Source organism: Chiloscyllium plagiosum, unplaced genomic scaffold (genome assembly GCF_037043375.1).
Source record: "Chiloscyllium plagiosum isolate Xiang-an unplaced genomic scaffold, Cpla_swu_hap1 HiC_scaffold_8, whole genome shotgun sequence".
Lineage (NCBI taxonomy): Eukaryota > Metazoa > Chordata > Chondrichthyes > Orectolobiformes > Hemiscylliidae > Chiloscyllium > Chiloscyllium plagiosum.
Window position 1 is genome coordinate 48,477,867 of NW_028270146.1, and position 236,459 is coordinate 48,714,325.

The 236,459-nt window shown below is 40.5% G+C and overlaps 1 protein-coding gene across 18 annotated transcripts; it reads left to right on the plus strand.

The window, feature by feature from the left end:
* Positions 1–6,208: 6,208 nt before the first annotated feature.
* mark3a (MAP/microtubule affinity-regulating kinase 3a) lies at positions 6,209–181,245 on the plus strand. 18 transcript variants are annotated; one of them, XM_043697492.2, is made up of 20 exons: positions 6,209–6,770; positions 13,041–13,235; positions 20,016–20,069; positions 86,235–86,283; positions 99,304–99,369; positions 106,023–106,093; positions 115,261–115,317; positions 118,028–118,264; positions 120,278–120,397; positions 132,753–132,852; positions 136,219–136,331; positions 142,753–142,909; positions 143,226–143,440; positions 144,175–144,278; positions 144,694–144,888; positions 148,904–149,164; positions 159,183–159,209; positions 171,730–171,812; positions 176,385–176,429; positions 179,717–179,941. In XM_043697492.2, the coding sequence occupies exons 1-20, from the start codon at positions 6,720–6,722 to the stop codon at positions 179,791–179,793; spliced, it is 2,277 nt and encodes a 758-aa protein (XP_043553427.2). In that variant the 5' UTR covers positions 6,209–6,719; the 3' UTR covers positions 179,794–179,941. The 18 variants fall into 18 exon arrangements, with proteins under 18 accessions (XP_043553427.2, XP_043553433.2, XP_043553422.2 ...); XM_043697498.2 differs by lacking the exon at positions 179,717–179,941 and adding an exon at positions 171,921–171,969; XM_043697487.2 differs by lacking the exon at positions 171,730–171,812 and having other exon boundaries at positions 179,717–181,245.
* The last annotated feature ends 55,214 nt before the right edge of the window (positions 181,246–236,459 follow it).

The following is a 236,459-nucleotide window of genomic DNA, read 5'->3' on the forward strand; positions in this document are numbered from 1 at the left end:
CCCACCCCCACCCCCAACCCCCCACCCCTCCACCCACCCCCACCCCTCCACCCACCCCCACCCCCAACCCCCCACCCCTCCACCCACCCATCCACCCACCCCCACCCCCAACCCCCCACCCCTCCACCCACCCCCACCCCCTCCAACCACCCCCCACACCCCCACCAGCCATCCCCTCCACCCACCCCCACCCCCAACCCCCCACCCACCCCCACCCCCAACCCCCCTCCACCCACCCCCACCCTCAACCCCCCTCCACCCACCCCCACCCTCAACCCCCCTCCACCCCCAACCCCCCTCCACCCCCCCCACCCCTCCACCCCTCCACCCACTCCCAACCCCCCACCCCTCCACCCACCCCCACACCCAAACCCCCACCCCTCCACCCAAACCCCCACCCCTCCACCCACCCCCAACCCCCCACCCCTCCACCCACCCCCAACCCCCCACCCACCCCCCCACCCCTCCACCCACCCCAACCCACCACCCCTCCACCCACCCCCACCCCTCCACCCACCCCTACCCCAACCCCTCCACCACCCCACCCCTCCACCCACCCCTACCCCCAACCCCTCCACCCACCCCCACCCCTCCACCCACCCCCAACCCTCCACCCCTCCACCCACCCCCACCCCTCCACCCACCCCCACCCCAACCCCCCACCCCTCCACCCACCCCCACCCCCAACCCCCCACCCCTCCACCCACCCCCAACCCCCCACCCCTCCACCCACCCCAACCCCCCCCCCTCCACCACCCCCCACCCCCAACCCCCCACCCCTCCACCCACCCCCACCCCCCACCCCTCCACCCACCCCCAACCCCCCACCCCTCCACCCACCCCAACCCCCACCCCACCACCCACCCCCAACCCCCCACCCCTCCACCCACCCCCAACCCCCCACCCCTCCACCCACCCCCAACCCCCACCCCACCACCCACCCCCAACCCCCCACCCCTCCACCCACCCCCAACCCCCACCCCTCCACCCACCCCCAACCCCCCACCCCACCACCCACCCCCAACCCCCCACCCCTCCACCCACCCCCAACCCCCCACCCCTCCACCCACCCCCAACCCCCCACCCCTCCACCCACCCCCAACCCCCCACCCCTCCACCCACCCCAACCCCCCACCCCTCCACCCTCCCCAACCCCCCACCCCTCCACCCTCCCCCAACCCCCCACCCCTCCACCCTCCCCCAACCCTCCACCCCACCACCCACCCCCAACCCCCCACCCCTCCACCCACCCCCAACCCCCCACCCCTCCACCCTCCCCCAACCCCCCACCCCACCCACCCCCAACCCCCCACCCCTCCACCCACCCCCCACCCCCAACCCCCCACCCCTCCACCCACCCCCACCCCCAACCCCCCACCCCTCCACCCACCCCCACCCCCAACCCCCCACCCCTCCACCCACCCCCACCCCCAACCCCCCACCCCTCCACCCACCCCCACCCCCAACCCCCCACCCCTCCACCCACCCCCACCCCCAACCCCCCACCCCTCCACCCACCCCCACCCCCAACCCCCCACCCCTCCACCCACCCCCACCCCCAACCCCCCACCCCTCCACCCACCCCCACCCCCAACCCCCACCCCTCCACCCACCCCCACCCCCACCCCCCACCCCTCCACCCACCCCCACCCCTCCACCCACCCCCACCCCCAACCCCCCCACCCCTCCACCCACCCCCACCCCTCCACCACCCCCACCCCCACCCCTCCACCCACACCCACCCCCAACCCCCCACCCCTCCACCCACCCCCACCCCCAACCCCCCACCCCTCCACCCACCCCCACCCCCAACCCCCCACCCCTCCACCCACCCCCACCCCCAACCCCCCACCCCTCCACCCACCCCCACCCCCAACCCCCCACCCCTCCACCCACCCCCACCCCTCCACCCACCCCCACCCCCAACCCCCCACCCCTCCACCCACCCCCACCCCTCCACCCACCCCCACCCCCAACCCCCCACCCCTCCACCCACCCATCCACCCACCCCCACCCCCAACCCCCCACCCCTCCACCCACCCCCACCCCCAACCCCCCACCCCTCCACCCACCCCCACCCCCTCCAACCACCCCCACACCCCCACCAGCCATCCCCTCCACCCACCCCCACCCCCAACCCCCCCCCACCCCCAACCCCCTCCACCCCTCCACCCACCCCCACCCCCAACCCCCCTCCACCCCCAACCCCCCTCCACCCCTCCACCCACCCCCACCCCCAACCCCCTCCACCCCTCCACCCCCTCCACCCCCCAACCCCCCTCCACCCCTCCACCCCCTCCACCCCCAACCCCCCTCCACCCCCCGCACCCCTCCACCCACTCCCCCAACCCCCCCACCCCTCCACCCCCCCCACCCCTCCACCCACTCCCAACCCCCCCACCCCACCCCTCCACCCACCCCCACCCCTCCACCCCCTCCACCCACTCCCAACCCCCCACCCCTCCACCCACCCCCACCCCTCCACCCACCCCCACACCCAAACCCCCACCCCTCCACCCACCCCCACCCCCAACCCCCCACCCCTCCACCCACCCCCACCCCTCCACCCACCCCCACCCCCAACCCCCCACCCCTCCACCCACCCCCACCCCTCCACCCACCCCCCCACCCCCAACCCCCCACCCCTCCACCCACCCCCACCCCTCACCCACCCCCAACCCCAACCCCCCACCCCTCCACCCACCCCCCACCCCCAACCCCCACCCCTCCACCCACCCCCACCCCCAACCCCCCACCCCTCCACCCACCCCCACCCCTCCACCCACCCCCACCCCCAACCCCCCACCCCTCAACCCACCCCCACCCCCAACCCCCCACCCCTCCACCCACCCCCACCCCTCCACCCACCCCCACCCCCAACCCTCCACCCCTCCACCCACCCCCACCCCTCCACCACCACCAACCCCCCACCCACCCCCACCCCCAACCCCCCACCCCTCCACCCACCCCCACCCCCAACCCCTCCACCCACCCCCACCCCCAACCCCCCTCCTCCACCCCCAACCCCCCTCCACCACCACCAACCCCCCACCCACCCCCACCCCCAACCCCCACTCCTCCACCCACCCCCACCCCCCCCACCCCTCCACCCACCCCCACCCCAACCCCTCCACCCACCCCCACCCCAACCCCTCCACCCACCCCCACCCCCAACCCCCCTCCACCCCCTCCACCCCCAACCCCCCTCCACCCCCCCCACCCCTCCACCCCTCTACCCACTCCCAACCCCCCACCCCTCCACCCCCCTCACCCCTCCACCCACTCCCAACCCCCCACCCCTCCACCCACCCCCCACCCCTCCACCCCTCCACCCCACTCCCAACCCCCCACCCCTCCACCCACCCCCACACCCAAACCCCCACCCCTCCACCCACCCCCACCCCTCCACCCACCCCCACCCCCAACCCCCCACCCCTCCACCCACCCCCACCCCACCCACCCCCACCCCACCCACCCCCACCCCCAAACCCCCACCCCTCCACCCACCCCCACCCCCAACCCTCCACCCACCCCTCCACCCACCCCCACCCCCAACCCCCCACCCCTCCACCCACCCCCACCCCCAACCCCCCACCCTCCACCCCACCCCCACCCCCAACCCCCCACCCCTCCACCCACCCCCACCCCCAACCCCCCACCCCTCCACCCACCCCCACCCCCAACCCCCCCACCCCTCCACCCACCCCCACCCCCAACCCCCCACCCCTCCACCCACCCCCACCCCCAACCCCCCACCCCTCCACCCACCCCCAACCCCCCACCCCTCCACCCACCCCCACCCCCAACCCCCCACCCCTCCACCCACCCCCACCCCCAACCCCCCACCCCTCCACCCACCCCCAGCCCCAACCCCCCACCCCTCCACCCACCCCCACCCCCAACCCTCCACCCCTCCACCCACCCCCACCCCTCCACCCACCCCCACCCCCAACCCTCCACCCCTCCACCCACCCCCACCCCTCCACCCCTCACCCACCCCCACCCCTCCACCCACCCCCACCCCCAACCCTCCACCCACCCCCACCCCCAACCCTCCACCCCTCCACCCACCCCCACCCCTCCACCCACCCCCAACCCCCCACCCCTCCACCCACCCCCAACCCTCCACCCACCCCCACCCCCAACCCTCCACCCACCCCCACCCCAACCCTCCACCCACCCCCACCCCTCCACCCCTCCACCCACCCCCACCCCCCACCCTCCACCCCCCCCACCCCCAACCCTCCACCCACCCCCACCCCTCCACCCCTCCACCCACCCCCACCCCCCCCACCCACCCCCACCCCCCACCCCCCCACCCACTCCCACCCCCCACCCCTCCACCCACTCCCAACCCCCCACCCCTCCACCCACCCCCACCCCTCCACCCACCCCCACAACCAAACCCCCACCCCTCCACCCACCCCCACCCCTCCACCCACCCCCACCCCCAACCCCCCACCCCTCCACCCACCCCCACCCCCAACCCCCCACCCCTCCACCCACCCCCACCCCCAACCCCCCACCCCTCCACCCACCCCCACCCCAACCCCCCACCCCTCCACCCACCCCCACCCCTCCACCCACCCCCACCCCCAACCCCCCACCCCTCCACCCACCCCCACCCCCAACCCCCCACCCCTCCACCCACCCCCACCCCCAACCCCCCACCCCTCCACCCACCCCCACCCCCAACCCCCCACCCCTCCACCCACCCCACCCCCAACCCCCCACCCCTCCACCCACCCCCAACCCCCCACCCCTCCACCCACCCCCACCCCCAACCCCCCACCCCTCCACCCACCCCCACCCCCACCCCCAACCCCCCACCCCTCCACCCACCCCCAACCCCCCACCCCTCCACCCACCCCCAACCCCCCACCCCTCCACCCACCCCCACCCCCAACCCCCCACCCCTCCACCCACCCCCACCCCTCCACCCCTCCACCCACCCCCACCCCTCCACCCACCCCCACCCCCACCCCCAACCCCCCACCCCTCCACCCACCCCCAACCCCCCACCCCTCCACCCACCCCCACCCCCACCCCTCCACCCACCCCCACCCCCAACCCCCCACCCCTCCACCCACCCCCACCCCCAACCCCCCCACCCCTCCACCCACCCCCACCCCTCCACCCACCCCCACCCCCAACCCTCCACCCCTCCACCCACCCACCCCTCCACCCACCCCCACCCCCAACCCTCCACCCACCCCCACCCCCAACCTCCACCCACCCCCACCCCCAACCCTCCACCCCTCCACCCACCCACCCCTCCACCCCTCCACCCACCCACCCCTCCACCCACCCCCTCCCCCAACCCTCCACCCACCCCCAACCCCCCACCCCTCACCCACCCCCACCCCCAACCCTCCACCCACCCCCACCCCTCCACCCACCCCCACCCCTCCACCCACCCCCACCCCTCCACCCTCCACCCACCCCCACCCCCACCCTCCACCTCCACCCACCCCCACCCCTCCACCCCTCCACCCACCCCCACCCCTCCACCCCTCCACCCACCACCCCTCCACCCACCCCCACCCCCCTCCCCTCCACCCACCCCCAACCCCCCACCCCTCCACCCACCCCCACTCTCCCCCGCCCCCGCCCCCACTCTCCCCCGCCCCCCGCCCCAATCTCCTCCACCCCCGCCCCCGCCCCCCTCCGCCTCCGCCCTCACCCGCACCCTCACCCCCACCCTCCTCCACCTCCACCCTCCTCCCTCACCCCCAACCTCCTCCACCCTCACCCTCCTCCTCCTCCTCCTCCTCCACCCTCCTCCTCCTCCACCCTCCTCCATCCTCCTCCTCCACCCTCCTCCATCCTCATCCTCATCCTCCTCCACCGAGGCCCAGCCTCCTCTCCTCTCCTCTCCTCCCCCTTCCCTCTTCCTACCCACCCGTGAGAGCCAGCCCCCTCCGTACCCTCACCTGTCCGTCCTCCCTCCCTCGCTGCCTGCAGTCCGCCTCCCGCCGCCCCTTTCCGCTCCCGGCAGCCGGTGGCTGACGCGTTTCCTGCCGCAGCTCTGGGCTTGGCGAGTAGTCGGAGCCGGGGCGGCCATTTTCACCCGGTCCTTCCCCCCCGCCCGGCACCTCCCTCTCCGTCTCCCTCCTCGTCCTGTCCACCCACTCCTCCCCCCACACCATCTGTCTGCACCCAGCCAGCCAGCCACCTACCTACCTGCCTCCCTCCGGCCTCTGACCTCCCTCCTCCGCTGCGATCTCCATGTTAGAGGGTGAGGAGTGGCGTCCGAAAGGTCCTGTCTCTCACGTCTGGAGCCGGGAAGCGGTGCAGCGGCGGCCGGTGAGCGCTGTCTCCTCTGGCCGCTGAAGCCGGGGCCTTGTAACCGAGGCTGAGGGCAGTGAGTGGTGGGACTGCAGCTGCCGCTGTTTCTCAGGGGGAAAGGTCCGCAACCGACAGCGCCTGGAAACGGCCCCGCTTCAATATCTCTTTGCACATCATCGAGATTGTTGTTTCTTTTTTTTTGTGTGTGGGGAAAATGTGGACGCACCGAAAGGATACTCGGCTTCATTAGGCGGTGTGTTTGGTGGACGGCTGCTGGATGTCTCCGGCTGCAACCCGCCGGGCCGACTTCAGTTGAAGCCCACCGCTTCTCAACATTTCGCCACTCATGTCCTGTTGAGTCGAGTCTTCTGCAATTATTTGGGCAACGGTGCTAAGTTGAAACCAGGAGGGGGCAAAAAAAAAGAAACAAAATGTCTACTCGAACGCCATTACCTACAGTGAATGAACGTGAAACAGAGCATGTAAGTAATCTTTATTGGGGGTTCAAGAGACCCCTGGAAGGGGAGCGCAGATAATCGGACACTTTGTTTGAGCGACTAAATTACCAACTTGGCCTTGGTCAACGTGTGAACCTGCCATGGTTTGGAAATGAATTGCCGGTGAACTTCAATAAATGCTTTGTGTTGGTTTCGTTTGTAAAGCTTTTCTGGAAGTTTTGGGTGTTCACTTTTAAGTCGTTCGCATGTTCCTGATGCTTGGAATTTTTTTTTAAGTCTTGCTGTGCGCCTTTGCTTCTTCCCTTCACATCTCGGCCCATGTCAACACGGCACAAGGAAGCCGACAGGTGTCAGGACACATCACTGAGGTGTTAGATTTGACCGAGTTAGTTTTCATGTGAGCCGCTATGTCATGTTTATGGAATTGATGTTCAAAAAAAGGGAATGAGTATATTTAATAACAGGTCTCGTTGTGATGGTTTTAGAATACATATTTTTGAGGGAAGGACAAAAGTTGACCTAAGCATTTAAAGCCCAACAGTTGTTACTAGCCTTAATCTTTTAAGATGGGTTAGCATGCCTTTTGCAAGATCAGAAGGTATCATGAATTATACACTTTGTGTATCGCCTTATAGGATTGAAAATGATCACATCATTATACAGAAAGTAGTTTTTTTCTCAACAACTATCGGAAAGATGTTGTGAAACTTGAAATGGTTCAGAAAAGATTTACAAGGATGTTGCCAGGGTTGGAGGATTTGAGCTATGGGAAGAGGCTGAATAGGCTGGGGCTGTTTTTCCTGAAACATTGGAGGCTGAGGGGCATGGATAGGAGTCCAGAACTAGAGGGCATAGGTTTAGGATGAGAGGGGAAAGATATAAAAGAGACCTAAGAGGCAACTTTTTCATGCAGAGGGTGGAGCGTGTATGGAATGAGTTGTCAGAGGAAGTGGTGGAGGCTAGCACAATTGCAACATTTAAAAGGCACCTGGATGGGTACGTGAATAGGAAGGGTTTGGAGGGATATGGGCCAGATTCTTGAAGGTGGGACTAGATTGGGTTGGGATATCTAGTTGGCATGGACAAGTTGGACCGAAGGGTCTGTTTCCGTGCTGTACATCTGTATGATTCTATGAACTTCTACGACTAATTGAAAAGATGGTTTTTATACTCAGGATCGTGGGGGACACTAAATGTTGTTGGTTCCAATGCTCACATAAAACCTGTATAATATGTATTAAAATCTTGTACTATCACCAGGAACTGAACATACTATAATGTGTTTGTAACTCACTTCAACTGTCAATACTGATATAGGTATTGTCCCTTTAAACTGAACTCGTCTGAAGGCAATGAGAAATGATAGAGTTGAGCAATTTCTGATGTCTGTAATCTCATTCCAAAAACCCAATGAATTACTTTTGAAGTGTACCCACTAGTTTTGTGACACATTTGTCGTCTTGCTGTGTGCAAACTATGTTCGCAGGTAAAAGGGACGGCTGGAAAATGGGAAGCCTTCAGGAATGAGATAACGAGAATCCACAGAAAATATATTCCTGTTAGGGTGAAAGGAAAGGTTGGTAGGTATAAGGAATGCTGGATGACTAAAGAAATTGAGGGTTTGGTTAAGAAAAAGAAGGAAGCATATGTAAGGTATAGACAGGATAGATCGAGTGAATCCTTAGAAGAGTATAAAGAAAGTAGGAGTATACTTAAAGAAATCAGGAGGGCAAAAAGGGGACGGGAGATAGCTTTGGCAAATAGAATTAAGGAGAATCCAAAGGGTTTTTACAAATACCTTAAGAAAAAAGGGTAACTAGGGAGAGAATATGGCCCCTCAAAGATAAGCAAGGCGCCCTTTGTGTGGGGAGCCGCAGAAAATGGGTGAGATACTAAACAAGTATTTTGCATCAGTATTTACTGTGGAAAAGGATGTGGAAGGTATAGAATGTAGGAAAACAGATGGTGACACCTTATAAAATGTCCATATTACAAGGAGGAAGTGCTGGATGTTTTGAAACTGGTAAAGGTGGATAAATCCCCAGGACCTGATCAGGTGTGCCCTAACTCTGTGGGAAGCTATAGAAGTGATTGCTGGGCCTCTTGCTGAGCTATTTGTATCATCGATAGTCACGGGTGAGGTGCCGGAAGACTGGAGGTTGGCAAACGTGGTGCCACTGTTTAAGAAAGGTGGTAAGGACAAGCCAGAGAACTACAGACCAGTGAGCTTGACATTGGTGGTGGGCAAATTGTGGGAGGGAATCCTGAGGAACAGGATATACATGTATTTGGAAAGGCAAGGACTGATTAGGGATAGTCCACATGGCTTTGTACGTGGGAAATCGTGTCTCAAACTTGATTGAGCTTTTTGAAAAAGTAACAAAGAGGATTGATGAGGGCAGAGCGGTAGATGTGATCTGTATGGACTTCAGTAAGGCGCTCGACAAGATTCCCCTTGGGAGACTGATTTGGTTAGATCTCATGGAATACAGGGAGAACTCACCATTTGGATACAGAATTGGCTCAAAAGTAGAAGACAGAGGGTGGTGGTGGAGGATTGTTTTTCAGACTGGAGGCCTGTGACCAGTGGAATGCCACAAGGATCGGTGCTGGGTCCACTACTCTTTGTCATTTACATAAATGATTTGGATGCAAGCATAAGAGGTACAGTTAGTAAGTTTACAGATGATACCAAAACTAGAAGTGTAGTGGACAGCGAAGAAGGTTACCTCAGATTACAATAGGATCTGGACCAGATGGGCCAATGGGCTCAGAATTGGCAGATGGAGTTTAATTCAGATAACTGCAAGGTGCTACATTTTGGGAAAGCAAATCTTAGCAGGACTTATACACTTAATGGTAAGGTCGTAGGGAGTGTTGCTGAACAAAGAGACCTTGGAGTGCAGGTTCACAGCTCCTTGAAAGTGGAGTCGCAGGTAGATAGGATAGTGAAGAAGGCGTTTGGTATGCTTTCCTTTATTGGTCAGAGTATTGAGTACAGGAGTTGGGAGGTCATGTTGCAGCTGTACAGGACATTGGTTAGGCCACTGTTGGAATATTGTGTGCAATTCTGGTCTCCTTCCTATAAGAAACTTGAAAGGGTTCAGAAAAGATTTACAAGGTTGTTGCCAGGGTTGGAGGATTTGAGCTATAGGGAGAGGCTGAACAGGCTGGGGCAGTTTTCCCTGGAGCGTTGGGGGTTGAGAGGTGACCATATGGAGGTTTACAAAATCATGAGGGGTATGGATCGGATAAATAGACAAAGTCTTTTCCCTGGGGTCGGGGAGTCCAGAACTCGAGGGCATAGGTTTCGGGTGAGAGGGGAAAGAAATAAAAGAGACCTAAGGGGAAACTTTTTCACACAGAGGGTGGTACATGTATGGAATGACTGCCAGAGGAAGTGGTGGAAGAAGATACAATTGCAACATTTAAGAGGCATTTGGATGGGTATGTGAATAGGAAGGGTTTGGAGGGATATGGGCCGGGTGCTGGCAGGTGGGACTGGACTGGGTTGGGATATCTGGTCGGCATGGATGGGTTGAACCGAGGGGTCTGTTTCCTTGCTGTACATCTCTATGTCTATGTCTATGACTATGACTATATCTAAGACCTAATGGGTTGTTGAATTTCATGTTGTCCAGGACATTGGAGGCTCTCTGTGGAAAAAGTGAGGTCAATCCCTCAACACCTGAATGAGAAGTAAGGTGCATTGTTAAGTTAGGTTATATTCCATCGCTGGTAGTGGCAGCAGTAATTTGAGTTGACACATTTACTGATGATGTTAGTTCTTTTGTTTGGTTTTTTTTAAAGGTAATGGCTTAACATTAGCTTCACCTGTGGAAGGGGAGAGCAATTAGGATTTTGCAAGAAATTAGTCTTGTGTAGCATTGGAGTCTGTTCTGAACATATGCTAATATGAGATGCCTTCTAGATTTTCCAAAGTGCTTCACTTTTTAAAATATAGCCACTTGGAATATGCTTGTTATTTGTCACAAGATCCCAACAGCAACAAAGGTAAAATATATTGAGCTGTTTTAGTAGTGATGGTTGAATTGCAAAGTTTAGCCAGGAGGTGGTAAGACCTCCCCTTCAAGTTGCTGTAGATTTTCACAGTCGCATCCAAAATCTCTTGTCAGTTTTTTTTATTTTAATAAACTGAATTATAGTTTTCAGCAGTAATGTGACATTTTTCTGTCGCCTGAGACAATAGAAGAATGCTTGGGTTATCCAGAAACTACGTGGTGATTTTTGAGTTACTGTAGGGAGTGTGGCTGTGCTGTCCATCACTTGGCAAATATAAACATGCAAATTTTGGTTTGTAGATTTGACCAGTTTATGCAAGGAATGGGGACATAATGGTAATGTCGATAGACTAATAATCCAGAGGCCTAGGCTAATAATTTGAGAAGGTAAAAACAAAAGCCCTTTGCCCGAAACGTCGATTTTGCTGAAGCTCCTCGGATGCTGCCTGAACTGCTGTGCTCTTCCAGCACCATTGATCCAGATAATAATTTGAGATACTATTGGAATTCAAAATTTACCAGCGTTTATGAAATTGAAAGCTAGTTTGTTTCATAATCATTTTTACTGTCACTGTACAAATCCCTCTAGTTCACTAATGTTCCTTTTTAGGGAAGAAAATCTGTATCCTTACCTGATCTGGTCTACCTGTGGTTCCAGACCTACAGCAATATGATGGATTCTTGACTGGCCTCAGAGATAGTCCAGCAAGCCACTGGTTCAAGGGTACTTAAAGGGTAGGCAACAAGTGCAGGCATTTCCAATGCACTCACATACCATGGAAGAATAAAAACTGTATATAGCCGTGAGCATGGAAAAATGTTGTACGTTTGGGAGAAATGCCTTATTGGCAATTTCTTTACTGCCAAATTATCACCTGTATCGATGCTATCTTTTGCTGTTTGATATTTTCATCTAGACACTTATCATTCTTTGTCATTTCCATTTTGAGCAATGTTATACTTGCCACATCTCTTATGTCAAGCAAGTTGTTAAAAGATTCTCATTATATTCCTTTTAAAATCCTCCATTGCTTTGACCCAGATTACTTTTTCCAGTGAACTAATCCAGCATCAGCTTACTCCACATTCCACATTGACAGCTGCTTCTTGAGCCACAGGAATGTAGGAGCTGTTTCTCCCAGCCTCTCTGTCCTACCACATCCCTTAATACCACTAAGACTGTTCTCAGTACTTGCTCCTTCAGTCTTTACTTGTTATCTGCCATACTAGACAATGTTTTGAAGATATCTCTCTTCATACTGGGATTCCTATAAAATGAAAATTCTAATGCTATCAGCCCTGCAACCAGTTATCTTTACTGCCTTTTCGTACTTGCGCATTAAACTTAGTAATAGAACATGGACATAAATTTCAGAGTTAAGCTTCAAAAAAGTCTCTAATTTCTAGCGAAGATCACAAAATCACTGAATTATGCAGTGCAGAAGGAGGCTGTGTTCATCCCATCACATCTCCAGTAGTTCTCAAAACATTTTTACTTGGTGTCAAATTCCTGTTTATTCCCTGTAACCATGCACATTGATTATTTAAATAGAAACAATGCCACTTCCTGGCAGCCCATTCCAAACATGGGCCACTTTGCTGTGTGATACTTTTCTCACCTTTTTTTCTGATTTTTGTGAAACATTTTAAAACTGAACCATGGTTCTCGATCCTTTTGAGAAAGATTGTTTCTTCCTATCTACTATTAGCTCCTCATGAATTTGTAAAATTTTATCCAATTTCCTTCCACCTTCTGTCAAAGAGAAACAGTTCTAACTTCTCCAATCTGTCCCATTAACTGAAGTATGTCATCCCTGGAACCATTCTTGTAAATATCTTTTGCACTCTCTACAATACATTCACCACCTTTCTAAAGAGTGGTGCCCAGAACTGTGCACAAATTCCAGCTGTGGTCTAACATGCCCTGTATTGTTCAACAGAGTCCCTATTCTTAGATTTGTGTTCCTATTAATGAAGCCTAGAATATTATTTGCTTTCCATTTTTAATTTAAATCTGAGAATCCTATAAGTTTTCAATGGAACTTTCAAATGTTGCTTGAAGAGGAGGACATATCTTGACTGGAGGGCGATTTCATTTTGGCCTTAGTTTGAACTGAAAGGTATTGCTTTCCAAGTACACGTCGATACAATAAATACTTGCATTTTTCATTCCTTTATTTTAAACCTAGATTTCTGACTTCGTTTACTTTAACCTTTTTGTCTAAAACTTCTAAAGCTTTTCAACTAATATCCTTGTTTTCCTCCACATCAGCACACTTCGCATGTGGATGGCCGTTCAGAGGTTTCTTCGCGGTCAACCCGTTCTGGAGGCGCCCGATGCCGGAATTCAATTACATCTTGCGTCGATGAGCAGCCACATATAGGAAACTATAGACTTCTGAAAACTATTGGCAAAGGAAACTTTGCCAAGGTGAAGCTGGCTAGACATATCCTTACTGGAAGAGAAGTAAGTTGGTCTGTAATTGTTTTATGACTTATTCAGTTCGTGGAGATCAGCATACCAAATTTTCTTTATCACAATTTATAATTTCTTTTCATTCTTAAGTTGACACATTGTTTTTTCTCTGGCTCCATGACACACATTTCTGAACTTTTAGGAAATCTGTCTGAGCTCTCTCATATGCCTTTTTATAATTCCTCTTGCTTTTGAGCAAATGTGTACCTTTTCACTTGGAACCTTCCATTATGATTCGCTTAGGAAGCTCACCACGTGATATTGTATATGAACCAGCTGAAATATTTTCCTGTTTACTTTTTAAGTAAACTCACTCAATTATGTTTTTATCTTCATGGGTTGTAGGTAGAGTATCCCTGGGTCATTTGATAAACCAGTTTAATTAAAGAAAAATCTAAATTGATCCTTTCTAGACTCTCACCTGATGTACAGGTCACCTATTCTAGATATTAGCAAGAATGCATATTTTCACAGCACTAACATCATTTGCTATCATTTCCAACTCTCCTTTGTCTCAACAAAACCCTTGTCAGGGTTGTTATAACCTTCAAGTTCAACTTCTCCAAAATGTTCTTTGTTAACTTCAATGCCATAAGCTCAAATTTAACCTAAACTGCACTACCTGTATCCTATCCTACATTAAGCACTTAATGTCCTCATCTTTGTTTACCTTCACTGTCCCTACCATGTCCCCACACATTATCTTGAAAATCATGTTTAGAGTTCAGTGTACAATAACATAATGGTGATTGGACAATTGATCCTGAGGTATGAAATTCAATCCTACATTGACAGGTGGGCTATTTAATTCTGTTATATTAAATAACTGAGATAACAAGCTAACATCCATAATTGTAAAATGGAACTTCTGAATTGTTATCAAAATCCACCTGGTTCATTTGATATTCTTTAGAAAAATAAATCTGCCATCCTTTACTAGTTTGGCCAGTCGATAGTCTTATCATTCCTAATATCTGCAAGTTCTTTCAATCTTGCATCCCACTTAATGAGCTTCACTTTTCTACTCCTGACTTAATTTTTCTGCCCATTCCTGATCACTACCATTTGTAGATCCTTCAGCTATCATGGCCTACAATCCAGAAATGCTGCGTATAAACCTCTAACCTTGTTTCCATTTTTCTCTAACAAAAGCAACTTCTCCAATGTCTACCCTCCTTTCCTAGTTATATCTATTGCTTAAAGTTTGCTTGTATTCTTAATTATACGCGGTCTGCCATCTTTTTAGTATTTAGTGGCACAGTGAAAATGTCACTGAGCTAAAACTCCAGGTTCATGTTCTGGGAACATATGACCATAAGAAATAGGAATGAGAGCAGGGCATTTGGCCCCTTGAGGCCTACTCTGTCAATCAGTAGGATTGTGGCTGATCCAGCATTCCTCATATCCACTTTCCTGCTTTTTGCCTGGAATCCTTGATTTCCCGATTGAATAAGAATCTATCCATCTTAGTCTTTAAATATACGCAAGGATTCTGCCTCCACAGCTGTCTATGGCCAGGACTTCCGAAGATACTCAACACCCCCCATGAGAAGAAATTCTTCCTCTTCTCAATCTTTATTCTGAGATTATACCCTCTGGTCCTGGAATCTCCCATTAGCCGGGTGGGGAGGTGGGGGGGGTGTTTGGGATGTAACCTTAGCATTTATCCTTTCAAGTCTGTTCGGAACCTAATATGTTTCAATGAGATCACCTCTCATTCTTCTAAATGGGTAGAGTTCTGATCTGTTCAACGTTCGCTCAATGGCAATCTCTCCATGCTGGGGATCATCCTAGTCAACCTTCTCCCATCTGCCTCCAGTGAAACAATATCTTAGATGAGGGGAGTATATGAGGCCCCACCGGTACCTTGTACAGTCCAGTAAGACTTCCCTGCTGTTGTATTACAAACCCCTTGAAATAAGGACCAACATTCCATTAAGTCTCCTGATTACCCGATGCACCTGTATGCTAGCTTTGTGTTTTGCATATCAATTTGACACATCACCTCTGAAGTGATAATAATTAATTCTTCCCTGTATTCTTTAGTATTAATTTGATGCTAAAAGAATCTTCCACCATAAAGTTTGATGTGCAATATCTGCCAATTCCACTACCATTCCCTTGTTCCCCATAACTGTCTCCCTAGATTCATTTTCTAAAGGGCTTTATCTAGTTAGTGTTTTAATAAAGTTTTATTTAAACTCTATAGTCCAGAAACAGATTCTTAGTCCAACTGCTCTATAGTAATAATAAGAAAAGCATATTATTTTGAATAGTCCATATTGTTTAACCACTGGTTTGATTTTTCAAAATTTAGTTGACTCCACTATCTGTGCTATTTCTTTCTGGTATAATAGTATTTTACAGCACATAAGGAAGCTCTTGAATGGTCCTGGCTGTCTGTACAAATACATTTACAGGCTGTATACAAGCTACATTCACCTGTCTTTTTGCATACTTTTGCATACTTCTGCTTCCCTGTTTAGAAAGTATAATTCTGTTTCAATCACAGTTTGGCAGAATGTACCATTTCTTAACATAATATGATGCAATACCAGTTGTTACACTGTAAATGTATTTCATTAGCTGTAAAGTGCTTTGGGGTAACCTGAGATCTTTGAAAGGTGTTGTATAATTGCTAGTCTGTCTTTGTGATTGATGCTTATTTTTAGTCTGTTACTTGATGCACATTACTGTTAAATATTTCCAGTGTGAAAAATATTTCTCATTGATTTACTCCAGCTATTTATCAATCTTTCAGCAATAAATCCCACTTTTAGATTAGATTAGATTAGATTACTTACAGTGTGGAAACAGGCCCTTCGGCCCAACAAGTCCACACCGACCCGCCGAAGCGCAACCCACCCATTCCCCTACATTTACCCCTTTACCTAACACTACGGGCAATTTAGCATGACCAATTCACCTGACCTGCACATCTTTGGACTGTGGGAGGAAACCGGAGCACCCGGAGGAAACCCACGCAGACACTGGGAGAACGTGCAAACTCCACACAGACAGTCGCCTGAGTCGGGAATTGAACCCAGGTCTCTGGCGCTGTGAGGCAGCAGTGCTAACCACTGTGCCACCGTGCCGTCCATAAATTTATGCACATTGAATTGATTATTTAAAATCAGGGTCCCTTTTTTGTTCTTGGATGGCTCTGAATTAATCTAATGAACAATTGACCTACACTGATAAGGAAGGTCTCCAGCTCTGGCTCTGTGTTGGTTAATTTCTTTTCATTTGGGTTGTATGATTATTGGACTTGGAAAGGAAGGATAGGCCAGAGTTTGAACTTGCAGCATGGGTTGGTACTTGGGATTTCAATGTTGTGACCATTTTAGAGACATGGGTAGAGCAGGGACAGGAATGGTTATTGCAGGTTCCGGGATTTAGATGTTTCTGTAAGAACAAAGAAAACAGTAAAAGACGGGGTGGTGTGGCACTGTTAGTCAAGGACAGTATTACAGTTGCAGAAAGGACTTTGAGGACTCATCTACTGAAGTAGTATGGGCTGAGATTAGAAACAAGAAAGGAGAGGTTACCGTGTTGGGAGTTTTCTGTAGGCCTCCAAATAGTTCCAGAGATGTAGAGGATAGGATAGCAAAGATAATCCTCAATAGGAACGAGTGTGATAGGGTAGTTGTTATGGGGAACTTTAACGTTCCAGATATTGACTGAGAATACTATAGTTCAAACACATTGGGCAAAGACTGGCCCACCTAATGTGTGCAGGAGGGTTTCCTGACATAGAATGTCGACAGACCAACAGGGACAAGACCACATTAGGTTTGATACTGAGTAATGAACCATCCAGGTGTTAGATTTGAAGGTAGGTGAGCACTTTGGTGATAGTGACCATAATTAAGTTATGTTTACTTTCGTGATGGAAGGGATAGGTATATACCACAGGGCAAGAGCTATTGCTGGGCAAAAGGCAATCATGATGCGACTAGGCAAGATTTAGGATGCAAAGGATGGGGAAGGAAACTGCAGGCGATGGGCACAATTGAAATGTGGAGCTTTTTCAAAGACCAGCTATTGCGGGTCCTTGATAAGTATGTACCGGTAAGGCAGAGAGGAAGATGTCAAGCGCGGGAGCTGTGGTTTACTAACTAAGTTAAGTCTGTTGTCAGGCGGAAGAAGAATGCTTATGTTAGGACGAGATGTGATGGCTCAGTTAGGGTGCTTGAGAGTTACAAGTTAGCCAGGAAAGACCTAAAGCGAAAACTAAAAAGAGCCAGGAGGGGACATGAGATGTCATTGGTGGCTAGGATCAAGGAAAGCCCTAGGGCTTTTTATAGCTTTATCAGGAATCGAAGAATGACTAGAGTAAGATTAGGGTCAATCAGGCATAGTAGTGGGAAGTAGTGCATGGAGTCAGAGGAGATAGGGGAAGCGCTAAATGAATACTTTTTGTCAGTATTCACACTAGAAAAAGACAATGTGGTAGAGGAGAATACTGAGAAACAGGCTACTAGACTAGATGGGATTGGCGTGCATAAGGAGAAGGTGTTAGCAATTCTGGAAAGTGTAAAAAAAAGATAGTCTCCTGGGCCTGATAGGATTTATCCAAGGATTCTCTGGGAAGTCAGGGAGGAGATTGCAGAGCCTTTGGCTTTGAACTTTGTCATCATTGTCTACAGGAATAGTGTCAGAGACTGGAGCATAGCAAATGTTGTTCCCTTGTTCAAGAAGGGAAGTAGAGACAACTCTGGAAATTATAGATCTGTGAGCCTTACTTCAGTTGTGGGTGAAATGTTGGAAAGGGTTATAAGAGAGAGGTTTTATAAACATCTAGAGAGGAATAAGTTCATTAGGATAATCAACACGGTTTTGTGAAAGGTAGGTTGTGCCTCAGAAACCTTATTGAGTTCTTTGAGAAGGTGACAAAATAGGTGGATAAGGGTAAAGCAGTTGATGTGATGTATATGGATTTCAGTAAGGCATTTGATAAGGATCCCCACGGTAGGCTATTGCAGAAAATACGGAGGAATGGGATTGAGGGTGATTTCGCCATCTGGATCAGAGATTGGCTAGCTGAAAGAAGACGTTGGTTGATGGGAAATATTTATCCTGGAGTTCAGTTACTAGTGGGGTACCACAAGGATCTGTTTTGGATCCACTGTTTGTCATTTATATAAATTACCTTGATGAGGTCACGGAAGGATGATGAGGTCACGGAAGGATATTTGCGGATGACCCTAAAATAGGCAGAGTTGTAGATAGCGACAAAGAATGTTGTAGGTTACAGAGAGACATAGATAAGCTGTAGAGCTGGGCTGAGAGGTGGCAAATGGACTTTAATGCGGAAAAGTGTGAGGTGATTCACATTGGAAGGAGTAACAGTTATGCAGAGTACTGGGCTAATGGTAGGATTCTTGGCAGTGTAGATGAGCAGAACGATCTCAGTGTCCAGATAAGTAGATTCTTGAAAGTTGCCAGCCAAGTGGTAAGGTTGTTAAGAAGGCATACAGTGTGTTATCTTTTATTGGTAGAGGGATTGAGTTTCGGAACCATGAGGTCATATTGCAGCTGTACAAATCTCTGGTGCGGCCACATTGGGAGTATTTCATACAGTTCTGGTCACCGCATTATAGGAAGGATGTGGAAGCTTTGGAGAGGGTTCAGAGGAGATTTACTAGAATGTTGCCTGTCATGGAGGGAAGGTCTTATGAGGAAAGGCTGAGTGACTTGAGGCTGTTTTCGTTAGAAGGCGGTTGAGAGACGACTTAATTGAGACATATAATCAGAAGGTTAGATAGGTTGGACAGTGAGTGTCTTGGATGAGTATTGGACTGCATGATTAATGATATATATTTAACACTTCTGAAGACTACACCAGATTCCATAAGAGAGAGGCAAAATACTCAGTTTCTCTTTGCACAGATTTTGCGAGCCCTGTTGAGTTCTCCAGCATTCTCTGTTTGTTGCAAATTCAGTACTCTGCCAGTGTAAAGAAGGCTTCTGTTTCTCTCATGAGAAAAGCCTGATATAAAGCCTGCGATTATAGGATGAAGTAATGTTTGAAAATCTAATAGGATAGAAAGTAGTAGACTTATTTTTGTAGTTAATGGGTTCAGAGGCATAGATTTTGATTTAGAAAAGCAGACTGGAGAGCTCCTCAATTGTGAGACTTTATTTTGATGATTACTACTTTGTTCTGCATTGTGGTAACCAAAACTGTGTCATATTAGAGAGTTTAACCAGCATATTGTAAAAACTTTGAAATGACTTCAATAAAAATTTCTTTCATTTTTGGTATTTAGTTCCCACCAGCTTTTCTGGTTATTTGTCACTGATTATTTGATCCATATTCAATGCTTTAAATGTAACTGTTCACTTTACTGGTTTTATTATTTTGTCCAAGTATATAAGTGATTGCATTCCTTTTCAAATTTTTAACTGCAAAGTTGTTTTTTCTGATGCTTAACACAATTTTTTCCAGTCTCAAAATATGCTGTTCGTACAGTTTTTTTTAAAATTGATCACCTCATCACTGTGACCATTCAGACATACCTGTGCATCATGAAACAATGAATCAAACTATCTTGGAACTTATGTTCAAGTTTTATCTTGGTTAAAATTTGTTTATTAAGAACCTGATTATTACCAAAATCTGTCATGTATTTGCAATCAATTTCAAAACCGAAATTGAGACAAGTTATTAATAACTTATTATCATATTCTTTGGTTCTTGTTACGTAATTCAAAAATGTTTTGATTTTAAAAATCAAATTTTTAATTCATTATCATTTTTATTACTAGGTTGCAATAAAAATTATAGACAAAACACAGCTGAATCCCACCAGTCTGCAAAAGGTAAAGACTTTGTGTATTATTTTTGGATATGCATATTTTCTTTGAATTACTTTTTTTTAAGCTGTATTTGTAATTCATTAATTTAATGTGACTTCAGGAATCTGTGAATGTAGCTGAAGCTGTGAACACAAGCCTTCTTTAATATTGGTAGGCCAGTTTGCATTGTTGTTTAAAAAAAGGCCGAATACATCAGAGACAGCCATCTAATTATATCATACAAGGTTTAAAAGCAGGTGTGTTTTGCAGGAAAGGAAGATATTTGAAAGGTGTAATGTGTGAAGTATTTGTGGTTGGTTATTTTGTCTATGACAGGTAATGAGGTGTTAGTTTTTTTATGTTCAAATGGCATGTAAGTATTGCCAGCAACACAAGTTATTGTTGCCAGCATGTAATTGCCCTTTTAAGATGTTGGTGACTCCTCATCTTGAATCAGTGCAACTCAATTGATGGAAGTATGCTTGGTGCTGTTAGGAAGGTAGTTTCAGAATTTTTAACCAGTAACCGTCATGAAGTGGCAATGTAGTTCCAAGTCAGGGTATTGTGTGTGTGTGTCTTTAAGCAACATATGGATTAGCAGATCAAATTAGGAAAGGTAGCCTGGAAAATCAGATCAGTATATGTTTGTGCTCAAATCACTTATTTTAGAGTTTGGATTTTGAACTAGTGGCATGTGGATTTTTCTCTGTCAGAGTGTTTAATGATTAACTTGCCTATATTTTTGGAGCCTTTTTTTACATCCATATAGAGTATTCCTGGGGTTGATCATGTGTATTTTTTGCATTGAGTTTTATGATTGGATAGAGTAAACATTTCAGTTAGAATTGTTTTATTTATTGGGAGGTTAGGGTGGAGCATAGCTTTGAAATCTTTGGTTTCACTTTGCAGAAGTCCTGGTTGGATTTAGATGTAAAGACAGTCTCCTCCTGTAGAAAGCAGATAATTCGGAACAAGTCAGGAAATGGGTTACCTCAATGCAAGGATTTTAGTTTGAAAACTCCAGACGAGAAGTGTTTGGTTCAAACTCTGAAGGGGTTACTAAAAGCTGGGAAAGCCTAACTTATGTGTGAATAATCAAGGAAAAGGCTATCTAACTCTCAAGATTGGAAATTTGAAGTGAGTAGTAAGCCAAGCCTATAGGTGTGATTGAGAAGAAAATTCTTTCTGGCGTTTTGAGGTAACGGTGTTGGCGTAGATGGGATTGTATTTTGCCTTGTCTGAATCTTTCAAACTGAGTAGTGTAAATAACTTGCTTTATTTTAGGTTACTTGAATTTTTTTATGTAATGAACTTCTGTTGTTAAAACTCAGATCTGCAACATTGCATGCTTGTATTTCTGTGAAAGGCTGTTTGGTTACGTTTTTTAAAGTGATGTATCAAGCCAGATTTCAGTCTAGGATCTGACTTGTTCAATATAATATCCAGTTGGGATCATAACAAAAGCAAAATGGATAGAGGAAAACCTGTATGATGAGGTCTACTTGGGTTTTCAAAATTTATTTGCTGAGTACCAGATCAAAAATTTCTATTACCAGAAAAGAGGACAGTGGTAAAAGCAATAGCATATTAGCGTGGATGAAAGATTGGTTAATTAACAGTATGGAATAAATTGGCCTTTTTCAGAGAGCCGGGTTGTATCTGTTGGAATGCTGCAGGGATCTTTGTTAGGTCCTCATCTATTTAGAACCTGTATCAATGACTTGGATGAAGTGACTGAGTATATGAGAGTAAATTTGCTGATGATACCGCGATAGGTGGGAAAGTAAGTTGTCTAGATCAAGTAGAAATTCCAAAAGGGACATGTATAAGCTAAGTGAGTCGGCAAAAATTTGGCCAACACACAAAAGCAAGATAAAGATGCAATAGTCCTACTGGACCACACTGCTGTGCTATTCGAGAGAGGACTAGTGATGGTTTAACCGGAAGGTCACCATACCTCGGAAGAGGTTGAGAAGGAGCATCCCTTGCGGTAACTTCAGCTGGTATGGGAATTGATCATACACTGTCTGTCTTACTCTGTATCTCAAACCAGCCATCCAGCCTACTGAACAAAGCATGGCCCATATGCTGCAATTTTGGAATTTGTGAACATGTCAACTTTGACAGGAAAAATTAGAAAAACAGTATGCCATCTAAATGGAGAGGGACTAAAGCTCTGCAGACTCTGGGAGTGATGTTACATGAATCACAAACATTGTAGTTCCAGATAGTGATTAGGAAAGTAAGTGGAATGTTGATATCTTTTGCAAGAGAAATGAAATCTAAAAATAGAAATGTTTCACTATTACTATGCAGGGCCTTAGGGAGTCCACATCTTTGTAGTTTTGGCCTATTTATTGGAAGAAGATATAATTGCATTGAAGGGCAGGGCTTGTGAAGGAAGGTGGGGTTGTTGGGTCTACACCAGCTGGAATCTAGAAGAATAAAAAGTGATTTTACTGAAATAACATCTTAAGTGGGTATCAGGAGGATGTTTCCTCCTTGTGGGTAGGGTGGAGAGACTAGAACTGGAGGGGGAAACATTTGAGAATTAACAAAAAAACCTCTTTATTAAGAATAATATGGAGTTTTATTCTGAGGGTCATTTATTTGTGGAGCTCTCTTCCCCAGAAAGCATTGGATGCTGCATGAGTGAATTATTCAAGATTGAGTTAATTTTTATATAGGAGAAATTGGGGTTTATGGGGTGCAGTCAGCAAATTTTGGGTTGCGTCCACAGATCACATTGAGCTTGCTCTACCATTCAGAGAGCCAGACGATCTGTTCCTGCTGCAAAAAAAACAAATTTCTGGAAAAGCTCAGCAGGTCTGGCAATACCTGTGGAGAGAAGTCAGAGTTACTGTTTCGGATTGAGTGACCCTTTCCTGAGAATGGGTGCTGACATGTATGTTCCAATGATTGGAAAGCCACTTGCAGACGGTAGGTATTCTTGTGTATCTACTGTCCTTGCCTTTCTGTATAGTAGAGATTAGTTTGTAAGGTGCTGTTAGAGGGGAATTAGTTAATGCAATACATTTTGTGGATGCTACACACTGCAACTGCCATATATCGGCATTGGAGGGAGCAAATGTTTGAATTGAAGGGTGCAGTACTGATGAAGTGGACTGCTTTGTCCTGAATGGTGTCAAGCTTCAAATTATTTCAAAGTTGCAATCACCTAGTGAAGTGGAGAGTATTCAGTCACACCTTTCGTGCCTTGTAGTTGATGGATAGGATTTGTGGAGTGAGGTAGTGAGTTACTACTGTAGATTTCAGTCTCTGACTTGCTTTTGTAGTCACTTTTTATTTGAAAAGCTTGTCCAGTCCAGCTAAGTTTGTTGTCAGTCTATGCCTCTGCCACCACCACCACCAGAAAGAAATGTTGATTGTTGGAACTTTAGATTCTTTTGTTGGAAATAGTTGCTGCCCAGTACTTGTGGCATTAATATTTTTCTTTTGCTTAAGCCATAACAGTGCCCCAATTTTGCTGCACACTGTCACAAATGGTTTCGGTATTTAAGGAGTTGTGATTGGCATAAAATAGTGCAATTATCAGCTACTGTTCCACACACTTTATGATAGAGGAAGGTTATTGAAGGATCTAAAACTGGTTGGGCCTTAGATGTTACTCTAAGGACCTAGGACACTTGTGACATAATAGCATTGTTCCTGCCTGTGACTTGGGAGATCTGAGTCCCAGTTCCCCGTTCCAAAACTATCATTACTTATTTGAAGTATTTGATTGGAAAAGGTAGGATTGAGCCCTTTCTAGTGAAGCGGTAGAGGCCTGGATTTATTTCTGATCCAGAGGCATGTAATTACATTTATGAACAGATTGACTTAGAAAATATCTGAAGATCTAGAGCCCAGGTGGTATGGTGGTAGCTGAGACGATTGGTCTTTCAACAACCATAAACATTTTCGGTTGCACTGCATAATACTCTGGTATCTGAAAATCAAGAGGAAATCTGACCATTGACCAATTTTTGTTAAGATGCTTTAAAGGTACTCTCACTTTCACCTTTCTTGAAATCAGCTGTATAATCCAGATTTGGATGAAGGCTATAATGAAATTGGTTCAGAGTGAACCTTAGTGAAACTCAAACTGAACGTTGGTGAGCAGGTTTTGCTGAGTGAGTGCTGCTTGATAGTACTGTCCTTTCATGGGTTTCCTGATGAATTGTCATGATATTGGCTGATTGTCCTGCCGAAAAAGCAGACAACTCAATACCTGAGAAATATTTCACATTGCTGGATAGCAGTGTTGTAGCTACAGTAGAACAATCTAGCTTTTAGTACTGCAACTGAGACACTGTCATGGTCCATTGCTGTATCTATTGCGCTAACCATTTCTGGATGTCCCAGAGAAAATTGGGTTGGCTTAAGAGTGACATTTGTGATGCTTGGGATCTAAAAAGGAGGCCAAGATGCATCATCGAGTCAGTAGTTCTGGCTGAAGATGGACGTGGATGCTTCAGCCTTGACTCTTTTTATGTTGACATGCTGGGCTTCCCTACCAATGTGCAGCTTTCTCCAATTAGTTGTTTTAGTTGTTCAATGCCATTCGTGACTGGATACAACAGCCTTGTTGAGCTTCAATCTGACCTGTTGACTGAGGGATTGTTTGACTTTGTTGCATACTGCTGTCCATTTTTGGCATGTGTGTAGTCATGTCTTATTGCAGTACCTAATTGGAAGGTCATATGCAACTCTTGAACTAGGTTACTGTGCACAGTATTGATTACCTTATTGAAGAAAGGATGTAAATTCTGCAGAAGCACCTCAGAGAAAGATTGCCAAACTAATAGCTGGAATATGTGGATTGCCATCTGAGGAAAAGTTGGGCAAGCTAAGTTTATATCTGGTGACTTGATTGAAACATATAACATCCCGAGGGAGATTCACAGATGTGATAACGATACTTGTTCTTCTGGGTGGATTGAGAGCTGGGATTTGCTGTTTTAAGAATGCGAGCTCTGCTCTTAAATTAGAGATGAGGCATTTTTATTCTGACTGCAAGTCTTTGGAGCTCCTTCCTGAAAAATTGGTTGCAGCAGAGCCTTGACTGTTAAGGTAGAGGTGAATCTGTTCTTAAGTGAGGGAATGCAAGGTTTCTGGGGTAGGTTATCATATCAAATCATGTTCCATCAGGTCAGCTATGACATTATTCAATGATACAGCAGGAACAGGAAGTGCTTGACCTCTTCCTTGTTGGTATGTTCTTGCTGTGGCTAAGAATTTGTGAACTCAGCAATAATTATTGTGTGATTATTAAGCACATTAAGTTAGAACTTTTAGGCTTGCACAAAGAATTGCAAGGACTTGAAAACAATACTAGCTTAACTTATTGTATTTTGATCTAGTACAGAAGGAGACATTCTGCTTTTTGAGAGAACTGTATAATTCCACATGTGTTTTGTTCTGTCACCGTATACTATTTACCCCTTTTTTCCTTTTCAAAGTTGCACTTGAATATCAATGTAGCACCCTTTTTGGTCATTGTTTTTCAGATAACCATTTTTTTGCATAAAAAGTTCAATTTCCTCTGGTTCCTTTGTAAGTTATCTAAAATTGTTGTATCTTGATTATTGACATGTGACGTAGTAAAGTGATGATTCTATCAAAACTCTTCATGAATTTGGATCCATCAAATTATTCTCAATGTCTGTGTCTGAAATCTTCATCCATGGTATCATTACAGTCACTACTTTTCCCCCCTGTACTTCCTAATATCTTGAAATGTTAATGGAGTGCTCAGAAATAAGCATTATATCAGCTGAGGTCTAACCAGTTTTTTTAAGTAAGTTTTTGCAAAACTACTTTGCCTTGGCATTCTCTTATTTCTATTAATAAAGTCATCATGTGTGCATTTTTTCAACAGCTGTCTTAATTGGCCTGTCAGGTCTCTGTCCTGCATATCCTCGAAAATTGTAGCTATTAATTTATATTTAATTCTGTCATTCTTCCGACCAAAATATATCTCTTCACATTTGTGACTAACGAAATTTAACACATCTGCCTGAAATCCTCAAAGTCTGCAACGTTGTTTAATACATTTTAAAATGTTGTCATCTCCACACTTTGAAATTATATCCTGTACACACATCCATGTTATCAAAATATATTGAAAAGAGTAACATGACACTCGCATGCTGAGTTTCTGACAGGAAGAATTGATCCTTTCCATTTTCAAGCTTTAAATAACACTCCTGTTTTTAAAAATAAATGTTATCTACGCATATTGACTGTTTATTGAACCTGTGTTAGTTCAATAAAGGGTCAATAAAGCCATAATTGGGAAGATTACATATGACTGTAAATTGCTGTGTATTGTTTCTAATTTCTTTGGTTAAACATAAATTTCATTGAAAACCTTGCACTGATAGGTGAAATGGCACAATGGAGATGAATGAGGTGATTAAGTGTGGCAAAGTGCTGAGGGCAATTATTTGTAATTTTAAAGCTGAAGTGAATTAAAAATAAATTGATATTGATTCTAGAGATGAAGCTAATGACTTGTATATACCATTTTCAGAGTTTTTTTAACATAATCTAACTGCAGTAGGCATGCCATCACACAGACTGAGACTGAAAGAAGGACAATTATAATGTTGATAAGAAATTTTGATCTGAAGCAAAGATTTTGTCAGAGAACAAGTTTGTTTGTTAGGAAGCTGTTGTCTTTGAATACTGAAACTATAGCTGGCAGATTTCAAGGAATCTCAATTCTCAAATAATATTGAGCTCATTGAGCAGAAACCTGCATTTTTACCTTGGAAGCTCAAAAGTAGATCTTCAGTGAGTATACAGAAGTGGTAAGGAATTTCTATAATTTAAGTATTTGTATTCTTAGGAGAAAGTAAGGACTGCAGATGCTGGAGATCAGAGTTGAAAGTGTGGTGCTGGAAAAGCACAGCCGGTCAGGCAGCATCTGAGAAACAGGAGAATGGATGTTTCAGGTCCTGATGAAGGGCTTATGCCCGAAACGTCAATTCCCCTGCTCCTCGGATGCTGCCTGACCTGCTGTGCTTTTCCAGCACCACAATGTCAATGAACTATATTCCTAAACCTGTTTATAATTAGACAGCATTCTGTATGTATTTTTCTTGAATACATTTCATTCTATTGACATCGTTGGTTGAAAAAAATCTTTAAATCCTGTATTTAACATAGTACTGTTTGACTGCAATTATTTTGCATGTCGCTGCCAATAAGTACAGAAATACAAAGATGGTCATTACGAATAGAATATAGAATATCCTTTTATTGTCACATTTTATCCATTGTAGATATACAGTGAAAAGCTTTTACAATATCTGCTTCTTATGATGCCATGTTAGGTACAAGTACCTAGGTACAAATTTTAAATGGATTTAACTGTGTGGGGGTATCAGCAGTTGCTATGTGCTTTTTTTATTCCATACCACGAATGCTGACAATTATGACAACAAACCTTTGGTTCCTGTGGTCAGTGTTCTGAACAATCAAATTGCTCATATTTGTTTTCAAAAAAATCTTCATCTGATTGAAAGGTTTGAGTAAGGATTCTAACTCCCACATTAAACCTACCTATAACTTGGTCATTTATGCCTTGTAGTTTTGTTTACACTTTTGCTTGTGCATATAAGCCCAAGCCCATCATAAACCTGTCAATGCTATTTATACCTTTCCTAGAGTTGTCACTCAGCACAAAACCTGTACCAACTACACTTGGTGCCTCTAGTTCTCTTAATGCCAAAGTGAGAATTAATCCTGGTTTCTAAGCACAATCTAGTTAAACTTGGAAACTTATGTTTCTCCATGTGTAGTAGAATTTGAGCTTTTTAATCCAGTGATTCAAAACAGCTCGAAAATTAATTTATTTGAAATATTTTCAAAGTAGTATTTTCAAGTGGGTGGGGTAGAGAGAAGGAGGGAGAGAGAGAGGAAAGAAGAGGATTGAACAATAGGTGGAGATGAAACCAGAGGAAGGGAGAAACAATTGGACAGACAAAGCAATAGGTAAAGATCAGATTGGGAGAATCATTAGCTGCAAATGGGGATCATTTGTAGCTGACAATGAGTTGGTTGTGGTAGCAGCCCTTGTGGTGATAAGATCTGGTGTGTGGGGTTTGAAGTAAGGGCATGGGAGAAGATGCTCAGGCCCTAAAATTATTGAACTGAATACTTTGAGACAACCTTTTAAACAGGCTAAGTAGAGGAACATTGGTACCGCTGCTGGATTTAGGTAAATGCATTTAATTAAGTGTTGTCCCTTTTGAGATTATTTCATTGACAAGACAATGCAAAAGTTCTGAAGTTAAATTGCAGTCTCTAGTTACATGGCTTAATCTTTATTTATGATTCAGCTTTTGAGACAACTACATAGGTTTGAGAAATAGGCTCTGAATTAGGCTTTCAATGGATCAAAATACATTTTGACCTTAGCTTTCTCAACATCTAACCCATGCCCTCATATCATGCAATTAATTTTTGAGAATATTATTCTAAATTTAATTATTCAAGCACTTTTGCATATTTCTTTGCATCCGCCAGGATCACGTTTCTTCTTGCAAGGTGAAACCACAGGTTTAATCCTCAGGCACTGGGTCAACCTAGTCAGTGTTTTTGCAGCATTGTGATTGTAGGTTTGCTCACTGAGCTGGAAGGATCGTTTCCAGATTTTCTTTACCCTACCTAGGTAACATCTTCAGTGGGCTTCAGGCGATGCAATGCTGAAAATTCCTGCATTCTATTTATATGTTTGGGTTGATGATGTCATTTCCAGTGGTGATGTTATTTCCTGTGGTGAAGTCACTTTCTGTTCCTTTTTTCAGGGGGTGGTAGATGGGGTCTACCTCGATGTATTTGTTGATAGAGTTCCGGTTGGAGTGCCATGCTTCTAGGAATTCTCGTGCGTGTCTTTGTTTGGCTTGTCCTAGGATGGAAGTGTTGTCCCAGTCAAAGTGGTGTCCTTCCTTATCTGTATGTAAGAATACTAGTGAGAGACGGTCATGTCTTTTTGTGGCGAGTTGGTGTTCATGTATACTGGTGGTTAGTTTTCTGCCTGTTTGTCCAGTGTAGTATTTGTTACAGTCCTTGCACGGTATATTGTAAATGATGCTGCCTGACCGGCTATACTTTTCCAGCACCACATTTTTCGACTCTCCTCGCCAGCATCTGCAGTCCTCAATTTCTCCTCAACCACTAGAAAGGAAAGGTTCAACGCTTGAGGCTGCATTTGAATTACAGTGTCAAAGATTGGTGTACCAACCAAATTCAGCAACCTTTCCTGCAAATTAAGTTAAATATTTTTGATTTGTTTCTCATCTCTTGGAGAGTTATGAAATTTTTCAGCATAGTTCATTTTGCCACTGACAGGGACTAACCCACAGCCACGTGCTGCCGGGCTCTGTTGATACACACGCCCTTGTTCATAAACAGCTCATTTCCTCATTTGATGCTGAAAAATCATCTTTTAAGAGTAGGCTCATCAGCCATGCAGCTTTTAAGGTATTTTCATGTTCCCATTGGCCTGCTTTTTTTAGATTGCATAAGGAGGATAAATCTCCGCAATGTATGTCATGAAATAAATAGAGTCATCGAGATGTACAGCATGGAAACAGACCCTTCGGTCCAACCTGTAACGAAAGCTAACAGATCTTTAAGATGTATGCAAGTTGTCTTACAAAATGACTCCCAGAAGCCACATGACTACCCATGTGCATTCAACTAGTATTAGAACCGTAGTCTGTTTTGCAAAAAGAAATGCAAAGGTGTATTTTAAATTCATTAGATATTTTCCAGGGTAAACAATTTGGTGGCTTCTCTATTTGAATTCAAATTTCGTCCCTCTGCTGTGTTCCACCCAGAATGTTACTCAGGTTTCTGGGTTAACAGTGACAATGGTTTCCCTTCCTGCTCCCTTGCTCTTTCCCCAAATATGCCACTGGATCTATCCTCGTCCCCTCCAATTTTTCATTGCCTTGCTGTCCTCTGTGACCTCATCGGAAAGAGCAACATCAGTTTTCAGTGTACGTTGCTGACACCTGTTTTAGACATTGCAACTCACTCCACTGTATAAGTTGCTGCTACCATTCTTTATAAAGTGTAGAAAATTGCAGGATCTGTATGGTCCAACACGGCAGAAGCAAGCCACTTCTGGTTTAACTGGAAATGTCTCTTGCAGTTAACATAATATAATTTATTGCAACAATTTCCAGTTTACGTCATTATGAGGATCTTCCCTTTTACTCGTCATGGAAAGTGGGCATTGCTGGCTGGGCCTGTATTTATTACCTATACCTAGTTGTTCTTGAGAAGGTGGTGGTGGGCTGCCTTCTTGAATCACTGCAGTCCAGCTGCTGTAGATTGACCCTTGGGGAGCAAATTCCAGTATTTTGACCTAGCAACACTGAAGGATCAATGATATATATTTCCAAGTATGGATGGTAAGGGACTTGGAGCTGGTGATGTATGTGCTGCCCTTGTCCTTCTAGATGGATGTGGTCATGGGTTTGGAAGACTTGATTTGTGGCAATGCATCGTGTAGACGATACACACTGCTGCTACTCAGCCTCAATAAATCAGAGAATTAATTACAATTTCAACATTTAAAAGGCATCCAGATGGGTACTTGAGTAGGCAGGCTTGAGAGGATTAGGGGGCAATTGCTGGCAAATGGGATGAGGTTAATTTAGGATATCTGGTTTGCATGGATGAGTTGGGCTGAAGGGTCTGTTTCTGCGTTGTACAACTCTGACTGTGGAGGTGTTACCGACTCTTCCAATTTCACTTTTTAAAATAAAGTTATAATAAGCCATCGAGGCTAATAGTTGACCATTTAAAAAGTTAATTGCCTCCATGAAAAGACAGTGGATGGGTCTGTGTTCTAAACCTAAATTAACTGAATACATATGATAGACACAAACACAATGCTGTAGAAATAAACACAATGCTGTAAAAACTCTGGTCTGACAGCATCTGTGGAGAGGAAAAAACAGTTACCATTTCAAGTCCAGTACGAATCTTCAAAATTTGTTCTGAAATAATTATCGTTCTGTTCTGAAGAGGTGTTGTACTGGACTGGAAACATTTAACTCTTGTTTCTCCTTCCACAGTTGCTGCCAGAATGCTGAATTTCTCCAGCATTCATATTTATTTCAGATTTTCAGCATCAGTATTTTGTTTTCACCTACGATGGAAACTTGATTTGATAGTTTGGGACACAGCCATTTTTATACATTGAAGTCTATGAAAGTTTAGTTGTGAACAACCATTGTGTGCAGGTATCTCTGGTGAATTATTTGAACACCAACAATAGGAAAACTGAGCAGTAACCAGACTACCAACAGCCACACCTATAAGTGAGGGAAGATTTTGTTCACTGCCAAAAGTTGTTCAGCTCAGTCCACCTGTGGGACCCACCTTTATTTATTCAGTTGCAGAAGTCATCACAGTTGCTGATTCTGACTTAAGTTTTTGATCCCTTCACTTTGGAGGCCTGGTCAACATAAAGATTCTTTTACTAATGATGGGAGAATCTGGTCTTGATTTCATCATCATGCACAACACTTATACTTCCTCCTCGTAGTTATTACATTTCTATACTCCTATCACTACTTTCAACCATAGTTCCGTAATAAACTGATCTTTTTATCCTGTTTGAAGAATAAAAATGTGCTCCTGTTTTTTTTTGAAAAATAGAAATATTCTAGCCCCTTTTAGTCTATGTATGACCTCATCAAAATTCTGGGGACATCAGTCTGTTAAAATCTATCTTGTACCAAATAAAGTTGGAACAAAATGATTTGCCCAGTATGGAGATTAGTAAACATTTCTTACGGTTTTTTAATGATAATATTTGGTGTTACAGATAATGGGAAAGCACTTTTCCTTCAGTAAGTTTTCTCCTTGTTGATTAAACACTTGAATAATCATAGCGATGTACAGCACGGAAACAGACCCTTCAGTCCAACTTGTCCGTGCCAACCAGATATCCTAAATTAATTTAGTCCGAGAAGCCAGTGCTTGGCCCATATCCCTCTAAACCCTTCCTATTCATATACCCAGCTCTTCCACTTCTTTTGGCAGGTCATTCCATACACATACCACCCTCTGCATGAAAATGATGCCCCTTGCGTCCCTTTTAAATTTTCCCCCTCTCCTCCTAAACCTATGCCCTCGAGTTCAGAACTCCCCAACACCAGGAAAAATACCTTGTCTATTTACCCTATCCATAAACCTCACAATCAAGTTAAACTTGTGCAATTAGTGAAGCTTGTGATATTTGTCACAACTTCACATATTATGGCATCTTCAGAGCCCTCCCTTCCAATGACGATTACCGCCATTTCACTGCCTGTTAGCCTATCTGTTCTAAATTTTTATTCCAATTTTCTTGAATGATATGGAAATGCTAAATCAAAAGCCAAAGGTTAGGCTTTAGCTACCTTGTGTTTATGCCAACCCAACACTGAAGACCCCCAAAAAATTAATGTAAGCAAGCATACAATGAACTGATTAGATGTCAGTTGCATCTCTTGGTAGTTTTGACTTGGGACCCACAAATTTCAGAATGTGTTGAGCTGAGTTGTGTATGTAGATTGCATCCTAACAAATTTTTTTTTGCAAACAAACTTACTATCTTGTTATTTATTGTAGTTTGGATTTGTCAGCAATTAAAATTTGCTAATATTTTAATTAGTCATACCTGACTTATGACTTGGCATCATCTCCTGCAAAGCAGCCTGCTTGATCAACACCTCATTCACAACCTTAAATATTTACTCTGTCCACCACTGACACACTGGCATCACTGTACACTATGTAGAGAATGTAGTGCAGTAGCTCCAACACTACTTAAATCTGCAGTCTCTTCCCCTACCCCCAAAACAGGGGCAAGGAGAGGCAGACATGTAGGAACAACATTATGTGCAAGAGAATTGTTTAAAAACCTGTGCAGTATCAAAATAGTGAAAGTTGCAATAGTAACATTAATAGCAGTAGGTGTCTTTCATTTGAACCTGACTGCTAGTCAGTAAATTGTGGTTCATATGCTCATTCAATTCCATTCCAGTTACTGCCCTGATCCTGCCTGAACAAGGAACAGAGGTAGACCACTTGACCCTTCAAACCTCCTCCGTCATTCATGGCTGATCTTTGTTTCAAACTCCACATTTCCATCCATCTCCAATAACTTTATTCCCTTGCCTCACAAGAAACTTGATCTACCTTTACCTTTGTGATATTCAGTGATCCTACCACCTCCACCTTCTGAGGCAGAGTATCTGGCTATATATGGTAATCTGCACAATTCTTGGAAGAAAATAAACTTTGCAACTCTGAACCGAAAGGCTGAGCCTTGATTTTTTTTTCCCCCTTTTTAAAATTTGTCTCCTAGTCTGGATTCACCTACATCTTTCCACATCCACTTTCACAAGGCCATTCATGATCTTTATACTTCAGTCATGACATCCCTTTAAGCTAAACTCCAGTGGGAATGAGTCCAAACTGTCCAATCTTATCTCATGAGACAACCAATCATTCCAAGTATCAACTTAGTAAACCTGTTCGGGGCTGCCTTCAATATAATTACATGCTTCCTTGGATAAGAAACTCAAAACTGCACACAGTATTCAAGATATGGCCTCACCCTGTATAATTGAAGCATATCATCCTCAAATTTATGTTCAATTCCTATTTTAATAATGATTTGGAGATGATTTGGCTATTTTAATAATGGATAGCATTCCATTAGCCTTAATTACTTTTCGTACCTGCATGCCAAAATTTTGTGGCTCAAGCAGTAGAAAACTTGGATCGTTCTACAACTCTGAATTCTCCAGTCCTTCTCCATTTAAGTAATACATTTTTTTGTCCTTGCTGCCAAAGTGAACAATTTCATTTTTCTACTTATTTCCCACTTCATCTGCAAGTTGTTTGCCTGCTCACTCAACTTGTCTATATCTGCTTGCAACCTCAACTCCTCTTCATTGCGCACTTTCCTTCCTATCATTGTCACCTTCCAATTTAGCTACTGTGCCTTCTGTCATCTATGAAATGAATATAAATTGTAAAAAGTTAAATCCCTAAAGCAAACCCCTGCGGAACTCTGTTCAGTCCATATTGTTAATCAAAGACCCATTTTTGCTTACTGTTTTCTGCCAGCCAGCTAATCTTCTATTGGTGCTCATATGTTACCCCTACATCATGAGCTTCTACTTTGCACACTAATCTTTTGTGTGGCACCTTGTCTCATGCTTTCTGGAGATAGAAGCACAATTCCCCTTTATCCACAGCACATGTTAATCCTTCAAAGAACTCTAATACATTGCTAGTACGTAATTTCCCTTAAAACTGTTCTGACTATTTCTGCTAGCCTTCATTTTGTGATAAGTGCCCATCTATAACCACCTCAATGATTAATTCCTACCTTTTACCCACAACAGATGTGAAGCCAACTGACCGAGAGTTTCCTATTTTCTGCTTCGCTCCTATTTTGAATAGAGTAATTACATTGCTGTTTTCCAGTCTGATAGAAACTTTCCAGAATCTAGAAATTTTTGGGAAATTACCACTAATGTATGTCTTTTCTATTTAGGGTACTGTTTGTTTTCAGGATGTTGGTGTGGCTCTTGCCAGCCCACCTTGGTAGGCAGCAATTCCCTTGTAATAGTAACTTACATGTCGTTTCTCCATTAACTGCTGATTGTATACTTGTTACTGGATGTTTTTTGTATCACTGTAGTGAAGTCAGGCAAAATATTTGTTAATTTTATCTGCTATTTCCTTATTTTCTGTTAACTTCCTATTCTCTCACTCTCAAGAGGACCAACACCCAATTTGCTTTTATGTTAAATATCCTGTACCTTTCCTTTTTAAATTTCTATCTAGTTTCCTCTGTACACTGATTTCTCTCTCCTGATTAATCTTTTAGTCATTCTCTGCCAGTAACCTGATCTGCCAGTCATCTTTGCACAATTATGTGCTTTTCTTTAACTTATTCAACCGCAGATAGCGGTTACTCCCATTAGAACTTTAAGTAATTTCAATTATCTGTTTCTGTCTGCTACTGTTTCTCTGATCCCCTAACGCATTATCTCAGTTCACTTCAGCTGGCTTAGTTTTCATACCCACACAGCTGCCCTTATTTAAGTTTAAACTTAACTCCTCTCTTTCATGTTGGATGTAAAATTCAATCTTTGTGGGGTGTAGGTTTGCTCGCTGAGCTTTAGGCTTGATATCCAGACGTTTCATTACCTGGCTAGGTAACATCATCAGTGGCGACCTCCAAGTGAAGTGAAGCTGTTGTCTCCTGCTTTCTATTTATATGTTTGTCCTGGATGGGGTTCCTGAGGTTTGTGGTGATGTCATTTCCTGTTCGTTTTCTGAGGGTTGATAGATGGTATCTAGATCTATGTGTTTGTTTATGGCATTGTGGTTGGAGTGCCAGGCCTCTAGGAATTCTCTGGCATGTCTTTGCTTAGTCTGTACCAGGATAGATGTGTTGTCCCAGTCGAATGGTGGTTTTTTTCATCCGTGTGTAGGGCTATGAGGGAGAGAGGGTCGTGTCTTTTTGTGGCTAGCTGGTGTTCGTGTATCCTGGTGGCTAACTTTCTTCCTTTTGTCCTACGTAGTGTTTGTGGCAGTCCTTGCATGGAATTTTGTAGATGACATTGGTTTTGTCCATGGGTTGTACTGGGTCTTTTAAGTTTGTTAGTTTTTGTTTGAGAGTGTTGGTGGGTTTGTGTACTATTGGCATTCCGAGGGGTCTTAGTAGTCTGGCTGTCATTTCTGAGACTTCTTTGATGTATGGTAAGGTGGTTAGCATTTCTGGCTGTGTTTGGTCTGCTTGTCGTGGTTTGTTTTTGAGGAATTTGCAGACTGTATTTTTTGAGTATCCGTTCTTCTTGAATATGTTGTATAGGTGGTTCTCCTCTGTTTTCCGAAGTTCGTCTGTGCTGCAGTGTGTGGTGGCTTGTTGGAATAGTGTTCTAATACAGCTTTGTGTGTGTTGGGATGGTTGCTGGTGTAGTTAAATATTTGGTCATTGTTTGTCGGTTTTCTGTATACGCAGGTTTGTAGTTCTCCATTGTCCTTTCTTTCGACTGTGATGTCCAGGAATGTGAGGTTGTTGTCCGTTTCTTCCTCCTTGGTGAACTTTATGCCTGTGAGGGTGTTGTTGATGATGTTAAATGTCTCTTCTATCTTGTTTTGTTTTGTGATGACAAAGGTGTCATCTACGTAGCGGATCCAGATTTTTGGTTTGATGGTTGATAGGGCTGTTTGTTCTAGTCTTTGCATTACCGCTTCTGCTATGAATCCTGATAGCGGAGATCCCATGGGTGTGCCGTTGGTTTGTTTGTAGATTGTTGTTGAAGGTGAAGTGGGTGGTGAGGCACAGGTCCACTAGCTTCATGATGTTCTCATTGGTAGTGTGTGTGATGGTCTCTTCGAAAAGTGTGGTAAGTGTTTCCTTTGCCAGGTTGATGTTGATGGAGTGAACAGTGCTGTTAAGTTGAATGAGATCATTGTTTCGTTTTCCTCTATTTTTGTGTTTTTGATGATTTTTAGGAATTCGTGGGTGGAGTGGATGGAGCGCTGTGACTCTTCTACTAGGTATTTCAGTCTTGCGTGTAGTTCTTTGGCCAGTCTATAAGTTTGTGTTCCGGGTGGTGAGACTATGGGTCTGAGGGGGGGCTCCTGGTTTATGGATTTTTGGTAGTCCGTAGAATCGTGGGGTATTGGACCCGTCTGGTTGCATTTTCTGGAATTCCGTCTTGTTTAATTGTCCGGAATTGTGTAATTTTCTTAGGAGATATGTAATTTTGTAAATATGTAACCTCCATCAACATCGACCTGGCAAAGGAAGCACTTACCACACTTTTAGAAGAGCTATTCATTTGTTTATTTTGTTGCTAATATTTTACGCATTCAGCTATAAAGCCTTTTAGTTTAGTCTTTTTATTTTCTTTATAGCATTTAGATTTAACTGTTAGGCTTTAGATTTTAGATTAGATTAGATTAGATTAGATTAGATTAGATTACTTTCAGTGTGGAAACAGGCCCTTCGGCCCAACAAGTCCACACCGCCCCGCCGAAGCGCAACCCACCCATTCCCCTACATTTACCCCTTTACCTAACACTACGGGCAATTTAGCATGGCCAATTCACCTGACCTGCACATCTTTGGTTAATCACAAAGAAAGCACCATGCCCTGACCTGCCATCCTGTGACCTTCATTTCCAGTAGGGTTTTGCTATCCTGCTTTGACTTTGCCCCTCAATTATTCTTCGAACTGCTAGCACTGTATTCCAAATTACATTCAAGTACTAAAAATGTCTGTATTTGTGTGCTACAGAAAGACAAGTTTTGGCTGATTTTCTTAATAGCATTTGAAGTTACTCAAGTAGTGAGCGTCCCTATCTCTGCTTCAACTATGAAATTTAGAATTTAAGCTGTAAATTGCAGTTAAAATATAAATGTAAACTACAAATAGAAATTGAATTGCTTAGAAAGAGATTACTCACCAAAATGCTAGCACCATGTTTCAAGTCACACTCATTAACCTTGATCACCTTGTAGATCAAAAATCTAACCATATTCAATTAGTCCACCTCCACATTTGTCTGGGGAAGAAAATGCTCAAAATTAACAATGCATCTAAGAGAGTTTTTTTAATATTCCTTTTAATCTCTTTCTTCAAGGGAAGCCACTTTATTCTGGCCTTGTGCCCTTTGCTTCTAGATTTTCCCCCATAAGGAAAAACATCCACTGAGCATCTGCCTTGTCAAGTTCCTTCAGGATCTCGTTTATTTCAGGAAGATCACCTCAATCCTGTAAACTGCAATAAGTATAGGCCCAAATTGCTCAAACATTCCTCAAAGACAACTTCTTTATCCCAGGATTCAATCTAGTGAACCCAGTCTAACTACCTATGAAACAAATATGTTTTCTTTTTAAGGAGACCAGTATTGTATGTAGAACTGTAGGTGTGGTCTCACCAATACCCTCTACAGTTGTAGCATGAGCTCCCTGCTTTTATGCACGCTTCCTTGTTGCAATAGAGGCCAGCACACCATTTGGTTTCACATGATATGTTGTAGTTATGTGCTAATCTTCTGTGATTCCCATGGAAGAGCACCTGGATCTCGGTGCCCCCTTCTGTCCCTAGTCTGTCTCCACTTAAAAAATATTTTGCTTTACTATTCACTTACCAAAAAGGATAACCTCTATCTAAGTCGCCTTAAAGTTTTTTTGTACTCTTGTAACTTATAATTCCACCTGCTGCCATCAAGTGTGGAAATATTATATAGTTCCTCATAATCAAATCGTGAACAGTTGTGAACCTAGCATTGACCTTTGGCATACCCAAAAGACAACATCCTGCCAATTTGAGAATGTTCAATCCAATCTTACTCTCTGCTTTCTGGTTATTGACCAACTTTCAATCCATTAGAGTAGATTTCCTCCCAGTGCTGTGCACTTTTATTTTATTTGGTAATTTCCCATGTGGGACTTTATCGAGAACTGGATGAAATAAAACTGAAGCTTGGCAATTAACTGTTACCTGGTATGTTTTCTATGGCAGTCTCTGTACCAATGTCACTCCACTCACGAATCATTCAGCAATTATTTCACATGCGGTATAAATTATCGTTGCTTTGAGATTTGGTATCCTTGCAGTGTTGTCCTGATGAATGCAAGATGAAACACTTCAGCAGCATGTCTCTTTCTTTACATCGATACTCAAGTTCTATATTACTGATTTGATGATATGAAAGTTATTTCTGTACTACCAATTGATTATATGAAGCAGTTAACCTAGTTTGAGTTTAAATAAAACTCATTATTCACCAATCTTCTGATTCATCTACTATAATGCTTTTAGAGTCAATGGAATCATACAGCACGGAAACAGACCCTTTGGTCTAACTTGTCCAGATGTCCTGAATTAATCTAGTCCCATTTGTCAGCATTTGCTCTATTTTGCTATAAATCCTTCCTATTCAGAAACCTATCCCTAGCTGCCTTTTAAATGTTGTAATTGTACCTGCCTCCACCAATTCCTCGGGCAGCTCATTCCGTACACACATCACTTTGTGTGAAAGAGTTGCCCTACCAATCCCTTTTACATCTTTCTACTCTCACCTTAAACCTATGTCATCTAGTTTTGGACTGCGCCCACCCTGGGGGAAAATACCTTGTCTATTCACCTTATCTGTACCCCTCATGATTTAAAAACTCTCTGTAAGGTCACCCCTCAGCCTCCTAAAATCCAGCAGAAAAAAATATCTCAGTCTCTCGTTATAATTCAAATCCTCCAGTTGGGGTAATATCTTTTAGGTGTAGGTTTGCTCGCTGAGCTGTAGGTTTGATATCCAGACGTTTCATTACCTGGCTAGGTAACATCATCAGTGGTGACCTCTAAGTGAAGCGAAGCTGTTGTCTCCTGCTTTTTATTTATATCTTTCTCCTGGATGGGGTTCCTGGAGTTTGTGGTGATGTCATTTCCTGTTCATTTTCTGAGGCGTTGATAGATGGCATCTAGATCCATGTGTTTGTTTACGGCGTTGTGGTTGGAGTGCCAGACCTCTAGGAATTCTCTGGCATGTCTTTGGATAGATGTCCCAGGATAGATGTGTTATCCCAGTCGAAATGGTGGGTTTTTTTCATCCATGTGTAGGGCTACAAGGGAGAGTGGGTCGTGTCTTTTTGTGGCTAGCTGGTGTTCCTGTATCCTGGTGGCTAACTTTCTTCCTGTTTGTCCTACATAGTGTTTGTGGCAGTCCTTGCATGGAATTTTGTAGATGACATTGGTTTTGTCCATGGGTTGTACTGGGTCTTTTAAGTTTTAGATTAGATTAGATTATATTACATTACAGTGTGGAAACAGGCCCTTCAGCCCAACAAGTCCACACCGACCCGCTGAAGCGTGACCCACCCATACCCCTACATTTACCCCTTACCTAACACTACGGGCAATTTAGCATGGCCAATTCACCTGACCAGCACATCTTTGGACTGTGGGAGGAAACCGGAGCACCCGGAGGAAACCCACGCAGACACGGGGAGAACGTGCAAACTCCACACAGTCAGTCGCCTGAGGCGGGAATTTAACCCGGGTCTCTGGCGCTGTGAGGCAGCAGTGCTAACCAATGTGCCACCGTGCCGCCCATTTTTGTTTTTTTTTGTTTGTTAGTTTGTTAGTTTTTGTTTGAGAGTGTTGGTGGGTTTGTGTACTACCAGGATTCCGAAGGGTCTTAGTCTGGCTTTCATTTCTGAAACTTCTTTGATGTATGGTAAGGTGGTTAGGGTTTCTGGCTGTGTTTGGTCTGCTTGTCGTGGTTTGTTCTTGAGGAATCTGCGGACTGTATTTTTTGAGTATCCGTTCTTCTTGAATACGTTGTATAGATGGTTCTCCTCTGTTTTCCGAAGTTCGTCTGTGCTGCAGTGTGTGGTGGCTTGTTGGAATAGTGTTCTGATACAGCTTTGTTTGTGTGTGTTGGGATGGTTGCTGGTGTAGTTAAGTATTTGGTCATTGTTTGTCGGTTTTCTGTATACGCAGGTTTGTAGTTCTCCGTTGTCCTTTCTTTCGTTTCTTTGTAATATCTTTGTAAATCTTCTCCAATTTAATAATACACTTACTTTTGCAGGATGACCAGAACTGTACCCAGTATGCCAAATTGGCCTCTCCAGTGTCCAATTCAACCTCAACATGATGTTCAATTTTCTATACTCAGTGGTCTGAGCAATGCTAAATGCCTCCTTAAACGCTCTGTACACCTGTGACACAAATTTCAAAGAACTATGTACCTGAACCCCTAGGTTTCTTTATTTGATAACACTACGCAGGGCCCTACCATTAACTGTAGAAGTTCTGTCTTTGTTCTACCAAAATGCAATACCTTGCATTTATACAAATTAAACTCCATCTGCCACTCCTCAGTCTATTGGCCCAATTGATCAAGATCTCTTTGTAATCTTAGATAACCTTCTTCACTGTTGACTATACCACCAGTTTTGGTATCATCCACAAACTTACCAAGCCTCTTACGTTCTCATTCAAATCATTTATATAAATAAAAGTGGACCCAACACCAATCCCAGCAAAACCCTGCTGGTCACAGGCCTCTACTCTGAAGAAAGACTCTCCACCACCATCAACACACTCTCTCCTACTGTCGAGCTAATTTTATGTCCAATTGGCAAGCTTTCCCTGAATCCCATGCAACCTGACTTTAGTAATTCCAGGTTTCATGCTGAACCTTGTCAAAAGAATTTACTGAAATCCACGTAGGCAATGTCTGCCTCTATACCCTTATCAATCTTTTTGGTTATGTCTTCAAAAAACTTAATCAGGTTTGTGAGACATGACTTCCCATGCACAAAGCCATACTGACCATCCCTAATCAGATCCCCTCTCAACCAAAACTGCAGTGAAAACACTATAAGAAGTTTGCTATCCATTTAATTGGCAACTTGCAAATAATTGTGTTCCTCTCTTGTTCTTCTGGGCTGTAGAAATCACAAGGATGGAAGGTGATAACGATGGAGCGTTGATGAGTTATTGTGCTGCATAGTGTAGATGGTACACACTATTGCCAGTATGCATCTGTGGCAAAGAGCATAAATATTGAAGGTGATTGATAGGGTGACAGCTACAAGGGCTGCTTTGTCTTGGATGGTGTCAAGCTTCTTGAGTGTTGTTGAAACTTCACTCATCCAGGCAAGTGAGAATATTCCATGACGATCTTGATTTGTGCCTAGTCCATGATGGACAGGTTCTGGAGAGGCAGGAGGCAAGTTACTCACAATGGAATTCCTAAATTCTGACCTTCTCTGGGAGTCACAGTATTTACAGTACAACCTCGATTATCCAAACATCAATTATCCGAATTTTGGATTATCTGAACAAGATCTCAAGGTCCAGTAAAAACGGCACCAGGCAACTCAGCATTCAGTTATCAGTTAAACAACATTACGATGTGTGTTGCCGGATAACCGACACTCATATAAATTACAGCTTATTTATGATCCCCAGGACGGAGGACAGGAAAAATTTCTGGCTGTAACAGACTGCTCCTTTTTTGAGATATTTTAGATGATTTCCTTGAGTTCCAGGAGCAGCAATTACTTTTTTATATGCTGTTGCATTGTTTTGGAACTTCGGAGGAAAACAAAAGTCAAAACAACAGCACTTTTAAAAGGGAAAGGAACAGACAAAGGAAGCACATGGTGAGGTCAGTGCAAGAGAGAGACACGGAGATAGAAACCCACACTGCTAACTGACACAGCAGCGAACCTGCATAGTTACTGTCTTTGCTGTTTGAATTCATGTATCACTGGACATCAGAGTGCGTCTGAGAAAATTAACAAACAGTGAAATTCACAACTAATCTTGGAGGAACCTGTTTGGGAGAGGTCACAGCACAGAAACAGATAAGTGAACATTTTAAGCGTGGCCTTACAATAAGATTGCAGTAGTGAGTGGAGTGGGTTCTTTCTTGATTATGTTTTATTGAGATATGTCTCTTGATTAAACTTAAAAATATAAGCCATAAATATTACTTTAACCTGGAGCAGTGTTTTGTAGAGGAATAAATCAATGCCATTTTCTGGGTCTGTAGATTGAAAGAAGCAAAAATGGCCTTTAGTAGAGTGATATGCTCTTCTTGTCGGATCTGGGAGTTTAGGGAGAGTTTACGGGTTACTGAGGATTATAACTGCAATAAATGCCGTTGGTTGCAAATCCTATCAGTTCGACTTGATCGGTTGGAGAGACGATTAGAGGCGATAAGGAATTTACAAGAGCAAGGAGATGTGATGGATGGCAGTTATAGGAAGGAGGAAAAGACTGAGATATAGTCACATAAATGGGTTACCTCCAGGAAAGATAAGAGGTAAGCAGATAGTGCAGAAGTCTTCTGTGGCTATCCCCATTTCAAACAAGTATGCTGTTTTGGAAAATGTGGAGGGTGATGGGTTCTCAGGGGAACATAGCACAAACAGCCAAGTTTCTGCTATTGAGAGTGGCCCAAATGCAATGAAGGGTACTTTGGGTTCCAAGAGATCGATTGTGTTAGGGCATTCTCTAGTCCAAGGTGCAGACAGACTTTTCTGTGGCCAGCAGTGAGAAATCAGAATGGTATGTTGCTTCCCTGGTGCCAGGATCAAGGATGTCTCAGAGTGGGTGCAGAATGTTCTCAATTGGCCAGCAGGAGGTCATTGTCCACATTGGAACCAACAACATAGGAAGGGGAAAAGGTTGAGACTCTGAGGAGAGATTACAAAGAGTTAGGCAGTAATTTAAAAGGAGGTCCTCGAGGATAGTAATATCTGGATTACTCCCGGTGCTACGAACTAGTGAGGGTAGGAATGGGACCATAGAACAGATGAGTGCATGGCTGAGGAGCTGATGTATGGGGGAAGGATTCACATTTTTGGATCGTTGGGATCTCTTTTGGGGTAGAATTGACCTGAACAAGAATGACGGATTGCACCTAAATTGGAAAGGGAATAATGTCCTGGCAGGGAGATTTGCTAGAGCTGCTCGGGAGGATTTAAACTGGTAAGGTGGTTGTGGGGCATGGTGAACCTAGGGAGATAGTGAAGAAAGAGATCAATCTGAGACTGGTACAGTTGAGAACAGAAGCGGGTCAAACAGTCAGAGCAGGCAGGGACAAAGCAGAGAACAAGGTAGGACTGATACATTAAACGGCATATATTTCAATTCAAGAGACCTAACAGGGAAGGCAGATGAACTTAGGGCATGGTTCGGAACATGTGACTGGGGCATCACAGTAATTACAGAAACATGGCTCAGGGATGTTCCAGGATACAAATGCTACAGGAAGGGCAGAAAGGGAGGCAAGAGAGGAGGGGGGGTGGTGTTTTTGACAAAGAATAGAATTATAGCTGTACTGAGGGAGGATATTCCTGGGAATACATCCAAGGAAGTTATTTGGGTGGAAGTGAGCAATAAGAAAGGGATGATCACCTTACTGGAATTGTACTATAGACCTCTTAATAGTCAGAGGGAAATTGAGAAACAAATCTGTAAGGAGATCTCAGTTATCTATCAGAATAATAGGGTGGTTATTGTAGAGGATTTTAACTTTCCAAACATAGACTGGGACTGCCATAGTGTTAAGTGTATACAAGAAAATTTTCTGATTCAGATAGTGATGTACCTGCTAGAGAAGGTGCAAACCTTGACCTACTCCTGAGAAATAAGGCAGGGCAGGTGACTGAGGTGTCATTGGGGGAACACTTTGGGGCCAGCGACCATAATTCTATTAGTTTTAAAATAGTGATGGAAAAGGATAGACTCGATGTAAAAGTTGAAGTTCTAAATTGGAAGAAGGCCAATTTTGACAGTATTAGGCAAGAACTTTCAAAAGCTGATGGGGGGCAGATGTTTGCAGGTAAAGGGATGGCTGGAAAATGGGAAGCCTTCAGAAATGAGATAGCGAGAGTCCAGAGACCATATATTCCTGTTAGGGTAACAGGAAAGGCTGGTAGTTGTAGAGAATGCTGGATAACGAGAGAAATTGAGGTTTTAGTTACGAAAAAGAAGGAAGTATATATCAGGTATAGACAGCAGAGATCAAGTGAATCTTTAGAAGAGTATAAAGGCAATATGAGCATACTTAAGAGGGAAATCAGGAGGGCAAAAAGTGGACATGAGATAGCTTTGGCAAATAGAATTAAGGAGAATCCAAAGGGTTTTTACAAATACATTAAGGACAAAAGGGTAACTAGGGAGAGAATAGGGCCCCTCAAAAATCAGCAAGGTGGCCTTTGTGTGGAGCCGCAGAAAATGGGGAAAATACTAAACACGTATTTTATATCAGTATTTACTGTGGAAAAGGACATGGAAGATACAGAATGTAGGGAAGTAGATGGTGACATCTTGAAAAATGTCCATATTACAGAGGAAATGCTGGATGTCTTGAAACACATAAAGGTGGATAAATTCCCAGGACCTGATCAGGTGTACCCTAGAACTCTGTGGGAAGCTAGGGAAGTGATTGCTGTGCCTCTTGCTGAGATAGTTGTATCATCGATAGTCATAGGTGCGGTGCTGGAAGACTGGAGGTTTGGTAATGTGGTGCCACTGCTTAAAAAAGATGGTAAGGACAAGCCAGGGAACCGAAGTCAGTGGTGGGCAAGGTGTTGGAGGAAATCCTGAGGGACAGGATGTACATGCATTTGCAAAGACAAGGAATGATTAGGGAGAGTTAACATGACTTTGTGCATGGGAAATCATGTCTTACAAACTTGATTTTGCTTTTTTGAAGAATTAACAAAGAGGAATGATGAGGGCAGAGCAGTGGAACTTGGTAAGACGTTCGAGAAGTTGGGTAGGCTAGGGCTGTTTTCCCTGGAGCATTGGAGGCTGAGGGGTGACCTTATAGAGGTTTATAAAATCATGAGGGGCATGGATAGGATAAATGGACAAAGTCTTTTCCCTGGGGTGGGGGAGTCCAGAACTAGAAGGCATAGATTTAGGATGAGAGAAGAAAGATATAAAAGAGACCTAAGGGGCAACATTTTCATGCAGAGGGTGGCACATGAATGAAATGAGCTATCAGAGGAAATGGTGGAGGCTAGTACAATTGCAATATTTAAAAGGCATCTGGATAGGTATATGAATAGGAAGGGTTTGGAGAGATATGGGCTGGGTATTGGCAGGTGGGACTAGATTGCGTTGGGATTTCTGGTCAGCATGGACAAGTTGGACCGAAAGGTCTGTTTCCGTGCTGTACGTTTCCATGATTCTACGATTATCTGAACGATCAATTTTTCGAACAAAATGCTCCCCACCTTGCTTGGATAATCAAGGTTCTACTGTATATGACTGGTCCAGCTCAGTTTCTAGTGAATGATAACTCCTAGGATGTTGGTAGTGGAGGAATTCAGCAATAAGAATGGTGATATTTAGATTTTGTCTTTTATTGGAGATTGCATTGCCTGGAGTTTACTATTTAATAAAATAGAACCATAGAACATTCAGCCCCTTGAGACGATTCTGCTATTCAGTGAGATCATGGCCAGTCTGTGGCCTAACTCCACATACAGGGCAACTGCTGTATCTGCGGAATCGTTTTCCACGGTTTCAGTTACCCGTGGTTTACCGCGGCTGGAACATATTATAGGGAACATTCCAGAACCTGGGACTGGAAGCTACAGGGAAGATAAATTTCCCATTTAAATTAATGGGTTCGCTTCTATCTGTGGTTTTGGGCTTCCACGGTAGGTCTTGGAATATATCCCCCACAGGTATGGGGGGACTACTGTACCTGCATTTGGCCCATATCTCCTTAATACCTTTGCTTAACAAAATCTGTCCATTTAAAATTAACATGCTGTTTTAGTTACAAAAATCTATCACCCTTTGTATGTGTAATTGCTTCCTAACGTTTCTCCTGAATGTTCTGGCCCTAATTCTCAGACTATGCCCCTAGCTCTAGAATCCTCAGCCAGTGAAATTGCTTATCTTTATCTGCCCTGTCTTTTCCTGTTAGTATCTTGAAGACTTTGATATGATCCTCCCTTGGCTGTCTAATTTGGAAAGGAAACAGGCCTAATGTGGGTAACCTCTCTTCAAACCTAACCCCTGAAGTCCAGATATCATTCTTATAAACCTATGTGGTACTCCCTCCAAGTCTAATATTCTCCTTCCTGACATGTGGTGCCCAGATTTGTGCTCAGTGCTCAAAGTGAAGTTGACCCAGGGTTTTGTATAACTGCAGCATAATGTCTCATCCTTGTATTCTAGTCATCTAGATATAAAAGTATTCCGTTAGCTTTCTTGTTTATCTTATTAATGACAATTTAATGATGTATACATCTGATTATTTTATGCCATTATCCAAGTCATTAATAAATAATGTGAATAATTGAGACCCGTACACAGATCCGTGTGGAACACTATTGGTCACATCCTGCCAATTCGGGTACCTATCCATTATCTCTACTTTCTATCACCCGCCACTGTACCAGTTTCCCCAACCATGTTAGAAATTTGTCCTCAATTCCATGGGGGTTTACCTTAGTTAAGTCTCTTCTGTGGGACTTTATCAAATGCCTTTTGGAAGTCGATATAAACAACATCTGTAAACATTCCCGTGTCCACTACCTTAGTCAACTCTTCAAAAAAAATTGAGGTTTGTCAGGCATAACCTACTTGTCATTAATCTGTGATGGCTCTCCCTAATTAACTGAGAATTTTCAAGGTTTGCAGTTACTCCATCCTTGATTACAGACATCAACAAGTTCCCCACCACAGATGTTAGGCTAACTGGTCCGTAATTCCCTGGTTTTTCTCTTGTGGCCTTAGAAAGCAAAGTGACGCGTACAGTTTTCCAAACCGGAGGATGACTCCTATGTCTCCAGATCACACTATTTCATTTAAATACCCTTGGATGCAAACCCTCAAGTGTCAGGGACTTGTCACTCTTTAATTCCATTAATTTCTTCTTTACCAATGTTTTACTTACGTTAACTTTATTCTGTCCAAGTTACAATCTACTATTATCCACTCCTGCCAGTAAGAGGTGAAGCTCAGTGTGGATTCATCTGTTCCGTCGGCTTTTCATTTTTTTTCCTTTCTTTCTCGACTTTAGAAGGACTGTAATGCTGAATTTTTAAACTTTTATTTTGTAATTTATACCTAAGATTTTGTACCTAGGTACCTTTATACTTAAGATGGTGTTGGAAATGGTGACTTTGTACATTTTTCACCGGACTCATACATTCTATACTTGAGTACATGTGACAGGAAAACTTAATTCTAATTGAAAGGTGGCGGTGGAGTAGGGCTTCTGAGCTCGGGGCTCGTCCGCTCCATCTGCCATTTTTTTTTGTTTCTGTTTCTTTTTCTTTCCTTTTTTTTTAAATTCCCCCCCCCCCCCCCCTTATTTTACTTACCACTTGTTGAAGAGCTTGGTTGCGGCTACTGCTTTGGTGACCAGTGAGCCCAGCATGGACTCAGCATTGGAGGTGTGTTTGGGTTTCTGGCAGCTTCTGCTTTGATAAGACAGCCCTAACACCGATTCTGGCTCCTGCAGCAGTGGCAACTTTCCCAGTAGCGTCTGTATCCTGTGCAGATTGGTAGAGACAAAAATGTGTTTCAGCCCTGGTGGCATCAGCATTGGTTGCATCAGTGGAGGAGGGCCTGAAGCAGACTCTAGTTTGGGTTGGTGCTTTGGCAAGGTCCAGCAAGGATTCATAGTAGCAAGGCCATTGTTGGAGGCAAGTTGGTGTCAAAATGTGGTGACTTTCATTCCAGTGGTAGAGGCATGTTGAAGGGGATTCATGCCTGGCCACCAGACCCATGGCTCATATAGAGCATTTAACAAGAAGCACTGTAAAGGGGAACACATTTTATTTATTTCTTTATTTTATTAATCTTTATATTTCATGTTTTGATTTATTTTTCTGTATTTTAAGATGGTGCTGGAGTGGTGACACCATGCAACACTTCTCACTATATGTTGTAACAAAATACACATGACAACAAATAAATAAAATCAAAATATTAATTTTTCAGGATTTCCAGCAAAATATACTCCTTTCTACTGTTAAATATGGAGGCCAAGTTATTCAACTGACCTTATTGAAGTTTATAAAATAATGAGGGGTAAAAATGAGAGTTATCCTTTTCATAGGTTGGGGTATTTCAAGACTAGGGGGCACATTTTTTAAGGTGAGAGGAGAGAGATTTTGAAAAGACACAAGGGGCAATTTTTTCACACACACGTTGGTTTGCATGTGGAATGAAGTTCCAGAGGAAGTGGTCGACGTGGTACAATTTCAACAATTAAAAAACATTTGGATAAGTACATGAATAGGAAAGGTTTGGAGGGATGTGGGCCAGGAGCAGGCAGCTGGGACTAGTTTAGTTTGGGATTATGTTCGACATAGACTGGTTGCACGACTCTGTCTGCCATTTCCTCATAGTCATTGACATTGTCTTCACATTAGGTCTTTTGTGGACCAGCATTGCTCCTGACCATTCGCTTTCCCTTTATGTAACTATAACATTTGTTCATATTGATTTTGATGTCCCTGGCAAGTTTTCTTTGAAAATCCGATTAAAGCTCTATTTGGCTGCTTTGTGTCTCTTTGCTGGTCTTTGTATCTCTCCCATTCATTAGGATCTGTATGCTGCTGTTTTGCATTTTTGTGAGCCTTTTCCTTTAGTTATATGCTGTCCCTTATCTCTTTAGATGTCCATGGCTTTTTTTCTTCTGTGAACTGGGCCATTTTCCTCTTGAGGCTATAAACTGGTTTCATACTTTGTGTCTTTTTAAAAATTCTCCATTCTTCTTTAATTCCTCAAGATGAAAATCAGGAAGGCAAAAAGGGGACATGAGGTACATGGGATAGCTTTAGCAAATCAGGTTAAATCTGAAGAGATTTTACAAATAGATCAAGGGGAAAAGAGTAACTAGGGAGAGAATAGTGCCCCTTAACGATCAACAAGGCAGTCTATATGTGGAACTGCAGGAGATGGTTGAGATACTAAGCAAGTATTTTGTGTCAGTATATACTGTGGAGAAAGATATGGAAGCTAGAGAACTTGGAGAAATAAGTGATAGCGTGAAAAATGGCCATATTGCAGAGGAGGTGGTGCTGGATGTCTTAAAATGCATAAAGGTGCTTAAGTCCCTGGGACCTGATCAGGTGTATCCCAAAGCTTTGTGGGAGGCTAGCGAAGTGATTGCTGGGCTTCTTGCTGAGATGTTTATACTATCGATAGCCATAGGTGAGGTGCAGGAAACAGAGGGTGTTACATATGACACTATTTAAGAAAGATGGTAAGGAAAAGCCAGGGAACTATGGACTGGTGAGCCTGAGATCAGTGGTGGGTAAGTTGTTGGAGGGACAGAATTTACATGTATTTGGAAAGGCAAGGACTGATTAGTGATAGTCAACATGACTGTGTGCATAGGAAATTGTCTCACTAACATTGAACTTTTTGAAGAAGTGACAAAGAAGATTGATGAAGGTAGAGCAGTGGATGTTGTCTATGTATGGGCTTCAGGAGTTCAACAAGGTTCCACATGGTAGGCTGGTTAGCCAGGTTAGATCACATGGAATCCAGGGAGAGTTAGCCATTTGGATACAAAATTGGCTTGAAGGCAGGAGAAGGAGGGTGGTGGTGGAAGGTTGTTTTCTTTGACTGGAGGCCTGTAAACAGCACTGTTATTTCAAAATTAAACTCCATCATATTCTCCTTGGCCCAATTGGTCACAGGCCTCCAGTCTGAAAAGCAACCCTCAACCAATTGAGTTGTTGGAATGTTGTTGCAACTTTGGGTTCTTCTGTCATCTCTGAGCCCTATATGTTTTTGTTCTTGGAAGAGATATACTTCTACATTTAGGGTGTAGGTTTGCTCGCTGAGCTGTAGGTTTGATATCCAGACGTTTCATTACCTGGCTAGGTAACATCATCAATGGCGACCTCCAAGTGAAGCGAAGCTGTTTTCTCCTGCTTTCTATTTATATCTTTCTCAGTTCAGGAGAAAGATATAAATAGAAAGCAGGAGACAACAGCTTCGCTTCACTTGGAAGTCGCCACTGATGATACCTAGCCAGGTAATGAAACGTCTGGATATCAAACTTACAGCTCAGCTAGCAAACCTACACCCTAAACCTCAACCTGAGCTACAAACATTGCAAAAAATACTTCTACATCATTTTTGTTGAACTAACCCTTGTGACAACAGTGCTCAAACCTAGAGGTCTGAGCACAGTGTCTAGTAGAAATCACTTTATTTGCTCCCAGTGCTGTGAAATTGAGAAGGATGTATGAAGATTTTCCAGATTGGTTGTTAACTGTATTTGTAATTCTTCTCTTAGAAACTGATCATCTTCCTTAAGGTCTTTTGATTCTTATGATATCTTTGTTTCCATAGACATTTATTTCCAATTAAACTAGTTGACTATCTGACTGTGACATAGCTGCTGCTTGAACCAGGTTATGCAATCCTTGGCTTTTTCTTTGAGAGGTCTTAAACACACAAACTCAAAAAGTCTGGAGGTGAAGAGTTTTAGGGCCAATTTGTTTATATCTAAAAGGTAAGCCTCAGGCAGAAGGCTTTCAAGTTTTAAAATAAAACACTTGTACAATGAAAAGGGTGTGGCCATTTCTCCCAGCTCAGCTTTTCCTCTGCTTTAGTTTTTATTTTAAGCAGGAATGGTAAAGCTTCTGGAGCCAGATGCAGGTCCAGGCTGGTACTCTCTCTTTCTGACTTCTTTCCTGTAAGAACTTGTGTTTGATTTTACCTTTTGTACCAAAGGGTGTCGCAAGTATTTGGAACAGCATCTTTATGTTTTCAGATAGGATAAGTTATTCGTTACCCTGTTTTTTGTTGTTTGTGTTTAATTCAGTAATCTTGTAATTGAATTCTGTTTTGTTTAAAACTTAAGTGGTTTGTTCAGTTGATTTTCTTGTGGAATATCCACTTTACACTTGCTCAAAAAAACTAACCAAGTTAGGGTCTGAGCTATCTCCTTGCAATGTTTTGAGGGGTCTGGTCTGGTCTATAACACTGACCATGACATGAATGCTGATAGTTGTAGATATTTTCTAATTAGCCTGCTCAGATATATAATGGCACATGTCTGAGGCAGGTGGAACTTGAGCCTAGACTTTCTGACTCAGCTATAGGGACACTATCAGTGTGCCGTAAGAGTCTTTTGCCGATAATTGTAAGCACGTTTACGGAAGTATCAATGCATTGTAAATAACTGAACGTGATGATCTACAAATGTTCACCAATCCTTCAAGCTTGTTCTTTCATTTGGTTAGATTGTAGTTGCTTCGTACCTTACCTCAATCTGCACATGTTTTAATATCCTTGATAACAAAAATCACTTAACTTCAATTCTGACAATTTTAGTTCACTTAACTGCAATGATTTTGGTGAGGTGAGTTCTAGGTTTTCATCACCTGTTATGTGAAGACGTGCTTTCTGACATCACCTGTGAACAGCCTAGCTCCAATTTTAAGGTTACACATGTTCATTTGGGACCAGACAAAGTGATCCTCTCTCCTTTCCTTATTCAGTAATTCAGTTTTCTTAAACATCTCAATTAAGATCACATTCCACTCTTCAATATTCAAGGGGCAACATGCTCTTGTAACCAGTCCTCAGAACATAACCCTTTCAACTCTGCCATTATTCTGGTGAATCTACATTGCAAGCCCTCCAGTAACAATACATTTTCCCTGAATCGGGGTACTAAAGGAAGTTAAGTTTGTCAGAAATTGAGAAAGTTGAGTCAGAGTTGAAAAGTATGGCACATCCAAGGAGCAGGAGAGTTGATGTTTCAGGCCCTTTATCAGCAATGTGGAGGGGGAAAGGAGGCTGAGAGATAAATGGGGTGGGGGTGGAATAGGGTTAGGGATAGTAGATTCCTGATTCCTGAAGAAGGGCCTGTGCCCGAAACGTCGAATCTCCTGTTCCCTGGATGCTGCCTGACCTGCTGTGCTGTTCCAGCAATAAAGTTTCAACTTAGGGATAGTAGAAAGCTCTACCCTCCTAACTCACCTTATCACTATTTATCTCCTCCACACCCGCATCAACTAATTATTTAAAAGGCCAACTTTACCATGCACTTGTTTTATTTCCAAGTGTTGTATTGTGAATACCAGTGACTGAAGTTAGCTATGCATGTAATCTCCACTTCATAAGAAGGCTGATTTAAATGGAAGAATGATGCATTTAGGTCACTCTCTCAAACTTTAAGCTGCTGTTTAAAAATAGCTATAGTCGCTTCGAACACGGCAGTATGATGGATCCATGTAGAGAGAATTATTGCATTAATCTTTGTATTTAAAGTTCATTCAAGTAAAACTTGATGGGTAGGTTAGTCCATAGTATTATCCCAATATTTTAGTTATTGGCTTCAAACCAATTGGTAGTGATCTAGAGACATACCATTTCACTACTTAGCTTGAACGTTGAATTACTAGATGATGAAATAAAAACATTAGAATCTTCTATAATTTCTATAAAGGAAATGGTAGTGCAGAATGCCAGATTTATGACTACTTGTAAGAAGCTAGTTGTGTAGAATATTGAAGAAACATAAGGTTTTTGAGCAGGTGCGTGGTATTGCATTTTAAGTTTAAATATAATTCAATAAAAGCAAAGTTAATTGAAATTGAGAAAGTTGCACAGTTCGCTTGTGTGCCCTGGATGTCCCAAAGTCTTTCAATGTAAAGTTTTGAAGTATAGACAGAAATCTAGAGAATGCAGCAAACCATTTGCATATGACAAGGTATCACAAATTGTATTGAGACAAGATTGCTTGGAAAGGTTCTGAATCTTTGAAGTAATAGTTTGATTTGAGAAAAGATATGAATTTGGAATTCTAGAAGTTCAGCACAGAAAATGTTTTGATTCAGTTACATATTATTTTTATAATCCTGACTCTTTCTGTATTGTACTTGGTTGAATTTATTATTGGATGGCATGGTAGCTCAGTGGTTAGCACTGCTGCCTCATGGAAGCAGGAACCAGGGTTCAGTTTTATCCTCAGGTGCCTGCATGGGTTTCCACCGGGTATTCTGTTTTCCTCCCGCAGTTCAAAGATGTGCAAGTTAGGTGGATTGGCCATGTTAAATTACCCATAGTGTTCAGGGACATGTAGTTTAGGTGCATTCGCCATGGGAACTGCAGGGTTACAGGGATTGGGTAGGGGGCTGGATCTGAATGGGATGCTTTTTGAAGGGTTGGTGTGGACTCTTTGGGATGAATGACCTGTTTCCATACTGTAGGGATTCTTTAAAAAAATAGTAGTTGCAGTTACTACGTACAAAAGTATTTCCTAGTTTTCTAGTTGATATAATCTTGACTTGATATCTATTCAGATGAAACAGCTGTTGTCCCTTCTCTAATGGTTGTAAGTATATACGCACAGATTGAACTTAGTAGTTTGAAAACAAATGTGCAGCTGTAGTGACAAAGTGTATCCATCATTGTCCATTACTTGGTAGAGGTGGCAACATAATTTTAGAGAGGAAACTTTTTAGTGTTGGGTTCTGTTAGAGATCTTTGATAATTTATACAAGCAATAATAGTAACAATAATAGTAGCAGTAACTGTGGAAGGACAAAAATAAAACAAGTATTCAATAGTGAGCTATTTGTCTCACTAAGTATAATGGCATCATCTTTAATTTGTCTGTATAAACTCCTCATTAATGTTTACAACCTCAGTATTATTCAGATATTGTAACGTTTATTGTGGATTGGCAAGAAATGTCTGTGGGTTAATTTATTAAGGCCAGTCTTTTACTATGGCTATAAATCAAAATGATTCCTATTTCAAATTTTAGCCTTTGCTGGGTTAGTTGACTTTGAAAGTAGGCATGCTGTGTTTGGCATTCTGGGGCAAAAAGCTGTGTCCCTCCCATTGTCAACCATTAATCACAGGTGAAGTTTGGGCATGAAGTGAGCAAAGTTGCTTCCTATTGGATACTATGTCAGTACTGTGCCTAGGTATTCGCACAAAGGCTGACTTGGAAAACATCTCTGAGAAGTCAATGTTTCAGGATGTGTTGGGGAAGATAAATTACTAAAGAATAATTATAAGGCTATTAAGTCATCATATACAACAGCAACTTGCAACTGATATAGTAACTTAAATGTAGAAAAAAAACATCCAAGTTGTAATCCAAGTACAGTACCTTCTTCAACCTTAACTACTTAAATAAAACTGTCAGGCTTAGAGAATTAATGGCAGGGTTGTCTCATGCAGAGAAACAGTGTATCTCTAAACAAACTTTCTTTCTCATAGCTGGCTCAATACAGAGACGGCTAACTAGTATCTGCGCACTAGCTACATTTTAATCTTTGGAGGTAACCAATAGTCTATGTAGCAATAGTACCACGTTTTTCATCCTCAAAACAAGTGGATTGTTTTTGCTGTGCCACCTGAGTAGGCAATTGCAATGGCCAATTTATTGGTGACACAGTCTCACAAGCTGCAAATAAATTTATGACTAAATAAACTTGCTAATAGCATTCGGTCGATTGAAGAATATTATCCTAAATATTATCCAGGAAGACTTCATACTCTTGGAATACCAATAGTTAGTTTTACAGCCAAGTAAGAGTGTGCTTAATTCAGTATTTTTAATATATTCATTCAAAAGACTACATTTTCAACAATAAATTACTCTTCGATGCTGCATTGAATTGCCAGTTTAAATTGCGAGGCTCAAACCCACAATTTACTGGCTGTTGGAGGAGAGAGTTCTTGCAAATGAGCCAAGCCAAAACAAGGAGTCACATGTTTTGTAACTTTCTCAATTGAGAATTACAGTGGAACAAATAAGCATTCTCTGCATTTGTCAAGGAGTTTTCTCCCTTTTCATGTAACTTTGTCAATTTGGCACTGAGTGTTTGAATTGAGAATGCTTCATCACTGAATTACATTTCCTTTGTGCAGGATTTTACCTTACCATTGTGCATTTGTCTGTTAATTAGAACTGAAGGTATTCCATGACCACCACTTTTACGCACATCCTCCAATTATAACTATTCATAAGATCCTACACTAAAAACATAAATAGCTCAAAACAGAAGCCAATTAGATGCAGAATTAAACTTGAAACAGAATTGCTCTTAAAAAGATAATGGCCTACAATTTCATGGCAATTATTATTATTCTTCCCTGCTGAAATGATGCTGTATGTTGCATGTATTTGTATGTCGGTTAAAACCACCATGGTAATTGCAAGGAATGCCAATGTGTGGTTATGATCCTAATGAAAGAACTATAAATCAAAATAATCACATTTATGGAGTTTACAAATATCTGTAATACAGAGGAGGAAGTGCCGGATATCTTGAAACACACAAAAGTGAATAAATCCCCAGGACCTGCTCAGGTGTACCCTAGAACTCTGTGGGAAGCTAGGGAAGTGATTGCTGGGCCTTGCAGAGATATTTGTATCATCAATAGTCACAGGTGAGGTGCTGGAAGACTGGAGATTGGCTAACGTGGTGCCACTGTTTAAGAAAGGTGGTAAGGATAAGCCAGGGAACTATAGACCAGTGAGCCTGACATCAGTGGTGGGCAAGTTGTTGGAGGGAATCCTGAAGGACACGATGTATATTTATTTGGCATGGCAAGGACTGATTAGGGATAGAGAACATGGCTTTGTGCATGGGAAATCATGTCTCACAAACTTGATTGAGCTTTTTGAAGAAGAAACGAAGAGGATTGATAAGGGCAGAGTGGCAGACATGATCTATATGCACTTCAGTAAGGCATTTGACAATGTTGCCCATGGGAGACTGGTAAGCGAGGTTAAATCTCATGGAATACAGGGAGGACTAGTCATTTGGATACAGAACTGGCTCAAAGGTAGAAGACAGAGGGTGGTGGTGGGGGGTTGCTTTTCAGACTGGAGGCCTGTGACCAATGGGGTGCCACAAGGATCGGTGCTGGGTCCACTACTTTTCATCATTTATATAAATGATTTGGAGAAAGTGAGGACTGCAGATGCTGGAGATCAGAGCTTAAAAATGCATTGCTGGAAAAGCGCAACAGGTCAGGCAGCATCAAAGGAACAGGAGAATTGACGTCAGGGAGAGGTTGAGTAGACTAGGGCTGTTTTCCCTGGAGCATTGGAGGCTGAGGGTGACCATATAGAGGTTTACAAAATTATGAGGGGCATGGATAGGATAAATAGACAAAGTCTTTTCCCTGGGGTGGGGGAGTCCAGAACTAGAGGGCATAGGTTTAGGGTGAGAGGGGAAAGATATAAAAGAGACCTAAGGGGCAACTTTTTCACACATATGGTGGTATGTGTATGGGATGAGCTGCCAGAGGAAGTGGTGGAGGCTAGTACAATTGCAATATTTTAAAGGCATTTGGTGGGTATATGAATAGGAAGGGTTTGGAGGGATATGGGCTGGGTGCTGGCAGGTGGGGCTAGATTGGGTTGAGATATCTGGTCGACATGGATGGGTTGGACTGAAGGGTCTGTGTCCGTGCTGTACTCTCCAGGGAAAACAGCCTGTGATGCTCCAGGGAAAACAGCCCCAGCCCATTCAGCCTCTCCCTATGGCTCAAATCCTCCAACTCTGGCAACACCCTTGTGAATTTTTTCTGAACCCTTTCAAGTTTCACAACATCTTTCCGATAGGTAGGAGACTAGAATTGCACGCAATATTCCAACAGTGGACTAACCAATGTCCTGTACAGCCGCAACATGACCTCCCAACTCCTGTACTCAGTACTCTGACCAATAAAGGAAAGCATACCAAACGCCTTTTTCACTATCCTATCTACCTGTGACTCCACTTTCAAGGAGCTATGAACCTGCACTCCAAGGTCTCTTTGTATAGGAACACTCCCTCGGACCTTACCTTAAGTGTATAAGTCCTGTTAAGATTTGCTTTCCCAAAATGCAGCACCTCGCATTTATCTGAATTAAACTCCATCTGCCACTTCTCAGCCCATTGGCCCATCTGGTCCAGATCCTGTTGTAATCTGAGGTAACCCTCTTCGCTGTCCACTCTCTTACTTAGAAAATATTGCTGACTATTTTTAATTAATTCTTGCCTCTTCAGAATTTTTTTCAACCGTTTCCTACCACAGTCATTAGACCCACTGACCTGTAGTTTCCTGGTTTATCCCTACTTCACTTCTTGAATAATGGTTACACAGTAGCTGTCTTCTAGTTCTCTGGCACTCTTCTTGTAGCCAGAGGATTTGAAAATTAATATCTTTGCACCTGACAGCAGCCTTAGTTACATCTCATTTGGGCTTGGGGGTTTATCCACTTTCAAGCCTGCTGAAACCACTAATATCTCCTTTCTCCCAAAGCTAATTTGTTTAAATATATCATAGACCCTCTCTGATTTGTATTTTTACATTTTACTTCTCTACAGTGAAAACAGATGCAGAGTACAAATTGGAAGCTTCAGCTATATCTTCTGACTCCAGATATGGATTGACATTTTGGGCCCTTATGGGCTCTGCTCTTTCCTCGCTATTCTTTTGCCCTGGCGTAAAATATCATTAAATTTTCCTTAATGTTATCTGCCATTGTTTTTTTCATGTTCCCACTTTCCTAATTTCTTTTTTAAGCAAATCCCTGTACTTTTTGTACTCCTCCTCTATAGCATCCAATGTTTTGAACCTTTGGTATTTATCATAAGCTTCCTTTTTATCCCCCTTAATCACATACACCCCTTGACATTCAGGGTTCTCTTCACACCCCTTCAACTTCACAGAAACATATTGGCTCTGCACTCTCCACTGCCCTTTTGAATGTCCCCTACTACTCTGCTGTGGTTTTTCTGCAAAGAGCTGCTTCAGCGCCTTTATTTCCAGTTCATCTTTGCCCTTATGTATAAGTACCAATCTTGCAGAACTATAGTCACTAATGGAAAAATGCTTCCTCACTGACACATCTAACACTTGTCTGTCTTCTGCACCTAAAGTTAAGCAGCACACCTTTTGTAATATGATGTTCTGCATGCTGGCTTAAAAATTTGTCCTTGACATACTTGAAGAATTTTGGCCCCCTAAGTCTTTCACATTTTGTCTATTCCAGTTAATATTGAAAGTTGAAATCCCCTACTATTACTACCCAATCATTTTTATACACTTCTGTAATTTGCTGTCTCCTTAAGCCTTCCTGCCTGTTGGGAGTCCACAGTAGAATGGTTTTTGAATGCAACTGCTTACCCCATCCTTTTTGGTCATGGGGGTCATGAATTTTTCGCAATGGTGAAAAAATTTGTTATTCTCTGCATTGACTAGTGCCATGGTGGAAGGCGTAGGTTCACCCATTCAGAAAAATTGAGCTTTCCTTCGCACTTCTGACTTGTGACAAAATATTTTGTAAACTTGTAAACTGTTAAATTTGCTATTACGTTTCTCGATCTGTTCCAAAGGCAGTACTGCCAGTAATATTTTAGGGAATTACTTTGGGTTCAGATGTATCTGGATTTGAACCTTTGGTGACAAAAAGTCGTCTTTCTTTTCTCTGCTTTGACAAGATATTTCAATAATCTTTTGCTACTTATTTTTAATAATACCATTTTGCTTAAAATACTTCTACTAAATTCCATTAGTGCATTTAAGTGATCTGAAATTATAATTTTCAAAGGGTACTTTTCTCACTCCTATTTTACTAAAATGCAAAAGCTACATTCCTGTAAAACATACTGGATTAACAAGATGTAAAATAAGTTCTTTTTCAAAAAAAATTTATCAAATTAGAGAAGTGATCTTAATATTAGCTGTGTTTTGGCACTAGTCACCAGATGATGTGCAGAACTGATGTGACAGCACCATGCAGCTGTTTTCTTGAAATATTTGAAGTAATACTCTGAAGTACTTAATAACATCTAGGTCCCATTTAATGATTTAGGCAGGTGTCAGAGGCTAGCACAGTCCTTTGAACTAGTATTTATATTCTAAGTGGTATTTATATTCTACCGTTAACTGTGTGATTAAAGGTTGGAATGAGATGACCTTTCAGTGTAACTGAGAGTGCACTCAATGCTATTGTAATTATAAAAAGATTGAATCTTTTGGTTTTCAATATGTATTGAACTATTTATTTATAGTATACTGTGTTGACCCATGAGCATACTGTATAGGAAAAAAAGCTTACATTTTATGTTGGATTGTGGTCCTATTCAGAAGATTGTTTCCCTTGATTTTTTTTTGGTATCATAAAGTAAGTGACCAAGTTGCCTGACCAGTAAACAAGACGTTAATTAGAGGAGAAATTTTGGGTACTGGTGAAAGTGTTGTTGAAGATATTGCAAGCCCTTTAAGAGCAGAAGGACTGTATTAATAGTGAGGTGAACTCCAGGGTAGCCAAGCCAAGGAGAGTCCAATTTCTTCGATGAAAAGTCACTTTGAAGCCATCATGCCCATTACAAGGCTGCCATGTGCAGCAATAATGCACCACAGGAGGACTAAATTCTAAATTAGCGAATAGTCAGTTTTGACCAGCAGTGCCAGAACTCTGTAACAGACACTGCCAGTACTGCCAGATGGAGTCTCAGGAAGATCAAGGATGTTAAAGTCCAGGGCTTTAGTACGGGGTTGGACTCTCGAACGTAGGGAAAGGGAGTTGAGGGAGGTGAAATTCCATCAGTAAGGCAGTGCAGAAGGAGGCGGGGAAAGGGGTGGAATCTTGCGGACTCAGGTTTTCATGATGCCCCTCATTGTATACAGGACATTCCCTCCTTGAATGAGGTAACCCCTGCACATTTTACCTTAATTCATTTAGATCTGTAAGACAGTGGATCCAGTCCTGGTCAACTGTCCACACCAGCCATATGGTGTAGGCAGCATATTCAGGCCAAGAGGCATGTTAACAAGGCAAATTGGCCTTCTAATTATTTATTTAAATATGGGTGGGAACCAAAATTGGCTGCCTACCTACCACCTTATATAAAAGAGAGTGGGTTTGGGTTGGTTAGTTAGTTGTCTTCCAACTTATTTTATCTGCTTCCTAACAACACGCCTGGCAAGGTGCGACATGTAAAATCCAGCCCACACCTGAGGTACTAACAGCATCTATTTTGAACTGAGTGTCTACACACAATGGAAGAAGTTTGAAGGGGCAGCCTGACAATGTAAACAGATGACACAATAAATTTAGATTTTTAAATAAAGCTTTGTAAATGCGTTGATCAAGTGGTCAAATTGCAAATCTTTGAATATTTGATTTATTTTGCTACAAAAGTCAAATCCATATAGAAGGAAATTTGAATGAAATAGTTTTGTTTAGTTATGAATAACTGCATGTCGAGCAGCATCCAAGGAACAGGAGAATCGACGTTTCGGGCAAAAGCCCTTCTTCAGGAATGATTCTCCTCTGCCTTGAATGCTGCCTGACCTGCTGAGCTTTTCCAGCAACACATTTTCAGCTCTGATCTCCAGCATCTGCAGTCCTTACTTTCTCCTTATGAATAACTGCAGTCATTATAGTTTTAATATTCTTAGCATAGCCAGCTCTCAGTGTGTGGTGACTGGTATTCACATTCTTTGATATTTGTATATTCATATTGCAGTTAGTGGATGTAGATTCTGAAATGGAAAATATTCTTTTGATGCCCAGATTAATTTTAAACCTGTTTAGTGCAGGCGGGGGTAGTTACTGCGGAAGTCTAGCTTAACCACGTGGAGGCATTTACAGCCACAAAGGCCTTTTCATTTGTCTCAAGATGCACTTTTCCTATTTGTCTGGCTGAATTTATGTTTAACTTCTCAATATTTAGAACTTATTTATAGACCAATATACTCCTAATTCTGAATATTTGAAGGTTACTTGAATGTCTTATAGTATAGGTTTTAACACTTAATAACAATTGACAGATATTGATGTAAAATAGTGCATTTACATAATGTGCAATAATGTCTAAAATATAAGTTTAGGCTTTAATACATAATTTACATTTTCTACCTCAGTAGATTTATACAAAGTATGTACTTTATTTTGCCTCTGAAAGTATTTTTCCTTTATATTCTTCACTCATTAGTTATAGCCTTCTAAAACGTGTTTAAAATGTTCAGAAATTTTGTGTGTCAGTGAGGCAACAAATTGGTAATGCAAGTCACAGAACAAAGCTGTGGTAACAGCAGTATTCATAAACCACAGCCTCCACCCTTTCTGTTAATGTTGATATTTCCTCTACATTTGCAGTTGCAATTTTTTTTTTCAAATTCTGAAGAGCTTGGATACTGTTAGCTAATTTTTAAATCAATTTCATTTGTGGAAGAATACCATTTTTAAAGCGTGTTGAACATTCAAATTTACTATTGTAAAATTTAGAAGTTGAAATTAACCATTGCATGCAAAATTTGTTGCGAACTGCATGAGCCCAAAATTGTTTTAAGTGATTGAGCGCTTTGAGTTCCAACCAGAAAGTTGTGAATTTTCAGTTAAGCTGTAGATCTTTTCAGTTTGATTAATTTTCAGTGAGTTTATATATCAGCATTATTATATTGGCTTTGTTATGGTTTTGGTTTCATATCAGTGCTTGTTACATTTACTTTGAAGAAACTAGACCCCTTAAACCACAAGCAGAATTGTAGACCATTGAAAACACTGCAGCAGGAGGCAAAAGGCACCGATTGTTTTTCATCTTCTGTTAATCAGATCCAAATTTCACCACTCTTAGCTGATCATTAAATTGTATTATGAAAACAAACCATTACATGTTGAAAATATGAAATAAGAACAAAAATGGCTCGAAGAACTCAGAAGTCAGGCAGCATCTGTGGAGAGAAAGAGTTAACATTTTAAATTTTTTTTTATATATCAGAACTGAAGAAAGGTAGAAGTGCACAAGATTTGAAGCAGATATATTTGGTGGTGGGGACAGGAAGAACAAAGGAGAAGGTCTGTGAAAGGGTGGAGGCCTGGCGAGATTAAATAACAAAAGATTTCATGATGCACCAGCCAAAGAGCATGGTAATGGATATAGTAAGGGAACAAAGATTGTGTCTGAATGCAAAATGAAGGGATAAAGAAAGAAATGAGACAAAGACCAATCCAGCAAGACAAAAAAACACACTGTAGAGGCAGAGGTTTGATCTGAATTTGTTGAACTTAGTGTTGAGTACAGAAAGCAAGTTGAAAAATAAATTGCTGTTCCTTGAGCTTGTGTTAGACAATAGACAATAGGTGCAGGAGTAGGCCATTCTGCCCTTCGAACCTGCACCACCATTCAATATGATCATGGCTGATCATCCATAATCAGTATCCTGTTCCTGCCTTATCTCCATAACCCTTGATTCCACTATCCTTGAGAGCTCTATCCAACTCTTTCTTAAACGAATCCAGAGACTGGGCCTCCACTGCCCTCTGGGGCAGAGCATTCTACACAGCCACTACTCTCTGGGTGAAGAAGTTTCTCCTCATCTCTGTCCTACATGGTCTACCCCGTATTTTTAAGCTGTGTCCTCTGGTTCGGCACTCACACATCAGCGGGAACATGTTTCCTGCCTCCATCAGACCCCCATCTTATGTCTCAACCAGACCCCCTCTCAGTCTTCTAAACTCAAGGGTATACAAGCCTAGTTGCTCCAGTCTTTCAGGGTAAGGTAGTCCCGCCATTCCAGGAATTGACCTCATGAACCTTCGATAGCCAGAATGTCTTTCCTCAAATTTGGAGACCAGAACTGCACACAATACTCCAGGTGTGGTCTCACCAGGGCCCTGTACAGCTGCAGAAGAACCTCTTTGTTTCTATACTCAATCCCTCTTGTTATGAAGGCCAGCGTGCTATTAGCCGCCTTCACTACTTGCTGTACCTGCATGCTTGCCTTCATTGACTGGTGTACAAGAACACCCAGATCTCTCTGTACTGCCCCTTTACCTAACTTGATTCCATTTAGGTAGTAATCTGCCTTCCTGTTCTTACCACCAAAGTAGATAACCATACATTTATCCACATTAAACTGCATCTGCCATGCATCTGCCCACTCACCTAACCTATCCAGGTCACCCTGTAATCTCCTAACATCCTCCTCACATTTCACCCTGTCACCCAGCTTAGTATCATCAGCAAATTTGCTAATGTTATTACTAATACCATCTTCTATATCATTAATATATATTGTTAAAAAGCTGCGGTCCCAGCACTGATCCCTGCAGTACCCCACTGGTCACTGCCTGCCATTCCGAAATGGAGCTGTTTATCACTACTCTTTGTTTCAATCCAAGTTAGTAATTTGCCCGCAATACCATGCGCCATAATTTTGCCCACTAACCTCCTATGTGGGACTTTATCAAAAGCTTTCTGAAAGTCCAGGTACACTACATCTATTGGATCCCCCTTGTCCATCTTCAGAGTTACATCCTCAAAACATTCCAGAAGATTAGTCAAGCATGATTTCCCCTTCATAAATCCATGCTGACTCTGACCTATCCTGTTAATACTATCCAGGTGTGTCGTAATTTCATCCTTTATAATAGACTCCAGCATCTTTCCCACCACTGAGGTCAGACTAACTGGTCTATAATTTCCTGCTTTCTCTCTCCCACCTTTCTTAAAAAGTGGTACAACATTAGCCACCCTCCAATCTGCAGGAACTGATCCCGAATCTATCGAACTCTGGAAAATAATCACCAACACATCCACGATTTCTCGAGCTACCTCCTTCAGCACCCTGGGATGTAGACCATCAGGCCCTGGAGACTTATCAACCTTCAGACCTAACAGTTTCTCCAACACCAATTCCTGGCAAATATAAATTCCCTTCAGTTCAGGTCCTTCAGCCACTGTTACCTCAGGGAGATTGCTTGTGTCTTCCCCAGTGAACACAGATCTGAAGTACCAATTCAATTCTTCTGCCATTTCTTTGTTCCCCGTAATATATTCCCCTGTTTCTGTCTTCAAGGGCCCAATTTTAGTCTTAACCATTTTTTTGCCTTTCACGTACCTAAAAAAGCTTTTACTATCCTCCTTTATATTTTTGGCCAGTTTACCTTCGTACCTCATTTTTTTCTCTGCGTATTTCCTTCTTAGTAATCCTCTGTTGTTATTTAAAAGCTTCCCAGTCCTCCGTTTTCCCACTTATCTTTGCTATGTTATACTTTTTCTCTTTTAACTTTATATGTTTCTTAACTTCCCTTGTCAGCCACGGCCGCCCATGCCTCCTCCTAGGATCTTTCTTCCTTTTTGGAATGAAATGATCCTGCATCTTCTGCATTATACACAGAAATATCCACCATTGTTCCTCCACTGTCATCCCTGCTAAGGTATTGTACCATTGAACTTTGGTCAGCTCCTCCCTCATAGCTCCATAGTTCCCTTTATTCAACTGAAATATTGTCACTTCCAATTGTACCCTCTCCCTCTCAAATTGCAGATTGAAGCTTATTGTATTATGGTCACTACTTCCCAATGGCTTCTTCACTTCGAGGTCCCTAATCAATTCTGGTTCGTTGCACAATACCAGATCCAGAATTGCCTTCTCTTTGGTAGGCTCCAGCACCAGCTGTTCTAAGAATCCATCTCTGAAGCACTCCACAAAGTCTCTTTCTTGAGGTCCAATACCATCCTGATTCTCCCAGTCTACCTGCATGTTGAAATCCCCCATGAACCTCACTGGAACTTACTTAGCCCATGATAGGTCAGCACGAGAGCAAGGTGGAAACTTTAAAGTGAAAAGCAACCGTGTTTATATTTGCAGACTGGACAGATAGCTATGTTCCAAGATGTGACCTCCCTGTGCAGAGAATGTCATGAGCAGTGAATGTAGCACACTAAAATGAAAGAAATTGCAGCAAATTATTTTTTCACTTGGAAGAATTGGTTTGGACAGTGAGAAAGGTGTCTTACGTTGCAGTATCTAGTTAGAGATGGTTGAGGATAAAATGTGACGTGTCTTAGTGAGAAGAGCACTTGTCTTACACAATAAGATGTAATTTTATTATTTATGATAGGTACATGAACTCTGTAGTTGTGCTCCTCAGCTATCTTCCCAGGTATTACCCTTTATAAGCCTTGCAATATATTGGATATAGTCCACTGGAAAATCTCTGGTGCTGAAGTGATCCTGAGTAGAGGAAAAAAATCAGAAGTTGGAATCCAAGGTATTCAGGCAGAAGGCTGGAAGAATGCAGCAAGCCAGGCAGCATCAGGAGGTGGCAAAGTCCACGTTTCGGGTGTGACCAGTCCTGAAGAAAGGTTATATCTGAGACATTTTCTTCTCCACCTCCTGATGCTGCCTGGCCTGTGGTGATCCTGAATTGCAGTCTATTGAAGCAAAATCTCCCAAATAGAATTATAAATGCAGTAAGCAGTCTTGTTAGTTCATCTAATGGTAATTGTCGAAAACCGCTGTTTGCCTAATGTTTGGTAAGATCTCAACTTTTGGACAACTTGGCTAAACTTTCACTGTACACATAGGATGGATTCCCCTCATTCCTGTCTTGCTGAGTTATTAGATTAACTATCCTGATTAATCCCTTTGGTTTGGGAACAGCAAGCGTACCCGAATGCCACCTCATTAGTTTGGTTACTAGGCAATAGCATCCATTTTGGTCATTTCCTCGAGTCTTTCTGAACTTGATTTTTTTTAAGTTAGGGAATCTTCCTGGGGTATGGTGACATACTAGCACAGCATCCTTTTTATCAAATGCTGTATTCAGTACTGAATTTGTTTAATCCAGTGAATAATTTAGTGGAATCCTTTTTAAAGGAAAATTTACTTGTATTCCAATTCTTCACCCTTTTGAATTCAGGTTAAGGGAAAAGCATGTCTTTGTCAAGTGATGTTTCCTGTGTATGAATTATGGATATGTTTTCTACTATCTGATTTTTTTGTAATTTTACTTACAGCGTACCTATTAATGTAGAAAGTTATGCATCCTACACACACAGTTTCATGCTTGCAGCCTATAACTGCTGTTTCTTCAGCCATGGTATTTGAAGTGATAAGATAATGACACTTGCCCTGTATCAAGCTTAAAATTAATGAAATGTCCATTGACATAAATAAGTTCAGAAAAATACTCAGTTGAATCACAAACTTCCCCTAGGACTGCTTTGGATATCTTTTTGGTGGTAGTTCTATCGCATTAATGTTTGCGTAAGTAACTATTTGGCTTCATTTTGCTCTGAAACTGTGTTTCACTTCTGCACATCTTCTGGAAAAAACCTTTTAGTTTGCATTTTTTTCATACCTGGAGCCGGAGAGACTTTTTTTTTGTTCCACAGGACTGACACTGACTCGTGGCTTCTGTTGAATGGCTTACTCTGTGTTGATGTCTTGTGTACCTGTGGAGTGTTGAGACCTTATAAAGTGGATAAGGTCTGTTGTTCGGCGGATCCAAGATGGCGACAGTCTGAGTGGTCTGCAGTGCTGGGCTCTGTGCCATACCCCCCCCCGGGCAAGGTGGAGAGTTACCCCCCTCCCCCCATCAACCAACCCTCGGGAGAAAAAGTATTAATTTAAACTTACTGACTATTTGGAGCTGCTGAATCATCTTGGACAGCTTTAAGGCCAGGATGAAGTCTGGTAAAAGAAAGGGGCCTAAAGGAAGACAGCAGACAGGGCACTTTCCTACTGCATTGGGGGTGGGCGGAAGGGTGGGGGGGGAGGGGGTAGAGGGTTGCTGCAGCCAGTGCTCAGTCTCCTGGGATATCCCCTTTGGATCCAGCAGGACAGCAGCATTTATTCTCAGAGTTTGCCTCAGAGAGTGGATCCAAGCAGCAGTTGAGCCATTAGCTGCCATGCTAAAAAGGCATGAGCAGGAATTCCAGCTGCTGGAATGAAGACGTGAGGCAGTGGAGGAGAGGACCGAGGCATCTGAGACCGTAGCGGAGGTCCCGGGAGGATGAATCCGAACGCTGGATGACCAGGTTTGGATCCTTCAAGATCGAGTCAATGACCTGGAAAACAAAACTAAAAGGAAAAACTTAGATTGCGGGTCTTCCGGAATGGGTATCCATTGTTAACTTTCAGAATGTAAATAACAGGTTTTCCTCATTTGTGAATTGGATAGGGCATGGCCTCAGCTAGAGGGAGTTAAGATGTTAGTAAGGATTGGGAGGGGTGCCCACTATGGGCAAGAGAGAAGATCTCGAGTGAATTGGTGGTTATTTGGGTGTCTGTTTCAGTTAAATGTAGTGTGTTTTTTAAGTTGTAGTTGTTTTCATAGGAACGGTTCTTAGATCTCATAGAGTTAATATTTTTGGAACGTGTCGCACCTCAGATAAACTCCCTCCTCCTGGGAAGCCATGGGCTGTCCGACATGACCCCCGCTAGTGATTTGTTCAGGTGATGCATCTGGAATATAAAAGGGAGCCATTCTCCTATTAAAAGAAAGAAGGTCTTATCAAGCCTCAGGAAAGAAAGGGTAGACATTGCCCTGTTGCAGGAGATGCATCTAACTGATAAGGAGCATCTGAAACTGCAGCAGGGGGGGCTTATGACAGGATATTTTTCTCATTCTTCAGCTCTAAGAGTAGAGGAGTGACTATACTGATAAGAAGGAACCTCCCTTTCCAGGTAACGGAGCAGATCAAGGATGAACATGGACGGTTTATCATTGCTCATACATGGAGAAGATTAACCTCTTAAATTTCTAATTGATGCAATGGCTAAAATAATGAACTGTGGGGTTTGCCGTATGATTATAGGAGGGGATTTTAATTGCCCAATAGATCCAAGAGATTGACAGGGTGCCAAAAGGCCTGACAGGTATGCCCGCGCAGTCTAAACAGTTGGTGGACATGTGCGATGAGTTGGGACTAGTGGATGTGTGGAGGCACCTCCTCCCTAATGGAAGAGACTTCGCATTCTATTCCAACCCCCACAAGTGCCATATGCAAGTTGACATGTTTCTTATGCCAACTGATGGTTTGGACAGAACATTGGTGTGCAAAATTGGGAATATAGCTGTTTCAGATCATGCACCAGTGTATTTAGATGTTAAAATCAAGGCTCGTGGAATGGATGCACATCATTGGCGCATGGATCCATTTTGTTAGGGGGTGGCAAGTTTATTGAATATATTACAAGAGAGTTCAGGGCCTTTTGGGGATATTAATTCAGGTACAGCTCGTAATCTGGCAATGCTTTGGGAGGCCACTAAGGCATATTTACGAGGTCTGATCATTTCACATTCAACGACTAGAAAGAGGCAGAGGGAGAAGCAGCAACAGATGCTGGAGGCCCGGCTGAAGGTAGCTGAGAAAACATTATAATAGGCCGTCATTGGTCAAGCTTCAGCGGGTCACAGCTCTTTGAGTTGTTTTCGACTCAATGCACACACAAGTGGCTAAAAAAGAGGTCTCCTTTGCCAAACAAAGACTGTTTGGATTCTGAGATAAGCCTGGTAGATATCTGGCTTATTTGACTAGGAGGAAAGAAGCTTCCCAATCTATTACCTCTGTTAGGGAGAAGGCTGGTATGATTATCCGCGAATTGAAAAAGATCAGTGTTAGGTTTAGGAAATACTTTGAAGAGCTATTTCGGTCGCAGGGGTACGAACACAGTACAATGGGAATGCAGCCCTTTTCTGAAAGTCTGAACCTCCCCAACATAAGTACGGAGGAGGCTTTCCTTTTGAATGCACCTTTAATGGTACAGGAAGTGCAGGAAGCAATAAGGCATCTCCAGGGAGGCAAAACACCAGGACCAGATGGATTCCCAACTGAATTCTATAAGGATTTCATAAGCATGTTAGTGGAGCGACTTCTGGGGATGTACGAATATTCTTATGCACAAGATTGTCTGCCACCTGCTCTTAGGGAGGCTGAGGAGAGTATTGAACACAGTACAGGTATACTAGCAAAGATTGATTCCAGGTTTGGCGGTCGCCCTGGATGCAGAAAAGGCGTTTTGATCGGATAGAATGGCCGTATCTATTTGAGCGCTTTGGTTTGGGGGGATCCTTTGCCAGATGGGTAGCAGTACTGTATAATGATCCTAAGGCGGCAGTCATTACAAACTGTATTAAGTCAAATAACTTTAATATTGGAAGAGGTAGTTGATAGGGGTGTCCTTTATCACCGCTGTTTTTTACCTTGGCGATTGAATTGTTAGATGAAACTATCAGGAGGGATCCTGAAATAGTAGCGCCAAAGGTGGGAATGGGGGAAGCATAAGATCACCCTATATGCTGACGACGTCTTTTTATTCTTGGCCCATCCTGTTCCTCGATTGATCCAAACATTTAATTCATATGGTGGTTTCTCGGGTTACAGGATCAATTTTACAAAATCGGAAGCCATGTCGGCAGGGGGAATAGTGGAGGTGCCTGACGAAGGATGGAATGCAATTCCCAATTCCCGTTTAGATGGTCGCCAAAAAGTCTTTTGTATTTGGGAATTTTTATTACCCCTTGCTTCCATCATCTGTATAAAGCTAACTATGTACAACTGAGAGAGGATAAAACAGGATTTGCAGCGGTGGGAGGGATTACCGTTATCCTGATTGGGCCGGATAGCCCTGATTAAGATGAATGTTCTTCCTCACCTGCTGTACCCCATGAGAATGCTCCCGTTGTTGTTACCCAGATAAGTGTTATGGAGGCTCAATGGTCGGCTAGTGTCCTTTATTTCGTGCCACAGGCCTTCTCTAATTAAATTCACTAAATTGCAACTTTTGCAGGGTGAGAGAGTGGTGGATCTTAAGGATTTGAAGAAATACTAAATAAGTGTTCTGTTAACATATGTTGGTGACGGGAGACGGGGGATTTCGGAGTCGATTTGGCTTGATATTGAAGCCTCGCAGTCGAGATGTCCTTTAATTAATTTATTATTCGTGGACAAGATGAAATCCGTGACCCAGCCGTGCACAAGTCCAATTATTTTAAATACAGTAAAAACCTGGAGAATAATGAGGCAAGACGAGGGCAATTGTTCTAAGACTTTGCCATTTACCTCAGTGGTGGGAGCCAATGATTTAAACTTTAAACCTGGGACAATGGACTCCAGCTTTAAGGCATGGGAGAATAAGGGAAGCTTCTGTCTGGGAGACTTATTTGAGGGGGAGATCCTGATGTCATATAGTCAGTTAAGTCAGAAATATGGATTGTCTAATAGGGAACTTTTCCGATATTTCCAGATAAGGGACTATATACAGAGGAAGACCACGCTTCTGGTTCTGTGTTACAAATCAGACGTGGAGAAAAGAGTACTCCGGTGTGTGGGTGCTCTTTGACTTAGTACTTAATATCATTTACAGAAAGGTCACAGGAGACGTGGAAGGACTCTGTAGGACATGGAATTGAGAGGAGAGGATATTTCATCGGGGATATGGGAAGACATCTGGGGGAATGTAAGGAAAATCTCAGTATGTAACAGAGTGCAGGCGATGCAATTGAAGATCTTACACAGGGCTCATATGGCGCCAGAGAGGCTAGCTAAGTTCGAGAGGAGTATCATCAGGATGTCCGAAATGTAACATTAGTAAAGGCACTCTTACACACTGTTACTGGTCCTGTTGTAGGATCCAGAGATACCGGAATGCTACCGGTAACGGAGCTAAAGGTTTTCCTGAGGATTGGAATTAATGTGGATCTGGTATTTCTTCTTTTGGAGTTGCCAAATTTGCCCCCTTTGGGGGAACAGGGAAAGAGATTGTGTAATATTCTTACCCACTGTGCGAGGAAGAACATTCTAGTGAACTGGACGTCAGAAAAACCACCAGGTGTTATGTGGTGGCGTAGCTTGGTGATGGAGCATCTCCCCCAAGACTACCTCACAAATATGGTGCACCACAAAACAGAACAGTTCTACAAAATGTGGCGACCCTTTTAAAATTATATTGATGCTGACTTATCTGCAATATTAATCAGGGCTGTGGTATAACCATGGGAATTCAGTATGGGTGCCTGTGGGGCCGTGGGAGGAGGAGACGGGGTGGGGAAGGGAATATATGGGTACTGTAGATAGTGTTCCCAGGGATGGGAGCCTCAGTGGAGGTGTGATCAATGAGTTAGAATAAAGTAGTGAAATATTATTTAAGTTATTTGAATTTAGTTTGAGTTAGTATTTATTTAATGTGTTTGTAGTTTAAGTTAAGTCGATGTGTTTGTTTTAGTAGAATAGTAAGTTGTTTATTAACAATGGTACTGTGTTATGGCCTTTTTTGTACTTTTTTTTTCTGTTTTGATGGTGTTATTGTTTTTCTTTGTGTGTGTGTGTATATATATTATGTATATATGTTTTGTAAAAGATTTAAAAAGGTTTTCAATAAAAATATTTATTTAAAAAGAAGTGCTGCTGTTCTACTGTGGTAAGATTGTTTCTTTCAGGATGGCTCAGTGGTTATCACTACTGCCTTACTGCACCAGAGACCTGCGTTTTGCACGTTCTTCCTATGCATGCATGGGTTTCCTCTGGCAGCTCTAGTGTTCTCCCACAGTCCAATGATGTGCAGGTTAGCTGGGTTGGCCAAGCCAAATTGCCCTTTGTGTCCAGGAATGGGTAGGTGGGTTAGCCATGGGAAATGCATGCGTGGTTATAGGGTTAGGTTTGGAGTGGATTTGGATGGGGTGCTCCGTGCATGGTTAGTGTGGGCTTAAGGGGCCAAATGGCCTCTTTCCATAATGTAAATTCTATCATTCTATATATGTGTTTCTCACTGGCTAGACCAGCATTTATTGCCCATCCCTGGTTGCCGTTGAGAAGATTGTGTGAACTGCAGTCTTGAACTGCTGCAGTTTATTTGGTGTAGATATACCCACAATGCTATAAGGAGGAAGCTCCCAGACTTGGCCCCAGCAACACCGAAGGACTGGTGATATATTTCTGATTGGTAAGTAGCTTGAAGGAGAGCTTTAGGTGGTGGTGTTCCTATGAATCTGCGGCCCTTGTCCAGCTGGATGATGGTAGGAGGTATTCCTTTTCACTATCCAGCCTGGTCTTTTCCACTATTATTTCAAAGCTTTCCCCCCTTGAAATTTCTGACTTTACACACAACACTGAATTGTTCTCAGATCCTTCTTTTCTAAGGATTCTTTCACCTCCGAATGTGACTACATCATGTTTGCTTCCTAGAATCTGACTGATTTTTCTGTTTCTTTCACCAGCTCAGATGTGAATGTTTTCTTTTTGGAGTGCTGCTTTTGCATTAGGGGTTGAAGATAAATCACGTTTTGAGTTTTAATTAGAAGAACATTTGTCTTATACAACAGGATATAACACATTACAAGATAGGAACAGGTACACATTACATCAGCTAGTTAGCCATGATTATAAAGATTATCATGACTCAGATGATATGTCTATCTCCATCAGTGCCTCATGCTGTCATAATAAATTGCTTCATCTCCACCCAAGTCTATGTGACGCTATCAGATTGGGTGAAGCTTAATGCAGCCTCAACATTAGCCCTTGTTCTATACCACAAAGGAGCAAAACACCTGATGTTGCCACATCATGTTTGTACAGAAAGGTATTGCAGGGAAGGGAGTGGGTGTTAGCCTTCACTGAACAATGGACTAAGGCATTTATTTTTACATTCATTTGTTCATAGGATGTGGGTGTTGCTGGCCAGGCCAGCATTTATTGTCCATCTTTAATATCCTTGATAAGGCAGTAGAATGTAGTAGAATTGACACTTCATTCAGGCTAGGTGCACCCACACACTGTTAGGAAGGAGTACCAGGATTTGACCCAGAGACTCTGAACAAATGACAATATATTTAGAATGGTGTATGGCTATAGCATTCAAGTTATTTTGTATTGTAGTCTCATGAAAAGAGTTGAGACAAATTGGCCTAAATTTGATATAATCACTAACGGATCAAGAAAATAATTTGAGTTATATCAATAATATTGAGAATAATATTGTGCTACTCACTATTGCATTGAGTGATTAAAGCAAATAGTATTTACATAGAGATATTTCATCCATAAGGAAGAAGGAAATAGGGCAGGGTTCAGAGAGGCAATTTGAATAAAACTAATTTAATACCGGTATTGTGTTTAACACCCGTATCAACTAATTGGTTGAATTTGCCAGATTCTTTGTGTAATTTTATTTAAATATTTAATTCTTTAAGACCATAAGAGACAGGACATGTCTTTCAGCACATCGGGTCTATTTGCCATTTTTTAAGAGCAGCATAACTGAGCTGATAATCCTCAACTCCACTTTCCTGTCTTTTCTCTAGTTTAGAGGGTAATATAAATTTGTTTCCCTGACCATTATGATTTTATTTTTTAAAGAAAGCAGTATTTTAGTTGTGCTTTGAGAACTCAAACTTTCTCCGTCCCATATATCATCACTAATCCAATGCACTTCACTGACCTCACATAGTGATTGCCGCAAAGTATTGTTGCTGAATGCAGAAGCTAATAGGTAGAGATTTGTTGATTTCCTACTATAGAGGGTCAAGTAAGTAGCATTCTCACTTCTGAGTAACAAGGTTTTAGTTTCTAGTCCTACTCCAGGGCTTGAGTACAAAAATGAAGGTTGACTCTTGAATGAGGACAAGTAGTCCTGTCAGAGATACTGTTTTTTGAATGACACATTAAACCAAAGCTCCATTTGCTGGATACGTGGAATGTAAATGATACCATGACACTATTTACAGAAGTGCAGGAAAGATCTCCTCAGTCCTGGACATTATTTACCCCTCCACCAAAATTGCTAAAATAGATTGTAAATCACCCCTCTGGGTTATTACCACACTGCTGTTGGTAGGAACTTGTTCTCTGCATTTAATTGCCACATTTCCTTATTATGACAGCAGCTACATTTAAAATTAACTCCATTCTCTTTGAAGAACTTTGAAATACCCAGTGGTTGTGAGAGTGCAATATAAATTCTTCTTTTCCATCAAGTCTGATAAAATAGCCAGATTGGTAGTGAAGTAATGGCGTTGAAATATATTTTTATAAATGACCTGAAGCACACAACCAGAAATACAATCTTTCAATTAAGGAGTTGTCATCATCCTTTGTGTGAGCATGCAGCAGGCTTGTTTCGAGGGATGATTTGGAGGTGCTAGTGTTGGACTGGGGTATGCAAAGTTTAAAAATCACTCAATACCAGGTTAAAGTCCAACAGGTTTATTTGGAAGCACTAGCTTTTGGAGAGCTGCTCCTTCAGGTGGTTGTGAAGTATAAGATCGTGGGACACAGAATTTAAAGCAAAGGTTTACAGTGTGCTGTAACTGAAATTATATATTGAAAAGACCTGGATTGTTTGTTAAATCTCTTGTCTTTTAGAATGGGCATATTGGTTCAGTTCTTTATGTAAATCCCAGAACTTAAAGTTACATTCTCAAGTAAACTTTAACAATAGGTGCCATGTTGGCCCACATACTGTACTGCATTGAAGGTGTGAGGTGCCCTGTGTGAGGCTGTCAGTGCCCCAATGTTCAGACTGATTCTAATCTAAAAAAGGCATTTACGCAATCTTACATAGATTCATGGAGTTTTTGAGCAAAATGAAATGTAATTCTGCAAGTATAAATTCGTCCCACAAACTTTTGTGTGTTTGTGTGTGTGTTTGTGTGTGTGTTTGTGTGTGTGTTTGTGTGTGTGTTTGTGTGTGTGTTTGTGTGTGTGTTTGTGTGTGTGTGTGTGTGTGTGTGTGCGCGCGCGCACACGCGCGCAGTGACTGTCTGTGAGAGAGTAAGTGTATGTGTGTGTGTTAGTGTGAAGGGGTATAAGTCTGTGAGAGGGTGCGTGTATGCATGCGAGTGTGAAAGTTAAATCATTAAAAATAATTAAAAGTGATGAGAAATGACAATAAGATGCAACAAAGAAGTAAGGGATCTTAAAACAGAGAGTGGCACTTTAAAATGCCCTCTCTCCTAACTAAATAAAAACAACTTTAAAGTGAAAAGTATTTCAAAAGGGAAGAGGATTCTATGTAATGAGAATGCTAGTCAACTTGTTGCAAGTATGAAATTCAATACTGTAATTGCATCACATAGCAATAGTACAACGCAATTCCTGTTTCATGCTGTCAAAGTTTTGAAAACTGTGGTTGTATTTAGGGAATAAAAGGATTATAGAGGCAGCTCCTGAAGATATGTAGTAGCTTCAATGAAAAAGTAATTAGCAGTTTCTCTAAAGAGTTTTATTGTTGATGAAATTCTGGAGTTTCTGCTGAAAACTGTCAATTGTGTTACATTCCGTCCACCACATTATAGTCATGACTGAGTCACATCTATTACGGACTGCGTGAACTTTTATACACTAACCATACTGACTGGAACTTAAAGTGAAAGTTAGAATTTCAGACTAAGCAAGGTTTTGCTTTAGATTTTATGAAATGCCTGTAGTCTTAGTCTGAAGTTTGTTGTTACGCCTCAGGCTAGACATTTCTGACGAAGGGCTTTTGCCAGAAGCATCAGTTCTCCTGCTCCTCAGATGCTGCTTAACCTGCAGTGCTTTTCCAGTACCACACTCTTGACTCTCGAATTGGGAATCAACTTATCCTAGTTTTATATACAGTGGCTCCATTCTTGGTTGCTGCAGTGATTTGGCTGCTGCATGTTCACTGTGTCGCATAAATTGGTACAGGTGTTCCTGTAATGAAGTGTTAGCAGGTTTTTCTTAAACACATGTTCAACAGGTATTTTAATTAAGTTAGCCTTTTAGTATTTATAATGCTTCTTGTGGGGCTTAAAATAACAAATTGTTGTTACTGAAAATCAAAAGAATGGATGTGCTAGGATATATAATGCAACAGTAATTTATTTTGAGAAGAAGAGTTTACCAGCTGGAATGAACATAGAACATTACAGCGTAACACAGACCCTTTGGCCCTCTATGTTGTGCTGACCTGTGGAACCAATCTGAAGCCCATCTAACCTACACTATTCCATTCTCATCCTTATGCCTATCCAGTGACCATTTAAAAGTCTTTGAAGTTGGCGAGTCTACCACTGTTACAGACAATGCATTCCACGCCTCTACTACTCTGAGTAAAGAAACTACCTCTGATGTCTGACCTGTATCCATCACCCCTGAATTTAAAGCTATGTCCCTTTGTGCTAGCCATAGCCATCCGAGGAAAAAGGCTCTGATTATCTTATATGTCTCAATTAAGTCACCTCTCAACCTTCTTCTCTCTAATGAAAACAGCCTCAAGTCCCTCAGCCTTTCCTCATAAGACCTTCCCTCCATACTAGGCAATATCCTAATAAATCTCCTCTGAACCGTTTCTGAAACTTCCACATCCTTCCTATGATGCGGTGACCAGAACTGTACGCAAGGCTTTTACAATGTTGCAGATCAGAGAAACTAACTCTTCACTGATTTACCTTCATACTGATCATGAGTTCAAATTGTGTAATTTGATGCGGCATATTCATATTAAAATCAAAATGTAATCTGTGTTGGAAATAAATCTGGTATTGGCTTGATGGTAAAAGTAGGGGATAACAGATGGTTGTGTGAGCTTTGAAGTGTCAAAAGGAGAATCGAGACAAGTGATTCAAATATGTGGTGTAGCTTGCACGGACTCTGCTAATTTGATAAACATAAACAAGTTTAGAGCCTCAAAATAAGACTTTGTAAGAACTACGTGTGCGGCCCCAAAATACTGAAGGAACTTCATATCATTCGAGACAAAGCAGACTGCTTGATTTGTCGTGTTTAAAGTTCTGTCTCTCCACCCTGGCCAGTTAGTTGCATCAATATGTGTTATCTACAAGATGCACTGCAACAATTCTCAGCACTTGCCCAATCCAAAACCTCCATCACTTAGAATGACAAAGGCAGCAGATCCATGGAATCATCACCACCTGCAAGTTCCCATCCAATCTGCACACTACAGTAACATCACCATTAGTTCACTCGCTGGGACAAAATCCTGGAACTCGCTGCCTAACAGCATTGTGGGTACATCAATATCACAACTCCAGCATTCAAGGCAGCTAATCACCATGTTCTCAAATACAATTAGAGATGGGCAATACAGCCACACTTGCTGCTGATCCTCACAAATAATCATATTTACACCAAATATTATCATTGAAACATTTATGAAGGTGTTTTTAGAGTGAGCGTGAGGAATTGAGTGTGGGCATGTAGGTTTGTTAAATGTACACATAGACCAATGTCTTGAAGATATTTATTCCTGAGGATGATATTTGTAAGCTGGTGATTCTGAGGTTCAAAGAACCAATATAGTTTAGCAGCAACAGGATTAGAAGTGAACGTAGCCTGGTGCTGGATAGTACATGATCAGTAGAGTTTTGGATGAGCTGTAGTTTAGAGGATGGGAGGCTAGCCAGGAAAGCATTTGAATTGTAAAGTCTGTAGCTAATTTAATCGGTAGATGGGTGGTGTAGAGGTATATGATATTGCAGAGGTGGACATTTGTATGATGAAGCAGGAGGACGAGACTCCTTGAACAAGGAAAGCATAAGTGAAAAAGTCATAAGAGTCTTAGAATTTTACAGCATGGAAAGTGGCCCTTTGGCCCATTGTGGCCAAGTTAGTTATCAAGTGCCTGTGTACTCTAATCCTATTTTCAAACGCTGTGCCTGTAGTCTTGTATGCTATGGTGTTTCAAGTGTTGAAATAATGCTTAATTGTTATGAGGGTTCTTCAAATCCCTACTAAATATCCTGCCCCTGACCATAAATCTATGTCTCTTGAATCCCTCTACTATCCCTCTACTAAAAGTTTGTTGTTGTCCTATCTCTGTCTCTCATTCTTCTGTAAACTTTAATCAGGTTTCCTCTCAGCCTTCTCTGCTCTAAGGAAAACAAGCCCAGCTGAAATGGTGCAGCAAAGGCAACAGCCTGGTGAATTTTCCACGTACCCTCTCTTGTGCCATCACATCCTTCCTACATTGTGGCAACCGGAACTGCACATAGTACTCCATCTGTGGCATAACTATTGCTTTATATTTGTGCAGTTCCATCCACACCTCCCTGCTCTTGTATTTCAACCCTCAACTGATAAAGGTAGTTACCCCATGTGCCTCCTGCTCCTTTCAAGGAATTGTGGGCACGTACATAAAGGTCCTACTGATCCTCTGCGCTGTCTAATATCTTACCATTCATTGTGTATTTCCCTTGTCTTTTTAGTCTTCCCAAAATACATCGCCTCACACTTGGCTTGCAACTTTCTTCAGCTAGAATTCCCATCTGAACAATTTCTTGCATCTTCCTGAGGTCCCCAAGGTTCAGCCACTTTAATTCACTCCATGTGATATCAGAAAACTGTCAAGTGTAATAAATACAGCAACAGCAATGGTTCCTAAAAGCATCCCAACAATACTGCTGAAGACTGATGGTTGATGTCCCCCCGACAAATACCTGTTCAAGTATCTCTTGTTTGAAACAAGCAGGATGAACCTAATCAATTCACAGTATAACCATATGTCAGAGAAACTAGAAGCAAAGCAAAAAGACAAAGATCACAGTTCCTCTCCAAAGGCTGTGTGCAGCAGACCAACTCAGGGAGCCTGCACATGGTCTGACCACTGGCTGCCACCTCGCTCCATCCCCGCCTCGGGTTACTGGCAAACCTGTTGCAGCCACTGGCATCCTTGCTCCTTTCACTGCCGTCACTGCATCACTGCCTTGCTAGTTTTGGGGGCCTGGTGTCCAAGGCTGAGAGGAGAGAGGGAGAAAAAGAACGGGCGAAACAGAGGAGCTCCAACTGGAACCACCTCCTCTGCCACCATCTTACTGGATGAGCATGGCATCAAGGACCCTGAGTAAAATTAAAAGTCAGAATCAGAAGGGAGGAGCACATGGATAGAAATGGATAGCTGAAGTCAAAAAAGACATCTGTTGGATATGATTATTGAAAGTAGCAGGTCAAAGGGTAAAGACATTTACGGTGTTTTTATTTGTTTAAAAACCCATTATTATACATATTCCATTTTAAAAACTTATGATATAGTTGTATCTCCTCTTTCTTGTACTTTTCAAAATCAGCCCTGAAGAAGGGTTACATCCGAAACGTTGGCTTCGCCACCACCTGTCACTGCCTGGCTTGCTGTGTTCTTCCAGCCTCCTCCTTGTCTACTTTGGATTCCAGCATCTGCTGGTTTTTTTTGTCTCTAACCTTTCAGCATCTTGATCAACAGGTGGTAGAACTAAACTGTTTAATACATTTCAAGAAAGGACTACACCAATTCTGACTGACAAATGTTTTATTATTAATATTCCTAGGGAGACTTTGATAGGTAGGCTAGATGGACCAAAAATCATTTGTTTGATAGTTTACATGTTATCAATACAGCTCCAGTTGCAAGTCAGCAACAGAAGATGGAATTTACCTGGCAATATAATTTATAGAGATAATTGGCCTACAATTCTACCTACTATTGTATCAAGCTTAAGTTAGCTTCTGAGCACCATAAAACATTGATTTGTCAGTGCTCCATTCTATGAACAAAGTTTTTTGTCATTCTGAAAAGCATCAAAATGAAAATATAAATGTTGTTTAAATTATACTTTCAATTCTCCTCTGTTAATGTTTCTAATAATAGTATTTCTATCACTAGTCTTAGATATTGAAACTAATCTTAAACAGAATAGCATTAAAAGTACAGTTGCAAATATTTTATGGGATATTTAATATTTTCTAATTGGTTTGACAGCAAAAATCACAAAGTGTTAGAATAATAGTCAGTTCTTCTGCAACTCTATGTTAGAAAAATTTCATGCTTTAGAAACCGCGCTTAAAGTGTTGGCCATGTTTCTAAAGTGTGATTTTTCTATAACATGGAGTTGCAGAAGAGCTGACTATTATTCTGGCACATTGTGATTTTCACTATTACAGTCAACACTTTTTAAAAGTCCCCAATTTGTCAATTGCATTGCAGTGAATTTGCATTGGTAAAACATACATTATAACAGAAAGACTGTAATAGGAAATGAAGGGGAACAAGAGGCACAAACTTTTTTGTCAACAATAAATACTAATTTAAAAAGTTTCTAAATAAACAAATAGGACTTAACAGTGACACGGCAACTGACCTAAGCAGGCTGCATCAAGGGTCTTAAAAGATGTAACTACAGAGATAGTGGATGCATTGGTTTCAGTCTTCTAAAATTCCCTAGATTCTGTAAACATCATAGTGAATTGGAAAGCTGTACTTGAATGACATTATTCAAGAAAGGATGGAGTCAGAAACTTCGGCCAATAAGCCTAGTATTTGATGCTGGGAAAACAGTGGAATCTCTTATTAAAGAAGCCGTAACAAAACCTTTTCAAAATAAAACTCATTATTCAGCCAGGCAGAAAGGGCAATTGGGTTTGACGAATTAATTAAAGCTCCTTTAATAAACAGGGTGAATAGAAAGGAATTAGTAGATGTGGCATGTTTGGATTTCCAAAAGGTGTTGATAAGGTGCCACATAAAAGCTTACTACACAAGTTAGTGGTGGGCATGATAGAATGAAAGGAATAGGGGACTGAAGAAATAGAGAGCCTGAATAAATGGGTTATTTTCAAGTAGGTGAGTGTCATAGTGTTGAGGTCTCAAAGCTATTTACAGTCTCTAAAGACTTGGGTGAAGAGACTGAGTGTACCGCAAGGAGGTTTGCTGACGCTGTCTCAAAGTTATGCTATAAAGTGCATTCTGAAGAGGATGTTATTTAAGTGAAGAGTGATTACAGAATGCTTCAGTACAGAGAGATCTCTAAGCATCCTCAGGAAAGTAATGTTGACATTCAGGAATAGTAAGTGATTGGGAAGACAAGTGAAATATTAGCTTTTATTGAAAGGAGAATAGATTATAAAAGTCAGGAAGTCATGCTACAACTGTACAGGATATTGATGAGATCATGCCTGTAGAATTAGATGTATTTTTGATCTCTATGTAAGAAGGAATGTACTTGCATTAGAGACAATTGCGTGAAAGTTCACTCAAGTTGATTTATGTAATGAGGGGGCTCATTACATAATATTACATGTGCCTCACTGTACTTTAAACAATGAGAGAGATTCTTCCTGAAACAGAAGATCCAGAGAGGCTTGAAAAGGCTAAGAAGGTATTTCTCCTTATGGGAGTTTCTAGAGCAAGGGAACATAGTTGCTGAATAAGGAATCAAGTATTTAAACAGAGATGAAAAGGAATTTCTCCTTCAAGCTGACTATTAATCTATTGAATTTTCTGTCTGAGGGAGTTGTGGCAACTGAATTATTGAATATATTCAAAGTTGTGTTGCACATATATTTGACGATAAGATAAAGGTTATACGGCCAGACAGGAAAGTGAAGTTTGAATCCAAGATCACATCAGACATGAACACATTGAATGATGGAGCAGGCTAGAAGGATTGTATAGACAACTCCTGCCCTTTTTATTATATTACTAGGTAAATATTTAATGCATGCCATTAAATAGATCCCTTTGATGTGTTTGTGGTAATATATAAGAAACTACTTGAGTTCACTGAACAATAATAGACCCAGTGTTCAAATGTTTTAGTTTCTTGACACCGTTAGAAACCAATTCTTATCAAATCAGAATATCATGACCTGATTACCCAGTTTCAAAATATGAACTTTCAGAAAGGGATTTCATTATAAATTTAAGAATTGCAGAAACTTACAAACATTATAAAACCAATATATGCCCAAAAACTTAAAACCGTTTACTAAACTTCTTCCTCCTTGACCCTGTTTGGTAGATTTAAGATTGTTGGGACCTCCCAAAGCACAGCTATCTGGCAAAATGCAGAGTATGGGGATAACAAGGTCCTTCTCAGGATGGCAGTCGGTGTGACAAGTGGTGTTGAGCAAGGTGCAGTATTGGGACCACAACTTTTTACTTTATACATTAACGATCCAGATGAAGGAACTGAGGACTTTCTGGCTAAGTTTGCAGATGATACAAAGATAGGTAGAGGGACAGGTAGCTTGAGCAGGTGGGTAGGCTGCAGAAGGATTTGGACAGGTTAGGAAAGTGGACAAAGAAGTGGCAGATGGAGTACAATGTGGGAAAATGTGAGGTCATGCACTTTGATAGAAAGAATAGAGGCATGGACTATTTTCTAAATGGGGAGAAAATTCAGAAGTCTGAAGTGCAGAAAGACTTGGGAGTTCTAGTCCAGGATTGTCTCAAGGTAAACTTGCAGGTTGAGTTAGTAGTTAGGAAGGCAAATGCAATGATGGTAATTATTTTGAGAGGACTTGAATACAAAAGTAGGGATATACTTCTGAGGCTCTGTAATGCTCTGCTCAGACCACATTTGCAGTATTGTGTGCAATTTTGGGCCTCATATCTCAGGAAGGATACTGGACTTGGAGCGTGTTCAAAGGAGGTTTACGAAAATGGTCCCAGGAATGAAAAGCTTAACATGAGGAATGTTTGAGGACTCTGGCTCTATACCCAGTGGCGTTTAGAAGGATGAGGGAAGATCTAATTGAAGCATATAGAATACTGAATAGCCTGGACAGAGTGGGTGTTGGGAGGTGTTTTCATTGGTAGGAGAGACTAGGATGTGAGGGCACAGCCTTAGAATAAAGGCAAGACCTTTTAGAACAGAAAAGGAGAAACTTCTTCAGCCAGAGAGTGGTGAATCCATGGGAATTCATTTCTACAGATGGCTGTGGAGGCCGGGTCATTGAGTATATTTAAGACTGAGATAGATTCTTGAGTATCAAGGTGATGAAGACTTACGGGGAGAAAGGAGAATGGGGTTGAGAAACTTATCAGCAAACTCAATGGGCTGAATGGCCTAATTTCTGCTCCTGTGACTTATGGTCTTATGTCTTTTGATCTATGAGAATAGGGTAGTTCAGTCAACAGTTTTTAAGCTGGTGATGACATTATATAAGATTTATTCACACTGTAATTCTTTCCCAGTCACTAATTCGCAATGACTAATGCACTATCACACTCAATCACTCAATTACTCACTTATTTACTCACATCCTGTATCTCTTTCTCACACCACAGGGGAAGGGAACCGCTTGTAGCCAGGCTGCTCTGTGGAGTGAATCTCAGGGACTGAGGGCAGGGAAAGGAGCCATGTGCAGTCAGATCGCATTGGGGACTAGGTGGACAGAGCCATTTCCTGCCAGAGAGAAGGCAGTCTCAGCGGAAGGATGATTAGGGATCATCTTCAGCTACTTTAAACTGACCAGGTGGAGTTGGCTGCAGCAATCTCTGATGGAACTGTTCCCGGCACAAGACAGAAAGGAATTGATTCCAGTTTATGCTAATGGGTCAATAATTCTTGTTGTTCAGACTAACAGCAATCCTTGATATTAATCTATTATTGGAGTAGTTTGCACCAGATTAGTTGCTTTGGTTACTTACCATTTTGATTGATATTCAACCATTGAACCTGACCTGAACAATGAACATTTCAGTAAATGCTGTCCTGGGGTCTGCTGCACTTTAATGCTGCCATTAAAGATTTTGGACTCAAAATCCCCAAATTTAGTCAGCCGTTCCTATTGAGGGTCATGACATGTGTTTTGGGAAGCCATTCCTTAAAGATTGAAATGTTGGAGGCTGTGATCTAACATTTCAATGCTTACACTTTTGGCACTCATTATATCATTAAAAATTGGAAGTGAATCGCTCAAATATTACCAATTTAGTTTTATTCTACTTGATTCACTTCATTGCCTATTGAGATTCACTGATTCAGTATAGTTTGTTTAACTACATTGACCAGCCTCATCAATATTTTGGAGTGGAACTCCCATTTCCCATCTTCAGTTAAAATCAGCAATCTGAGTAAGTGTCCATTGTGGTTCAAATTTGAGGGTTTGAAAAATCTGGTTGAGGATCATAGTTTCCATTTCCTCCCTCTCAGCTGGAATGTTACAAATGAAACCTGTCATTTCAGCTAGGGCAATTAGCTATACTTTTAAAGTATATTGTATGATACATCCAACAATTAAGTATCAAAATCACCTTATCATGCTTATTTTCCATCTAACATTTTAGAAACATTACAAAATGTAATTGAGAGTACACCGGTACAAGAATTAGCGACACTATCATTTTTTTAAAATTAAGATGTGTTTGAATATACTCTGTGCTCCAAACGTTCTTTGACATAAGATGCATGTTAAAAGAAAGATCAACTAAGTTGGACAGCAAGGTGGTAGAGGGCTTGGAGATATTGCAAACTCAAATTATATTTTAAAAATCTGTAGAAGAGTGCTAAACTGGAAGGTTACTTTTGAGAATTGTGGAAGCAGTATCGTTATACCTGGTTCTAAAACCTAGATCTCTGATTTGGCTTTACTTCTCTGTAGGGAGACAGCAAGTGTTAAGTTAAAGCTCAGTAATTCCTGTGACACCTCAAAATTGGAAACGCACAAAAGTTCAGCAACATCTGAAAAACAATCATGCGGTTTTAGGTGTCGATTTGACCTGCTATTCTAATTATGAATTGTGTAAAGTGACATCGGTTGTCCAATTTCCCTTGATTTTCACCATTCATTTCATACTTCTCATACTTTTCACTTACCAGCTGACCTGGGTCTGCAATCTTCTGTAAAGGCACTTGAACAAAGAGTTGACTCGGGGGAATCTGTAATCTCTAGAATTGGTCATTAAGTATATTCATGATATAGAGACAAGAATAAATTCAAAGAACTACAGATGCTAGAAATCAGACACAAAACAGAAACAGCTGGAAAAATTCAACAAATCTGGCTGCTTCTATGGAGAGAAAGAAGAGTTAACACTTCGGGTCCAGTGACCCTTCTTTAGAACTTTCTTCAGAAAGAAGAAATTCTTTCTTTCGGCAAGTTAATCAGTAATTAAAAGTCATACATGACAATAATTGGCACAAAAACTTCCTAAAAACTTAAAAATTTTCTTTCCCCACACAGTTTTCTGATCTACACTACTTGAAAGGGTAGTAGAAGCAGATTCCATTCAGAAATTTGTAAAGGTATTTGGGCATGTACCTGATGATAAATTTGCAGGGTTATTGTGGGAAAAACCTGCAATGTGGGACAAAATCAGACAGCTGTTTCCATGAGCTGGCACAGCATTACTTACTAAATGTGCTCCTATGCTTTAAGATGTCAGTGTATGGAATAAGCTGCCAAGGAAGTGGTGGAGGCTGGTACAATTACAACATTTAAAAGCCATCTGGATGGATTCATGAATAGGAAGGGTTAGATGAATATGGGCCAAGTGCTGGAAAATAGGACTAGATTAATTTTGGATATCTGGATGGCATGAACGAGTTGGACTGAAAGGTCTGTTTCTGTGCTGTAAATCTCTATGACTCTGTTATAATTACAGAACTAGAGTCCCTGATTATACATATGGTCTTGGATTTCTTCCTGCTTCCTAAATTCTAGAGCTCCATCCAGTGGCTGAGTATGCTTACAACAGTAGCTATACTTTTACTTAGATACACTGTATAAGTGATGTACATGTACAGACTTCAAAGCTTTCTAGACCTATGGCATTTTCCATCTGAATTTCTGCTGCTCCACTGTGCTAGTGATAATGTGCTATTATTTTGATTTCTTACCTGTTATCCAACTTATTTTATAGCTTCTAATCTACTTCCATGAAATCACTGGCTTTCCTTGAGCAGCTACGTGAGCTTGGAGAAGAGATATTGGGAGAAGGGAGGGAGATTTTATAGTGATTAAGCTGGGTGAATAATACTATGGAGCTGATTCCACTGTAACATTAAAAAAGACAACCTTGCATCTTTCTTGAATTGTGTTACACATTATAAAATCAAATGGTCAAAGGAGAATACAAATGATTGCATTAACAATATAAGCTTCTAATCGCATTTTCTTTTTTCTTGCAGCTTTTCAGGGAAGTAAGAATAATGAAATGTTTGAACCATCCAAATATAGGTGAGTAAATTTTCCATATCTTTGAGGACTAAATTAGGCACTGAAAAAGTTTCTCCTGTTGAAACATGCTCACATAAAGTAATGAGAAAACCTGCTTTGCTTTAACTCTGGACTGATAAACTCTACACTAAGTCTAATGATACGCTTCCATGATAGACTTGGACAAATATCTTCTGGCCTAAGATAGAATTGTTGATTAGGCATCCAACCGCTCAATAAGAACTTATGATTTCACCAATGACTCCCCTGTTCAATTGTAGTAAGAGGTTTGTTCATTAAACACAGAAAAACACTGAAGAGCATTCTTCATGCATATATGTTCCAATAATGCTGTAGTCAATGGAAACTCTTCCTTCTTTGAGGTATTCTTAGACTGTAAGTTGATGCAGTAGGCCTTCCTGTGTCCATCAACATCAATATGCACTTGAGCCCCATATCCTATTTTGCATTCTGTGTTGTTTTCCTGAGCTAAAAACATTGAATGAAAAGTCCTTGTCACCTTAAACCCCTTCCGTAGCATCACAGCTTGATGTTCTGGAAAAAAAGCATTAGTCACTTGTAACTTACAAATAAGTGGGCAAATTCATGGAATTAAGAGATATGTTATGAGTTAGAAGATCTAGAATTTATTGGTTGACAAACCTTGCTCCACTGTTTGTTTTGCACACCTGGAACCTTGCTCTTAGCCTCCTTGTTATTTTACAACTTTGCTGCATTTGAACGATTATTGCCTAATCAAATTGCCACAGAAAGTTAGCTCTGGCAGTACTACCTTTTAAACAGCATGATGGTAATATAGTGCCGATTAATTTACCTGACCTAGAAATTGAACAATTTAAGCTGCTGAACCTCCTTTCTTATGATAAGTTGTCCTTAGAAATTTTCAAAAGGCAAATCTTAAATTTTATTTTGTTTCTTTTATTCCTTTGTGTGTCTTCCTTTCATCTTAGTCCAAACTTTCTTTGCCTCATTACTTCTCTTTCTGTACTTGATTAGACTGACTAATTGTCCCCAGCTATCCTGTCTTTTTCTCAATTCTCAAATCTCATTGAGTAAATAAGTATACTGCTCATCTTATAATTGGCTTCAACCCCTTCTGTCTTGTTGTCCTCGTTGAACCACTACCAGCGTGCAATTCCAGCAAATTACAGTGCAAACATTTCTATGAACTGAAAAATGCAAAAAAAAAGTATGGCTAACAGACCATGCCACAAGATGACTGGCTGCAGTAAAGCCCTTTTCTGTAATCTACACCAACATTCTATCTCTTCCCACACCCTTAAGTCCACTCACTTTGTCCTTCTGTCCATTGATCCACCATTAGACTTTAGTAATCTTGACCTAAATTTTTAGAGTCACTTCCTTAAGACCCTCTGCTTTTCTTCTTCCCTTCAGCTTTAAAGCATTTTTTAAAACCTACTTTCCAATATACATAAAGCATTTGATAGTGTGTCACATGGCAGGTTGGTTTGCAAATTAGAAATGTTTCAGATTGATGGGTACTTGGCAGCATGGATTAGGAATTGGCTAAAAGATAAGAAACAGAGGGTAGGTGTAGATGGGTAATGGCTTAGTTTGGAGGCAAGTTGAAAGTGGTGTTCCCCAGGGAGTGGTGTTGGGACTCTCGCTTTTCCTGATATAATAAACGATTTGGAAATGGGTGTTGAAAACAAAATTTCTAAATTTTCAGATGACATTGAGGGAGAATAGTGAATTGTGAGGATGTTGCTGAGTGACTTCAGAGACATATTGACAAGTTGTCAAATGGACAGACATGTGGCAAATGAACTTCAACACAGAGAATTGAGAGGTAATGTATTTTGGAGAAGAAAACTGAGGTACAGTACAGGCTCAGTGGTACAATTTTGAGAGGAATACAGAAGCAGAAGGACCTCTGGGTTCATGAACATGGTTCCCTGAAGATGGCAGGCAAGTTGAAACTGTTGTTAAAAAGGCTTATAGGACCATTGGGGTTATAATTAGAAGCATAAGAATATAAAGGTAAGTGAGTGATGTTGCACTTCTACAAATCATTGATCAGACCATACTTGGAGTGTTTTGTTCAGTTCTGGTCACCTTATTTAAGAAAAATGTTAAAACACTGGAGAAGGTGCGAGCCAGATTTACTGGAATGACACCAGGAATTAAGGACTTTAGATACGAGGAAGAATTAGAGAGATTGAGCTTATGCTCCTTAGAGCAGAGGAGATTAAGGGGTGACTATACTGAAATGTTCAAAATTACGAACAATTTTGACAGGACAAAGAAGGATATTCTGTTTCAACAGGTTGGTATGTCAGTAACTGGAAGTCACAATTTCAGGATTGTCAGCAAGAGACCTGAGACAGAGATGAGAAGAAACGTCTTCATTCAGAGAAACTTCTTTATTCAGAGTTGTTGAAGATGATGAATGGGATTCTTATCAAGTAGGCTGCTTTGTCTTGAATGAGGTCAAACTTCTTCAATTTAAGCGGTGCTCATCCAGGCAAATGGGGAGTATTCCATCACACTTCTAACTTTTAGATGGTAAACAAGATTTATGGAATCAGAAAGTTGATTGTCTACCACAGAATTCTCAGCCTCTTTTCTGCTTAGCATCTAAGTGGTTGGTCCAGTTTGAAATCTGGCCAGTGATAATACAGGATGTTGATAGCGGGAGATTCAGCAATGCCAATGCCATTGAATGGCAAGGTCAGCTGGTTAAATTCTCTCTTGTTGGAGATGGTAATTGCCTGGCACTTGTATGTACTCAATCTTACTTACCATTTATCAGCACAAACCTGAATGTTGTCCAAGGCTTGCTTCATATGGACACCAACTGTTTCATTATCTGAGGAGTTGCAGATGGTGCTTAACATTATGCAATCATCAATGAGCATTCTTACTTCTGTATTAGATCACAGAAGCTTAGGTCATAAGTATTGTAACTGAAAATGATTGGGCCAAGGACACCACCTTAAGGAACTCCTGCAGAATTCCCCCGAAATGAAATGATTATCCTCCATCCAACTGCTTCCATCTTTCTTTGTGCTAGGTATGACTCCAGCCAGTAGAGACTTTCCCCAATTTTTAATGACTTTGATTTTTCTAGGGCTTCATAATGGTTTTTCTATTTAGTGTTGCCTTTATGGTAAAGGACAATCACTTTCATCGCAACCGTTAGGTCATTTATTTTGACCATATTTGGAAAAAGGCTATAAAAAAGTGAGGAGCTGAGTGGTCCTGGCAGAATCCAAACTGACTGCAATGAGCAGCATATTGCTGAGTAAGTGCTATGCAATGGCTCTGTTGATCACTTTGCTCACGATGGAGAGTACATTCGCAGCCACAATTGTCTGAGTTGAAATTCTCCTGCTTTTTGTGGACAGGGCATACCTGGACAATTTCCCAGTTCCTGGGTAGGTGCTAATGATGTAGCTGGACTGGGAAATTGTACTACATTGGAGTGGATAGTGGGGAACCAATAGATGCATATTTGGACTCCCAGAGGATATTCGACAAGATACCTCATACAAATTTAAGTCAAAAGATCAGTGCTAATGGTGTTGGATGAAGTATATTTGCATAAATGGAGAATTGGCTGAAGGGCAAGAAACAATGAATGGGGATAGGAGTTCTTTTTCAGGTTGGTGACCTTTGACCAGTTGGGTTCTACAGGGAACAATGCTGTGACTGCAGTGGTTTATAATGTACTTGAATAATGTGGAGGAAGAAAATGAATGTATGGAGAGGTAGGTTGCGAAACGGATAAAGACAGTTTGTTGAGAGACATTGAAAGTTTAAATAAGTGGGCAAGCACTTGGCAAATGGAGTATAATGTGGGAAAATGTGAAGTTGATTTTGAATGGGAGGACAAAAAAATTAAGTGGAGAAAAACTACAGAAGCAGTGACACAAAGGGACGTCAGAGTACTTGCATACGAAACACGAAAAGTTAGTGCATAAGATTCCGTGATTTCCTGCTGCACTTGATAAAATCAGGAAAGCTAATGTGGAATGTTGGTGCTTATTCAAGGGAGTTGGAGTATGAGTAGGGAAGTCTTATTGTAGCTGTATAATGTGTTGATGAGACCACAACCGGAGTACTTTGTGCAGTTTTTGTCCCCTTATTTAAGGAAATATATAATTTAATTGAAGGCAGTTCAGAGAAGGTTCACTAGGATAACCCCAGGTATGAGAGGATTGTCTTATTAACAAAGGCTAAACAGTTTGGGACTCTACTCACTGGAATTCAGAAGAGCGAGAAGTGAGCTCATTATAACATAGAGGATTATTAAGGAGCTTGATAAGGTAAATGCTGAGATGATGTTTCCCTTCATGGGAGAATCGAGGACCAGAGGGCATAGTCTCAGAATAAAGAAGCGCAAATTTAAGACTGTGTCAAGAAGGAATTTATTCTCTGACGGTTGAGAGTTTTTGGAGCTCCTTCCTGCAGATATATGTTGGGGGTCTAGTTCTTGTGTATATTTAAGGCTGAGATAGATTAGTCCTTAATAAAAATGGAAAGAACTGCTATCCCGAATATTCATAATGGGATTTTCTAATGTGAAACTTGAATCCACAACAATGCAATCCACTGAGTGAGGGACCTGTCCATCACCAAGTGTGGTTCCTAAATGAATTAGCTGAGTCCTTTGCTGCTAGACTGGGTTTGCGACACCTGTGGAAATAACCAGCAGAGGGAAAAACATACTTGATCTTACCCTCACCAGTCTAACTGATGTAGAAAGATTTATCTGTGACAGTACTGTGATAGGAGATACCCTTGTGGAAACAAACTCCCATCATCACACTGATCCTTGTGCATGGTACTAGTTACAGATTGCCATCCTGAAAATTCCCCCCTTAAACCAGCTTTCCCTATCTTCTATTAGTTATTTAATCCTCTATCCATGCCAATATACTCCCTCTATTACATGGCTGGTCATAGGAGCTTGCAATGTCAAAGTTGGCTGCCACAATCTACTCTACAACAGTGCAATAACAATAAAACATTTTAGGGGCATTCTGAGGTTTTGAAGTATGGAGATCAATCTTTGTTTGCCCACTCTGGCTGAAGCAAAACAAACAATACTGTTTGCCTAATCCTCTCACACCCAGTTAGTGAAAATAAATAACTTGAATTGAGAGTAGTATAATGGTTGATGTAGTAGCAATCTCCTGATAGCAAGACACTTGCCTTTTGAGTTTTTTAAAAAAATCTTGTATTTGTGAGTAGCTGCTTGAGAGGCACTTCATATCTATGTTTGAGACCAGTTCACTCAATTTAACCATTTGTGCAGGTCAGTAGTGAGAACAATGTAAACATAAAATATTCCCTTTGTCATTGTTCTTCAAAAGATTTCCAACTCAAAAATATCATTTAGAGGTGAAGGGAACAGTTACAGACTTGTAGTTTCCATACTGATTAAACTTGCTTGGGAGCAGAAGTAGGCCATTCCATCATTGAAGCTGGCTCACCATTCAGTAGACAATAGGTGCAGGGGTAGGCCATTCTGCCCTTGGATCCTGCACCACCATTCATTATGATCATGGCTGATCATTCTTAATCAGTATCCTGTTTCTGCCTTATCTCCATAACCCTTGATTCCACTATCCTTGAGAGCTCTATCCAACTCTTTCTTAAATGAATCCAGAGACTGGACCTCCACTGCTCTCTGGGGCAGAGCATTCCACACAGCCACCACTCTCTGGGTGAAGAAGTTTCTCCTCATCTCTGTCCTAAATGGTCTACCCCGTATTTTTAAGCTGTGTCCTCTGGTTCGGCACTCACCCATCAGCAAAAACATGTTTCCTGCCGCCAGAGTGTCCAAACCTTTAATAATCTTATATGTCTCAATCAGATCCCCTCTCAGTCTTCTAAACTCAAGGGTATACAAGCCCAGTCGTTCCAGTCTTTCAGTGTAAGATAATCCCGCCATTCCAGGAATTGACCTCATGATGTCAATATGATCAAAGCTAACCTTGTATCTTGAATCCAATTTCCTCCATGCTCCCCTATCCCTCGATTTCCTGAGAGATCAAGAATGTTTTATCTCCATATTGAATCAATGTGACAGAACATGCACAGTCCTTTGGATTAACATAAGAATATACAAAATAGGAACGGGGAAACCAGAAGTCTATTGAACAGGCTCTACCTTTCACTATTATCATGGTTGATTTTGAGCTTAAACTTCACTTTCTCACCTGCTCTGCTTTACTCTTCATTCTATGACATATCTGCTTATTCCAACATTAAATACATTGGAATATCTACAACCCACTGGAGCAGACAGCTCTGAAGATTTACAACATCTGAATGGAGAAATTTCTCCTCCACTTAATCCTAAATGATTAACCCCTTATCCTGAGATTTATGCTCCCATATTCTAGTTACCCTAGATAAAGGAAATTATATCTGTGAGATGTTGTCTGGCAAACTAACCTTTATATTAAATAGGCTCAACACCAGTTCTCAAACACCTCCTCTTATCTTCCTGGACCATGACCCCATGTGGAACATTAGGCCATTGCATCAACTACGGTCACCAACCTCATTTCATCTGGTGCCTCCTCTGCCTAGCTGAGCTCATCTTCACTCTGAACAACTTCTCTTTTAACTCGCCTCACTTTCTTCAGGACAGAGAGGTGGCAATGGGTACCTGAATGGGCCACAGTTGAGCCCGTGTCTTTGTAGGGTATGTGGAGCATCCCTTATTCCATTCCTATTCTGGCCCCTACCCACAACTCTTTCCCCGGTACATCGATGATATTGGTGCTGCTTTCCCCTCTTGTTCAGATTTGGAAAAGCTTATCAGTTTCGCTTCCAATTTCCACATGCTCTCATCTTCACTTGGTCCATCTCTAACTCCTGTTTTCCCTTCCTCGACATCTCTGTTTCTATTTTTGGGGGTAGGCTGGCCACCAATATGCACTGAAAATGTGTTGCTGGAAAAGCGCAGCAGGTCAGGCAGCATCCAGGGAACAGGAGAATCGACGTTTCAGGCATAAGCCCTTCTTCAGGAATGCCCGAAACGTCGATTCTCCTGTTCCCTGGATGCTGCCTGACCTGCTGCGCTTTTCCAGCAACACATTTTCAGCTCTGATCTCCAGCATCTGCAGACCTCACTTTCTCTACCAATATGCACTACAAACCCACCAACTCCCACAGATACCTTGACTATACATGCTCACACCCTGCATCATGTAAAGACTCTATTCCGTTCTCCCAGTTCCTGCATCTCCATCGCAATTGCGTCTGGTGATACCAACTTTGAAAGGGGGGGGCCTCCAAAATGTCCACTTTCTTCCTCAACTAAGGATCCCCAACATCATAGTTGATGGGAGTCTCAGCTGGGTCCAACCCATCTCCTGCACTTCAGCCCTCACCCCTGTCTTTCCATCCACAACAGTGATAGGGTCCCCCTTTTTCCTTACCTACCATTCTACCACCTTCCATATTCAGAAAATCATTAGCTGGCATTTCTGCCACCCCCAGCAGGATGCCCCCACCAGACACACATTCCCCTCCCCTGCTTTGTCAGCCTTACGCAGGGACTGTTCCCTCCAGAACACCCTGGTCCACTCCTCCTTCACTCCCAAAGCCCCACCACCACACGGAAGAACAGCACCTTGTTTTCCACTTGGAAATTCTACAACTTTCTGAGCTCAATATCAAGTTCAACAACTTTAGGGCCTGAGCTGTCCCATGACCATATCCCTATCCCCACACCTCAGTTCTTGTTATTACATTATCTGCTATTACACCCAACCCATTGCTGACCACTAACAGTGTCGATAAAGTGTGACACTGGAAAAAGCACAGCAGATCAGACAGCATCTGAGGAGCAAGAGAATCATGTTTCGGGCTTAACTCTGTCCTGATGCAAGGTTAAGCCCGAAATGATGACACTCGTGTTCCTCAGATGCTGCCTGACTTGCTGTGCTTTTTCCGGCGCCACACTTTATCAAAACTGACTTCTCCAGCATCTGCAGTCCTCACTACCTTCTAGCCACTAACAGTGCCCGTTCATAGCTATTCATCCAGCCTGATTGTTATCCACTCCTTTGTCCAACTGTTCTTCTCTCTCTTTGGGCTCTATCCCCACCTATCATTTACTCTTTACCCCCCCCCACCCTATTTTCTGCATTAGAAGGCAACATTTTCTTACTACCATCAGTTCTGAGGAAGGATCATTTGACCCAGAACATTAACTCTGATTTATCTCCACAGATGCTGCCCGACAACCTGAGCTTTTCCAACAATTTGTTTTTGTTTCTGATATCCAGCATCCACAGTTCTTTCATTTTTAATATTGTTGTCTGTCTTGTCATATTCCTTCAGAATCTTATGTTTCGATTAGATCACTTATTTCTATGAACTTCAATTATGGACCTGTTCACTCAACTCCTCATCATTGTGCAACCTTTTGTAACACGAGCCAATCTGGTGATCTTGCTGTTGCCGTAACCTATTCTGGAATTTTTCATCTATTTGAGAAGTCTGTTTGAAGAGTGGACAATCTATTCCCTTTCCAGCACCTACCCAGTGATCTCGGGATTTATCATGTGTCAGTGTTGCATATTCTTCACATGTCTGGGAACTAACTTTCACAGTGACATAAAGGATATTTTGGAAATAACATCATTTGTGATATTTTCTAAAGTAAATGCATCAAATTTCCAATGATCAAGAATATTTTTCAAATTATGAAAGCAGATTCTCATTTTGCTTTTAAAATCTACCTAATCCCACTGGCAATCTCACTGCTTGCAGAATATTGTTTAAAAAAAACTTTCAAGGTTAGATCAATTGGAATTGCAACATAGATACAGATGATACTGAATCTTGGGAAATGTGCCATTAGCCAAGCTGTAAATTGGTTATTAACACTATAATAAATCCCAGTCTAAACTAACTGTAAAACAAAAGTATAATAATGTAAAAGTCAGAAAATTCGTTTAATCATTTTTACACTCTACGTTAAGCAGACATTACTTGAATTATACCTTGCACATTTAGTATCCATTTGTGAATCTACTATATATCTCTGGAATAATGCCATTGACCCAAGTAGGGATTGATATCCAGTTTGAAGTGCAGTCAGTACTTAATTGAGCACAAACTGACTCCAGGAGTCATGCTCTACACTAAGCGCCACTTTTTAAAATAAGTCGTCACTTACTCCAAATTGAAGTATTACCATACACACAATATATAACTGACACTCCTTCAGCCTACTCTCGATCATCGGTAAATTGATAAACGTTGTCATCAAAGGTGCTATTAACCAGCACTTGCTCAGGAATACGCAGCTCATAGATGCCCATTTTGGGTTCTACCACAGTCACTCAACTTCTGACCTCATTACAATCTTAATTTAAATGTGAACAAAAGAGCTGAATTTCAGAGGTGAAGTAAGAGTGACATCATAACCGCATTTGACCAGGAGTGACATCATGCTTTGTGTCAGTTGGAGCTATACCTGGCGCATACGATGGTTGGGATTATTGAAAGTCAATCATCTCAGCTTGAGGACATCTCTGCAGAAATTCCTTGCAGTGATGCCCTAGGCCCTACCACCTTCAGTTGCTTCATCGATGACCTTCCCTTCATTCTAAGGTTTGCCAATGATTGCATAATGTTCAGCACCATTCACAACTCTTCATAAATGAAAGCAGTCCATGTCCAAATGAAGCTTGACCTGAACATTATTTAGGCTTGGACTAAGAAGTGGCAAGTAACATTCATGCCACAAAAATGATAGGCATTGCCCATCACATGTCCATTGGCATTTGGTGGCATTACCATTAGTAGATGACACACTGCCAATACTCTGTTTTGGGGGGGTGGTAGTGGTGGGGGTGAGAGTGCAGAGAGTGACAGTTTCTGAAGCCTGGCTGTGTTTTAAAATTACATTGAAAAATTATTTTAATTCACTAATGCTAGAATAAAGCAAGCAAGTAAGGAAATTTGTAATTAAGATATTAAGAATGCTTTGTTTAATGACAACATCTGTAAGCCATTTGGATAACTATACAAGCGTAATTAAATGCAGAGTTGCTTCAATAAAACAGAGAATCCATTTTCACACTGGAACTATTCCAAACAAAAAAAAACCACGGACCAATGTTCCACTTTTTTGTGACTGTCTTCTCGTTAAAAAAAATATTTTTAAGAAGTGGGCATTTTAAAAATAAATTCACTCCCATTGTATGCCCTATCACCCTGACAATTTAAATCTTATAGAGCTTTTGAGAACTCAGCAGGTGTGCCACTTATCAGAGTGTCCAGCTTACCTCACCCAATGATAATGTCATTGCATGTCAAGGTACATATAAAGGACAATGGGAAGATTCTTTTGTTGGTGGGCATTGACTGACACTTCTGTGATGCAAATGTTGCCACTTGCTGACCCAAGCCTGGATATTGTTCAGGCCTTGCTACATTTGGACACTGACATCTTTGGTATTTGAGGAGTCATGAATGGTATGAGTGAATATCCTAACATCACACTTATCTCCCCTCCGGTATTAGATTTTTTTGTCCATGTTTGAGTTAAGGCTGTAATAAGGTCAAGACTGTGTGGCCCTGGTAGAATCCAAACTGTGTGTCAGAAAGCAAATTATTGTTACGCTAGATAGCATTGATGATCCCTTCCATTACTTTGCTGATGATCAAGAATACACCAATGGGGCAGTAATTGGCTGGGTTGAATTTGTCCTACTTACTGTGTATGGGACATAACTGGGTAATTTTTCACACTATTGGGTAGATGTCAGTGTTGTGGCTGGACATGAACAGCGTGGCGAGGGACTCAAGTTCCTGAATACTATTGCTAGAATGCTGTCAGCTCTTGTAATATCCTGTGCTTTCAGCTACTTATTTATATCACTCAAAGTGAATTGAGGTGACTGAAGCGTGTAATATTTTATGTGATCAAGTTTGGAAATAGCATTCCCTATACTGGTTAGAAGATCTGGGCTAATGCTTTCTGTCCCATGATGGTTGAATTTCCTGGACATTTATTTTGATCATTAAAATTGATTTTAAAGCTAACCTGGAGGGGTGGTTAATTCACTACAATCATTTAATCACCTTGTTTTACCACTCATTTGTAAAAGTTTATTCCTTCTTTAGTCTACCTTCCCTTATGCCTGTACCCACTTCACCTTTCTACCTCATCCTGTTTCTTTTTCTCTCTCTCTCCAGATGGTTTACATTTTTGCTTCATTATTAATTGTCAGGACAGACTGTTGTGCAGTCTGAATTAATTTTGAATGTACAGAGATATAATAGAATTTTGCAGCCTGGAGTTAGGCTTTGTTTGCTGTGTCCGTGCCTGTTCTTGAAACTGCATTCCACATAGTTTCTTGAACTGTAAGCTTTTAAGTATTTTTGTTTTGTTTTAGCTGTTTAACCACTTAGCTTTTAAAAGCAATTATGGATTTTGCTTCCAGTGATTTCTCTGCTAGAACATTCCAGGCCACAGTAGCCCTTTGTGAAAGAAAGCAAACGTTAACACTTTCTTTTTATTAAGGTGATGATTTTAAATCTATACTGACTTGTTATTGATTCATAGACCAAAGGAAATATAATCCATTACTTAACATTGTAAAATATTTTGACTGACATCTTTCTTAATATGTGCTGTCCACAATCAGCCAAATTACAAGTTAATTTTAGAAGACTATGGAGTTGAGTTTTATGTTTGAGTATATTCAGGAGCTAAAAGCTATACAGTATGTTTATCATCTTTATGCGAGTACACAAAAGAGCATTGACATTGCTGTTTATTCAAGCATTTGGGAATTTTGCCACTGCAAAGTTAGAGTAGCTAGATTTCTATTTAGAGCACATTATTTTCTACTTACTGAATTCGAGGAGGAGACAGTGGTAATTTTACCAGACTAATAACTCATTCCTGACAAGGGCTTTTGTCCAAAATGTTTATTTTCAGATGCTGCCTGACCTGCTGTGCTTTTCCAGCACCACTCTAATCTAGACTCTGATTTCCAGCACCTGCAGTACCCACTTCTGCCTAATAATGCAGTATCCCATTTTGGAGCCATGTGTTTAAACCATGACAGCTGCTGATAGAATTCGATTTAATTTAAAATTTTAGAATTTAAATCTAGTCTTAATGGGGACCATGAAGCTACCAGGGTATTCTCTCTTGTCATAAAAACATGTCTGGTTCACTAATGCCATAAAAGGAGGGAAATCCTTACCTGGTCTGGCCTTGATGTGACTTCAGGCCCACAGTAATGTGATTGACTCTTAACTGCCTCTGAATTGCTCTCACTGATTCTAGGTGCATTCAGGAATAGGTAACAATGCCTATTCACTTCCCTGTGATGCCCTTATCCATGAAAGAATTAAATTCAAATAAATTTAATCTTTAAAAAAATGAAGCAGGCTTTCCCAGTACTTGAACTAGCGCATACACAGTGAGCAAGACCAAGTGCTAGGTTTAAATCATAGCATATGCAGATTTAGCAGTTCTTACCTGGACACTGGTATTTAACTACAGTTATCCTCTTGGTCCTTAAGTAAAGTTTGAGTTTGTTTTATTTATTATTGTCACATGTACCGAGATACAGTGAAAAATGTTGTTTTTGCGTGCTATATAAGGTGAAAGTCAACTGTTGTTGCTACTTTTTATTGTAATGCAGGGCTTCTATTGAGTATTATCTTGGGTTTGCCTGTGATGATTCCTACAATCGTAACAAAATTTGCTGTCTACACCCACAAATGAGAAATACCCATTTAGGTGAGGTACTAAAAGGCAATCACTCTAGCAAGGAGCCAATTCTTTCAGAAGATAGAGACAGTAAAAATGCAGGAAAAGGGAAGTTACATTATTTTTAATATACAAAATGTACTGTATTGCATTTTTTAAAACATACATAGCTCAATCATACATTAGCTGGAATTGAGCTCTCTGTTAACATAATTGAACTATCTTTCATATATGTGTTGAATTAGATATTTATCTGTCCTCATCAATATGTCAAATCTTTCATTTTTGTTTTCCAGTGAAATTATTTGAAGTTATTGAAGCAGAGAAGACTCTCTATTTAGTGATGGAATATGCAAGTGGAGGTAAGTGGAATTCATCTGAAAGTAATATTGATAATTTTTTTGGTTTAATGAGGATCTGATATTTTTCTGGATCTCATAAGGAAGAATATTTGGTTTTGTACAGTATTTTATTATGCCACACCTTTTCAGTGGATACTGTACTGAATTGGAATGTATTACTTATTTTGTCAGCAACCTGGCACAACATCCTAAACTGTGATGGGATGAATAAGTTTTCTGTTTTCTGTTGATCTGTTTTCGGATGGTGAATGTTGGAAACGTTCAGCAGGTGACATCATCTATAGAGAGCGAAGCAGTTAATAGTTTAGGTCTGAGGCCTTTCATATGAACTGAGAAAAGATAAAAATGATTGGTCAAGTGTAAGTTAGACTGGAAAGAAGAACCAAGAGTAATGGTCCCAGCAGATGCTATTCCTGGACAAGTCAGATCTCTGGACTGAAATCTGGCTTGATGGATCGTGTTATGTTATTTTTTGGTTTTAACGAGTCTTTGACTGAAGCATAACATGCAATGCCACAGATTTAGTGTATTACACAAAAGAAATGAAGAATAACATAGAAGAAGCAAACTATTTACATGTAACACAAGTTTAAAAATTTCAAAATGAATAGTAAAGTACACTCTCAATGATCTGAACAGTACTGCTTCCCAGTACTATATCCTTTCTCTGTCATATCTAAAGGGTTTAATTTAACAGAACAGATGCTTCAAATCTTGGTCCTGAGAATCTGAGTCTCTTCCTTAAGTCTTTATGCAACAGATCTCAGACTTTCTCCATTTCAAATAACCTTTCAAGATTTTAATGGAACACTTTTGGTCTGGAACTTTCAAACTTAACTACTTACCTTAAGAAAAACAATTTTTTAAATAGTTTCAAGCCATCTCTTTTTATTAGACACAACTGTTTTACACATTCCCCTCAGACAAGACCTTTGCAAATCTGCAACAAAAGGGTAGACTGGATGTTCCTCCAGAACCAAAAGAAATTCTATTGCACAACTGTTTGTGATTTCTGCTAATAAAATTCACCCAATGCTAACAAAACCTCATTATTTTCCAGAATTCTGTCTGTTGTACTGTGTTTTGAAAGAAATCACATTGGCCATTGCCATAGCTGCAAGTTAGCCATTCAAGACCAAACCTACATACCATTTGTGAAAAGACACTAAATAAAATGGGGGCAGAGGTTTTGATCTAAAGTTGTTGAACTCCAGAAGGTTGTGAAATGCCCAATCAAACATCAAGTGGTTCCAAGAGGATGCATTGAGCCTCATTGAAACATGATAACAGTCCAAAGGTAGACAGGTCAGATTAGTTATGCGGCAAGGAATTAAAACAGCAGGCAACAAGGTTTGGGGACAGGATCGAGGTGGTCTACAAAATGGTCAACAGTCACCATTTAGTCTCACCAGTGTAGGGCAGATCACTTCATGACTAGTGAACAGGCTATATGAAATTGTAAGAAGTGAAAGTAATCAACGGTTGAAGCAAATTGTTTTCTTCATAAAATAACTCCACAAGCTGATATCCTGTCACTGAGTAACCTTTTGTAATTGATACTTGGAGCGTCCTGGACACTGATCTGACTCACTCAGAGCCAACTCTCCGAATGAACAGGATGTCTGACACTCCTGTTCTTTTTTTTTTACCCCCACACTACCACCTAACTGCGGTAGTGCTTATTTTTTTTCCCCAGCACCCATGGTGTGTGTGTGCAGGTGTAAGACACAAAGTGCACGAATCTTTATTCAAATTCCACCACCAAGAAGATAGGAAAACACCCAGGTGGCCAGTGACAAACACTGCCCTCGACACTCCGGTCCTTTTTTTTTCTCTTTTTTTTTCTTTTTTTTTCTTTTTTTTTTCTTTTTTTTTTTCTTTTTTTTATATAATTTAACCCCCACACTACCACCTAAGTGCAGTAGTGCTTATTTTTTCCCCAGCACCCATGGTGTGTGTGTGCAGGTGTGAGACACAGTGAAAGACACAAAATGCACCAATCTTTATTCAAATTCCACCACCAGGAAGATAGGAAAACACCCGGGTGGCCAGTGACAAACACTGCCCTCGACACTCCTGTTCTTATCTGTCAGCCAGGACTCCCTGATTGGACCATATTAACAGCCCAATCAGGGAACTCATTCTATGAGGTCCACCTGGCTGACCTTGTTACAATCACTTCAACCCTCCACCTCTGGGTCCGATGACCTTGACTGGTTTTATTTAGCTCCTCCTGGGTATTTTAGCATCAGGTCAGGTTCCTCCAACTCTGCCTCTGATACAGGCAGTGTGTAATGCACAGTACCTTGCCTCTTGCACCCAGAGTGTCTCAGAGGAAATTCATTCTCTTCTTCAGGCTGTAAAAGCATTGAGGTGATGACATCCACCCTGTCCATCTCAGTTTCTGAGGTATCTTCAACACTTGACGGAGAGGGAGAGCCCTTTGGTTGTGGAACAGTCAGAAAGACAGTCAAGGAGTTAGCAATGTTTTGTATCTGTACTGTTCATTAATTTGCAACTTTTATATGGTTCATGTGCTTGTTGAGGACCATCGCACCTCACAGAATTATGTACGTCACTGGACCTGACTTCACATTGACCATTCCTCTTATCCATGCTGGGCCATTACCATGGTTCATACACCAAACATCATCCTCTGAAATAAACTATCTCTCTCGCTTAGTGGAGTGTTGTGTCAGGCTTTGGCGGTCTTAATGCCACCACAAAGTCACCCTTTATTTACATGTGGAGAGTGCTTGATACTGATCCAGCTCCCTCAGAGCTAGCTCTGAGTGAACAGGATTTCAGACACTCCTGTTCTTATCTGTCATCCAGGGCTCCCTGATTGGTGCTGTTAATCTGGTCTAATTAGGGGACTCTTACTCTACACAGCTCACCTGGCTGACCTCTGTTACAGTCACTACACTTATTACTACAATTTTTATTTTTTATTTTATGTTTAATGTTATGCCAAACTTTTTTTTAATGAAATTTGCCTATTGGCCTTGTGAGAAAAAAAAAATTGAAATATGGCTCCTCGTGAAAAGTTTGGACAACTCTAAATTATATACTCCGGCTCTGGTATATGCTTGGATCGACAACCTTCTGTTCAAATGTGTAATAAATTAAGTCAAAAAGGCAACTGAGCCAACGAGGTAGTGAAAATGCTGTTATCTTAATATCACGCTACAGGTGACCCCATTGCACTATACACACACAGGGACAGACGGACATGCACACTCTCTACAGAGAGAGACACTCATGCAGACTCTCTCTCATACACTCTCTCAAACACTCCCGCACACACCCTCTCATAGACTTATACCCCTTTACGCTCACACTCATACACACATGCATACACTCTCTCAGACACTCATACCCCCCCCACACACACACACATGCACACGGTGAATTCGTACTTGCAGAATTACATTTCACTTTGCTCAAAAACTACACAAATCCATGTGAGATTCTGTAAATCCATTTTTTAGATTAGAATCAGTCTAACCATTGTGGCACAGACAGCCTCACACAGGGAGCTAACACCTTCAATACATTATCTGGGCCGACATGACACCAATTGTTAATGTTCACTTGAGAATGTAAGTTTTTTTTTAAAACAAAAGTTATGTTATTTACATATGAAAGAGCAGAAACCAACACAGTCATTCTAAAAGACGAGAGACTTAACAAACAATCCAGGTCTTTTTCAATATATAATTTCAGTTACATCACACTGAAAACTTTTGCTATAAATTCTGTCTTACAATCCTATTCTCCACAACCACCTGATGAAGGAGCAGCACTCCGAAAGCTAGTGCTTCCAAACAAACCTGTTGGACTATAACCTGGTGTTGAGTGGTTTTTTAACTTTATACACCCTGGTCCAACAGCGGTGTCTCCAAATCATAGCTTGTATTAAATTAGTGACTAATCTGGGAGTGAATGAATTTTGCTCGGTCTCTTTCAAGATTGCTAAAGGAAAATCTTTACCCGGAATTTGCTGGTTGTTATATTCTAATCCATTATAAATGTTTGACTATTCAAGGACTATAGATTTGTTGGTTTTCATGGATTAAACAGGTGACCAGCATTCATTAGCTATTAAAGAACATTTGGACAAGAAATTGGAAAAGGTACAGGTATCTTAGCAACTGTAACTGCCTTCAAAACACCATATTAATGAAAGAACTAATGTCCCCTCCCCTTTCGAGAAGAACATCTAGATTCCTGTTGAAACCATTTTTAGTATTTGTTTCAGGGGCTTTACCTGATAATTTATTTGAAAAATCTGTACTTTTTTTGCCTCCAGAGTTGACACACTTTCCTTTCCTCTTGCTGCCCCAGCCTTTGATTTTGCATCTTCCTGGTATTTGCCACATCAGTCTTCAATTTAATTACTCCAAAATTTATTTTGCTAGAGAACTCATGGCAAATTTTCTCAATCTTTTCTTAGAACTTGTTGGTTATTATGTTGGTTAGTCATATGAATATACTGTCAAGGCTATCAATACTTTAATGCTTAGGTGAAAAAAATTGTTCACTAGTTTTGGAAACATGCTGATCTAGGCTTTCTAAAGCCTTTTCTGATGTCAGAATCATACCTGTTTTGATATAGCCAAGTGCTGAGTTGATGGTTTCATAGATTGCTGTAGTGACCTGAAAGTTTTTTTTATTGTCTTTGCTTGTTGAGGTCATTGTATGATTGTTCCAACAAACATCCAATAATGGCATTAGGAGTCCTTCAAGATTTTATATATTTGTTATAATTGGCAGTTTTGGTTTCCCACTAAAGCTTTTATCCACACAACTAGTTACATATTGCCAACCAAGAAAAGACCCATTTATCCTGACTTTCTACTTTGTTGGTTTAGCCAATTCTCCATCCAAGCTGATAAATTACCCCTAACCCCATGAAATCTTACATTGTGCATTAACCTTTTGTACAACTCCTTTATCAAATACCTTCTGGAAGTCTCCATGTACTACATTTACAGAATTCTCGTTATCCACCTTGCTTGTTAAATCTTTGAAGAACTCTAGCAACTTAGTCAAACATAAGACCCTTCATAAAGCCATGCTGACTCTGGTGGATTATGGTTTGACTTTGCAAATTTCCTGTTATTTCCCTAATAATGCATTCTAACAATTTCCCGATGACAAATTATACTTTATTTATAACCACCTGTCTAGTCTATAGTTTCCTACTTTCTGCTTCCTTCCCTCTTTGAATAAGTGTGTTATATTAGCATTTTGCTAATCCACTGGAACCATTCCCACATCCAGGGAATTTTTGAATATTATAGCCAATGAATACGCTATCTCTGCTCCCCCTTCCTTTTAAGATCCTAGGATGTAGGCCATCAGGCCCAGGGGACCTGTCTACCTTCAATCCCAATAATTGGTTCAGTACTTTTCCCTTACTGGTGATAGTTGTTCTAAGTTCCTCTCTTTTTATAATCTCTTCATTACCTGTCACTATTGGGATGGTGTTAGTATTCTTCACTGTGGAAACTGAAACAAATACCTCTCCCTATTTTCCTTTTGAAACTGATGGTAGTGCAATGTTGGCTTGAGCCACTTTAGTCCATGTGATGACAAACAGTAAATTGAACCCAATCAGGATGGTATTTCTCGAAGTGGAACTTTGAAGATAGTGTTCCCATGCACCTGCTGCCCTTGACCTTCCAGTTGTTAAATTATGAATATGCAGCTCAGTAAATAATCTGTTCCTGACATTTGAGTAACAGTATTTTACCAGTAACAAGTGATTTCAATCAAATGGTGCTGAGCTTAAATTTAACAAATACAGCTCAATCTGCACACAATTCTCCTGTTATGTATTAAATATACACAATGGACTGAATTTTATGCCCTCCCCTATCATGGGTTTGGTGCAGGGCATTTAATCAGACAAGAATGTTGCTAGTAGGCAGCTGTACACTTTCCTGCTTCCACCTAATGGTGGAAGCCTGCCTGTCCTGCTGCCAACTGAGGCTCTTCAGTGACAGTTGGAGAGTCCAATCTAGCCACTACTGTTGTTAATCTAGCAAATAATTCACTGAACTGAATAAGCAAACCCTGCTGGAGTTTGTGAGAGCTCCAAAGCAAGTTGTCCTCCTTTGCAGAGATGCTCATTGTCAAGGTATCCTGCACTGGAGGAGGAGCTATGGACTCATCTTTGCGCTTACCACTGATCCATGTTTCTGTAAGTCCCCTGCCATCACTTGATCTTTAACCAGGAATCCAAGGCTTCAGGAAGGTGCTATGACAGCAACAATCATCACCACCTCCGTCATGCTGCCATTCAACAATCCTACAATAAGGCTGATTGGCTGGCATTTCTTAGTAAGTCAGTAAGTGAGGCTTGGATCACGGGGCGAGGCTGGCTGTCAAGTGCCTGAATGGAGCAAGATTCCACAGGCTTTACCTAAAAGGGATGATGCGGAGCTCCAATCACCTCCCCAGCAGGCAGCTGAGAACCCTTGTACCACTGCAAGATTATGGCCACTTCATCAGAGTTGTCAGACCAATTTTTAAAAACCATGCTGCAATATCTATCACTGTGCAACACTCTAATTTTATTCTCAAAATAACTAATCACTAAATTTATCAATTACAGCTTCAATTGTTGAACTTTGTTTTGTTTATAGGAGAGGTGTTTGATTACTTAGTTGCTCATGGAAGAATGAAAGAAAAGGAGGCTAGAGCGAAATTCAGGCAGGTATGTACTCCTACTTTTTGCTGGTGACATAGAAAATTGAGGACTAGACCAAATATTAGAAGGTATTTAAATAAATTCTTCACAATATATAATCATGTACAAAGAAACAGTAAATATGATATTTATGTTTAACTTCGATGTAAATTTCAGTATCTAGGTCATTGACTTAGATTTGATTATACCCAAAAGATGAATGGGGTCACATTTTGAAAATTGTAGTGTTTGATCTAAAATTAGAACTGCAAATTACAGGCAATTTTTAAGTCCAGGCAAGAAATTATTAGTGCATACGCTTTACTACTGTTTAATTTTAGCATGTTGTCAGCAAATAAATTTTGAAATTGATCCTATTCTGTTTTTTACTTAATTTATTCATGAGCATCACTGGCTCGACCAACATTTATTGCCCACCCTAATTACCCTTGAAAAGGTGACGATTAGCTGCCTTCTGGTGTAAACCTTGGAGAAGGGAATTCTGGATTTTGTAGAACCATAAAATTTTGCATTAGAGAAGGAGGCCACACGGCCTATCATGCTGGTTCCATTTTGACCCAGCAACAGTGAAGGAACACTGTTCCACGACCAGGTGGTATGTGGCTTGCTGGGGAACTTACAGGCGATGCTGTTCCTTTGTGTTTGCTGCCGTTGTCCTTCTAGGTGTTAGCTGTGTGAGTATAAAAGGTGCTTTTGGAAGAGCCTTGATGATTTACTACAGTGCACCTTGTAGATAGTACACTCTGCCACTGTATGTCAGTGATGAAGGGAGTGAAATTTGAAGGTAGTGGATAAGGTGCTGATCAAGCAGGCTAACTTATGCTGGATGGAGTCAAGATACTGTTATTTGTTTGGAACTATACTCTTTGGCAAGTGGAGAGTATTCCATCACGTTCTGACTTGTTCCTTGTAGATTGTGAACAGACATTGGGAAGAAAGGAAGCAGGTTATTCACTACAGAACTCCTAACCTCTAACCTGCTGTTCTATCCACATATTTGTATAGCTGTTTCAGTTCAGTTTCTGGACAATAATAAGCCTCAAGATGTTGATTGTGGGGATTCACTGATGGTAATGCCATTGAACATCAAAGGCTAATGGTTAGATTCTCTCTTGTTGCAAGTGTTATTGCCTGGCATTTAAGTGGCACAAATGTTACTTGCCACTTTCCTGCCCAAACTTGGATACTGTCCAGGCCTTGCTGAGTTTGAATGGACTGCTTCAGTACCTGAGATTATACAAATGGTTCTGAACATTGTGCAATCATTAGAAAGCATCCTCACTTCTGACTTTAAGATGGAGGGGAGGTCATTGTTGAAGTAGCTGAAGATGGTTGGGCATAGGACATTATCCTGAGGGTAAGTGCTATCCTAGGGCTGAAACAATTAACTTCTAATAATCATAACCATCTTCTTAGTGCCATGTATGTCTCCAGCCAGCAGAAAGATTTCCCCCGACTTCTTTTGACTTCAATTTTCCTCAAATTCTTTGATTCAGTACTTGGTTAAATACTTCCTTGGTGTCAAAAGCAGTAACTCTCACCTCTTCACTGAAATTCAGCTCTTTTGTTCATGTTTGGATTAGGGCTGTAACACACTCAAGACCCAAGTGATCCTGGGAGAATCCAAATGGACTGTCAATGAGCAAGTGCTGGAAAGCACTGTCAAAATCTCTTTATAGATAGATGTTTGGCTAGGTTGGATTTGTCCTGCATTTTGTATTTGGGATGTATCTGGGTAGTTTTCTACATGGCGTATTGTAGCTGTACTTGAGCTGCATAGTCAGTTCTAGAGTCTTGAGTACAATTGCTGGAATGTTGTCAGGACCTGGTAGTCTTTGCAGTATCCAATACCTCCAGCTGGTTTTTTTTATATCATGTGGGATAAATTGAATTATTTGTTGAAAACTAGCATCTGTGATGCTAGGAGTCCAGCAACCACCCATTGCTGATGATGTGGATTTTTTTTTAGATTAGATTACATTACAGTGTAGAAACAGGCCCTTTGGCCCAACAAGTCCACACCGACCCGCCGAAGCGAAACCCACCCATACCCCTACATTTACCCCTTACCTAACTCTACGGGCAATTTAGCATGGCCAATTCACCTGACCCTGCACATCTTTTGGACTGTGGGAGGAAACCGGAGCACCCGGAGGAAACCCACGCAGACACGGGGAGAACGTGCAAACTCCACACAGTCAGTCGCCTGAGGCGGGAATTGAACCGGGGTCTCAGGCGCTGTGAGGCAGCAGTGCTAACCACTGTGCCACCGTGCCGCCCATTTGTGGAGCTCCACCTTGTGCTTTTATTTTATTCATTCAGGAAAAGAGGATGTTGCTGGCTAGGCCATTTATTGCTGATCCCTAATTGCCCAGACGGCATTTAAGAGTCAACCACATTACTGTGTGTCTGGAGTCACATACAGGCCAGACCTGGTAAGGATGGTAGTTTCCTTCTCTAAAGGACATGAGTGAACCAGATGGGTTTTTCTGACAATCAACAATGGTTCCATGGTCATTAGACTCTTAGTTCCAGGTATTTATTGAATTCAAATTCCACCATCTGCCATGGCAGGATTTGAACACAGAACCCTAGAACATTACCTGGGTCTCTGGTTTAACAGTCTAGTGATAACAGCACTAGGCCATTGCTTCCCCCAAGAATTCCAGAACTTAGATTTGATCGTGTTGATTGTGGAACTGTTTATCTATTGCATTCTATTTTCACTGTTTGGCAAGTAAGTAGTTCTCTATTGTAGCTTCAGCAAGTTAACACTTTTAGTTATGTCTAGTGCTGATCCTAGCGTGTTCTCCTGCCTCCTTCAACAAGAGTTGTTCTTCTGACTTAGTAGTAACCATAGAGTGGGGATATTCTGGGCCATGAGTTTATAGATTCTGGTTGAATATAATTCTCCTGCTGATGGCCCACAATGCCTCATGGATGCCAATTTTGAGTTGCTAGATATATTGGGCGATGTACAAGATAGTAACATTTACCCATTTAAAAGGTAGCAACATTTCCACTGCACTCCTGAATGCTCTAGGACCTCTGAGATCTGTGCAGCCTTGGAAAATTTAGAGGAAATATTATGCAGCGATAATGTAACACAGCATTTTGCAGTGAATCCTCTATTGGAAGTTGTGTTTCCAGAGGACTGTATGGTGGTCACTGCTACCAACACTTGTGAATGGTAGCATCTGCAAAGGGTAGATTGGCGTATACAAGGTTAAGATGATTTTTTGTTTTGTTGGTTCCCAATTTTTACAGACCCAGTATAGCAACTACGTCATGGTGACTGAGCCTTAAAAACTGTTGGATAAATAGAAATTTGCTACCTTACAGAAATGAACACAATTTTTGATAATTCAATATAACCAGATGAAGGAATAAAATATTAATTATAGATCATAACTTCTAACAGTTATTATTTGAGTTGGATAGCATGTCACCTTTTAATTATATTGTCATATTAATTATGAACACAATGTGGAAAATTTCATAATTTTGAACTAATGGTAGAAATAAAGTGAGGATATCTAATGCATTATTCTTGACATGCTTATATGCAAATCCAGCCACTTTGATCCAAAAGCTGATAAAATCTAGCTACTTTGAGGCAAAAGCCATTGAAAGCAAGAGGAAATCTTAAAATCAATTCTCAGGTGAGGCAACATTTGCGACGAGAAGAGACGGTTCAACATTTCAGGTGCAGGCCCTTAATGAGAACATGCTCCTGAATGGTTCAGATCGGAAATATCAATTTGCCTGTGCCCTATAAAGAAAGTACCAAACCTGATTGTTCTTTCCCATTTTTTCTTCAGATTTTCACCATTTATTGTTGTTTAGTTTACAGTTCATTTACATGCACCCAAAAATTTCTTTTCATTTTTTTTTAAAACAGATGTGTAAATTTCTTTTGTCACCTGCCTGCCTTGTGACTTTACAGATATACCTGACAAAAAAATGACAGCTCTGTTCTATCCTTCACTTTGACATAAGTAAATCCTTGAAAAGAGCACCGAAGTGGGAACATAAGGTACAAAGTAGATCCGACCATCTGATTCAGCAGCCAGAATAGGCTATTTGGCCTCTTTTGCTCACTCCGCAATTCAATAAGGTCATGGTTTGATCTGTTGGAGCCTCCTCTCCATTTTTTACCATTCCATCCAAAGCCTTTGAAAAATTGTCGTGCAATTGTCAATTTGGCTTAGGTAGTGCAAAGCCATGGGTATGTTGAAAATTAATGATTATATACTGAACATTTTCGAACATTTAGGTTCTTAGAAAAAGAGTGGGTCTTCAAAATTGGCATTGAAAAAAATGACTGCAATTTTCTAAAATGTTGCACTATGAAGGTCTAACCCAAATATACAACAAAAATAATATAAAATTACTCTATGATGTCAATGTGGTATAGATTACCTTTCATTTAGTTTTATTGCCAAAATATGATTTTACTGTTACAGTTAGGACAGATTAAATTTAATGGAATCTCCTTGGAATTGCATTTGAAGCTGTCCTCATAACCTACATCTTTGACTGTTGATAGCATTTTTTCCAAATTGTTTGTCTGGTTTTATGTGTTATCATATTTGTTCTGTGTGGTTAGCACTATAAAATTATAAAATATTTGTGATATTGCCAATATCAAATGCAGCAGAGAGGATAAGGATGAAACAACAATTGCTTTACACGGAATGCTGTTTTTAACTAAACAATATAATCTGTGCTGAAATGACAGTATGCAGAATGGAAGAGTTTGAATTAGAAAAGAGGGAGACAACTTGTGGTAGTAATGGCACTGCAGTTATCCAGAGACCCAAGCTACCAAGTGATATAAGTTTGAATCCCACAATAGCAGATGGTGGAATTGGAGTTCAGCTAATAAATCTTTATAAGCTGGTATATTGGTGACCAAATATTATTGTTGATTTTCAAATCTGCTCTCTGACATATATATGATTCCTAAAACTGGGAGAGTTGTTCTTCAGCTAGATCAAGTAAAAGTCTGGCATACTTACGCTGAGAGAATTATACCTTATAGGCAATGTCCCATGTACCACCACCACCACTATCGGAACAACAGAAGAGCTAAGAGGGAGTTACCAAGTACTTTATTTCAACTCCAATCCCCTGATATCTCATGGTATCAGGTCATTTATGGGCAAGGGAACCTCCTTGATTACTATTTAACATCTCACTTCAGCTGAAGATGTATTCCTCATGTTGAATACCAATTGGAAGAAACACTGAAGGTGGCAAGAGCACAGAATTGATTTTGGGTGGAGGACATCAATGCACCACTGCTGAATAAGCTGGCCGAATCCTAAGGGAGACTGTTGCCAGACTGGAGACAGATAGTAAGACAGCAAATGAAAGGGAAAAACTACTTGACCCCATCTTCAACTATCTATGACAGAAGCTTCTGTCCATGGCAGTATTGTTGGGAGTGACCACTGCACAGTTCTTGTGAATTCCCATCTTCACATTAAGGATATTCTCCATTGTGTTGCATGGCACTGCCAAAGTATTAAATGGGATAGATTTAAGACAGATCTAATAACTCAACACTGAGCATCCTTGGGCCATGACAGCAGCAGAATTCTATTCAACCATAATCTGTAACTTAGTGGCCTGGCATATCCTTTGCTCTAACATTACCATCAAGCCAGCGGATCAACCCAGGTTCAAAGACATTTGCAGGAAGGATCACCTAAAAATGAGGTGTCAACTAGATAAAGTTACAACATGCTAAACAATGGAAGCAGCATGTGATAGAGCCAAATTATTCCCCCACCAACAGATCAGATCTAAGCTTTGCAATACTGTCGAATCCAGTTATGAAAATATTGAAGAATAAAACAACTAACTGGATGTAAAATGCAGAGAACCCAGCACATCTATGCAAGAGACAAAACTGAAGAATTATGACTATCTTCAGCCAAAAGTATATGATGAATGATACATCTCAGCCTCTACTTGAGGCCCCTAGCATCACAGATGCCAGTCTTCAACCATTTTATTTCATTCCAAATGATATCAGGAAACAGCTGAAAGCACCAGATACTGCAAATGAGCAGTATGGGCCCTGATAACATTCCAGCTGTAGAACTCAAGACTTATGTTGGAGAACTAGCTACACCTGTAGTCAACCTGACAATGTAGAAAATTCCCCAGTTGTGTCCTGTCTACTAAAAAGCAGGGCAAACCAATCTGGCAAATTACCACACTGTCAATCTATTCTTGACCACCAGCAAGGTGATTAAAGGAGTCTACAATAGTGATAAGCAATGGTATATAGAAAGCAATAAGCTGCTCACTAACACTCAGTTTGTGTTCAGCCAAAGCCATTCAGTTCCTGACCTTATTACAGCCTTGGACAAATGAGCTGAACACCAGCTGTTGACATTAAGGCAGATTTGATTTAGTATGGCATCAAAGAGCCCTACAAATATTTTTCAAAACTAGCTAGCCCTAGAGTCAACAGGAATTGGCTGCTGTGGTGGTGTGGGGGTTGGGGTAGGTTTCAGCTGGTTGGAGTCGTACCTAGCACAAAGTAAGATGGTTGTTTTTCTTGTACGTTAATTACCTCAGCACCAGGAGTTTGTTGGAAGAATTCCTTGGTGGTGTCCATGCTCAACATCTTCAGCTGCTTAATCAATGACCTTTCCTCCTTCATAAGGTCAGAAGTGGGATATTTGCACAATGTGCGCACCATTCATGACTCATACTGAAACAGCCTGTGTGCAAATGCAGAGGACCTGGATAATATTCAAGCTTGACTGATGAGTATCATGCAACAATCATAACACAAGTGCCAAGGATTGGCCATCTCCAACAATGGAGAATCTAGCCATCATCCCTTGCCATTCATTAGCATTACCATCACTGTTGACTTCTCCCACTGTCAAGATCCTGGTGAATACCAGTGACCAGAAACTGAACTTGAACTGGCATATACATATTGTGACTACAAGAGCAGGTCACAGGCTAAGAATTCTGTGATGTGTAGCTCACCTCATGTCTCTCCATCTCCTGTCCACAACCTACAAGGCATAAGTCAGGAGTGTGAAGGAATACTCTGAACCTGTCTGGATGTAGACAACTCCAACTCAAGAAACAGAATCCAGAAGAAAGCAGCCAACTTGGTTGGTATGCCAACCACCAGCATCTTCATTCACTCACTTCATCAGGGATTCACCGTGGTAGCAGTGTGTATCATCTGCAAATTGCATTTCAGCATCTCATTAAAGCTCCTTCAAAAGCACCTTCCAAACAGTGAACTCCTCCGCCAAGAAGTAGTTCCCCTCCAAGCTACACACCATCCTGACTTGGAAGTATATTGTTGTTTCTTAACTGTCACTGTGTCAGAGTGCTGGAACTCCTTTCTTAATAGTACTTTGGTATACCTACATCCAAAGGCAGTTCAAGACAATGGTTCAACATCACCTTCTCCAGGCCAGTTAGGAATGGGCAATAAATGTGACACCTGCATCCTAGAAACAGTGCAACAGTGTTGTAGCTCAAACATTGAGCATCAGTTGGAGAAATTAGTGAAATCTTAAGATGAGTTGTTCTGATGTGAAGGTGATGTATGATTGGCTGAAAGGAGGAACAGTACTGGAGAACAAAGACAAGTCAAAATCAACCAGCAGCGGACTGAGTCATTTGGGTTGAGAATGGTCTTAAATGGAGGAAAAGAATTGGGGTTATTTCTCAGATGAAGTGTCAGTATTTAAAATCTGTTAAAATAATTCAATTTCCTTGGTTTTGAATGTAGTAACATAGTTCATGTGAGTCTGCTTTTCCACACTATCTCTATTCTATTATTTTGTTGGTACGCCAATATGTTACAATACTTTGTAAAATTGCATAGTTCTGTGTATAACACAATTTTGTGGTAACACCCAGATTATCCTGTTGTACTTGATTTTATTTATCTACACAATTACTTGATTTTTTATTTCTGCCACATTCAGTGTATAAGATTGGTGCACTTAGATTATCCTTTGCATAATATTTTCCTCTGTGGCTTTATTGTGACCTGTTACTAACCATGCTGAGAATATGAAAATGCATTTCAACATTTTATACATTCCTGTTCAGCTGTAAAGGTGACAAAATAGTCTGTTGTATGGTTAAATTGTGTGATTGATGCAATTTGCTACTGGATAAGATTTGTCTTTCTTAGCTTTTACCTTCTTTATCTGTAACAGTTTGTTTCTTGTCTTGGATATTCTGTTTACTTTTGGTTGTTTTTATGGTTCTTTTCCATTTCTGATCCCTAAGACTTTCATCCATCGCAGTTCCTTATCTCAAGAACCTAATTCAAAATTTATAGAAATGGGAATATCCACTACTCAGCAGGTGTTCCTTGCATGGCTTGCCAAAAGTAAGTCAACTATGGTAGATGTGAAGGCAGTGATAGACATCCAGCAAAAGTGACTGACTTTTCAATTTCTTGATCAGAAAAAAATTGGGCTAAACAATACATAGGGCTAAATTCAGAACATGGGTTCTGAGCCTGCACTTACTGAGAGCAGGACTGGGTTAGTGATTTTACTATGGGTGGACCTCTAATTTGTATACAATCAAAAATTCAGGGCAGCACAAGTTGCCTAGTGCTGCTGTCCCATTCAGAATACTGCAAAGAGAGATAAGTGCTGCTGGGGTATGGACGTCATCCTGGAGATATGTCAAAATGGAGATTCTGTCCAACAGGTATGTAAAAATTAAAATTTAAGGTCAAGAGCAATAGACCACACTGAATGGTGGTAAAATCTCTCCTGTTAGCTAGCTGGTGCAACAGTGATGTCCTCCCTTGCTCATGGCCTTCTCATTTTAACTATGAAGTCTCAATGGTATTAGGAAACTGCCAGTCACCACATGAAATGACCTTTAACATGGACTAGAACTATACAAATCAGCTGCCTATTTCCTTGGAGTCCAACAAGCCACCTCTCAGTATGCTGAGATAGTTCTCTCCTGAGATAATTCCATTTTACTGGTTTTCCTGTCATCTGGGAGCTAGTAGTATTCTGAGCATTGTTTGAAGTAAAAAGAATTATATGCATGTATAGGGTGTGAAATTTTCTGTTAAATAAATTGGTGAAAGGATCTTACAGGGTTATCACACTTGACATCACTAACTTTTGGTGTTTTGATTTTAATAGATAGTATCTGCAGTGCAGTACTGTCATCAAAAGCAAATTGTACACAGAGATCTGAAGGTAAGTCCTCCCAATGTTTAGTTCGTATGCAAAGTTATAACAGGACAGAGGAACCTCGATTATCTGAACGACATGGGTGGACACCATTTCGGTTTGGATAATTGATTATTCGATTAATTTCCTGTGGGGCTCAGAGTTTCCTGTGAAGTCTGCCCTGCCCACTCCCCAACCCTGTCCAACAATGCCCCAAACCCTGGCCCACCCCTTCTGCCCGAAACCCACCTGCCCCCCACACCACCTCCCCTGCCCCGCCATCCCTGCCCCGCCCCAATCCCGCCCACTCCCCTGTCAACCCCACCCACCATCCAACCCCCGTCCACACTCCTGCACCCTGGCCGACCCCCCCACCTCCAGAGCAGCCGGACTGAACACCAATACACCACACCTTTGTGTGGCAAATCTCCAAACAGCACACATACATATGCATATAATCTTTTACTGTAACTTTTTGACGAGTTCAACCTTTGCTCAACCAATGTTGGAGAGATTATCTGGGGAAGGGGGCTTCAGGGTACACCCCTGTGTAGAACTTCAGGGCAAGTGTGGGGGGGGAGTGCAGTGCAGAGAGAGGGCAGGAGGTCATTCATTTGGAAACTGTGCCTGGACTGCCCAGGACTGTTCTTGGCAGCATTTCAGTGAGCTCAGTTCGTTTTTAATCATTGTACCTGTAAACAAAAGACACGATCAGGGTTGAAACAGCTCTTTCACGTAATGTTTCTATCGGGACCTCAAGATCTCCTTCAGATAATCCGATATTTGGATAATTGAGGTTCCTCTGTATTAGCTGGCAATCTATTCATTTTCTGTATTTTAATATGTTAACCTTCCAGTAATTTCGTTAATTCGTATTTGAGGGTGTTATTAATTTTGTTTTATATGCATAATAATTCTGGGAAAAGTATCAGTTTTACTCGGCATTTATGTCCTGTTATAAAGACAGAAGTAGTCTTTGATTTCTGAATGAAGATAGTGAGAAATTTGTACCCATCTGCAGAATTTCTACCCAGTACGTTCTTTCTCCCCAGAGAGATGCACAGGTCCAGAAATAATGAGTGCAAGATAGCAGAATCATGTCTTAAGGATTATAAAGTATGCTACTGACATCTAACCAGTCCTACTTATCAGAGCTACTTTTCTCTGCTTGTCAGCTAAAACTGTAAGCCCAGTTTGGCTTGCAAACTTTTCTGTAATTTAGTGGGAATACTCAGCCCTATGTGACAGTTCTACATCTTTAATTTCCATTAGTTGTCCACAATAGCTGATCGATCATTAGCAGTGTTCTTGAGTAGTGCAGAGCTGCCTATTTTGAGTTTCAAATGACTAATTCTGCCACAAAGAGTTGGCCCGTTTTTGAGCTTCTTTGCCAGGTGTAAATATTGGATGACCTTGAACTCTCAATGATCCTCCTTGACTCACACAATAGATTCTACCCAGAAACCAAACATTCTGTCGCCATACCTTATTTTCATGAATTCCACTGTACTTCCTCTGTCCAGAAGATACACATTCAGCTAACTCATTTAGCTGTTACATCTCAAACTAGTTGACCTTCAATTCAAAAGCAATTTGATTTTGTCTGCATTTGTCTTTTGAATTTTGTCCTGCCATAAGTAATGTTGAAGATTAAAAGGGATGCAATATTAATTTAGGTTAATAGTATACAGAAACAACTTGGGTAGTTAAATGTTATCCATTCATGTTTGACCAAAAGATTTGACAGTGGGTTCTCTGAAGGTGCTTAATAGTCACAGAAGGGTAAACTTTGTCTCAAGATGCAGACATTCTGGCTTTTTTCATTTTCTTCGATTTTTATACCTGTGAAATTATTTTTAACTAAAATTACTCTTTCCCTCTCTGCTAAATGCTGCTCTCTGTAAGTACACGGGGGGAATACATTATTTGCATGCCATTTCCTTTGATTTGCAGAACTTCGGTTGAGGTCAAAATGTGACATTAAAGTATAGGAGTTGGGAATTCACTTTGAGGTTGTACAGGACATTGGTGAGGCCTCTTCTGAAATACTGTGTCCAGTTCTGGTCACCCACTTATAGGGAGGATATTATTAAACTGGAGAGGACTCCGAAGAGATTTACCGCCATGTTGCTGGGTATGGAAAGTGTGAATTATAAAGAAAGGCTGGGACTTTTTTCATTGGAACGTAGGAGCTTGAGAGTTTATCTTATCGAAGTTTATAAAATCATGAGGGGTATATACTGAGTTAATGGTACTTGCCTTTACCCTACGATGGGGAATTTCATGACTAGGTGGTGTACTTTTTAAGGTGAGAGGAGAGAGATTTTGAAAAAGACATAGGAGCAAAATGTTTTTACACACAGGAGAGTTCGCACATGGAATGAACTTCCTGAGAAAGTGGTGGATGTGAGCACAATTACAACATTTAAAAGACATTCAGATAAGTATAGGAACAGGAAAGGTTTGGAGGGATATGGGTCAGGACTGGGCAGGTGGGAATAGTTTAGTTTGCGATTATGGTCAGCGTGGACTGGTTGGACTGAAGGGTCTGTTTCTCTGCTATATGACTCTTGTTTTCATTTAACTTCGAGAAAGTAAGAAATAAGTCTTTTCCTTGTTGAGCTTTTGTTAAAGTAGTTTAATTTATTAGATATAATGGGAGAATTTGCAAATTGAATGTTTCTATCCATGTTTTTAATTTATAGTTTGATCATTTACTTTATGTTTTTAAACCTAGGCTGAAAATCTGCTGCTAGATGCAGATATGAATATTAAAATCGCAGATTTTGGCTTCAGCAATGAGTTTACAGTTGGTAATAAACTGGACACGTTCTGTGGAAGTCCACCATATGCTGCTCCAGAACTCTTCCAAGGGAAGAAATATGATGGGCCTGAAGTTGATGTTTGGAGTTTAGGTGTTATACTTTACACATTAGTCAGCGGTTCATTACCATTTGATGGACAGAACTTGAAGGTAACTCTCATGTTTCCTTTGATCAAAACCTCTCATTTTATTAAATAAATGACCACATGATGGTTTTCTTTTTCCTTATTCTTCAACCAACATCATGGAAATAGATTTCTGGTTTGAAATCTTGCTGTCAAGTTTCCTGTGTTACAATACTAACTACACTTTAAAAAGTACTCCGTTGGCTTATTAGCTTTACTAAAGTTGTGGAAGTTGCGATGTAGTTGTAGGTCAATTCATTCAACAAGCAAAGGATAATTGTCTTGTGCAAAACTGGACCACAAAGTTACATGGGAGAGACATGTATATGGTAGACAAATGGAGCATCTTGGAATAGCCCTTGATCATTTAATAGTAAATGATACTATAAATGTGATTAATTACTATAGATTGTGATTAATATGCCTTTATTTAGTGCATTCTTCTTTAACATCTTGTATATAGACAGGGATTTTTCTTTTGGGTCTAAGCAATATATAAGTAAATGACTGATGCAGAAATGCAGTCAATTAACTAACTTTGCCATTTTGTGGGTCAGATTTTGCCTGTAGTATGATAGAAAGACTATAGCATTCACTACCATTATTCCTGAGACTAACTGAAATGTCAAAATTTGCTTTTATAGTAAAATTTCCACAGCGTTACAGCATATTTTCTAAACCTTTATTTTTGATTTTGAGATTTCATCGTAATCCCATGTGCATGTCATTTATTTCATATTATGTAAAGTTTAATTTAAGGTGAAAAATTATCAATGTGTTGTTATGTAAAAATAAAGTATACATATATATTTAACAGGCATGGCGGCATCTGTGGAGAAAGAGAAAATTTCAGAGTGGTAACACTAGAAAAAGATAAAAATATCATAGATTTCAAGTATATAGGTAGGCAAAGGAGAATGGGAGCAAAGAATGAAAGACAAGGTTGAGATAGGATGGAAGACAAGTAAGATCAAATAACAAAAAAGATAATGGTCAAAAGAAAAGAGAAAAGATATGTCTGCGTATGAGAGAAGTTTTGGAGACCGATCTGGAAATCAGTTGATTTCATAAAGCTATAAAGTGTCTAATGCAGAAATGAGTTGCTGTTCATCAAGCTTCAGTTGAGCTGTTTCGTAACAGTGTTGGAAAATGATAAACCTATGTAGTGAATTTAGTAAGTTAGCTTATCAAGCACAGGAAGGCCCAACCATTTTCAGTTGCTTTTTCAATGGCCTTCCCTCCGTTGTGAGATCAGAATTGGTCAGCATCTTACATGACATCCCAGATACCAAAGCAATCCATATCCATTTGCAATAAGATTTGGACAATATTCACATTTGGGGTGATAAGTGAGAAGTAACATTTGCACCAGACTAGTCCCAAGCAAGGTCCATCTACAACAAGAGTACCTAACCATCTCCCTTGACATTCAAAAGTATCACTATCATCCTGGAGATCCCCATTGGCCAGATGCTGAACTGGGCCAACCTGTTAAAAAATATGGCTAGAAAAGGGAAATCCTGTCACAGAGATTGCTAGGTCTTTTTGGGAAGCTTTCTTGGAGGTCATCAATGAGCATAGTCATCACCACTGAAAGAAAAAAATCGTCCTGTTGGATTTACTGGAGTATTTAATAATTTGAACATAGAAAATTGTGTAGTTTCTGTGAGTTGTGCTTCATTCTCTTTTAAATGTCTTAGCAGGTTTGGATGTTGCTGCAGCTTTTTTATACAGTGGATTAGTAATATATATGCTTAATTCAGTTTGAATTCTTTGAATATTGTTGGAGATCCCTGATGATGTATTGGGTAAATATGCAACTTGGTATTTTACTGAACACACAAACTAGAAAATGCAACATTTGATCCCTAGTCAGTAAAAGAACCTTGATGCCTTTATAGTGAGAATTGAAAAAATGACAACACCAAGCAATAAATTAGCAGAAATATAATTCAGAAGCATTGTGAGATTTTTCTAAATTCAGGAAGTGCCTACAATGTCTAGGAAAGCATTAATTATATTGAACTTTGTGTTAAAGGAACTAAGGGAAAGAGTGCTCAGAGGGAAATACCGGATTCCCTTTTACATGTCTACAGACTGTGAAAACCTCCTCAAACGCTTTCTGGTACTTAATCCTTCTAAAAGAGGTACACTGGAGGTAAGAAACTCAGATTATTTTACTGTTGTTCCACAGAATAGTGAAATTTTGTCATTATTTTTTTCATGTATTTATGAAAATTAATATCATCATTATAAGATGAAATATTGGTAGAATTTTTAAAGGTTTGTGAACTGGGCAGCCTTTTCTCAAATGGTTGTGATCGACATTTGTCATTGAACTGTCTACAAAAAGGTAATTACTAAAAATAATTAATTTCACTCCCTCTTGTGGCGTTCTACCCATAACTGTTTCAAAAGCATTTAAACTGAGTTTTGCCACAGGCATCATTGCAAAGACTGTGCGGTCTTAAAGGGGCCTTGTAGCTTTTAACACTCAGTCAGACCTCTGTAGCAACCAATACTGGCTCAAAGTTCACAACACTAGAATCTCATCTGCACTGTCATTGGTGGTCATGTCTTCACTTAGGGCTTGGTTATAAGGTAGACACACTTTTATTTTAAAGGAAATACATCTTCACTGTTTTTCTGCTGGCATACTTAAAATTAGCCAAGGTACATAAGCAAAAGTGTAAAATTAGAATGCAAGATGGATGCATTCCTATAGATAGAAGAGCTTAGTGAGGGTGAGCAGCAGAAAAGGAAGAAAATATGTATTTAATGCATCTGGTCAACAGGACTGCAGCACTGCAGAATTAATCCAAAGACTGAACATCCCTATAAATGTCCAAATAAATAAACAAAATTCAGTACTTAACATAAAAAAAAAAACCCATACCTTGAACATTCACTCCCTTCACCACTGATGCACAATTCTTAGCAGTGTTTACCTACAATGTGCACGGAATTCTCCAAGTCTCCTGAGACAGCATCTTCCAAACTCACAACCTCTACCACCTGGAATGACAAAGGCAACAGATGTGTGGGAATACTACAGTCTGTAGGTTCTCCAAGTCTCTCAACAATTTGAATTGAAACTGTATTGCCATTGCATCTCTATCATTGGGACATTATCATGGAATTCCCTCCCCAGCAGCATTGTGGGGTATGCCAACACACCAAGGACTGCTGTAGTTCAAGATGGCAGTTCAGTGCCAAGAACACTTATATAGGGGCATTAAATGCTGGCAAAGCCAGTTTCATCCAAGGCAAATGAATGAATGAAAAGATTTGCTTAAATTCATACTGACTTTTTACAGAGGGACATTCACAATGCTAAGAATACTAGATTTTTGTGGGCAGTTTGTTTTGAAGTTACAGGTGACAGCTGTGTTTCGCCAGGACTGTAAAATCCAGACCTTTACTTTCATTCAAATCCATAACAATTTAGAAGGTTTATCAAGTGAGCAACTGAGTCAAATGGATTAAGGGAGCCTGACCTTTGAATCTTTTTGTGGTGCCTTAAATGATCTGCACTTAAACAATGGTGTAGAGTCACTAGAGGCTTCAGTTTTAGGACTGAGACATGCTAATTATCACTATCTCGGCTCAAGTACAATGAATAACCCTTTTGACCTTGAGATATAAGAGCTGAAGTAGGCCATTCACCCTGTTATGTCTGCTCCGCCATTCAATGAGATTATGGCTGATCCTCAAATCTACTTTCCTGCCTTTTCATCATAATCCCTGATACCCTTACTGATTAAACATAGGTCCATCTCAGCTTGAATGTACTTAATGACCCAGCCTCAACAGCCCTCTATGATAAAGAATCCCACAGATTTGCTACCCTCTGAGAGAAGAAATTTTTCTTTTCTATGTTCAATGTGCAACCTCTTGTTCTAAGATTTTGCTGTCCAGTCCTTGACTCTTCCACAAGGTGAACAACATTTTGTGTTTACCCTGTCAAGTATTCTAAGAATCTTATATGTTTCAATAAGATCATCTTTCATTCTTCTCGATTCCAATTAATCCAGGCCCACAGTACTCAAATAGTCCTCATAAGTCCCTCCATACCTGGGATCAGCCTAATGAACCTTCTTTGAATTGCCTCCAGTGCCAGTATATCTTTCCTTCAACAAGGGATCCAAAACTGTTCACACTGTTCAAGATAGGATCTGACTAGTCCCTTGCACAGTTTGTGCAAAAACTACCTACTTTTACAGAATCAGAGATGTACAGCACAGAAACTGACCCTTCAGTCCAACTCGTCCATGCGGAACAGATATCCTAAATAAATCTAGTCCCATTTGCCAGCATTTGGCCATATTCTTCTAAACCCTTCCTATTCATATACCCACCCAGATGCCTTTTAAATGTTGTAATTGTACCAGCCTCCACCACTCCTTCTGGCAGCTCATTCCATACACGTACCACCTCTGGTGAAAATGTTGCCCCTTAGGTCCCTTTTAAATCTTTCCTCTCTCACCTTAAACCTATTCCCTCTAGTTTTGGACTCCCACACCTTGGGGAAAAGACCTTTGCCCCTCTACAAGGTCACCCCTCAGCCTCCAAAACTCCAAGAAAAATAGCTCCTGCCTATACAACCTCACCCTATAGCTCAAACCTTACAACCCTGGCAACATCCTTGTAAACTTTTTCAGAACCCTTTCAAGTTTCACAACATCCTTCCTGTAGCAGGGAGACTAGAATTGGATGCAGTTTTCCAAAAGTGGCTTAACCAATGTCCTGTACAGTCACAATATGACCTCCCGAATCTTATACTCAATACTCTGACCAATAAAGGAAAGCATACCAAATGACTTCTTCACTGTCCTATCTATCTGCAACTCTACTTTCAAAGAACTATGAACCTGCACTCCAAGGTCTCTTTGTTCAGCAACACTCCCCAGGACCTTATCATCAAGTGTACAAGTCCTGCCTTGATTTGCCTTTCCAAAACGCAGCACCTCACGTTCATTTAAATTAAACTCCATCTGCCAATCCTTGGCTCATTGGCCCATCTTATGAAGATCCCATTGTACTTTGAGATAACTTTGCTGTCCACTACACCTCCAATTTTGGTGTCATCTACAAACTTACTTACTATTCTTCTTATGTTCACATCTAAATCATTTATTTTAATGATGAAAAGCCATAGACCCAGCGCCAATCCTTGTGGCGCACTGTTGTATTCCACTCCCTTTGAAATAAAGGCCATTCTTCCCTATGCCTTTGTTTTTACACAATCAAATTGGTTGCTAGTATTTTGTGATTCCCAAGAACATTTTCAAATCCCTCTGTTCAGCAGCCTAGTATGGTATTTTCCCATTTAAATAATGCGTAGCTCTTTTATTCTTCCTGCCAAAATGCATAACTTCACATTTTCCATGTTATATTCCATCGGCGAACTGACTTAACCTGTCCAGATCCTTGAACATACTCTGTAACCTCCTCACTACTTCTCACTTATTTTTGTGTCATGCGCAAACTTAGCTATAGTATATTCATTTTACTCATCCAAATAAACTAAATTAAGTTTGATTAAATTAAGTTCAATTCAAATCACTAATGGTATTGTCTATTATTGCTGCCCAGCATTGATCCCTGTGGTACACCATAAGTTACAGATTGCCAGCTTTAAAATGCTTCGTTTACCCCAACTCTGTCTTCTATTAGGTAGCCAGTCCTCTATCCATGCTAATATGCTACACCAACACCAGGGGCTCTTGCCTTATTAACGAGTCTAATGTGTGGTACCTTATAAAATGCTTTCTGAAAATCCAAATATATTGCTTCCACTCTTTCCCCTTTATCTATCCTGCTTGTTACCTCAAAGAATTATAGTAAATCTGTCAGATATGATTTCTGCTTCATGAAGATATGCTGACTCTACTTCATTATTTTTAAATACTCTGCAGTTACGTCCTTTATAATAGACTCTTAACATTTTCCTAACAACAAACATTACGCTAACTGGCCTATGTTTCCCATTTTCTTTGTCTCCTTCCCTTTTTAAATAAATGTGTTACATTGGTGGTTTTCCATTCCTCTGCATCTTTTTCAGATCTAAGGACTCCGAGAAGATTATTACCAGTGCATTCATTCTCTGTAGTTGTTTCCTTTAACATCCTATGATGAGAAGCTAGTATTTCTGTTCAGAATCATTGGGCGCAACTCCCTCAAAGTGATACTGCAAGAATATATATGTGCTCGATAAGACTGATTCGGGGTTGGCAGTAATGCATTTCTAGTCAAGTAGCCTCCCAACCGATTGTGATGATAATTATTTGGATCTTGTACTGGTGATAATTAATACTTACTGAGTATTACCCAAATGAGGAGTCAGCACTTGAAATTTTTCAGCAATACTTCTATGTCTAACACATTGAGCTACTTTATCTTAAGTTTGAAAGCTGAGGGGATTAATAATGGATTTCATAACCTAGTGGGTGGGAATTTGTTGACATAGCGCAAAGACTTAAAAATACATCACTGACGTTCTATTTATAAAAGATGAAAACTATAATCCTGCCAAATGTGCAATCTGACAGGCTTAATGATTAATTGCTTTTGCTTCATGAAGCAAAATTCTTCAATCTTACAGTATCTCTGATTAGTACTTTACACTGAAGACTAAAGTTTGCTTTCTATTTAAAAAAGACTGTTAGCTGGCCTTGTCAAACAAGGTGGCTAATTATAGTACTGCCTCAGAACACCATATGCTATGAAATTTTACATTTAATTTTAGATCCTTGTATTTTGGAAGGACAAAAACTTTATGTATTAATCTCTTTATCATCTTTTGCAGTTTGATAACTTTGGAATTACTCTTTTTTTCCTTACCCATTTTTCTGTGATCCTCTCTACTTTTAACTATAAAGTGCAGAATTGACATTAAATAACGTCCATATTTTTCTTTTGTGTAAGAAGTATCTAAATACCTAAAATACACCTTGTGCCTTCGCAGCATCCAATATAGCTGCTTAAGAAATTCTTGAGGCAAACTCTGCAACACTAAAGCAATTATGTGTAAATATTGGCTGATTATATTGCTACTTTTTCAAAATACTTATAAAGTTCATGTTAAAAAATTATGTAGTCATCAAGTTTTATCATGCCTTGGCTCAAAGGTGTCTTAAATCTATCCTGTGCCATTCTATTCATTTATTAATAACCACCTTCAATTCTCAAAGCAACCAACATTGATATTTTTTTCATTCCTCTTCTTTTTCCTTAATATTCTTTACATAACAAATCTTAGGAATCCATTTCCTCTTTTATGTGCCCTACCCAGACTCCCTGAGCTGAATCTTTTTTTGTTTTGCTAAGCACCAATTGTGTTGAGAGTTTGGGAGGGTTTTCTGCTGCCAGACCTAATGTATTTCTGTCCTAACCATGTACTCTGTCCATATCGTATTCCTCTTATTATTAGATTAGATTACTTACAGTGTGGAAACAGGCCTTTCGGCCCAACAAGTCCACACTGGCCTGCCGAAGCGCGACCCACCCAGACCCATTCCCCTACATTTTATCCCTTCACCTAACACTATGGGCAATTTAGCATGGCCGATTCACCTCACCTGCACATTTTTGGACTGTGGGAGGAAACCGGAGCACCCCGAGGAAAAACACACACACACACACACACACACACACACACACACACTGGGAGAATGTGCAAACTCCACACAGTCAGTCGCCTGAAGCGGGAATTGAACCCGGGTCTCTGGCGCTGAGAGGCAACAGTGCTAACCACTGTGCCACCATGCCGCCTGTATCTGATTCTATCTATCTTACCACAAGCCACTTCAGAATGATTTGTCATTGCAGCGATGTGCCAGTGTTGACTAGCTTCCCTGGTACCTGTTACATTATTAAAAGGCTGTTGTGCATTCTGACAAGCACAATCAGTCGAGAGCTGTCCTCCAGGTTCCTAACAATTGCCCTGGACATGGTAGACAAGAGACCCAACTTTTCAGCCAGGATCCTGTGTGGGAGGGAATAGTGGAGGGCCACTTCATTCCCCCAGAACTAGAAGAGGAGGACATCAGCTCCTGCTAGACTATGCTGAGGTTGTCACCTGGTGCAGATCAGTCTCAACTGTTTGGGAGGATGCAAAGTGATGTAGAAAGTAGATCAATAACCTTCTTCGCTCTGCCAGCATATGTGCCACATCTTCAATTCAATGCCTCACACTCGCTATGGCTGTACCTATCTCCTAGGGGGGGGCATATGCTCTAGCCCTCTTGCTGTTTCCTGCAACATTCCCCCACTTGCTATCAGCTACCCCAACCCCAACACCAATAACCCTGCAACCCTTCCACACTGCCTTCTCACTTACTCAGAACACCCCCACTTGCAACAACGTAACAGTTGTATCACACACTTTCATCTCCCTTAATATCTGATCTTTCTCGTTGCAGGACCCGGGTTTTAAAAAAAGGCAGAAGAGGTGATGGGCAATGTTTCCTTTGAATTATGCTGCTGTACGCGTGCGGCTGTTCCAAAGTTTTGCACGCAGCAATTGGTTTGTGCCAGCACAGATTGCAGCATTGGCTTCTGATTATGGAAATTGCTACTGCGCATAGACTTCACAAGTCCACGCAGAAAAAAAATATTTAGGGAGAATTCTGGTGGTACATTCACCATGTACAGGGCATTGCTGAGGCCTCTTCTGGAGTAATGTGTGCAGTTCTGGTTGCCCTGTTATAGGAAGGATACAATTAAACTGGAGAGGGTTCAGAAAAGATATTCCAGGGCGTGGCCAGGAATAGAGAATTTGAGATATAAAAATCGACTGAAAAGACTGGGACTTTTTTCACTGGAGCATGGAAGGTTGAAGGGTGACCTTATTGAGATTTATAAAATCATGAGGATAATTTTCTCTAGGGGAGTTCAAAACTAGGGGGCATATTTTTAAGGTGAAAGACAGGGCTTTGTTTAACAGGGCTTCGTATGTGGAATGAACAGAGGGAAGTGCTGGATACAGTTTTAGTTACATGTTTAAGAGACATTTGGGTAAGTTCATGAATAGAAAAGGTTTGGAGGGATATAGGCCAAGTGCAGGTAGGTGGGACTAGTTTAATTTGGGAACATGGTTGGTTGGACTGAAAGGTCTGTTTCCATATTGTATGATCCTATGGCTCTATAACTGCTCAACATTTGTCATGACAAGCCTTAAATGGAGTGCATCCTGACTCTTGACCAGACCAAGCAGCCGGTTCTGTCCAAAACCCTAGACCATTGTCAGAGGCTGCCCTTGACTAACTGTGCTGGAAGGCCCTGACTAAAGGCTATCTCTGATGACTCCTGACAACCATGTCAAGCTCCCTGGCTTTGTGTCTGTTCTAAATGGGAAGGCGATACAGCAGTGCTGATTGGGAAGGCAAGATAATGGTAGACAAGAAAGGGACACTGAGCATCAATATAGGCTCAGAGTAAGTGTGCAGTACGACAGCAGGTAAACAGTCTAGTCCAGTCTGCGAGCTGGGTTCATGTCCCTAAACTGTGTTCTGACAGCAGCATTGCAATGGTAGTTGGTCAAGCTTTGAAGTTCAGAAGTGGATCAGAGATGATACGCAGTGACGGTTCTCAGGAGCTTACAAATCAGATACCAATGCACATGGACATGGCATGTGCATGTTGGTGTCTATGGAGCATGCTGAGAGACTTGATGCCTGACGTCCAACTTGGAGAACTTTTGGACCAAGTGGTAGGCTGAAGTTGCTAGGTCCCTGCTTAACTTCCATGTCAGGAATTTTCGATATCTAGCTTTCAGTTTGTTCATTGGATTTGGTATGATAGACAGCTGAATATCATTGAGGTGAGTTGTGGCTATCCCTCTTAATTGTAACTCACTGCTGTCAAGAAAGAAGCTGCAAGTCAAGGCAAGAAAGTAAGTGAAAAGTGTTCAATAAAAGACAGGACAAAAATATAACTCTAATATTGGAAACATGGTTACAAGTGGGGGAGAAGCAGGCCAGCAACCACTCCCCTTCACTGTCCAAAAAGAAATCTAGCAGACAAGTCTTTTCATTTTACCAATTGACCAATTCGCAGCATTACAATTGTTCTTGGTGATGAAGTGAAGAGGCTTTTAAGGTCTATATTGGCCATTGGCCAGGAAGGTGAAGGTTAGGTTTTTTTTCCCAGTATTTAGTTCCAGTGGTGTTGGGAAGGTGCTGGATATCTCCTTGGAGCTCATCTGCCCAATTATCTTCTCTTTCCACCACCTTCCCTGCCACTTCTCTCGAGGAGAAAATTCCACCCTTATTTTCAAGAACTGAATAGAGAGGAAGTAACATTTGATTTGCAAAAGTCTTCCAAAGCAACATAACCACTGTTAAACTAGGCAGAAATGTCATAGTAGATAAACTAGCCAAATGTAAGGAAGACAGACAAAAATGGAAGTTATTGGTGAAACTTCGCAGATCTGGCAACATGTGTAGGAAGAAAGCAGAATTAACATTTCAAGTCCAATGACTCTTCCTCAAAACTGATGCTTCAGATACTGCCTGACCTAGTTTCACCAGCTGTTTCTGTTTTTGTTTCAGATCTTCAGCATCTGCAGTTCTTTGTTTTATTTTAGTAAGGAAGGAAGGCAAATCTAGATGGATTTATCATGGATATTCAAAAAAAAAATTCGCAAGGAAATATCAGAAGCCCTGGGATCAAATCTTTTAAAAAATCATTAAAGGCAGGAATTGTGCCAGCGCAGAGGAACAGCAAATGTAATTTCTATCTTCAGAAAGGGAATACGAACTGATCCAGCAAGCTGTAGAATAGTCACTTAAATGCATTGGTAGAAAGATCATCTAACTTTTGCTAAAAGCTTCTATATTTTAAACAAAAGTTATAACAGGAAATATTGTTAGTAACTTTGTTGGCTTTGCAATGTAGTAACGGACTAGACAAATGTGCTACACTTATTTTAAAGGCTTTCAGTAAGGTTAAATAATTTCCGAGGAATGTGGAGTCAGGGGAGAAGCAATCAGGGCATGTGGAGCCAAGGTTGCACAATGAACTTAAAGATGGCTGCAACACAGAAAATAGTAAAGGTCAAGAGTTTTGAATAGTAGGAACTGGGTAGCTGTGTCCGCAGAAATCCATATGTGACTACTGTTGTTTACAGACCATTGGTCCAATTATCTGTTCATACTTCACATGAGTTTTAAAACATAGAACATAGATCAGTACAGCACAGTACAGGCCCTTTGGCCCTCGATGTTGTTCTGACCTTTTATCCGACTCTAAGATCAAACTAATCTACATACCCTTCACTTTACTATCATCTATATGCCTAGCCAAGAGTTGTTTAAATATCCTTAATGTATCTGACTCTACTACCACTGCTGGGAGTGCATTCCACTCACCCAACGCTGTGTAAAGTACCTACCTCTGACATCTCCCCTAAACCTTTCTTGAATCACCTTAAAATTATGCCCCCTCATGATAGCCATTTCTGCCCTGGCTATTCACACTATCTATGCCTCTGATCATCTTATACACCCCTATCGTCACTTCTCATCTTCCTTCACTCCAATGAGAAAAGCAATAACTCCCTCAACCTTTCGTCATCAGACAAGCCCTCTAGCCCAGGCAGCCTCCTGGTAAATCTCCTCTGCACCCTCTCGAAAGCTTCCACATCCTTATAATGAGTTGACCAGAACTGAACACAGTATTCCACATGTAGTCTAATCGGGGCTTTATACAATTGTAGCATAACCTCGTGGCTCTTAAATTCAATCCCCCTGCTAATGAAAACCAACACACCATACGCTGCCTTAACAGCCCTATCAAGTTGGGTGGCAACTTTGAGGGATCTATGGCCATGGACCTCAAGATCCCTGTGTTTCTCCACATGCCAAGAATCCTGCCTTTAACCCTGTAATCGGCATTCGAATTCGACCTTCCAAAATGAATTACTTCACACTTTTCCAGGTTGAACTCCAATAGCCACTTCTCAGCCCCGCTCTGTATCCTGTCAATGTCCTGTTGCAATCTACCACAGCCCTCCACACTATTCACAACTCCATCAATCTTGGTGTCATTGGCAAACTGACTAACTCACCCTTACACTTTTCTCATCCAAGTCATTTATAAAAATCATAAAGAGCAGAGGTCCCAGAACAGAACCCTGTGAAACACCGAACTCCGGGCTGAATACTTTCCATCTACTATCACCATCTGTCTTCTATGTGCCAGTCAATTCTGTATCCAGACAGCCAAACATCCTTGTATCCCATGGCTCCTTACCTTCTGAATGAGCCTACCATGGGGACCCTTATCAAATGCCTTGCTAAAATCCATGTGCACCACATCCACTATTCTACCTTCAATGTGTCTTGTCACATCCTCAAATAATTCAATAAGGCTTGTGAGACATGATCTGCCCCTCACAAAGCCATGCTGACTATCTCTAATTAAACTATGCTTTTCTGAATAATCATAAATCCTGTCTCTCAGAATCCTTTCCAATAATTTGCCCATCACCACCATAAGACTGACTGTGTAATTCCCCAGGTTATCCTTATTTCCCTTTCTTAACGTTTGCCACCCTCCAATCAACTGGTACTGTTCCAGTGGACAGTATCATCACCAAAGATGCAACAATATAACCTTGGGTACATCCTTTCTAGCCTAGGGAACTTATCTATCCTCATGTTTTTCAAAATTTCCAGCACATCTTCCTCCTTAGCATCAATCTGTTCGAACATATCAGCCTGTTTCACTGTGTCCTCACAAACAACAAGATCCCTCTCACTAGTGAATACTAAAGCAAAATATTCATTAAGGGATTTCCCTTACCTCCTCTGACTCCAGGCACAACTTCCCTTTACTATCCCTGGTCATCCTAACGTCATGCTGGCCATTCTCTTGTTCCTCACATAAGTGTAACACGTCTTGGGGTTTTCCTTAATCCTACCCGCCAAGGCTTTTTCATGCCCTATTCCACTTCTCCTAAGTCCTTTCTGTAATGATTTTTTTGTCACCCTGTTCCCATTTCCCAGTAATCTTGGATGCCTCATGTATGCACCAAGTCTCCTCCTAAATAAGCCAATGCTATCTCCTTGAACACTCATTTTTGCAGCGGGTTCCAAATTCTCAAGCTCTGTGTAATTTTTCTATTATATCTATTTTGTCTCTTGTTCTGAAAAAATGTTAAAGACCTCTATCAGGTTTTCTCTTAGTCTTCTGCCTTTCAAGGAAATGAGTCTCGGTTGCTCAAAGTTTCCTTAAATCACAATTCTGCTTGCTTCACTGGATTATTTCTTCAATTTCTCCAGTATTTCAATTTCCTTTATGTATTGTTTAGCAAATTATTGACAAATATCTTTGTTTCTCTCTGCATTTAATTTTATAATTTCAAATGGAGTAACCATACTCCTCCAAACCAAATGCAACAACTCATACTTGGCTTTATTAAATTTATGTTGAAATATATCCATTCATGTTGCAATCCTCAATATGCATTACGATAACAAACACAGAGAATGCTAGAGAAACTCACCAGGTCGGGCAGCATCTGTGGAGAAAGTGGGACTCCTCTTCATTGCTGAAGATATTACCTGACTTGAAGCCTTAACTCTGTTTCTCTCTCTACAGATGTTGCTAGACCTGCTGAGTTTCTTCAGCACTCTGTTTTTTCAGGTTTCCAGCAGATGCAATATTTTGCCCTTATGCAATACTAGATTTTGATGCAGTTTTCCATATTATTAGCTACATCCCCCAAATTAGTATCATTGCAAATGTTGGCACCATATCTACAAGGTCATGCTGCCTATGTTTGGGATACAGGATTAAAGGGATACATGGATAGAATGAGAAGAAATAATTAAAGAACTCTCATGTGAACTATAGGCAGAGATTTAGATCAGATAGTTTAATGAAATAGCGATCTGATTCTGTGCAACAATTTTAGATAAATATGCTGGTGTTTTCTTAGGGAACAGCTAAGATCAGCAAGCTGAAAAAATATAGCAGGCTGAACTATTATATCAAGAGCTGTTAGCACAAGCCTTTTTTATTGAGAACCTGTGTGGTGTTTATGCAGATAATGAGCAATTTGACTGAGATTTTGGCCAGGAGACAGTAAAAGTTTCAGGGGCCAGCAGCATGGAGAAAAGATTGGCATCCATAACCTTGATGTTCGTTCTTCAGAGAGTCCTTTAGAAATTATACTCAGCATGAATTTTAGAAAACAAATCTCACTGGCGTGATTAAGCAGCCAGTTGAAACTCACTATTTATGCTCACAGATGCAGAGCCAACTTCTGTTCCAATATATTATTAATGTACAGCTAATGCATATGAAAGCACAATGTAACATGAATCTTTGCCTTTATACACAATGAGGAGAAATGATTGAAAGGCAACTGTCGGTTGCACATATATTAAGATGAGCCGCAGCAACAATGGGTCACCTTTAGTTCTACATTTCTTCACACAGATGATTAAGTGAGATTGTTTTCAATGTCATTAAATTGAATTTATTCTGTAATCTTTTGTTGCCAGCAAATCATGAAGGATCGGTGGATTAACGCGGGTCATGATGATGATGAGCTTAGACCTTTTGTAGAGCCAGATCTGGATATCTCAGATTCTAAAAGAATAGGTAAGTGTGAAACAACCAATCTGTTGAGTTTGTTATTTATCTTATTTTGGCACTGAAGAAATATTCAAAGTTCAGATTTCATTAAACTTAATTGTCTGTTATTAAATACAGTTAAATGATTTCAGGATGATCTACAGTTAAATCAGAGGTGTTGAGGATAGTGATCATGCAAATTTTGCCTGATATTGCTGTTTATCTTGGCCTTGCATACTCCTCATTTAAATTTGCAAGCACAACACTGAGTTTCTGGGGCTTGCAATCTTAATTCACTTCCACATTCCTATTCTGACTATTCTGTCCTCAGTTCTTCTGCACTGTTCATATGATAATCAGCAAAGTTTAAGAATGAGCACTTTATCTTTTAGTTAGACAGTTTACAACATGATGGACACAGTTTAATTTTAATAACTTAAAACTTATCCATTGATCCCAATTCCTTGGACTGGTTGTCCAGTTGCTACTTCCTTTTGCCTTGCTTCATAATCTCTTTTGTCATTGAAGTCAAACCTGTATTCCAATTTACTACACCTTTTTCCCCTTTGTTCTTGCCTCTACCCTTCCTCATTCATTTCCCTGGCACTGCACAGGGTAATAATTTTTTAAATCTGTGACTTCTCCCAGTACTGATAAAAAGGTCATTCACTGGAAAAGCCTGTTTCTGTTTCCACAGATGCTCTGTGATAGTGAGTATTTCCATCATTTTCTGTTTTTATTTCAGATTGCCAGCACTCGTGATGTTTGTTTTTTATTTAAGTGGATACTGCAGTTTGTTCTTGTCGCAACCTTTGCATAATCTGATAAGAAATTACTTAAGCAAATTCTTTCTCACCAGATAATTATCTAGTTTTCCTTTGAAGGCTTGAATTGAATCTGCCACCACATAGTGCATTCCAGATTCTAGTTACTTGTTAAGTAAGAAGTGTCATGTGCCACATGTGTTTCTTTTGCCATATGCCAGTCATCTTAAATCTGTGTCTTCTGGTTCTCAAACCTCCCACTAATGGGAAATAATTACTTCCTGTCCACATCCCTCATAATTTTGAACACCTCTATCAAACCTCTTAATCTTCTCTCAGGAAAACAACCCAGCTTCTCCAGTCTATCCATATGACCGAATTTTTTAATTTCTAGGACCATTCTCGTAAATATTTTCTGCACCTTTTCCTTCATGTCCTTTGTAAAGTGTAGTGTCCAGAAGTGGGCACAGTACACTAAAGCAAAATCTCAAGCAAAGCAACTGTTTAATGCCAAGTTTAGCATTTTTTTAAAGTTAAATACTCTTATCTTCTTATGCAATTCTATATCCTTCAGAATTGCAGATTAATTTTATGTTGCCTTTTCTCCGACTTCCTACAGAAATTAATCATTTAGTTTTTCTCTTCTTTAGATTTTTTAATCTACCACTTGTCCACCTATCCAGCAACCTATCTATGGCCTCTCAATCCTCCTCACAGCATGAGGTTTTATCATCGACAAATTTTGAAATTGTGCCTTGTATTCTGTGTATGTTATTAATGTGTTATCCAGAAAAGCTGTATCTTCTTCCAATCTAAAAAAAATTGTTTACCACCATTGTTTCCTGTTGCACAGCCAAATTTGTATTCATGTTGCTTTCAGACTGTTTTATTCCATGTACTCTAACTTTTCTGACTTGATATGTGGCACTTTATCAAATGCCTTTAGAAAGTCCGTATACAAATTAACGGCATTAGTTTCATCATCCTTTATTACCTCATCAAAAGTCTCAAGTAAATTAGTTAAGCACAATTTGCTGTTAATAAACACAAACAAAAACAAATTGCTGGACAAGCTCAGCAGGTCTGGCAGCATTAATGAAGAGAAATTAGAGCTAACACTTCGATCCGGTGAGACTTCCTCAGAACTGAGGAAAGGTTTTAAGGAAGGGATCACCAGACGCGAAGCATTAATTTCTCTTCACAGATGCTGCCAGACCTGCTGAGCTTTTCCAGCAATTTCTGTTTTTGTTACTGATTTACAGCATCTGAAGTTCTTTCGGTTTTTGTTTGTCTTTAGAAATCTAGGCTGGCTTTTCATAATCAACCTCATTTGTCCAAATGTCTGTTAATTTTGTCCCAGACTTATATTTCCCACCAAGATATTAAATTAACTAATCTGTCGTTGTTAACCTTAGCCTTTGCACCTTTTTTTGATCAATGGTATAACGTTTGGAATTCGTCAATACTCTAGCACCACACATATTTCTAAGATGAATTGCAGAATTACCGTATATACTCTAGTAATAGTCGATCTCATGTAAATGTCGACCCCCTATTTTTGGCCAAATAACCTGGAATTTTCCATATATCTTGTGTAAAGGTTGCCCCTAGTTCTTCACAGATAACAGATCAATATATATGAATTAGTGTGCTGGCTGTCATGTCCCATTCCAGCTTTCCAGTCTGCCAGTCTTCCAGTCCACTGGCTGTTGTGTTCTGCTTCGGGATTTCAGAATTACCATAATTCTTTTTTTTCTTTTATTCGTTTAGAGATCGTTTGGGCTTCTGCTAATGATACAGTATGAATTTTGACAGGCATGAATTTCAGCCCTTCAAAAGTAGTATCCATCTAATAGTCAACCCCATAAATTTAACCTTAAAAAGTAGTCAAGGAAATGCGGCTATCACTCGAGTATACACGCTGTCATCAGAGCTTTCACAATGGTCATTATTGTTTCCCTCAGTTTCCTTGGAGCCAATAACTCTTCCAATAGCTTGTTTGTATTAATTTTTATTCCATGCAGTGTCTCAAATGCTTTTAGTAAAATTTGGGGAGCACCTTTTTCTCTACCTGACCCATCTTGTCCAATGTTACCATTAAGCACTTCCTAAGTGAGGTGTAGCATTGTTTAGATACAAAGTAAGACTTCTGCTTTTCTCCCTCACAAAACATACCTTCAACTCAACTTCAGAGATACTTTTACTTATACAGGTCTGAATTTTGTGTTTTTACTAACAGTTAATTTTGATCACAGTTGTTGAAGTGCGCCATATTGAGCAACAATGTGAATACCCTTAACGTGCTGTTACATTTTTAGGCTTACATGCTTATCTAGTTTCAGACATCTATCTTCATGATAGATGGGTGCTGTACTAAAGCATAATAGCACATACTTGCATTGAAGAAATGTTTTGGTCTTGCATAGAAACTAAAACAGGTTTAGTAAGAGAAGGAAAGTGCAAACATTTTAAGATTTGTCAGTTGAGAGGAATGCAAGCAAACTTACAAAGGGAACATGTAGTTTGAGGATAAGATTAAATTTGAAAGAATGGAATGGAAATACCATTCTTTATCAGAAGGTATTTGGCACTAATGGTATTTGAAAACTATCTGATCTCAACTTTACAGATCTAATGGTTGGAATGGGTTATAGCCGTGAGGAAATTCAGGAATCTCTTGCCAAAATGAAATATGATGAAATAACTGCAACGTATTTGCTGTTGGGTCGAAAGTCCAATGAGGTAAGGATAAAGAAGAAGAACAAGGTTTCATTTATATAGGCTCTTTGCCTCAAATGCCTCTCAAACAACAATAAGTTTCCAGATAAAATCTATTTTACTAGCATTTGTCAGTGAGGGATAAATATTGTTTAGAATGCCAGCATGTTGATATCTGCTACTCTGGAATAATAGATGGAACTTTGAACTCCCAGATGAGAGACCTAACCTGTTCTAATTTTTCATCTGAAAGGTAGTAAATGCATGTCTTCCTCAATACTGCATTGAATTATTGGCCTGATCTATTTATTCGAATCTCTGGAATGGGGCTTGAACCCCAACCTTCTGACTCGAACGCAAGAATGCTAACACTTTTACCAACCCAACACCTTTACAATCAATCGTGGCCAAATAATATTGATTTTCCTCCTTTTTCTATTTACTTTGCCCTGTAAATTTCTCCCATATTTCATGCTATTCAGAGTCACAACTGCACTGCATAGAAAGCAGACAGGTGAGCTAACAACGATGGTGTGGTATACAGGATAGACCCACTTGCCCAAACTAATTTCCATTTTACGTTGAGAATGCAACAGTTTTAAGTAACTGTTGGTTTAGCAAAACTGAAATCAGAAACTAAGAAGAGTGAACGATTTGAATTCAGCACCTTTTTTTTTATATTTGTGGCTCATTGTCTCCCTGCCACATTTGCTATAGTGGTTCAAGAAGGTGACTCAAGAGACAATTAAAAATAGAGAATAAATGCTGGCCTTGTCAGGATCAATTAGATTAGATTAGATCCTCTACAGTGTGAAAACAGGCCCTTCAGCCCAACAAGTCCACACCAACCCTCCGAAGAGTAAGCCAGCCAGACCCATTTCCCTCTGACTGATGCACCTAACACTATGGACAATTTAGCATAGTCAATTCACCTGACCAGCACATCTTTGGACTGTGGGAGGAAACCGGAGCGCACGGAGGAAACCCACGCAGACACAGGGAGAATGTGCAAACTCCACACAGACAGTCGCCCAACGTTGGAATCAAACCTGGGACTCTGGTTCTGTGAGACAACAGTGCTAACCACTGAGCCACCGTGCCGCCCTGAAACATCTCCGAAGCAAAAACTAGCAATCTTGTTGAGAAAGATATGACCTGTCCGGTTTAGAATTTAAATAAAGCCTGATGGTAACTGTTAATCAACATTAATGGGTACGTTATAGGAATGCCCAACCATCAGCAGTCTGCTCTCATGCAGTCTAAATACTCATTTTCCCCTTGAATTGGCATTCTTGTGAAATGTCCTGATGAGTGCAAGACAAAACAGCTTCAACAAATTGACTGTTTTAAAGCAATTCTCAAGTTCTATACTTCCAAAGGGCATAATTATTAAATCAACTTTCTAAAAATGAAGTTGCAATAATTCAATTGAGACTATGGTATAAAATGCTAGTGTTGTTATGGTTGTATATTTTAAATTGGGTCTCCTTTTCCTACTAATAATGTGGTTTTACCTATTCTATTTCCATAGCTATATTAACATGCTAAGACCTCATCTCAGGTGCTTCCATTCCAGGCTGAAATACCCAAGCCTCTCCTCATAATTTCAACCCTTTGATGGTAACCACATGGCTCTTCTTTGAGTAAATTTGGAAATGACCCTGTGTCATTAAGTTGCTGAAGATGTACTCAGTTTAATCTTGACTATATTTGTCTTGTATCCTCCTGTCCATCTAAATATTATTGATGGCTGCTCTGATTCAGTGCACACATTCATGAAGTAAACAGGCAGTTTATTTTTCCTAAAATGTTCAATAGTCTTTACATGTCTATTTTCAATTTGATCTGCCAGTTTTTGTGCTAATTCTACAACATAGTTCATAAGTTACACAATAAGTTATCTCATGAATTCACTCCTCATGCTAACTTGATATCATCAGTAAATTTGACCTCTTTACGTTAAATTCTTGAATTCAAGGCATTCATGTAAATTACAATATTAGTGAAAGCATCAAGTCCTAAGCCACCTTGCCAATTCTGACATGACCTGTCTAACAAGCACCAGTTACTTCCTACTTGTCAGCCAACGATTAAACTTGTAAACAGTATACATTTGGTGTTTACCCTGATTCTCTACAACTTTAATTGTCTTTTGTATGGAACTTTTTAAAAATTCATTCATGGGATTTGGACATCGCTATCTGGTCCAACATTTATTCTCCTTAATTGCCCAAGGGCATGTGGTGAACTGCTGCGGTTTATGTGATGTAGGTACATCATAGTGCTGTTAATGCCAGATGATCCAACTGATTTAATTCTTTTTATGAGGCTTTAACACCGCTAGATACAGTGGCTTCCTAGGCCATTTCAGAGATATTTAAAATTGCTGTGGATCTCGAGTTATAGGTAGGCCATACCAGGCGAGAATGGCAAATTCCACCCCCTACCCACCCCAAAAGGACATTAGTAAACCTGATGCATTTTTATGATGATCAAGTATGATTTCATGGTCACAGTTAGACTAGCTTTTCATTATAATTTTTATCAATTGAATTCAAATTGAACCAAAGGGCAGCACAGCGGCTCAGTAATTATCACTGCTGCCTCACAGTGCCAGGGACCCTGTTTTGATTCCAGCCTTGGAAGACCGTGCAAACTCTACAGAGGTATTCTCCCTGCTTGGGTTTCCCCCGGGGGCTCTGGTTTTCTCGCACAAGATATGTAGCTTTGGTGGATTGGCCGTGAGAAATGCAGGATCAAAGGGATAGGTAGAGGGCTGGGTCTGGGTGGGATGCTCTTCAGAGGTTGGTATCAACCTGTTGGACCGAATAACCTGCTTTCACACTGTAGGGATTCTATGATCATCTGTAGTGGAATTTGAACCCATCTCCATACAACATTAGCCTGAGTTATTGGATTACTGGTCCATTACAATACCACCATGTCACCACCTCTCTTGTCAGATGCCTTTAAGTTATTAACCAAGGTTTCCTGCAGTCCAAACTTGTTCAAAGTATTGTCTCTAATCAAAGTTAGCTCAAAGTAATTTGAATAGAATGGCTAAAATTAAAATATTCCATTTTCTACTGCTAGTTCAAAATAAATTCTGAAATAAACACTTAATGTAAGTACTTAATTTTCATGTTAGTGCCTATCTCTTGTACTGCTTTCGTGCTTCAGCTTTTATAACAACTCTAACCAGAAGCTATTTATAATACATTCTGGCTTAGACACGGGTATGTGCATGTATTGTAGAGATTGAATTCAGTTTCTTTGCCATATTTGAATTGCTAGTGTAATAGGCATTTTTGAAAATCGTGTGTGATCTTAACGTGAGAATGAATTGAAAGATCTCAATTTGTCCAGTGGAATTACTGTTGTGAACATTATTGCAGTTACTTTTTCTTCTTTTTAAAGTAAAGGGAGATTTGGAGATCTGCTATGAGGATGAGATTTGATTTTTCAGCCCTCATTAAAGAAGTAGAGGTGCCAGTGTTGGACTGGGGTGGACAAAGTTAGACATTGCACCACACTAGGTTATAGTCCAACAGGTTTATTTGAAAGTACAAGCTTTTGGACCACTGCAACTTTTTCAGGTAGGTAGTGGAGCAGGATCAAACGACACAGAATTTATCATAAAAGATCAAAATGTCATACAACTGATGTGATGTATTGAACAAACCTAGACTGCTGTTAAGTCTTTAATCACCTAGAATGGGAATGCGGGTTTCGAATGATTAGTATGTAAATCCCAGAATTTCTTTCAAGTCTCAGCCTCTGATAATTTAAGGTTTTATTAGTAAATAAAAGAAACAGCTCAGACAATGATTAAAGGTATGAGGGTTAGAGTCTACCTGTATCCCAACCTTGAGTCAGACTGGTTCTACTTCCAAAGTAGGAATTTATAAAATGTCACATGGCCTACAGATTGTGTGCTTTTTGAACAAAAAAACAAAGAAAATTTACAGTCCAGGAACAGGCCATTCGGCCCTCCAAGCCTGAGTTGATCCAAATCTACTGTCTAAAACTGTCGCCCAATTCCTCAGCATCTGTATTCCTCTGCTCCCCACCTACTCGTGCATCTGTCCAGATGCATCTTAAATGAATCTACCGTGCCTGCCTCTACCATCTCTGCTGGCAATGCGTTCCAGACACCCACCACCCTCTGTGTAAAGTACTTGCTGCGTGTATCTCCCTTAAACGTTTCACCTTTCACCTTGAAAGTGTGACCTTTTGTTACTGAATCCTTCACCCTGGGAAAAAGCTTATCTCTATCTACCCTGTCTATACCCTTCGTTTTGTAAATCTCAATCAAGTCCCCGTCAATCTCCTTTTTTCTAATGAAAACAAACCTAACCTACTCAACCTCTCTTCATAACTAGCGCCTTCCATACCAGGCAACATCCTTGTAAACCTCCTCTGCACCTTCTCCAAGGCATCCACATCCTTTTGGTAATGTGGCAACCAGAACTGTACACAGTATTCCGAGTGCGGCCAAACCAATGTCCTGTACAATTTTAACATGACCTGCCAGCTCTTATATTCAATACCCCATCCAATGAAGGCAAGCATATCATATGCCTTCTTGACCACTCCACCTGTGCAGCAACCTTCAGGGTACAATGGAGCTGCACTCCCAGATCCCTCTGCTCATCAACCTTTCCCAAGGCTCTTCCGTTCATTGTATAATTCACTCTAGAATTAGACTTGCCTAAATGCATCACCTCACATTTGCCTGGATTGAACGCCATCTGCCATATTTCCACCCAGCTCTCCAGTTTATCTATATTCTCCTGTATTCTTTGACAGTCCCTTATGCTTTCTGCTACTCCACCAATCTTCGTGTCATCTGCGAACTTGCTGATCATACCAACAGTACCCTCTTCCAGATCATTTATGTATATCACAAACAACACCGATCCCTGTGGAACACCACTGGTCACCTTCCTCCATTTTGAGAAACAAAATAGAATGTATCTGCAAATGCACATTCACCGTGTGTGTGTAAGAGACTGTGCATGCTTGATTGAATATGTGCACAAGTGTGACAGAGTATATGCCTCTGAGCGTGAGAGAGAACGTGTGTATGAGACAGGGTGTGTGAGAGTGTATAGTGTGATGGGGTCACCTATAGTGTGACATGAACCCGAGATTCCGGTTGAAGCCGTCCTCATGGGTACCAAACTTGGCTATCAATCTCTGCTCGGCAACTTTGCATTGTTGCGCATCTGGAAATCCATCTTGGAGGAGAGTCACCCAAAGATCCTTGATCGGTCAAGGAGAACTTTGGGATACACAAAAATGCAGAGGCTGATAACCAAGTTCAATACCCATGAGAATGGCCTGAACCAGAATCTTGGGTACATGTCACACGACAGGTGATCCCACCACGCCATACAGTCTCAAAGACAAGCACACTCATACACTATCCTCTCTCATAATCTCTCTCTCACACTCTCTAACAATCACTCTTTCTCTCTCTGTCACACTCACGTACGCACCCTCTCATAGGCATATACTCTGTCACACTCGTTCAAACACTATCAAGTGTGTACATGCACACTCACACACTTTCTCTCTCTCCCATGCACGCACATACGTGCACAATGCACACGCTTTCCCTCTTCTCCCCCCCCCTCACTCTCACATGCATGTGTACACACCTATAAGTCTGTGGGGTGAATTTGCACTTGCAGATACATTCTATTTTGTTCAAAAAGCACACTATCTCTAGGCAGTCAGTCCATGTGACATTTTATAAATTCCTACTTTGGAAATAGAACCAGTTTGACTCAAGGTTGGGATACAGATAGACTCTGATCTCACACCTTTTAATGTATTGTCTGAGCTGAGATGTCATCTTTATTTAAATACTGATAAAACCTTAAGTTGTCTTGGGGCTGTGACTTGAAAGAAATTCTGGGATTTACATATTAATCAATTGAAACTTGTATCTCCATTCTAAGTGATTAAAGACTTAACAGCAATCTAGGTTTGTTCAATACATCGCGTCAGTTGTATGACACTTTGATCTTTTATTATAAATTCTGTGTTCTGTGTCCTATGATCCTGCCCCACTAGCAACATGACGGAGCAGTGCTCTAAAAGCTTGTACTTTGAAATAAACCTATTGGACTATAATCTGGTGTGGTGCGATGTTTAAATTTTAACCTCATTATTGAAGTTTCATGTTGAAATGATATTCCTCAGACCATGATTGTAATCTTGGTTTCATGTTAAAATAGGCATGCAGATTTTTTTTAACTTAGTACGTAGGCCTCAATATCCACATCTTAAATATCCCATTAGTACATTTGTAGTCGCTGTAGATTGTGGATGGGAATATGGTTGAAATACACCAAACCGGAACTTAGTTTTGTCATAGTAATACTTTTAGGGCACTTTTGCTTGCTTCTGAACTAAATTTGCTTCATTACCCTCTCAGTTGGAAGTCAGTGATTCAAGCTCCAGCAGTAACCTTTCCTTAGCTAAGATCAGGCCAAGCAGTGACCTCAATAATAGTACCGGACAATCTCCTTCCCACCACAAGGTCCAAAGAAGTATATCAGCCAATCAAAAGCAACGACGGTACAGTGATCATGGTAAGTGTGCAGAATCATCTTTGTATGGGTGCTTGATTGTTCTATATATTAAACTAAATATTGTATTTTATTCTTACCTTACTGTATTAGCAGAAAATGTATAGCACCTATGAAAACTAGTGTATTTTAAAAATTATCATAAGAGCTAATGGTGAAGGTGCTCATTTCATTGCCAAAAATCCACAACAGTATATTACCAAACCTGATAAATAGTATGTATCTGACATTGCATATCCAAATAAATTATTTTAATAAATATCTGAGCAAGACTAATTACAGATTGTGAAAGACTTAATCAGAATTATTGTTTTTGAAGCTGGACCTTCTATTCCACCTGTGGTATCCTATCCAAAGAGAAGTCAAACTAGCACTGCAGATAGTGACTTAAAGGAGGAAGTTCAGTCAAGGAAGTCCAGCACCACTGCTGTAGGAGGAAGAGGAATTACTCCTTCTAGCCCGAAGTTGGGAAGTGCTAACAACCCAAACAAAGCAGAGATTCCTGATCGCAAAAAGAGTTCTGTTGTAACTAGTGTAAGTATATTGATACCAATTATACTGTAAAATTATATTTATCACTAGTTCTGATGTAATGTGCAAAGAAGGGAGAATTAAAGACCTCCTCAGGATGTCTTGAACTTTCCACAACCAATTATAGATATCTGTGGAATACAGTTACTGGGACAATGAAATATCTAACCATATACAGTAATCTATTTGGAGATATTATTTGAGAAATAAACTTTGACTAGAGCAAAAGGAACAATCCTATTCTGTTTCAAATTGTGCTATAGCATATTTATATTCAATAAGATGGAAAAATGGGTGACAATGTACTCAAGTCTTTATACTTTTTGAATCCACAGTCTTCTGACTCTCAGGCTACGGTACTAGAACTGAATCTAAGCTGAAAACAGTATTGCAAATTATATGATTACAAACATTTTTAATGAAACACCCTGTGGCAATAGAGCATTGAGCAGTGAATGCAAGGGGTCACAGATCAGAATTCCAAATAATACCCAATACTTTTAAGTAAGCTTTGCCAGTTTATAGGCCAGATTGCTAGATCAAGTGGAATGCATCAGAATCTGCTGGGAGAAGTCCACCTCATTCTTGCTCATTATTGAATGTATCTGGTTGCTACCTTAGAGGTCAGCACTTCAGAGCGCACATAATCATAGCAGAAGCATAAAAGGAAAGAATTGATTATTAAATCAGCAGAGAAGCATTTTGAAAAAAATCAATGCTTATTTGTCTGTTATCAGAATAACATGGTGTCTGGAGGAATGACCCGACGAAATACATACGTCTGCAGTGAAAGAACAAACGTAGATAGGCATTCAGTATTACAAAATGGAAAGGAAAACAGGTAATTAGATAGTCAACAATGTTTGATAATCGTTCAGAATTGATTTTATTTTAGAAGAATTTATCTGTACCAATAATATCCGTATTGTAATGATGGAAGGTTTTTTAAAAAAAACTTTCTGATATGTCTTTAAAAACCTCTTCAAATAGATTTTTAAATGTGCTGGAATAGCGTTGTTGCCTAAAAATTACAATGGACATAGTAGTGAAATAACAGTAAAGTACTTTACTGCTTTGCAGTTTTCAAGCTGCTGTTTTTCTGCCTTTTCTGTTGTTTTAATTTAAAAAGTAAAAACACAGCTAGCTTCTTTAACAGCATGGTGTTTGCTTTCTTTTAATTTGCACTTGTTCAACATTGTGCTCCATATTGTACTTCTGTCTGCTTCTGCCTCTATCTCAACCACACTTCATCACAGCCTGACAGAAATGTCTGCTTGTGCGACTAGTTCTGCGTCTGCATATGTATCTCCTCCTGCATCTACATCCGCTTCTACTACATCTTCCACTTCTGCCCGATTGCGACATCAGAAGTCAATGTCCATGTCAGGCTCAGGGTATGCTACCAAGATGATGCCTACAATAGACAATGAAGCAGATTACTTCCGGCCTAAGTAAGCAAAGGAGGATAATTCTCTAAATCAATGTGCTGATATTTTCTTTCTTGTTCTATTTTTATTTAACTTCTCTATGTATGTTCTGAAATCTGTAAACAATTGCACAGATTTAGTTGCAACCTGGTTTAGTGCCTATATTTACTCAATCTTGAAATATCTACTTAACATTGGTTTGCACTTAAGTTGCAAATTGTTTCAAGCTTCACTGAATAATTTGAACTAATTCATCAGCTTCAGAAGCAAATAAGAAATCTGAATTAACTTTGTTATTAAGGTTGCAAAGCAGAAATTATATTTTTTAATCCATTTACTCGATGTGGGCTTTGCAGGCTAGACCAGCATTTATTGCCCATTATTAATTATCTTTAAGAAGGTGATTACTATTCATTAGGACCACAGTTTTTAAATATCATAGGATAATGCTTAAGATGGTGATAGTTAAAATGGGGATTGAGGCCAAACAGCCTCTTTCTGCATCATAAAAATTCTGAGTGACTGGTTCTCTCTTAGCTCTTAATCTGAGGGAGCTATCCCAGTGTTTTCAGTTATGAGCAGTTCACAAAAGTTATAATGTTATGTTGTCTTTTTCTAGATTTATTTAATTTCATATACCATTCTGGCCATCTGAAGTGAATTTGGGTGATTGTGAAATAGGTTTCCAATCTAATACGTTTCACACATCTGTTATTCTAGTCAAATTCAGTAAATAGAAACGCATTCAGTAATTTATATTGTTCGTGCATACTTTCCAGGGATACATATCTTTATGCAATTGTGAATTTGATTTTGCAGTTTGATATTTACACAAAATAATTTGGTCAATACATTTCGGCTTGCACTCATCAGGATGGTTCGCAAGAAGTACCAAAGGGGAAACAGTGTTTATGCTGTGGGAGTGGAGAGTGCTGATTGGTTAGTAAGTGGACGCTGATTAGTAGACGTATTACCATCGAGAAGGCACCAGTGGATGACTCCGTGTTAACTGTCAAACCTTAAGTTTTCAAACAGGCTAGTTTACTCTGACTGGCCAAATCATTACACTAATAAACAAACCAGAGAATGATTGTCACTTCTTTTCTTGAGTTGAAACAGATGCGGTGTGTGTGCAAGTTCTTTCTGTCAAAGTCACAGACTTAGTCATAGAGTCATACCGCATAGAAACAGACCCTTCGGTCCAACCAGTCCATGCCGACCATAATCCCAAACTAAACTAGTCCCGCCTACCTGTGCTTGGTCCAGATCCCTCCAAACATTTCTTATTCATATACTTATCTAAATGTCTTTTAAACATTTTATCTGTACCTTCATAGTCCACTTCCTCTGGAAGTTCATTCCACACACAAACCACACAGTTTTAAAAAAAAAAGCTTGTGACTTTTCCAAATCTTTCTCCTCTCATCTTAAAAATTTGTTCCCAGTCTTGAAACGCTCCCACCCTAGGGAAAAGACACCTGTCATTCACCTTATTTATGCCCTCATTATTTTATAAATCTCTATAAGCTCACCTCTCAACCTCCTATGTTCCAGTCAAAAAGGTCTGAGCCTATCCAGCTTTTCTTTATAACTCAAACCTTCCATCCCCAGCAACATCGTGGTAAATCTCTTTTCAATCCTCTGCAGTTTAAATAATATCCTTCCTATAATAGGGAGACCAGAACTGGACACACTCTACAAAGAGTTATCTGTCATCATACATATTTTCCAGTACACACTCTGTGAACCTGAGTGACAATCAAGAATTTGTTGTCAGCATAGTCCCTTTCCCACACAATAATTTTTAGTTTGCTTTCAAGTAAGGCTGTCTGGTCAGGTTGAGCGACAGGACCAGTGGGTATAAATTTGGACCCATCATTGCTGGACTTCCGTAAGAGCAATGAGCTGCAGGATGATACGTTAGATGCAATAGGGTTCACCCTCATGGCTCAATGCAACCGTATGAGTATGGGCTGCCCAAGATTATTAAGGTAATGTACCTTTATACCCTATATTATTTATGACTGGTTCTGCACAGCATGAACTGGCCCAATGGTTAGGTTATTTGCTACAACCAGATTTGATCAAGTTTTCCACATGCCTGGTTAAGAATTCTTTCACATTTTCAAAGATCATGCTGGACTTGCATTCTGATAGCAAAGCAAGAGGGTCTGTGGGTATTCGATATGGTTAGCCTTGTCACCAACATATTCAAGGATGCCATATGTATTTGCATTGCAGAAACATATAGATCCGTCACCATTGTGTGAATCAGTAAACATTGAATTTATGAATTCAACCTGCCTTGTTGGGTTCCGTTTTAGCAACGCTACATGTGCCTAAATAGATAATTTTCCATGAGATGCCTGGTAGGCCCAGATCTCATAAGTGTTTTTATTGGATTCCGTGAGAAATATATCTTTGATGGAATGATAGCTAACCCACGACCACTTTCGTATTTCCAATTTGTAGGTGTTATGTTTGCTATGTTTGAAACTGTAGCTGCAAGTAAGAACTTCCTTACGTGTCTTAATGGTTCCATCTTGCATTCCAACTTACATTTGAAATGGAGCAGACACATTTGCTCCCTTTTCTTGATGCTCTAGTTGAGAAATCAGCCATGGGGTTCTCTACTACTGTTTCCTGCAAACCTATCTTCACTGGTCAGTATATGCATTTGGCTTCCTACAATTCCAGGGCAACCTCATAACTAGGGCCCAAGCCATTTATTCAATTATGCAAGTTTGATGCTGAAATAGTGCATCAAAGTCATCCTGTGCAGATCATTCTCACTAAATAACACAAATTCCTGAGGACAATTAATTTGGTTCCTGAAAAGTGTCCTGTCTATCTCAGAAGTTTGAGCAGTCGATGGAGCTAGCTTTTCATGATGCGACTATGAGTAGCAACACAAGTGGTATTCACCCCCAACAGGATGCTGCCATAAAGACATTCTGCCTTCTACAAAGGAATAGTATGGTATATGAATTTTGATGCTATTGTGGTGCAGGGTAGTTAGGTCATATGTCCCAAAAATTGGTGGTTGGTCATATCAAACACTATCCCTTCAGCTATTTGCAAGAAATAAAGTACCCAACCAGCCTGAGCTTATAAAACTCATAATGCAGTGTCCAACATTAGATGTAATTCTGCGATTCAACAACATTTGCTAAATAAGCCTCAGTGTGAGAAGAATTAGATGGACAACTGATTTAGGGTTGTTAGTCAGGCATACAGTATTGCACACTTGTGTGCTCAGGAAACAACATTTGCAGGGCCCTGTTCTTTTCAGGCAGAAAGAAAATGTTCTTATCTTGCACTTGTTTCAATTCAATAAAGTAGATCCCAACCAATCTCTGGTTGATTTCTCATGTATGTCAATTGAAAGCTTTATTTCATTAGAAAGAACTTATGAGACCAGGTGGTCTTTTGAGACTATTTTTAATGCCCAATATGTATGCAATAATATTAGAGCTTCAGTATTTATAAAAGATACTTTATTACTTTTCCAGTAATTGTTATATTCTTCTAATGCCTTGACCAATTAGCGTCAATCTTTCTGATTTAAAAATAAAACAAGGTTTGGCTGTTAAATGTCAGTGGTCACTAACTAGTGCATTCTCCATGGCAACACCTCTACCAATTGGAGTCTACTTACCAGCCAAACAGTGCTACTTTATTCTATTCTATCAGTGTTGCTTTCCCTTTACTTTGGTGTTTCTTGTACCTTTTCCTGATGAGTGCAAGACAAAATGCTTTTTTTTTTAAACACTAAAGTCCTGTTCTACTGAACAACTATTATTGTTACTTGGTATTTTTCTCACCCAAGTCAAATTTTCAACAATAGACAGTTTTCTTTATTAAGTTGTTTCGGTGAGTAGTTTTTCTGATGTTAGTTGATAATATTTTATTTCTCTAGAAAGAAATTTTGAGAACTGGTAGTCTACTCAGGAATATTTTTAATGTCCAATATGTTTTGCTACTACTTAATTACATACAAGTAACAGGTTTTTTTTAAAAACTGTATGCATTCTTGTAGCACTGCTCCAGGTCAGAGGACACCTGTGACCTCCACCCATAGTATCAGCAGCACAACCACTCCTGACCGCCTGCGTTTCCCCAGAGGAACTGCCAGTCGCAGCACTTTCCATGGTGGCCAGCTTAGAGAACGACGAAATGCAACGTATAATGGACCACCTGCATCTCCAACACTGTCTCACGATGCCACTCCCCTATCCCAAGCACGAAGCCGAGGTTCTACAAACCTCTTTAGTAAACTAACCTCAAAGCTCACAAGAAGGTGAGTGTAATTGTAGGCTTTTGAATAAAGTTGCAAGGTGGTAACTTACATAAAACATATAGAGGTATATTTGACAATGATAGAGCTTGTAAAAATATTTAACAGGCATCCATTCCAGTGATTGTATACTTGACAAATTTAGGTTGACGTTTTAATCATAACTTGAGCCTGAGCATACTACTGAATAGTAGTGAAAAATAATTATTACTGGTGTCACTCAAATATTGTCCAGAGATGTTAGGTTTATATTCTGGTTGGTTGAATTTGCTCATTTTCCAGAATTACCTATTGCACAATATTGTTAGCATTAAACCTAAAACTTGCGATTTAATTTTTTTTAATGTCCTCAGTATTTCACACATTATCAGTGAATTGTGTTTCAAGTGTGGTCACCACTCTCATGTAGTTAATAGTGCAATCAGTTTGTGCAAAGAAATATTCTACATGCAACAATGAAAAAAAACATAGGAAGTAAGGCAGGAGTAAGATATTTAGTCCCTTGAACCTGGTCCATTAACATGATAGTTGATCTGATGTGACCTTAATTACTTTCCTCCCTGTCCCAATGTGACTGCAGATTCTGAGCAATCCTGTCTATCCATATGATCCAGGTCAGCCATATCAGCAGTAAGTTTTTGCAAATTAAATAGCTTTGGCTCAGTTATGAGCTAGACGCTGAGTTGCAGACACTGCTGCGTCAGAGACAAAGAAAGTTACATAGATACTTTGTTCCGGACTCCAACCACAAACCTTAAGATAGCATTTTCTTATTGGTCAAGAACAGGTGGGTGGACAATTGTGAGTGAGGCAAGTATGAGGGTCGATAGGCAGCAGTGGATGAGCTTCAGCCTTTGCAATCTTTTTTGGTTGTAAGGACTTCAAGCCTAATATGTGGATGAAAGCAAGCTCTGCAACACAGATGATCAGACTGACTAAGACACCACAGTGCAGTATGCCATTCAAACAGGGCAAATTAATAGGGATGAAATGCTAGGAGGGAGCAGTGTAGTCAAGGGGATGAAACATTTCTGGAGTCATAAAGATTGAGGCTTCCTGCCTGAACTGCCCTCTCAGGCATAAGGACATATGCATCTATGAACAAGAGTCCAAATGTCTGTGTTGCCAGCCTGATGCCAGGGCTTGGCACGTCTGCTGGCAGCTGAAGGGGCAGGATCCAGTTAGATACAAAAGACATAGACCTAGGAGGAAGGTGTGCTGAATGAATATTAACAGCTAGTTGCTAAATTAAAAAACATTGTCTCAATGGTAATATCTCAGGATTACTACCACAGCCACTAACAAATTGGTATAGGATAAATAACGTTAGAGGGTGAAATGGATGGCTGCAAGGTTGGTATGGGAGAAATTAGAGAATGAGGGCAAGCTAGTTAAAAAAATATAAAAATAGACATTAAGAGTTTCTGCAAGTACTTAAAAGGGAAATATTAAATAAAGTGAACATAAAAAAAGTGGTTGCTGAGATTGTAGATACATTGGTTTTATTTTCCAGAATGCCTGGATTCTGGAAAGATCCCATTAAATTAGGAAGTAGTGAATGTGATTCAAGAAAGGAGGGGTATAGAAAGCTGGAAATTACAAGCTGGTTAGCTTCACATTTGACATAAGGATATCCATTGTTAAAGAGGCTAGAGCATGGCACTTAAATCTGAATGCAATCTAGCAGGATTGCAATCTATCATCATGTGAAAGATCAATCATGTTTAATTTACTAGAGCTGTGAGTAACTTGGATAAAATATTGGTTAGCTAACAGGAAATGAGAAGTAGGAAAAAATGGGTCATTTTCAGGTGTGATGAGTAGACTGCCACAGGGATCTGTGCTAGTGCCTCAACTAACTATAATTCATTTCAGTAGTGAAAGGATCCAATGTACAATTGCTAAATTCGTGATGATTCAAAAGTGGATACTAAAGTATGTTGTGAAAAGGACATAGAAGGACTTTGTGATACAGTATATTTAAATTAAGTGGGCAAAAAATTGGCAGATGTAATAAAATGTCTACTTTCACAAGAATAATTAAAATATATTATTTCAGTAACACTATATTGCAGAACTAGGGCATTTGGGTTGAACTGGGTGTCTGGTGCATGAATCACAGAAATTTTAGAATGCAGGTATAGCAAGTGATAAAGGCAAATGACAAGTTGTTATTTAATGTGAAGGGGTGAAGTATAAAAATAGAGTTTTGGTTATGGTCAGAAAGGCTAGAGTCCCCCTCCCCACCCCTCTCTGCCTTCCACAAGGACTGTTCCCTTCAACAGTCCTAGGTTTGTGCCACTCTTCCCATCAACCTCCAAATCCCTAGGTACCTTCCTCTACAACTGGAAAAAATGCAAAACCTGCCAACACACCATCCCCGTCGCCTCCATCCAGGGCCCCAAACAGTCTTTACAGGTGAGACAGAGATTCACCTGCCTCTCCTCCAACCTAGTTTACTGTATCAGGTGCTCCCGATGTAGTCTGCTCCACATCGGGGAGACCGACCATAAACTTAGTTAGTGCTTCACCGAGCATCGCAGCCAGGTCCACAGGGGCAGACTAGACCTCCCAGTCACCACCCATTTCAATTCCCCTTCCCACTCCCTTTCCGACATGACCATCCTTGGCCTCCTCCATTGCAAACTGCAGATTGGAGGAACAAGACCTCATCTTCCGTCTGGGCAGCCTACAGCCCAGAGGACTCAACATTGAGTTCTCCAATTTCAAATAACCTCCTGTCCGGATGTAGGTTTGCTCGCTGAGCTGGAAGGTTCGTTTTCAAAACTCGCTAACCTCCCTTCTCTCCCCCCAACTCCCTTCCCTGCCCCTCCCTCTCCCTTCCACTCCTCCCAGCCACCCTACTGGATTCATTCCTCCCATTGACCAACCAGATCGTACCTTCACCTATCCCCACTCACCACCCTGTCCTGCCACCCCTTTTATCTGCACCTCCCCTTACACCCACCCCCGAGTCCTGAAGAAGGGTTACACCCGAAACGTTGACTTCACCTCCTGATACTGTCTGACTTGCTGTGTTCTTGATGGACCGAATGGCCTACTCCTGCTCTGATATATTATGATCCCAGAAAAGTTACTAAGTTGATTTCAGGTATGGAAGAATTTTTACTGGAGGCAAGGTTGAGTAGGCTGGTCTTGTGCCCATTGCAGTTTAGAAGAATGAGAGGAGATCTTATTGAAATATATACCGCTATGAGGGGACTTGACAGGATCACTGCAGAGATGTTGTTTCCCCTTATGGATCATATAGCAAAATTCGGATTAGTCATTATCTCATTGAATTGCAAGGCAGTATTGATGGGTAGAATGGCCTACTTCTGCTCCGACATTGTATGGTTTTATACATCCTTTTTTTAAATACTGGAACAAACTGGTGGGTGGCATCATGACTCAGTGTTTAGCACAGTTGCTTCACAGTGCCGGGGCCCAGGTTCGATTCCACCCTTGGGCGACTGTCTGTGTTGAGTTTGCATGTTCACCTCTAGTCTGATGGGTTTCCGCTGAGTGCTCTGGTTTTTTCCCACAGTCCAAAGATGTGCAAGTTAGGTGAATTGGCCAGGCTAAATTACCCATAGTGCTCAGAGATGTGCAGGTTAGGTGTGTTAGTCATGGAATAGGGTATGGGCAATGGGTCTGGGTGGGATGCTCTTTGGAGAGTCAAAGAACACAGAAAATTTGCAGCCCAGGAACAGGTAATTCGGCCTTCCAAGCCTGAGCCGATCCAAATCTACTGTCTAAACCTGTCGCCCAACTCCTAAGCGTCTGTATCCCTCTGCTTCCCACCTACCCATGTATCGGTCCAGATGCATCTTAACTGAATCTACCGTGCCCATCTCTACCACCTCTGCTGGAAATTCATTCCAGACACCCATCACTCTCTGTGTAAAGTACTTGTCATGTGTATTCCCCCTTAAACTTTTCACCTTTCACCTGAAAGCGTGACCTCGCGTGTCCTTAAGTCGGTGTGGACTCATTGGGCTGAATGGCCTGTTTCCACACTGTAGGGATTCTATATTTTAAAAAAAGTACATAATATTTCAGATGTTGCCTCAACAACACTTATCTAACTATAAACTCCAATCCATTTTCAATAAAGATCGAAATTCCATTTGCCGCCTTAATTAGCTGCTGGACCTATGTGCGAGCATTTTGTGTTTCATGCACAGAAATACCCAGATGTCTCTGAACTGCACATTTTGAGTCTCCATTTAAATAATAATCTGCTTTTCTTTCTCTCTCTCTCTCTCTCTCTCTCTCTCTCTCTCTCTCTCTCGCTCCACTAAAGTAACAGTTTGCCATCAAAACGTGTAACCTCACTTTCCTACACTAAACTCCATCTGCCAGGTTTTTGCCCGCTCACTGAACCAATCTCTGCATTGTTGCAGATTCCTTAAGACCACCTCATAACATGTCTCCCACATACTTTTGTATTCTTAGCAAATTTGGATACATTATGCTCTAACCATTCCTCCAAGTCATTAATATAGATAGTAAATAGTTGAGGCCCTAGGACATCATCCTGTGGTACTTGTTACTTCTTTCCAATCTGAAAAACACCCATTAATCCCAACTCTGTCTTCTGCATGTTAAGCAGTCCTCAATCCATGCTAACACATTACCCCTAATATCATGGGCAATAGCCTTCCATGGGTGTCTTATTGAATGCTTACGAAAAATCCAAATAAACCAAATCTGATTCATCTTTATGAACTCTGCTTTTATATCCTCAAAGAACTCTAACAAATTTGTCAAACATGTTTTCCCTTTCACAAAACCACATTGACTGTGTTTAGCTTTTCTAAATGTCCTACTATTTCTTCTTTAACAATAGACTCCAGTATTTCCAAAGCACAGATGTAGACCCTTGACTGTCTTGAAATCAAAATTCTGCTTAACTCACCTTGATTCAATAACCCTGTTTCCACTACTGGAGGACTGAATTCCAAACACTAGCTGTATCCACCAATGCATTCAGACCTAACCTGCTCAACCTTGTCTCTTAAAACAATCTTTTCATCTCCAGAATTAGCAACATACATTAGCTGTCAGTGATCTTACCAGTGCCTTCTACACTTATAGCAAGACTCGCCAAGACTTTCCAATACTTCATCCCCTTTTACAATAAATACCAACAATCTATTTGATTTCTTAAATGCTTAGGGTCATACAGTACGGAAACAGACCCTTCGGTCTAACCGTGCTTGCCGACCATAATCCCAACTAAACTAAAACTACCTGCTTGGGCAAGGGTCCATTTCCCTCCAAACATTTCTTATTCGTATACTTATCCAAACATCCTTTAAACATTGTGACTGTATCTGCATCCACCACTTCTTTGGAAGTTAATTCCACTGACTGTGTAAAGAAAAATCAGCTCTCGTCTTTTTAACATCTTTCTCCTCTCACATTAAAAAATGACCCCTGGTCTTGAACTCCCACACCCTAGGGAAAAGAGACCGCCATTCACCTTATCTATATCCTTCGTTATTTTATAAACGTCTATAAGGTCATCCCTCAACCTCCTACGTTCCAATGGAAAAGGCCCCAGCTTATCCTACTTGCTGCATCCGTATTCTGACCTTTGTAATTCTGACCGCACCATCTGCAGTCTCCCCCCATTTAAGTAATATTCTACTCTTCTACGCTTCCTGCTAACATGGGAAACATCACACTTTCCCCATTATCTGCTAAATGTTTGCCTGCCTACTTAACTATTGTATCCTCTTGCAGACTGTTTGTGTACTTCTCATAATTTGCTTTCTGCCCTGTCTTCATATCATCAGGAAATTTATGGAGACGATGCCATGGTGGTAATTTCACTGGATTAGTAATTCAGAGGCACAGGCTAATGCTATGACTAAGTCTGGAATATAAAGCTAGACTCTGAAATGATGACCATATCATAAAAACTCATCTGGTTCACTCTTATCCTTTCCGGAAAGAAATTGATTGTCCTTACCTAATCTGGCCTAATGTGACTTCAGATACTTCAATTTGGTTGATTTTTGCATGTCTTTCAAATGCCTATAGCAAGTTACTCATCCCATGAGCGAATAAAGAAATGGCTACAATAGTCAGTTTCATAATCGTCATTGTAAATAATTGAAAGCCCAGCGCAGGTTTGTTTAGCGCAGTTGGCTGGACAGCTAGTTTGCGGTAGAGAGTTATGCCAATAGCATGGGTTCAATTCCCAGTATGGCTGACATTGTCATGAAGGACTGTCCTCCTCAACCTCTCTCCTCACCTGAGGCACAGTTACTCTGAGGTTAAACCACCACCCAGTTGTCTCTGTCTCTAATAAGAGAGCAGCTGTATGATCTGATAAGTCAATGGCAATTTTACCTTTTATCCTTCCACTAGTTACAGATGGCTCATTTATCCCCACTCTCTGTTCCTGTTCATTAGCCAGTCATTTATCCATGCTATATATCACCCTCAACACCATTAGCTTCTCAAATACCTTTTTGAAATGTGAATGCACTAAATTTGCTGGGTCTCCTTTATTCGCCCTGTTTGTTACACTCAAAGTACTCTAATAAACCTTTCACAAAATCATGTTGATTCTGCCTAACTATATTTTGATTTTCTATATATCCTATGCTACCTCTTTAATAATGGATTCTATCATTGTCGCGACAGATGATGAACCAACTAGTTTCTTGCTTTCTATTTTACTCTTTTCAGAAATAGAATAGTTTCCTTTTGTGATTTCCAACGTGCTGGGACCTTTGAAGAATGTAGGGAATTTTGGAAGGTTACAACTAATACTTCCGTTATCTATTTAACCAATTACTTTAATATTCTAGGATAAAGGCTCCCAGCTCCAAAGGACTTGTTAGCCATAAGTCCCATTATTATTAGTATTACTTTATCTCTAGTATATCGTTAGTTCCAAGTTCCTCCCTCAATTTTGCTTCTTGATTTAATCAATTCTTTGACCATTTTATGACTCTCACTGTAAAGATACATATAAACTACTTGTTCAAGATGTATGCTATTTCCTTTGTTTCCCATTATTAATTCTCCAGCCTTTCCCCATGGAACAAATGCTCTTGTTTGCTAATAGTTGTTATTTTCCTTTTTGAATGGTTGTATAAGTTTACTGACCATGGTTTTTATTTATTGCTAGTTTTCTCTTATACTCCAACTTCTTCCTCTATTAATTTTTGATCATCTTTTGATGTTTATAAAATATTTACAAATCATCTGCCCCACCACTAATCATTGCAGAACTGTACACCACTTTCAATTTTATATCTCCCATAACTTCCTTAGTTAGCCATAGATTTTGAAGCCTTCCAGTATGCTTTTCTTCCTCAATAGCATATATCTTTACTGAGATTTCAATGTCTGCCACTGTCTTGGATTTTTTTTAACCTACTTACCCATTCTGCTTCAGACCTTGTAATTGCCTTTATTTACGTTTAATTATGAACAAACATTTCTCTCACACAAACAATGTAAAATTCTATCATGTTATATTTACTCCAGCCTAAACGATACTTTGCTTTAAGGTCCTTCATTCACGTTGATTCTTTATACATCATTAGATCCAAAATAGTCTGGTACTGGTCGGTTCCAGACCATATTGTAGGAAAAAACGGTCCTGAAGACACACTATGAGCCTATCCTCTAGTCCAAACAATGTGAAGGCTTAAAGTCACCCACTTTAGGGCACTTTTCATCCAAGCCCCAGTTGTTTCTTGATGTTAATCTTGTCCTATTGTGTTGCTAATACTAGTGGGCATAAAACAACTCTCACCAATGACTTATTTCCTTTGTTGTTTTGTATCTCCACCCAAACTGATATTACGCCTTGACGTTCTGAACCAAGATTATTCTTAATAATGTCTCATCCTCTTTTAACAGAACTACCCCACCTCCTTTTCCATTCTTCCTTCCCTGCAGACAGTGGTGTAGTCATAGGTCAAGTAATCCAGAATGTCATAGGACTAGTAATGCAGAATTCCTGGTTAAAGTTTTGAATATCACAATGACAAGTGGTGAAATTTGAATTTAATAAAACAATCTGAAATAAAATGCTACTCATGTAGCACTGTCAGTTGCAATTTAAAAAACCCATCTAGTTCAACTTAGATTGTCTAGGGAAGAAAATACACCATCCATATCTGGCCTGCTCTACAATTTTATTCAATTGTGGGACATTGGTGTGAGAGCAGCCTCCTTGAACTACGTGACTCCAGCCCAGCACAATGTGGTTCACTCTTTACTGCCCTCTGAGTAATTAAGGATGATCAATAAATACTGGCCTAGCCAGAGATGCAAAATGATTTTTTTAAAATGTCAAATACGCTTTAATATTCAACTCCAGTCTTGTCAACCACGTCTTTGTAATGAGTTTTTAATATCATGCTCATTTATTTCTATTTGTGTTAAGAATTCATTCATCCAATTATGAATGCTATGAGCAAGTAAGATACACAGCTTCAACTGCTTCTGCTTCCTCCTCTGCTGTGCACACTTATGTTTCTGTGCTCTCAACTTTCCTGTCAGACTCTACTTATCCTGCACTATTCCCTTGTATTTTCCCTTTAGCCTTTCAAATCTCCCCTTCACATGACACTTTGTCGCCATACTTTAATTGAACGCATTCTCACCTGAGATAATTATTCTATTTTTGATGTTGGTGATTGAAGAATAACTGTATGCTAAAATTTCAGAGAAGCTACCCTACATTATAGGTTTTGGTTCAAAGTTTCCTCATAAGATGGGAATTTGTGACATTACAGCTTTCTTTCAGTACTGCACTGAAGTGTCAATTTAGGCATTGTGTATTCAAATTCCTTGACCTGGACCTTTTAACCCCACAACCATCTGAGTCAGAAGCAGGAGTAGCACCACTGGATTAAGCTAATACTGTGTCAAGTTGCTGGTTAGGTGCAGTTAGTTTCATAATGATTTTTATTATTTCAGAACAAACTAGTTGTGTATGTCTAATTATTTTTGCACCTCAAGATGTGCATTATGGCCACTATTATAATGTTTTGTTGCATTGCTGTAAACTTTAAAAACCATAATAACTTGATTGGGTGATTTGACAAATATTTTTCAAGCTCTATTGTACTATGGTTTATAGGTACTCTAGTCTTTGAATATGTTTGTATGTGCTCAGGCCTAAGTACAAAATAAGCTGCTTTTGAATTCCAATTTTTTTAACTCCTATTAATCATTTTTTGTACCTTTGAATTAATCATGAGCAAATACAATCTCAGTTTCCATTATTATGCAATAAAGCTTTCTTGACAGGAAACCAGTGTAAGCAGGCATACGTTTAAGTTAGAAAAACAAGATAAATACCCCCTGAATCATAGTGAAGTATTCTTAACTGTCCAACGAAAATAAGATTCAGAAGTAGATATTCTGCCTGGTGATATAACTCAACATAGAATAAATAAAACAAAATGATTTGGAGAAAATCAAAGCTATACTGGAGGTTACTTTGAATATTCTCTTTGTTGGGATGAGTTACTTTGTATTACATTTTTAGCTATCTTCCAAGGTGACATTTATAAAATAGAAGTTGCAAGAAACTATTTATGACTGATGCATGTAATCTTGGAGGACTTCCAGCAGAAAATTTGCACAATATGAAAATAGGTCTACTCTGTTGGGTTTTAATTAATGTGTCCATATGATTGTGGGTATATTTGAACTGTTGCATCTTTCACCTGTCACAGTTATCGAGTCATATTACATGCCACAAATTTGATCTGAGTTATTTATGGTCAAGAAATATATCTTAACAAATAGAATTGAACTGGTCCTGACTGGTCTGTTGGGTCAGTCAGAAATTTCTTTGTGACTGGACTCAGAATTTCAGCTGTAGCGAGGCCTCGTGCGCATTGTCATTTTGCTATGTCCTCTCCTCATACATCTTTCTTATCAGTACTGTGTGACAGCCATCAAACATGCAATTTTTTTGTATAACATATATGGGCTTTATTTACATTTTTTGCTTCTCATTTTTTTTTTAATTTAGAAACATGTCTTTCAGGTTTTCCAAAAGGTAGGATTTAAAATATAATTGGTTTGATCTGCAATATTACCAGAAACCTGGTTTCACAACCTTGATAACTCAATGACTTCCTGCTTATATAAAAAGGTTACCCATGGCTTACCTGGGAGATTGTATACTATTAAACCATTAATGATGATGGGAAGTGTTCTAATCTGGTTGTTTTAAACATATATACAGCTGTGCATGCTAACTACTTACTGTCATGTCAGATTCATTGCGATTAACCAAATTTTGATGGGATCATTTCATTATCTTACTAATACACCAAGCATGATTGGGGTGTATGTTAAAGTTTCCTTAGTTGGAAAAAAAGCATGCTATAAAGCAACTATAAACTTTGAAAATAGCATTTGTTATGTAAAATGTGTTGGGCTGGGGAAGCAAATTCCCTGATTGCAGTTCTCTTGCTAGAAGTATGATTTAGGATTCAAATAGTGCGGAACAATTTGGATTTCTGTGGCAAGTGGCATAATGCTTTCTTCCAAATATCTTTTTCAGAATAGAGCTGATTTGCCATATCTTATGGAAAAGATTTTTATATTAGATGAAGGAACTTTTCCCTTTTATGAAGACTTTTCTTTGGGTAGGACTCCATGTAACTCATTCCCTTTCTACAGTGAGGGTGGTGTACAGTCTCAGTGTGTCTCTGTGAAATCTTTTATTATGTCCAGTCATTTTTTTTCTTCCTAAGATTGAAATTTTAAACAGGTTTTAGTAAAATTAGAAGATGCAACCTAAGCCTGTAGCATTCCAGCTCAGGGCTAACATCATGCTCTATTAAAACATACATATGCTTTATGAAACTGTCATTACTACAGAAACTTCAAATTTTCTGTATTTTATATGGACAAGAAGCACTCTTTTAAAAAAAAACAATAGTTATTAATACATATCCTTTTTACTTAAGAAGCACTTTTGGCTGCCTTTTCCAGGTGTCATTGTCCTGATTGTGTCATAGAGTCATGGAACCCTTGGGTCAGAAGGATGATATGCTTTAACGATGGGCTATATTTAATGGATTAATTTAAGTGATTAAAGGACTTTGCAAAAGGTATCATTTCTGCATTGCAACTGGTTTTAGAATATGTAGCATCAAGCAATTGAATTGATACTTTGTAAAAGATCTGCATTTTTATGAGGAATACCACAGTCTTTATGGTCTTCATTGGGTTAAGTATTATGTAGCACATTAGTCTCTTGATACTATGAGAATTATATAATGTAAAAAAACTGTAATGCATCACTAAATAAAAACCATTGTGAAGTAGGTGATGCTTCACAATTGTATTGGAATTCTTTGAGGGGTTAACTAAGTTGATACACAAGGTAATTTTATTGGATATAAATTGCTTGGACTTTCAGATATGTGATTCGTAAATGTGAAATTTACGTGAAAGATAAGACATAATTGTCTAGTTAGCCTGAAACATGGATTAAAAACAGAAAGTATGAAGTAGTAAAGAATAGCAAAAGGCTCTTGGTTAGATCCCATATGCTTGATTTTCATTTTCCTGTGGGTATATTTTGGAGTAGTTCATTCAGGTGGTGTTTCAGTCATCCCACACCTCTGGAATGACCTGCTATTTTCAAAGAAAAGCGGGCATAAGGAGGCAACTGTTCACCTGCGGCAATCGGAGTCCAGAGGATTAGGCCATGATGAATCTTGCAAGTCAAGTGCAACCAGTGTAGGGATTACCAGTAAGTCAGTTGGGGAGCTGAATAGATAACAATTGGGGCTAGGTCATCCACAGACGGGGCTGTCCTCCCAGGTAAAGTGGGGATTGGGCATGGTTGATCCTTGGGTTTGGCTAGTGAAAATCAAGGGAAGTTATCAATGGGCAGTGCATGCTATATTGGGAATTCAAGGGTATGGATTAGAGCTAGTAGACTAGCATACAGGGGACCAATTAATATTCAATGGGCAACTCCAGATATAAGGATGGAAACCAGTGTAGTATGCTAGCTAACAGGCGAGTGTGGGAATGGGCATGTTTGAAAGTTACCAGCATCCTGGCTTCGATAGGGGCCAGTGGATAACAATGTTGTGAATGTCTTGGGAGTACGCCTAGGGCTTAGGGAGAGGAGGGGATGGAAATAGAGTAATATTAATTGTTTTAAAAAGGCCATAATGTTGGAGTTGACAAGGATTGCTATCCAGATTGGAATATGAACGTTAGGGGCAGGAAGCATCTAGAATATCAGTCAGATCATACAACTCATTCTCAGGAGCCCAAACTCTTCCATCATTATTTCACTGTTGAGATTTGATTAATGATAAAAAAAATGACTGCTAATACACCCAGACTAGGTTTGTTTCGTGGAGCAGGCATTAAGTGTAGGTAGGGCCCTTAATCAAGACCAATAGACTTGATCTTAAATGCACCTGTCATTAAATTAATCTGCACATGGAACTCATTCATTGACCAACAATCTATATTGCATGTCCTGGTCACAAGCAATCCTGACTATGTCATTGATCATTACAAATTAATTGTAGTAAACTCTGTGACAAAAGGTGATCACAGCTGATCTTTAAAGTGCCACCTGCAGTTGACCATTCCCAAAAGTCTCTTGGTCTGTGCAAGGGCATAGAGATGTTCAGCTCTCAAATTAAACTGTAAATATGTGAGTACATGGACTTATGTATAAAATAAGGTCTAATATGTCAGACATCCATGTAGAGGCATCTCATGACCCTCCTTATCAGAGGCTTTCATGTCTTATTCTTCTGCAACTGCTGACAAGTCACACCATGGAGAAGCTGTTTTGCTTCTGATACTTGTTCCACCCCCACCCACCCCAAAGGTTCATTGTACCCATCAGAAATAGATCCAGCAGCCTCAGCTGTTATCATTGCTGTTGTAGTAATACAGAGATGATGTACAGAAATTGAGGAGAAACAAAGGCATCAGCAAGCTCAGCACTAGCCTCAGGTGGTGCTAAACAACCTCTGCATGAGATTCATGGTTGAAGGTTCTCTGACAATGCAGAGGGGGTTAGGAAGCCCAAAATCTGTTACCTTCACTGCTGTTTCTTCTACATGAGCAAGTAATGGGGCTGCCACTGCATGACAGTGTCCCAGGACAGTGTAACAAGTCTTATAATATGAAATTGGGGGAGTGGTGACTGAAGGTTATCAAGATAACAACTGCTCCTCTTCTTTTTGTGACTGGCTGCTTCCAAAGATCCACTGGAAATATGTGTGTAATCTCCAAGTCCTCAACCCACAAAAGTGTTTTAGATTAGATTAGATTACTTACAGTATGGAAACAGGCCCTTCAGCCCAACAAGTCCACACTGACCCGCCGAAGCGCAACCCACCCAGACCCATTCCTCTACATTTTACCCCTTCACCTAACACTACGGGCAATTTAGCATGTCCAATTCACCTAATCTGCACATTTTTGGACTGTTGGAGGAAACCGGAGCACCCGGAGAAAACCCATGCAGACACTGTGCAAACTCCACACAGCCAGTCGCCTGAGGCGGGAATTGAACCCAAGTCTCTGGCGCTGTGAGAACATAGAACAATACAGCACAGAACAGGCCCTTCGGCCCACAATGTTGTGCCGAACATTTGTCCTAGCTTAAGCACCTATCCATGTACCTATCCAATTGCCGCTTAAAGGTCACCAATGATTCTGACTCTGCCACTCCCAAAGGCAGCGCATTCCATGCCCCCACCACACTCTGGGTAAAGAACCTACCCCTGACATCCCCCCTATATCTTCCACCCTTCACCTTAAATTTATGTCCCCTTGTAACATTCTGTTGTACCCGGGGAAAAAGTCTCTGACTGTCTACTCTATCTATTCCCCGGATCATCTTATAAACCTCTATCAAGTCACCCCTCATCCTTCACCGTTCCAATGAGAAAAGGCCTAGCACTCTCAACCTATCCTTGTACGACCTATTCTCCATTCCAGGCAACATCCTGGTAAATCTCCTCTGCACGCTCTCCAAAGCTTCCACATCTTTCCTAAAATGAGGCGACCAGAACTGCACACAGTACTCCAAACGTGGCCTTACCAAGGTCTTGTACAGCTGCAACATCATCTCACGACTCTTGAATTCAATCCCTCTGCTAATGAATGCTAATACACCATAGGCCTTCTTACAAGCTCTATCCACCTGAGTGGCAACTTTCAAAGACCTATGAACATAGACCCCAAGATCCCTCTGCTCCTCCACCTTACTAAGAACCCTACTGTTAACCCTGTATTCCGCATTCTTATTTGTCCTTCCAAAATGGACAACCTCACACTTGACAAGGTTGAACTCCATCTGCCACTCCTCAGCCCAACTCCACATCATATCTAAGTCCCTTTGCAGTCGACAATAGCCCTCCTCGCTATCCACAACTCCACCAATCTTCGTATCGTCTGCAAATTTACTGACCAACCTTTGAATCCCTCTTCCAAGTCATTAATAAACATTACAAACAGCAGAGGACCCAGAACTCCACTTGTAACTGGGCTCCAGGCTGAATATTTACCATCTACCACCACGCTCTGATTTCGACCGGTTAGCCAGTTCTCTATCCAACTGGCCAAATTTCCCACTATCCCATGCCTCCTGACTTTCCGCATAAGCCTACCATGGGGAATCTTATCAAATGCCTTACTAAAATCCATGTACACTACATCCACTGCTCTACCCTCATCCACATGCTTGATCACCTCCTCAAAGAATTCAATAAGACTTGTAAGGCAAGACCTACCCCTCACAAATCCGTGCTGGCTGTCCCTAATCAAGCAGTGTCTTTCCAGATACTCATGAATCCTATCCCTCAGTACCCTTTCCATTACTTTGCCTACCACCCGAAGTAAGACTAACTGGCCTGTAATTCCCGGGGTTATCCCTATTCCCTTTTTTGAACAGGGGCACAACATTCGCCACTCTCCAGTCTCCTGGTACCACCCCCGTTGACAGTGAAGACGAAATGATCACTGCCAACGGCTCTGCAATTTCCTCTCTTGCTTCCCACATAATCCTAGGATATATCCCATCAGGCCCGGGGGACTTGTCTATCCTCAAGTTTTCAAAATGCCCAACACATCTTCCTTCCTAACAAGTATTTCGTCTAGCTTACCAGTCTGTTTCATACTCTCCTCTTCAACAATACGGTCTCTCTCATTTGTAAATACTGAAGAAAAGTACTCATTCAAGACCTCTCCTATCTCTTCCGACTCAATACACAGTCTCCCACTACTGTCCTTGATCGGACCTACCCTCGTTCTCGTGAGGCAACAGTACTAACCACTGTGCCACCGTGCTGCCCATAAGGCTGTTACTGAGGCATTTTGTGCAAGATCACACCTCTTCATCTTATTTTCCTGTAGTGAGGTCAGTGGTACAGCCCAAGAGGTAGGCCTTGTCAATATAACTGACTTTTCCCAAACTCAGTGCTATAGACTGTATATACATCATGTTGAGAGTGTCATGTCATAGTGCATCTGAATTCATTAAGAGGTCAATGTCCAAGTTATCTTTGATCATAGCTATCACATCTTAAAGCTCTTTGACAGGTACTCTAGAATCTGCCATGATACCCATGTCTTTGTTAGCTGTCTGATTCCTGCTTATTTCAAAGGGCGGAATACTATAAAAGGATGGCTGCTCGAAGGACAGGCCTATCCTTTTTGCTGATGACTTCATTGCACACACCCCTGACTGATGGCATGTAGATTTATTGCAGCCAATTTGTTTCTCGCCATGTCCATTTTGGAACAGATGATAGGCCTTCTCAAGATGAGATTCAGGTTCTTCTGAGGACACAGGTGGCACTTGTAACATTTCACTGTAAATAAATATAACATCTGTAAATATATATTTGCTCTATAGATCATCACCTGTCTGATCAGTTGTCATTTTAGCTCTTGGATCAAGAATCAAGTGACAAGGTGCTCTTCGTTAGTTCCCTTCAATACTAGAACCCTAAGGGAATGCTATTTTTTCCCTGTCTCCCATCAGAACGTAATGTGTTGTCATAGTCAGAGATCTAAAACACAGAAAAAGGTCTTTTGACCCATCAAGTCTGCGGTAGTCAAAACAACCACGTAATTGTTCTAATCCTGTTTTCCAGCTCTTGGTCCATAGTCTTGCATGCCTTACATCACAAGTGTACATCTAAAATGCTTCTAAAATATTATGAGAGTTCTGTCTCTACACTCTTACAGACAATGTGTTCCAGATTCCCAACAAGACTGACCCTGGAGGATCCCATCCATTCTTGCTCCAACCTGTCAACAATTTATAAAATATCCAGATTCAGTGATTTACAGACCAGTCAGAGCTACATTTCAGAACATGTCTGCTTTCATTGGAAAAAATATCCATAATATTTTAATGCTCAAAATTTAAAAAAAAAATTATTCAATCGGTACAAACTATTTCATTATCACTGATCAAAATTTCGTAGAACTGACAAAATAAGGGAACTAGCATTTTTCATATTTAAACTTTGGGAGTTAGCTTTTCTCAAGGTGACCAAAATCTTAAGAGCATTATAGCCAATGACTAAACTCTTGTTCATCAGCATTAAGAATTTCTTTCTATTCCTGTCTCTTGCATCTAAGTCACTATAGAATTTCATAAATAACCTTCAAATTTTCAGTATTTTTGTAAATTGTACTTTCTAAAACACAATGTAATTTTTTGCATACTTCAGTAAAATGTGCATTTCCACAATTAATTTCATTTTCTTGATACATTAAAATTTAGAAGTCCAAACATGAGGCAAAACAATACATTGAAGAATATTTTTTACATTATGAACATACAAACAAGGAACAAGAGTAGGCCATTATCAGCAAGTGAACAACAGAGCTAAGCAATCCCACATCCAATAGATCAAATCTAAGCTCTACAGTCTTTCAACACATTGTCGTGAGTGCTGGTGGACAGTTAAACTCACTGGAGGAAGAAGTTCTACAAATATCATGACCCTCCAATTATGGAATTTCACAACTCATTGATGCAAAAGATGGGGCTGAAGTATTTACAGAATTGTCAAATGGATAATCCACTTTAGTCCCCTGAAAAGTCCCCAGCATTATAGATACCAGTCTTTAGCCATTTTGATGACCCTATGATTTACTCCAAGTGATATTAAGACATGGTTAGAGGCAATGGATTGCACAAAGGCTATGGGCCCTGACAACATTCCAGCAAAAGTACTGAAGACTTGTGCTTTAGAACTTGCCACACCCCTGGCCAAGTTGTTCCAATGCATTTACAACACTGGGATCACCTGACAATATGAAGAATTGCCCGAGTGTGTCCTGTATACAAAAAAACAGGACAAATCCAACCTGGCCAATTGCTATCACCATTTTACTCCTGATCATCAATAAAGTGGTGGAAGGTGTCATTAACTGTGCTGTCAAGCAGCACCTGACCAGTAATAACCTGCTTGGTGACTTCCCGTTTGGGACCCTCCAGGGTCACTCAACTCTTGACCTCATTACAGATTTGGACAAACATAAACAAAAGAGCTGAATTCTCGAGGTGAGGTGAGAGTGACACCACTTGAAATCCATGTCACATTCAATTGTGTGCCATCAAGGAGCCCTAGCAAAACTGGAATTAATGGGTAATAGGGCAAAGTCTCTGCTGGTTGATATCATACCTGGCACACAGTTTCAAGTTGTGGTTCGTTGTTGGAGGATAGTCATTTCAGCTACAGGACATAGTTGCAGGAGTTCCTTCGGGTAATGTCCTAGGTTCAACCATCTTCAGCTGTTTCATCAATGACCTTCCCTCCATCATAAAGTCACAAATGGGGATGTTCGCTGATGATTGCTCAATGTTCAGCACCATTTGCCACTCTTCAAATACTGAAGAAGTCCATATGCAAATGCAACAAGATCTGGGCAACATCCAAGCTGGGCTGTCAAGTGGAAAGTAACATTTGCGCCACACAAATGCCAGGCAATGACTGTCTCCAATAAGAGACAATCTGACCACACCCCTTGACATTCAATAGCATTACCATCATTGAAACCCCCACAATCAAAATCGTTGGAGTTACCATTGATCAGAAATTCACTGTACCGCCACATAAAAATAGTTATTACACGAGCAGGTCAGAGGCTAGGAATATAATGGTGAGTAACTCCTCTCTTGACTCCCCAAAGCCTGCCCACCATCTCAGGAAGGCATTGGCCTCATGAAGCGATTGCTAGATTCTTAATCCAGTGACCCAGGTAATGTTCCCAAAATCCGGGTTCGAATGCCTCTGTGGTAAAAAGTGGGATTTGAATTCAATTTTTTAAAAATCTAGAATTAAGAGTCTAATGATGGCCTTGAAACAATTGTCAATTGCTGGAAAAACTCATCTACTTCACTAATATGTTTTAGGGAAGTAAATTACCACCGTTACCTGGTCTAGTTTATATGTGACTTCAGAACCATGGCAATGTGATTGACTCTTAGCTGCCCTCTGGGCGATTAGAGATGGACAATGAATGCTGGCTGAGCCAGTGATGCCCTCATCCTGTAAATGTTTTTTTTTAAAATCTACAAGGCAAAAGTGTGATGAAATACTCCACACTTGCTTGATGGTGCAACACTCAAGAAGCTTAACACAATCCAGAACAAAGCATCCCACTTGATAGGCAGTGCATCTACCACCAATGCTCAGGAGTAGCAGCAGTGTATACTATCTATAAGATGCACTGCAGAAATTCACCAAAGATCCTTAGACAGTACCTTCCAAACACGCAACCACTTCCAGCTAGAATAAGAAGGGCAGCAGATACATGGAAACACCACCACTGGAAGTTCCCTTCCACGTTACTCACCGTTCTAACTTGGAAATCATTGTCATTCCTTTGCTATCACTGGTTCAAAATCCTGGAATTCCCTCCAGAAGGGTATTGGCAACTCACCACCACCACCTTGAGGGCAACTAGGAATGGGCAATAAACACTGGTCAGATAGCAAAGTCCACATCCCATGAGTGAATAAAAGTGCAGTTGGCCTTTTGAGCCTGCTCTACTATTCGTTAAAATCCTTGCTGATCTGATTTTAACCTTAACACTTGCATACATCCAATACATTTTCAACCCTTTGGTGTTCAAAAATCTGTCTACCTCTAGCTTAAAAACATGTAAAGATTAAGCATCAGCTTTCTTTAAAGGAAGGGAATTCTAAAGGCACTCAACCCTCAGAAAATGTGTTTCCTTGTCCCTCCCCCTTTTAAACTGTCATCCCCTAGTTGTAGATTCTCCCACAAGAGGAAGCATTCTTTCAACAGCAACCTGATCAAGTCCCCTCAAAATCTTTTATGTTTCAATTAAGTCACCTCTGACTCTTCAAAGCTGCCGAGGATATAGTCCTAGCCTGTCTAATCTTTTATCATAGGTCAATTCACTCATTCCAGGTATTGGTCTTGTAAACATTCATAACTGCTATAATATCCTTCCATATGTATAGTGACCAGCATTGTACACAGCCATCCAGATGAGGTTTCACCAAGTCTTGTGTATCTGAAGCATAACCTCCCTACTCTTGCATGTAATTTCCTTCTCAATAAACCATGACATTCTCTTGGCTTACCTGAATACTTGCTAAACTGGCATACTAACTTCCTGTGATTCTTGCACAAGGACACCTAGATCTATCTGCATCTCAGAGTACTGCAACCTTTTACCAATTAGATAACTTGCTTCTTCTTTATTCTTTCTGCCAAAATGGACAATTTCACACACTCCTACATTGCAGTCCATTTCTCTCATCTTTGCACACTCACTTAACACATTCATATTCCTTTATAAACTCCTTATGTCCTCTACACAACTCGCTTTCCTACCTATCCTTGTGTCGTCAGCAAGTTTAGCTGCCGTTATTTGAATCCCTTATTATACTATATTTTCACTTTACACATTTAGGCTAAACTAATCAGTTGAAAGTCTGTCTCTCCACTAAAAGCTCTCCCCCTTAACTTCCCAAGGGAAATAAGTTTAGCGATTCCAACCAGTTTGTTATACTCCATTACCCCACACTACTCATAATTTGACTCCTGACTCAGAATAGCTGGTATTTAAAGTAAAAAGAATGAAACTGATATAGTAGAAGGTTATATTTTGAAAATGGGGATATAGTCCATGGTTAGAGTATTTTGAAGAGAGGAGACAATGCTATATCTGGTCATGTTGCTCTGCGGAGTGCTGGAAAGTACACAGTACACAAATAGGAAATATCTGCCTTTTCTAGGATATTTATCTTCCACTTTGAGCACATGATTCTTTTCTCATTACTTCCCTCTCCACACTCCCAAAAAAAATCAGATTTGATAAATTGTTACAATCTGTAGTTTGTTTAAAAAAAAAAATTCTCCTGTCCATCCCTTTCTGCTTTGAAAAAACAATCCTGGTTTGTAAATTATATGTCATCCTATCAAATGTTAAATATTTTAATAGATTTTTTGCCATCATAGACTCAGTACCTTGAAATAGCTTATACAGTATGCTAAAAATTATATGCAACCAATTTTTAATGTTTCTAAAATATGTCTATTCTTTTTTTAATGACTTCGAACCAGCAATACATCTGCAAATTTGGGTAATCTCTTTCAAAATATTGCAGTTGTGTCCATCATTTAGTTTTCAATGACAAATATTTCTTACCTGACAGTAAATTATTTCGTTCACTGATTAGAATTGAAAGCCTACATCATTATGCCAAGAACCGTCAGCCCTCCATACCCTCCAACAACAAAAAGTAGTTAGATGCTATTACTGTTTTAAAGAAGTACTAAAGTGGAAAGGATTGATGCTGATAAAACTCATTAATGTAATTCATATAAATACATGCATTCCAACATAGCCCACTGTTTTGAGGAGCAATCCAGACAATGTGTTCCAATTCATCAGGGCAGTTGAGAATGTGGATTCATATTTTTTTAAAAAATCATGGAAATGGCTCGTATTAATGAAAATGATCAAATTTTCACATTGTATCACAAAATCCACTGTTTCATTAGTGTCCAATAAGAATGTGTACCATCCTTATCCATTCTGACCTATATTTAAATCCAATTCCTGCAAACATGGCTGCATTCTTAAGTATTCTAGTGTAAAACTCAATTACGTCAAACCACTAAAGAGTTCAATTACTTTCTTCTCAAGGCAAGTAAAGATGGGCAGTAAATGCTGACCTAGTTGGCAGTGCCCACATATCAAGTATTTGTTTCTTTTAAAATCAACCAAACACAGTGTCTTCCACAAGGAAGGAAAAGGAATGTATTTATATAATACTTCACATGTCCTCAGGAGACTCCAAACTATTTCACAGTCTTATTATTTTAAATTTAGGCAATTTTCTCACAAACAACACTGAAATCATCGACTAGTTAATCTGTCTTTTGGTGGTATCCGTTGCCTTTCAACCATTTAAAATGAAAATGAGGCAGAGAGGTAGTAGAAGTTCTGAGTGAAATACAAATGAGTTGGAAAGTAATAACAGTATGCAAAATTCTGAACTTTTCTATAAGAATGAAGATAAAATTGTATCATCATTTGCACTTGATGGCAGAATCATTAGAAATGTTACATGTCTGCATCAGGTTTCCAAAATGATATAATGACTTTGTGTTTTGCCACCTGCTCCCTGTAATCTTGTATGTTTGTATTTAAATAATCAACTATTGCCACCTTTAATGCCTCAATTGAATCTGCCTCCACTACACTTCCAGGCATTACATTCCAGATTCAAGCCAGTGTGAAAAAGTTCCTTCTCATATTAGTGACTTCTTTTGCAAATCATCATAGCACTGCTGTATTACTCTTGACTTGCTTATGAGCAGGAACAGTTTCTGCCTGTCTGCACTGTCCAGACCTGTCATGATTTTGAAAACTTCAACCTAATCTCCTCTTAGCCGCCTCCTCTCTAAGGAAACAGTGTCAACTTTTCCAATCTATCTTCATGACAGAAGTTTCTCATCCTTGGAACCATTTTTGTAAACCCCTCACACACTTTCCAAACTTCACATCCTTTCTAAATTTGGCACCCAGAACTGGGTATTTAATTTGTGGTATAACTACCTTTATATAGGTTCAGCATCCCATTTATGCTATGCCGCTGTAAATATATCCTTGAATATTTTGTGCTTTATTAACCACCGCCTCCATCTGTTTTTCCATCTTTAATGATTTATGCACATATTGGCTCACCATGTTCTTTATACCATGTATATCATATATAGATAAATATGTGTACAATGCATTTCATGCAACTGCAGAATTTATCCTAAGATTCACTGTCTCAATTATTTAGTTATGAGTAGTTTGATGCTACTGAGGTAGAGTGCAGTTATGTAGTTGTGTTCATCTTTGGTCAGTGATGAGAAAGTTGAGTTAATTGTTATTCTAATTTTGTTCTAAGTTGCTACAGTTGTAGGTAACAAAGTGGGAGCATCAGCACTTAATGTGCTAACATATGTCAGACTATATGTAGATTGATCTATATGTGCAGTTTAATTCTCCAACATTTTTCCTCTTCTCAGGGTCACTATTGACCCATCAAAACGGCAGACTTCGAACAAATCAGTGCCCGCAAATACTCCTCCACAAGGATCAAAGACTGTTAGTAAGTCTTCAGCCTCTAAATCTTTCCTCCTCTTGACATTTATTTCTGAAATACTTTCTTTGCGCACTTATAAAACTCTTTACGTTTAGAATTCCTTTTTTCTTCCAGATCTCAGATCCAAAGGACTTTTCCACTGTCTATTAAAATACTTACAGTAGTAAGTCAAAGATCAGTACTTTAGACACTGTAATTTATATTGAAATGTTTTAGACAGTACTAAGAAATTTCTGCTTTAGAATATTGTAACAGTTAGACTTAACACATAATCACAACATTTGCATTTGAAAGCCTTGATGTGTTTTAAAGAGCTGGAATTCTTCCTTGCTGACATATCACTTTAGGATGAATTGAATGTTTCTCTGTTGAGAAACCATTTAACTTGCAATATATTGCTTGTTGGCACATTTTAAAAACTATTAGTCCTGAATGTGGACTAAAGGAAAATGTCTGTGTTCGGCTGTTAAGTGAAATGTAAGTTCAATGCAATTGAGTAATAACTTCATGGTAGATAGGATAGTGAAAAAGGTATTTGGTGTGCTTGCCTCTATTGGTCAATGCATTAAGCATAGGAGTTGGGTGGTCATGTTGCAGCTGTAGAGGATATTGGTTAGGCCACTTTTGGAATACTGCATGCAATTCTGGTCTCCCTGCTTTGGGTAGGATGTTGTGAAACTTGAAAAGGCTCAGAAAAGGTTTACAAGGATATTGTCAGGGTTGGGGGTTTTGAGCTACCAGGAGAGGCTGAATTGTCTGGGATTATTTTCCCTGGAGGCTGAGGGGTGACCTTATAGAGGTTTATTAAATCATGAAGGGCTCTGGTAGGGCAAACAAATAAGATCTTTTCCCTGGGGTGGGGGAATCCAAAACTAGAGGGCATATAGTTAAGGTGAGAGGGGAAAAATATAAAAGGGACCTAAGGGGCATTTTTTTTCACGCAGAGGGTGGTACGTGTATGGAATGAGCTGCCAGAATTGGTGGAGATGTGCAATTACAATATTTAAAAGATATCAGGATGGGTATATGAATAGGAAGTGTTTAGAGGGATATAGGCCAAATGCTGGCAAATGGGACTAGATTTATTTAGGATATCTGGTCCGAAGGGTTTGTTTCCATGCTGTACATCTCCTATGACTCTATAATTATTCAGGAAATCTTTCTGAAATCTGTGTTTATTTAAGGAGTATACTTTTAGTTTCTTTATAAAAATGCACTTCTACCATGCACGCACTGAAAGAGAATCTGACCCATGTAATCTGTTTTGGAAGGAAAAAAATACTGTAACCTATCAACTGACTTGAAAATTGTTAGCACAAAATTAAGCAACAACTTTGCGTGTAAAACAGGTAGCTGTGTGCATCTAGAAACTGTACAGGAACTTCAGTCTTTATGACTCATCTCAGTTTTTGTTTTCTGTTAAGATTTAGATTTCCTATTTTCCCAGTGTAAAACTGGTGACTACTCCATTGTGTTTTTCAGTGACTTGCATATGTGAAATAATAAATGACTGTGAGGTACACAGAAATCTTATCATTGAATGGACTATTTCAGATCTGCTGAGTATGTGGGATGTCCTGAAAATTTTTTTTGTTTCTCAAATTAATTTTGGCATTCAAATCTAATATTAAGCTGCAGTGCAGATTTATTGAGTCTATAGGAATATCAGCAATCCTTACATTTTTATCTATGAGCCTGTGCATTGACTACAGTGTATCCTTTCTTAAAAATAATAACATGCACTTCCCTCAAAACATCATTGACAAATAGTATTCATTTAAGCCTGTTGAAAATGTATTTAGGTTAAAACTGCAAGTCAAATTACACTTCAGAAATTCCACACTATAACATTAATCCACATTGCTTTAAAATCAAATGATCCTTTTCTTTTTCCAACCTAGAATGTGACAAATTAAAATTTGGATTACAGGGGCTGCTTGTTAGCAAGTTTCATCTCGACCTCCGTAGCAAAGTTTTGTCTGTTGCTTTACTGATAGAAAAGGTGCTGCTGATGATGTTACAAAGAGTAAGGCTTGTAATGTCTTTTCATAAAAAGCTGGGGGAGTTCCTCATTCTTTGTGTAAATTTACTCACTAAATCTCAGTGGCAAAGGCTTTGAAATAATTTTATCTTACTATGTTGATTTCACAGATAAAATAAGCATTTTGTCATTTTAAATGGAATCTCAGTGTATGCAGGAATCTAATTAGCCTAGTCATTGATTTGATTGTATAGTACTCTGAGAGAAAGTGAGGGCTGCAGATGCTGGAGATCAGAGCTGAAAATGTGTTGCTGGAAAAGCGCAGCAGGTCAGGCTCTCCTTGGATGCTGCCTGACCTGCTGCGCTTTTCCAGCAACACATTTTCAGCTATAGTACTCTGAGACCACAAGATATCTGAGAGATTTTATAGTATTATTTAATTCTAATTAAATTTGAGCTAGTTTTCCAAGAAGTGTTCTGTTTACATTACTATCTTATTAAGTTCTGAGATGACTGTATTCAATCAATTAAAAGTAGCCGTGCATAATTCGATAAAATTATTAGACTTCTAAACTTTGAGTTTTATTGTGTTTGGCTTTGGCAGCTGGTTGTATTTAATGTTAAGAATGATAGTGATATTAGATATAGGAAACAGGGCTTTCATTTCAACATTGTGCTTGGATGGAGAGGATTTGGGATAATATGTTGTTGCACAGATTATGTCATTGAATCTGATGACTTCTAAGTTAATTACCATACAGATCAGGCAACAGGTTTTTTTACAGCAACTTTTTCATTGCTATGGCAAATCAAGTTTTAACATGTTAGTTGTACATTAGCAAATGTAATGAATCTGCCGTGATTGTCTTAATTCCTGACGTGTTGTTATGGTTTACAGAAAGGATTATCTGAGTAACATTGGGCAAATTATATTTCTTTCTCAATTCCTGTGTTAAAACCACTGAAATCCAAATATCCAAGATTTAATAGTTTATTTTGGAACCAACATGTTTTGATTCATTTTTATCCATGCTTATTTTTCAAGAGGAGAGTTTGGAAATGAAGCACCATATGAGTGATGCATTACCTTGAAATCTATGGATTTTTAGAGAAAATTAGTTCCAGAACGATTAGTGTTTTGCATGTGTTTTAAGCTTTAATTAGAACAACTGAGTTTGTTTTGTGTCTTTGATCTTTTATCTTCTCTTGCACTTTACCGGTGCTCACCTTAAGTAAGCTTCTCACTATTGTGTAGTTTTGAATTGTACAGGTTATTTGTTTGCATGATGTGTGTATGATTGGAAGCTATACAAATATATTATTCTTGGTGTACCAACTTCTAAATTATGTGCTAAGTCAAAGCAATGCTTCTATATACATAAGTGGACAAGAAGTCAGTTAAAATAGGTTAATTTTTCAACAGGTGGAAGAAGTAAAACATTTGTTTGGCCAAACCAGAATTCTTGTAATCTCTTTGACCCAACTGTTTTCCATTATAAAAAGCAAGTGATCCTTGACCGTGTTCCCTGCCCAGCATTGACTCTCAACTTCCCAGTGACAAAAGTTCAGATCTCAAATATGATTTTGTATATGCAGCATTGCTTCTGGTCATCTCTGTAACTTTGTTTCTGCACTCTAGCTGCAAAATTCATCATTCCCTGACCCATCATCAACAACTTTTTGTCCCACTTTCTGGGATTCCCTCCAGTTCTGCATTAAGACCACAGCCCTCACACTTCCCGCCTCTCTCCTGTTTGGTGCCCCCTTTGCTCACTGATCATCTTGCTCACCATCTCCCTGCTCATTGCTTTTTTCCCTAACATTTCTATTTGCAGCTCCTCTCACTGTCTCACTCAAGATCTCAGACGTAAAACAGGTGCAGGCGTGGGAGATGGTGGGCGAAAGAGAACCAGGGATGGGGTTGATTGGGGAGGTGGGGGTCAGCAAGCAGGAGGATCAGGAAGACATGGCCAGCAGGATTTAATTTTTATACAAAGAGTTAGCATGTTGTGTCTATTTTTTAAAATTTATATTATTTTCAATATTATTTCATTTGCAAGAATGGAAATGTATGAATACATATTCGTTCAACTGAAAAGCGATATTATATCTTAATGCTTTTTCTTCTGACAGGAAAGATCTTCTAAAACTTAACTACAGATTTTTACTTTGGTTCTGCTCGGAAAATCTGATTTGCTTTATGCGTTTCATTTAGCATTGCACTTTGCAGAAATGCAGCAAGGACTTTAAGCAAGGAATTACTGTCCAAATATTTTAGGCTTACACTCCCATCAATTTTGTTTACCTTATTCCATCTTCCCTACAAAACACAAACATGATGACTTCTTCTTCAAACCACACCAGTTGAGGTTTGTAGAAAACAGTTCAGAAGGTTTCTCTTGTTGTAAGTGGCCTCTGCTCATGATAAAAGTGCAATTAGATAAAATCTTCTGCCATTGTAAGGAAATGCATGTTTCTGTCTGCATCAACATAAGTGATGAATTGGTTAGTCCTTGTGTGCAGTAGGTTATATAACACAAGCTTAAGAATTTTCTTCTTTCTTTAATTCCTTGTGCTTTCGGATTGCTTTCATTGAGGGTCCCAACTGAACCTGAGAGAAACGGGAGATTTGAGGGCTCAAGGTGAGAATGCTTGTATGTTTAGTAGGTTTATGTCAATGCGACCAAATATTGCGCTATCAAAAATGTTTTGTAGTCTCATTCCTGGAAAACATAATTTCAGGGAGTGTCGATACTTTTGATAAAGTTGTTGAAATATTGTTTGATATTTGATATATAGTAATATGCGATATTGTAAGAATAATAACAGAGATTTTGAAATTGCAATATAGTTCTCTCAGTAGGTTTTAAATATTTTATTGTTAACATTGGTTAATTTATTTAATACTTTTGGCCCAAAATTTGGGTCCCTTTTAGCACTTGAGCCCAAGATTCAAATTCGCTTTAGGTTGATTGTTTCGGGTGAAAGTTGTTTTTCATCCATTTGCTATCAGGAACGTATACCAAATTAGCCAATTTCAAAAGGGAGAGGCACGCTGAGCCAATCTATTCAAAGAGAAATGGTAATGTTTCAATCATGCTAATGAGGATGAAGTATAAAAACTTGTATTTAAGCTATGGAAGGGTAGCAGAACTGTACAGCTGACTAATGCTATATTAGGCAATCTATGCGCCAACAATATAGGTGTCCAAATACTGTTTTCCATTTTGAAAACCTTTATCCTGATGCTGATTAGTTTACAATGATCTTATGTATAAGCTTTTTATTGATCAAGAAAGAACAAGCACTCCCACAACATACATTGTAAAATTCTTTTACAGAAAGTAGGTTAAATTTTCTGTGAAAAATAATCAAAAGGTGAGATAACTGCATGATGGATGCAGTCAACGCAATAATCAGAAAGACGTAAATTTAATTTTTGAAAATACTGTTATGGTACATGGCATAGGATTTGCCTGCTGAGAACATCAAGCTATCTGTTATAATATTAGAATAGGTCCTTCCATCATACGATGTAACTGTTTATTAAATAGAATCGCAACAGTGCAGAAAGAGGCCATTCAGCCCATTGGGACCACGCCAACACTCTGAAGAGCATCCCACCCAGACCCCCACCATATCCTGTAACCCCACATCTGCCTATGGCTAATCAACCGAGCCTATACATCCCTGAATACTAGAGACAATTTCACCATGGCCAATTCACCTAACTTCCACTGTGGGAGAAAACCAGACCCCCCGGAGGAAACCCATACCAAAAAGGGGAGAATGTGCAAGCTCCACATAGACTGGAATCGAGGCTGGAATTTAACCTTGGTCCCTGGCGTTGTGAGACAGGAGTGCTTATCCCTAGATAGTTGAGGATGAAATTGGAGATTGATCATTAGCTGCTTGACAGTTTGACCTGAACACAGTCATATATCCAGAATTTTACACATACCTAATTAGATTGCATAAAAGAAGCAAGCAATTGTAATGCATCCCCCAATTAGCTGTATACTGCCCACTGTGGACTCGATACTGAATCATGCTGCTCACTACTGCTTGGGAGCAGTTTATGGTACTTGTTGGTTGCCTACCAAGGGCTCAAACCACGATTTTCAGTTATCTGATCACCAACCAGCAATCCTCCTTGGAGGATAGTGAGAAATTTGGAGCAAGGACTTGTCTGCCAATGGGAGATTGGAGCCAAGTGAATCTTCTCTGTACATACCTAATGCTCAATACCTGAGTCAAGCTGGTCAAGCCTTGCTCCATTGCAGTATTAGCAAGTGACTAGCAAACTTAGATTTTCAACAACATGTTGAAAAGTGGATTTGCCACCAGCATGTAGGGCACTTCACCTCAGTTCCACTTAATTCTACAAACTGAAACCCTAAGTAAGGCTTGAGTAAACTGGATGAACAGTGGAAGGCAAGAAGGGTGTTCTGCAAGAAGGGTGCACAATTTTCGCTTGTTAAATTCTTGCACACTTGACTAACACTATCTTTATCTGAGCTGAAAATGTGTTGCTGGAAAAGAGCAGCAAGTCAGGCAGCATCCAGGGAGCAGGAGAATCGACGTTTCGGGCATGAGCCCTTCTTCAGGAATCAGCCCTGAAGAAGGGCTCATGCCCGAAACGTCGATTCTCCTGCTCCTTGGATGCTGCCTGACCTGCTGCGCTTTTCCAACAACACATTTTCAGCTCTGATCTCCAGCATCTGCAGTCCTCACTTTCTCCTCCTAACACTATCTTTATACCATTCTTTTGATGTTTGGTAAGAAAGGGTGAATCCCTGAAATGAAAATTGACATCTCTATAACTTTCTCAACAATTTGGTTTGGAGAGGTTCTAAGATTATTATGGGTTTCTGTACATTTTAGATGGTAATGATAAAAAAATTATTTTGGAACTTGTATCTTATTATTAAAAGCCCTTATTTTACTGCTATTTGAAACTTGCTAATATAATTTTTGCTCCATCTAACTTTCTAGTTTTTTTTTAATATGTTTTAACTGTGACTCGGAACACAATTCCACCTTATGGGCACAGCTGATTAGTCATTTTTTGCTTTTAAAATCTTTACACAAAAGACTAAAATGTTACTTGTTTAGAAAGATTATTGATTGACAGTTGGATATTACAAATCAATTGATGCAGAACTGCATTCCATTTTTTTATACATGAATCTGAGATTTTGCATTAAATTTTACATTAGCAAATTAAACATTGGTGATATACTGCATATATAAAACCAAGATGGGCGTCTGCAGATTGAAGTGTGCAGTTTGTTACACGTTTCTACATTGCAATCCTGCAGAGATAGCTCCACGTCAAAGTGTTTCTTTTGAATTCATTTCCTCATGTTTTAATGTTAGGATATGCAAGCAGCATTCACTTTTGTCCCAGAAAAATCACACCATGCTAAGTTTGATAACATTCCCATGGCTGCAGCAGTTTTTATAAAATTGGCATTGCGCCATATTGGCGTTTGACATTCTTGCACAGAGCTCAAGTAGTGTCAGATGATCGTTGAGTTGGACTCCCGTTACTTAGCTTTTGCATGCTCAGATCACTGACTTTAGGTTATGTCACCACTTTCAATATTTATCCAAAATCTTTTTGCAGTAAAAATGCAGCAATCCAAAAGTAACATTGCAGATTATGCTAAATTAATAAAGCATAATTCAAATTTCAGTTACATGTTAAATAAAGTATCTGTTCATGTTTTAAGAGATCAGGTAAATTATTTTTCAGAAATATCACACTGCAGAGATTGAGAAACTAACTAACAACACAGGTTCGACTTCATGCATGCTTTTTGACAGACTGCATGTATTTATAAAATAGAGAACAAAAATAGAAGCAGCAGTGTGTAGTTCCATGTTCTGTTATTTGGCTGCTGAATTTTCTTTTTGTTTCCTGCAGTCGCAATGTATCTGGGGATCAAAAAGACGAAATCAAAGAAGCAAAGCCCCGTTCACTCCGATTTACCTGGAGTATGAAAACGACCAGCTCCATGGATCCCAATGACATGATGAGAGAGATCCGAAAGGTTCTTGATGCAAACAATTGTGATTATGAACAGCGTGAGCGTTTCTTGCTCTTTTGTGTCCATGGCGATGGTCATGCAGAAAACCTTGTACAATGGGAGATGGAGGTCTGCAAACTGCCAAGACTGTCACTTAATGGAGTTCGTTTTAAGCGAATATCAGGAACATCCATAGCTTTTAAAAATATTGCTTCCAAAATTGCCAATGAATTAAGGCTGTAAAATATGGCTAAGCTATAGTTTCAGGCGACATTTCATGAGTGTTTTTTTCTGAACACTGGTGGAAATTTATTGAAGAAAATGTATAGGATAATGCTTACGCAATAACTACTGCAATTTCAGATCATGGTATTGGAAAACAGTGGAAATTCACAAGCTGCTGAGGGGATGGGGAAGTTGATCAAAGAATAGATTTTCTTTTTATAAAAGTGCACTACAGCAGTCAGTATCCTAATAACTGAACAGCTTGCCCCTTCATCTCAGTTACTTCACGTTTGTAATTGGCTTAGAGTCAGTTGCTTGTAAAACAAACTGGAAATGATTCATCCTGTGTAGGTATGATCCGTGTATGTATTAAAAAAATGTTCCAACAAAATCCTTCTCTTTAAAATGTTGTTGAATTGAGAGACCTGTTTTCAAACCTGTATATCTTCCACTGTTAGTACTGATTCAGGTGCTTAGCTTTTCAAAGACAACGAATTGTAAGAAACAAATAAACTCATTTTCCATCAGTTGTGTTTAATGGCCTTCTGACAATGGAGGTGTGTACCTATGAGCTAGTTGTTTCTGTAAAATATATTATAAAGCAAGAAATTCTGCTAATGGAAGAAACCTATCAGCTGTATTTAGGCCTGTGATGATATAAATTACCTGTGTTAAGCCAGGGGTGCTGTGATTTGGAAATGATTTAAGTACTGTAGATCACAGATGCTAAACCACACTTAGGATCTCTTTATTGTAGAAAATATCACCATCTAAGACTGTTCCTTAATCAATTAGGACATAAAATTATATGTTTATTGTTTGAGTTTCTTTACAGTAAAGCTTAGATTGGAAACAGTTTTGTTCGGCCGTACTTTATTTAGCTGTAATTATTGTTAATAAGAATACAGTCTGTCCTCCACACATACTAGCTAAGTAAAAATGTCTTGAGTCTGTAATTTAACATTTGGCAGTATGGGACAATATTCATTTAAGTATGCGGTTTTTGTTTTTTTTCCAAACTATCAGCACTGTCCTTTGGAATGTAAATAATGTAACTTAGTTTGCGGACAGTATCATACTGTTATACAGTTTTTTTTCATTTTTTTAATGTTCTGTAATGAGCCAGGAGTTACAAATCAATGTAAGTTGTCAACATTTCAGGTTCACAACTCTTCATTAAAGGAAAAGAAACTAAAATGTATTTCTGAAATGTCACATATCAGTTTACTCACTGACAAATATGCACATAAATATATACACATATATACAATGTCTATCAGCCTATTAGCTATAAATATTTTATTCCTTGTATTTTTCCATTTTACACCAATGATTCCGTCCAAGTATGTTGCTGTTTAGTCCACTAGCAACTAAGAATAGTATACACATGGATTGACATAAATCAAAACTAGTGAAATGGAAGGTCAAACCTTTTTGCTAAGTTTTTCCACTCATGTAATTCAAATACCAGAAAATAAATTCTTCTCCATGTATAATGCACAAAGCACTGTATTTTTACAAATATTGTAGTCAAGTCACCTCACATTCTTTAATATAATTCTAAACTACTGCTCAGTCTTTTGCTCAAATCTGACAATAGTGGCTTGTTTACTGTGGAGTTCTTCTTTGGAATGACACAATTTTTAATATCTTTATTTGTTCACAGCTGAAAACTTACATCTAGGAGCCATTAGTCCTTCAATTCTGTGATCATTTGGATCAATACATTTTACATTATCTTTTACATTTGCATTGTAGTGTTGAAACAAAATCCTTCAGAATGTATAAACTTTCTTATTTATCAAGGATCACATCCATATCTCCCATATCATCCTACAGGAAATTATTTTTTCACCTGTAACAAGTACAGAATGTTATCTCTAAGGGTTAAAGAAGAAACATTTGAAGTAAGAACAATTGATGCAAGCTGAAGATGATTCATAGCCAGAAAATCCTTGCCAGCTCAGAGTCTTGTTTAAAGCATTTCTAGGGACCAACCTGAATTTTATCAATGTATTTTCAGAGACAGTCTCCTCATGAAACTAAGTGTGGCAGCCACTAAGTTTGTAAAGTGACAGAGATCTCTAGCATGTTACGACACAGGGTGAACCCCTCTACTAACTTAAACCTGACACACAGAAAATCTTCACCCCGTGCTGTAATTGTGAAAATTCGAGAGGCCAGCACTATCCCAAAGGTCACTATTTAAAGTAAATATTAACAACTTTTTGTTTTAAAGTCTAACAGAGAATAATTAACTAATAATTTACAACTCCTTTCTCTAACCTATCTATTACTTTCCCTTCTTTAATACTGGTCTGATAAAAACCCCGATTAAGGTTTACCAGAAAATTCAAATTTCAAAACCAGATAGCTGTTAAATCTTTTTATATCTTCTTCTGTCTTCTACTTAGGGTTTCTGTTTCACTGGTTGTTGATCGCCAAAAGTACCTTTAAGAGAGCTATTCTGTGGACAGTCTGTATATGTTGGTGGCTTGACAGTTCTCCCCCAACTGTTCAATTTTTCCCAGTCTTATACTCCAAAGCATTGGATCATTTCATTGGTTTTAATATTGTCAAAACACCAAATTGAAACTTGATTGGGGTTTAGTATCGGGGCATAATTTAAACTGGCTGAATTTGAATTTGTTTTTGTCTCATTGCAACCCTGATTACTACTAGCTGTTGGACCAAATGTTACATTGTAAATTCTCCAGCACTCTGCTTACTAAATGCTTCAACTCTCTTAAAGGTACAGTACCCCTTACACCTTCATAACAAGCATGTAACTCATAACCAGAAGGAGCTATCATAGTACAGTTGGAACCCCTAAGCAATAGTCTTCCAAGAACCAAACACTTAAACTGATGAAGGTTATCAAATGCTGCTGGAAATGCATTGTAAATATCATCCTGCAGAGTATAATTTCCCTTACAGACCAAAGTGGCACAAAGAGTTTGTGAAACCAAAACACATCTCCAGCATAAATAAAACCATACACCTTCACCTCGGTATTGAATAATCCTAGTGGCTTGCAGAAAAGTTTAACCTTTATTTAGCTCTGAAAATCTAAACTGTTCACGAAGAATCTGGAATGGTAAAAAAAGCCAGAAGAAGACCGGATGCTGTAATCCGAAACATTACAGGAATTGCAGAAAAAGCTCAATAGGTGTTGCAGCATCTGTAGAGAGATATCAGAGTTAATGTTTCAGATCAAGTGAACCTTCCTCAGAAGTGGGGAACAGTTCTAAGGGTCACTTGACCTGAAACAGTAACTAACTCTGATTTCCCTACACTGGTGCTGCCACACCTGAGCTTTTACCAGCAATTTGTGTTTTTGACATAAGAATTTGGACAAGGATTTCATTTTATTGAAAACCTGGTGGAGTAGTACAATTTTCTAATCTACGTGGTATGGAATAGGTTGTCTGAGGGAGAATTCCTCTCTTTCCACCTCCCTCCCCCCAAAATTGTTTCTTATCAAATATGTTTCCAGCTTTCCATCCTGTTAAGTACTTTGAGTAAATGCAGAACTCCTCCAAAAATGTGAACTCTGCCCAAGTTATGAACAAATTTCTTCACGCTAACTGAGTTATTTTAAAAGTAGCCACTTTTTGCAACAATAATTTTAAAAGTCCTTCAAGCAATGACGTTTGACTATAGATAATTATAGCTGGTAAATGTGATGGCTTTGCACAGAATCTGAAAGCTAAAACTTTAAATGGAACCCCCTTAAATAGTTCTGAAAAGGGTAAATCTTTCCCTTCCTAGTTATCCATTTGTTGTTCATCTATTGAAAGTGACAGATTACCAATATAATATAAGCTAACTTTGTGGAACCTCCAGATTGCAGGTCAAATCTGGCTCAGTCTATGGTTTTAAAATCTCAGAATCAGAATTGTTATGGCAGGAAGAGGCCATTTGATCTATGGCACTCACACCATTCTTCAAACGCGCATTGTTCCCTTGGGAAGTTTTACTGCTTTCTCTCCTTGCACATTCTTTCTATCCAAATAATCATCCAATGTCCTCTTGAATGCTGCAATTGAATCTGCCTCCACCACAATTCTAGGCAATGCATTCCATACCCTAAATAATTACTGAGTGTACAAGTTTTTTCTCATATCATCCTTGCTTCTTTTGCACATCTCTTTACATCTATACCATCTTGTTTCTTTTACGAGCAGGAAGCTTTCTCCTCTTTACTGTATCCAGCCAGCTCATGATTTTGAAAGCCTCAATTAGATCTCCTTTCAGCCGCCTTCCTTCCAAGGGGGCCGGACTGAACCTTTACAATTTTTCCTCAACTGAGATTTCCCATTCCAGGAACCATTCTTTTCTTCGCTTCTGCACTCTCTAGTACATTTGCATCTTATCTAAAATGTAGCACTCGTGCTTTAATAATATTCATGGCATGCTATTCTGTCACTCCCTTAAATTCTATTATATTTAAAATAGTGATGGAAAAGGATAGACCAGATCTAAAAGTTAAAGTTCTAAATTGGAGAAAGATCAATTTTGATGGTATTAGGCAAGAGCTTTCAAAAACTGCTTGGTGCCAGATGTTCGCAGGTAAAGGGACGCCTGGAAAATGGGAAGCCTTCAGAAATGAGGTATCGAGAATCCAGAGAAAGTATATTCCTGTTAGGGTGGAAGGAAAGGCTGGTAAATATAGGGAATGCTGGATGACTGAAGAAATTGAAGGTTTGGTTAAGAAAAAGAAGGAAGCATATGTAAGGTATAGACAGGATAGATCGAGTGAATCCTTAGAAGAGTATAAAGACAGTAGGAGTATACTTAAGAGGGAAATCAGGAGGGCAAAAAGGGGACATGAGATAGCTTTGGCAAATAGAATTAAGGAGAATCCAAAGGGTTTTTACAAATACGTTAAGGACAAAAGGGTAACTAGGGAGAAAGTAAGGCCCCTCAAAGATCAGCAAGGCAGCCTTTGTGTGGAGCTGCAGAAAATGGGGAGATACCAAACGAGTATTTTGCATCAATATTTACTGTGGAAAAGGATATAAAAGATATAGACTGTAGGGAAATAGATGGTGACACCTTGAAAAATGTCCATATTACAGAGGAGGAAGTACTGGATGTCATGAAATGCCTAAAGGTGGATAAATCCTCAGGACCTGATCAAGTGTACCCTAGAACTCTGTGGGAAGCTAGAGAAGTGATTGCTGGGCCACTTGCTGAGATATTTGTATCATCGATAGTCACAGGTGAGGTGATGGAAGACTGGAGGTTGGCTAATGTAGTGCCACTGTTTAAGAAAGGTGGTAAGGACAAGCCAGCGAACTATAGACCGGTGAGCCTGATGTCAGTGGTGGGCACGTTGTTGGAGGGAATCCTGAGGGACAGGATGTACATGTATTTGGAAAGGCAAGGACTGATTAGGGATAGTCGACATGGCTTTGTGCATGGGAAATCATGTCTCACAAACTTGGTTGAGTTTTTTGAAGAAGTAACAGAGAGGTTTGATGAGGGCAGAGCAGTAGATGTGATCTATATGGACTTTAGTAAGGCATTCAGCAAGGTTCCCCATGGGAGGCTGATTAGCAAGGAGATCTCACAGAATACAGGGAGAACTAGTCATTTGGATACAGAACTGGCTCAAAGGTAGAAGACAGAAGGTGGTGGTGGAGAGTTGTTTATCAGACTGGAGGCCTGTGACCAGTGGAGTGCCACAAGGATCGGTGCTGGGTCCTCTACTTTTTGTCATTTACATAAATGATTTGGATGCGAGCATAAGAGGTACAGTTAGTAAGTTTACGGATGACACCAAAATTGGAGGTGTAGTAGACATCAAAGAGGGTTACCTCAGATTACAACAGGATCTGGACCAGATGGGCCAATGGGCTGAGAAGTGGCAGATGGAGTTTAATTCAGATAAATGCGAGGTGCTGCATTTTAGGAAAGCAAATCTTAGCAGGATGTATATACTTAATGGTAAGGTCCTATGGTGTGTTGCTGTATAAAAAGACCTTGGAGTGCAGGTTCATAGCTCCTTGAAAGTGGAGTCGCAAGTAGATAGGATAGTGAAGAAGGCATTTGGTATGCTTTCCTTTATTGGTCAGAGTATTGAGTACAGGAGTTGGGAGGTAATGTTGCAGCTGTACAGGACATTGGTTAGGCCACTGTTGGAATATTGCATGCAATTCTGGTCTCCTTCCTATCGGAAAGATGTTGTGAAACTTGAAAGGGTTCAGAAAAGATTTACAAGGATGTTGCCAGGGTTGGAGGATTTGAGCTATAGGGAGAGGCTGGACCTTTTTCCCTGGAGCGTCAGAGGCTGAGGGGTTATAAACCTTATAGAGGTTTACAAAATTATGAGGGGCATGGATAGGATAAATAGGCAAAGACTTTTCCCTGGGGTCGAGGAGTCCAGAACTAGAGGGCATAGATTTTGGGTGAGTGGGGAAAGATATAACCAATACCTAAGGGTATCTTTTTCACACAAAGGGTGATACATGTATGGAATGAACTGCCAGAGGAAGTGGTGGAGGCTGGTACATTGCAACATTTAAGAGGCATTTGGATGGTTATATGCATAGGAAGGGTTTGGAGGGATATGGGCCGTGTGCTGGCACGTGGGACTAGATTGCGTTGGTATATCTGGTTGGCATGGACGGATTGGACCGAAGGGTCTGTTTCCATGCTGGATATCTCTATGACTGTAAGTAAATGAGATTCGTTAACTGAAATATTTCCAGCACAGACACTTTCCCAAAAAGTATTCTGTTGAACCAATTGTGAATAAAATGCATTATAAATGTCATTAAAATGCTTGTCCAGTATCCACTGTTAATAATTTTGTGAACATTGTGTCACCTTTGCCAATTTAGCTCGGCTGTTATCAATTAATAAGGTTGGATGGATTTTTCATTATACTACTTAGTTGAGTGGAACTGCTGCAGTCCCATGTGCTGCAAGTAGACGCTGGATGAACCAGGAAATCAACTGATTACTGAACACCAGGCATGTAAGGTTCAAGTCAGATGAGGAGAAAGTGAGGTCTGCAGATGCTGGAGATCAGAGCTGGAAATGTGTTGCTGGAAAAGCGCAGCAGGTCAGGCAGCATCCAGGGAACAGGAGAATCGACGTTTCGGGCATAAGCCCTTCTTCAGGAATGGGGAAAGTTTGTCCAGCAGGCTAAGATAAAAGATAGGGAGGAGGGACTTGGGAGAGGGGCGTCGGAAATGTGATAGGTGGAAAGAGGTCAAGGTGAGGGTGATAGGTCAGACTGGGGTGGGAGCGGAGAGGTCGGGAAGAAGATCTCAGGTTAGGAAGGCGGTGCTGAATTTGATGGATTTGACAGACAGGGTGGGGGGAGGGGAAATGAGGAAACTGGTGAAATCCGAGTTTATTTTTTTTTGTTGTCCTGAGCTGGGGTAGGTCGAGTTGCAGGGAATGTAGGTAGCGGCGCATGGCTGCAAGCGTGGAGCGGAGGATCCGGAGGGAGGTCTGTTTCACCAGTTTCCTCATTTCCCCTCCCCCCACCCTGTCTCAGTCAAATCCATCAAATTCAGCACCGCCTTCCTAACCTGAGATCTTCTTCCCGACCTCTCCGCCCCCACCCCAGTCTGACCTATCACCCTCACCTTGACCTCTTTCCACCTATCACATTTCCGACGCCCCTCTCCCAAGTCCCTCCTCCCTACCTTTTATCTTAGCCTGCTGGACAAACTTTCCCCATTCCTGAAGAAGGGCTTATGCCCGAAACGTCGATTCTCCTGTTCCCTGGATGCTGCCTGACCTGCTGCGCTTTTCCAGCAACACATTTCCAGCTCAAGTCAGATGACCCGGACCTACAAAGAAAATCCAGATATGACCTCCACAAGTAATTAGAAATGCCAAGAGACACAACTGGACCAAGTTAGGTGTCTAAACCAACCATACGGACAGCAGCCACATGTGCCAAAGCTGAAACAACATAATGGAATACAAAATGACGCAGAGTAAAATAGCGGGCAAAGACAAATCCCTCCCTGATGCTCAATCCTTTCTATGCTCAGTTTAATCAGAACGTAAGTAAGATGGCGTCATCTGCTCTGCCAGCCCCGGACATACCTGTGCCCTCTGTCTCCATGCAGATGTCAGATCAATCTTCCTGAGAGTCAACCCAAGAAAAGCAACGGGGCAGGACAGAGTCCCCAGCCATGTACTTAGATCCAGATCAGACCAGCAGGCAGAGGTATTTACTGACATCTTCAGCTGAATTCCCACCTGCTTTAAGAAGACCACCATCATCCCAGTACCTAAGAAAGCACGTGCAGCATGCCTTAATGACTACCGTCCAGTGGCTCTGACCTCCATAATCATGAAGTGCTTTGAGAAGCTGGTCATGGTCCATAACAACTCTCGCCTCAGCCTGCCTCGATCCCCTACAATTTGCCTACCAATGTAACAGGTCCACAGCAGATGCCATTTCTTCTATCCCTGGAACATCTGGATTGTATTAGACTCCTGCTCATCGACCACAGTTCCACCTTCAACACTATTATCCCCTCCAGACTGATCTTAAAACTCTTAGGTCTAAGTTTCGCCCTCTGAAACTGGATCCTCAGTTTCCTCACCCAAAGACCACAAGATAGACAACAGCACCTCCTCCATGACAAACATCAATACTGCAGACCCCCAAGAATGCGTTTTCAGCCCCCTACTATACTCCCTATACAACCACAACTGTGTAGTCACATTCCGAATGAATGCCATCTACAAGTTTGCTGATGACACCAACTTGATAGGACAGATATCAAACAAAGATGAGTCAGAGTACAGAAAGGGGAGAGGGCTAGGTGACATGGTGCAATAATAACAACCTCCCAGTGTCAGCAAAACTAATCTGACCATTGACTTCAGAAAGAAAAGAGGAAGATACGCCCCCATCTACATAATGAAGCCGAAGTTGAGGAGGTTGATAGTGTTGAGTTCCTAGGAGTAATGATAACCAACGGTCTGTCCTGGACTTCCCATGTAGATGCAATGGTCAAGAAGGCACAACAATACCTCTTCTTCCTCAGGTGGCTTAGGAAATTTGGCATGATTAGACTAGATTCCCTACAGTGTGGAAACATGCCCTTCAGCCCAACAAGTCCACACCGACCCTCCGAAGAGTGACCCACCCAGACCCATTACCCTACCCTATATCTATCCCTGACTAATGCACTTAACACTACAGGCAATTTAGATTAGATTAGATTACTTTAGATTAGATTACTTACAGTGTGGAAACAGGCCCTTCGGCCCAACAAGTCCACACCGACCCGCCGAAGCGCAACCCACCCCTACATTTACCCCTTACCTAACACTACGGGCAATTTAGCATGGCGAATTCACCTGACCTGCACATCTTTGGACTGTGGGAGGAAACCGGAGCACCTGGAGGAAACCCACGCAGACACGGGGAGAACGTGCAAACTCCACGCAGTCAGTCGCCTGAGGCGGGAATTGAACCCGGGTTTCTGGCGCTGTGAGGCAGCAGTGCTAACCACTGAGGCAGCAGTGCTAACCACTGTGCCACCGTGCCGCCCACAGATTTAGCATGGCCAATTCACCTAACCTGCACATCTTTGGACTGGGAGGCACCTGGAGGAAACCCACGCAGACACGGGGAGAATGTGCAAACTCCACACAGTTGCCCAAGGTGGGAATTGAACCCGCGTCCATGGTGCTGTGAGGCAGCAGTGCTAATCACTGAGCCACCATGCATGTCCATAAGGACCCCCACCAACCCCTACAGATGCACCATAGAAAACATACTATTTGGTTGAATAAGAGCCTGGGATGGCAACTGCTCTGCCCAGGGCCATAAGAAGCTACAGAAGGTTGTGTACACAGCCCAGACCATCATGGAAGCTAGCCTTTCACCCATGGACTCCATTTCATCCTGTTGTTGCTGCAGAAAGGCTGCCAGCTTCTTCAGTAATGCTCTCCTACAACCTCTTCTGTTAGGCAGAAGATACAGAAACTTGAACACAGACACTAACAGGTTCACGAACAGCTTCTTCCCTGCTGTTATTAGACTGAATGGACTCCCTAACCTCAAACAATGTTGATCTTGCTTCGTGCACATCTGTGGGGTGTAATCTATATGCTTCATTCTGTCCAAGTTTTTTTTCATCCTATGATCTGTCTGTCTTTGCTTACTATGATCTGCCTTGCGCACAAACAAAGCTTTTCATTGTACTTAGATACACATGACAATAAATGAAATCATCATCCTCATCGTCATCGTTAGGGAGGGATTTGCAGGATTATAACCCAATGACAGGGAAGTAATTTCCAAGTCAGGATGGCGAGTGAATTGAGGGGAACTTTCAAGAGGCACCATTGTTCCCACTATATCTTAACCATTTCAAAGTGGTAGTTAGCTCACTTTTACTAATTTCGATGAGCTTTTGTTTTGGGGGCTCCCTGCTTTTGGTCTACAAAATGCATGACTTATTCAACTTCTTCCGCGGAGCTTTGAATACTATCAATCTCCTTCCTGATCTCAGTCTGTCTCATGAAGTGTACAATCTTTTTAAGGCCTCCCTCTTAAGATTGCAATTGATGAGACAAGTCCTCACCTATCACCAATGACTATATGATCCCATGGCAGTTCATTCTTTAAACTGCTGTATGCATTATTTACTGCCAATCTGCAAAGGTCCTTGCTAAAAGGGATCGATGGACTCTCCCTTTATGTCTGTTTGTTAAATTTAGCCCATTGGATGATCAAGTTTTTTATGGATATTAAAATGTGTTGAAGACTTGCAATTCTTCCTCCTAAGCAGATAAAGTCATCCATTCCTTGTCTCGTCAGTACATCTTGATGATTCTGATTGCATGGAGCAAAGTTACTGACCTGATCTTCTGATCCATTCTATTTAAACGCTGAGGTTTTTCTGATACCAAGCAAAACACTACCTCAGATAGGAAGTTAGTAGGAGTAGGTCATTCAACCTGTTGAGCCTGACCCACTAATCAATGCAGTTATGGCTGACTGAACACTTCAATGCCATTTAATCACCCCATCCCCAAATCTCTGAACTTCACTGGTAATCAAAAATTTATGAATTTTTGCATTAGGTATAACTTAAGTACTGACCTTCCACAGCCATTGGGTGCAGAGAATTCTAACAATTCACAACCCTCTGACCAAAAAAAACTGCTAATTTTATTTGTAGGATGTGGGCATCGCAGACCAGGCCAACATTTATTGCCTCACTAATTGGACAAAGTCAATCATGTTGCTATGGGGTCTGGAGACTCATGTGGCCAGACCAGGTAGGAACAGCACATTTTCTTCCTCAAAGGTCATGAATGAACTAGATGTGTTTTTACAGCAATCGACAGTGGTTACATGATCACCATTAAGGTCAGCTCTTTATTCCAGGTTTTATTGAATTCAAATTCCACTATCTACCATAGTAGGAGTTGAATGCCTGTGTCCGTGCCAGAGGTTCTGCATTGTTGCCCAGTGATACTACCACAAGCAGAGAGCAACAGAGACACACCATTAAGAGCCACCATGTCAGTGATGCTCTGTCAGAAATACAATGTCGTACTATCCCTAATTTGTTGTGTAAGCCATGACTGAGGCACCTTTCTAGTGTTATTTTTGCATCAGACAGAATGAATAATTGTAATTTATGCACATATTCTTTAAATATTAGCCTATCCACTGCCAACCTTTTTAGTAATGTTCCCCAATCCATCGTTGTCAACTCACACTCATATCCTAATTGCTCCCTTTATTAATATTCAGGATCTTAGTTTTGGATTCAATTTATTCATTCTGTCTTGATAAACATGTCGATCATTTTTGGATGCTCTTCCCCAGTGGATCCTGCACAACAAGATCATTCATTAATCCCTTCTCATTGCATAATATCCTGTATAAGAAAGCCTGCTCTGTAGTTGATTCCTCCAACATATTGGTCTAGAAAACAAACGTAAATGTTCTAGGAAATTTTCCTCTATTATTGCTAGTTGATTTTATTCAATTGTATATAAATTAAAGTTACCAGTGATCACAGTTCTGGCACATCTTTAATCTTTCATTTGTGTTATTAATTCATTTCACCTTTTTAGAATGTTCTGTGTATTGTGACAATGCCTTTAGACGACTTTTTAATTCTGTTAGGCAGCTTTATTTTGCACTATGACTCCATTTGTTTTTCACCCTTGTTGTTTCTGCCACTTTTGCTTCTTAGTTTTCTGACGTTCATTTCTACCTTTGAACCCCCCTTTTCTGCCTCCATGCTCAGGATCCCAGATAGGATCTTCTATTTGGTCACTCATCAAGAAAAGAAGGATGAGTCAATGAGTAAAGAGATAGGGGACCCATGGGAAGAAGCTCAGAAGGATCAGACTTTGTAAATGTCAAACAGTTCTGAAGTTCTTTCAGCTTGTCTGAATGATAGAGGAATCTAATCAAAAGAGGAGAGCAAAAAGGAATGTAATGAGGGTAGGGGACAGTAGGAAAATAATCCAATGGTAATGTACCATATTGGTACCAACAACATAGGCAGGATGAGGAAAGAGGTTTTACAAGGTGGAATGTGGATTCAAGATACCAAATTAGGAAGTAGAACCTAACAAACTGTGGATAATTACGTGAACCATGTACAAATTTATGAGCGTTTTTAAAATCTTTGTTCTAAGGATTCTTATTATTGGACTAAAACTGAAAGCTGTTGAAGTTTCTACTGTTCTAAACACTAATTTCAATGTAAAGTTCCATTTTTCTTTACCATTATGGCATCTTCATAGAAAAGTAATATGAAGATATATATCACAGAAACAGACCCTTCAGTCCAACTCACCCATGACGGCCAGATATCTTAAATTATATCCAGTCCCATTTACCAGTATTTGTCCCATATCCCTCCAAACACTTGCTATTCACATACATATCCAGATGCCTTTTAAATGTTGTAATCATGTCAGCCTTCACCACCTCCCCTGGCAGCTCATTCCATACATACACCACCCTCTGTGTGAAGAAGTTGCCTCTTGGGTGCCTTTTAAATTTCTCCCTTCACCTTAAAACTATGCCTTCTAGTTTTGGACTCCCCTACCCTGTGAAAAAGACCTTGCCTTTTTCCCCATCCAGGTCCCTCATGGTTTTATAAACGTCTCTAAGGTCACCTTCATCCTCTGACACTCCAGGGAAAATAGTCCTAGTCTATTCAATCTCTCCCTATAACTCAAACCCTCCAACCCTAGCAATTTCCTCATAAGTCTTTTCTTAACCTTTTCAAGTTTCACAACGTCCTTCCTATAGCAAGGAGACTAGAATTGCCAAATAAAACTTTGATTTTGTCATTCAAACTGTCAAAATTAAAAAAAGTTTTACTAAGTTTATTTAGTACTTTCATAATTCAAATTACAATCATAACTCTTAATCCTGATTTTTTAAATTCGTTTTTTAAGCCTGTACCTGAGGAAGTACCTTAACTTTCCATTAACTTTGCAGTTGAATAAACAATTCAAAAATGTATTAACTCGTTGTTAGAAGTCTGCTCTGTTGTTCAAACTAGTTTTTCAGGTGGAGACAAAACTTCTCGTCCCTTCCTTTCAGGGATCAAATTTATTTTGGTTATCTGGTAATGAGTTGAAAAGTGTGGCGCTGGAATAAGCACAGCAGATCAGGTAGCATCCGAGAAGCAGGAGAGTCAATGTTTCGGGCATAAGCCCTTCATCGGGAATGTTCTCTAGCATCTGCAGTCCTCACTTTCTCCTAGTTATCTGGTAATGCGCCTCCTTTGGTTGGTAGTCAATTTAGATTTCTCCATTTATTGCCAGTGCAATGTTTCAGTTCTTGCTGTTTTTTTTAAAGGCACATTTCCATAATTATTTACTGTAAAAGGCTCTTTGAAACTTATGGTAGTCTGGTTGTTTCTGTGGAGTAGTTTTCTCTTCAGAGCTGTTCCCTTCATGGCAGCTATTAAACCGTGTAGCCTTTCTGGCTGCTAGCTGGTCTTAAAGTTGGCCTGACAATTTGTTGAATTTTATTTCAATTCTTCTCTTCAATAGGGGATCTTGGGTCCATTTCTTGATGATCACTTCTGGGTCAACTTTTCTTGGCAGTGAATCTCATTGCTGTCACCATCCTTTATTCATGTGAATTAATGCTTCACAATGAGATTGGATCCAAAACAGGCTAGTAAAAGAGAAGGCAAAGACAAGAACAGTCTGCAGGTTTGGACTTTAGAGTAACACTATTTATTACATTTTAATATCAAATAAAGAGATAAATGGTTGTCATAGATATCCCATGAATTAGGAAAGTACTAATCTGCCGCCTTCGTGTGTGCATGTCCATGTGCTTTCAAAACTCTATCTCTTATTAGAATGTAGTGAAGAGTGGTAGTATTCAAAGAGAGAATTATATTCTTATCTAACTTTGTGTTATTTATACTCAGTGATATGCAACTCTGTGACATCATTGCTTTGTTGCTTCAGGATCCTGAAGCCCTTACATAACAGTAAACACACAGTAGGTTGAAGTATAAAGGAAGAAATGTGATTGCAGCTTGTTCGGAAGATACAATGATAACCACCAGCAATTTTAGCATATTTACATTAGATGATTGATTAGATTACTTACAGTGTGGAAACAGGCCCTTTGGCCCAACAAGTCCACACCGACCCGCCGAAGAGCAACCCACCCAGACCCATTCCCCTACATTTATCCCTTCACCTTACACTATGGGCAATTTAGCATGGCCAATTCACCTAGCCTGCACATTTTTGGACTATGGGAGGAAACCGGAGCACCCGGAGGAAACCCACGCAGACACGGGGAGAATGTGCAAACTCCACACAGACAGTTGCCCGAGGCGGGCATTGAACCCGGGTCTCTGGCGCTGTGAGGCAGCAGTGCTAACCACTGTGCCACCGTGCCACCCATAACCATTGTGCCACTGTGCCGCCTGGTATTGACCAGAAAAATCAGATAGGCCAAGGTAGCCTAGATGTAACGTTCATAGAAGGTTTTCTGGATAGTTTCTTAAAACAGCAGGTTCTGGAGCCAATTGGAGAGCAAGCTATGCTTGACCTCATATTGTACAATGAGATAGGATTAATTAAATAACCTCATTGTAAGGGTACCCCCATATAGTAGTGATAATCTGAATTATGAAGAGAAGCGTGAGTCCAAGATTAGTATTTTAAATTTGAATTGATTCTGCAGGCATGAAAGCAGATCTAGTTCATGTGAACTAGCAAACAAGCCAATAGAGGTGTATTGACAGACTTTTATTAGAATATTTCAGAATACACAGAATTGATATATTCTGAGAAAAAAAATTACAAGGGGTGGACCCATCCATTTATAGTATCAAACTTAAAGAGAACGCATATAATTGCACAAAGATAGATGCCAGATCAGAAGATTTAACAGAATATAAAAATGAGTAGTGAATGTCAAAAAGATTAATCAGGAAGTAAAAATTAAGAGTACAAGAGAAAGATAACAAAACAGATGGAAAGACTTTCAGTAAATGTTAAAGAAATTAGCAAATATTTCTCCTTTATTCAAAATGGGAGGGTGTTTAAAAGCAGGAAACAACAGGCCAATTAACTATCATAGTGGAGGTGTCATAAACTATTATTAAATAAGGCAGAGCACTTACGAAAGTTCAGGGTACTTGGGCATAATCAACCCAGTTTTGAGAAAGGGAAATCATGTTTAACGAATTTAATAGCGTTCTTTAAGGATGTAATATACTGTGGATAAAGGGAAAGAGGTGGAGGTATTATTCTTAGATTTCCAGAATAGGAGTAAATAGGTCATTTTCTGGTTGGCAAGATAAAATAAGTAGTCTCCCATAGAAATCAATTCTGCAGTCTTAACATTGGATGAAGGGACCAAAATCACAAATGAATTTATTCAGATTAAGTGAACAAAGTTCTGACAAATAGAGCATAATGTTAGAAAATTTGAAGGGGTTGTCCATTTCAGCAGGAAGAATAACAAGGAAGTATATTATCTAAATGATGAAAGATTACAGAACTCTGAGATGCATTGGGCTCTGAATGTCCAAGTGTATAAAATCCTGGGCTGTTGTGTACAGTCAATACCTTGCTTGTTGTGAACAGCCAAAGGTATGAGCTTTTTTTTTCAATCCACCAGTGCTTTTGACATTATGCGTTGTGCTGGAACTGATATATCACTCAGTTGTATGATAGGCAGAATGTCATTTTGGCTTGATAGCAATATCCTAATGGTGGTGAACACCACTTGTATCTACATAGTAGCAACGTGAAACAGCTGTTCACACCAAGCAAGGTACAAACTCGACAGCCATTCAACACTTGTAAAACTCAAAGTAGTGTCCAACATTAGATGTGATTGTGTGATTGGACAACATTGCTAAATAATCCTGATTATGTGAAGACCTACTCTGATGACCAATTTAGGATTTTCAATGGGACTCCCTGTATGGTGCATTTGAAAGTGCTGGAAGCTACATATTAATATGTAGGCGAAAAGAACATCACACATACTGTCTGTTTCAACTCAAAAAAACTAAATGATCACCATTCTCTGGTTTGGTTCTCAAGCCATGCCTTGACCAATCAGAGTTTGTCTGCGGTGTTCCATAATTAAATAAATCTCTGCAATTAACTATCAGATGACATTAACTGGTGCGTTCTCCATGACAGTAAGTCTACCAATCAGAGTCTACTTAACAACCGATCAGCACTCTCTTTTCATATTGTTCTCCCTTTATTTTAGTCTTTATTGTGAATTGTCCTGAGTGCAAGCTAGGAAGCTTCAATAAAATTGTCTTTGTGCAGCAATAAAAAAACTTACAGGTTTACTTTTGCATATGAATATATGTCTATGTCTATATAAAACTCCTCTCATGACCATTACATTGTCTTATTTCTTCTTAAATCAGATATGTTTTACATTACCATTTCTGCACCTTTATGAAACATTCTTTGAGATTGATGGGAATGTCAATTAATTCCAGTTATCATAATCTTTTTTAAGTCTTTCACATTTATTTAAGTTTCTTTGGTTATAGAGTCTTATCTGAAATGGATGGGAATCTTTCCTTACGCCCATGTTAAAATCAATGATACATTGTGTATTGCCCATAGGGCAAGACAACAGAGTATGTCAGCTGTACATTTAAAAGGAATGTTATCTTGTTAAAATTTTAATTTTCGAATGGACTTTTGCCAGATTTTATAATAGTTGCCATTGAACACAGAATAAGCAAGATGATTGCCTTGGGAAGTTATCAGTACAAAAGTATACTGGAATGTGACAATCCTGGTATTATATGAAAATTCCACCCAAGCCAATACAAAAAAAAATTAATAGGTGACCTGTATATGTCCAGTTAGTTCTGAACAAAGAAGACTATCAAATTCACTATGGCCTGACTTGGTACAAATGACTCCATTGTTATTTACTACATGTCCTTTCATCAGAAAATATAGTGTTATCAAATCCACCGCATTAACTAACTCATTCCCAACCTGAATTCCCTGTCATGTGACTGAAACTGCTGTTTTACTTGAATCGCCTTTAATTTTGTGGCTCAAATTGTTTTTCTTCAGGCTGCTTATAATGCCAAAACAAAACACCTCACAAGCAGCTTCAGACTCAGCTAATGTCTGTCTCTGATTTCAATATCTCCGAAGTTTGAATTTTGGGAAAAAAACAATGTTGCATATGCTATTGAACGTTCAGCAAGATGGACATCTGTACATAGCCAAATGAAAGAATGACAACTGAGCATTGACTTTCTGGACTTGCCAATTCTCATGAGTTAAATTTGATATATTTGGTTTGATGTAATTTGTAACTCCTTTCTTTTCTCTTGCCTTCATTTCATGGATGCATGTATGTATGTATGTATGAATGTATGATGCAAACAATTTCCCGAGATACTGAATACAATTTACTTTGTTTTAACTCCTTTTAAATTGGACTTCACAAATAGGACTCGTGGAAACGTGCCATTGCCTAATTTCAAAAGGGAACAGAAAATAAATACAGGAAATATTAAAATCCAAACTCTTGTTATGGACAGGAATAGGCAATGGGAAACAATTCATTTGCCTTTCTATCTTGTCTGTGATACTTCTATCTTCTGCCTTTGCGTCTGTAGCATTGCTGATGTTAATAAAAGAGTACAAAGCACAAGCCCATTTACTAAATAAGTCAAGGAAAATAAGTTTATTCAACCAGGATTTTATTTAAAGAAAATTATAAGTTCATCTAGTTTTGAAAAATATAGATTTATTTTATAATTATAATGCAGGAAAACCCTAGTTTGTAAAACCACATGAAAACTTGTTCACTTATCCTTAGGTATTGATTTCTGTATTGAAAATTCATAAGTAGAGATTAGCATTAATTTCTTCAACTGTTAACAACTCAAATAAATTATTTTTATTTAGGATATAGGATATTGTATAGTTTGGTGAATTGTTATCTATTTAGCTTTTGGCTTTCATATTGTTTAATTATCCACATCAGAGCTGAAAAATATGTTGCTGGAAAAGCGCAGCAGGTCAGGCAGCATCCAAGGAGCAGGAGAGTCGACGTTTCGGGCATAAGCCCTTCTTCAGGATGTTGCCTGACCTGCTGCGCTTTTCCAGCAACACATTTTTCAGCTCTGATCTCCAGCATCTGCAGTCCTCACTTTCTCCTAATCATCCACATCATGCAATCTTTTTCTTTGAGTATTTTAAATGCAATTACTTCCTTTAAATAAATACCCGTTTTGAGATTTTTTTTACTCATTTGATGTGGCTGTTGCTGGCTGGGCCAACATTTATTACCATCCCTAGTTGCCCTTGAGAAGGCGCGAGGGAGCTCCTTTTTTAAAATACTGCAATCCACAATGCCCTTAGGGAGGGAATTCCAAGATTTTGACTCACCAGCAATGAGGGAATGGTGATATATTTTCATTTCCATGGTGAATGATGTGGAGGGTAACTTGAAAGTAGTGTTATCATGTATCTGCTTCTTGAAGTGGTTGTGGATTTGGAAGGTGCTCTCTAAAGATCTTTGGTGAATTTCTGTGGTGCACTTTGTAGTACTTAGTGCTGCAATGGAACATCAGTGATGGAAAGACTGAAAATTTATGGAAATGGTACCAACCAAGCGAGTTGCTTTGTCTTGGATGGTGTCAAGCTTCTTGAGTATTGTTACTGAGTCATAAGCATACAGTACAGAAACAGACCTTTCAGTCCAACTTGTCCATGCCAATCAAGTTTCCCAAACTAAGCTAGTCCCATTTGCCTGTGTTTGGCACATATCCCTCTAAACCTTTCTTATTCATGTACCAATCTTTTAATTGTTGCAACTGTACCTGCATCTATCGCTTCTATTGGCAGTTCATTCCACATTCTGTGTGGAAAGGATTGCTCCTCTGATCCCATTTAAATCTTTCTCCTTTCACCTTAAAGATATTCCACCTTAGTTTTGAACTCCCCCACCCTAGGGATCTATTCAGACAAGCAGAGAGTTATTCCTTCACTTCGTGACTTGTGCTTTGTGGAAGGTGAACAAACTTTGGGAAGTTATGAGGTGAGTTATTGGCTGCAGTATTCCTAGCCTCCAAACTGCTTTTGTAGCCATTGTATTTACATGGCAAGTCCACTTGAATTTCTAATCAATCTTAACCCAGGGCATTAATAGTTGATGATTCAATGATGGTACCACCGTTGGATGTCAAGGGATGGTGGTCAGATTGTCTCTTATTGGAGAATGGTCATTGCTCGGCCCTTGTGTGGCACAAATGTTAATTCACACTTGTCAGCCCAAGCCTGGATAATGTCCAAGTCTAATTACATTTAAACATAGTCTGCTTCAATATCTAAGGAGTCTCAAATAGTGATGAACATTGTGCAATCATCAGTGAACATCCCCACTTTTGACCTTATGATGGAGGAAGGTCATTGATGAGGCAACTGAGGATGTTTGGACTTACAACACATTTCTGATGAACTCCAATAGATATGTCTTAGAGCTGAGATGACTAACATCCATTGATAACAACTATCTTCCCACATGCCAGGTATAACTCCAATCAAAAGAGAGTTTTCTCCTAAGTCCTGTTGATTCCAGTTTAACTATGGGTCCTTGATTCCACACTCAGTCAAAAGCAGCCTTGATGTCACTCTCACATCACATCTGGAATTCAGCTCTTTTGTCCAGATTTGAATCAAGGCTGCAGTGAGGTCAGAAACCTCTTCTGGAGTATTGTGTCCCGTTCTGGTCGTCCTGTTATTAGGACATTATTAAGCTGGAGAGGGTTCAGAAGAGATTTACCAGGATGTTGCTGGGCATGGAAGGTTTGAATTATAAGGAGAGGCTGCATAGGCCAGGACTTCTTAACTGGTGCATAGGAGATTGAGGGGTGACTTTATAGAGGTTTATAAAATCAGGAGGAGTATAGATAAGGTGAATGGCAGGTGTCTTTTCCCTTGGGTGGGGGTGTTTTAAGACTAGGGAGCATATTTTTAAGGTGAGAGGAGAAAGATTTAAAAAAAGACATGAGTAGTCATGTTTGGAATGAACTACCAGAGGAAGTAATGAATGTGGGTACAGTTATAATGTTTAAAAGACATTTAGACATGAATAAGAAATATTTGGAGTTATGTGAACCAGGCACAGGCAGGTGGGACTAGTTTAGTTTTGGATTATGGTCAGCACGGATGAGTTGGACCTAAGGGTTGTTTCCGTGCTGTATGTCTCTGAGTGGCCCTGGCAGAACCCAAACTGGGCAGCATTGAGCGGTTATTGATAGCATTGTTGATGACACGTCCCATCACTTTACTAATGATTGAGGGTAGACTGATGGTGTGGTAATTGGCTGGATTGGACTTCTGCTTCTTTTGTGTACAGAACATAAAACAATCTAATTCATAAATTAATTTATAGTTTCTAAACTGTTATGCTGTTTTGCTAAAGAGAGGGCCATATGAAATAGCACCTTGGATTTTTTTTCTTCCTCCTTTTTTTGTAGAAGGAGATGGTGATTTGATTTGAAGTATCAGTTAAAAAATTATGAAGTAACTTTGGAGAAATTTAAACTTATTCGATGCATGCATAAATGTAGCTTATAAAATTTATTCATTGCAATTAAAGCCCAGTGTACTGGGTTGTGGGTTCAAGTTCCACTCCAGAGGTTCGAATACAAAACCTGCTGCATCACCAACCCAAAGAAACCCAAACATATAAATAGAAAGCAGGAATTATCAGCAGTGCTTTGCCTGAGGCCCACTGAAGACCTTACCTAGTAGGGTGATGAAATGTCTGGAAATGAACCTTCCAGCTCAGCGAGCAAAGCTACATCCAGAACTTCAACCTGAGCTACAAATCTTCTCAAAACTCACTAAAATCTATATAATTTCACCTTTAAACTAATAACATTGGAGTAGATTAGCCAGCCTGAAAGGCCTGTTTCTGTGTTGTAACTTCTATGCATTGCTTGAAAATTTCTTCAACACACAGGCTCTGAATTAAAAGATTTACACCAGAATTTCATTTTGTTTCTAAGTTACCACTAGTGGAACTGGGCAGTAAGTCTTTGGAGTTGGAATTTGCAACATGGTTCCTTACAATTATAATTTGTGATATTTATTTCCCAGCAAACTGCGGAAGGGCCCTGGAAATGCAACCCAAACTATTGCGCAGATATTACTGGGTAGAAATGGATCCAGTTCCAAAGGTCACCTCCAAAAGTATCAGCATTCTCATTTTAAGTCGACCAAATGGTAAAAACACCAAACAAATTCAGGGTGTTGGATGCAATCATTCTCAACCTGCTATTATATTTACACTGTTCTCCATAAGGGGGTGCCATAAACTACGTTGTGTTTAATTTCTGATCTTGTCAATGGATTATTTTTATTTCCACCTTGAACTGTATTAAGCTGCTTTATTGTCATTAACTTTTTTAAACACAGATCTTGGACTGCATGTCTTTTCCCGAGAATGGGCGAATTTCAAGACTCGGGTGCACAATTTTAAGGTGAGAAGAGAGAGCTTTAAAAAAGACAGGAGGGGTACATTTTATACATGCATGGGGGTTCATGTGTGAAATGAACTTCCTGAGGAAGTGGTGGATGTGGGTACAATTGCAACATTTAAAAGACATTTGCATAATTATATGAATAGGAAAAGTTTGGAAAGAGGTGGAACTAGTTTATGTTCGGCATGGACTTGTTGGACCAAAGGGTCTGTTTCTGTGTTGTATGATGCTGAAAGGTTTGTATCTTTTCTCAGTAAACAACCAATTAAAACTAAAACTGCTTCAATGGTTAGATGTACAGTGAATGAACATCATGACATTAGCATATAGTCTATAAAGAGTGATCGGAAATAGATTTTTTACAAATGGTCCAGGCGTTCCTAGACCCCTGATATCCTGCCTCAAGCAGCTGATTTACGTTACCATTATTGGGGGCCAGCAAATAAACCAGGACCAAGTAAAGCAGGCAAAATAAAGTAAATAGCATTAGGAACTCAAACACAATATTTTTTCCATCTGTTCCAAGTGCTCTATATCACTGGCTAACTGACGTCAGGGAGTTGAAGAACTTAGCTGTCATGGCTCATTTATTGTATCTTCATTCTTCTTTTCCTTTATAAGGCCATGCACAGGTCAGATTTATCCAAATCAACGACCATATCCTCAGCCACTTCCTGTTTCTAAATCCCTTACCCTTACTCTCAATCTATGCATCATGACTTTGCTGGTCAAAAACACACATAGCATCCTTGTGACTACAGCCTTTTTTTCATTATTCATGCATGGAACATCGTTGGCTAGACCAGCCATAATAACCTTTCAGAAGGAGATGGCTGCCTTCCTCAGCCACTACACTAGTGCCAAAATTGGGAAAGCTGTCTCACAGACTAGTCAAGCAACAACCTGATATAGTCATACTCACAGAATAATACCTTACAGACAATGTGGCAGACACCACCATCACCATTCCTGGGTATGTCCTGTCCCACCAGCAGGACAGACCCAGTAGGTGGCGGCATAGTGGTATAAAATCCAGAGGGAGTTGCTCTGGAAGTCCTCAACATTGACTCTGGACTCCATGAAGTCTCATGGCTCCAGGTTAAACATGGGCAAGGAAACTTCATGATTAACCATGTACTGTCCTCCCTCAGCTGATAAATTAGTAACTCCTCCATGTTGAACAACACTTAGAGGAAGCACTGAGGATGGCAAGGGCACAAAATATACTCTGGGTGGGGGATTTCAATGTCCAGCACCAAGAATGTCCAGCAGCAGTATCACAGATCACGCTGGTCCGGTCCTAAAGGACACAGCTGCTAGACTGGGTCTGCAACAGATGATGAGGGAACCAACAAGAGGGCAAAATATACTTGACCTCATCCTTACCAATCTGCAAGCTGCAGATTTATCTGTCCATGACAGTATCGGTAACAATGACCACCGCACAGTCTTTGTGGAGTCAAAGTCCCACCTTCATATTGAGAATAACCTCCATCATATTGTGTAGCACTATCACCATGCTAAGTGGGACAGACTTGAAACAGATCTAGCAACTCAAGACTGGGCATCCATGAGGTGCTGTGAGACATCAACAGCAGCATAACTGTACTGCAGCACAATCTGTAACCTAATGGCCCAGCATATTCCCAATCAAACATTACAGCCTTGGTTCAAACATAGACAAAAGAGCTGAATTCCAGAGGTGAGGTGAGAGTGACAACCCTTGACATCAAGGCTGCGTTCTACCGAGTGTAGCATCATGAAATCCTAGCAAAACTGGAATCAATGGGTATTCAAAGGCAAATTCTTCAGAGATTAGAGTCATATCTGTGGGCAGCACGGTGGCCCAGTGGTTAGCACTGCTGCCTCACAGCGCCAGAGACCCGGGTTCAATTCCCGCCTCAGGTGACTCTCTGTGTGGAGTTTGCACATTCTCCCAGTGTCTGCGTGGGTTTCCTCCGGGTGCTCCAGTTTCCTCCCACAGTCCAAAAATGTGCATTGGCCACGCTAAATTGCCCGTAGTGTTAGGTGAAGGGGTAAATGTAGGGGAATAGGTCTGGGTGGGTTGTGCTTCGGTGGGTCGGTGTGGACTTGTTAGGTCGAAGGGCCTGTTTCCACACTGTAAGTAATCTCAGTAATCTAATACCTGACACATAGGAAGATGGTCATGGTTGTTGGAGGTCAATCATCTTAGCTCCAGGACATTTCTGCACGAGTTCCTCAGGGTAATGTCCCAGGCCCAATGATCTTCAGCTGCTTCATCAATGACCTTTCCTCCATCATAATGTCAGAAGTGAGGATATTCGCAGATGATTGCACAATGTTCAGCACCATTTGTGACTCCTCAGACACTAAAGTAGTCATGTTCAAGTGCAATAAGACCTGGACAATATCTAGGATTGGTCTGACAAGTGGCAAGTAACATTCATGCCACACAGATGCCAGGCTATGACCAATACCAACAAAAAACAATCTAATCACCACTCCTTGACATTCAAAAGTGTTACCATCACTGAATACCGCACTATCAACATCTTGAGAGTTATTGATCAGAAAGCCAACTGAACTCACCCAGCATGCCATTGAACTGACTATTCCAATTTCCTTCTGTCTGTTTATATGAATAACAAATTTCAGGGCTTTGCCAAATATTCAGTTGTATTCAGTACGGTCATTTTAATACTTTATGATGGCAGCAGCAAACCAGACACTCATTTTTATTTCCCACATGATTTTTATTTCCATGAAAGTCTTTGTATCATACAGTCCTCATACAGCCTGGAACCGGGCCCTTCAGCCCAACTCATCTATGCCGACCAAGTTTCCTAAACTGAACTATCCCATTTGTCTCCAATTGGCCCATATCCCTCTAAACCCTTTCCTATCCATGTAGCTATCAAAATATCTTTTAAATGTTGAAATTGTATCCGCCTCTAACACTTTCTCTCACAGCTCATTCCATACACACACCATCCTCTATGTGAAAAAGTTGCCCCTCAGGTCCCTTTTAAATCTTTCCACTCTCACCTTAAACCTATGCCCTCTTTGGATTCCCCTACTCTGGGGAAAAGACCTTGGCTATTCACCTTAAACCCATGACCTTCAAAATTTTATAAACCGCTAGAAGTTCACCCTTAGCCTCCTGCACTCCAGGGAAAAAAGCCTCAGCCGATCCAGTCTCTCCTTATAACTCAACCTTTCCAGTCCCAGTATCATCCTTGTAAATCACATTCTTGCAAAAGAGGACATGTTCTTCTGTACAAATGGCAATTATGAAATTTCCATTTTAAATGCCTGAAATTTCAGTTTTGGGATCTTTCTTTATTAGATTGCAGTATGTGTAACTATCCGGTGTTAAGTATTGCATTTACGGTCCAGTTAGAATCAGAAAAGAACCAGTTCTGACTGGTTGGTCTACTGAATCATTAATTGAATTTTAAAAACAGGATTTTCCGCTTTTGGAATTCCTCTTCTCTCGTCTCTTGATTTACCTCAAGTAAATGCTAGGTTTTTGCAGAAACAGGAATATTCTTATTTTATTAAATAATTGATTTAAATTGCTTACTATTCCAAGTTTATAAAATGAAAAGATTTAATATACAGCAAACCATTAGCATTTGAAAGTCATTAATTTGACCTTAAAGCTGGTCTCCCAAAGAACAAGAGGTGAAAGGAGTGATCGAACACAGAAGGAAGCCTTTGTGAAATTGAATCTTGGTTCTTGATTTGCATCTATTTATGTTTCCTAGCAACTGTTTCACTAGTCTTTGGTCACAGATAAAGAAGGCAAGAGTTAACCTGTTCATGTAGTTAACGATTAACCTAATGGATGATTATTCTTTAATGGACTCTCAAGTAATTAAATATATGTGAAATCTTTTCTGTAAGAGTAGAAAAAAAATCAAAGTTTCATACATAACTACTGATTTATTTAGTAATTTGCAACTGGTGTTTACCAAAAACTACAAAGTATTAAAAAGGTAATACTGCATATGTTGTGAAAGAGCTATACCTTATATAAGGAGGTACACATGTCACCAATGTCAGCACAGCAAGATAGGCAGCACAGAGAAAACTATATTGTAGATGATATTTTTATGTATCATCCATCAAAACCTAGAATTGCAAAAGCTCTGTATTGTACAGAACTTACTTTGAAAAGGAATTGCCTTTATACTAAAAACATTTTCGGTAGGACTCTGTGAGAATTTGAACTGCGTTTTGTGCCAGTGAATCATATAATGCCGGAAACTCATAGCTTATTGCTTGATAAGTTTTGGTGTATGTAGTCTCAGTAGAGACAGTAGTCAGGTGCTACAATTAGCTCCAGTACAACAGAACAAAACAGCCATGGGTCCCACTTCAATTGCTGTCCAGTGAGCTTTATAGCATGTCGGGAATGGACTTAGTTGTGATTTCCATGGGGAAATAATACCGAACAAATTCACATGAGGTCCAGGAGGCTCTTCCTGTTTGGAAAATTATATCCAACATTTATCACTGCCTCAGAAAAGTAGAATTTAGGAAGGGTATCATAGAAAAAAAATGAAAAGGTATAAAAATGGTTGTTAAACAGTACCAAGGTTGAATTGCACTAATTGGATGGGATGTAACCCCCTCTGCCAGTGATGGCAATGGGGCATTTAATCAGGCAGAAGGTTGGCAGGTGGAGATCTCATTCACTTCAGCCACCAGCCCAAAAAGCACAAATAGAAAATGCTGGAAAAACTCAGCAGGACTGGCAGTATCCGCAGAGAGAAAACAGACTTAACTTTTGGGGTCTAGTGATGCTGCAAGAAGCAGTTTCTGTTTGTGTTTCTGATTTCCAGTATCCACAGTTCTCCTGTTTTTTCTCCTATCACAATGAAGTTTGTAACGGCAAGACCCCTGACAGTCCATTATCACTGCCACAGATATTAAACCAGCAGTGGGGGAAAAAGCTTGCCATGAATTGGCATATAAGCAGCAAAGCAAATAAAGTTACTTGCAGGTTTCCAGGGGATCTTGCATTCAAAGGGAGTCTGTGCCTGACTCAGCATAACAAAGTGGTGGGCCCTGCTTACAGCTCCCTCCTCCATTCACCCTGTGCTGATTCGTTGTAGTTTGGGATCCAGCAACAATACTAGCTCTTGGGTGGATGTGTACTGGCAGAGACCACTAGCTCCTTCATTGGCACTGATGTTAAATAGAGTGCTGCCTATAGAAGCAATCTGAGGCCAACTGGCAGACAGCTCTCATTGTGGAAGATTTCCAACCTCAGGGTCCTTGACCCTAGGGCAGGCCTGCCACTGCCTAGTTAAGTGTCTTATTGCCATTGACATGGAGAATCTTGCCAACTCACCAGCTGGATAGTGGGGATAGATGGTGGTGAGACCCATTACCTCTATTAAATACCAAGCATTAATTTCTATTGGGAAATTCTGAGCAGGCAGTGCACTGAACTGAACAAAATCATTTGAAAGTAACTAGGTGGTGATGGCTGTGAAAATGCAGCATTAGACTTCTCTGAGGTAGTGAGAAATATTTTCCATTAAAAAAACATGAAATCCACCAAGAAAAGTGCTTGGTAAATCTTATCTGATTTATCTGGAAACATGAGACATACCAATATAAATCATGTTGAAATACACTATTATAGAATTTCATAACATTTTGCTTACTGTGCACCCTCCCAGCCTCCCACAAATCCATTATCAAAATTAGTAATTTTTCAGTATTAAGGCAACTCTCTTTCAAATTAAGTTGTGCACAATTCAGAGCTTTTGCATTCCAAGGTTTTGATGGATTATTCATATGACAATCCTATATAGTTTAATCTGTGCTGTCATCCAAAACTCCATTTGAAGCCGGAAAAGAGACAGCTCCCAGTTTTTAGAACAATGTCCAAGAAATCCTAATGTTGCCTGTAAGCCTTTGTTCCCATAGCAACCAATCAGGTTTGAATAATAGTTCAGGATGAGTTTAATTTCAGTTAAGTTTTCAAAGCTTGTTAAATTGCTTCATCCCCATACTAAAAGAATTTAAAAGAGGAGTAGCACATTCATTAAAATTTATTACCAGCTAAGTTCCATTACTTCTTAGCTCGAATAATTTAGGAAGAAATTTTAAACAAAACTCGTATTATATCAAAGTTTATTCTTGTAGTAATAAAGCCACACCTTCTTTGCAGTAGACGCTCAATCATGTTATCTTGAATTCAGAAATCATAGACAGACTATTTGAGAGTGACTATAACTGCATTGATTCTTAACATTTCCCTAGTTTCACAACAGGATAATTACTACATAATATCACACACCATATAAAAATGATGCAGCATCTTTCAAAGTCCATTGCTATATGACTAAAGTAACCTAGATTCCACATTGCAAATGCGATATAAAAAAAATTATGTTACAGATTAACAGAACTTAATTGTTCAAGGAAACTAAATATCTAGTGCCAGCGGTGATGTAATTCTGGATTCTTCCGGCTGATGAGAATTTCCGGGCCTGAATCTGAAACCTTACAGTGAATTTGCCAAGTGTACCTTTTGACTTTATGGACTGACTTTTATAGGCCATACAGAGGTATGAATAGCCCACCCACACTACTACAATTTTACAGATAGTAGAGGTGATGTTGAGTGGAGTAGCAATGTCTATCATTGGACCATTCCTCCCATCACAGTCATAACAATGTAAAAACACTGAAATCATGTAATACTATCATACAAGATTAGATTAGATTAGATTACTTACAGTGTGGAAACAGGCCCTTCGGCCCAACAAGTCCACACCGACCCGCCGAAGCGCAACCCACCCAGACCCATTCCCCTACATTTACCCCTTCACCTAACACTACGGGCAATTTAACATGGCCAATTCACCTCACCTGCATATTTTTTGGACTGTGGGAGGAAACCGGAGCACCCGGAGGAAACCCACACAAACACAGGGAGAATGTGCAAACTCCACACAGTCAGTTGCCTGAGGCGGGAAGCAATCACTGCTCTTAGTTTGAAATTCAATCCTCTCCTATTTGATGATGGTTCCATACTTGAAATATATTTGCTTTACTTCTGTGGTGCTTTTTCAGAATTGTTCCAGCTTCATCATTCTAAATGAATGTCAGTGGAATGTCAAAAAGCAAGGTTTAGAAGGGGCAGAAAAAGATTAAATGTTATAAAAACATGCTTTCTAAATAAGTCCAAACGACTGTAGATGCTGAAAATCCGAAATTGGGGGAGACAGAGGCATAGAGAGACAGAGAGAGAGAGAAAAATGGTGTTCACATTTTAGGTTGATGACATCTTTCAATTTTCAGCCTGAAATATTGGGAAGGAATTTCCCACCAGAGGCAAGAAACAGAAGATGGGACTGTTTCTGTGTTCTGAACTCCCTCCTCCAGTGAGATATGGGTTGAGGTCAAGATTTTCATGTGATTATCTCTTAATTGGCCTGCAGTGTGGCCCACAGGCTCTCTGAGTTGGAGGACCGGGGACCTTACAGCTTCAAAGGAACAGCCAGCTGCAAGGTGTGGAATTGGGTGGATTTATCCAACATAAAAGGTGTGTTCAGCCACTTTTTAAAAGTGAATAAAAAAATACAAAAAGCTGCCAACCCAGCATTGTGTATCCTCATCTTGGAAAACAGACGGCATTGGCACCTGTCTACCACTGGGTACCCACCTTGATCTGTACGTGTGTCAGGACACTGGAAATTGACTGAAAATCAAAACCAAATCATCTTCTGTAATCCCTGCTCAACAAGCTTCCAAATGAGACTGAAGGCCTGTATGCCTTGAGAAGGAATTGACATTCCCACGTCACTCAAAATGGCTAGTGTCCAGAACAGAGCAAGGAATCTGGCATTCCCAGCAGTCTCACTGTTTGGGCCCTTGCTTCCTTTATCGCCAACATTGTAAGGCTCAAAAAATTCAGCCCATCAATTCTGTTTTTCTCTCCACAGATGCTGAGTATCTTGAATATTTTCTGTTTTCACACATCCTCTCTATTCTTATAGAGTCATAGATTCATGCAGCATGGAAACAGACACTTTGGTCCATGCCGAATATAATCCCAATCTAAACTAGTCCCACCTGCCTGCTCCTGGCCCATATCCCAAATCTTATCGTTTAAAGGTTACAATTGTATCTGCATCCACCACTTCCTCTGGAAGTTCATTCCATACATGAACCACCCTCTGTGTAAGAAATTTGCCCCTGGCCCATATCCCAAATCTTATCGTTTAAAGGTTACAATTGTACCTGCATCCACCACTTCCTCTGGAAGTTCATTCCATACATGAACCACCCTCTGTGTAAGAAATTTGCCCCTGGCCCATATCCCAAATCTTATCGTTTAAAGGTTACAATTGTACCTGCATCCACCACTTCCTCTGGAAGTTCATTCCATACATGAACCACCCTCTGTGTAAGAAATTTGCCCCTCATGTCTTTTTTAAAATCTTTCTCCTCTCACTTTAAAAATGTGCCCCCTAGTCTTGAAATCTCCCATCCTAGGGAAAAGACAACTGCTATTAACTCTATCTATACAGCTCATTGTTTTATATAAGGTTACCTCTCAATCCCCCACACTCCAGTGGAAAAGTCTCAGCCTATCCAACCTTTCTTTATAACTCAAACCTTCCATACAACCCTCTCCAGCTTAATAATATCCTTCCTATAACTGGGCAACCAGAACTGCACACAATATTCCAGAATGTATGACCTCACCATGACTTCCCAACTCCTATACTCAAAGGAATGAGTAATGAAGACAACCATGCTAAATGTCTTTTTGACCACCCTCTCTGACAAAAATAAACCTCAAAACATTATGTACCTGCACCCCTAGGTCCCCCTCTTCTACAACACTATCCAAGTAATTGTGTAAACCCTACCCTTGTTTGTTGTATCAAAATGCAATATTTTTTCCTCAATCTTTTTCTTCTTTTGTGAAGCAGTTCTGATTGCTCTTAAAAGAAGATTTGCACTGCTTGCTTCAGTTACTTTTCCTATTGTTTATTTAATTTTCCTTTTCTTTAAATCAAAACCATTAGCAAGGTCATTTTAATATCTCTCTTCCAAAGAGGGTAACTTTAATTTGCTTAGTTTTTCATCATAACAAAGTGCAGATAGGTGAAATCATTTTCAGTGATTACCTGTACAGCAATAATGTCCTTCCTATAAGGAGTTGAACAGAATTTAAGTTCTATTTTAATTAAAGCTATCATTCTGCTATTAGAATCTGAAAATTCCAATTTGCTTTGCTTCTAAACTACGGTTATCTAAGTGCTGTCTGTTCCAATGGAGAATCTATAGATGTTCTTTGATTATTAGACTACGACTGTTTCATTCAAATGCATACCATGTTTTTGCTCCTCTTAAAATTAAATCATATTAGATATTCCTGTTTATCAAAGGTCAAGACTAGCATTACTACAATAAAACAATAATCCATAATCGTATTTCACAAACAAACTTCATGTCAGTTTGATTAATTTGCTCCTTCTACCAAGCTTTCTGAATTGAGAAAATGGCACCAAAGTTTCAGTATTTTAGTTCCCTTATCCTTGAAATCTAATTTGCGTATGTTGTCTGTAGCACAACCCTTGCAATCTTAAATATCCTTTAATAATTGTGCATTGGGTAAATCCTCTTCTATTCTGAAAGTGTAATATCGTTAGATCACTGACCTTCCTCCGTAAGTATGAAAGCGAGCCAGATTCCAAGATCCCAGAATTAATTTTTAAGTGGACTATACATTCCTTCATCAGTACATATACTTTAAAAGTTCTTTAATATGCTTGGCAATTTTAAATTCAATGTGTTTCCTGATTGTAAAAAAAGTGAAAACAAATTTTTTTCTGTTAAAATTTACCCAATCCTACTTAGCTAATGTACAAAGTGTCTTTTATTTATTTTCATGCATTTTAACTTTTTGGTGCATTATAAACTACAATATTATATGTGCATTTCATGTACTCACAATGTGGTCTCTACAGGACAACTTCCAACAAACCTTTTTTTAAAGCCAGCAACATGACAATTTTTTTTGTTTGGAAAAGGAAGAGGTAACAATTTCTATAGAAATGTTAATCAACCAGTTCACATGTGTTATAACATTACTGTGGAACAATTCAGAATGGAACCCAGACCCACTGACTTAGAGGTGGAAATACAATTCCTGCAATCCAAGAGCCCAGCAGCTTTGGTATGTTGCCACCCAGATCGTTGAATCTGCAATCTTTAATTAAGCAAATAACCAGCTAAGCTCCTTGAGGGATTAACTAATGGGCACTCTCCCAAATTCAATTACATTTTCTTACTGGTGCATTGAGTAGACCTCAAATCAGGAGCTTATCTGTTAAATAATGTTATGAAGAATAATGTTTCTAGATTTCTGTCTCCTTCCTCTCTTGAACTGAAAGATTATGTTTGCTTCTTTCCAGTCCAATGGAACCTTTTCTGAATTGAAGGAATTTTAGAAAATTAACACCAATGCATCAACCCCCTCATTAGCCACCATACTTCAGAAACTGGAATAAAGTCCATCTGGATCTGGAGACCCTTGATTGTTCCTCTCTCCTTTCTACCTCCTGTTATATAGCAATGACTGGAATATTTTTTGAATCTCCATAGTGAAATCAGAAGCAAAACACTTAATTTATTTTATCTGCCATTTCCTTATTATCTACTGTTAACATCTCAGTTTTATTCAATAGAGGACTGACTGTACTCTTTTGCTTTTTAAATGCCTGTAGCTGCCATTGTGACTTCCTACTTCAGTATTTCCAATCTCTGCTTTGCATTTGCTAATTCATTTGTACTGGGCAGCCTTGTATCAGCCCTCCAAGCTCAGAAGCCTGGGCATTACCTAATGTGGATAGTGAATGCACTATCTTCCTAAAAACTGTGTCATGCTTCAGGTGTCCTACATGGCTGGGACCAGGATATATTCCTCATGGTGGGATCCTGAATCTAAACTCTTGGCCCATTGTTTCCAAAACTGAAGAAGTGTTTTACAATATGATACTTGAAATTTGCAATCTTTAATTAGCATTTTAAAAGATGACAGTCACTGTTAGCATTGCTTGCATGCACTGTAGATCAAATCCATCAAGCTCATTATTTAGTCTCATGTTAATCTATCCAGATTTCCCTGATTCACAACATTGTTGTACAATTTTCCATAATGTTTGCAAGAGCAGTATCATTGCATTAAAAAGAGCATATGCCCTCAGGCAGAGGTTAGGGTCAAGGGATTTCTTTCTTGAATGCTCAAAGCTTCGGCTTGAATGCAATATAGGTCATTGCCTCAACATTTTAAATTCTTATGCTTACATTTAAATTCCTTCCTGGCCTAATTCATTCTGTGAGAATTTGGTGGCTAAAGCATAACTGTTTTGAGCACCTTTGCTCTAAGATCAATTAGAAATGAGGTGCGGACTGATGATTTGCAGTGATCCATACTATTTGCAACTTCTCAGGTACTAAAGCAATCCATTACTGCACGCAACAAGACCTGAATAACAATCTGGCTTGGACTGTGAAGTAGCAAATAATATGTGCCACAGAAATGCCTGGCAATGACAACCTCCAATATAGAGAATTTAAGCATCTTCCTTTGTAATCCAATTCCATTATTTTAAGCATATCCTCCAATAAACTCCTGCAAGTTATCTTTGACCAGAAACTTAATGGACCAATTCTTTAAGAAATGCACCAATATAATTGAATACATATTTGGGAATCCATTAGATAAATAACTGTTTTATAAGTTTTGATATTACACTTTGATAGCAATATACTGTGTTTACAAGAATAGGTCAGAGGTCAGGAATTCTACAATGACGAACTCACCTTCTGACTCCCCAAAAGCCAGGCATAAGTCAGGAGTGTGATGGAATGCTGTCTACTTGCCTGAATGTGCACAGCTCCAAAATCACTCAAGAGAATCAATACTATCCAAGACAAAACAGCTGCTTAAGTGACATCCTATCCACCTCATTAAATGTTACCTTGCACTAACACTTTAAATATTAACTTGCAGTGAAAGTGGGTACTACCTACAAAGAGGCATTGCAGATCTCACTAAGTCTCCTTTAGCAGCACCTTCCAACTGGTTTCTTTATCATGTAGAAGAACAAAGGGTACAGAAACATCTTTGTAAATTCCTTTCCAAATCACACATCATCCTGACTGCCCACTTCAGTGTTCCTTCACTGCCAATGCCTCAAAATCCTGAAACTAATAACTTAGACTGTAGTGGTTCAAACTGGATCACCACCACACTCGAGGATAATTAATGATGGGTGACCTAGACAGTGGAGCTTATATCCTGTAAACTAATGCAAACAAATAAAAAACTTCAATCCTTCAATCCAATCCAATCCAAACTTTAATTATATACAGCTTATCCTTTGGTGATTACGTGGGAACCAAATCATTTAATTCTCTAAATTGTTAGATGTGGCACCATCTCCACGTGACTGTCCCACAGGTGCAGTAGCAACTGATGCTCAGAATTTAGAACCTAATTTAATATCAAAGATCCCTTGATACACTGCACACATCTGCTCAATAGTTTCTTGGTGGTATTATCTTAACTTCTATTATGAATCTCAAACTAATTGAAACAGATGGGCAAACAGTCCGCCTGAGTCACTGTAAGCTCAGTACAAAATACAAAGCATTTCCTCTGTGCACTGTCATGACAACAGTATTCATGCTAAAGACATCATAATCAGATCTTCTTCCCCCTTTTGTGATAAAGCAATGTTACAAACACAGTTAGGAGGCATTTTTAAACCTAATGTCCCTGTTAAGACTGGGCAGGCAGGCAGTTAATAATCACCAAATAAATGTATTGGTTCTGAAGTCTCCAAATTCCAAGGCAGGGGAATGTGCCAGGAGGGGAGGGTGGGTTGTTGGGACCTGACCAGATAGTCATGGAGGGAACGGTCTTTGCGGAAAGCGGATAGGGGTGGGGAAGGAAATATATCCCAGGTGGTGGGGTCTGTTTGTAGGTGGCAGAAATGTCAGTGGATGATGCAGTTTATGTGGAGGTTGGTGAGGTGGAAGGTGAGGACCAGGGAGTTCTGTCCTTGTTGCTGTTGGAGGGGTGGGGTTTGAGGACGGAGGTGTGACACATGAATGAGATGCGTTAGAGGGCATCATCAACCGTGTGGGAGTGGAAATTACAGTCCCCTGCCACTGCAGGAATTGCAAAGCCTACACCCATGCCATCCCCCCCAACCTCCAAAGGAGCCATCTATATCCAAAGTTTCACCTGCACTTCCACAAATGTCATTTATTGTATCCATTGCTCCCGATGCTGTCTCCTTTACATTGGAGAGACTGGACACCTTCTAGCAAAGCATTTCAGGGAATATCTCCAGGACACCCGCACCAATCAACCCCACAACCCCATGGCTGAAAATTTCAATTAGGGTAACTAGGGAGAGAATAGGGCCACTCAAAGATCAGCAAGGCAGCCTTTGTGTGGAGCCACTAAAAATGGGGGAGATACTAAATGAATACTTGCATCAGTATTTACTGTGGAAAAGGATATGGAAGATATAGACTGTAAGGAAATAGATGGTGACATCTTGCAAAATGTCCAGATTACAGAGGAGGAAGTGCCGGAAGTCTTGAAACGGTTAAATGTGGATAAATCCCCAGAACCTGATCAGGTGTACCTGAGACCTCTGTGGGAAGCTAGAGAAGTGATTGCTGGGCCTCTTGCTGAGATATTTGTATCATCGATAGTCACAGGTGAGGTGCCGGAAGACTTGAGGTTGGCAAACGTGGTACCACTGTTTAAGAAGGGCGGTAAAGACAAGCCAGGGAACTATAGACCGGTGAGCCTGACATCAGTGGTGGGCAAGTTGTTGGAGGGAATCCTGAGGGACAGGATGTACATGTATTTGGAAAGGCAAGGTCTGATTTGGGATAGTCAACATGGCTTTGTGCATAGGAAATCATGTCTCACAAACTTGATTGAGTTTTTTGAAGAAGCAACAAAGAAGATTGATGAGGGCAGAGCAGTAGATGTGATCTATATGAACTTCAGTAAGGCATTCGACAAGGTTCCCCATGGGAGACTGATTAGCAAGGTTAGATCTCATGGAATTCAGGGAGAACTAGCTATTTGGATACAGAACTGACTGAAAGGTAGAAGACAGAGGGTGGTGGTGGAGGGTTGTTTTTCAGACTGGAGGCCTGTGACCAGTGAAGTGCCACAAGGATCGGTGCTGGGTCCTCTACCTTTTGTCATTTATATAAGTGATTTGGATGCGAGCATAAGAGGTACAGTTTGCAGATGACACCAAAATTGGAGGTGTAGTGGACAGCGAAGAGGGTTACCTCAGATTACAACAGGATCTGGACCAGATGGGCCAATGGGCTGAGAAGTGGCAGATGAAGTTTAATTCAGATAAATGTGAGGTGCTGCATTTTGGGAAAGCAAATCTTAGCAGGACTTATACACTTAATGGTAAGGTCCTAGGGAGTGTTGCTGAACAAAGAGACCTTGGAGTGCAGGTTCATAGCTCCTTGAAAGAGGAGTCGCAGATAGATAGGATAGTGAAGAAGGCATTTGGTATGCTTTCCTTTATTGGTCAGAGTGTTGAGTACAGGAGTTGGGAGGTCATGTTGCGGCTGTACAGGACATTGGTTAGGCCACTGTTGGAATATTGCATGCAATTCTGGTCTCCTTCGTATCGAAAAGATGTTGTGAAACGTGAAAGGGTTCAGAAAAGATTTACAAGGATGTTGCCAGGGTTGGAGGATCTGAGCTACAGGGAGAGGCTGAACAGGCTGGGGCTGTTTTCCCTGGAGCATCGGAGGCTGAGGGGCATGGATAGGATAAATAGGCAAAGTCTTTTCCCTGGGGTCGGGGAGTCCAGAACTAGAGGGCATAGCTTTAGGGTGAGAGGGGAAAGATATAAAAGAGACCTAAGGGCAATTTTTCACACAGAGGGTGGTATGTGTATGGAATGAGCTGCCAGGGGATGTGGTGGAGGCTGGTACAATTGCAACATTTAAGAGGCATTTGGATGGGCATATGAATAGGAAGGGTTTGGAGGGATATGGGCCAGGTGCTGGCAGGTGGAACTAGATTGGGTTGGGATATCTGGTCAGCATGGACAGGTTGGACTGGAGGGTCTGTTTCCATGCTGTACATCTCTTTGACTTTATGACTCCCCCTCCCACTCTGCTGAGGACATGCAAGTCCTGGGCCTCCTCCACTACCACTCCCTCACCACCTGAATGTCTGGAGGAAAAACACCTCATTTTCTGCCTCAGAACCCTTCAACCCCAGGGCATCAATGTGGACTTCACCAGTTTCCTCATTTCCCCTCCCCCCCCACCTTACCCCAGTTCCAAACTTCCAGCCCAGCACCATCCTCATGGCCTGTCCCACCTGTCAATCTTCCTTCCCACCTATCTGCTCCACCCTCCTCTCCGACCTACCACCATCCTCCATCCACCTGTTGCACTTTCAACTACCTTCTCCCCAGCCCCAGTTTATCTCTCCACCCGAGCTTCCAGCCTCATTCCTGATGAAGGACTCCTGCCCAAAACATTGATTCTCCTGCTCCTCGGATGCTGCCCGACCTGCTGTGCTTTTCCAGCTCCACTCTAATCTTGTCTCTAATCTCCAGCATCTGCAGTCCTCACTTTCGCCTAGCAAGGATACTTGATTGATCCTCATCACGTATACATGCTAGGGCTTAACAGGCTATTCCAATAAAATAAAATTGGTCCAGAAAATCTCAAAAGGATTGATGTTTTTCTTCCTTTTGAGGAGCAAAGAATGCTCATTTAGGATCTACATGGTCAGGCATCAGTTACCCCAGACTCCTCCTGCCACCTCAGAGAGCAAAGCCTTGAATAAAATGCTTTGATTTCTGCTACATGGCTCACATGGCTGCCTTAATTCCTGCTGACTTCTGCCTCAAAAAGGTGGGAGTGAATTGGTGTCAATATTATTCTGGTCCATGATGTAAAACAGCCTCGGCCTGACTTCTGCAATGCAGCAAGTTTCACTCCATCACACATCCACCCAGAGTCGACATGCACAGCCCTTGACTGCTTCTACCATTTAATAAAATCATAGTTGATCTGATAGGAATCTGAATATGAGGTTACAATCTTTCCTGTACAGGGCAAAATCTGGGCTATGTATCCTACATGAATCATAAGTTATTAGAAAATTTACAAAAGTATGTGCTACCGAGAGCATGGTGCAAATGATATAAGGCATTCTCATTTTAAATGGAAAATGAAAATAAAATTCCAATATAATGAAAAGTAAAATACTGGAAATCTGAAAAGAAAAAATGCTGGAAATACTGTGCAGGTCTGACAGCATCCAGAGTGGGTTAAATATGACTTTTATTCAAAATTGAAGGGATGAGAAATGTGGGAGATGTTGAAAGAAGAAGGGGATTGGAATAAAAGAGATGGTCTAGAGGAGGGTTGAGAGAGATTAAGTAACAAATATGGACAAAGGTTGTATTAAAGAGAGGCAATGGCCTAGTGGTATTATCGCTAGACTGTCAATCCAGAAGGAGAAAGTGAGGTCTGCAGATGCTGGAGATCAAAGTTGAAACTTTATTGCTGGAACAGCACAGCAGGTCAGGCAGCATCCAGGAATGGCTTGTGGAAGGAAGGGCCTGTGCCCGAAACGTCGAATCTCCTGTTCCCTAGATGCTGCCTGACCTGCTGTGCTGTTCCAGCAATAAAGTTTCAACTGTCAATCCAGAAACCCAGTTTCAAATCCTACCATGGCAGTTGGAGTTTGAATTCAGTAAACATCTGGAATTAGAATCTAATGATGGTCATGAGTCAATTGTCAGAAAACCTCATCTGGTTCACTAATGTTGTTCAGGGAGAGAAACTGCCACCCTTACCTGGTCTGACCTACATGTAACTCTAAACCCACAGCAATGTGGTTGACTCTTAAGTGCCCTCCGGTCAATTAGAGATGGGCAATAACTACTGGCCTAGCCAGCAATGCCCTCATCCTGTGAGTAAATCAACAACAAAAAGGTTGTGGTAAAGGAACAAAGCAATTGACCTAGAGTGAGTGTTAATAGCAGGATATTGAATAGCTCTCTCTCAAAGCAACAATTTGACAAAGCAAAAAACCTAAAACAGATAGCAGAGTTCATGGTTGGAGGTTGTTGAACTCAATATTGAGTCTAAAACACTGTAAAGCACCCTAACGGAAGATGACATACAGTTCCTCAAATGCACATTGAACTTCACAGTAGCAGGCTAAGGTTAGAACTGAAAGCATCACAGCAAGGCAGTGTATTAATATAGAAAGAAACAGGAAGCTCAAGGCCAGTTGTGGAGTGAGCAGGGGTGTTCAACAAAATGATCACCCAGCCTGTCTTTGTAGAGTTATAGAGTAATACAGCATGAAAACAGGCCCTTTGGCCCAATTCATCCATGCCAACCAGGTTTGCTAAACTGAACGAGTCTCATTTGTCCCGTATCCCTCTAAACCGTTCCTATCCACATAACTGTCCAAATAGCTTTTAAATGTTGAAATTGTGTCCACCTCTACCATTTCTTCAGGCAGTTCATTCCATACATGCACCATCCTCTGTGTGAAAATGTTGCCCTTCAGATCCCTTTTAAATCTTTCCACTCTCATCTTAAACCTATGCCCTCTAGTTTTGGATTCCCCTACTCTGGGAAAAGGACCTTGGCTATTCACATAGTACTCAAAATGTGGCTTTACTAATCTCTTGTACAGCTATAACAACCCCTGTACTCAATGCTCTAACCAATGAAGGCAAGCATGCCCAACATCATCTTCACCACCCTGTCTACCTGTGATAACTTTTTCAAGGAACTATGTACATGTACCCTTATGTCTCTCAATTTGACAACACTCCCAGCACCCTATCATTAACTGTGCAAGTCCTGTCCTGGTTCCTGACGAAGGACTCATCCACAAAACATCGATTCTTCTGCTCCTTGGATGTTGCCTGACCTGCTGTGCATTTCCGGTGCACACTTTTCAACTCTGCCTTGGTTTGTCTTACCAGAATGCAATACCTCACATTTATTAAAAATGAAACTATCTTCCATTCCATTTGGAGACCGTATTTCAATATTTCACCTATATAAAAGTGAACTCATAAACAGATGCAATAAGTGCTTAGCTCACTAATCTGTTTAAATAGTTTTTCATCCCAACTCAAACTGGAGGCAGTGATACCATCAACATGGTAGAATCCTTTGCTTAATATAACAAATCATGCTATTAAATTATGTGACACTACTTCTGATAATGTATTGTCAGAATTGAATTGGAATTGCATCAAATGCAGATTATCAGCTCTATTAACCCACACTGAATTTGGGATCAAATATCGTTCATTTGCAGAAGATAAGAACTTACTAAGAAAATGCTATGAATTTTTATTCACAGGCTGCAACAAGAAAGTTAATTGATTTCATTGTCTTCACATCTTATCGGAATAACATTGACCCCAAAGTATTTCATTTAATGATACATATTGAATCAACTCCATGATAAATAGTATATTTAATACATTATATTCTGTTTCACACCTTTACCCATGGTTTGTGGGAAATGTGAAATGATCCAAACTAGTCATGAACATTATAAAATAATTTTAATTAGCAAAGATAAATACAGAATTATAAACATGCTTTACAGCATTGATCAGTGCCTTAAAAAAACTGAAATGCTCTATTTTCACTTGATTGCTTGCAAAAAGGGTACAAAACATAAAATTAAACACAATCAGTATAAAAGTGCATAGATCAAACTAAACTATGCATATAAAATCAAAGTTGAACACAAAACTTTTCACACAAAATCAATTTTTCACCACAGAATAAAATATCAAGCACACTAAATATTGTTTGACCTAAAATATGAAATGAGAGACCTGGGCGTCAATGTTAACTCAGAGTTGGGTTCATAATAGGGGTGGTGGTCCCTAGGTGGGAAATCCAAAACAACTCTCCACTGAATCTGTCTGTCACATTTTAATGCTGCAATCAAATTATAACTTTACTATTGGGTTCAGTGCAGAGCTGAGAGAAACACAATCTCATTTGGAATATTTCAAGGGTCAATCCAAAAGGTAGAATTTGGAAGACTAGTAGTTTCACATGGATTCAGTCATGGACTGTCTCAACATACTCAAGAACTACTTGATATACTGTGGATACAGTGAGAAGAAAAATAGATAACAAGTGAGAGCATTAGGCTCTTCCTCAGTAATGAGTAAGAAAGGAGGGTAGGAAGCTCAGAAGAACAGCGGAATCTTGGGAAGCTTAGCCACAGAGTCCTGGAGGTGGCAAAATAGGTTAATAAAGGTAGTTACAGGACACTTACCTTTGTTGATCATAGCATAGATAAGAGCAGTGAGGTTATGTTGGAGTGGGACAGGACTTTGGTTAGGCCACAGTTGAAGTACTGGGTGCAGTTCTGTGATTGCACTGGAGAGGATGCAGAGAAGATTCACCAGGATGTTGCCTGATATGGAGCAGTTTAACCATGAAGACAGGCTGCAGCAGCTCAGGTTGTTTTCTCTGGAGTAGAGAAGGCTAAGAGGTGACTTGATTGAGGTATATAAGATTATAAGGTCTTGGACAGGATGGATAGAAAGCAGCTGTCCCTCTTAGCTGAATGGTCAATCAATGGTGAAAGCAAGAGGTTTAGAGGGGGCTTGATGAAATTGTTTTTTTACCGAGAGGCTGGTGGGAATCTGGAATGCACTGCCTGGGAGGGGGATTGAGGTGGGTCTCACAATCTGTAAAAAACACTTGAATTGTCATAACATTCAAGGCCAAGGGCCAAATGCTAGAAAGTTGGATTAGATTTAGTGTAGATTTAGAATAATATTTTGTTGGTGCAGACTCAATGGGCCAAATCTTGGAAGGAAGCAGATGTTGAAGAAGTCAACAGCAGCATTAAGCTGATTTTCCTCTGGGTTTTGGTATCCCAATGTTAGAACCAAAATGAAATTATCCCAAGGTAGAATTTTGGCAGCAAGATTAGCAGCAGAATCTTAGTGTGGTCTCTTAATTAGCCACCTTTGCATTTGCCAACATCTCAACGTTTGACAGTTGAACTCCTAAAGCTACTGGTTTGGAGAGCAAACAGAGAGATGGACACTGCTTAGACCATTCAGGAACCATGAGGCTGCATCGATATGGGAGATCTGCTCATCGGTCAAAAGGCAAACTGCATGGTCTCCCAGTTAACTGGTGACAGAAATAAATCTCAGTGACCCATGTCAGACATGTTACCTTGACTTCACCAGCAAGTGAAATGTGATCATCTTGATAACACTAAATTCCAACTTCCATATCTTATGATACTCTTTCTTTCCCCAAGCCTTCACACGTTCAGTAGCAGTCAATGGCACACCTGGATGCCAAATCCTTCAGGATTGCACCATCACAGGATTCATGTTTGCTGCACAACAGTAGAGATACTCTCAGTCCTGTGGGTCCAGTTAGACAGACAGTTAGGATCCACATGTTGAATCAAAATTAATAAGTGAGCAAGTGCAAAAAGTTGCAGAAACAGGTATGGAGAGTGCACATTGGAGGGCAACTCTCCCTTAAGTTCTGTTTGGTTAAATACAGATGTTATAACCCAGGGGCTACTGATAAAAATAGATGAAGAATAAATCAAAAGCAGATAGTATGCAATGTAATGTATTGACATGTTGTACACTGTCCACAATGGCAGAAACAATGGAGGAGGCTAGTTCAAATTTGAGAGAGTTGCACTTGCATGTACAAGGACGTCATCCTCCTCCACAAAAAGATCAGCAACTCCCTGGAATATCACCTGAATCAGAGATCAAAGTGAACTTATGTAGGCCTTGGGCATATGAAGACCCTCCATTTCAAAGTATTTGGTGGCTTAGCTAGGATGGCAAACATCTTGGCTTAACAGTGAATACCTGATCAACATGTAGTGCTGTCGAGCAGGGTGGTGGGAATGAATGGCCCTGTGACTTGGAAAAAAGTAAGGACTGTGGATGCTGGAGAGTCAGAGTTGACAAAGTGTGGCACTGGAAAAAGCATAGCAGGCCGGGCAGCATCCGAGGAGTAAGAGTTGACTTTTCAGACAGCATCCTTCGGATCCTCTTGCTCCTCGGATGCTGCCCGACCTGCTGTGCTTTTTCCAGCGCCACACTTTATCAATTTTGACTCCCCAGCATCTGCAGTCCTCACTGTCCCCTAGTTGCTGAAAACCATACTACAAAGCCTCTTCGAAGGATGCCCACTTTGAAGATTTCCTCCTCCATCTGCAAAGATCTCTGAGTCTCTCTCCAACCCCAACCCCCTGGATCATTTCTCCCACCTTGAATATCTTCAGCCACTTTCTGAAACAATTCTATTACTGTAGCCATGTCTCCTTCCTCAGTACCTGTGTACATCACCAGGACAACTGCTACCTACAGCAAATCCAGAGCCTCTGGAAATGGTTCTTGCTCTGAATCATCAGCTCCACACTCGCAGCCATGCATCAGCACCTACACACTCTGCAGTCGGCCTTCCCCAGCTCAGGGCCTCACTCTCCCAGACGTACAAAGGATCTCTGCTGTTCTTCATCTGAAAAGGATCCAAATCCTGAAAAAGGGTCCTGCTCGAAACGTCGGCCTCTCTTGACTTTTGGATGCTGCCTGACCTGCTATGCTTTTTCCAGCACCAAGCTTTATGAATGTTACTGTTCTGTGAGGGGGAATATGGTGGAAATGGACATGGGAGAGAGAAATTCATTCAAAGCACTCCCAAGTTTCACATGTTGACTTACCTCCCCCTCCATTACTTCAGCTCCCAACCTGTTACTTTAGCTCCTGATATCCATGTATGGTGTTGTACAGATGCAGATGGGGCAATCTGTGTCAGGGTCTTAAAGTGTGATCCCAAGGGGGTGGCAACCTAGAGAATCTGAAATATCACAACAAGGATGCCACACATAAAAAGCAGTAGTGCAAATGAAAAATAAAGCTTTTTACAAGGACCTGAACATAATAATTGTTAGTCATCATATTGGACACTCACAGATGCTTACTAAATGACATGTCCAGACCTGCCTAGACACTGAAGTGCATTGGAAGCTTGCCACTGACTTGCTCAGTGACACATCAGATGGACATCCAAGTGTTGTCGTATGGCTCTTAGTCTTCACTGGTGAAATTCCACACAGGTATCATTAACCAAGATTGAATGGAGTCTCCTTTGTCTCTGAGCTAGCAGCCCTTCAGTTTGCCTGCTGGTCTCAAGAGGTCAAGCTTGGTCTGTCACAGGAGAAAAATCTAGCCATTACCCCTTGCTGCTCAAGAGCACTTGTTTGGCTGAATCACCACCATCAACATTGCGGGGGATTTTGTTAAGCAGAAACTGAACTGGAGCATGCTGTGGATACAAGAGCAGGTCAGAGGCTAGGAATCCTGCAGTAAGAAATTCAGGTACTGTCTCCCCAGTACCTGTTCATCATCTATAAGGCACAGGTCATGTGTGAAAGAACATTCTCTACCTGTCTAAATGAGTGTAGTCCAACAACACAAGCTTGATACCATCCAGGAAAAAAGCAGCCCACTTGTTTGACAGTGTTGTCATACCTCACAACAGTGTTGAGAAAGTGGGAGACTGCAGAAGGACTTGGACATCCAAGGCAAATGGGCAAAGAAGTGTCAGATTAAACACAATGTGATGGAGTGTGAGGTTATACATTTTGGTAGGAAGAATATAGGTGTAGGCTATTTTCTAAACTGGGAAGATTTCAGAGTACAAAGGGACTTGGGAGTCTTAGTTCAAGATTTTGTTAAAGTTCAAATGCAAGTTCAACTGGTGGTTAGGCAAGTAAATGTAATGTTAGCAATCATTTCAAGAGGGCTAAAAAAACAAGAGCAGAGATGTACTGCTGAAGCTGTATAAGGCTATGGTCAGACCACATTTAGAATATAGTGAGCAGTTTTGAGCCCCGTATCCAAGATGTGCTGGTTTTGGAAGGGGCTCCAGAGGACATTTACAAGAATGATTCCATAAGTGAAGGGCTCGTCATGAGAGTGGTTAAGGACCCTGGGTACTCAGACTTCAGAAGGCTGAGGGGAAAATCTCATTGAAACTTACAAAATACTAAGAGGCCTGGATAGATTGGACATGGAGAAAATGTTTCCACTATTAGGAAAGACAAGGACCCAGAGCACAGCCTCAGGGTGAAGGGAGAACCTTTCGAACGGAAAAGAGAATGAATTTCTTCAGCTAGAGAGTGGCCAATCTGTGGAACTGATTGCCACAGAGAGCTGTGGAGGTCAAGTTATTCAGTGTCTTTAAGACAAGAGATACTTAGGCTCTTGATAGTAAGGTGACCAAGGTTATGGAGAGAAGTCAGGAGGATAGGGTTGAGGAACATTTAAGCTGTGATTAAATGGCAAGTCAATGGGCTGAACGGCCTAATTCTACTCCAATGTGATATGGATTTATTCACTCCCTTCATCACGGTGGCAGCAATGTATACCATCTTCAAGAGACACTGAAATAACTCACAAAGGCTCCTTCAACAACACTTTTTAAACCTGCAGACCCTACCACCTAGAAGGAAAAGATCAGATAAATGGCAATACCACACAACTGGCATGTTTGCCTCTGCACACTCTCCTGACTTGGAACAGTATTATCTTTCTTTCCCTGCTGCTGGGTTAAAATCCTAGGACCTCCTTCCAAATAGCACGGTGGGTGTCCCTCCACCCCAAGGACTGAGCAGTTCAAAGCAGTAGCTCACCACCACCTGTTTAAGAGTAATTAGCAATGGGTAGTAAATGCCAATCCAGCCAGCAACACTCTCATCCCATGAACAAATAAAAAGGATGAAAGCAGATTGGCAACTTCCTGGGAATCTAGTGCATTTATAAATAAAACATTTGAACCCTAGTTAAATATTAATAGAAGAGATCCCCTCATGTTTTACAAATATGCCTGATTCATCTGGGATGGCAACAATTGTCAAGCGTAGTCAATGATGCTCTGACCGATTAGAAGCAGGACAAAGCCACAAACCAGAGTATTTGCTCATCTTGACTGTTATCATCACAAGCAAATCTGACATCATTCTCTGCCTGGCAATACATCCATTAATAATTTGCTTTATGCATTAAAATGCAACCAACATCAGAGATCCTGCAGGATTTTCCAATAACATCTTGAAAGCAAATAAGTTGAGGAAAGTGATCAATTTCACAACTCCTGGTAATGAATTTCTAATAGGTCTGCTTCTACAAGGCTGCAAATGTCTTCTTTCATCCAATATTCCATCTGCATTTGAATTTGAGTCAAGAAAACTAAGCCTTCACCTGAATACCTGTTAACATTGCCAGTGCCTCATTGCAAGGTCTCTCCCTCTGCTGCTTCTTGCTCTGATCATGTGAAGGCCATTGTTGCTATTGTTGATGGTGATCCTGCTTTCATCAGCAGTCTAATCCACATTAGCCATATCACCATCCATCTTGAACTTAGTGTATGCAAATTGCACAAAACAACCTCTTGCCATGAGTATTCTGAACAAATCCTTTCCCACTGTACAAGGTAAGAATGCGGTAGCAAAGGCTGAGTGCTTACAACTACTTTGAATGACTCATGTAAATTCCTGTCTTATTCTTACCTTGATTTCAATACAAAGTTTCATGGAGTCCAGCACACACTGCTAATTTTAAATGCCTGTTAATTTAAATTGGCTAATTTGGCTATTGCAAATATTTTATTAAATTGATGGCTCATCTCACTGGGAGCAGAATGCAGACATGGCCTTTCAGTGACACTAATATTTTCAACAAGTTAAACATTTTCTATTTGCACCTAAACCTGTGATCCTCAATGTTAAAATTTCTCAACACACCACCACCCAGACCTAGAATGATTCAAAGTGCATAGTGCGCAAACAAATAGACTAAATTAAACAGTGAGGGTCAGAAGGTTTGACCTGCAAACCCCCAAGAGGTAGATATATTGTAATTCTTCCAAATCCTAGTGACACCAATAGGTCTCCAACTTGCATAATCATACCTTTAGTTGAGTTGTGATTATTGAAATCTATGTATAAAAGATTAGTTTATAAATCCACACAAGTGTTTTAAAATTTCCAAAAATGTTAAAAATAGATTATTTCCAGTCGAGTAACATTAGAGATTTACTTTCAAAATCAAATTTGGACGTCATCTGTAAAATACAAGAATAATATTAATTTAGAGATAATGTTTGCAACAGTAGAGCTTACTTTTCTTATTCTTTGAAACCTACATGACCAGTACAAATAGAACAGGCCATATTACTTATTTTTATGCCATTAAGCTATTTAATATTATTTATGTTAAACTGTAATAGTGAGATTTAGATTACAGCTCTTAATCTCCCATTTGCTACTGAATATTCAATTTCTACTGTTTTCTTTTAAAACAAAGATATAAATACATACAAGCCTGTCTTTATATTTGATGCAATTTGAGGAGACCTTGCAAACCAAAGTTTGAAAAGGAAATGGACTTCCCTCCTGAGAAACTAAACTGCACAATTGCAACATTAATAAAATTAATATTAGGATTCATTACAAAACTGAATGTGTGCAGATTCATCAATGTAAGCATTCAAACAACAGAACTAAAATGAGAAGATTGTATTAAAGTTATTGAATTTTCTTAAAGTTATTGAATTTAGCAAAGCAAAAGCATTTAAGTAATGGCAATAAAGGGGAAGCCAGTAGATGTCACATATGTGGATTTCCAAAAGGTCATTAAGGTCCTGAATATAACCTACTTATTAAGATAGAGTCCATTGTGTTGGGCGTGGGGGGGGGGCGTGGTAATAGGTTCGCATGGATAGGGAATTGATTAACTAATTGAGATAAAGGGGCATTTTGAGGATGGCAGCCTGTAATTACAGGGATCAATGCTGGGATTACAATTACTTACAATATACATTGGTAACTTTGATGATGGAACTGAATGCATTAAATTTGCAGATGAAAGAAATTGAGTGAGAAGGCAAGAAGTAAGGATGGCAAAGAATCTACAAAGGGATGTAGACAGGTTAAATGAGTAGGCAAAAACATAGTTGATTGAATGTAAAATGTGGCAAAATGTGTTTATGCATTTTAACCGTAAAAATAAAAGACCTAAATATTATTTCAATACGGGAAGACTGCAGATAAATGCAACACAGATTTGAAGATCCTCATGCATGAACCACGAAAAGTTAGCATCCAGGTGCAGCAGGCAATAGCGAACAAAAAATGGACTGTTGGCCTTTATTTCAAAGGAAATAGTTATAAAGATATGGAGGTCTTCCTAAAACTATAGGCAAGAACACAACATAACATAGAAACATTGAAAATAGAATCAGGCATTCAGCCCTTGAGCCTACTCCATTGTTCAGCATGATCATCCAACTCCGTAACCCTATTCCCACTTTCTCCCCATACCCTTTGACCTTAGTGAAGGAAACATATACTGGTATTGAAGGCACTCCAAAGAAGGTTCACTAGGTTGATCTTGGGTATGGAGGGACCATCTTATCCACTCATTGGAGTTTAAAAGGAAGTTTAAATGCACTAATTAAAACATACAAGATTCTTGAAAGTTAGTTTCCCTTTGTAGGTCAGTTGAGGACCAGAAGCTTTAACCTCAGGGTAAGGCATCACACATTTAAGTCAGATGGCAAGAAACCTCTCCTGAGGATAGTGAAGCTGTGAAATTATTTATCACAGAGGGCTGCTGAAGTTGAGTTTTTGGAGTATATACAAGGTTGGGATAGACAGAATTTTAATCAGCAACGGAATCCAGGTTTATGGGGACAAACATAAAAATAAAAGCCAGACTAGATAATTTGGCCCTTCAAGCTTGCTCTGACTTTCAAAATGGTCATAGCTGATGATTAAATGCAGCACAGGTCAGGTATCCTCTATGCGCAAGTCCAAAAACTTAAAAGACCTAAAATCAAGACTGGGCTCAAATGAGCCTAAAAAGGGAAGTCCCCCCCTCCCCCACAAAGTGCCTCAAACAGACCTATTACAGGGTAAGTGTATTCAAAAATATCCTTTCTCTGAAAGCCGTTTGGTCTAGAGGTTTTTGAATAAAAAATTCCTAACTTGTGCCTTCCTCTCATTTTCTCCCCGTACCCTCTGATCCCTTTAGCCCTAAGATGTATAGTGTCCTTAAACTGTGACTCCACCCATCAGGAACATTCTTCTTTATCAATCGTACACATAGTCCTTTAGAATTTTATAAGTTTCCACATGACCCTTCATTCTTCTAAGTTCCAATCAATGCAATTCTAACCAATCATGCCTGTCTTCATACATCAATCCTGCTATCCCAGGAACGGGTCTGGACTCCCTCCATTGTGGACTCCCTCCATAGCCAGAACATCCATCCTGAGACAAGGAGATCAGAACTGCACACAATACTCCAGGATGTGGTCTCTTCAAGGCCTATACAATTGCAGGAAATGCTTTCTTCACTACTTCCTGCACCTGAATGCATACTTTCAGTGACTGGTGTTCAAGGACACCCATGTCTCATTGCACCTCCCCCTTTCCCAATCTATTGCTGTTCAGATAATGATCTGCCTTCCAGCTTTGCTACCAAAGTGACAAGGCAGTAAAGTGGAGTTAAGGACTATCAGATAGCCATTACCTCATTGAATGGCAGAACAAACCTTGCGAGCTAAATGGTCTATTTCTGTTCCCATATCATATGGTCTTAGGATTGAACCCTAAATCAGATTTACAAGAACTTTCCACCCACACCACATTTAAGTCCAGAGATAATGAAATTAGTTTTTAAAAAATGAATCAGGAAATAAGGCACAACTATAAATCCTGATATAAATGTACTACAAAGTTACTTTTTATAATCACCAAGAAAATATATTTGCTTTCAATTCCTACAGATCTACACACAGGTATCTTTATCATAAGGTCAATGAGTATTATGTCTATACTTTTTCTGAACAGTGAGTGAATGAACTATCCTGGATTGTAAGTCTACAAGGATGATCTTAGGCAAGCTTGCCCAGAAACAAATTCTTTCATTTTGGCCAGATTGATATTCTTTATTGGAAGCTAGCAAAGTGAATGTTTCACCTTCTCCAACTTATCTTTGCTAACTTATCCATGCAGGTATGTGGAACGAGTTTAGTTTGGGAACACAGTTAGTGTGGACTAGTTAGACTGAATGGTCGGTTTTCCATGCTGTCTGACTCTAATATCAAATTTACCACTGTACTCAAAGCAAATAATTTCAACTTACTTTTAAAGAATGATGCAGGTCTTTGACTGACTTCTGGAAAGTTGTGGATGTACTCTAGACTCAAATATTCTGTGGGAAAAGTGAAAAACTGAAAATACAACCTGTTAAATAATAATTACCCTTTTTAGAAAGTAATATTTTAGACTACAGTTTAAGAGTAATTTAAGATGGAATATATGGGAATTGTAGCAAGTTTAGGTGGTTCCTAAAACTTGCAATCTCTAGGGGATTTTCCTCAGTTCAGTTCCAGGAGTGTTGTGGATTAATTGACAGAGACTGATTGCCATGATCAGTCAACAACTCAAATATTGCATTATTTATATAGCCAGTAAGGAACACAAATTCCTCTGTTCCTGACTTTGGTTAATGTGGGTAGCCGTTCCCTCCGTGACTACCTGGTCAAGGTCCACGCCCCCCTGCAACCCACCTTCCCATCCTGGCACCTTCCCCTGCCACCGCAGGAACTGCAAAACCTGCCCCCACACCTCCTCCCTCACCTCCATCCAAGGCCCTAAAGGAGCCTTCCACATCCAAAGTTTTACCTGCACATCCACTAATATCATTTATTGTATCCATTGCTCCCGATGCGGTCGCCTCTACATTGGGAAGACTGGACGCCTCCTAGCAGAGCGCTTTAGGGAACATCTCCGGGACACCCGCACCAATCAACCACACCGCCCTGTGGCCCAATATTTCAACTCCCCCTCCCACTCTGCCAAGGACATGGAGGTTCTGGGCCTCCTTCACCGCCGCTCCCTCACCACCAGACGCCTGGAGGAAGAACGCCTTATCTTCCGCCTCGGAACACTTCAACCCCAGGGCATCAATGTGGACTTCAAATTTCCTCATTTCCCCTTCCCCCATCTCACCCTAATTCCAAACTTCCAGCTCAGCACTGTCCCCATGACTTGTCCTACCTGCCAATCTTCTTCTCCACCTATCCACTCCACCCATCACCTTCACCCCCTCCCCCACTCATCTATTGTACTCTATGCTACTTTCTCCCCACCCCCACCCTCCTCTAGCTTATCTCTCCACGCTTCAAGCTCTCTGATGGAAGAGCTGATTCCTGATGAAGAGCTTTTGCCCAAAACGTCAATTTTACTGCTCCTTGGATGCTGCTTGAACTGCTGTGCTCTTCCAGCACCACTATCCAGAATCTGGTTTCCAACATCTGCAGTCATTGTTTTTACCTTAATGTGGGTAGAGTAATATTATGTTCTCTGAACCTTTTCACACAAATTCTGTTGAAATACTGTCCGAATATTCAGAGGTGGTTTTAAGTTTAAGTTGAAACAAACTTAATTTTTCCCCCCATGCTGAGAAAATGGAACTGGCTGAACAAATGAACATTAATAGCCAACCCCCAGAAGATAGTCAGCAGTTCCTAATCTTTTTATTATAAAGGTCCCAGGTTTCAAAACATTTTTATTATCAGCCCACGTGTTTGAGAACAGAACCCACTTTGGAAACATAAGTTTGCACAGAGAATTAGCTGCAAAGATAGGGACGTATCTACTTGTTACTGAAAACAAACTTCACTACCTGTGGTTGACACCATGAAAGTCGAGCTCAATTTTAAATGTATAAATAGCTTAAGTGTAAAAGTTAGTTAACTTTATTCTTAAAAAAAATTTGAATTAAGAAACCTTAGAAACATGCCTTTAGAATGAATCTAAAGGTTTCTGTAATCTATCAGCAATTCAGTCTTTAGCAATAAACTTGTGACTTTCACTGATTCATCAGATCTCCCAGAACCTCAGTACAAAAGCTGTTGGATTGGGTATATAATTAAATAGTACATATTCTCAAGAGAGCATAGTACTGCAGATGCTAGAAATCTGGAACAAATAGAAAAACACTAAAGATAATCAGGAGGGCTGGTAGCATCCATGGACGGGGTAACAGAATTAATAATTTTAAAATCTGATATGAGTTTAGAGTCAGAGTGTTACATCATGGAAACAGATCCTGTGCTCCAACTCGTCTATGCTTAGATTAGATTACTTAGTGTGGAAACAGGCCCTTCAGCCCAACAAGCCCTCCAAAGAGCAACCCACCCAGACCCATTCCCCTACATCTAACACTACGGGCAATTTTGCATCGCCAATTCACCTAACCTGCACATTTTTGGACTGTGGGAGGAAACCAGAGCACCCGGAGGAAACCCACGCAGACACGGGGAGAATGTGCAAACTCCACACCGACAGTTGCCTGAGGCAGGAATTGAACCCAGGTCTCTGGCGCTGTGAGGCAGCAGTGCTAACCACTGCCACCGTACCACCCAGATATCGTAAATTAATCTATTTGCCAGCATTTGGCCCATAATCTCTGTAAAACTTTCCCATTCATATGCCCATCCAGATGCCTTTGAAATATTATTGTACCAGATTCCACCACTTCCTCTGAAACAAAGAAGTTAATATTAGTAATTATGATGATGAAACTACTGAATAGTCACAAAATTCAATTTCACTGGTTTCCTTTGAGGAAATTTGCTATCCTTACCTCATTCCATACAAGCACCACCCTCTGCATGAAAAAGTTGTCCCTTTAGGTCCCATTTATTATCTTTCCCCTCTCACCTTAAACCTCTGCCCTTTAATTTTGGTCTTTCCTACACCCGGAAAAAGACTCTAATCAGAGTCATGGAAATGTACAGCACGGAAACAGACCCTTCTTGCCTCTCAAATTTTATAATGACCCTCCACAAGATCACCCTTAAACCTCTGACACTCCAGGAAAAAAAATAGCCTTAACCTATCCAGCCTCTCCCTATAGCTCAAAACCTTCAACCTCAGCAATACCCTTGTAAGTCTTTTCTGCATCCTTTCAAGTTTAAATGACATCCTTCCTGTAGCATGAAGACTGGAATTGAATGCTGTATTCCAAAAGTAGCCTAAGCAATGTCCTGTACAGCCACAACATGACCTCCCAACTCCTGTATTCAATGTCCTGACCAATAAAGGCAAGCGTACCAAATGCCTTCTTCCCTACCGTGTTTTAAATGGTGACTTCACCTTCTAGGAACTATGAACCTACACCCTATGATCCCTTTGTTTGGCAACACTTCCCAGAACCCTACTATTAAGTATACAAGTCCTACCCTGATTTGCCTTTCCAAAATGCAACACCTCACATTTATCTAAATTAATCTCCATCTACCATTTCTCAGCCCATCTGATCAATATCCCATTGTACTCAGAGATAACTTTCTTCACTGTATACTACACCAATTTTGGTACAAGCTGCAAATTTACTAACTGTACTTCCTGTCAGTTAAAACTGGATAGGAGAAGAAGTCATATCAAACTCAATGTTCACGCTGTTTCTCATCACAGATGCTGCCAGACCTGCTGAATCTTTTCAGCAATTATTATCTGTTAGTGCATTTAATCAATTGTATTTTTGACCCAGCACTCATTGTTTTAAAAAAGTGTTGAATGAAGTACCACAGTTAAACAGCTATAGCTGGTCACCAGTATCAACTGCCATGTTTCAGAATGTGGAGGAGCAGATCATAAAGGCCCTCAAACCCACTTCATTATTCAGTAACATTACAGTTAAGCTTCCACGTTAATTCCACTTTTCTGTTCTATTCCATTATGACCTTAGTTGGAGGTAAACATTCAAATCCAAATTTTACAGCAGTAATGATGTGGGTATACTAGCATACCAGTTGACGTTACTGGACTTCAAATCCTATAGCAGCTAGAAAATTTACTCATAAGAAAAATCTGAAACAGAAAAGTTAATATTAGCAATTATGATGACAAAACTACTGAATAGTCACAAAATTCAATTTCACTGGTTTCCTTTGGAGGAAATTTGCTGTCCTTACCTCACCTGACCAACTTCAAGCCCATTGAGATCTGGTTGACTCAATAGCCCTCTGAAATGGCACAGTAAGCCATTCAGTTAGAAGTCAATTTATATTGGCAGTGTCCATAATGCCCACATTCCACGAGTGCATAAAGTGAATAGACAATACAACTGGCAGAAGAACTATAGGCTAATGAATGGTGCACAACAGCATGGAGAGAAGAACAAATTAAATAACACCAGAGCAACATGCTTCCAATTTTGGCCGAGGCCATAATTCAAGGTACTTATTGAGTCTGTTATTTGCAATGACTAGAGCAGCAATTGTGTGCAAAAATAAGCAATTTGTTGAAATTTCCAGATTTACTTTCATGCTTTTTGCAAGACAAATCTGGAAATAACGTATTTTCAGCTGCTTTAGGAAAAGCCACATGCAGGATTTGAAAGCTGATCAAGGTTTTAGATAATGATAATTAATGTGAGCAGAAATGTTTGTCCATTTGATAAGACATGATAAACTTTACCATATTTTGACTCTTCCCTTTCCAAGTCAGATAGAGTGAAATTCTGTTTATGTTCCAATTACTGCAGCATGTTCAATCATCATATCCTCAGACAAAATTTGAATGAAGTATTTAAAGATATTGCAAGCATGAGTTATCATGTCATATTCAAAATAGACAAAGAAAGATTTGAGGTAATGAAAAGCAGTTATTAATACCAGACCTTTAAACAATACTTCAAAATACAATGTATTAAAGCAACTAACCACAAAACTTGGAGTTTAGAGAAGTTATAAAATTTGTAAGAGGTTTTGTTTATATTCAATACAAGTCTTTTTGATACTGCAAACTGCTCAAATGTGAAAACTGAAAAAAAAACAAAATCAATCTTAAGTGGAGGTGAATGTAATGATCAGGTGCTAGTGAAATGCAGCTGTAGCAAGATTTCCTGGATATATTTTTTGAAACCGTATTGATGATGAGAAGAATTGGCTTAAAAACCACACTAGAAATAGTATGTGTAAATAGTGTAAAGTTTTACATCACTGCAACAACCAGAGGAAATTTTTCAAGTTTACCTAAGAGGCAGAGTTATTCAAATTTGTTTAACTCAGTACTTCACCCATCTATATTCAGAGCACAGTAATGAATGAGTTGACAATTGCCTTAGTTCTTGAAGCAGACAGCCTGATCATTATGAAGTGCATTATTGTGTTATAGCTAGCAAGAATGCATCTACAGAGAGAGAACCAATTAAAAAAAAGTGACCAACTCACAGGATACCATGTGGTATTGACAAAACCCATTCATCTTTAAATGGTTTGAGTAATAGTGAGGGGGCAGGAGAGAAAGAAAAGTTTAAAAAACCTTGACAAATTATGAACATTTTTAGTTGCCCACCCCCAAGTTCCTACATTCATAGTCATTCAGCACAGAAACAGCCCTTCACCCCAACTCATCCATGCTAACCAAACATCCCAATATGACTTAGTTCCATTTGCCAGCACTTTGCTCATACCCTCTTTACCCTCCCTATTCATATGCCCATCCAGATTCCTTTGAAGTGTTGTAATTGTACCAGCCTCCACCACTTTCTCTGGCAGCTTGTTTCACACATGCACCATACTCTGCGTGAAAAATATTACCCATCAGGTCCTTATTAATATTTTTCCCCTCTCACCTTACCTATGCCCACTAGTTTTGGATTCCTTCACCCTAGGGGGAAAAAAAAAGGAAAAAAAAAAGATGGTCTATCCATCCTATCCATGCCCCTCATGATTTTATAAACTTCTAATGTCAACTCTGTATTAATGCTCCAGAGAAAAAAGCCGCAGCATCCTTGCAAGTCTTTTCTGCAGCCTCAAGTTTAATGTCCTTCCTTTAGGAGTTCTTTAATCCACCTTCAGATGCCACTATACCCATGTTTAGACGACTAAATGTTTCACAAAAGATTAGTTGGCTCAGAATTGCCAAAAGAAAAGTGACATTTTACTACCGACAGCAATAGCTTTTTAAATTTGTACAGCCTTTACATTTAAAAAAATTGGCTGCTTGCTCAACTTTACAGTCCAAAAAGATGACAGAAAAGTAACAAGAGGTTCTTAAATAATTAAAGACTGATGAGGTAGACATGGAAAAAAAAAGAAAGTGCTTCCAGAAATTAGGGAATTCAAAACAAAATTGAATAGTAACCATATCCATTAAAGGGAAGGCGAATTTCAGTTTCAAATTCTAACTAGTGTAGAATTCTTTCACAAGGAGTTGCTGAGGTAAATAGCATAAAAT

Excerpts from the sequence above, each read along its gene's own strand:
- mark3a (XM_043697487.2), top strand. The coding sequence starts at position 6,720 with ATGTCTACTCGAACGCCATTACCTACAGTGAATGAACGTGAAACAGAG. Across the intron at positions 136,332-142,752 it reads TGGGTCGAAAGTCCAATGAG|TTGGAAGTCAGTGATTCAAG; the intron begins GTAAGGATAAAG and ends TTACCCTCTCAG. Across the intron at positions 143,441-144,174 it reads AGAGTTCTGTTGTAACTAGT|AATAACATGGTGTCTGGAGG; the intron begins GTAAGTATATTG and ends GTCTGTTATCAG.